General features: G+C 38.5%; 12 protein-coding genes and 1 long non-coding RNA gene across 23 annotated transcripts in view; 5 read left to right on the top strand and 8 right to left on the bottom strand.

The window, feature by feature from the left end:
* The first annotated feature begins 16,584 nt into the window (after positions 1-16,584).
* Positions 16,585-35,265, top strand: tmem91 (transmembrane protein 91). Its single transcript, XM_028463762.1, is given in 6 exon segments — positions 16,585-16,959; positions 25,533-26,727; positions 30,279-30,338; positions 30,340-30,391; positions 30,394-30,425; positions 32,961-35,265. Coding segments are annotated over 5 exon segments (720 nt in total). The 5' UTR covers positions 16,585-16,959; positions 25,533-26,307; the 3' UTR covers positions 33,117-35,265.
* Positions 35,266-38,210: 2,945 nt separating this feature from the next.
* On the bottom strand, positions 38,211-40,927 carry exosc5 (exosome component 5). Its single transcript, XM_028465198.1, has 6 exons — positions 40,775-40,927; positions 39,611-39,724; positions 39,407-39,528; positions 39,161-39,301; positions 38,543-38,632; positions 38,211-38,406 (listed from the first exon to the last, which is right to left on the bottom strand). Exons 1-6 carry the CDS (start codon positions 40,869-40,871, stop codon positions 38,311-38,313), a joined length of 660 nt encoding a protein of 219 aa, XP_028320999.1. The 5' UTR covers positions 40,872-40,927; the 3' UTR covers positions 38,211-38,310.
* Positions 40,928-42,017: 1,090 nt separating this feature from the next.
* LOC114474572 (uncharacterized) lies at positions 42,018-49,122 on the bottom strand. Its single transcript, XM_028464976.1, has 9 exons — positions 48,837-49,122; positions 47,268-47,508; positions 46,626-46,690; positions 46,086-46,230; positions 45,893-46,014; positions 44,670-44,850; positions 43,889-43,972; positions 43,707-43,802; positions 42,018-42,409 (listed from the first exon to the last, which is right to left on the bottom strand). The coding sequence occupies exons 1-9, from the start codon at positions 48,866-48,868 to the stop codon at positions 42,074-42,076; spliced, it is 1,302 nt and encodes a 433-aa protein (XP_028320777.1). The 5' UTR covers positions 48,869-49,122; the 3' UTR covers positions 42,018-42,073.
* Positions 49,123-54,001: 4,879 nt separating this feature from the next.
* Positions 54,002-72,648, bottom strand: prdm10 (PR domain containing 10). Of its 5 annotated transcripts, none has more exons than XM_028464994.1 (23): positions 72,613-72,648; positions 70,679-70,832; positions 69,683-69,844; positions 68,868-68,927; positions 68,686-68,790; positions 67,335-67,497; positions 66,199-66,440; positions 65,893-66,093; positions 64,709-64,781; positions 62,979-63,096; positions 62,786-62,900; positions 61,792-62,058; positions 60,444-60,788; positions 59,897-60,052; positions 59,649-59,828; positions 59,462-59,572; positions 58,667-58,867; positions 58,451-58,585; positions 57,890-58,060; positions 56,457-56,594; positions 55,824-56,007; positions 55,643-55,740; positions 54,002-54,883 (listed from the first exon to the last, which is right to left on the bottom strand). In XM_028464994.1, exons 2-23 carry the CDS (start codon positions 70,748-70,750, stop codon positions 54,683-54,685), a joined length of 3,498 nt encoding a protein of 1,165 aa, XP_028320795.1. In that variant the 5' UTR covers positions 70,751-70,832; positions 72,613-72,648; the 3' UTR covers positions 54,002-54,682. The 5 variants fall into 5 exon arrangements, with proteins under 5 accessions (XP_028320795.1, XP_028320798.1, XP_028320796.1 ...); XM_028464997.1 differs by having other exon boundaries at positions 54,683-54,883; positions 62,786-62,894; XM_028464995.1 differs by having other exon boundaries at positions 54,683-54,883; positions 67,335-67,491.
* Positions 72,649-78,574: 5,926 nt separating this feature from the next.
* aplp2 (amyloid beta (A4) precursor-like protein 2) lies at positions 78,575-167,647 on the top strand. Of its 4 annotated transcripts, XM_028463751.1 has the most exons (18): positions 78,575-78,834; positions 124,673-124,846; positions 126,914-127,043; positions 142,203-142,315; positions 144,608-144,849; positions 144,915-145,099; positions 145,953-146,120; positions 147,623-147,756; positions 148,828-148,902; positions 150,675-150,833; positions 151,648-151,776; positions 155,494-155,593; positions 157,866-158,042; positions 158,944-158,979; positions 159,980-160,062; positions 161,970-162,047; positions 165,276-165,437; positions 165,813-167,647. In XM_028463751.1, the coding sequence occupies exons 1-18, from the start codon at positions 78,763-78,765 to the stop codon at positions 165,912-165,914; spliced, it is 2,319 nt and encodes a 772-aa protein (XP_028319552.1). In that variant the 5' UTR covers positions 78,575-78,762; the 3' UTR covers positions 165,915-167,647. The 4 variants fall into 4 exon arrangements, with proteins under 4 accessions (XP_028319552.1, XP_028319553.1, XP_028319554.1 ...); XM_028463752.1 differs by lacking the exon at positions 158,944-158,979; XM_028463753.1 differs by lacking the exon at positions 161,970-162,047.
* LOC114473947 (uncharacterized) lies at positions 146,532-149,726 on the bottom strand. Its single transcript, XR_003675319.1, has 3 exons — positions 148,794-149,726; positions 147,523-147,780; positions 146,532-147,417 (listed from the first exon to the last, which is right to left on the bottom strand). It is a non-coding gene; the product is annotated as an uncharacterized LOC114473947 (long non-coding RNA).
* A 2,646-nt stretch (positions 167,648-170,293) lies between the features above and the next one.
* st14a (ST14 transmembrane serine protease matriptase a) lies at positions 170,294-189,931 on the top strand. The gene is given in 25 exon segments (XM_028465182.1): positions 170,294-170,648; positions 176,128-176,287; positions 177,769-177,798; positions 177,801-177,893; positions 178,643-178,718; positions 179,586-179,752; positions 179,841-179,876; positions 180,585-180,692; positions 180,695-180,727; positions 180,730-180,817; positions 181,786-181,869; positions 181,871-181,926; positions 182,004-182,107; positions 183,097-183,121; positions 183,124-183,208; positions 183,661-183,727; positions 183,729-183,798; positions 183,871-183,975; positions 184,764-184,871; positions 184,951-185,067; positions 185,697-185,819; positions 185,908-186,091; positions 186,852-187,123; positions 187,614-187,750; positions 189,171-189,931. Coding segments are annotated over 25 exon segments (2,529 nt in total). The 5' UTR covers positions 170,294-170,606; the 3' UTR covers positions 189,330-189,931.
* Positions 189,932-190,574: 643 nt separating this feature from the next.
* Positions 190,575-206,067, top strand: dhx34 (DEAH (Asp-Glu-Ala-His) box polypeptide 34). The gene is made up of 17 exons (XM_028465397.1): positions 190,575-190,670; positions 191,851-192,578; positions 193,300-193,611; positions 194,440-194,694; positions 194,774-194,876; positions 194,980-195,197; positions 196,244-196,418; positions 197,145-197,338; positions 197,419-197,520; positions 198,627-198,893; positions 199,324-199,491; positions 199,577-199,682; positions 201,887-201,993; positions 202,077-202,346; positions 203,149-203,331; positions 205,624-205,768; positions 205,895-206,067. Exons 2-17 carry the CDS (start codon positions 191,895-191,897, stop codon positions 206,029-206,031), a joined length of 3,426 nt encoding a protein of 1,141 aa, XP_028321198.1. The 5' UTR covers positions 190,575-190,670; positions 191,851-191,894; the 3' UTR covers positions 206,032-206,067.
* A 4,146-nt stretch (positions 206,068-210,213) lies between these two features.
* On the bottom strand, positions 210,214-218,836 carry spred3 (sprouty related EVH1 domain containing 3). Its single transcript, XM_028465786.1, has 6 exons — positions 218,571-218,836; positions 217,128-217,293; positions 214,970-215,138; positions 214,821-214,882; positions 214,582-214,740; positions 210,214-213,450 (listed from the first exon to the last, which is right to left on the bottom strand). The coding sequence occupies exons 1-6, from the start codon at positions 218,579-218,581 to the stop codon at positions 212,461-212,463; spliced, it is 1,557 nt and encodes a 518-aa protein (XP_028321587.1). The 5' UTR covers positions 218,582-218,836; the 3' UTR covers positions 210,214-212,460.
* Positions 218,837-222,713: 3,877 nt separating this feature from the next.
* On the bottom strand, positions 222,714-229,287 carry psmd8 (proteasome 26S subunit, non-ATPase 8). The gene is made up of 7 exons (XM_028464588.1): positions 229,132-229,287; positions 227,887-227,959; positions 227,707-227,809; positions 227,450-227,615; positions 224,028-224,128; positions 223,828-223,939; positions 222,714-223,095 (listed from the first exon to the last, which is right to left on the bottom strand). The coding sequence occupies exons 1-7, from the start codon at positions 229,234-229,236 to the stop codon at positions 222,958-222,960; spliced, it is 798 nt and encodes a 265-aa protein (XP_028320389.1). The 5' UTR covers positions 229,237-229,287; the 3' UTR covers positions 222,714-222,957.
* Positions 229,288-231,637: 2,350 nt separating this feature from the next.
* nup88 (nucleoporin 88) lies at positions 231,638-234,038 on the top strand. Its single transcript, XM_028464712.1, has one exon. It carries the CDS (start codon positions 231,685-231,687, stop codon positions 233,809-233,811), a length of 2,127 nt encoding a protein of 708 aa, XP_028320513.1. The 5' UTR covers positions 231,638-231,684; the 3' UTR covers positions 233,812-234,038.
* Positions 234,039-238,310: 4,272 nt separating this feature from the next.
* ehd2b (EH-domain containing 2b) lies at positions 238,311-249,925 on the bottom strand. 2 transcript variants are annotated; one of them, XM_028464906.1, is made up of 7 exons: positions 249,700-249,925; positions 248,426-248,866; positions 246,991-247,167; positions 242,791-242,906; positions 240,913-241,325; positions 240,371-240,535; positions 238,311-240,282 (listed from the first exon to the last, which is right to left on the bottom strand). In XM_028464906.1, exons 2-7 carry the CDS (start codon positions 248,644-248,646, stop codon positions 239,734-239,736), a joined length of 1,641 nt encoding a protein of 546 aa, XP_028320707.1. In that variant the 5' UTR covers positions 248,647-248,866; positions 249,700-249,925; the 3' UTR covers positions 238,311-239,733. The 2 variants fall into 2 exon arrangements, with proteins under 2 accessions (XP_028320707.1, XP_028320709.1); XM_028464908.1 differs by having other exon boundaries at positions 242,809-242,906; positions 249,700-249,924.
* Positions 249,926-252,830: 2,905 nt separating this feature from the next.
* Positions 252,831-256,711, bottom strand: part of bicra (BRD4 interacting chromatin remodeling complex associated protein) — a 20,464-nt gene continuing 16,583 nt past the window's right edge. For all 3 annotated transcript variants that reach the window (XM_028464648.1, XM_028464651.1, XM_028464649.1), the window contains 3 exons: positions 255,951-256,045; positions 255,755-255,860; positions 252,831-255,269 (listed from right to left, as the gene is read on the bottom strand). In XM_028464648.1, the coding sequence (XP_028320449.1) occupies positions 253,684-255,269; positions 255,755-255,860; positions 255,951-256,045 (1,787 nt within the window). In that variant the 3' untranslated portion in view covers positions 252,831-253,683. The remainder of the gene's footprint in view (positions 255,270-255,754; positions 255,861-255,950; positions 256,046-256,711) is intronic.

The following is a 256,711-nucleotide window of genomic DNA, read 5'->3' as shown; positions in this document are numbered from 1 at the left end:
ACCAAACACCACAAATCGAAGGTAAGGCTATAATAGGGCATAAAAAAAGAAAAATTTTGAATATTGAATTTTTTTTTTTGGAGGTAATACATTAGTAAGGCATGAAAATGAAAAAAAAAAAAAAAAAAATGACAAACACCACAAGTCGAAGGTAAGGCTACAATAAGGCATAAAAATGACAAAAAAATCAAAAAATTTTTTTGGAGGAAAGGCTATAGTCAGGCATGACAAACACCACAAATCGAAGGTAAGGCTATAGTAAGGCATAAAATCGAAAAAAATTTTAATTTTTTTTTTTTTGGAGGTAAAGCTATAGTAAGGCAAAAAAATGACAAAAAATTTTTTGGAAGTATGGCTATAGTAAGGTATGAAAATGACAAAAAAAAAATGGCAAACACCACAAATCGAAGATAAGACTATAATAGGGCATAAAAAAGGAAAAATTTTGAATTTTTTTTTTTTGGAGGTAAGGCTATAGTAAGGCATGAAAATGACAACAAAATGAAAAACACCACAAGTCGAAGGTAAGGCTATAGTAAGGCATAAAATCGGAAAAAATTTGAAACATTTTTTTTTTGGAGGTAAGGCTATAGTCAGGCATAAAAAGGGCAAAATTTTGAATTTTTTAGTTTTTCTTTTTTTTTTTGAAGTTAAGGCTATAGTAAGGCATAAAAAAACCAAACACCACAAATCGAAGGTAAGGCTATAATAGGGCATAAAAAAAGAAAAATTTTGAATATTGAATTTTTTTTTTGGAGGTACTACATTAGTAAGGTATGAAAATGAAAAAAAAAAAAAAAAAAAAGACAAACACCACAAGTCGAAGGTAAGGCTATAGTAAGGCATAAAATCGGAAAAAATTTGAATTTTTATTTATTGGAGGTAAGGCTATAGTAAGGCATGAAAATGACAACAAAATGAAAAACACCACAAGTCGAAGGTAAGGCTATAATAAGGCATAAAATCGGAAAAAATTTGAAATATTTTTTTTTTTGGAGGTAAGGCTATAGTAAGGCATGAAAATGACAAAAAAAAAATGACAAACACCACAAGTCGAATGTAAGGTTATAGTAAGGCATTAAATCGGAAAAAATTTGAATTTATTTTTTTTTTGGAGGTGAGGCTATCGGAAGGCATAAAAATGACAAAAAATCAAAAAAAATTTTTTTGGAGGTAAGGCTATAGTAAGGCATGAAATGACAAAAAAAAAATGACAAACACCACAAGTTGAAGGTAAGGCTATAATAGGGCATAAAAAAGGAAACATTTTGAATTTTTTTTTTTTTTTTGGAGGTAAGGCTAAAGGAAGGCATAAGAATGACAAAAAATCAAAAAAAAAAATTTGGGAGGTGAGGCTATAGTAAGGCATGAAAATGACAAAAAGAAAATGACAAACACCACAAGTCGAAGGTGAAGCTATAGTAAGGCTAAAAATAGGAAAAAAATTTGAATTCTTTTTTTTTTGGATGTATGGCTATAGTAAGTCATAAAAATGACAAAAAATCAAATAAAATTTTCTTGGAGGTAAGGCTAAAGTAAGGCATTAAATCGGAAAAAATTAGAATTTTTTTTTTGGTGGAAAGGCTATAGTAAGGTATGAAAATGACAAAAAAAAATGACAAACACCACAAGTCAAAGGTAAGGCTATAGTAAGGCATAAAATCGGGATAAATTTGAATTTTTTTTTTTTGGAGGTAAGGCTATAGGAAGGCATAAAAATGACAAAAAAATAATTTTTTTTTGGAGGTAAGGCTATAAAAAAATGACAAACACCACAAGTCGAAGGTATGGCTATAGTAAGGCATAAAAATGACAAAAAAAATCAAAACATTTTTTTGGAGGAAAGGCTATAGTCAGGCATGACAAACACCACAAGTCGAAGGTAAGGCTCTAGTAAGGCATAAAATAGGGAAAAATTTTAATTTTTTTTTTTTTTTTGGAGGTAAGGCTATAGTAAGGCATAAAAATGACAAACACCACAAGTCGAAGGTAAAGCTATAGAAAGGCATTCACTTGGACAAAATTTGAATTTTTTTTTTTGGAGGTAAGGCTATAGTAATGCATGAAAATGACAAAAAAAAAATGACAAACACCACAAATCGAAGGTAAGACTATAATAGGGCATAAAAAAGAAAAAAAAAAAAAAAAATTATTTTTATTTTTTTTTTGGAGGTAAGGCCAAAGTAAGGCATGAAAATGACAAAAAAAAAATGACAAACACTATATGTCGAAGGTAAGGCTATAGTAAGGCATAAAATCGAAAAAAATTTGAATTTTTTATTTTTTTTGGAGGTAAGGCTATAGTAAGACATAAAATCGACAAAAAATTAAATAAAATGTTCTTGGAGGTAAGGCTATAGTAAGGCATGAAAATGACAAAAAAAAAAGACGAACACCACAAGTCGAAGGTAAAGGCTATAGTAAGGCATTTAATCGGAAAAAATTTGAATTTTTTTTTTTATGGAGGTAAGGCTATAGTAAGGCATGAAAATGACAAACACCACAAATCGAAGGTAAAGCTATAATAAGGCATAAAAATGACAAAAAGTTTTTATTTTTTATTTTGGAAGTACGGCTATAGTAAGGCATAAAAATGACAAACACCACAAATCGAAGGTACGGCTATAATAGGGCATAAAAAAGGAAAAATTTTGAATTTTTTTTTTTTTTTTTTGGAGGTAAGGCTTAAGTAAGGCATGAAAATCACAAAAAAAAATGACAAACACCACAAGTCGAAGGTAAGGCTATAGTAAGGTATAAAATTGAAAAAAAATTTAATTTTTTTTTTTTTTTGGAGGTAAGGCTATAGTAAGGCATTAAAATGTCAAACACCACAAGTCGAAGGTAAGGCTATAGTAAGGCATAAAAATGACAAAAAAATATTTTTTTTTTTTGGAGGTAAGGCTATAGTAAGGCATAAAAATGACAAACACACAAATCAACGGTAAGGCTATAATAAGGCATAAAAAAGGAAAAATTTGGAATTTTTTTTTGGGAGGTAAGGCTATTTTTCTTTTACCATTTTTTATGCGTTACTTTAGCCCTACTTCTATTTTTTGACATTTGAAAAATGTTTACCATTTTTATGCTTTACTATCGCCTTACCTCCATTTGTTGGCGTTTGAAAAATTTTCTTCAGTTTTTTTGCCTTACTATAGCCTTACCTTCATTTTTTGGATTAGAAGGTTTTTTTTTTACCATTTTTTATGCCTTACTAAAGCTGTACCTCCAGTTTTTGGCGTTTGAAATTTTTTCACCATTCTTTATGCCTTACTCTAGCCTTACCTCTATTTGTTGGCGTTTGAAATATTTTCTTCAGTTTTTATGCCTTGCTATAGCCCTATCTCCATTTTTTGGAGTTTGAAAAAATTCCACCTTTTTTTTTTGCCTTACTGTAGCCTTCGCTTCATTTTCTGGATTTTTTTTAAACTATTTTTCATGCCTTACTAAAGCTATACCTCCAGTTTTTGGCATTTGAAAAAATTCCATAATTTTTCATGTTTAACCATAGCGTTACCTTCATTTTTTGGCGTTTGAAAAAATTCCACGATTATTTATGCCTAACTATAGCCTTACCTCCATTTTTTGGCGTTTGAAAAAATTCCACCATTTTTTCATGCCTAACAATACCGTTTCCTTTGTGTTTTGGAGTTTGAAAAAATTGCACTATTTTTTATGCCTAACTATAGCCTTACCACCGTTTTTTGGCGTTTGAAAAAATTCCGCCATTTTTTATGCCTTATGATAGCCTTACCTCCATTTTTTGGATTAGAATTTTTTTTTACCATTTTTTATCCATTACTAAAGCTATACCTCCAGTTCTTGGCGTTTGAAATTTTTTCACCCTTTTTTATGACTTACTATAACCTTATCTCCACTTTTTGGTGTTTGGAAAAATTCCACCATTTTTATGCCTCAATATAGCCTTACTTCCATTTTTGGTGTTTGAAAAAATTCCACCATTTTTTATGCCTAACTATAGCATTACCTTAATTTTTTGGCGTTTGATAAAATTTCACCATTTTTTATGCCTTATCTCTATTTTTTAGATTTTTTTTTTTTTTTTTTACCATTTTTTATGCGTTACTATAGCCTTACTTCTATTTTTTGACATCTGAATAATGTTTACCAATTTTTATGCCTTACTATAGCCTTATCTCCATTTGTTGGCGTTTGAAAAATTTTCTTCAGTTGTTATGCCTAACTATAGCGTTAGCTTCATTTTTTGGCGTTTGAAAAAATTCCACCATTTTTTATGCCTTACTATAGCCTTACCTCCATTTTTTGGATTTCAATTTATTTTTTTTACCATTTTTCATGCCTTACTAAAACTGTACCTCGTTTTTGGCATTTGAAAAAAATCCACCATTTTTTATGCCTAACTATAGCCTTACCTTCATTTTTTGACATTTGAAAAAATTTCACCATTCACTCTTTGAAGCTTCACTTTATTCCCACAACTAGAAAAATTAGCATTGCCACGAAAAAGAATTGCCAACTCCTTTTGCTGTACGTGTTTATTGACATTGAACACAAGTTTGAACACATTACCAAAAACAAATATTTGTACGAAGAACAAACAGCATTATGTTCACTTATGTCGCAGTCATTTCAGAATAAACAAAGTTTTATTAAGAGTGAAATGTACAGAACTTGTGCAGGGCAACATTTGATCCAGGTTCCTCATGATGATTGGTTGAAGGAAGGCAGAAACGGGCGCTCACTGTGAGCTAAAGCCACCCATGGAACCTTGAGGGTAAAGGTCCTACTTGTGGAAACAAATTACAATTTTAAGAAAAAGGAAGATTGTAGAAACATTTTAAGCTACAAATTGTGGCTGTAGCTGCAGGTTTAAAGCTTTAACAGCAGTTTTCCTCAAAGTGCATGAGCAGCAGCTGTATCACTCTAGCATACCTAATCAAGAGTCTACGGCTTGCAAAAAAGCCTAATTTGCATAAAACCTTAAATTACATTAAAAGTAAGTTAGCATTTTACAAATTAGATATCATCATTGTCACTAAGCAGCAGTCACAGGAAACGTACAACCTTCAGTGATGGACATCAAGGCGGTGAAACTGAAAGTAGACCAAGAAAAATTTAATGCAAGTGTTTTTTGTCTACAAAGCAACATCAGTGCAAAAAACATCACTGCAGTATTAGGCCATTAAAGTTATATTTATTACTATTTAATGCAGAAGATAGTGCGTCGTTCTCAACATCTGAAGGTCATGAGTTCAAACCTCAAATGAAGTAAATGTTTTAGAACAAGTTGTAGTAGTATCAAAAACAAAATCATAAATAGGTGGTTGATTTTTGGAGCCAAGGACAAGTTTAGAAGTAAAATGTTCAAATTTACATTCTGCTTTTAGTTTGTTTACAGCATGTTTTTAGTTTGTTTACATTCTGTTTTTAGCTTGTTTACTTTCTGTTTTTAGTTTGTTTACAGCATGTTTTTAGTTTGTTTACATTCTGTTTTTAGCTTGTTTACTTTCTGTTTTTAGCTTGTTTACAGCATGTTTTTAGTTAGTTTACAGCATAAACTTCAAAAATTTTTGGCATTTGAATTGTTTTTTAATCATTTGTATGCCCTATTATATTTTTACCTCCATTTTTTATGCCTTACTATAGCCTTACCTCCTTTTTTGGCATTTGAGAATTTTTCACAATTTTAATGCCTTACTATAGCCTTACATTCATTTTTTGGCATTTGAAAAAATTCTACCATTTTTTTTTTTTTTTAAATCTTACTATATTCTTACCTCCATTTTTTGACATTTGAAAAATTTTCACGTTTGTTTACAGCCGGTTTTTAGTTTGTTTACAGCCTGTTTTTAGTTTGTTTATAGCATGTTTTTAGTTTGTTTATAGCATGTTTTTAGTTTGTTTATAGCATGTTTTTAGTTTGTTTACAGCCTGTTTTTAGTTTGTTTACAACCTGTTTTTAGTTTGTTTACAGCATGTTTTTAGTTTGTTTACAGCCTGTTTTTAGTTTGTTTATAGCATGTTTTTAGTTTGTTTACAGCATGTTTTTAGTTTGTTTACAGCCTGTTTTTAGTTTGTTTACAGCCTGTTTTTAGTTTGTTTATAGCATGTTTTTAGTTTGTTTACAGCCTGTTTTTAGTTTGTTTACAGCCTGTTTTTAGTTTGTTTATAGCATGTTTTTAGTTTGTTTACAGCCTGTTTTTAGTTTGTTTATAGCATGTTTTTAGTTTGTTTACAGCCTGTTTTTAGTTTGTTTACAGCCTGTTTTTAGTTTGTTTATAGCATGTTTTTAGTTTGTTTACAGCCTGTTTTTAGTTTGTTTATAGCATGTTTTTAGTTTGTTCATAGCATGTTTTTAGTTTGTTTACAGCCTGTTTTTAGTTTGTTTACAGCATGTTTTTAGTTTGTTTATAGCATGTTTTTAGTTTGTTTATAGCATGTTTTTAGTTTGTTTACAGCCTGTTTTTAGTTTGTTTACAGCCTGTTTTTAGTTTGTTTACAGCATGTTTTCAGTTTGTTGTCAATCTGTTCATTGCCTACTTTCAGACTGTTTTCAGTCTCTTTACAGCCTGTACTTAGTTGAATTTTTAGCCTGTTATAAGTCTGTTTTTAGCCTATTATCAGTCTCTTTTAAGCATATATTCAGTTGGTTTTTCAGCATGTTTTAACACCCAACTCAAAAACACAACTCTGGGTTTGTTGTGTATATTCTGGAGCATTCTTATATTTGCCAACCATATAACCCACCATGTATACAAGTTTATTTTATTTTACAGAGCAATACTTCCTTCACTTCACATTCCTTCATTTTTTTTCTGTGTCATTTTGTCAATGAAGTTATTCAAATAAAGACAAGTTAGAAAGCAGGCTGCTTTAAAGAACATATTTCATTATTAAGGTTACTGTCAACAGCAGGTAAATGCCATTCTTTTTTATTTATTTATTTCCATTTAAATCAAATACAATGAAATCAGGATTGTCTTCAGACAACAAAGCACAGTGTATGTGGTTGAGGTTGCATCAGTTGGATTTGCAAGAATCGAGGTCAAGATTGTGATGATTGGAAATGACAGCCAAGCCTACTGCCTGGGAGGAATGTGTGTTCGTGAGTGCGTACGCGCGTGTGTGTCCATGCTGGAAGAATATCCAGAGAGGACAGCAGGCGAGTTTACACTTACACTAAATTATAAGAAGACAAACATGCATTAAAAGTTAGTGATGCATCGTTTTAGACTTTTCCAACTGATCCAAGATCAGACGGAAATTTTACTACAAGAAATGTTTAATAAATAAATAAACACTCCTTGACATAACAAATGAAAGTGTAAATATCCAAAAATCTGCGAAGAAAAAGGCTAATTTATTTGTACCCGTAGGTAGATTTGTTCTGCAGTCAGCTGAAATGTTAAATCTAAATGTTAAATGAGCTGTTATTTTTGATACATCTTGTGGTTTTGCATATTAGCTATAGATATTTAATTTCACCAGCGACAAATAGATTTAACATTTAGATTTAGTTTTAGATTTAACATTTCAATAAAACATTTATATTTAACAATTAGATTTAGATATAATATTAATATTTAACATTAACATTACATTTTTATGTTGCAAATTTCATGAATATTGCTGTAAATCTGGTAAAAAAGTAACATTTTTTAAACGTGGTTTGCTGGTAAATGTTGCGAAAAGTTGCTGTTTATTATAGCATGCGCAACTTTACAATCGGTTGAAACCTTAAAAAAATGATTTGTTAAGGTTTATTAGTTATTTATTTATTTATTTAAAAGGAGAAATTTACTTTGATCTTCTGACATGTTTTGACTCAACTGCCAGTCTGTCAGACAAATTATTCAAAAAGAAGACAAAAAGAACTTTACACGGAAGTCAAGTACACATTAAAGCCATCGGCAGACGCCTCTGAAGAAGACTGGTGGTTGACAGACTAAGCATGCCAGGAGATCAAAGTTCATTTCCTGAAAAACAATTGACTGAGTATATGAAATGTTAACATATGTTCCTTCGTGTTGTAGCCCTCTCTAAGGAAGGGTAACAAAAATATTATTAAAGAGAAAATATAAAAAGAGAGGGCAGTGCTACACCTAGGTGAGGGGGAAGGGAATAGGGAAGAGGGAGTCAGGGTAGGACAATAAAAGGGGTGCGGAAGAGTAAACTATTTTAAGGTGAGAGTGCAATTTCTCATTCATTCCTGAAAGGTTGACTCAGCAGAAATGATCTGTCCTATTCTTCTTCACCTCCTCCAACAATAACTGCAGCCATCTGCGAGTAAATCTGTGACAGTTCACACCTACCTGTCAAACGTGCTCAATAAACACACTCAAGCAGCTTCAGCTTTGATAAATCACACGTTAAACTGCTCCGTTTGCCTCTCCTCCTTACATTCATTTGAGCGTTCGGGGCAAGACGTCCAGGTTTCATATTCATTAGAGTCCAACGCACTAAACAGATTGGCTGCCGTGCTGCGTCCACATTCATTATTTCTATATTTCCCGGGTCCTTCTTTGTGCTCCGGCAGAATAATGAATAATAGAGGAGTGCTTGTCCTCCCTCGCTCCCAGAGTTAATCAGATCTCAGCTGCTGCCCTCTTCTTTGCAACTCCGCACTTTAATAAATCATTCAGGCCTTCAGCACGACGAGTCGGCCCGTGCAGACTGAGTGGAAAAACCCGAGCATCCTCCATCATAACAAGCGCAGCATCCTGCAGAAAGCACAACCACTGCTCCTCATCCCTCTCTCATCTGTTGGTTGTTTGTTTTGGGTGCCACACTCAGATTTCTATCATTGTTTTTAATCTTTTCTAGTCGAAAAATCACACAGACACAAACAATCTTCCTTCATATCTCTGCTCCTCCCCCTGGGAATTCTTTGCACTCCTCAATCAAACACAAAATGTGCACCCACGTTCTTTTTTTGCACCTTCTGTGTGCTCAGGATGACATCACACAGGAATCTCACAGTGGTATAAAAACACGGCAGTTTGAGTCCAAGCAGAACTCTGTGCCTGTATGTTTTACAGGAGATGATTAAAATCATCCCAATACCTCCTTTTTAAAGCTTTTTCTTCAAAAGATCCAAGTTTTTCCCCTTATATTTAGTCTGTTTACATGATTTAAATATATCAGAGAACAAATAAAACATATATTTTCTCCCTATTTTTTCAGGTTAAATAAGATGTATATGCAAGGAGCTGTCCTTGAGGCTGAATATTAAAACGCCATCAAGGACAAAAAGCAGAGTGGATTTGTGAGGAGAGATAAACCAAAGCCAGATTTGAGAGATTTGACCAAAGCTTTTGTTTGCCCGATCTACTTAAAACGCTCCCCGTCACTCTGAGTGTTTTCTCTCCTCCAGTCGCCCTGTTCAGCACATGTAACCTCTGAATCTGCTCCCTGTTTTCAGCCTGTTTTAGTCTGCTTACAGTCTTTGAGTTGTGTTCACACCACACAGTCTGTTTTTACTCTGTTTACAGTCTGTCCACAGCATGTTTTAATTCTGTTTACAGTCTGTTAACAGCCTGTCTATAGTATAGTCTGTTTTTATTCTGTTTACATCATGTGTACACTCTGTTAACAGCCTGTTTATAGGATAGTCTGTTTTGATTCTGTTTACAGCCTGATCGCAGCGTGTTTTTATTCTGTTCGCAGTCTGCTTTTATTCTGTTTTCAGCCTGTTTATAGTCTATTATAGTTTGTTGTTTTTTTCGGTTTTCAGCCTGTTTGCAGCCTGTTTTTATCCTGTTTAAATTCTGTGTATTTTGTTTTCAGACAGTTTTTATTTTGTATACAGTCTGTTCGCATCCTCTTTTTATTCCGTTTACAGCCTTTTTCAGTGTAGTTTTCACCTCATTATTAGTTTGTTCAAAGCCTGTTTTTAGCCGGTTTACAAACTGATTTTTTTTTTTTGTTTACAGTCTGTTTTCTATCTATTTACACTCACGTATTAATCTGTTATCAGCGTGTTTACAGCCTGTTTTTTGTCTACTCTCTGTTGTTAACAGTCTGTTTTTAATCTGTGGTTGTATCATGTTTATCATTCATTTTGATGTCTGTATTCATTTCATATTTTTGAATTTGTTATTTATTGTTTCTTTCACTTGATGTGTTTTCTTCTAGATATGAGCAGAACATTTCCTTTTTGCCAAACTGTGTGTTTGTATCATCTCTTCAATGTATTGCTGCATGTGTGACATTTATGGCTAATGCCATATCTAAAGATGTGCGCTGTCCCTTTCAAAATAAAACAAATCTCACCCCCTTAACCTGGGAGCATCCATCACTTTTAAAGTGATTAAATTAGAACCCACACTTTTGTTTAGTCTCTTCCTCTATAATCACACCTTTAAAGTAATCAACTAAATTCACACTGACGTCTCTAAATATCCGCTTAGGATTAAATTCATTATTCATTCGTTATAGTCATTAAAATCCAGCAGTGTGCATCTGTATGAGTTTGTGTGCTTGAGTTAGAGAACCAGATACTCTCTTGGGGTTGCTGCTCTGGCATTCAGTGCTGTCTGATCTGATTAGCAGCAGCTTGACCGTTACTGTCCCCCTGGTTCCAGTTCACAGTGAGGTCGATGGCAATAAGAAGGTAGATGAGGTTAAATACGCAGCCTGCTTAACAAAATGAGTTTAGGGTGAGCACAGACATACAAGGGAGGGCGGAGTGGTCTCATTCTCAGCAGAAGTTATGGCATTTTCTGTCTGGCTTTATAGATAGGTGTACAAAAATGTATTTTAAACATTTTTAGATTATTTATGATGGAATAAGCTACCACCCCCTGCTGGGCTGTGGCAGGTTGTCTTGAACTGTTGATGTGACAAGGAGCAGGAGATAGACAGCAGCAGGAAACCATGTTTTTCCTCAAGAAAGGAAAACCAGGCCAAAAACGCAAGGAAAGAAAAGACAGGGAAAGAAGGTGAAATGTCAGAATGCAACTGCTGACGTAATTCTTCAGAAGTGAGCTTTAAAATACATCTTTTTAGCCAATATATTATTTCGATTTAAATTAATATGTGCACTCTCACGCATTTTGATATTTTTGCACGTCAAATCTTAATTTAAAATATATATATATACTTTTTGCTGCCAAAAAGTCTTAAATAGGTGGCCAGAGTGTCCCCATGATTCTAATTATTATATATTTAACTTTTATTAACTATGTCAAAAACACAATATTCAATAAACCTCTAAAATATAGTAGAACAAATTTATAAAATACAAGCAATGGATATGGAGTCATTAGGTTATTGTGAAGAAAAAAGAAATCTCATATAATAATGCAAGAATACTGGTACAGTTTCCGTGCGAAAAAAAAAAAGAAGTGTACATAATTTACAATAGGGGCCAAAAATGTGGTCCTACGCCCCTGTTTTCTGTCCAGACCAGCCCACTACACTATCAGTGACACCATGTAGAAGCTGTTATTAAGTCAGCGGTGCTCATCATGTGGCGCTTTATGTCTTCATTTTAATTATTATTTCCCGGGAAAACCTTAAAAGGGGGAAACTTTTTAGCCCCTTTTTACCCATTTCCTCTGGCCATTTTGCAACTTCCTTTGGACAATTTTTGCCCCTTGTTTTGACACTTTTTTCAGACTTTAGCCACCTTTTGCCAATAAATATCTGTTCTTTTTGAGACTTTTATTGAATTTTTGTCCTTTCTTTAATTTTTTTGGCCACATCTCATCCAATTAAGCTAACTTTTGCCCAGTAAATACCACCAGTTGTTTCCCTTTTCCCTACATTTTGCCTCTTTTTGTTCCAAAAGCGACTAATGACTAATTTAGAGACTTTTTCCTTTTCATATGGTAGTTACACTTCCATGTGATTCCTGTCCCTGTCCTTAATACCATATCCCCTCCCACCCCTGCTCAGTTTTTGTTTTTAAATACAGAAAATAAAAATCTACAGCTTTTTAAAGTTCTGTTTATCCCGTCTTGACGCTGAAGCTTTTCCGCCATTAAGACCAGTAGAACTCACATTATTGGGCTTTTAATGTGAGGGCTAAGTTCCATGAGCTCTTTAAGGCTGGTGTCCTATGTAGAATAGCTGTTTTTTTTAAAAAAAAAAAAATCACATTAGCCCTGCAGGAGCTCTGAAAAAGACGTCTACTCCATGCTGTGCTCGCTGGCGCCCCCGAATCCTAATTTTTCAATTTGAAATGTGAATCAAATATCAAAATAACTTCCTGAACAGCCAGTAGCAACTTCTGTTGGAAATACTGATTCCTTCCTCATTCTGGTCAAGCCCATCTTCCTGATTACCCTACTCACTACTTAAGGAGTGTTTGAACTCTGAGTGCTCACTGGTTCACTGCATTCTCATCCCATTCTCCCATCGGAGCATCTTTCCTTGGTACCATAAAGCTTCAGGAATAAACTAATGCACGATTCTTTAGGTCTCTTTGTCCTGTTGCTTTCATCGATCCTGAACTCTAAATTTAGAAACTATCTTGAGGAGGCTTTTCAGGGGCATGAAACGTACAACGTTTTCATGTTGTGCATCCACGCGAGTGTGCCTCTGCTCATTTCATGTGTGCACCTCCTCTTCCATTTTTGATATCCCCTTGTATCTTCCAGCAGTTACGCTCTCAATGTAAGATGAATAATTCACTGCTCCAGAGGACGACAGTAGAGAGGGAACATTCAGGGAAAGAAATGAAAGAGTCATGAGCGCCAACTTTTCTGCATGCATTGTCTTCCAGGGAGGGATGTGAGCACAAATGCTGCATTTCCTCTCTGCTGGTGCATAAAAACCTGTATCTGCAGACACACATACACTCCGTCCCCTATCAGTTGTTTGTGCTGCTGCATTTACATTTTGCTTGGCACACGAACAGAAGTGCTTGTTAGCGCTTCACCGTAGCACAGATAATAGATTACAACTCCTTAAAAGTCAATACGTCCCTTAGAGCTGCTTCCCAGCACGAAACTACATCAGCAAAAGCATCCTGATCTTTTCAGTACACATCCTGGTGCCTCAATCAACAACATTAGGTGTAATGTTTTAAGCTAGGTGTACAAATTGGACATGCGCCGGCGGTAATTACGTTACCAAACAGCGATGCAATATTGGATAATTGGATAAATTAACTGTGTTTTCCCTGATGAGCCACTTTCCACCTCAGGCTGTGAGCTAACACGGTGCTTATACCTCATCCTCGGCACTCGTCATGAGGTGGGCCTCTGTGTTCAGGCATTATTAAAGGCTCCATGTCATGCTATTTTTCACCCATCTCCATTTGTTCTAAGAACTCCAAAAACATAGTATATGAGGTTTATTTTCCCAAACTCGCCTGTTTTCCAGAGTTTTAGCCTCTGAAAAGTCACTTTCTGAGCAACTCTACACAAACAGGCTGATATGTGGCCTACTTATGCATATTCATGAGTGGGCGTGTCTATAGACGGGAGACTGATTTCCTCCTCCCCGCACAATGACGTAGGGACAGAGGACGGCCCGCCCTCCTCCCACCCACTCCGTAGCTGAGCTCATGCTGCTTTATAAACACGAGACAGAGCGTGGGGGCGGGACGTTTATCGGTACATACATAGACTGTAGAAAATACATACATAGCACTGTGTGAAGGACGCTGAAATGCTCACCTTTGTGGGCGTGTCTGTTTACATGTGAATCACGGCAGAGAGCTTCCTGGAGGCGTGGCTTCTCCAGCTCAGTGTCGCGTCAAATTCGTCATCAAAGTGGGAACGTGTCATCGAATTGGAGCGAGGTGTTTGGGCTCACTGCAGTAAGAAAGGGGCAAATCACCCTGAACTAATGAATCAATTAAAAAAAACGCTTTGGACATGTGTATGAAGCCCAAATAGCACTTTATGATGTTTAAAGCACAGGAAATTTGATATAGCATAACATGGGGCCCTTTAAAAGAAAACCACAAACTGCATGAAAACATCTTTCATTTTCTTCTCTAACGACATTAAATCAGTTACATTTTATATCTAAGAGCAGGTTTTCTTGGAACGTGGTGAGGATTACAGGTTTGCATGCAGACGCCTGTCACGCTGTGAGGTGGTCGTCACCTTTTCACCCGCAACTTGTCTCAATCCCACGTCAGCTCATTACTTAAAGCAGCTTGTGGAGAGGTCTAGCTGTCCTGAAGACGTAGCCGTAGAGCTTTGACTTATGACATCATGTCCAGGGTTGCCAGTTCTAAGTCAAATCCCAGCCCAACAATATTCAAAACAGGCCCCAAACACCAACCAGTTAAATATCAACAATTTAAAAACACGTTAAAACTGTAAATCTAATACATGTGTAATAAATCTCACAACTACAATAAATCAAAGCTGAAAACTTAAAAAGAGAAAAATGTTAGTGTTAGATTCAGTATCTGTAACACAAATCAATCAATCGATCTTTAGCCTATTGCAGACATAATAAAAAACTCCATATTACTGTAACCAAAAAATAAAATAATAGAGATTGAAATAGAAGACCAAATTTCAACTCTCCCACTCATATCAAATTACATTATACATATCCTTTTTTTCAGATGGCTCCAGACATTACATTGGGAATAATCGGCTTACATCAACATTTTATTTTGAAATTTAAGATAAGCAGTTGATATAGGCACTCGCCCTTTAGTTCACGACAGAAAGTCAGAGAAGCGATCAATACTTTTGCCGAAAGAAACAACAGGGTCATGACATGTCATTTCAACAAATGGCCAACACACTTTGGTCTCAAAACATCCTGATATGTTTTTACCAATAATTAATAATAATTCATAATTATTCACTGTGCATTTTTTGTTTGATGGGATGAATACCATTTGAGATACGGTCAATTTAGTGAGGTGTGTTTGTGTCGATATTCGTGCATCCTTATTCTTCTTCCATTTTCAGCTTCCAATGGCTCAGCATCTACATCACAGAGGAAACTGAAAGTTGGTATAGTCACATACAGAAGATCTGCTATACATCCTATTTGGTGGACATGGTGGACATGCCGGCTCCTCAAAATTGGAAAAAAGTTTGTCGGGGTTTGAGGCTGGATCATGTGGGCCTTCAGTAAACAACTTAGCATATGCCTCAGCTCCTTGTACTTTGATCAGCTTTGAGCTATGAACATAGAATGCTCAAATCACTAATGATTAGTCAGATATATGCATTCCTGGTTATTGTTTTCCAGAGTAATTATTGGGCTTTATTTGCTGGCAGCACTGCTTGGAACTGGAAACCATTTACACAGTTTTTCACCAGGAATAAATATAAAATATGAATATATATTTGCTCCCTGGTAAAGATAGTAGCTTTACTGACTACGACAATGATAAACTTAGTGATATCACCGTCTATGCATGCAGTACGAGGCCGCCTTTACTCTGTCTCCGTTATGTCTCCGTATGTTTCTGGAGTTCAGTCGTAATACCTCTAAAGAGGGCTGCTCTAAATGTGCTCGAACATTCGATGTTTGCTGAGTCATTGCTGTCCTCGAGCTATGGTGTTTGTCACTCAAACAGGAAAACACTGGTGGTGCTCATTCCCCACTGCAGCATTCTGAACCAACTGAAGGCTTTTTCAGTGACTCACTGCTCAGACTGTGGTTTATTTTTGGAGCAGCCTTCATCACATTATCAGAGGTAAACATCACAACCTATTTTGGGAGAATGATATGTTCCTCAGCTGAATGATATATACAATATAATGTGCTGTTTCTCACAATATGAACAGCAGGGGAGGAGGAGGTAGAGAATAGTGAGAGGGAGGAGGGATGAGTCTCTCAAAGACAAAGCAGCGTGTATTGATCAACGCTTCATGACGGACTGGGAGGCCGCCCAAGGCTCTGCCGTCCAACAGAACAGGAAAGAAAACAAAACAGAAACCAAGGAAAAGGTTCAACCCTTAAGAAATTTACCCCTGGGATTAATAAAGGAATTCTGATTCTGATTCTGAACTGTTTTTAGAGGGACGGGGGATTCAAGCTGAGAGCAGTACACCTCATTAAATGCTTGGCATAAGCCCCGAGGATTTCATTGATTGTTGGTTCCAGCGATGCCTGAGCTTTATCCTGCTCAGCTGTTTCCTGAAAGACGCACACGGAGCGAGCTCCATGGTCCTGTCTCCATTTTAGTCTCTGACAGAAATGGGTCAGAGGGTGAAGGAGAACATCACAAAAATCCAAAATGTGAAGTCATCCATATAGAAAGACTCCCTCCACAGTCATCACAGTCACTGCAGCAACAGCGGAGGTGTTTCATCTCATAGGTTATATATTTGCAGCTTGTCCAGACTCCTGAGATCAGCCGTGCATCCCAATGAATGTAGACGTTGGTAGTGTTGCTAACCTTAAAATTCCCCTGCTGCAGCCTCCAATCCCTAATTCCAGCTCAAAATCAAGCCATGACCTCACTAATCCTCTTAAAGAAGTAAGAAAAGGCAAAATACCCTCACTTTGCCATGTGCACCAGTTACTTCTCATCCCTATGGGGACCTGAAGGCAGTGGAAGCACAACAAATGAGAACAAAACAGGCTTTAGGACCCAGTGTTTGCCACCACAATGATTAGCAGCAGCAGCAGCAGCAGCAGCATCATCATCATCATCATCATCATCAGAGCTGAGGAAGCCAAAGGAAGGAGAGGGTGAAGTCAGAGAGAGGAGCAAGCGAGCCACTGTCTGTCCATATAGTGGGAGAAGAAAAGCTGAGCAGGCGTAACCAGTGAGGATTAAACCTGTGGTGGAGGAGGAGGAGGAGAGGGAGGATGAAGGTGGGGATGCTGCTGAGAACCTGAGATCTGCATCACTGCAGAGGAGCTGCTGAGGAACCGATGATCTCCACTCCCACACAAACACACTGCAGATACACTCATCTACACACTCCCACGCTCACAACGTGAACAGAGCCCAGCATCCAGTGCCCAGGATGGTTTAAACCAGGACACTGGATTCACTGGATTCACCATTCAGCACCCAGGATGCTTTCCAAGCTGCAGGTGAGACAAAACACACCATACAAACACACCATTAGACCCAGACCAGTATTTATTTGTTTATTCCTATTATAATGCAGATTGGACTGTATTCCATGTCAGCAGATTTGTTTTTCACTGGGACTGGGATGTCTTTTATTAAATTATTTAATCAATTAGCCAGAAATGATTAATTCAGAATGGTTTTATGTGAATTAATCAATTAGTGATGTTTACTATTTAAAATAAACTACAGCAAAACCATGTCATTGTATGTATATGTTTGGCAAATTAAAAAAAAAAAGTTTTAATTTCCTAAAACACATTAAAAAGACATGCATACTTTTATGTGTTATCTTTATTCTTATTGTATGCAAAAATATATTAGATTAAATCAACAATTAAATTAGTGATATTAACTATTTATAAAAAGACATCACAGCACAAACCATGCAATTAGATTTATATTTTCAACATATTTTGAATGATATATTTCAATAACTGTAGTCAAACATGAAACACTGATAGTTGTTTTCACCTGACTGCATATGATGATGATGATCTTCATTCCTGATGTATGTTTTTTTATCCCATTGGGATCTGCAGAGCTGCAGGAGTGATATTTACCATTTAGAAAAATAAATTACAGCAAAACCATGTAATTATATCTATATTTTCAACATATTTCTAATTTCCCAAAACATACATAATTTTTTAATGCATTATTTATCTTCATTTTTGAGGTATAGGATACCCTATAAGGTGTTTTTCTCCCATTGGGATCTGCAGAGCTGCAGGAGAAGGAGACCCCCCCACCACACCACCTCCTTTCTGCTCTATTGTTTACATTTTGTGCAGCTGTTTAACGCCTGAGGTGCAGGAGGATTAAAAACCTGCAGGACGCCTCACAAAGCCATGCTCCTTAAATTTTTTAATCCTGTGTTTGTGTAAATTATAAGAAGATCAGGCAGATTGTCCATAAGTAAAGACAAAAAAAAGCAGCGTGAGTGCTTTTAAAGGGCATAGCAGTCCTAATGAAGAGCTGTGTGCGTGTGCGTGTGTGTGTGTGTGTGTGTGTGTCCACTCACTATGTGATAATGATGATAATGATGATGGTGGTGGTGGTGGTGGAACCTTGTAACATGTAAAGATCTGCATGGAGCTAATTAGGGCATTAAGCTCATTACAGCCCACGGTCCTCGAACACACATTAGTCGTGTTATTTGTGCTCACATTACATCACTTGCTGTTGGTTTCACACGGTGTCTGAATGGTTTAAAGTGAAATAAAAACCCTGTTGTATCACCTTTATTAGGTTGTTTTAAACTCCTGCGATCATGAATCACATGACTTCTCTAATCCATCAATGAAAGCAATGGAAAAGAACAGAAATCAACCATAACGTATTTAGTTTTAAAACCCAGACCTGCCCTGAAACGTAATTTACTCACATGTGCTGTCCTTTATGAGAGAAAAAAGACAAAAGTAAGAGTTTATAGAGGAAATAAAGTAAAGATTTATACCGTGTATTGCTATTATGAGCTAAATTTGACATATGGGTTGGTTTAGTAGACTCGAGGCATTAACTCACAAAAACATGCATGTGAGGGACTTCCGTGTCATATTGAAGCAAGATTTCAAATCAAGAGAAGAAAAAAACACTTTGCAATGCCTTTTCAATTTCAAAACGTGAATTCTGTGTTTTCCGTTCATTTTCCACGATTTATGGAAAATGAGAGGCCCTTCACACATACCATAAAGGTCCCATGTCATGCTATTTTTCACCAATCTCTATTTGTTCTAAGAACCTCAAAAACATAGTATTTAAGGTTTATTTTCCCAAACTAGCCTGTTTTCCAGAGTTTTAGCCTCTGAAAAGTCACTTTCTGAGCAACTCTACACAAACAGGCTGATTTGCGTCCCACATCTGCATATTCATGAGTGGGCGTGTCTATAGACTAAACACTGACTTCCTCCTCCCCGCACGGTGACGAAGGGCCAGAGGACGGCCCGCCCTCCCCCCACCCACTTCGTAGCCAAGCTCATGCTACTTTATAAACCGTCGTGGGCGTGTCTGTTTACATGTCAATCACGGCAGAGAGCTTCCTGGAGGCGCGGCTTCTCCAGCTCAGTGCCACGTCAAATTTGTCATCAATGTGGGAACGCGTCATCAAATTAGAGCGAGGTGTTTGGGCTCACCTTGCAGTAAGAAAGGAGCAAATCACCCTCTAACGATTGAGAGAATCAATGAAAAAAACACTTTGGGCATGTGTATGAAGCCCATATAGCACTTTATGATGTTTAAAGCACAGAAAAGTCAATTTAGCATAACATGGGGCCCTTTAATGATAAAGCTTATTGCCTTTAGGACGTTTTAATGTATCATTTTTATCACCACAGGTAACAGAAATCCAGTAGAAGCAGGAAAAACCCAAAGGACTTAGACTATTATAGTGAGATATTGCTGTTCCCTGCCAGGTGTGTCCCATGATGTTCTCACTGTTTCAAAACTCAACAGTAAATGCATCATAGCACAAACTCTGCAGAGGTGCAGCTTCACACTGCAGATGGGTAACTTTGCAGTAGTGTGAAGTGTGTGTGTTTGTGTGTGTGTGTGTGTGTGTGTCAGGGTTGGGGTCAATTGTAATTGGAATCGCGTAATTAATCATTATATACAAAAATCAGTTGCTATAGTAATTGTAATTTAATTGTAATTGAGTTCCGGTAATTGACTTTGTAATTGTAATTGGCATGGGAATTCTATAAAAACTGTCATTTCCAATTTAATTAAACACAAACCTAGGGAATGATGTTACAGTTCTATTACTTACACATATATAGTGAACAAGTATTAAAATATGTTTCAGATCAACTTTTCCCCACTACCTGTCAGTTTTCTTGAGGATCCTTTTACCATCACAAAAATCGAGGGATATACTGACACAAAAAAAGGCTCAGACGCCCACATCAAAAATATTAATGCCAATATTTTTATTGATTAGGAAGCCTAACAAGGTAACAGAGAGATGAAAACTGACCCGTTATCATATATGCTAACAGGAAGCTAACATAAGAAGAAGGTTACATCTTGTGGACTTATTTATTTCAGGCTCAGTATTTGTGAATAATTGTAATCAAAATGTAATAATTAAAAACGTAATTGTAATTGACTTTCAGGGAGAAAATAATAATTATAATAGGAATTGTAATTGGAAAAAATGCTGGCTAACAAAATCGTAATTGAGTTGTAGTTGAACATGGATGATTTAACATGTAATTGTAATTTAAAAATGTAATTGAGCCCAAAACTGGTGTGTGTGAACATTACTGAGGCTGAAGAGCTTCAGTTTGTTTGTCTGAGGACGTGCAAAGGACTGCATGAGTGTGAATGTGGTGTGTAGGTGTGTAGGCGTGTGTGCATGTGTTTGATCAAATGAGCTCACCCCCTCATACACACGTCAAGCACGCTGGAGCGCACACACACGCACACACACACGCACACACACGCACACACACTCACACACACACACACACACACACACACACACACACACGCGCGCGCGCGCGCACGCACACACACACACACACACACACACACACACACACACACACACACACACACACACACACACACACACACACACACACACACACACACACACACACACACACACACACACACACACACACACACACCACACACACACACACACCACACACACACACACACACACACACACACACACACACACCACACACACACACACACACACCACACACACACACACACACACACACACACACACACACACACACACACACACACACACACACAATGATAAGTAATTCTGTGGAAATGATTCGTCCTCTGCAGCATCACTGGAAGGCACAGCAATGCTGGAATTACACCATCCAGTTCTTATCAAGCCGAGCGGAGGAACCGCTCTGAAATGGCAAATTAGCCTCTGCTTCATTTGTCCTGCACTCCACTCACAGCTGAATGTGTTTCCATAGGAACGTGGTGTGACTTTGAGCACTGTTTTTCTCTGCTCAGTTTTCCTTTTCGGCTTCCATCTGCTCTTCACAGATCAAGGAAGTGCCGAGCAGAGGAGGAGGAAAGATCAGAGATCACTTCAATAGCTCTGATTTCTTGTTTTATGGGATGTCTCAAAGCTTTTTCCGGTCTCGTCGTTTTTTTGCAGAGCATGTTCTCTGTGCTGCAGTGACACTAGTGGAGATAAGCTACATCTGTATCCACTAATGAATCTGCACAGTTGTCCTATTCTACATCGACCTACGGTTCCTGGTGCTTTTAGTGCTGGGTAATCATCAGCCCGGAGCCAATATGTGCACCGTGTCCTGCTTATGTCTACGTTCCCACCGCGCTGTGAAGTGCCCAAGTTACTGGGTACACGTGAGCTGGGACGTAATAAACAGCAGCAGAAAAAGCAAAAGCTTTATTTAACCATTACTAACAACAACAGCATGAGCTAAGCACCAAACATCCTTGTTTCCAGATAACAGCAGGTATCTAGATCAGTGATCCTCATCATAAGACCATGAGCATTCACACCTTTAAGGCTCGGAAGAAGACATTCCTATACTCATTATTAAGGACACAGTATGTCTAAATGTATGAGCACCCCCATTTTTGGGGGGAGGAAAAATTGTAATGAAGTGAACAATCGGGATCCAATCTGGATGAAACGTGGTGGGGTAATTGAAGAGCCGAACAGTCAGAATGATTAAACACGAGACGTGATTTTAAACCGTCCTTTGTGCCAAAAGGTGGTAGTCACATGAGGTTTACTATTAGAGAGTGGCATGGGAGCTGTGTCACACTAGACACCCTCATCAAAGGTGGCCAGCTACAGGGTGATCAAGCTTGAGCTTGCATCCCATAACTGTTTACCACTATTATCTGCACTGGTGCACACCTGTCCCATGCCCAATCATCAGAAGCCTGGTTGTTTCATTGGCGCAGCCCACGGGACTATGCATAGCCAGGGGAGTCCTCTTCCCTGAGCGCATAACAGAGTCAAATTTGATAAAGATTGGTCAAAACAGATTTCAGATGTAAATTTTTTTTTAATTTGTCAATGATTTAATAAGGATTTTTCCATTTTTTTTTTAAAGTATATTGAACCAGATCCACAGCAAATAAAAAAATGAAATCTTCCACAGTGTAAGGTCTATCTTTGGTTAAAATGGTATTAAAATCAGTTAAAGTGCTTTTGTCGTAATTATGCTACTAGACAAACAAACAAATAAATAGATTGCTAGTGAAAATATGACCTCCTTTAGTGGAGCTAATGAATGAATCAATGAATGAATGAATGGTTGCTTCGTACACGAAGGAGGCTGGATGCTGACCTTTTGTTGTTCTCGTCATTGATTTCCCATCCTTTGGTTCAGCTTGTTAAGTTCCTTCCTCATTATTCGTAGACATTTTCCTTGCAGATTACAGAAATCAAGCCACGCTGGAAAAAAACGTTGAGGAGCGACTGTGTTAGCAATCTCATTAAATCACGTGCAACAGGCGAATACAGCACATGCAATCTGTTAGCGTGCTCTCTTTTTATTTGGGAATTTCAGTAAATCTAGTGCCAGTCGATCTACCAAGCTTTAGGTTATCAGAGTTTTTGCTCCCAAACTTCAGTCCTCTGACTACAGAGCTGCTGAAAGTCTCTGTAAAAAGTCACCGGCAACAGTTTTCTACTTTTGAAAAGCTGCGTTTTAGTTTCCATGACTTAAGAAGGGCTCTATTTTCATTGCGGCGAGCAGATACAAGGCAGAAAGAGAGAAGTTTGAAATTTTTGTGCCACAGCAGGATTATGAGAGAGCGAAGGATCAGAGTTGCAGGAAAGGGTTGAGCACATGTGAGAAAAAAGACTGGAGAGTCGTCAGTGATTTGCAGCCGCGTCCTTGTCTCTTCTCCTCTACCTGACTGGATGTTTTATGAGCGTTGCAGAGTTAAAAAAAAAAAAGGAAGCAGGCTTATGATACAGCTGACAGAAGTCTTTTTATGGATTGCAGAGGTGGAGGAGGCGTCGTAATAAAGCTGAGTGCTTCTCTTTGGGAATGAAACTGCAGCGCGGGGAAGGGGGAGGGGCTAAGAGTAGCTACATGTATCCTATGAACCATATGTTCATTTTCTGTAATATCCATTTATTGCGTTGCCATGGTGATGAGGGTAAGAGTTCAGATTAATAAATTAAACCTTTACCAGCACAATACGAACTGAACAGGAAAATCTTTTAAGTGTGTGTTCGTGCAGATCTGCAGAAGAACTGACGACGAAAAACATTCAGAACAGGAAAAGTGAAAATTTGCAAACAGTTCGGGATAAAGAAAGCAGGGCTTAATACTCTGCCTTGTGGAACTCCTGTGTTCAGGATTATAATGCACTAAGTCAAGTTTACACTAAATCGGCCTTTCTCAAAGAGTGGTCTGTTAGTTTTTTGGGCAAATATATATTTACAAAAAAAAAAAAGTGTTTCTCAAACTGTTGGCAATCAACTTAAAATGTATGTAAATTCAAATTGTGCATGCACAACCTATTTTACATTCTTAAGGCGAAATGGTAAAGGCGGTCAATTAAAAGAAAGATACATGCAAACTCTACACAACAGGAAAGGTGCATCAAGTGATTACATGCACGCTAAAGACCAAGAGAGCAGTTCACTGGCAAGCGACAACCTTGCTCAAAAGTTGTAAAACGGGACATGTAAGGACCGCCTCTAAAGGGAAGAGAAAATAGTATACTAAAGTGAATACATCAAATTTGAGTTCTTTTGGACTGGGGATGAAGAGGACCCGTAAACACAAATGAACGAGGCTTTGAAACCTTCTGAACTCTAAATGTTAAATTGTATTAATATAGACTATAGTTAATTTTAAATTATTTTTTTATTAATCATTTATTTTTTGGTACCAAAAATGTTAATTGGAGCATTAAACATCCTTTTTTTTCTGTTTCCGCTGCATCTTCTGGCAATATTCACTGCAGCCTCATGTTTGCACGTAAAGCCGTGAGTTACCACCTGCCTTTGGGATTTACTAAATATATGCGTCCTGCATTATAGTATTTATATATTCTCGTTCCCTTTTTTTTTTTACAAACCACGGCTGATCTGCCCATGTCACATATTCATCAGTCAAATGCGCTAAATAAAATAAATTGCCTGGGGTTTGCACCGTTGATCATCGTGTTTTTACAGCCACAAACCTTTATTAAATCCACCCCATAGTGTAGGACTCATAGATCAATAAATCAAAAAATAATAATGCTTGAAAAATCGGTTTTCAGGAATAGTTTCAAGCATTGCATCGTGGAGATGTGGCGTCTCGTAGATGGATGCATAGAGGTGTTTTTCAGTTTTTATTTAATTCTTACTGTGATCTGTGCAGGCTGTAAAGGTTTTTCTTGTTCCCATTTTGCATCATTGCTTATGAGAGCAGTGCTGAATTGTGTTCATCCAGATGTGATCTATTTGAGGGATTAGGCGCATCAAAAGTGAGAAAACATCAAGCGTGTCCCTTTTAAACAAAGCTAAAAAATAAAGACTTTTTTAGATTTTATATTTGCATTTCCTGATTGTTTTGGAACAATGGGGAAATGTGAGTATTTAAACTGAAATACTACAGAGTAGAGCAGAGCGCCTGCTAACTCTCAGTTGATTAAACCTTCATTTTCTGCTCTATTTCCCCAAGGTCACCTGCTTTAAACCATCTCAAATCCTCTGGGTTTTTTTTTTTTTTTTTTTTTTACACCAAAGCACATGCTGTAATTTGGTATTGGTTGTAAATGCAAAGCTGATTATTTGTTAGCTGTTGGATGAAAAGTTTCAGTAACCTTCAAAGTCCTACTTAACCATTATGAGGTCAAAATGAAATGAAAACAGTTTGCATAGTTATACAAACCCTTAAACCCAAACTATTTTTTTAACAATTGCAAACATTTGACTGCATCATATTTGAGCTGTTAGCAGTTTAACGCAGGTTACCAGACACTCTAAATAAGGTTGATGGAGTCAAATATGTTTTATAATTATATGCTGGAGATGATCCAAAACATGGAAGTGAGGGTTTCATTTGCGTCACAAACTTTCGGCGAAATACCAACAACTGACAAAAACTGGGGCATCAGTCCATCTTATTTCTAGTCAGAAACATCTCTGAACAGTTTCTCTTGTTCAACTGACTAATAAACATCTTATTTTCAGATATTTCAAATATGTCTGGACTCATCAGTAGCTTTTATTTTATTTATTTATTTATTTATTTATTTATTTATTGCACAAATTTAGTTGAAAGTATTTGTCCAGATTTCAGATTTTTGCATGTTGTTCTCTGAAAGAGTTGCACGACACTTTATGTCTGTCAAATGTAAACCAAATTAAATGAAAAAGTTTTTAACCAATGGTATTTTAAGTGAACGTTTTTGTTGTTGGGAAAGAGTTTTTGTGTGAACATAATTAAGAAGTACTGTAATAATAATAGGGTTAATAATCATGATGTCAAGAAAGTGACTTTATTGTCACTTTGTTGCAAACGTCTAGCCCTTTCATCACCCTCAGCTTTACTTTTTTTTTCAGACTTCATGGCTGTATGCAGCAGTCCTGACTGGCCTGAAGGAAACCCTCTGACGATTCCAAGACCACATTAATATTGAATGTCCCAGAGGAATGCTCCAATCCCTACAGCCATAATACAACATCCAAGGAGTGCAATTTCATCATTATCATTTCCTGTAGCAGCAAACATTGAATTGAGCGAGTTAATGAGGCCTTCTGACCTAAGGACGCCCATCCTAGGTGTTTATTTCTGGAACGTTATTGCATTCAGTCTGTCACATAAAGCACCAACCATCCATCGTGTCTCATTTGAGTCGTGTTCAGTGAAGCTTCAAATGCCTCGGTGCATCTCAGTCCACTCGCCTGAGGAGCAGCAGCCTCTGGCATCAAATTGAAAGCTGCTACGGCTACAACTTGGGATTCTTTTTATTCCACTGCTGATGTTGTAAGTCATTTGTCGACTTTTCATAGTTTGTGCCAAATCACCGCGTTTGAACGATTTGGAAGTGACTTTTTCTCCAAAGAGAAACAAAGCTTTAATTGGCAGAGTTAGCTGTAGATACGCAGTTTTAATACTAAAACACTGAACAATGTGAAATGAGAAGAATCAGTCCCTGAAAATGATGTAAGACGTGTAAGGACGGAGAAGATACATCTCTAATTCAGTATTAGAGCCTCAAATACAGTTAAAACCTACTCAGGATTTTTCTAACTCTTGTGATTCAGCTGTGTCACAAACTCATTAGATCTGGATCTTAATGTGGTTTTCTTTTGTTACTGATAAGAATAAAAAGAGATGGAAGTTCCAGATGATCTAGAGCATCCTCTTCTGGGAGAACGGCCAAGACAAGGACCAGTTCCCGGGACTGGGCCGAACCCGGGTGGTCTGTTCAGGGGCATCCTGGTGAAGTGTGAGGAGGACCGGGCCTACCCTCCCATAGCGTGGACAAACTACTGTGGACTTCCACCAGAACATCAACAGCAGCAGCTGCTGGACCCCGGATCCTTACCGCGCACTCTGGATTCATTTTACCCAGCAGCCACCATCTGGGGCACCACGGACCCTTCCCTCCTAAGCAAAGACTACCTGGAGACCACCTTCGTGGACATCCGGCCCGGCTCCACGCTGGAGAGGAAGCTGCTGGCAGAGAGGCAGGAGTACCACGGTGTTTCATACAGCCTGGACGACGAGGACGACCTGCTGCCAGACTCCGACGTAAGACCAATTACACCATCCATTGAGTGATTGTGTTTTGTCTGAAATACGCTAAGAATAGCAAATATTTGTTCCGACAAGTGTAGACGAGACATGGGCAGCTTGCGGTCGAATTAAAGGCACAAAACAATTTAAAAACAAACAAAACAAGAGCGCAAACATCTGCTAAGTTTAGAGGTAGTGTATCTATAGTACCTTTTGGATCATCTCCAATATCAAACTTGTTCTTCCATTACCTACTAGCTCTCCAAATTTAATTTAAAGAGTAACTAAACCTCTGCTTTCTCCTGACATGCCAACAGGAGGGAAATTCAAACAATGCCTTGATTATGGGCGGGGCTCCTGGAGTAGTTAAGACACGCCCAGTCTATACTATAAAATCTCCAATCAACAATCTATGCTACGCTACTCATTACTCAGTATACCTCTCTATTCGCTCTTCTCTCAATCCAACCCACTCACCACAGATTGTAGAGCCCACAAGTGCTAGTTTTTATAAAAGGGGCGGGGCTAACCGTGCTTATTTGTGAAGCAAGCTGGTCCCAAAACGTCACATGATCTTGTTGTTAGCCAATAGAAAAATTCAATTGTAATAGCAGCGTTTAAACCCATAGAGGGCAGTCACTCTGACATTTTACAACTACATATGACAAATTGAATTTGACTAAAATGTTGAGCGTTGGACCAGAATTAATCAACAGCGCTACTTCATACACAAATACTTTTGTATTCAGCACAGAATACAAAAGTTGCTTTAGTTGCTCTTTAAATATGTTCAGAACTTTTTGAGATATCCTACTACCAAACAGATTAACATTAATCCACATTATCCACATGTGGATTTGTTGGGTTCTTTCTTTTATTTCACAAATTTTATATTTTAATAGCGCTTCGAGATGAGTATTGTTGTAATTTGGGCTATATAAATAATTGAACTGAGATGGACGGACGGACGGAAGGACAAACGCCGATGACAACAACAACAACAACCACAAGCATCCCAAAATGTACTCCACTGCAGAAAAACACACAAAAGCAAAACTCAAATGCAAAAAATGGCTCATAACACATAAAACAACAAAAATACAAACATTTATGAAGCCAATAAACAATTATTAAAAACAAATTATCAGCATCTCCATGCTGTCTAGATGCAATATGTTCATTTGTATTTATTTTTTTGTCTTAACAACTTAATTTTTGGCAGCCAATTGAAATCTGCTTTTAAATCCTAACAGCTGTTGTCTTGTGTTACCTAAAAGTGCCTGGCCCCACCCATTGCTGTGCATTTACAACTAAATCTTTATTTTATATTTATACATGAAACTGAATTTGAGGGGTTGGGATTTATTCCTGTTCATGTGAATTTTTTTGAAATTCAAAATAGTGTAAAATGCTAAACATAATCCTAAAGTTAGTATTTAAAGGCTTTGGAAGCTTTAAAAAAAAATGCAAAAAGTGCAAATGTGCTGTATATAAAGAACTTTAATCGTGTATTTAGAAAAGTTCTCTCCTAAGGTCACAATTAAAGCTCCAATTAACGAGTCTTTTTTAAGATTAGCACTTTGATTGAATATTAGCGGATAAACACACAGTAGGACTGCGTGGAATTTACTCTACAGTGTGGAGTAGTTGACTGATGCAAAGTTTCTTTCCGAGTCTTTTGCACAGCAAGGACAAAAGAGCGACGCTCAGTTTTTAAAGTGTATTCAGAAGGAAGCTTCATGCAGTGACCTGAAACATGACCTACCAGCAAATCAGTAGAAATCAAAGTGTCTGCATCACTAACTGGAGCCAAAATAGTCCTCAACATCCTATAAAGGCTATACCGCAGCTTTAATGTTGCAGCGCTGGAGGATTATAAAGATTTTTTTTAATACCACGTTGTGGCCCAAACAAAGGATGCAGAGTGAATGTGACAGTGAGAGAGTTAGGCCAGCCTGCGGTCACAGACTCAACCTCATTCAGTCACTTCGTCTTTATGCAGGAGTTACGCAGAGGTTTGGTCGAGACAGGATTTTTTAAAACGAAAAATGAAAAGGGGACAGATTTGATGCTGATGAACATGGAGACAAAAAGTTGGTTTTAACCTTTAAAACACATACGTCAAACTCAAGGCACGGGGGCCAAATTCGGCCCTTTCGTGCAGGGATGTCAAACCCATACGGAGCAGTTCGATCTCAGGTGGGCCACAATTTTTTTGCGGGAAAACAAGTAATTTCAACATTATTGTGCCCTAGTTTGCACTTATATGTATACATAAAATATAAAATATGCGGGAAACTGACAATATCCAAGCAATAAGTGATAGATATCAGTCTCAACAGGATCCTTACTTTAAATTTCCTAGATTTTGTGACCAATTTATATTTAATAAAGGAAAATATTAAGTCATAACTTGAGTAAATTTGAAGGATTTTGTAAGAGGTTTTAGTTTTTTCAACTGTTTAACATTAAAAATGAGTGTAATCATTCAATATAAGCACCGGGAAAACCTGTGAGCACCTACAAATATTTTTTGTCATTTTTATTTTTTCCTGTGGGCCTAATTGGATGCTTCAAAGGGCCAAATTTGACCCCGAGTCATGAGTTTGAAATGACAGAGAAAACGTGAATCTATGTATAAATTACCAAATAATTAAAATGTAGATTCTCAGTCAAATTAAATGAAACTCCACAATATTTGTCCAGGGCTCACAGTTTCACCATGCTTACATCACATGATTAAAGTGCTTTTTAATCACAAATTGTGGGAAGAAAGCAAAATTTCAAAATCTAGCAATTTTCTCACAATTCTACAAATTTCAACAAAAAAATTAACAAAAGATGACCACACAGTATATTACACAAAATCATTTTTTACTTCTTGCATATCTAGCCTGTCACAAAAAAACAAAGATTGTACTACATAAAGCGGTAACCTTTGACGACATATGCAGAAATAAATGACATAATTTAAATGAATGAATACATTTAAAAAGTGTACACAAAAATTGTCACAAAATGAATAATTGATTTCATACAGTATCTGTCACTTTTTGCTTGGATGTTATTTTCCTACGACAGGGTTATAATAGTTTTGGATTCTTCCACTAGTTTTGAATTTGTATTTTTGAATTCTGTTTGTTAAACTTGGTTTTTAGAGCAGATTTGCTCATTTTTTGTTTTTATTTTTGAAAATGGTTAATTTAGTTTAGTTTTTATTAGGTTTAGGTTTCTGGGCTTTGTATTTTGTAAAATGGGGTATAAATCAGGTACAATTCTTCAAATCATCCAAACATAAAAAAGAAAATGTATAATTTTTTCTGTTTATGTTTTCAAACACTTGTTTTGATTTTTACTTCAGTAAATGAAAATATTTTGGTTTTTTTTTTACTTAACTTTTAGTTTGCAGGAGTTCCAAATTACACTTAAGTGGACTTTTATCCTGACCTAAACAAATAGCTATACCTTAATCCTAAATTATTAGAGTTTACGGGGTTATCCAGACAGGGCCTCTCACTGAATCACCCCCTAATGTGGTGATGCACTGTGTTGGACTTCTTACCCAGGACTCTTCCATTGAAGACTTCAGTGACACAGACAGTGAGAACAACTTCCCTCTGATGATTCCCTCAGGACTACCTCGGCCTGGCCTTTTTCTCATGCTCTGGCTGCTTCTGGCCCTGGGCATCGCTGCCTTCTACCTGTCACAGAAGGTACACACACAGCGCAAGCACACACAATGTATATGTAGAGGGAGGCCACATATTATGTTGAACAATTTTAAAGATTTTCCATCCCAGTAAAGCCGATCTATTCTTTGTGTCACTGGTTGAAGAGCATATATGTTTTAAATTTAGAGGCGTTTCTGGCTATAGACCCTTTTGATTGTTGTAAACATTGTGACGTATTTTTGTTGGGTGGGGCTTAGCCTGGAGGCAAAACGCATATATATATATATGTGTTAGACAATGGAGAGCAGCGTAGCAACGTGGCCGGCCATCTTACCTCAGACAGCTCATTACATCAATGGTGCATGTACTATTTTAATAACCCAAACTTGCTCAATTTTCTATCAATTTTCAAACGGCAAGTGGCACTTTCAACGTGTACAAGCATCCTATGTCATGCCTACGTATAATAAGGTTTGTAATAAGGCAAACCGTTTTGTAAATCCGTCAATATTTCATCGAGTTCAGGGTATTTTTTTGTTTAAGCTGATCACTCACCTTCCAACAACTACCGTAGAGCGTCAGAATGGCAGAACGTTAGCTGTCTGAGACAAGATGGCCGCCGTTGAGCTACACTGGTGAATCCCGATTGCATCATCTAGTGTTTTTATATATATCTATGTTTTAGCCGGCGGCGTTTCCTGTTTTTGTCTCAACGACGTGGGCCATTAAGGGGTCTATACGCTAGTGTGTGGTTCGCCCTCCTGGTGGGGAATGAAGACATGACAGGTGGGGTGTGAAAAACAGGAGGAAACTTGTCCTTTACGTGGAGTGGAAAAATAAACTTTCAATTGATGGCTTGAAAAAAATATTTTGTTTTTGGTTTTCTTAAGCTTTTGTTAGTTCCTGTATTTTTGACTACTGCACTATTAAATTTTTTTGCAGGTAATTAGTTTAATTTAATTTTTGATTAATTATAAAATGTAATACTTGTTCCCTGTTAGTTGAATAAATAAAAAAAATTTTAAAAAAAAAGTTATTTGTCAGGATTATTTTGGGGGCAATGGGCACAGGTGGGGCTTTAAAAAGTCTGGAGATTTACTACTATACGTATACAAGGACCCAGAGCTGAGTCATTGACGTCATCTGAAGACAAAAAAAAATAGTTTTTATTGTTAAAATGCTTCAAAATAAATGTAGTATGTAATATACTGTATAATTAACCGACACCGTAAAATGTATCTGGGGTTTTTGAGGCGTAATTATGTCAGAATTGTTGGACTCCAAATATGCTTAGTCAGCAGGTGCTATGGGAATGACTGACAGGTTGCCATCATTCAGCATAACTTTTTTTTTTTTTTGAAATAATATGTAAAGGTATCACATATCCAGACTTTTTTCAGGAAATTTACTTTGAAATGTACTTTGATCTCCTGACATGTTTCAACTGTCAGCCTTCCTCAGATGCATCTACTTATCGCTTTGATGTGTCCTTATGAGTTGTTTCTGGGCGTGGCCAACTTGAGAGTTCTGTCCTTAAAGAACTTTTGCCCGATGGTCTCTGGAGAAGAGAGCGCCAAGTGTAAGAGTGTAAAAATATTCCCTCATCCCTGTTGATGTTGAAGCTCCGCCTCCTGATCTCGAGGGCTTCTTTGATCCAGCGTTTGTGTCCTTTTGTTTCAATTATTTTTGCATTGTCCCAATCCATTATATGATGTTTTTTGTTCTGTCGTCTTTTCTTTCCCCCTCATACGGACACAACATTGCGATCAGCAGATGTCTCTGAGGAAGACTGACAGTTGGCACTCAAAACATGAGGAGATCAAAGGACATTTTCAAAGGAAATTTGAAAGAAAATTTCCTGAAGAAAGTTGTCTAAGTAGATAAAACCTTAACATATTATCATTCAGCGGTTAATGGATTAGAAATCTCTTCATGTAGTTTGGGAAACTTGGGGTCCCCTAACAGCATCTTACATTGGGCCCCCCCAAAAATAGACGCGGCTCTGCGAGCGCTCGATGAAAAACTACAAAATATTCAGGGTGAATATTGTTAAATGACTTGTTTCCTTGTTGTTTCTGGCTTTAAATCTGTTTTATCAATATCTTTATCGATGCTGCGCAAACACAAATGTGTTTTATTGATATTTCGCCTGCTTTAGTATTCTATCATTTCCAAGCCTTGTTGTCAATGAACTGTTACTGAAACCAATGAACATGCTAGTGACATAAAAAAGTGCATGTTGTTGTAATGGTTTTCGTCCAATGAAAGCAATTTAATTATTTAATTACACACAGTAATTATGACAGAGATGATTCATTTCTCTCAGTCACCATTAGCACAAGCTTTTACCCAGCAGTGCTGCAGAAGCTTTTCCATCAGATCAATGGCCTTCGTTAAGGTTTAATTACAGTCATAAGAAGAAAGCTCAAGGTGATAGATTTCCAATATTGTGGAGTGCTGCCTGAAGCTGGGGGTCACCGTCTGAGGGGGAGATGGAGTGAAATACGAGCTCGGCGTGTGACTGGAATGAAGAAAGTGACGATGACTAATGTCCTTCTCTTCTCCTTCAATCCACAGACCAACAAGGCGTCTGCTCAGGGGGACTATCAGGGGGCCAACGCAGCATCTCGTCAGGCCCTGTGGCTCTCAGTGCTCTCCATCGTGTTTGGGATCATAACGTACATCTGCGCCGTGGCAGCACTTATCTCCTACCTGAGTGGAAAACCTCCCTAATAACAACACTGTGTTGGACAAATACCCCCATGTCTCTCCTCATCACCTATTTATGTAACGAAACAAACAAAAAAATACTGCAATGTTTCAATGTTTAAGCTCTAGAAATCATGTTTTATCCAAAAACAGTGAGATGTATGGAACCTTGTTTCAGATAGTGGAGAAAAAAAAGGAAAAATGCCCACAGGAAGTCATGTGTTAAAGAAAACTGAATACTGGTATAGAAATGTAATAATTTAATTTAAAAGGAAATTAAAAAGAAAATTATGATATAAAAAGTAGAACATGAGATTTAATAAGACACAAAATAATTATTGAAATTTATTATGATAATCATTTATTAATGGGATAAACACTGCATTATTAGATTAAAAAGCTATAAATGCAAGATTTACAAAAAAAAAAGTCATAATTATGGGATAAAAATGTGGTTTTTCTTTTGTGATTTTTTGTATATACAGTCAATTTTGAAATAAAGTATTCATTATGAAATACGAATCTTGTTTGAGATTTAAAAAGTCATAATTAGAGATAAAAATTAAATGATGAGATTGAAATTATGGGATTAAATCTGAATTATGAGATAAATCTAAATTATGAGATTGAAAAGTAATAATACCATTTTTCTGTGAATTATGAAATTTGTAAAATAAAAAATGGGTAAACAAAAAGTCAACATTATGAGATAAAAAGACAAAATTGTGAGATGCTACAAAATTATGAGATAAATAAGTCAGAATTATAATTGAGAGATGGGACAAAAATAACAAATAAAATCATAATTATGACATTAAAACATTTAATAATGACAATAGTCATAAGATTTTTTTTTTTAAAAAAAAGACAAAAAGACAAAATTCTGAGATAAAGGCAAAATTCTGAGATGCGGCAAATTATGAGAAAATAAATCATAATCATGACATAAAAAATTAATTATAAAATAAGTTGTAATAATGAGATAAAAAAAAAAGTCAAAATAATGAGCTTAAAAGGTATAAATATGGGACAAGTTAAAACAATGGATCTGAATTACAGATTTGAAACAAGACAAATCATAAAAAATATGAATTAGGAGTTAGTAAAGTGATCATGACTTGAATATCTCCTATTCATGACTTGCTGTGGGGGTTGTTTTTTGTAAGATTTGGACAATCTTTAAAAAAGAGGAGAAATAAGTAAAGATGAGCAGACAGCGAGTCACTTAATGTAGAGTATTCACCTTTAAGTGTTTGTCTTTATTTTGTCCTCTGAGGACTTCCTTCATGGTTGTGGAGTGAAAACCAACACATGCAGATGTTTCCACAGCTGTGGAGGAACGATAAGGAGCAGATGTACAGTATGTGGAGCGGGTAGATTTATGGAAGGACTCTGCAAGGACAGAGAGGCATCAGATAAATCCACCATCACACGCCTCCACTGCTGACTGTAGAGGAAAGAAACACCAGCAGGAGCAGAAAGGACTGCATCTGCTATGTCATATTTATGTTTTATTAAAGAACAGAGTGCCATAATAATAGATAAACAAGGGGTTGTGTGGAGAAATGCAGGACAGAGATAAAACAGCTTGTACACACACACAGGGCTGAGAGCGGTGCTGACTGCAATCGAAAGTGCCAAAAACACACAAAAAAAACTTGTGGATGATCTTTTTTCATGAGCTGTTCCATTAATAGAGCGTGGGCTGCACTGAGATTCCCAAATATAGCGGGATGTTATGAGGAATACGCTGGGAGTGCGTCTGAGGACATTCACCTCACAATAAGACAGCGGACACGGTTTATCGGTGCAACCACAATAAAAAGGCAAAGTGGGTTTGAGATACAAAATCCTGTTCGCTTTCACAAAGTAGGTTTAACCATGATTTATGCCACACTGAAAGAAATCGATTTGTTAATTAAAGTTTGTTTGATGCAAGCTCGTAAATACCGTTATTGGTGGAAGTGATGGTGGTGGTGTCGACCTCGGACACATTGACGTGGTGACATTTCAGTCACAGAATCTGATGGATCACAGATTTCAGCAAAACACCGGCATCACTTCTGTGTAACAAAGGCTTACTGCATGTCAGGCATGTGCAACTGGTGTCATGGGGGGCCACATGTGGCTCCCAGCACAAATATACAAAAAAGAAGAAAAAAAATACACAAAATGACTGGAAAATTACACAAAATGACTAGAAAATGACACAAAATGACAACAAAAATACATAAAGATAACAGAAATATCCAAAGCGACTCCACAAATTCACAAAATAAAGGAAAAACACCCAAAATAACTTCAAAATTACATAACTTAACACAAATACACAGAACAATTACAAAAAAATACACAAAGTGACAAAAACACACACAATGTACCTCCAAAAACGTATATTTAAAAACAAAATACATAAAATGAAAACAGAAACACACAGAATGACTGAAGAATAAACAAAATGACTCAGAATATACAGAAAATGTAATTAAATCAACACAATGACACAAAAAATACACAAAATGACAACAGAAATACCCAAAAGATAAAAGTTGCCCATATCTCATGCTGTCTACGTATTTCCGAGCTCGTATATAAATATTTTCATGCTCAAGTAGAAGTTTTGATTATTAATTAAAATATTTATGTTTATATGACCCTTTAGGGGCTCCATAAAAATTATCAGATTTTTTTTAATTTTATTATTTTGTTGTTTTTAAACAGAAATAATGTTTTTTTAAACCCTACACTTGGTTTGCAAGACTAACCATAACCTCACGTGCAGTTTTGGTACAGAGTGGTTTCTTGGTGTTTCAAAGCGACTGACACAAACAACCTCTCATGCACAAGAGTTTCCCTGTTTCATGTAATAACGCAGATGGCACTGCATTATTACCTCAAACACGGAAACGCCTGAAAAAAAACTCAGTTTAAAAGCCACGAAATCTCACTTTGATCTTAAATCAGCTCAACTAGATAAATCATGACATTTTCTCAAGGATAAAAAAGTGCAATTTAAACTTATTACTTTTATCATTTCCACACGTGTAACAATCACTAAGAAATTCTGTCTTTGCCCAAAAGGAAAACTGTAATAATTCAGAATCTGAAACTTATATCATCAAAGCTTCTTAAAGCTGAAGGATGCAGTCTGCAGAAAAACTAAGTCAGCATCTCCTGTTGCCATGGAGACCTGCGGCATCTCGGAATAAAGTCGTGCAGAGGCTAAACGAGAATAAATCTAACGCTGAAATTTCCAAACCAGATTCCTGCAGATCAAGAATGAACCCACTTTGTGATTTTAGCTCAGCGAAGATCAAACGCAGCCTTTAGCCATAAATACTGGTTTGAGTTTAAATGTGCCAATAAACCAAGCATCAAAGCGCTCTGTGTACATGTTGAAGATGATGACGATGATGTGTGTGTGTGTGTGTGATCCATATTTTGTATTTAGATGTAGTTTTTTAACTCCTGAGATCCCAGTGTTGTATCAGGACTGGTCACGAATATATTTGTGGTCACATTGAAGTGCTGTGTCTGACCCTCCTTTAGCATCCACTGCTAATGTACAGCTACGCTAAGCTCAGCCGGACTTAGACGATCTTGACAATGAAGGATAAAGACCCGCAGGATGAGAATAAGCTGGACTGGGTCAGAAAAAAAAAAAAATCACGGTACCAGTCAGAATATTTCATGCATTTGCAGCGACTTACATTTATTTATAACGAGAACTCTGAACCTGAGCAATATCCTTGTATTCCATGTAAACAAAGTGGGGAGAAAAGCCTTTAAATCCCAATAAATGCACTTGTTTAACGTTGATCTGTTTCTATTCTTCACTTTCACGAGGAAAGCGTCTAAAAACATCACAAACAAAATAAATCAAAGCTTCAAATATACTTATTTTCCTGATATTGGCAGTTATCTAGATCATTGATCCTGATCATGGTATAATTACATGATCATTCACACTTTAAAGAAGTGGTCTTTTTTGGGTCGTGACCCCATTTTGATATCACAAACTTTTGGTGACCCCAAAGTTAATTTTATTTGAATTAGATTTTTTGTTGAAGAAGTGAATGTATAGAATACATTTTTTAAGATTGCATGTGGTGTTTTAATTTGAAAAATAATTGTTTAAAAAATTATTTTTAATCAGCATTTTTTGTTTTTATAAATTTAGACATTTTTTGGTGATTCACGTTTGAAATCCAGACGACCCCAGAGTTGAAAATTACTGCTTTAAAGGCTTGGAAGAAATTTTTTGTCATGTGACTGAATTTTGTATGATCCAAACGCAATGCGCCAAGTTACCAGCAGGAGGTGTTAGAGAACCAGCTCTAAGAGCCGAACATAGGGATTTATTGATATTTCAAACTGATCCAGAATCAGCTAATTTATCCAGATCATTCCCATAATCTGAACAGCTGGTTCCCTGTGTGCATTCTTGTATGAGAGACGTTCAAGACTTGGATTGAAAGAACACATTTCTTTGTTCTTGTGAAGTTTGTAGTTGTCTTCACTCACACAGATGTGGAACCAATGCAGATAAAACATTTTATCCAAATTCAAAGGAGGGGGAAAAAAAAAACAACTTGTTTTTCTTCACCTTTTGTGTTCCTATAGATAAGGTTTGTTCAAGTCATTTATAATGAACCACTTTAATATCTTTAAAGAAAAATGGAAATTGTAAAATCATGTGTGCACGAAAATGGCAATTCACAACTACAGTACGACCTCCAGTGGCCACATTAGCTTATTTATTATTGAAGCATGTTTTGTGTCACATTTTCAAAAAAAGAACATTCCAAAAGAGAGTTATTTGGTCTTTTCTGAATATTAATTTAACTTTGTTTGCATTATGTTCACCTCATTTAATAAATGATTTCTTTTACCTTCATAATTAACAGTAAAAATAAAGTTTTAAGGCCAGTTGTGCAATTTTAGGGGTACTTTTTTTGTGATTTCAGCTCAGCAAAGATCCAAACCAGCCTTTAGCCAAACTGGTTTGAGTTGAAATGAGGCTTCAAAGAGCTCTGCGTACATGTTAAATGTGTGTACGGTGCATATTGTCTATTTCAATGTAGTTCTTGTCCAACATCACAGATAACAGAAACTATGTGTAGAAGTGAAATATTTATTTGTAACTATAATCGATAACTTTTTGTATGTATCTGGTAAAAAACTAAAATGGCAAAAAAAGGAAAGTTCTGTGATTCCGTCAGAGGTTTTTGGAGTATCGGCGTCTCACTGAGTCTCTGTAGAACTGGAAGATCTTCTCTGATGCTTTCTGACTCACTGCTATACACTGCTGCAGCTGTAGAGGAATGAAAGACATAAAGTCTGTAAACCCTGACTGTAATGAAATATTTGATTTTATGGTGTCCGACCCCCCCAGCGCTCCCACACATACTCAGCACTTCCACTAATAGAAAGCAAAAAAAAACACAGACCTCCTGGACTGAAAACGAGCCTTTCGTAGACGTCATCAGAACTTTGCGATCGGTGCTGTCCATCGCAAAAGTCATCAAAGCTCGACTTTCCTGGTGAGAAAAACAGTGGTACCAAAACCAGTGAGGGATTATGGGAAGGCTGAGGAGGAAAAAAATCATGCAGAGAGGATTCTAATCCAGGCCAAAGTTTGTTCACACAAACACACAAAATGACTCCAAAACATGCTGACTCAAAAAACCAACACAATGACTAAAAAAAAAAAAAAAAAGGAAAAGTTCCTTTCCTGTATTATCACTCAGATTAGTGCTGATGCTAATGTTGATACAATTCGTTCGGATCAGATCCAATCCCAGTTTTAGGCTCCCATTGTGCTAAAAGTTTCCCATCTCTGCTCTAGAAGTGTTTAAACTCAACTGTTCAGTCCTGATCTGTCTCTGAATTAAGCTGCTATTTGAACCACTTTGAGCCAGATTGTTCTTGTTGTTACAGGTTTTGAGGAACGGACAATGAACTAAATTCAAGAGGCTGATGGAGTGACAATGGGATCAGTGTTTATTTAACATGTCTTCCTCAGCTTTAGTGGATTTCAACTCAGAATTAAGGTGTGTGGTGCTGACCTTTTCCTGAGCTGCGGTTGGATCAGTGACGATCTGCCCGTCTGCATCGATGGCACACGTCACTCCACAGAACAGACAATTCATGGCTAGTCCTGCGTCCAGCAGAGTCATACAGGCAGCGTTTAAAAGACACGACAAGAGCTGAGGAGGAGGTGAGGAATAAAACTCAACAGATGCACTTGTGATTCTTCAATGCCAGGAAACAAAACAGTGCATTAGCATTAGGGACGTTTAGTGGAAGGATACAGAGCCGTCATCATGTAGCACTTGGAGGACGAGGGTAAGTGATGAGCGTGGGTGAAGTGACAGAAGCAGCGAGGCCTCGCAGGTTTCCCTCACACACTGCTCCTGGGATCGCTCCCGTACACCTGGAAAACAACACAGCCGCATCATTAGCGCCACCTGCCTCGACCCTTTCACACCTCCCTCCGTGTTGACACGTTGACGTACCCGGCAGTCCAACTTTAGGTTGTATCAACACCTCCAGCGTTGCTCGGTCGTAGATCTCCTTACTGACTTTGACCTCGGCTGGTCCGTAAACTCCAGCCATCACACTCGTGTCTCCTTCAGAGATTATTGGGAAAACAACCAAAAATCACACATTTTCTAAAACTTTGTGGGAGATTATTTATAATCAAATAAAATTCAAAAACCTAAATCGAAAGGAAACACAGGAATTAAAGCCCAGTTGAAACGTGGAAAGTCAGGAAACACAATAATAACACAAGTTGTAAACACAATAAAACAACAGAAACAGTGAAATGAGTCCAATGATGGCACCAGATAGTAAAACCCTTTAATTCATGTCTTTAACAACTTCAACTGGAATATGAACACAAAATATATCATTCGCAATGTTTTTGTGCATACATTTTTTAGAGAAGGTGTCTATTGGTACTGTTACCGAAGTACAAGTACGTCGTGTCTTAGGGTTAGGGTTAGGTTATAACCCAATATCGCAACAATTTTTAGGGTAAGGTTTAGTCTTAGTCACGTGACCTAAACGGGCGCTGGGTACGGATAGAATGTCAGTATTTTGATACGGCAACCGTACGGATAGCCACTGCCTTTTCTTTTTTAAATATATTTCTTCTTAAAGATGTCTCCACATTGTTGCTTTTTGTAAGAAATTTCCTCCATTACAATAATAACGTGATTCCACCATTAATTACATTATATTTTCTCTGTATATACACTAACTATATAGACACTGTGTGATGGTAACTGTGTGATATATTATTATCATTGATACAAATGTTTAACTACTGTAAAATAAGTGCTTTTATAGGTAAATAATTACTTCAGATTCAGGGTTCTAAAAAGAGATATTACCAATAATATACAATATATGAGCCGAATGTCAAAATAAAGTGTGTCGCGAGCATATAAACATAAATATATTGCACATTTCCTTAATGTTATTTTTTACTAAATAGTTAATTTTAAAAAAAGCTCTATTTTTTTACGTTGTGTTCCAAAATAATATTTTAGGTCTTTCGTTCAAACAAAAATCAGGCATAAATAACAGGTCCATAGTTTCACAGCGATGTCATTACAAAGATGACATAAAAGCTAGGTTGTGGTCGGTGAATTCATGAATAAAATGTCTGTTACCTTGGACGAAGGAGGCCGAACCGTCTGGTCTGGATAACAAACTCTGTTCACAGCCAAACTCTCTGAGACACACGTTGATACTCTCACACTCCTCCATCACGATGCTTGTTGTTGCTACACGGAACACGATCACTTTCTGCGCATGCGCGTTCTTCTTCTTCGTTTCCTGCTTTTTCTTCTTTGGTGGTTAATGGCGGTTAGCAAGCCAACTTATTGGGGCATTAACGCCACCATCTGGACACAGCGTGAAGCGAGGCGTTTTCTAGCTAGTAAACAGTAGATAATTTTACCTAATTCAGTTTCTCTCATTAACTTAAAAATCTCATTCTTTGTTTTACATACGTATTTCACCCAAAATCCTTGTTAACATAAAATTGTGATGGTTTGCTTTTGTTTGTGATTGAACAAGATTTTTCTTCTGGCTATTAAAACATGCTGAAGTGGTTAAAGACCTGTACATGAGCCTTATATAGGGTGATCATATACACTTTAATACATCCTCAATATATGATTTCCTTGAATCATTTTCCTAGATAAAAAAAAAAAAATAATCTTTGTCTTTATTACTAAAAACTTCAACGCTTATTTATGTCCATCATCTGCAAAGGACCAGCCCATATCTGCAGGTAAATTGTTTTATTAAAATAATAATATATATCTAAACAGGATTATCTTCACTTGAAAAGTTCTCTTATTAAAAAAAGGCCACAATTACGCAATTAAAAAGGGCCTTTAATCCAACTGCATGGAACTTTATTAACAGTCCATTACTGTTAATAAAGTAACATAACATGTGCTTTCTTTTCCACAAATATTGCCTTAAAGATTACACAAAAGATGGTCACAATCACTCAATAATATAAGTGTATTATTTTTCCTTTTTTGCAAGAATAAAAAATGCACAAGTGTCACAAAAAGTTTGCACTGAATAGTGTGATGGCATGTGCCGATAAGGCAGGATAAATAAAAATAAATAAATAAAGATTCTATAAAAAATAATGAGAACTGCCGGGACTGAAATCTATGAGATATTGTTTGGATTTGTAAATCATTTACACGTGGAAGTGCAAAATAAGACATAATATCTGTGTCACACTTGTGATTAAAACTAAATCATATTTGGCCCCTGAGTCAAACCGAGTTTGACAGCCCTGCTTTACAGAGGATAATGAAACACATGGTTTGATTTTCAGCTTTATATTAACACACAAACAAGTCAACAACAAATCAACGCACAAAAATCAATAAATATTGTCGTTTCAAACAGCAAATGATCAACATCTGCGACGTTTAAAAACATCACTTCTTCCACCTGGGCATGCGCAGACGGTTGATGCTGGAGAAGTGCAGAGCTGTCCTTTCCCTCAGTGATAGAGAAGCACCTTGTTTAGTGTCTTTGCCTGTTTTCACTGAGGATGAGGAGGACTTAGAAGAGGTGGAGGTGGATGGCTGCAGTGACTGGGGTGGTGTGGCCCTGTTGTGGTCACACTGAGTAGTCTGTGACATTGAGTCCTCGCTCTTATTCAGCGGTTCCTCGTCTTCCTTTGAATGAGCTTCCCTGAGGCCCTCCAGGTGAGCCTGGAAGGTGGACGTCTGCTGCTCCACAGCCACAAAGCTCTCCTCCACCTTGTCAAACTGCAGGTGGAGACACGAGTAGTTAACAATCTTAGCCACGGTGCAAGTGATCATCCCCCCCTTAATGTGATATAACATGACATCAACATGCACAACCTTTAGCTAGGAGCTAATCCTCATTTAAGGATGTAAGTCCTATGAAATGCACGATGACAAGTGCAACTGTGTTTGTTTCCACTACAAATAATTTCGAGCTTGTGCTACAAAGCTCGATATTTTTCCAGGTAAACACATTCACGTAGAATGACCATATTTGGATTTCCAAAAAAGAGGACACTTAGGCCGACCTTACTCACAGTACTGAAACTGGTGAAACTTCTCAAATAGAGTGAATATTATCAGAGTTTTGGTCTTTAAAATTAAGAAAGTGTCTATTTTTACGGTTGCCGTACGTACAACCCCCGGTGCTGTTGGTATGTTTACCGAAGTACACGTACGTAGCATCTTAGCGTTACGGATTAGGGTTTAAGTTTAGGGTTAGGTTATAACCCTATATCGCAACAATTTTTAGGGTTAGGGTTAGGTTTAGTCTTAGTCACGTGACCTAAACTGGCAAATGAGGGGCGCTGCGTATAGAGAGAATGTCGGTATATTGATACAGCAACCGTACGGATAGACACTGCCTAAAATTAAATTAAGTTTAGCATTCAAGGTCCCTGGGAAGCCCGAAAAATTTCCCAGGTGATTTCAGCCTGGCTACGTGTGCGTTCACATGAAGGGGGCGGAGATTGCAGCGTCAGACCAATCACAATCACAGAGAAGCTGTGTAGACTTACTGTACATCACAATTGAAGAATAATTAATTCTTTAAAAATATGAAGAAGTAAACTTCATAATTCAGAACAAAAAACAACACTGTCGCTGCAAAAAAAGCAGGAAGGTAGGAATGCATGAATTGATGACTGTTGATGCTTAAATTTGTGAGACTGTACGGAAAATACACAAAACAACAGCAACAGTACAAAAAAATGACTTTTAAAAAGTCAAAATATCGCTCTAAAAACAAAAAATATACAAAAAGACAGAAAAAAATACAAAATAAGTTCAAAAACACACACACACACACACAAAAACAAAGAATGCAAGAAAAATATACAAATGATAACAAGGACACATAATATTACTACATAAGCACACAAAACAGCTACAAAAAAAATAGGATTTATTTTCTGTGTTGATGCTCCAAATGGTTGTATTTCTAAATACTTACATGAATGTTGATAAAGACCCTCACATTATAATAATAATGTATAATAATATGAAGTATTTTAAAGATGGACCATTGGCCTCCATGTACCTGCTCCATGTTGGACTGAAGCAGAATCTCAGGCCACGGCGACTCACTGCTGCTGTTCACTCTGGTGCTGATGTGACTGTGACTCCATGACAGCTCCTTCAACACAGAAACACAGGTGTATTGTGGGTAAACACCACCACAGTGATGGAGGCTGCTCTGTTTGTGTTTGACGAGGACTTCACCTGCAGCAGCGTGGTGCTGTCCTTCAGGTCGGTCCGACACGAGTCCAGTTTGGTCCTGTAGCGTTCTAACGCCTCAAACAGAGTCTGTCACACACACAGAGGAACAGTGAGAACTAGAGACGGGCGATATAATCGACCAAACAAAATTATCGCATGATATTTGACATAAAATGCAAAACGCATCGACATCAATGTTGATTTTCCTGACGATGTAAAAAAAACCGTATGTTTTCTGCCCTGCTTCAAGTTATGCATTAGTTAATTTACTTTGTTTATGGTGCTGACACAGAATTAATGGATTGATCCAGATCATCCCTAAAATCCAATCACCTGTTCCATATTCTATTTTGGATATTTACTGAAAATATCATCAAAATTTGTCCTTTAATTTACAGACAAATCATTTTTTTAAATAATTGAATACACAGTATGCCTATAACCTCTCTTAAGGAGATGATTGTGTGTTTTTTAATTTACTGGTATTAATATTTAATTGTTAGTCTATTTTTATGTGTCGTAACACCATTCCAAGCTGCTACAAATTTCATTGTATCTATCTATCTATCTATCTATCTATCTATCTATCTATCTGTCTATCTGTCTGTCTGTCTGTCTGTCTGTCTGTCTGTCTGTCTGTCTGTCTGTCTATCTATCTATCTATACATAAATGAAACATAATGTTTAATATTTATATTAATACACATTTTATATTAGTAAAATATTGTGGTAAATAATGAGATCAGTGGACAAATATCATCAATTGATATATTTTAGGCCTCACCTCTGTGTTAGTCTGAGCCGTTTCCACGGTAACCGGACCCTGACCCCCCTCCTTGGTAAACGTGACCCCTGTGTGCAGCTTCTCCAGTTCAGTCCACATGTTTTCCAGGTTCTGCTGCAGGTCCTTCACACCGGCTTCAAATTCTGCCTGAACACACACGAGCGTTTGAAGAGACGTCGTCCTGTCAGAGACAAGCAGAAGGCGTCACTGGAACCAGGGATTTAAAACAGGGTGGGTAACTGGAGGCAAGGGGGCCACATGTGACTCTGGGTCTAACTAATGTGAGGCACAAAAGGTAAACACACAAAGCGAGTAAATAAAACACACAAAATGACAGAAAAATAAACCAAAAAAGGCAAACATATACAAAAGGACTCCAAAGAACATGAGACACAAAAAATAGACAAAAATAATAAACAAAAATTGACACAAAATTACTCCATAAACACACAAGATTATGTCAAATAAATATTTAAAAAAATGCAAAATGACAAAAAATAAAAATAAGGCAAATATACACAAAATGACTAAAAAAACATCATACATCAAAAAATACCCTACTGGACAACAATAATAAACAAAAGGAAATAAAAAATGACACAAAATTGCTCCATAAACACAAAAGATGAATTAAAAAAATATTTGAAAAACTTGATAAAAAAAATGATAACAAAAATACACAAAATAGACAAAATGACTAAAAAAGCATGCAAAAATGAAAAGAAAAAACTACACTAAAGGACAACAATAACAAACAAAAGGAAAACAAAAAGATGCAAACTGACGCAAAATTACTCCATAAACACACAAGATGACTTTAAATAAATATTTGAAAAACATGCAAAATATATGCGCATAAAATACACAAAAAATATACCACGCAACAATAAGAACAAAAAAATGAATAACACAAAATTACTCTATAAACAAGCAAAATGACAAAATATACACATTACTTCATAAACTATAAATAAACAACTGAAAACAATCAAAACAACAACAAAAAACTAAACAAAAACGAACAGAAACGAACACAAAGTTTAACACAAAAACACACAAAAGTAAAGAAAAATATACAAAATGACAACAAAAATAGACAAATTCTTCTTTTCTTTATTGATGATGGGATCAGTCATGGGTCAAATGCTGACATTAATATTGATATTGTGGCCCTTGGATTGGCCCTCACGTTGATAAAGGTTTATGTTGTATACATGTTGTACCTCTGTTGTAGATAGCTGCAGAGCAGATTCAGTTTATCCGTTAGAACGTTCGATTCTTCATCCACATCCAGGGTCCTCGAGCCTTTCCTGATTCCAGCCTCGTCCAGTGTGTGAGCCACTGACTGTCAGGGAGAGAGCATTACTTCCTCTCATCTATTACTTCTCTATTAAAATACAAAGAAAGCACACTGACCTCCAGATTAGAGAGCAGAGCCTGGATATGGGTGAGGTTGGGGGGTTGCAGGTGCTCCTGCAGCACACACAGCAGCAGGCTGTCTGCCAGGGCCAGAGTGAGGACCAGGGACACACCGGGTCTCTGTGGCGGCTGTACAGGTATACTGGAGAAACAGGGAAATCAGTGTTTCTCTACTGGTTTGGCTTCAGGAGCCACAAACAACCCTCAATAATAATAATAATAATAATAATAATAATAATAATAACTAGGCAAGACCTGTATTCACCAGGCAAATATGCATTTGGCAATTGGAAATTGACAAAATTGGCAAAAATTACCACTTGTGTCTGGATGTGTTGATGAGTTTGTTTTTTTTAGAAATTTAATTGGAAGTAATAATACAGGAAAAACAGAAGACTGACCTTGACCTTAAATATGACGTTAAGTAAAGGTCAAAGTCACACATTGAAAGGAAATGTTGTTCAATGGTACCAGTCTGAGCACTGTATCTATATTTGTGGCCAAGTTATAGGGAAAAAAGTACGGAAAAGAACTCACCATGATTGTAACTTGTTCCTGTTTTTAAACACAACAATCTCTTGTGTTTCCTCTGGAGGTTTCTCCTTAAAATAAAGAACACAAACAACACATAAAGTCATGAAGATGAATAAGAGATCAACACATCAACGAGATGGAACTCATCAACTGGTCAATGAACACAATCGACTCAATCTTCACGAACAGAAGATCACAACAACACGAATCAGCGTGTCCAAAAGAGACATTCCCAAGTGTTACGTCATGGATGCTGTGCCTCTCAATCCTCTCAGTGGAAGATCTGGAGGACCTCTACCTGTTAGGGGTCATGATCATTGGCCTGCTAATGACGGGGGTATGTGCCTTTCTAATCCTTCGTATGCTACGAAATCTATCTGAAGATAACAAGATGAACTTTTCTTTTGAACTGGAGGAACGCAAACAACGTCTGGGAATGAAATCTGCAGGGAACAAGGACGACACGAACAACGACGGAGAGGAGGAGGAATGAAAAAATACAACACTGACTACAGATGAGAATAAATCCTACATAAAAAAAGACAAAAAAAAAAAAGGAATAACAAAACTTCTGTGAATGCAACCATGTCGGAAATAAACTGAACAAAAAAAAAAGTCTATTTCCTAGTGGTGTGTGTAGTCTACCTGTGTGTGGACTTTCTTCAGGTGACTCTTTAATACATGGATGCAGGTTCCCAGTATGATCCAACAGAAACACACCAGCAGCAGCCTGTAGAACACATCCAGCAGAGACTGGGACGTCTCCAGTTCACAGAAGGACCACAGAAAACCCAGAGGAGCCAGAGTGGACCACGGATGGAAGGGACTCAGAGTCTGGAACCAGGACCAGGAGGTGGGCCACAGCTGAACAGCTTTCTGCTTTGGACTAAACACAACATACAGAAAGTACCAGTAAGTCTTCTTCTGGTGATGAAGACTCTCAACCAACCACCAGGGGGATATAAAGACATTAGTGCAGAGGTGGGCCTCTTCAGTCACAGCTGGGGCCACAAAACGTTTAACATCTAGATTTAACATTTAGATTTAGATTTAATATTTAGATTTAGATTTAACATTTAGATTTAGGTTTAATATTTAGATTTAGATTTAACATTTAGATTTAGATTTAATATTTAGATTTAGATTTAACATTTAGATTTAGATTTAACATTTAGATTTATTATTTAAATATAGATTTAGACTTAGATTACATTTTCAACATCTAGATTTAGATTTAACATTTAGATTTAGATTTAACATTCAGAAATGTAACATTCAGAAATGTAACATTCAGAAATGTAACATTCAGAAATGTAACGTTCAGCTTTAACATTTAGAATTAGATTTAACATTTAAATGTATTATTTAGATTTAAATTTAACATTCAGAAATGTAACATTCAGCTTTAACATTTACAATTAGATTTAACATTTAAATTTATTATTTAGATTTCGATTTAACATTCAGAAATGTAACATTCAGCTTTAACATTTACAATCAGATTTAACATTTAAATGTATTATTTAGATTTAGACTTAGATTAAATATTCAACATTTAGATTTAACATTTAGACTTAGATTTAACATTTAGATTATTCAATTACTAATCATTACTATTCAAAATTTTACAAACCCTAGTAAAACATTTACATAAATATTGTTTAATCTCAATTTCTTGCTGATCTCTTTGATGTTTTATTGACTGCCGCGTAATAATTCCAGCAAGTTAATTTTGTCTTTTTTTGGAATTATTTGTTATGGTTTCATTCATTCAGACAACTATTTTTCAGGAATTATTACTCAGAAATCAAGAAAACATCAAAGCCATCAGCAGATGCCTCTGAAGAAGATTGGCAGTTCACAGTCTAAGCATGTCAGGAGATCAAAGTAGATTTCCTGAAAAAAAGTTGTCTGAATAAATGAAACCTTAACATATGAATGTAGATGTAGATGTAGTAGATTAGAGCTGGAACGGAGGCTCGTGTGATCAGTTCTTCGTGTGCACTATCAGGACCAGATGAAGTCTGTCTAAAGGTGAAATCAGTTCTGTTTGTAAAGTCTCAAGCTGTACAAAGTCGTGTTCACACATGATCAAAGCGAGCGCTGATATAAATCTGCCCTGAGGAGGTGAGAAACCTTCACAGTGGAACAATCATCATTATAGAGCCATAATCAGACACCTGCCTCTCACTCAGAATAAAAATCTGCTTTTACCTTCCACATATTTCTCCTCCGACCTCCTCCATCCATTTACCTCCCCAGCCGCCCCTGTCCTGTTGACCCCTGACCTCTGGGGTTGGGCACCATCAGGGGAGGCCGTAGAGCAGCACGGAGGATGACATGCTGCCTGGTAGTGCGGTGAGACCATTAAAGTGAGCAGCACTTGACTTGTGAATCGAGTTGATAAGTGATTAAGCTTTTACAACACGACCGACTCGTCCGACTGGATGGACGAGAACGCTTGTTGTATCGGAGGTTGTGGCTCTTTCCTTTTTCCAACATGCCGTCCAACGCAGGAATGTCTTAAACACACTGTCGACACTCGTGCAAACGACAAACCCGGCTCCGCCCGAACTCAGGGAGAGAAGCCAAGAACAACTGTCCCAGAACTCACTTAGTTTCTCCCACGTAAATCACAGAAAGATGACAGGAGCCCTGCAGGGAGCTGGGAAGGGATGACGGGGTTTGCATGTTCTCATGCATGCTAGGTTTGTGTCTTTAATCCATTATTTTTTAAGCTTGGGGTCGTCAAACTCATCTTAGTTCAAGGGCCACATATGAACCAATTTTTAAACCAAAAATTTATGTTTTTGTGAAGGAAAAAGCACAAGTTCAAATAAAATCCTGAATGTTAAGCAATTGGTCAAAAATCCTTGACTTTGCAACAATTCAATTCAATTCAACATTATTTGTATAGCGCAAATTACAGCAAAGTCATCTCAATGTGTTTATCAAGATATAAAATTCATAATAAGAAAGAAAAAACCCGACAAGATCCACATGAACAAGCATTTAGCGACAGTGGGAAGAAACAACTCCCTTTTAACAGGAAGAAATCTCCATTAGAACCAGGTTCAGAGGTGGCAGCCATCTGCGTCGACTGGTTGGGGTTAGTGGACAGAAGGACCAACAGAACAGGATAGAGAGATCGAACATCAGAGCGTCTCAGTTGAGCCGTGAACCACAGATCAGGAACTGCCATCATCAGTTTCACGACACCTGAAACAGAGCAGAGAGAGAAGGACGAGGAGAAGACACTGACTGCAGAAAAACATGATACATTATTATCAAGTCAGCCTGCCTTGGCCTTGGGCCTCGCTCCCAGTGGCCCAGTCAATACTTATTATAAAGGTGATCAATCTCTTCATGTTTATCGGTAAGCTAACAGCGACTCTAAGTAAGCTAACAGCGACTCTGTAAATGCGACCGTTCACAGACGAGCCCATGTCCGCTCTAGCGGTTAGATTATGTTATGATTCAGTCCTGTTAAACACATTTTCTGGAAATTTGCAACGTAATTTGACAGAATTCTGTCCTGTTTTTGTTGTATTTTTTTTTTTTTTTAATTTTAAACAAAATCTTTCCATGGGTCAGACGAGATGCTCTGGCGGGCAGGATTTGGCCCCCGGGCCTTGAATTTGACATATTATCACTAACAGGTCAGTTTACATCTTTATATTGCATATTATGGTAATGTATATAGTGTATGTAGTGTGCTGAGTATTATAGTGTTATATACTTATAAGTTTATTTAAGTGTGTTATGTCATTCCTCATTCTTGGAGAACATCTTCATTTCATTGTATATGTTGGACAATGACAATAAAAAGCTTTCATTCTATTCTAATTACTAAATCTATATATTCTTATTTATTAATCTATATATTAAATTCTTGTAAAAAATATTTGAGCGCGACAAGATGACTATTGTTGTAATTAGTGCTATATAAATAAAGTCAAATTGAATTGCATCATTATAATTAAAACAAAACACGCATTTTTAAACAACTGTATTCTATAGTTTAACTTTCTAAAATACTGTATAAATCTAGTTCAAATAAAATGGAGAATAAAAATATCTGAGTTGCATGGTACAATTTGTCACTAATCTTGACTACACACCGTATCTTTAACACAGTATAACAAACTTAGCAAAGGTTGGGAACCATTGCTTTAATGGTATAGAGTGAATGAGTGTTTGGACTTTGACCTGTGGTCAGAGAGGATTGGATCATTAACAACACAATTGGCTCCAAAGTTTGATATTTGCCTTGCATTAAAAAGCATTTAATCTTTGAAAGTCTGACATTAAAAAAAAACAATTTCTTTTTTTTCAAATACACATAAAAGTCTTCATGCGAGCGTTATGAAAAGTGAAACAGAAAAACAATAGATATTTTTCCATGAGTCACTTTCTTGTAGTGTTTTTATAAACATAGTCACGTTGGGCGTCTACGCTGCACAGCGTTCATCTCACTGAGTGCTGAACATCTCACTTTTTCATCAAGATTCTTATTCACCACAAAAGGCCTGATGGTAAACACACAACTGATTGTGTGAGAGTTAATTTCACATGTTTTTAAAGCATTACTCTAAAGATGACCTGAGTTTATATACAGAGTATCAATTATCATTTATGGTGTAGCTTTTCCGGGTTTTTTTAATCATTTTGAGTATTTTTGTCGTGATTTTGACACGTAAATGTATTGTGATATTTTATTTCTGGAGTTATTTAATGTGTTTTTATTGGAATTTTGTACCTTTTTCTGTCTTTTTTGTGTATTTTTGTTGGGATTTTGAGCAAATGTATTGTAATATTGTAAGTCTAAAGTCATTTTCTGTCTTTTTTGTAGATTTTTTTTTGTCATTTAGCATGTCTTTTTTGTGTTCTTGTACGTTTTTCAAGTTCTTTTGCATATTCCTGTGTGGTTTAACTTTTAATTTTTTTATTACTTTGCACTATTAGTCATTTTTTTGTGTTTTTATTGTCATATTGTGCCTTGTACATCTTTTTTGTGAGTTTTTTGGAGTCATTTTGTATTTTTTGGTGTTTTTTTAGTCAATTTATTATAATTTTGTATGTCTGAAGTCATTTAATGTGTTTTTTTGTCTTTTTACACATTTTTAGATTTATTTTGTATTTTTTGTTGGGATTTTATGCATTTTTCTCTCATGTGTGTTTTTGAAGACATCTTAGTGTATTTCTGTTGCCTTACTGCATATCCTCTTGTTATTTTTATGTATATTTGTACTCCTATTGTGTGTATTTGAAATATACTCGTGTTTTTGCCATTTTGTGTATTTTTCTGTCATTTTTTATGTTTTTTGAAGTAATTTTGTGCATTTTTTGGTGTTGCTTTGTGTGTATTTTTTGTGATTTTGGAATCATTTTGTGCTTTTACTTTAGGGGCTGCACAAAATTTGACTGAGGGCCACGTGTGGCCCCTGGGCCACCAGTTGTCTGTGTCTTGTCCAGAATGTGTGAATTTTCCCACATTAATTACAACATTAAGGGTTTTGAAGTTGACAAAAACACATGGAACATTTGCCTATAGCGTTTCTGGCAATAGGCGGACTATGTTATTGCATAAGGCCCCATGACTTTAGTGCATTTTTGAAACAGCAAAAAATCATTTTCAATTAATTAAAAAGCGGTATCAATGTCCATTGATAATATTTGTCAGCTTTTATTGAAGCGAACAAACTTTTTTTTTTAGACTTATTTCAGGGTACTTCAAACTGGAATAGTTTTAAAGGGAGAGTCAGACAGTGTCTCACTCAATCATTCACACCTCCTAAACTAAACTCAAATACTCCACATGACTTCTTTTTGTTTGTGCCTATAAATAAAACTTGTGCTCTGAGCTTTTAATGCTCACTGACATTTTTAAATTCCACTCATGTTTGTTCATTGTTGCTGCTCATTTCTATACAATGGCAGAACGCTGACTCATCAGTTCGTCTTCAACAAAGAACAAGTGGTGGTTTGAGAACCACTGATCTACAGTATCTGGGTTATAGCTTTATAAATGTTCCATATTACCCTTGTAATGTCAAAAAAAATCTTTGCGTCATTATAGCGCAAACGTGGGTAACTGGTGGCTGCGGCCCTTGGTCTAATTTTGTGCAGCTTCCCAAAGTAAACACACGTAATGACTAGGGATGTAACGATTAATCGTAAGACAGTTAAAAATCGATTCATAGGTGTCACGGTTGATATCGATACTCTGAAAATTGAATCGCAGTACTTTTTTTAAACAGCAGAGGGCGCCATCTATGTATCCTTCTCTTGTTCAGAAGCGTAGGCAGCGGGCGGAAATGCCTACTACTCTTAAACATGTTCATAAATGATTCCTTAGCCCTTTAGCACCGAAAGAATATCTGTAATATTACGTGAATATCTGTAAAAGTTAAGTTTTTCTATTAGCTCTGTCTGCTAGCATAGCATCTCTTCTTCACTGCTAGAATAACTGCATGCCAACTGGCCACTGGGTTACCAAACAAATAGTTGATGTAAATACAGTGCAATGACTGTTTTTGTCGCTAAGTCCAATTGTTAAGGCACAAAATACATTTTCAGTTGCACTTTTAAAAAGAAAAGTAACTATTATGCAGTTTTGCATTGTTTACTATAGAACCAGAATTTAAATTAATAGGCTTCTTTTTCATTTGTATCATTACTTTATTTATTTCATTTAGGATTTATTTTTAGGTAAACTGCATTGTTTTGAATAGTTTATCAAGGGATTCTTTTGACAATTAAAAAATAAAAGGAAAATAGTACAGTATTTTCTAGTTTTTCCCCCAAAAAATAAAGAAATATTTTTCAGTCATCATTTGTCTACAGTCCCAATTTGTAAAATAAATCGTGAGAGAATCATATCGTGAACCCAGTATCGTGAATCGAATCATATCTGGAGTTGAGTGAATCGTTACATCCCTAGTGATGACTCCAAAATGACGAGAAGTACACAAAAGACCATTAAATCAATATAACACACAATATAGCTTCGAAACAACACAAAAATAACAAAACATACACAAAATGAGCACAGAAACACAAAAAAGGTATACAAAACAAAAATACACAAAAACTGACACAAAACGCAAACTAAAATTCACGAAAGAAAACACAAAACAGCAAATACACATAAGATGAGAAATAATATTGTAAAATTAATAATTACAAAATATTTTTAAATAAAGTTCTCACATCTTTGCTATTGTTTTAGGAGTTGTTTGGCTAATGTTTCCAGGTTTTCTCTCTGCAATGTGTGAACGTTGTTTGTTCTTATCAATCATGTCTAAGCAGCACACACTCCAAAAATAAGTGGGAAATAAATGGGACTAATACCTGAAATCAAGAGCAACAGGTCAGCATTTCATTGGAAGTATTTACTGTGGGAATTCCTTCCTGTTTTCAGTGTCAAACAAATGAACGCGTGTGAAATGGTCAGGACAATAAATTTAAAAATAGTAAAATAACTTACTTTGGGTTCCAGTTGGTTAAAGGAATCATTGACACAGAGTTCCACACGTTCCTTTCACTTCATCTTCCACATTTATAAGTAGAAACTTTTAGTGATCTGCTGAGTTTTTAGTGTTAATCATCAGACTAGATTTACACAATTTACACCAGATTCACTGCTTTTAATTATTACTACTTGTTTGGAATATTCATTGGCTTCTTCATTGCACACAGAACATGTTGAAGTGTAATGCAGTCCAGAAACAATATCACATTTCATGATATGAAATCAGGAAGTCACCGTCATCGTCAGGAAAGTTCAAATCGTCTAAAGTTACCACGTGAAACCCAAACAGTCGAGTGAGAACTTGATTTCTAATCCATTGGATTCAGTCTAGAAAAGTTCAAAATTTTCTTCAGTTTTTCACCGTTTCTCTCACACATGTCATAGCAGCGATGGAAAAAAAAGCTCATTCATGACGTAGAACGCTTAACAGACACATAAAACTGTGCTGTTGGTTTTTTTTCTGGATATACACACGGAGATAATCACGAGCTTCAAAAATAAGGATTAGAGCAGCTGCAGAGCAATGTCATGGCTTAGTGATGTGGACTTCACTGGGGCCGCTGCCATTGGTGGTGGTGGTAATGATGTACTGAGTAGTGGGCTGCTGATTGGCCGGCTGCTGCTGCTGCTGCTGATCCAGATGTTCGGCGTGTGTCTGCGTCGTGCCCGCAGAGACCGACTCCTTGGTTTCCAGCTCCGTCTGACCCTCAGAGATCACGTAGTGCGTCTGTAGGGAGCACAGAAAAGGTTCATGTTTAGCATGGTAAGTTTGCCCTGGGTGCCGCCTGCAGGTTAAAATGGCCGTATAATTACACAACCACAACAAAAATACACAAAATGACTCCAAAAAGGCACAAAATTACACAAAAAAAACTTAAAATGAAAACAAAAACACATAAAGTGACTCCAGGACATACAAAAGGATAATAAATTACACAAAACCACTATAAAAACACACAAAATGACTCAAAAAAGACACAAAAGACCAACGGAAATGCACAAAATGACTCCATAAACACTTGAAATTACAACGAAAACAAACAAAATTACTCCAGACATACAAAAAACATTAAAAGTACACAAAAACACATAATAAAAAAGAGATACATATTGAATCTAAAAACACATAAAATGAAAATAAAATTACTCCTGATAAACAAAATGATGATAAAATTGACACAAAACCACAACAAAAATACACAAAATAATGCCAATAGCACACAAAACGACAAAAAACAAAAAAGAAGGGAAACGATATTAATTGAATCTAAAAATATATTAAAATGGCAACAAAAACACACAAAACCACAATAAAAATACATAGAATGACTCCAAAAACACATAAAACTAGAACAAAAACACATAAAATGGCAACAAAACCAAAACAAAAGTACCGGTACACAAAATGACTCCAAAAAGGCACAAAACACCAACAAAAACAGACCAAACGACTCTATATTCCCTTGTTGTGTGTGCGTTCCCTCACCGTCTTCACTGAGTTGCTGCTGACTGCAGACACAGGCGCGCTGGTCTCAGCGATCACATACTGAGCATGAGGTAAAGCCATCATCTGGATCTCAGAGGCTGCAACACAGGAAACACAGGCAGCACGTGTGAGTAAGGCGGAGGCCGTGATTGGCCGACTGTAGCAGTGCTGTGGATCTCACAGTAGCCGCGGTAGTTCCAGTTCCCGGGAACGTAAGCGTGCTGTACTGCCCCCCCCTGCTGCTGCTGGGAGGCCGTGCTGGTTTGGAGGCTGTGGTTCTGGGCTAAAGTGACGGGGGTCAGCTGGGCGGGGCTGAGCTCCTGATTGGTCTGCTGGGAGGTTGGGCTGAGAGGCTGAGCGCTGACCTGAAAGAAAGAGATTTGTACATTGGCTTATAAAACTTTTCATTAAATATAGTATATAGTACAAACACAGGCAAAATACAAAAAAACAACAAAAAAAAAAAACACAAAATGACTCCAAAAATGCACAAAATTACAGAAAATACACAACATGACAAAGAAAAACTCACAAAACAAAAAGAAATACCCAAAGCATTTCAGAAAAATATACATAATGATTCCAAAAAACATACAGAATTACAAAAAAAATCCACAAAATGACATGGTGACAAAATTTGTTAAAAAAACATAAAAAATCATACATACAAACAAAATGGCTACAAAAATAAAATACAGATGATTACACAAAACATAGAGTATTACACAAAATTAAACCAAATGTAAAAAAAGACAAAACTCTTTGTTCTTTCCTGTGTTAATGCTCAGATTGGTCATTGACCCTCATGTCTCACCTGAGGAGCATCTGGTCCTGCAGCCGACGCCTCCCCCACCTGGATGTGTTGAACCTGGATGGCGTGCTGACTGTAACCATGAGGGTCGTGCAACTGACTCACATCCACCGTCTGGTGCTGAGTGTGTGGAGAGGACGCCTGCAGAACACAGAACACACACACATTTACAGCAGATAAAACCTCTCAATTCAATGGTTTCAATACGTTGGCATTAAACACAGCACAGCCCCATTTTAACTGGTCACAAAACAAAGGACTGTGTAAACTATAACACACATCCTAAATACATCTATTACAAAAATATAGCAAATATGTAGAGAACGTTAAACTTGTTTGTTGGAGGAGATTATTAAGGTAAAAGTTATTCTCTTGTTTAGATAATTGTGTTGTTTGTGGAGCGTTTATCTCAGCAGCTCAATGATTGGAAAACCATGTTCAAGCAATTTTCTGTGAAACTATTGCAAAGTTTTTAATTTTATTTTGCACTGTCTCCAGCTTTTATAATATCAAAACATTAATGAAAATATTACATAGAATAGGGCTGTCAAACTCATTTTAGTTTCAGGGCCAAATACGGACCAGTTTGACCTTAAGTGGGCCACAGATTTTTGGAGGGAAAATAGAGCAAATTCAACATTAATGTGCTCTGGTGTTAAATGATACTGTATATAAATGATAAAGTATGTGAGTATATCAGTCACTGCAGGATCTTTACTTAAATTTCCCTGATTATAGGAATTTTGAAAAATTTCATCAATATATTTGAGAAAAATAATGTTTTTTTTTTTTTGTTTTTTTTTTAACAATTTCAGATTGAATATGACTGCCACAATGGGATATAAGAACTGGAAAACTGAGCTCTGCAAATATTGTGGATTTTAATTGCATGTTTATGTTTGAAGTGGCTGAGATTATCCACAGCTGAATTAGTTGGTAATTTACAAAATGTTTCATAGATTTTCTATCATTTTTACTTTCTCGAGCGGGCCAAATTTGATGATCTAAAGGGCGATATTTGGTCCCCGGGCCTTGACTTTGATATATTGTGGCATAGATAGTGTCAAAAAATAAATAACATATCAATCCAAGTATTTGGCACTGTCTCCCCCTGGTGGCCAATCCCCTCCCCAGAAAAAACAACAGAAAGTGTTCCTGGTATTGGTGAACATTAACTGCCAGCCATTTTCAGAACAGCTACCCCCCCTCACTGCCAGCCATTAAAAGACCCACAGAAGTTGAGACAAAACTTTTTAAGTGCACCGTGTAATTACAATGGGTATCAGACGTGTATTTACGAGGACAGAAATACTGCTGTCAGTCTAACAGGTGCAGCTTTCTGCGGTCGTGTCAAAGTGAAACAAAAAGAGAACGTTCAGTGTGTGTGTGTGTGTGTGTGTGTGTGTGTGTGTGTGTGTGTGTGTGTGTCTACGTACCGGAGCTACCTGCACCACCTGCAGCTGGATGTGTTGCGGCTGGCTCAGGGTTCCTCCTGCCTGGGACACGGGGATGTACTGGATCCTCTGGTAGTCTCCCTGCGCTGTGCGGTAGTCGGTGGTCAGGGTTTGAGAAAGCTCCGTCATGGCCTGAGTCAGCAGATCTGTAGTCTGGAAAAACCAAGAGTCGACACAAACACGATCGCTTTCAAAACATTGTAAAAAAAAGTTGTAGATTTCCTTCACTGATGAATGACAAACTTTTGTTTCCTTTAAATGTAATGACACATTTTAAATACATTTATTAGAAAGTCAAAATTAATTTCTATCGGTTTGGTTAATATTAAAAAACAGAAATTAAGTGTTGGACAACATCGAAATATTTAACAGCAAAAGTAAATATCAAACATCTCCAAATTTTGGCCTTGAATTTATCTAGTCATTTAGATACAAGTTAATGGTCCTGCTACGTCCTATGAAAACTAGGATAAAATATGTGATAAAAATGGTTGTTTAAGAGCTCAAACATCAGCAGAATGAACAACATGAGTGGATTCTTACGGCCTCCGCTGAGCCCCCGTCTGCGACCACAGCTGGAGTGCTGCTGATCACCGCCGCCGTCAGAGGCGTCTGGACGGCGTTGGCCAGCTGGGCAAACTCAGGGTGCTTTTTCCTGATGTGCTGCACCATTTTAGTCTGCGGAACAAAACATGTGCGCAGAAAGCCTGTTAGTGTTGGTTCTGTTCAGTCCAAACATGATGGACTCTGTGCACTCACTTTGCTGCTGTACTGCTTAGCGCAGTGCGGGCAGCAGACTGGAGCCGTGGCAATGGTACCAGTCAGCTGTGTGTGCGTGCTTAGCATGGGGTCGGGTTCACCGGGGGCAGCTGGGCGTAGCTTGCGAATGCTGGGGGGTAACTCAGCGCCCGGGTGGTTCTTCAGGATGTGAGCTTTCCTCTTACTGGCACTCTTATAGATCTTTAAAGGAAATCACAGTTTATTGTTTATGCTAAAGGTGCTAGGATCAGAAGCAGAGGAAACAATACTACGCAGGGTTTTCACCAGGAACTTTTCACATCGTTCGGGGGGGGGGGTCGCTTGGCGAAAGAGCCAGTGCCGCAGGAACAAGTCTTGTCGGGAGATCCGGGAAAACCCCCCTGAAAATTGTGAGCACCAAATTTTGTGAAGTAAAGCTAAAGTTTCATTAATTGTTGTTTTATTTAATTAATTGATTATTTTTGTTTAAATTATGAAGCACACTGTTTATATATGACTGTGATTACGGGTTAAGGTCCAAACATACACAGGCAACATTGGGGCGGCAAAGTAGCTGCAGGGGTCCTTGGGGAGAAGTAATGAAACGGTGAGGTTGATGTATGGGTTTCTCAGTTATGCAGATTAATTAAGTGTGCAACAGTTATTACGATGGTACCGATTAAAAAGGACAAAACAACAGGAAAAAAACCCTATGCTTTTCGACATCATTGCGTAGAGGATCAAAATCACTGCGTCGGGGGCCCCTACGCTCAAACCCTGCGAAGTACTGAGCCTTCTCCTTCAGAAAGAACCAACCTTGTCACAGTACTGGCAGTAGTAGTCCCTGTTAGGCTTTATAATTGGCAGCGTGAGCTCAGGCACGTCATCGATGCGCATCTCTGGGTGACGCTTGGAGAGATGGTTGACCTGCAAACACACACACACACAGTCAAGCTACGTGCACCGAGATCGTAAATCAAACATGAACCTGCAGCCGGCTCACCAGCATCCCTCTGCGTCTGAAGCCCATCATGCACAACCTGCATTTGAACACGAAGCTCTCGAAGTCGGTGGTGGGCATTCTCATTTTGAGCGTTTTGTTGCGATGGATCCTGTCGGCCTTCTTGGCCTCCCTGTCGGGGTTGTGCATGCGCTGCATGTGCTCCCGCAGCTTGTCCTTCCTCTGAACATAGTGAAAAACCAGGTGAGACACTTGCATATTAACCTTAAACTGACCCTTATGTCTCTCACCTTGAACTGTTTGCCACACGTCGAGCACAGGAAGTCTTTGCGGTCGGAGTGACGCAGCATGTGCAGCCGCAGCTTGTCTGGTCGGCAGAAGGCCTTGTCACAGTCTGGACACTGGTAGATCTTCTCTGAATGGAAGCAGCGAATATGCTTCTTCACCTGAGGATGACGAATCAAACATTTACAATATCAGGATCAACTTTAGGCGTAGGGATGGGTACCGAATTCTGTACTTTTTTAGATACCGACCAAAATTATTTCGAAAATATGGCTTTGCTTTTAAAAATGTGCTGCACACTGAGAGCCTGCCGAATTTGTGCATTATTAGAAAAAAACGAAAAATCACACCTTAGTTTTAGCTCAGGGTTTTATTTATTATTTATTATTTTATTAATTACCATTTCTTATCACACAAAAATATCAAAAATTAGTCCCGTTAAGTACCAATAGCGATTCACAGGTACCAAGTATCGGTTAAAATGTGAATGGTACCCATCCCTATTTATGAATGCTGAGAATGTCTGTCTCTGTGTGTGCAGTGTTTTCTGACCTGAATGAAATCAGTGAATTTCTTCTTGCAGGAGGGACAGATGTAGAAGTTGTCCACAACGTGGATCCTGACGTGTTCTTTGAGCAGCTCCAGTCTCTCAAAGTTCTCTGGACACAACAGACAGGCGTAGGTGCGACTCTCCGTGTGAACCAGCAGGTGGTCCTCCAGGGCCGAGTCGCTCAAGAAGCTCTTGCTGCAGATGTGACAGGAGAAGGCGTAGGCGTCGCGCCCGTGCACCCGCAGGTGCTGCTCCAGCTTGTCCTTTTCCCTGAAGGCCTTCCCGCAGTGGGAACACTTGAAGGGTCGGAAGCTCTTCCTGATGAACAGATGCTGCAGCGCTGAGTTCTGGGAAGACACAGACCAAAGTGTCACTGAATCAAAAGACTTTGTATATTTTGTATAACTCACTGATTGTTTTGTATCACACTTATTGTATTGAGGTATGGGGGCAGTGCCAATAAATCATACACAAATCAATTTTTTTGTCTTCTTTTTTAAAATACATGTTAAGGTTATGTTTATTCAGACAAGGTTCAGAAACTTGTCTGAATAAACAAAACCTTAACATAAATTACATTTTTCTTTTACAGAAATGAGCACTGAGAATTATTAGTGGAAGTGGATACAGGGAACAGACAAACCCACTTTTTATACAGCAAAAAATATTAAAATTTCATAATTTGGTAGAAGACAACATTTTAAAAACCATGTATTGAGCTCATTTAAAAATCTTACCCACAAATCTAAAAAAAAAAAAAAAAACACAATTAAGAGAGAAAGTAATTATAACTTGTGAGGAATAAAAAACAGTGACAAAAGAAAGGTGCATTTCAGTTCAGGGGGTCAGACTATGGAACAATCTAAATGATGACATCAAATGATCAAGATCACTTAATATACTTATAAAGAATGTGAAATGTATTATGTTGAAGAAATATGAAACAGAAGTGTAACTGTATTGTTATTTCAATTGAGATGTGACAATGACTGTTTGCAGTTTGCGTTTGTTTAATGTAATACATTTTTTATGGAGGGGGCAGATAGAAGTTTTACTTCTTTCTGCTTCTTTTACATTCATCTTTTGTTCTTTTTTCAATGTGGAGGGCAAATAAATTTGTTTCAATGTCATGCATAAAATAAATAAACAAAATTAAACTTTCAAAAAGACGTCAACAGAACTTGGCGGAAAGTGACAAAAAACAACTCTGCCATCGTCCATCCTGTCCACCTACCTGCACATCCATCTGTGATGGAAGCGCAGATCAAAGAAAGAAGAAACTCACACACACACGTATAAAGCAGAAGATCCACCGCCACAGCAGTGTAAAAAAAGCCTCCGCGCTCTCACCCGGATTCTCTTGGCGCGACGCATGTCATGAGTTGTGAGCTGCGTGTCTGATTGGCTGCTGAGTGCCGGGTCCTCCTTCAGAGGAAAAGGGAGGTCTGCGGTGTTTGTTGATGGTGGAGCATCTGGTTCCTGGATGGGTTCTCCAGCAGGGGGCAGTAGCTGAGTCTCTGTCTCGGGTCCAGACTCCACCTCGGGGTCCAGTTCCACCACCTTCAGGCCGTTGTGAGAGGCATCCAGCTGCTCCTTATCCGTCAGCTCCAGCATCTCCTGATCACAGAAACAAAAAGGAATTCACTTTAAAGACTGATTAATTTAAAGGGGCAGTATTATTAAAAAAAACCTTTATAATGGTTTTGCTACAGTGATATACATCCCTTTAGCCTCATTCAGAGGGCCAAAGTTGAAGTTCTGTTTCCTTCCTCCCTTGTTATTTCACATTTTGTAAAAAGTCAGCTCCAAACGGGCGAGTTGGATTTTTCTCGCATTGTGACGTCACAACATGGAAATTCCTCCTTCCTACAATACTGGCTCCTCCTACTCTACATAACAATGGGAGCTCCTCTCTCTCAAACTACCTCACAGGTTAAACAAACACAGCAACGGCAGGTTGATATTACAGTTAATATATTTAGTTTTGAGTATATAGATAAACCAAAGAGCCATTATATTGCCTCGTATCACCTTTATGGGATGATCTGATGTGTTTTTGACCCAAGGCGACGCAGCGGTTGGACAAAACAATGGACTATCGTCTTAAATGGACTCTGTGGTCTGAAGAGGTGAGGCTGATGAGAAAGCGCCATAGCAGCCCATGTGAGTTTTTGAAACAGCTGATGGTGTGATTATGTGCACAAACAAATCGCTGGCATGGAACTGCACCACTTATTCTTTCCACAAAAACAAAAGTATTTACACAAAGTCCAATGTGTGTCCTTTAACGCAGACCTAATGTTCCACAACATGCGTTCACTTATATTACGGCTGCTACTTTCACCTTTTCCTCGCTGGAAACTGACGCTGCTTCCAAACGAAGGAATTTAGGAGGACGCCCCGGTCTCCTTCCCGTCCCAAACCTCTTCCTTCCTCTGCCTCGTCCTCGACCTCTGGATCTAACACAAAGTGAAACACAGTGAAGTAGATCGACTTTTGCTCTAAGGTCACGGCGGAGCGATGAGAGTCAACTTTACCGTGTCACCGAGTGGATCTTGTCGTCGTGCATGTTGAGATGCTGCTGCAGTTGTTCAGAGCTCACGAAGCGGCGGTTGCACTCATAACAAGGCCAGTTGTGCTCCTGCTCTCGCAGCACTACAGGAACAAGAGTACAGGGTGAGGACTGCCCACTAACATCCCATCACCTACATTTAAACCTCTGTTACAACCTGTAGAAACTTTACACAAGGTTGGGGAGTTTTTTTTCATTAGGTTTAGATTTGCTTTAGGCCTTTTTTGCAGCAGTGCAGACATGGTTGTGTAACAAGAAGCCCTGGTTTATAGTATCTGTGGATGTGCTGCTTACCAAGCTGGGAGCATGAAAGCGTCTAAAGCTTCTTAACTCACTCACTACCAATGATGTAGCTATATGTCATTTCAAATCCAAACGCTCGCTGCCAATGACGTGTATGTATATACGTCAATTGTGTTTTTCAACGGGGGTTGCTAGGAGACAGTGTGACGGAGCTCTCACATGAATATCAGGCTTGTACTATGATGTAGTGACCAACTGGTGCCATGTCGGTGGCAGCAGCGTACCTTTGGATGAGAGATTAGCCGTGATGTGCACCATCAGCGGGGAGAGAGAAGCCAGAGAAAAGGCAGAAAATGGTGCTATGAGAGTTGACTGTGAAGCTCCCAGCAGCTCACAGCACTCGAGCAGAGCATGTGTGGACCCAAGTGGACTATTGAGAGTGTTGCGATCGTGAAAGAAGACAATCAACAACCCGGGCCAAATGCGTTGACTCGACATGTCGGGAATAGGATGGGGGTGGGGTGTGGGGTGGATTGGAGGAAGGTCAAAACACGGTAATGAAACCATCAAACTCTGACCTAGATAGCAAAACAATAACAATTTTGCCATCAAAAGCACAGTCTCAGTGTTGTTTGTGTTGTTTTATAGAAGGAAACCAATGTTGATGTGTCACTAAAGCAATTTAATTTAATTTCAAAGTCTTTGACAGATTTTTTCAGAAAAAGGCTGTTTTCTCAGCTTTTTGCTCAGAAACTGACATTTCGTGTGAAACAACCTATATTTCAACTGCTGATTACGGAAGAACAAAAAAAGCTAGAAACAAAAAAAAAAATCCAATGAAAGTCAAAAGTCTGTTCTTTTAGAATCTAGTTTCAGATTTTACCTTGTCATAGCATAACATATTCTGTCTTTAAAAATCAGTCAAAATGCTCTAAAATGTCAGTGAGGGGGGTAGTTTTTCTGAAAATGGCTGGCATTGAATGAGTTACTAGACGTTAAAGAACATCAGTTCAGACCAATTAATACTACATTAAGCCGTTTTACATAAAACTGGTAGTTTAGGTTTACCACCAACAACAACAACAACAAAGAATCATTTCAAGTTAAACTGTGAGATCAGATTAGGGCTGCACAATTAATAAAATTTTAATCCTGATCACAATTTTGGTTGCCACGATTAAATTAACCTGATCTACATTTTTAATTCTTGGGGTAATTTTTTTATTATAATTCAATTTTAAAGCTTAATTTTGCAAAACTGTAAACTGTAGACATATTGCTTGTGTAAAAGTAGTGTAATAAAATGTTTTCCTAATATGATAAATAATTGTGATTATAATCGTGATTACAATATTGATACAAATAATCGTGATGATAATTTTGGCCATGATCGTGCAGCCCTAGACCATACTCGGACATTTAGGAAAGCAATTATGGAGAGCAGTGACTCACCCTTTCTCTCTTCCTCTGTGACATCGTGGATCTTCTGATTGACAAACTCCGCGTACGACGCCGCGTACCAAACCTGCAAATTATTCATAACGTTGATTTTGGGGTTCACACATTTACCTGTTTTTAAAATAAAAAAATTCTGAATTTTTTTTTGACTTGGTGGAGCATAAAACAGCACAAGTATTAAATAAAGCAAGGAATTATCTGTTACAAGAAAAATATTCAGGAAATGTTTCATGAAAGAGAGGGAGGTTATAACTTAAGAGGAAAATCAAATCTAAAGGTTTGCAGTGTTCGTACAAAGGTGAAAAGTTTCTGAATTACCGTCTGTGGAGTTAAACTGTGGAACAGACTGAGTAATGGATTTAAAATGATTCTCAGCAAAATTCTGTTTAAAAAGAAGCACAAGGAAATGATTCTTCAGAGATACGTTGATATATAAGCAGCACAAGGTGCTCACTTGTTATTTGGAGTAAAATTGTTGCGGGATATGGTACATTATTTGTAAAGGAGGTATAGTGAATGTAAAAATCAATTGTTGCATGGATTCTGTGTGAGTATTATATTGCACTGATTGTTTATTCACATTATAGTTTTCAATTTGTTAGTAAACTGAGACTTTGTCAACATTTAAGTTAGGAAATCTAAAAAAAAATGAGAGGGGTAGGATTAGATAACTTTATATTTTTTACTACTCCTTTTCGTTCATGTAAACTGAGATGCGTGAGAATTTGATGATGCAAGATACGGTTTTGTTTTTATTTTTTCATGTTAATTTATTCTATTACATTTTAAATTGTTTTTAAGTTGTCATTTACATGATCGACATAAATTAAACAAATCAAATCAAATCATCCACTGGTTAAAACCTAAGTTCTGTGGTTCTGCAGGGCATGCTCTTGGTTTGTGGCATGGTTTTAAATATAAAACAATTGTTTTTATTGTGTCAAAGACTCATTTTTAAAACAATACCGTAACTCTATGCTGAATTTGCTTACTTTTCTTCAAAGCGGAGTGCTTTTTGCGCGTTTTTTATTTTTCATAAGCACTTCATGTTGGGTTTATTTTGTGTTTGTGGATAGAAAGTGCTGCTTAACACATTAATAAACACGTCAGTGATGCTTGTGATGTAATGACGCTTCAGTCATGTAGACATGCAGCAGAATGAAGAGATCTCCTCTCACCTTGAGCTCCTGCTTGGGTTGGATGTTCTTAATGGTCGTGTAAAAGATCTCCGAGCCGTACTGATAGGCCACCATGTTCTGCTCCAGGTGATTCTCAGCTGGTCTCACAAACATCATCCAGTTGCAGTTTTCCTCATCGGCCAGGTGGAACCACATGTCGTCAGACTTTTCTCCGTTTTTCTCCGTGTCCAGCATGCAAAGCTAAGATCGTTGGAAACGATAACAGAGCAAACACAACACGTTAATGTCGTCAATTGTGGACGATGATTTAAAAAAAAGACTCGTGTTTAGGTGATGCTGAATTACCTTTAAATGGAAGTAGTGATCTTGCAGCTCACCCTGGGAAACCAGCGGTGCCTCCACAGGGCCGAACTGCGTTCTCTTTGGAATGCGTCGCTTGGAGAACACGCCGCCCAGGAAGCGGTCGACGTAGAGCACCAGCGGTAGACTGGCTCTTGCCTTGGATATCACAGGACGGTTGGGGATGGGGTGGAGCGGCCCGTGCTTCAGACACACAGAGGAATTTGCGCAGTTGCACTCCTCGCACCCTTGATGAGCACAAAAGTTAACAACGTATCAGAAAGCGCGTGTGCTTAAAAACTTTAGGAGACACAGCAAGTAGCAACATTTCATTTTTAAATGAGCAGTATAAGCTGATTTTAAGTGTTAATATTGTTATTTATATTATTATTATTAATATAAATAACACAGTATTGACAAAATAAGATTTAGAAACTTTGACGTTCTTCTTTAATTTTAACGTCCGTTTTTTTTATTCGGGTGAAAATATTCATTTTCGTGTTTTGTTAACCAGGCAACAAGGTGAAAAGTCTTTCAAAAATAAAAGCTCCTTTGTTTAGAAATTATAATGAAACAAAGCTTTTATTATATCTTGTTAAATGTAAATTACATTTCCATTTAAACTGTCGTGTATTTAGTACTGCTCTCCTAGCAACTGATGATTCCAGACAACTTTTTCAGGAAACTTACTGACATGTTTCGACTGCCAACTGTCAAAGCGATCAGCAGATGCCTTTGAGGAAGACTTAAAGAAGAAAATGTCTAAGTAAATTTCCTGAAAAAAGTTGTCTGAATAAATGAAACCATAACATATTACTAGTAACTGATGTTATACTCTAAATTGGCTTGAATAATCCTATGATGGTACAGAGTAACAAAAAAAACAATTGGACTTCAGCCTATTCCTTTTTTGGTCACTATAATAATAAAATAATATATAAAAAAAAATAAATCGAAATAATGCATTCGTTCATTCATTTTACTGCAAACATTAAAAATTGTGGTTATTTACTACTTTTTAAATACAGTTTTTATTATCATCATCATTATTTATGTATTCATGTATTCATTTTAATATTTTTTATAATGAGCACAGACAAAAGCAAAAACCGTTAAATAGAGAAAAGGAGCTTTCCACTCACAGAGGCTGTGAGGGTTAAAGGCCTGACGAGGCTCCCACTCTTCCATCTCTGAGTCTTCATCCTCGTCGGTAATGTCGGTGGAGTCGCTGGCCCCCAGGGGACTGTCGGGAGGGTTGGTGATGTCCGCCACGGACGTCAGCGAGTTGGACACAGACAGCTGCTCCTGTGTGTGACATTGTTACACTCAATTATCTTTAAAAATGCAAAACAAATGTGATATCTGTGTATCATAGGAGCACAAGGTCATACAACACATTGTGCATTGCAATCTTCCAAAATTACTTTCAAACACTAAAATGATTGTTTCACACTTGTTTGAAAACTACTTAGGTGTGTTATGAGAAAATGTCTACACACAAAATAAGAATAAATGAAACCTAAACATGTGTTTTTAACCCAAGCTAAGAGTGAAACGTGGGCCACAGATTTTTAGCTGAAAAATGAGCAATTTCAACATTATGTGCCCTAGTTTGCACCTTCACATATAGATGATAAGCAAAGTATGTAAAGTATCGACAGAATCCAAGCAATAAGTGACAGATATCATTCCCTGCAGAATCTTCAATTCAAATTTCCTTCATTTTGTGAACAATTTTCATTTAATTTGGAGAAAATTTGTGGAAGATTTTAAGGAAAATGTTTGAATTATGAAAAAATTTAGTTCTTTACAACAATTTGAGATTTCAAAGTGTGCCATATGCCACTGTCTTTATTTTAACCCGTGTGTCTGTGTGTGACGAACGAGCTTTGTAAAGGATTGGTGTTTTTTAACTTTGTAAAAGCACTTTGAGCGTCATTCAATGGATGAAAAGAATGATTTGATATTTGATTAAAAATGGCTGCCATCATGTGACATAAGTGTGAGAAAATTGTAAACGCCTTGCAAACATATAGTTTCATTGAATGTGTGTATTTAGAGGAACTGACATCATTTAACCAATGATTAATGTTTTCCTTGTAATATTTACTTTCTCCTGTGGGTCGAATTGAAAGCTCTAAAGCAGGGGTGCCGGACTCCAGTCCTCGAGGGCCAGATTCCTGAGACATTTAGATGTCTCCCTGCTCCAACACACTTCGTTGAAACCAATGTGTTGTCGTCAAGCTCTTCAGAAACATGATGACGAGCCATTCAGTTGATTCAGGTGTGTTGGAGCAGGGAGACATCTAAAAGTCTCAGGAATCCGACCCTCAAGGACTTGAGTCCGGCACCCATGCTCTAAAGGGCTGGATTTGGCCCCTGGACCTTGAGTTTGACACATGAGGTCACAGTGATCCACATGTAAAAATACAATATTGGATAATAAGAAGGATTCTTTATAATCATAATAACATATATAATGTTAAGCCTCACCTGGGAGACCGGCTCCAGGAGTGCTTGAGGAGCATCCGCTACGTTGCTGAGAACATGCAAGTTGGCAGCGTTTATGTTCTGCCCACCGGGTAGCAGCACCGTCACCTGCAAAGGAGAGACGGTCAGTTGTCTTTGAGCTTTTTCACAACATTACAATCACACAAAGTCGCGTGCACACACACCTGCTGGGTGCTGCTGTCCTGCTGAATGTAAGCCACCTGTGGCTGATCGGCAAACACCGTCTGAAAGAACAACAGTCAACAGTAAAGTGTGACTTCTAGGAAAGACTAACAACGTATTACCAAAACACAGCTCTACCTTGGACCTGATATGAAACATATTTTAATCATTCTTAACTACATATGTGTAAGCCATAGAACATGGTTCCCCAGTTGCGTTTAATTAAATTTTATAGAAATTCCATGCTAATTATTTGATCACGTAAATGACAACCTAAAAACTGTTTAAAATCAAATAAATTGTGTTTACATGAAAAAAAGGAGTATTAAGAAGTATAAACTTATCTAAATCTACTCCTTTAATTTTTTCTAGATTTCACACTTTGAAAAGTATAATTCCATCCAAATTCCATCACTTCTTTTTCAGGGTTGCAGGACCAATTGCAATTACAAATCAATTGTTTCAACTCAATTAAAAATAAATTATGATTTAAACAGCAACTGATTTTTCACCCATTGTTGACTTTGAAATTTGTTTTAAATGTAAAGTGCATTATAAATAATAATAATATTCTTATAATTATTAATTACAATTACGATTTTATCATTTATAATTGTCAATTACACGACTACAATTTTGGTTGACCCCAACTCTGGTGTGCACTCCAATAACAGACGTCATCATATTGTAATAGTAGCAGTTATTTGCTCATAGAGTGAGTGACAAACTTCATAAAGCTGGGATCACATAGTAGTTAAATGCAGCTAAATGTGTTGTGATAGTAAACAGTGTTTGAACATGTGAAACACTCCTTTACCTGAGAGCCATCCGCAGGGTGTATGTAGACCAAAGTGTGCTCAGCAGACTCCACCGAGGTGTAGGAGTTACCGTCAGCTGTATAAACCACCTGCTGCTGCGTCCTGTCCGCCTGATCCCCGCTGTACACTATCTGTGCCAACGCGCCCCCTTCAAAATGTACCTGGAATACAGGATGCCACAAAACAGGGTCACGGAATATTAATATTCCTCAAAAATGTGCCAAAATAGATTACAACACACCTCCCTGATAATGAAAGAGTTAAGTATGTAGGTAGGTTGGTATATACCAGAAAGAAGCAAGTGGCTAACTTTATGCAGTTCACAAAACAAATATTTTGTTATTTTGTGTATTTTGTTGTGAATTTTTGTTTTTTCTTGTCAGTTTGTGTGTTTTTCTTGTAATTTTGTGTATGTTTCTTATCATTTTGTGTATGTTTCTTGTCATTTTGTGTATTTTTGTCATTTTGTGTATTTTTATTGTCATTTTGTGTGTTTTTATTGTCATTTTCTTGTTATTCAGTGTAGTTTTATCATTTTGTGTATTTTTTGTCATTTTGTGTAATTTTATTGTCATTTTGTGTGTTTTTATTGCCCTTTTCTTGTTATTTAGTGTAGTTTTCTTATCATTTTGTGTATTTTTTGTCATTTTCTGTTTTTGTTGTCATTTTGTGTATTTATCTGTCATTTCGTATAGTTTTCTTGTCAATTTGTGTAGTTCTCTGTTATTTTGTGTATTTTTCTTGTCATTTTGTGTGTTTTTGTCGTCATTTTGTGTATTTTTCGAGTGATTTTATCTCACTGCATCAACTGCTCTCACCCTCTGATGCCATGGAGGTTTTATTACCTGATGTTTGTTATTGAAAAGTATATAAAGCACCAATTGCCATTTTTAAATAACTTAAACATGTCAGGTACTTTTTTTTATTTTTGTGTGTTCTTTTTTAGATAAGTTGTGATGAATTGTTGAACTTATTGAGCTTGCTGGCTGGCAGACCTGCGTGGCGTTGCTGGAATCATTGTCCGTGCTCTGATTCCACACGGTTGAAGCTTCCTGCTTTGTCTCCATAGCAGCAAAGTGCAGCGCCAGCCACCAGGCCTGTTGGCAAACACTGCTCACTGCTGTCCTGAGGCAGCCAGGGTGGGGACGCCTGCAACGCACACACATAATAACAGGATCAATGGATCTAATCACTGGAGTCAGAGAGGTTGAGTTTATTGAGCTCTTGTCTCACCTTCATCGGTGTTTATATGTTTATGGATCTTTGCTGAGCAGTACAAGCTACAAAGACGCAGCAGAGTACAGTAGAGAAGCTTTCTTATGCTGGTTGTAATTTTGTCTAAATTTTTCTCAAAGAAATTGGGTTTGTGATACACTGGATTTAACAAAAGCTTCTAAATTCTGATAATTGCGTGTATGAACTATTTTTTTATAATAATACAAACCCATCCCATAAATGCCCTTTAGATGATTGATTTAAAGCTGAATCCACACGTGCCTCCTTTCCTCTGATAAGTTGTGAGATCGTTCTCCCTGATTTGTTATGATTTTTGGCAATCTATAAAACTCCAAATGTGTCACACTGTTTGACCGATTGGTACAGCCAAAAACACGGCAATAGTTCACCATTTCGTCTCGAAATTCGGGATTTTCTTGTCTGCGTGCTGTTTGTAGACCTGATGCTTTATCTCCAAAATGGCGACTTCCAGCGCAGTGAAAACCCTCTATAGATAGGCCTGTACAGTATTGTTTAATGCATGAGTGGGTCAAGTTAAACATTGGATTTTTTTATTTTATATTGTGCATTGTTGGAATGTCAGTGCCAAATAAATATTTTTATATTTTTAATTGATTTATTCTTTCAAGCATTAATATGAATTTATACAATTGCAATGTTTTAATTTGAGTGAGATAAATGCAATGAGACTAATATTTTGTATATCAATTTATTTCAGTGTTTCGGCCTTAGTTTTCTCATTCTGTTTTGGGCGATTTTTGGGAAGCACATTAAGTGCCTTCTTCTTCTTCGTGCCAAATAAACGTAGATTGTTGATAAGGAATAATAAATAAACCGTTGTGCAGGTGGACCTCATCAGCCATTTCTACACGGAGTGACGCTGCAGTTAATTTGTAGCTTGGATTTTCAGGTTAAATCTACATAAAGTCACAGGATTTACAATGACAAACACTTGGAGAAAAAAAAAATGAACACGCGTTTCCAGTGTTTGGTTTCACATTCACAGACCCGCCACTTAAAAACTCTGCGGGGGTAAAAATGTGGGAAAACACGACTGACTATCATGGCCGCCGGTGGACTCTAAAAGCGTAAAAAAACACCTCCATAACAACACATACACAACGCAGAATAAACACGACTCGTTAAAGATTACGGACAGTAAATATTTTAATCAAAAATTAACACGATTCCCCCCCTATTTTAACCCCGCAGGTTCTCGGTCCCAACTGGACCATACCACACTAACCCGGGCGATTCCCCGCAATGCAACATCACACTAACGGATACACAGTCCTTCACGAGGGCCTTGCATGGAGACTAATAATGTCCTGGAAACCTGTTTAGCACAGGCAGCAATTTGTGATATTTAACATTAGCATCTACGCTTTAATAGAAACCCGTTCTGTTTTGAGTAAACCCACCCGTCCCCCATTTCTAGTTGAGTCCAGCCCTTCCAGTCTGCCCTGAACAAGGAAGACCGGGCTCCATTTTGGGTGGGACTAACAACAACGGCGACATTTCTTAGAGACACGCCGTAAATAAATAGATTTTCTAGCGATACGAATACACCAAAACGAACATGACGTCCATCGACACAATCATCAAGACTGGATATCATGCAAGCTACGGGACTAGTAGTCCATTAGCCCTCCGTTTATGTTGAAATTGGGGAAAACGTACAGGGTGTTCTTACCTCAGAATGGTAGCTGCAGAGATGGCCGCATAGCATATATTAACATAATCTGCCTAGCAACACGCTAGAGCGCATCTTCTCATTGGTTCTTTGACGATTTGCGATTAACGTTACACACGATATTACAACGCTTTTCCACCATAACACTATTTTAACTATTCAATATATTTTTGTTTGTTTGTTATCATTAATGTTAATATCAATATTTGGTCGATTACAACATACTTTTTCAATTTTAGTCGTTCCGATTTCAACCAATCAGAAAAATCACTCGTAGCTGCTGTCCAATTAGATTGCTGCTTTTTACTTTCATTTTGCACGTTTGTTAAAAAAAAACAAAAAACAAAACAAATAAAAATAAAAGAAGAAAAAGAATCCCTTTACAAATAATTTCATTTTAATAGATACATTAACCTTGTGTCCAATAAAATAATAAAAAAAAATGTACTGATTATTCAAATTATCCTGTTAGTGGCATAAATGAATAACAAAAACAAAAAATATCCAGTTGTTAATTCTAAACAGAGTAAATAAAAACATAAATACACAAAATGACACAAAAGAGAACAAACATTTATAGAGTCACAGAAAAACCCTCAAAACGACAACAAAAATATACAAATATGACAGGGGGAAAAAAACAAACTAAACAACAAAAATGACAGGAAAATACAAATGAGTAATGCTCAGATCTATCGTTATCCACGTTTATGGCCTTGCTATTTGCTCTACAATAAGAACAAACTTGTTAACAAACAATATAGCAGTGTTTACCACTTGTAAGAGGTAGGGCTAAATTAAAATTTAAAAAATACCGCCTGAATCAGTGCAACATCTCTACAGATTTAAAGAGAGATTCATTTTGAATTCACAGTAATTTAGTAGTTTTCTCTGTGTTTCCCCTGATGTGTAGTTGGTTGGTGCTTCCAATAAAAATTGTAAAATATTTTGAAATAGTAATTAATGCAATTAAAATGTTTTCAAATATAAAGTACTACAATACCTCAACGAGACCACCAGAGGGAGACAAGTAACCACGCGTATATGTATTTTTGTGACAATTTGGCAATACCTTATGTCAGGGGTTCTCAACCTTGGGGTCAGGACCCCATTTGCAGTCGCGAGACACTGAGAGGGGGTCGCCAGATACCTTCAAAAAGTTAAGAATATTTCTTTAAACAATTTGAGCCCATTTTTGCTTATTTTTACCCTTTCTCCACAACTACACCAAACTTGTCGTATTGTAATCTCTTTTCATCATCTTTTCTTGCCACATTTTTTGTCACATATGTTGACCCAATATTATCAGTTTTAACCTCTTTTCACAATATTTCATGTTTATTTTTGTTTACCAACTTAACCACGTTCACGATTTGTCCTGCCCATTATTTGCCAGTTTAAACTAATTGTTCTTATTTTTAAATTATATAACACCCACCCCCCTCTTTTCTGCCACTTTTAAGCCAATATTGATACTTCGAACTCTTTTTACAACTTTTTCTGTCCGTTCTTGGCCAGTTTTGATGGTCTTTAAAATCCCATTTCGCCACCTTTTTCACCATTTTTGGTCACTTTTGACCCATATTCTTTTCTGATTAAAACAAGAATTAACATATTTATGATGACTATATATTATGGCGCAAATAATAATAAACTTTTTGGATAACAGCTGTGGTTATCACAGATTCATAGAGCAATGGACCATCATTTTGCTGACTTTGTGAATGGGCTCCAAAAAGACTGTTTAACAATGGCTCCAGAGCAGGAGATGTTTGTGGAATGGAAGATGTTTATGCAACCAGGACTTTCAGTTTGTCACCTGAAACCAAAAAGCAGATAAAGCCCACAGGCCAAAGACGAGACCCAAAAACTAACAGTGGCTTCAACAGAAATAGCTCTGAGGGGGGAAACCTGATAAAGGGAGGAACATTCCTGCAGATAATACTTCATCTTCCTTACCTGTACAGGAAAAACCTGGAGAAACCCTTTAATATGTCCATGAGTAACACAGAAACACACAGAGAACAGGCCTCTTGTTTCTTTTCTTTTCTCTTTTTATTTTTATTTTATTAAATAAAAATGCATTTTCCTGTAATTCATTTTTAATTTTGCCTAAATGAGATTCAGACAAAGATCTGAATTTTAGGCACATTATTATTGATACACTGTAAAAAATGAACAGAAAAGATTATAAATTAATCAAATCTAATTGATCTTAGTCAACATAACTTTTAAGTAAATCTAACCGATTTAAGTAAACAGAAATTTGTTTTTTTAAGAAAACAAGTTTGCATTTTTTTAAAGTAAAGTCAACAAATTATTTTTTACAGTATTTGTTAATTTACTAGAGGTAAAGAAGTCTGAATATATAGCTTTCAAAGACTTTTTAAGGGATTTTTGTTTGGAGTCAACTTAGAGCTATAGATGCTATCTACTTACATCAAAATTATATATTTAGAAAAAAATTAAATAGTCAGAAGACTAAATGTCTTTTAAACTATCAGGCATTAAAAAATAATCAAGACATATAAATATAAATTAAAATTAGATTGTAATAGCAAGTCATGTTTGATGTTCAACCTCTGATATTGTATTCCTGTCTGCATGAAACTATTCTAATAAAAAATAAACAGAATTGAGAGCAAGATTTGGATACAACTAATGAATGAATGACACTTTCATGCATAATTAGAGTGTGTAGAGTTTGCACGTTCTCCCTGTGCTTGTGTGTGTTTTCTCTTGGTAATCCATTCCCCCTCCCACTATTCAAAAACATGTATGTTAGGTTAACTGGAGTCTCTAAATCTCCTGTAGGAGTGAATGGGAGCTCTGGGAAATGAATGTTAAATACATATGTATTATAATATATAAAAAAATAAAATAATGAAGCCTAATTCAGCAATGGTTGTATTTAAGACAGATGTATATTTATTAAATAATTTTATCATTATAATTATTATTATTACTGTTATTACCATTAACTGGTTGATAGTGGTTCTACTGATACAAAGGGAGCAGCTATAGATGAACTAATTCTCCTCTTAGGTGATTGGACTCTGGGATCCAGGAGTAAACTGATACGTCCTAAGATTATTCTGAGCACATAAACATGACACCTCCTAACAGGTCTAACAAATGAGCTTTGTGAAATTAATAACTACTGTGTGTGTGTGTGTGTGTGTGTGTGTGTGTGTGTGTGTGTGTGTGCCCTGCTGGAGGCGAGTATCAAATTTACATGATGTCATTTAATTGGCTTCCAAAGGAGAATAATTATATAAAAAATGACAATGGATGGAAGAACAAAATCACAGATGGATAATGACAAAAGCTTATGATCTTTTTAGGCCGGGCTACCGAACTCAAAACACTCCTTACTTTGTTGTTGTTGTTGTTGTTGTTGTTATTGTGAACTCTAGTTAAAATCACTACTCCTCTGTTATTTATGAACGAATCGGGCTGAAATTTGGTAGGTATAATCTCTGGATGTGTATGCATCGACGCTTGTAGCCCGGAGCTTCAATTTCTCATTTATTTGCAAGTCAAATATATGAAGGTTGGTGGTACCGAATCATTGGCACATGCCAATATATAAATGGGGCCCATTACCCTGTATGTGTCATGGGGGCGCTAGGCGGTCCCCGATGCCACATATTTCAAATGACTACTCCTCCGTTAGGTCTCGTTAGATCGGAATGCAGTTTGGTATGAATACTCTATGAATTAATATGTTGAGATGCTCGGAGCCCTTTTTTTGAAATGGGGCCCAGGGGCCCACCCCCCATTTCCAGTAATTTCCAAATTTATGGGAACATAGTCGTGTGATATATCGTTTCAGATGTAATTAAACGTAGATTAGGATTATGCCTTGCACAATTCGATTAGGGGATTGTCAGTCAAATATTGCGACAGTTGGTGGTACCGAATCATTGACACATACCAACATACTCCGTATGTGCCACGAGTGCCCAATTGTTTTGAGTCATTTGATTAAATTCTCGGGAATGTGGTATGTGCTATTCAGCACGGAGGCGTTCCGCGGGCCCGGCCATAGCTCATCTGAACTTGTTATTTATGAAGCAACTGAAATTTTAAATTTTTGTAGCACCTTGTAAGCATTAAGAGTTTTCCTTTTTGATGTCCTTCCATCATTTTCTGTACTTCCTCTGTCCTGTACAGCAGAAGTGTGAAACTCATTTTAGTGGCATCATTTATTCTCATTCCAGAGACCGTGGACCCCCACTGTACCTGAAGGTGGTTGAACACAGACATGAACATTGAAGAACAGTCATGTGGAGACAGGCCCATCTATAAGGAAGTTGGGGTAATGTAATTTAAATAGTAGGAACAATTAATTGAAATAATTATAATAGTGGGCACGACAAATGAATGACAAGTGAATTCGGTTAAATTGGCAAAAAAAACATATGGCGAAAAGAGGTTAAAAGTGACAATAATGGGTCAACATGTGTGACATTTTGGAAACGTGGTGGAAATGGTTTATTTGTGCCGAAAAGGTCTTGAAAGTGGAAAAAATGTGCAGAAAAGGATTTGAAATTTGATGGAGAAGTGTCAGAAATGGGAGTAATATAACAAAAATACATTTAAAGGAGCAAAAATATGGCAAGAAAAAGTGATGAAAATAGGTTAAAATATAGCAAGTTTGATATAGTTGCAGAAAAGGGGTAAAAATAATATTACTAGTTTCTTGAAGGCATCTGGCGACCCCCTCCCAGTGTCCCACGACCCCAAATGGGGTCCTGATCTTAAGGTTGAGAACCACTGACTTAATGTACATATAGCACCCAGATACAAATATTAATGGCATTGAGTTCTTTTTGTCTTCTTTTTGAATAATATTCATTTATTATTTCATTTATTCAGACAACTTTTTTCAGGAAATTTGACTCTGATCTCCTAACATGTTTTGACTGTCAACTGTCAGTCTTCCTCAGAGGAGTCTGCTGGTCTTCATTTTAAATGCGGACATAAATTCTGATAATGTGGCCTTTGGATCAGACAACAGAGGGCCCCATGTCTGATGGATTACAGTTTTTATTTCTCGAATCGACCTCAACATTTGCACAGCAGTTAGAAAAAACACCAATAGTAAAGTAAAACACCATGGACGACAAGTGTTTGCGCCATTGTGTAAAGCGGGAGTTCTCAACCTAAGGATCAAGACCTATTTGGGGTCGTGAGACACTGACTATTTTCGGAACAATTCAAGCTCATTTCTGCAACAACACCAAACTTGTCTTATTTGAACCCATTTCCATCCCTTTTTGCTACATTGCTTTAACTTCTCCATCAACTTCCAATGCCCTTTTCTGCAATTTTCTTTTCACTTTCAAGACATTTTCAGCACTTTTAAACCCTTTCCACCACTTTTCCCACCTAATGTTGCACATATTGACCCATCATTTAAACTAATAGTTCCTACTTTTTTTTTATAATACATTTACCTCAACTGCAACTTTTAATTAATTTCTGTGCTTTTTAAAATCCCAATTCACCATCTTTTCCACCATCTTTGCTCACTTTTAACCCATTTTAATTCTGATCAAAGCAAGGTTTTACATCTTTAAGATGAATATATACTCTATGATGCAAATAATAATACACTTCCTGGATAACAGTGGATATTATTCAGATGAATAAATAAATGTGGTTATCACAGATTGATAGAACAATGAAGCATCATTTTGCTGACTTTATGGATGGACCCCAAAAATATCTCCCCTTTATTCCTCCTTATGACCCTGTCTCCACATGACTGTTCTTCAATGTTCATGTCTGTGTTCAACCACCTTCAGGTACAGTGGGGGTTGAGAACCACTGGTGTAAAGATAGGACAGTTAAAATGTAGATATAGATAAATAGATGGTCTTGGTGTCCGCCTGGGGGCGCTCTCAGATGGAGGAGGAGGAGGAGGGGGTATCTGATCTGATCCTCCCCTACACACTCACACACACTCGTCATAATCCACATTTTCCAGAGCTGATCGGATCCCAGTCCGTCACGTTCTGCTCAGACTGAGGCTGTAAACACGAGCCGCTGTGTGTGCGTGTGCGCGCGCGGACTAGACGCAGTTTTATTCCCAGCACGCGGAGCCTCCTCGGGGGATTTACACGTTATTCACTGCAGCACAAGATGGGTTCAGTCCCGGCCATGTCGGTCCTATTCCTGGGCATCGTGGTTCCAGCTCTGGCTGGCTACATTGAGGTAAGAGACGGTCTATTTTTATTTCATTTTTCTACTGTGATTTTTTTTTTTTTTTTTAAATATAAGTCCAGGAAAATACATTTTCTTTGTCATGTTCTATGCTGCTCTCTTAATAAACCTACTGTGTCATTTCTCTTCTACTTCTACTTTTTACTTAAGATCCATAATAATGTGTTGATGTGTTGAGCATCCTGTTTGAAGAATTTCCCACTCCTCCTCCTCCTCCTCCTCCTCATAGATCGTGTGTCAAACTCAAGGCCCGGGGCCCAAATCCGGCCTTTTGGCGCATCCAATTCGGCCCGCAGGAGAAAGTTAAAAACATGAATATATGTGTAAATGGAACTCAACAATATTTGCTGTAGCCCACAGTGCTTCAGTCATCCTTATATCGCATGATTGTAATAATTTTTAATGTTAAACAGTTAAAAAAAAACCAAATTCACTTTTCCTCAAATTAAAACGTAATATTTCCTTTAATTAAATAAACATTGGTCACAACATCTAGGACATTTAAAGTGGAGACTCTGTTGGGACTGATATCTTTTTGCTTGAAAATATTCGGTTTCTTTCATATTTTGTCATTTATGTAAATGTAGAAGTGCAAACTAGGGCACTATAATGTTGAAATTACTTGTTTTCCCACATACAATCTGTGGCCAACAAACACAGTTCTACATTAACCTCACTCCTGTGCACTGATTGCAGTAAATAAAGTTCTTTAATGTCAGAAAGCTACAGAAAATCCAAATCCCTGACTTTAATCTGGGACACACACACACACGTGACAAAGTTGTGCAGTGTTTAGAAACCCATGCGATCCTGCTGAATGTGTGTCCGTCCACTGGAGGAAATCCCTGGTCTGTGGCCCTTCCTCAACAGGATGAAGCTATTGTGGAGCAAAACTTCAGTTCAGTCCGTCCTGTATTTCAATGAGAGCACCTACGACAGTGTTTTTCAACCTGGGCTCGGGATACCATGTGGGGTCGCCTAAAATGTTTAGTAATTGATTAAAAAAAACAAACAAACTGGAAATACTGTACATTTAAGTTTATATTATTATTATTATTCTTTTCCAAATCAAAACAACACACTATCTTAAACAACTGTTTTGTATACTTTCGCTTTGTCGAATATAATCTAGTTAATAATGATAATAATAATAATAAAATGCAGTTTAAAAATGATCTGAGCTGGCACAGCTTGTCACTAATCCTGGTTACTTTATATTTGGCCAATGACGTATAAGGTTTTTACTGCATATTTCATAAAATGTTCATCATGGGGCAAGGTTTGCATGAATAATATGATGGGAAAAAGAAATACTAATACTAATAAATCTTAGACAGGACTATTATAGAACTACAATAGGGCATAAAATAATTTTGAATAGATTAGAGTTTTTTATTAGAATAGAGTAATTTTAAAGGTTTTTTTTTGACACTTTGAATAACAGAATAAATTACAGAAGTCACAAAAAGTCACAAAAAAACTCTTAAGTCAGCGCATATATTACTAAGTTACTACATATTTGGTATTTTTTTATGCCTTTTTTTAACTAAAAGAAATGTTGTTGGACAGAATATTTAGGTGTCACGTCATTTACCCAATAGATTAAAACATACATGATCAAAAAGTAATTATAAAACAATTTATTTGGGGTCACCAGGCAGAAATTCTTGATATCAAAATGGGGTCACGATCCAAAAAAAGGTTGGAAACCACTGACCTACGATGTCCTTTAGGATCCACACGCACGCACGCACGCACGCACACACACACACGCACACACGCACACACACACACACACACACACACCTGAAGTCCCCATATCCTGCTGGTCCATTATAGTTAACCATGCATGTGTGTCATTGAATAACAAAGCACTCATTTCCAACACAAACATGTGCCTCCACCCCCTCCAAGGGTAAACACCAGTGGCCCTGCTCACTTTTCAGGCCACCACCACCACAAATCATATTTTATTCACAGGTCGTCTGCAGATAGTTTTGTGTGCAATAATCCACACCCCCCCACCCCCTCTCTGGTCCTTTTGAAGGCCATGAAAATAATAAAGGTTGTTATTATGGCCCTGGACCTGTCCCCCTCTGCAACCATTTCCTCCTCAGTCAGTCCCAGACCGCACAGACAGGGCGGCTCGATCCTCCACAGACTCTCCTGAGATAAATAATGGACCGAGTCGATGCGTTTTCATGATCAGCCATCCAGGTTAAATGGAGAAATATGTGGTTCCTCCTGCTGTGTGCTGCACAAAGAGCTTTGATCAATGGCTCTCACAAAGGAGAAGGTGGAATTGTTGAAGTTGAAGTAAAACAAATCATTGATTTGTATTTGTTGGTTTTCATGCTAAAATAAAAAAAAAATCGTAAAGATTTAATGTGTCAAACTCAAGGCCCGGGGGCCAAATCCAGCCCGCAGGAGCATCCAATTCGGCCCTTGGGATGATTTTGTTGAAAGTGGAAATGACGTCAAAAACATTATTCCTCAGGTAGAGCTGGGCGATTTTGCCTAAAAAAAATCTCTGCTTTTTAAAGAAAAATTTTAGGTTTTTTTTTTCAATGCACTTAAAAATGACTGCAGACATCAGATATATAGTCAAAAGTGCAACTTTATTGCTGTGATTGTCCTTAAGAGTTAAAATGCATAGAACAATCCCAAAATAAAAAGTAAATGAGGCTCATTCAACAATTTCGAGTTTTAACCCAGGTTTAAGCAAAAGTGCAACAGCAACTTCACAGTAGCTTCAATTTTCTGATTAAGAAATTAGATAACTACATATTTTATAACATATAACATTACAATTACAAAAATAATAAACTCTTCCCTTAACATCCGAGCACAGTGCAAATAAAAAATTAAACATGCCTGTGGCACACATGTAGCCTACTCAAAGGGTAAACAAATGTAAACAAAGAGGGGGCGGGCTCACATCGCGCTACGGTAACCCACAAGGACGGAACGCGAAAAAAGTCTGAAAAAACTGTGGTGGGGAAAATAATAATAATAATAATAATAATACTAGTAATATATATATATATATATTTTTTATTTTTATTTTTTATTTTTTTAACTCAAATTTGCAAAATAAGAATCGTTTTTATCTACAAATTCGATAAATCGATAAAATCGATTTTTTGCCCAGTCCTATATTTCAAACTCATTTTTATCTTGGGGCAACATTCAACCCAGTCAAATGGACTAGACCACATTAATCCATTTTTTTTTTTTTTTTTTAATAAAAGAACTAACAAGAATTTAGTAAATAACTTCTTCTAGAACATCAAAAATAATCTGTTTGAAAGCAAAACTGTGTTGCACAAACTGAAACATAACATAATATACCCTCACCTATGTGTTTCAGTAGAACATTTTTACCATAAACGTCGTCTATTAAGTATTTGGACGAGATAAACACTCACATTTCAAATAAAAGATTTGGGGAGGTTTTACCGTACTTCTGAGGTAAAGAAAAAAATACTTTAAAATACTTTTAAATTGATTAATTTAAATATTTGACTTATTTAATCCATATTAAGCATTTGTGGCCCGATTTTGGGATTTTTAGTGTGTCATTAATTAACAAAAAAATTATGGAACTGATGAAATGAAATTGGGAATACCCTGAAACATACTTGGGGTAAATTTAAAACAGAAAATTGGATAAATATGAGCATCGTGTTGCTTCTCAGAGGTTTTTCTGAGGTTTTCAATCATCCGTCTCTAACATCAACCATCCATTGGTCCACATGTCTTTGTGCGTTTGCTGTTGTTGGGGTGTTGTTGGAAATCAAACATTTGCATTTCCTCTGTTTCTGATTGTTTTATGGCTTGCCAGCTCTGTCAGCTGTGTAAATAGTGGGGTTTTGTCAGATACCTGTGATGGTGCCAAACTCTGGGCTTTTGTTTCTTCAGCTGTGTTTCACTCCTCCTATCAAAGCTTGTTGTCATTGTTTCAGAGCTTCATAAAGCGTTTTTTCGTCCTTTGCATTTAAATCAATCAGGTTTATTATCAAATCTGAGGCAGACACTTGTGTTACGTTCTGGGGTTGTTGCGAAAATAGGGCGCTGGCTTGCACCACGGATGAGGGTTACACAGAGAATTGCGTCACGCTCCCACTGGATTATTGGCAAACAGAATATGTGGAACGGTTAAAGTTTTCAGTACATTTCATTCCCTGATGACTGAAGCAATGAGATTAATGTAGCCGTGACACACACACAACGCATAATGACTGTGTTACGCAACTTCACATCACATTTTTGCGCTTGTCATAGAAATCTGCCAAAAAAAATTGCGAGCACTCTCCTTCCAGTCGGCCCCTAGCACTAAATATATATTTATGTCTGTGTGTGTGTGTCTGTGAAGGCAAGACTGAGCCTGTGAGGGAGACGTTTGTAACTCTGCCGTTGGCTTGACTTTACCCAAAAATTCTGGTTTTAAACATGCACTGTCAAAGGCCTTTATAGTTTTTACTTTTCTCTCTCATACTGTCGACTAAAAAAAAGAACATTTTACACCATCAAAACACTGACTTAAAGCCTGAATGAATACATTGTTATATATATATATATATATATAATGATAGAGAGAGCAGTATTTCAGTGTAACTTAAGTTGGGATTCTAACTTTCCATTGTTTCACAGCTTACACATGTTCGTGTGCCCCTTTCCGTTTCGTCGTCTTTCCCTGTTAAGTTGATTTGACTGGCTGTTAAACTTCCCCCAATTATGACAAACATGCTAAATATGGTTAATAGCGTTAATTACTGTTATTAAATTAGTGTGCTTCAGATGACTTGGAATTCACGCAAGATTACATTTGCTACAACTTGCTAGACACCCAGGTACCTGTTTTTTGAGAAAAATACTATGGAAACGCTTGATATGGTCCCAAAACATGTAATTGACGGTTGAGTCCATGTCATATAGCGATTTAGAGGCCATTTTAAGTGCAATTTGGTCTTGCAAGAATTTGTATTTGGAGATTTTGACACAGAAAGTGCTGGCAATTATGAGTCAAATTTGACAGATTTGTCTGTTGCCTACACTTGTTAGACATTCACCCTTGTGTAGGGGTGGGTACCGTTCACATTTTAAACGATAAGGTACCGATATTCGGTAGTGTTGTGCTCAAAACCACACTATCCGAGACCAAGACAAGACCAAGACTTTTGGGAGTCGAGACCAAGACCAAGGCCATAAAAAATCCATTTCAAAAACCATGACAAAGTAAAACAGTTAAAGAACATTCTCTCTTTAGTTCTAGTTTCTTTTAAATACATTTGACAGACAAAAGCAGAACACGTAAAAATCTCAACTCTTAACAAATTGGTTTCACTACAGTAAATACTTGGAAAAACTAAATTCTTGTATGTATTAAAAAGCTATTGATAAGTCCAGAATTACTTCAAATATCTGAAAACAAGATTTCTCACAACATGGAGATGATTGCAGTCATCACGGGGCGAATTAATGCCTGAATTGAGAATTTCTATAATTTTACCAAGTTCTTCTCCTCATTATCACCATAAGGTTGAAGAATAACAGAAATCAGTGTAGGCCTTGATGGAAACTCCCGAGTCTGGGCAGTCAAAGGCCAAGACAAGACTGAGTAAAAATGCTTTTGTGTCTGAAACAAGAGTCTTGAGACCAAGACCGGTCTCGAGTACTACAACACTACTCAACTGTAATCATTTTGTGTATTTTTCTTTGTGTTTATATTTTGCCAGGGAGATTAAAGTTGCACAATAGAGATCATCTTGTGATGACCTACTCTGACTTAATCAAAAACGTCAGTCACTGCGTTTGCTGCGTTTTGATTCCAGTCTCCATGCGTCTTCGTATCATTCTGTCTGCTTGTTTGTAATAATTGATATTACGTTGCACGCTTGTGTGCCTTTCCCTCCGTGTTTGCTCCGGATATGAGTTGATGGCTAACAATTGCATGTGAGTGACACCTTCTGCTCGGCTGTAGATAGTCAGGGCGGGTGCCATCATGGAGGCGGTTTGACAGCTGAGTGATTTCCTATGGGGGCCCCTTTGTGCGGCCCCCAATAGCCTTAGATAAACAGGCTGTTATTTCCATACAGGGGTGATGGAGAAAGCAAGCAGCTGGATGCTTTTCACTCCCACAGAACTCAAACAACAATCAGTCTCACTTGAATTTGATAGAGATCTCTCGGTGTTTGGTTCCGGGCGGTTGAGCAGTGTTAAAAGCTCATTCTTTGCTTTGACCTCCACGTTCTGCTGCGTCAGTCAATTTGGCGACGGTGCTTGTGTGCGCCATCGGCTGCTAATCAGCCTCGCTTGCCCTTGAATTCAGAGATTAGCGCATTAAACCGTGCTTGCGATTGTCTGTCCCATGTCGCCTGAACCCTCTTAGCCGTGTGTACTTCTGTTCTGCAGTGAGAAAAGAACTAATCCCAGTGCGCGCTGCCTCAGTCGAGACCCTTGTTTCCACACCAACTGATTTCCAACCCCCCTGGTTTACCTGCGTGTGATGAGGGCTGAAGTCTGATCTATACGCTGGGTGGCTATAACAGTAGGAAGACATGTCTGATTGAATCCGAGCCCTTAATCTCTATTGTTTCATTTCGTCAAAGCCACGCCGCAGATTTCCACCTTTGTCTCTTCGTCTCCTGCAGCGAATCCATCCACAGACACACTCACAGCTCATCTCTTGGATTTAACTAGTGAGGCCTCATCAGGCAGGCCTTGTTCTCACGGTGCCAGGCTTTATCTCCTTAGCTCTGCGTTCGCTCCAATTAACCCGTGCGAGCGTAGTTTGCATTGGTCTGGCAGCTAAACAAAAAACTTGTGGTTGGTTGTGTGTCTGCGTGCCGTGCAGCCTTCACTCTCCTCCTGCAGAGCAGCTCATCACATATTTAGTCCATTTTTCTCAGCGAGGGATCCCGTGCGTCAAGGATTTGGAGTGAGTGGGTTCAACGAGACACGCCCATGACTGCACAGCGCTTTAGTTACAACAGGCTTGCCATCAAATGTGGGCCAGTCTGCAGGGCTGTGACGACGCTCTGCAGAAGCTCCACTGACACCTGAGTCAGCATTTATTTTACCTAATAAATGACTTAAAATCTATGACACAACTATTGATCACAATTATCATGAAAAATTATAATACTACGAGTGTGGACCTGCAAATAACAAGTGCACATCAAAAACTGTTAATGGTATGAATGATATAATGTCTTATAATGCAAAGGGGAATGTATAGGTAAGGAAGCGGATTAGGGCCAATTTTGATGGAGAAAATAGGTTTGTGCAAATCAAGATTAAAGTAGAAATGTCGAGAAAAATAAAGTCAAAATACAATATTATGATTGAAGTCGAAGTATTTTGTATTTTGAGTTCATTTTCAAAATTTCAACTTGATTCTCGACAGTTTGACTCTATTTTTGATTTGCCCAAAAAATGTCTCAATTAAAATTGGCCCTAATGCGCTTCCATATATAAAGGCTCCAGTTTTGTATTTCCATATTTTTTTAATTCAGTTTCATGGTCTTTCCCTGTTTTTAAATGACTTTACTGGCTATTAAACTTCCTGAAATCGTACCAAACATGCTAAATAGGGTTAAAAGAGTCAACCACTGTAATCAATTTTACAGGCTTTAGATGGTTTACAGAAGATGGGAGGGTTACGCTAAAATCATGCCAGATTACGTTGAGAGAAATTTGACATCCATCCATTTGCAACACTTCTAGCCACTAGTTTTACTGGAAAAATTAAAATACCATGGAAATGTGTGATATGCCCCCACAACATGTGAGGGTTTAGTCTATTGCTATTTCCATTTAAATGTTCCCGATATCTTGCACAGCTGTGTGATTACATAGCACAAGAATATGAGCACAATTTGGTGAAAATAGCGTGTAAATACAAGATATTGTCCCGAATTATGCATGTGAAGGAATTTTGTGTCATACTGGGGCCTGATTTTTAAATAAATAGGGAGAAGAATTCTACTTAGACTGTTATTGTATATAATGTTTTTATTTTAATTTTAATAGCATTAAGTGTTATTGTCCTTTATTCTTTATTCATCCCCCACTGTTAAGATGAATAAGGATCAAACTTTTTCTGCTGCTACACACTTTGAATGAAAAATGAAAAAGGACCCCATCACAACAAAATTTCAAATAAATGAGTGAAAAAAGTATAACCTTTTTATTTAAAAAAAAAAGAAAAGAATTTGGACTATTGTTCTTCATAACTAAGAACAATAAACCATTTGTGATCACATAATTTATAACAGTAATAATAAAGCTTTTTTTTTTTATTAATAAAGTCCACATTTTTCATGACATTCTGGCCCCCCAATTTGAAATCCACTGGTCGAACTTGTGGTATCTTAAAAAAAACAAGTCCCAACTAGTATGAGTGCACAAGTTTGGATACACCCTGGACTGGTTCCACTTCCACAATCCACCTCAGATATATATTTCTGAGCTGGGGGAGCAAACGCCCCTACCCTCTGAACCTTTAAAGGTTAAAATGATGTATACGGCCCTAAGAACTCAGCTCTGCCCTGAACTCTTTTCTCCAGTGGGTGGAGAGCAGGAATGTGTGGCCTGAGGTGTCACCCTCTGTGCTGGAACCAGCTCTCTCCCCATGATGGAAGTGAAGGCTTTGGCCAGCGTGACACACACTCCAGAGTCACTTCGCCTGGGGTCATGTATTTTCACTTTGACGAACATGAAAAGTCACTGAAGGTGTTTAAGCCATCGTGTATAAAGCCAGCAAACACATGCTCATGCTCGCTTTGTGTGTGTGTGTGTGTGTGTGTGTGTGTGCGTGTGTGTGTGTGTGTGTGTTTGTGTGTGTTTGTCCCTGTTGCTGGGTCAGTGAGTCACTTCTCTCTTGATTTAGATTGGTTTCCCATGAATACATCTGTGACTTTGTCTATGGGCGAGGGACAGCTGATCATTTTTAACACCTTGATTTGGCTCAGTTTCCTTTCAGCTTGTGCTCCTCAAAGGTCTAAACAGACAGGAAAATCCCTGATCGTTACAAAAGCTGCGTAATTTAGTTGCTGTTACTCAAATTGAGCTTTAGTTGTCAGCGATGAAAAAGGCACAAAGAAGAAAAAATCCTGGCTCATTGATTGGTGATTGACAAATGAACATAAACATCGTGTTTGTACCTCGTCTTCGCTCAGACACCGACTGAGTGTGTAGTGCATAGTACTGAGTATGCCATCTCGAACACAATGACTACATACTGTCCACTATATACTATAAGTACGGTTAGGATAATGACCGTTCCCACTGAAGTATACTTTGAAGTTTCCCAAGATGCATTTCGAATATACAACGACAAAAACCTGAATCACACTGAGGCTAAATATCTTCATTGATTCTCCAACTTTGAAAGTTCTGAAAACATTTGAAGTGAGAAAGTAACCAATCGACATGTGGTCATTTGGTCCATAAAACTCGCAGAAACATTTCATGTCGACGTCTCGGAGATTTTTGGAGACCTGCCATTGTGCTGCTGATGAAACTTTTGGTTAACTTCAAAACAAGAGCCCTGTTCACAAAAGCGTCAAAAATGAATGGAAGACAAGAAGAGACGCTTTTGTTTTGAAAAGGGAATGTTTGCCTTTTATCTTGAAGCATTTTACGCTCAGAGCGGTTGAGTATGACTAGTGTACCCACCCTGCACGATATAGTATACATTGGGGTATTTCTCACATACTCAATCCTTGCATACTTTCAAATTGGAACGCACTACATACTCATTTGAATGTCAGACTAGGTATGAGTAGTACGTTAGTATGACATTTCAAACCACTGACTAACTTTCATGTACAGTCGCTGAGTGTGTTCCTTCCAACGGGTAAATCCACAGCCGCCATCTGCTTGCTAACAATAAAAACCTGCATATTCCTCTGAGTTTCTACAAGCCTGTACATACTCCGGCTCATCATCACTGCTCCACGTCTGCACATGAGCTTATCTGCTTCAGAAATATAAAAAGTATGCTTAAATCTCCCCAAATATTACGAGATTGATTGTGACTGAGCACCCTTTGGAGATTTTGTAGCGTCATATTTCACATCTCCGTCTGTTTATCCCTTCCAAACACTTGCTACATATTTAATTACCACATTCTCCAAAAGCCTGTGGGTGAGGGTTTAGTCTTTATTGTAGATGATAATCCAGTGATTTCCAGATCATTTCCAGGCCATAAAATGCTATTGTTTGCATTCAGACTGGCCGTCTTGTAGTCTGGATGCGGCGCGCACATCCTCAGATGATGCTATGCTTCTGACCTGATTTGTATGAATATATTTTTCCGTTTTAATCGCTGGGAGTGGAATAAATTCAAAGAGCCAGGCTCACTGTGTGACAGGTGTCATCTACTTTTGTTTCAACTAAACGTACGAACATAAACAGCTCTCGCCTGCTCCCATCTGAACCCTTTCACAACTCATTCTCATGTTCAACAAGATCTTTTGATTTAGATCCACCGTCACAAACTTTTGTTTAAACCGAGCTGTTTTTTGTTTATTCTGTCTTTTCATCTCTCTGTGCAAGTGTTGCCGTCTTTGTGTTTCTTTTCATCAGTTCAGGGATTGTGCGTCTGGGTTTCCTGTGGTTGTGTTTGCAACCAAGTTATTTTTAGATGTTTTGGGGCTCATTGTCACATCAGGTAATTTTTTTTTCTTTATTATGTCATTTACTGTTAAAACCTTTTTTATTATGAATTTGTGGTTATTTATAGACTATCCTACGGAGAAAAGGCCAAGAATTAAAGCTTTTATGAAGATGAAACACACGTTCATATTCCTGTTGTATTATTTTTTTATTTAATGTGCTTGTCCAGGTTTACTAAGAACAAATATGATCCACTCGAAATGTTTTAAAGGAATACTCAACATTGACAAAGATATGATCTGAGCTGAATGACTAATCAAATGCAGTCGGGTAAAGGAAATTTGAGCGCAAAAATGGAAGTGAAAGTTTTTCAAAATAAAATCACCTGAACATACATAGAAATCTAATAAAGTTTTTTGAAACTTCACTTTTTCTTTGGGGTCCAATTCCAAATGGTCCATGTACAGGTCTGCGGTCCGCTGGTTGGGGACCACGGATCTAAAGGCATTCACATGATTGGTTACTTCATCAATAAGTCATTTTACTGGGGTTTTAAAATGTGTGCAGTCGTATATTATTCTGTTTTTCTTGTCCGTGTTTCCATTTTGGAATTATAAAGTGTCTTTGAGTATTTTGAAAAGCGCTATATGAATTTAAAGATTAGATCATACAGGGACAGATTTCTAGAAAAAAAAAATCCACACAATCTACGACACACCCGTTTGTTTATATCTTTATATATATATTCCTATTGAGTGGAAAACGCCATACCTAGAGTGAGTATGTAAATACGGTATGTGCAGAGGTATTTTTTCAACTGCAATGTATCTCGTCTCTTTTTCCTCCCTAACATATCGTATCGTTATCACAAGCCCAGTATCGTGAACTCAGCGTATCGTCCCATCCCCACTTTTTAATGTCGATTTTAAAGTTTGCATCCTAAATAACAATGTAATGAAATAAAAAAACAAAGCCGCAATATAAAATCAAGTAAAAAAAAGTTTTTTAAAAAGCCATGGGGCGCAATGACATTTGACCCTCCTGCTTCCCGTAGCAGCTCAGACGCTGCAGTATTTACAAGATGGCGGAAAACGCGGATGCTCCGTCGACTTATAAGTCGGTCGTATGTAGTGATGCACCGAAAAAACAACTCGGCTGAAACGGTGAACGAGCAAACACAGCGGTCAGTGCACAATTGTCGTAACACGAGCCACTGTGTCCTTGGAGCAGCCATATTTCAACACACCTGAGCACTAAAGCTTCTTCTAAGCAGAGATTGCTACTCAAAGCTACACAACAGTTACAGCCCACACAATGGAGACGATGATTGGGAAATGAAAATCACACACAGGCCAAAACATTGGTGCAGAACTGACGGAGGAGCAAATGAATGGAAAGTCCAAAGTATAAACTAAAGGCCCTAAAACAAAAAGCTTTCAAAACAGTTAGATTGTTAAATTTGTTTCCATTCTTTGTGTGTGAAGCAAAACACTCCCACATACTGTCTTCAACTTCTGCAGTCAAATTGTTTTTTATCAACAAAGATTTGTTACCTTCATTGGGATTTTTTTTTTGTCATTTTACCTTTCCTTTATCATATTTCATATCGTATTGTGAGTCAAATATTTCATTACATCAATAACCCTGAGTAGAGGTTGCATGTTCTTGAGTCAGACTGTTTTCTTTTTTCTTAGGTGTATATTTATCTTGTTCCGTAGCCTCAGATATTTAAGTGGCCTACATTAGTGTGAAATGCGTGCGTCAAATCTTGCACACTTCGGGGGGTCTGGCTAAGCTGGCTGAGTGACTGCTGGCCATCTTTACTGCAACGATGCACAAACACTCAATTTGCTCTCAGGAAGAGCTGCTGAGTGTGTGTTAGTGCGAGCTCCATCCCCGTCTCCCTTTTTAACCCCCTCCACCCCCTCTCGCCCCCGCCTGTGGTACAAATGGTTCCACCCAGAATGTAACAGAGGGTGAACACGGACTCCATTCCGTGCTTTATTCTCTTCTTTCCTCGTGAGAGTTGGTTGGAAATGAAAATGTCAGAATGGTAAGCGATAGAAGCGTTGCAGTGTAACTGTATACTCCCACTGAGAGACGCCTGGGCTGCTGCTGCTGCTGCTGCGGTGCGATGGCCCTGTTAGTTAGCACTACGTCTGAGACAGCGTTTTCTCAAGGAGAAGGTGGTCAAGGACAAACGGCACGCTTATGGGATGTTCAGCTCGGAATGCAGACAGAAGAAAAAAAGAGACAAAATGTAGCCACGGAGACTAACATGATCAACCATTTATTTGGTTGCTGTAATAAAAATCAAATCCCAGAGTCTCTCCTTGGTGTTTCTTTACTCCAGTAATAACGTTAAAGCCTTAACCTTTAAAATAGTAAAAATTATTTGTCACTATTAACATTGGCAAATAATATAACTCAGTGGAAATCCATTTAGCAGCTCCTGAATGGAGTAAACAAGCGAAAAAGAGTTAAAAATAACAAGAGTATACAGTATGTGTTGGTGATTGCCGACATATTTTGAACGTTTAGCTCATTTTTCTTTAATTTGAAACAGAAGTTCATGTAAAAAAGCATGTTCTAAATCAAAGTGTACATTTAACATTTAAATTTACATTTAACATTTAGATTTATTTTTCACGTGTACACAAACAATTATATGGAACATGCTGTATTACATGAATTTGTCTAAAATGAAAGGAAAGTGTTAAATGTAAAAAAATAAATAAATTATGTTGGCTATGAAACAGTGATTAAGTTTTTACATTCTGCACCCCATAAGAGTAGAGTAGCAAATAAAAAAATATAGCACAAATGTTATTTATAGAGTTTAAGTTAAAGTGCATTCATTGGCTGTGACTAAAACGTACAAAATAAGGCCAATAATGAGTTTTATGTTGAAAGTCTGAAATAGAAATGCGATGGATATAAATGTAGTAAAGTGCATTAATGCTCTTCTTTAGTCTCACAGGTTAATCAATATGGCTAATTGTGCGACGTGGCAGGTCCAATGAAAATGAACTGATTTGATATGAAGGTCGTAACAAGCTACTCACTTCAACGACGTATCGGATTCAGAATTTTACTGTATTTTCCGGATTATAAATTGAGATTGTTGTCATTTAAAATTGAGAAAGTGGCATGTACACCGCAGCAGCATATACAGTATCTATATATACGTAACACAACCATGGGGAGAAACTGATAAGATTAAAATAAGATGCTACAGATTCAGACGACTGATATTTAAATCCCAGGACTCCCTTGAAAAAGATGTTTTCAGTCTTAATGGGAGCTTCCTTCCTTGTGTGGCTGATTAATTGAGCTGATTTTCACTATCACCGCTTAATTGACATCGGTCATCAATAAATTGTTTTTTTTTTTTGCTGTGTGGAAATTCTGTGGCTCTGTTCTGTGCTTTCTGCATTATAAGCCGCAACTTTTCATTCAGCAGTATTGATTACAAAATGACACTGGGAGAACTGCATTAGTTCATTGTTTACAGCATTTATTTTCTGATTGATCCATGTTTTCTGTTTGAGATTTGAGCAACTTTATTTTGAAATTTTTATTTACACTGTATTCCAGAAGTATAGTTTGCCTTTTCTTATTAATCGGTAGCTTTACAGTCTTTATATTGATAGTCTTAGTTACTACAGTAATTAAAGTTCCTTATTTTCATTTATTAGTGTTTTTGCTTCTTTATTTTGATTCATATTTTCGGTATTATGTTCATGTACCTGTGTATATCAATATAATAATAATATTAATCATCATCTCCATAAAAGCAAGGAATGTCTGTCTGTCTGTGTGTGTGTGTGTGTGTGTGTGTGTGTGTGTGTGTGTGTGTGTGTGTGTGTGTGCGTGTGTGTGTGTGTGTGTGTGTGTGTGTGTTCCTCAAATATCTCTGGGGATCAGGATAAGACTGACCTGACAGTTTCAACATGGCTGCTGCTTGGTTCAAGGGTGTGCAACGTCAGATTTGTTTGGACATTTCATCCCCACGCCCCACCTCCTGAGTCAGTGGACTCAGTGATGATGTCATCAGTCCTAGAGTGATGATCATCAGTTAGAACATTAGAACATTGGAACATCAGTCCTGCCTCTACAGTGATGATGTCCCAACTTCAAACGCAACCTCATTTGGCCATTGATGAAAAAGCTACTTACCCTCCCACTTTCTATAGCAATACACTTCCAATGGGCACTACACTTAAAAATATTTATAATTAATTTTACATTTAAAACAAATCTCAAAGTGCAACAATGGATGCATAGAAATAAGTTTTTAAAATATAATATTGGCTGATATGTCAGATATCAGCTCCCCAAAAATCCCATATTGGTCGGCCTCTAATTCCTGGTTAAATAAATAAAAAATCTCCTCAAAAAAAGATTTGAATAAGGCTTTGGTTTGTTCTTTTTTCTAAGAAAAATGGATGAAAGATTAAATCCTACCATCAGAAGACAAAAACTTTCACTGAAGTAGAATTTGCTGTGAAAATGACCAGTTGTCCACATCATTAAATGTACGGTTTTCCAGCAAAACATGTGCAACAGTACACATTTAAAAAGTGTCTGGAGCCTCTGTTGGGCATTTTTACGGGCTGCTGAGTTTTGACCTGAAATGGCGCTTTTTTTAATGACTAAACTGCAGCTAAAGAAACACTGCAGCCCCCTCCCTCTATCAGCCCATTGCATCGGACATGAAGGCTGGAACGGGCGCTCTGAAGAATTCCATTAGGTTGATGAGATATGAAATTCACTGGGAGCACAAATCCAGAATAGTCTGCTGTTTTCAGACAAACCCATTAAAAGTCATTTGATCTTGTGCAGCTAATTATAGTCTCTGAGAGCCGCTCCCCTCCCGCCGTCCAAAACGCTCATCACATCTCCACCTCATGCTTCACGTTCAGTATCTGTGGTGCTGTTACGGAGGTGCATGGCATCACTCCAAGGTGTGATTTCTGCAACTAGATGTAGAGAGAGGAAAATAAACAAATAAAAGCATTAAATACATAAGGTTTTGTCATTTTTATTTTCAGTTGAAAATATTAAATATTATCAGCAACTCACAAAACGACAACAAAAACGCACAAAGTAAGATACTGAATAATAAAAAGAACAGAAACAACACAAAAACATACACACTAAGAGAAAAATACTTACTGTTAACGGCAACACACCAAACTACACCAAAAACACACACTGAGAGAACAACTTAAATACCAACAACACACAAAAATGCAGAACATTGGCGAAAAAAAGGAGACAAACAACAACAAAATACACAAAATGACACCAAAAACGTATACACTAGAGAGAAAAATACTTACTATTACCAGCAACACACAAAGCGACAACAAAGACACTCTAAATACGAGAAAAATACCCAAGATCACAACAAAATTCACAAAAACAACAGAGAAACACAACCAAACAACACCAAAAACTCACACACCGAGAGAAAATCATTCAAATAATACCAATAACACAGAAAAATACTGATTTACAAAAAGAACAGACAAACAAGTAAATACACAAAATTACACCAAAAACACACAAAATGATGATAGAAATGATCTTGATTGAACATTAACTGAAAATACAAGGGTCAGTCTTGGTCCCACATTAGGAGGGAGGTGACTGTAAATGATAAAAACTATAGATTAGATCTATTAAGGAGGAACTAAATACTGTTTCATTCCACCTATTTACAAAATGGGATTCTTAAAAATGTGTGTTATCACTGATTCCTTCCATCATTATGCTCTATATCTGTTTAAAGGGGGTACTAGGATTAAAAAGTAGACTACTTGAGCCAACAAACTTTGAGAACCAGTGGTCTAGAAAGCATGGACTGGTTAAATTGAAGGAGCAAGGTCATCCTGATGTGATATTCTGTGTCTGTAACTGATGTCTCATCTGATAGAAATCCCTGCAGAGAGGCTGAAGGAGGGCGGGGCTGTGCTTCATGACAGATAAGCACATCTTCATTACGTCCATCATGTTGCGTCAGTACAGAGGGTTTTCCGTGCATTGCTCAGAGCATCACGGCCTAATGTGCGCACTTGTGGGTTGTGTCTGTGGCGTCTGCTGGGAAGAACAAGCAGTAAAGAGCTTCACAATTACATCTTATCTGTGAGCGATTGCAGCAGCAGACGAGGTTAGAGATTATATCGCAGCTCCAATAGGACCACGATTCCGATTGTCCTGACATGTTACATACGGAACGCAAAGGATGTTCGAAGCTTTCAAAGCTGCATTTACAGTGTAAATAATAAACAGCTATTTAAACATAGGAGTCTGTAAGCAGGGGACGATACGCGGGAGACGCTGACACTCGTTCTAATTGATTACTAGTAGTTCAACAATCAGCATATTTAGCTATAAAATGTCCAGTATACTGGCCACTAAGGGTTGAACGCCGGCTATTACAACTGAATTTTGCTATTGGTTGAACGGTGGTAAGCTCTTGAAACCCCTGCGTCGTGGCTCCACCTCTCCTATAAAACCTGACACCCGCCTCCTTGCAAACTGTAGCGCGTATTATTATTATTATTATTATTATTATTATTATTATTATTATTATTATTATTATCTACCACTCAGAAACATCACCCAACCTCTCCTGCATCTCCACTGGCTCCTGTCTGTGCTAAAGGCTCAAACATGTACCGCCTCAAATTACCTCTCTGTGGTTAAAGTGTCCGCACTGTCGGACTCGCTCATGTTAACTTGTTAGCTAGCAGTTGTGATGGGTTTTGATTCTGTGTGTGCTGGGATGAAGAGGAGGGGGCGGTTACTGAAAGTAGCTCAAGGCTTTTTTGGAATTTCCCTCCTCGTGGCAGCTCAGCAGAAGGCAGGGCTTTACTTGTGTTCGTAGGAACATGATTTGACTCACGTTTCATTTGTTTCAATCGTGAACTGAGAATGATAAATACCGTACACCAAGATATAAAGTATTTCAACTAGTTATTAGGGGTGTAATGAAGTTTTTAAAATGATTCGATTTGATTCACGATTCGGTGTTGCCGATTCAATTCAAGGATGATATTGGTTAATTTAGAACGATTCGATCCGAAACGATTCAGTGACTTGAAATCGATTCAGTAACTATTTTTTAGCCAAAATATTAAATACAACTGTGTGACTGAAATAAATACCTGGATACTGGACTGGACAGTGCAGGTGAGCTTCACTAGAGTTCTGTTTCTTGTTAGGGAATTGTCTATAAATTAATTATTGACATAGTCAGACAAGTAAACAACATTTAGTGTCACTTGTATTCACGTTTTATTTGAATAGTCCAGTCCAGTCAACGCTTCAGTTTAAATTTCTGCTCTCATTTTCAGTACGTTTTCAATAAAAATACACATTAGATTTACTTGACTCTTCTGCTTGTTTTTGAATACAGAAAAATTGTACAATATTGTATCAAAAATTAAGTGTAACCAAGATCTATTCAGGTTAAATGAGCAGTGGGGTAATAGTTTGTAAAAAAAAAGAAATGCAGGTTAAACTGTAACTTGTTCCAATATGAGTGTTTTTTTGTAACTAAGTTTTGGTTCTTGTTGTTAATGAGGAACAGTGGGTGCCTAAAAAAGGGTGAAGCTGCAGGACTTTTTGTTATTGTGGGTTATGTTTCTGTTTCATGATGTACAGGAACATTTTTAAAGTCTCATTACTCAAGTTTTTTTTTTCCTGCTGATGAATCAAAACACCCTCGGTTTATTAAATTGGCCCTTCTCTGCAACAGTAACCTGGAACATAGCTGTTGACAAATTAGCAGATTTTTTAAAAGCAAAACACAAGCATTGCAACGTTGTATCTCACGGGTTTCATTGCCGATGATGAGTCGTGGTTAAAAAGGGCTTTGATCACTAAAGTGACCTCCAGGGTACAGACTGTGCTGTTTCAAAGTTACACACATCAGGATCATTTTAGGGTTTTATCATTTTCTACTGAAAAGAAAGATTATAAATGTTATCTCTTTCATGTCCCCATTGGCGAATGCTGACTCATGCTGACATGGCCAGTTTTAAAATAAAGAAAAGGTCAAATAATAAAATATGTAAAATGTGTAGTGCTATCAAAGGGAATGTGTTAATGTTGATTAATTTGTTAAAAAAACATTAACACAATTAACGCAGTTTAGTTTACTTAAAGTGTTGACTGACCGCAAACCTTTGGCTGAAAGAAAGTTATTAAAATGGTCTTTGAATTCCAACATACTTATCATGTATTAATACCATGATATTCCATAAATATAATATCTATTACAAGCTTCAGTCTTAAATAGAAAAATGTGATTAATCGCAATTAATTACAGAAAATTGTGCAATTTATTTATTTATTTTTTGTAATAAATTAAAAATATGTTATAAAACAAGTGTGTAAAGGAAACTTGTGTCTAAAGGCAAAAAAACACACACTGAAAGGTGATTATTGCCAATAAATATATCAAACATTAGGTTTTAAAAAAAAAAAATAAAAAAAAATAAAAATATATATATATATATATATATAAATCCCCCAAATCTGTATTTAAAAGGCCACAGTATTCAGAAACATGAATACTGTTAATTTAATCAAATATACCAATGTTGGTGATATGTAGCTTACAGTATATTGATAAAGTGTAGATCCATTTTCCAACCCGTTTGCTTCTTTTTATTTTGCCTTGTGGGAGTCTGTCATCGGGCGCTAGGCAAGGATACACCCTGAACTGGGCACCAGTTAATCGCAGATAAATAAGTAGTTTTGATATATTCTGAAATATTATAGATAATGTGTGTTTTGTTACCTTTTGTAACCAAGTTAAAGTGCATTGGATACAATCTCTTTTAATTCATCTTGTGACCTGTTTATTTATTCCTGTATTCCTTATTTATTTAAAACTCCATGGAAAATGTATGGAAATTAGTGTTTCACACAGTAATAAGTGGGTCTCGTGTGAACAAAGTCTTATAAATGAAACTCCAGACTCTTCTTATTGTGTCTCTGTCGCGTATTTTGGAAAAATCACTTCCCGTCCTTGATGGCCCTTTTTTCCCTGCAGCTCGCGCCTCATCTTGTAGCGACTGAATGCGATATTTCCATGTTGTCCTTCAAAACTGCGTGATCTCAATGTCACGGACTCTCTGAATTAGACACTGTGTTCTTTTCGTCTCCTGTTTGCCTGTCACTGAGTGCCTCCACGTCTCTGTTTCTCTGCTGCTTTATAAAACCTCTCTTTTTTTTAAATCACACTCGTCACATTGCTTTCTACCTGCCACTGCCTGAGCTTTTCTTCTGCTTGCTCGACATTTATGTGCACATTAACACAGGGAGCTGAGAGAGCTGTCAGTATTGGGGGCTGGGAGGCGTGCAGACGTGTTCCCCTGTTACTGTTCTTTCTTTACTGGCGAGCCTGCTGCCTGCCTGTCTGCGAGCCGGCCTCCATCCTGAGATGGAGACACAAGCTGCTGCATTATGAGGACAAGGATGAGGAGAGCAGGAGTCAAAGAACGGTTGGAAAGGTTAGGAAAGAAGGGAAGAGGTACAAGAAGAAGAGATAGAAAGGAAGAAAATGAAGGAAGAATCGATAGGAATGACTGGATAGGAAGAAAGGAGGTAAATGATAAGAGGAAAGAAGAGAAGAGATAGATAAGAAGTACGCAAAGATACTAAGGAAAGAAATATGAATATTAAAAAAGGCTAGCTAGATAGGAAGGAATAAAGAAAGGATAGGAATGTTTGGAAGGAGGAAGGAAGGTAGGATATATAAGAAGGAACACATCCTAAATAACTTCTCTCACAATGGTCTAAAACTTGGCTCATGATCCAATGCTTGGTGAATTCTGCATCGCAATCAGATTAAGAGTCAACATTGCTGAATGAATTCCAAAGTGGCATGCAACGTGACGTCCACGCCATCGGCCACAAGATTGTGGAAGAAATCCAAAACTATAAAGACCAAGTCATCTATTCCACTTCCAATGCAAGCTATGGAAGTGCAGCTTCAGCGACCCCATCACTAAAAAAATGCACCTGAGGGGTCGAAGGCATGTCTGGCAGTCTAAAAGAAACAGCAATCATATTTACCCTACTTATGATGGGATGTTGCAATAATAACAGTAATCTAAGAGTAGATAGAAAGAAAGGAAAGGGAAAGATGGATAGATGGAAAGAAAAGATAGATGCTCTATCTTTTGTTGTAAATCAGATTTCCTCAAGGATTGGATTGTTCACCCAATAACAAGGAAGGTGAGCTGGCTTTACGCCATCTTTACTCCACTGATAATTGTGCTGTTGGAATAGAAATGGTAATCTAAAAGTAGATAGATAGATAGATAGAAAGCAAGGTTGGGGAGTCAAATATATAAATGAAGACCATCATGAAAGAAGAGAGGAGGTAAGACTATACAGTATATGATAGGAAGGATAACTATGGAGGAAGAAAAACTATCAATGAACAATGAAAAGGAAGGAAGACTCTCAAGGAAGAACGTGAGGAAAACTGTCCAGGAAGAATTGACGGAAGACTATCAAGGGAGAATGGACGGAAGGGAGACTAGGATGAAGAAGATAGGAATGTTGGCAAAGTATGTAGACCATAAAGAAAAGGAATACGAAGACTTTGAGGTGGAAGAAAGGTAAGAAGACTATGAAATATAAGACTGAAAAGAAGACTTAGATGGAGGAACAAAAGAAAGAAGCTTGGGAAAGCAGGAAGTCTATGAAGCATAGGAAGGAAGACTGTGATGAAGGATGTGGAGGTTGGGAAGAAATGAATTTGATTAGCTTATAGTAAATGTGTGCTCTCTGATGAATGAGAAAGCTGCTGTTTTAAACTGGAAACTCTGAGTCCTTGTTCTGCTAAAGCAGAGGCTAGGTTTAAAACCCAGTCCACTGAACATTCCATTAAACACCATCTTCTCCTCCCACTCTGAAATGGCCTCTCCGTGACTTCCTGCCCATCGCATCACCTGAAATCCTTCACAGAAAGCCGGAGCTGAGTCATTAACTCATTACCTCCTCTACCTCCTAGAGTCAGCCTCCAACTGATATTCTACTAACCGCCTGCAAACGCCTTCCCCCCACTTCACTGCAGCTTTGAATAAAACAGGCAGGCAATGGCCAGGTTAATCATGCTAATGTGTACGTTAGAGCAAACCCATTCCCCTTTCGTCTCTCTGATGTTGGCAGTAGCAGAGAGGTAACTTTAGGACAAAGGAGCCGCTCTAAAAATAACAAAGGCGAAGAAAAAGCTGAAAAATGACTAAGCGTGAGGTCAGCAAGTTTCTATGAAATCTACAAACAACAAAATACAAAAGTTTGTTTATTGTCTTTGCTGGTGATGATTATTAATGAAGATAAAAGGTCGTATTGCGTAATGTCGCATTAATAGAGAAAGAGCAAAACTTATTGGAGTGATTCACAGCTAGTAGCACTAATATGGAATAATATAACCAGTAATGTAATCCATGCTAAAACCTTAACGCAGTCGCATGCAAAAATCACAAAAAATGGCATTTTTTTTATTGAAAGATTTACCTTTTGTGTCAGTGAGAAAATTTGATTTAGAAAACATGCTTAAAACCAGGTATAATTAAGTTGCAAGTTTAATATACTGAAAAGCCAAATGGGGATGTTGCTCATCCTTTAAATCATGGGAAATCAGATGAGCTAATTTTAGTTCAGGGGCCAAATACGAAGTAGTTTGATCCTAAGTGGGCCGCAGATTTTAGGCTGGAAAATGAACAATTTAATCATTAATGTCCCTAAGTTTACACTTCACGTATAAATGATACATAAAGTATGTAAAACACCGACAACGTCCAAGCAATAAGTGACAGATATCAGTCCCAGGAGAAATATGTGACCATATTTTTTATCTATTTTGGGAAAAACATGTAAAATAATACTTATGATAAAAGCATCGGAAAAATGTGATCCTCCAAATATTGTGACGTTTACTTGAATTTGTCTATTTAGAAGGGCTGAGATATCTACAACTGAATTATTTGATCATTTAAATTATAATTCATGTTTTTCTCTGTCTTTTTTTTTTACTTTCTCCTGCGCGCCGAATTGGATGGTCTCAAGGGCGGGATTTGGCCCCTGGGCCTTGAGTTAATGCCCAATGTAAAGGATAACTACAGAGTTAATACAAGGGAACTGCTCAAGTAAACACCCAAACTCAATACATAATTTGTCTTTGTGCCGAGGGTTGTTGTGTCGTCTATTTTCGTCATAAACATCTGGCATAGTGATGTTAAGAATGTAATCCGCTCCCGGCCACGTGGACGGTAAGCCTGGATAAAAAGGTCTGAGAGGGTTGCCTTCTCACATGGCTTAGAGACAGAGAGAAGCAGGTGGAGAGGTAAATGTGCAGAGATAAGTGAGGCAGGAGGAAACGTTTCACCCAAAGGCTTCCAGAGCGTTCGGAGTGGATGGAAAAAAAAGGAGGAGGAGGAAGAGTGGGCTCAAACTGTGAGCTTTTAGTGGACAGAAAAGTATGGGTGATTGTGCTGACAGCAGCACGGTAGGACAAATCTACATGCTTTGATGAACACGCCTAATAAAATGGACCTCATGTAGTACAGCTCTTTATGCAAAGACACAAAAATAAAAAAGCACGGAGAGTTGTTGACTTACAAAACTACCGTGGATCATAGGGACACCCTTTTAGACAAGTACGAAGTTGAAGGTAAAATGTATGTAACCAATTGGTTCATAATAAATGGGTCAGTTTTTCTCATACCTACTGTTGCTGACTATTATTCTCTGTTTGAGTAACATCACTTGATCAAGCTCAATATCGGTATTGGCCAATACACAAGGCTGCAATATCGGCATCATATCGGAAATGAAAAAGTTGTATCGGGACATTCCTAATTTATTAGGCTCAAATATAAAAGTAATTACAGCATGTATGAAAATGTAAATTCATTTAAAACTGGAATGAATGAATGGATGATGTGACAAGAGAAATACATCATAGTCAAAGATGGGATAGAGGTAATGGTGGCCAGTAACTGTAAAAGCTAGTGTAATGTTTCTAGAGGGTCTGGACATTTTTTAATAGAAAAAAAGCCCCAAGCTGGTGGTTATACTGTAACTCGTACTGGTCATACTTTTATAATTTATTAACTAGGAAACAGAATACTTCATGAAAAGCAAGTCATAGTTTTTTGTCAATTGTTCGAAAAATAATTGTTTTAATAGAAACGTCCCAAACACAACCCTATGTGGTCTAATGGATTTGTCTTGATTGTAAAACTGGTCCTAAATCAAGTGGAAAAGGGTCTTAAAAACATCTTAAATTGAACTTGCTTTGAGCTGCAGGAACCGCCTGAACCATCACTGCCTCTGTTCCTCTGGCTTTCTTTACAGCTTTAGTTCTCTCTAACATCTCTGACAGGGATCGGACTAACAAGGACCTCTCGACCCTACTTATACCTCGTCAATTCTCTACCAAAATTTGGCAGAATCAACTGAGAATTGCTTCAATTTTACTCTCCTTAATATTCTGTATATACAAAATGATGTGAAATCTTTGTGTCGTAAATCTATTCAAACTGATTTCTGACCAAAACCATCTGTTTTTCTCATTTATTTTTTAAAAAACTCCTTTTATGGATGTTTTTTTTAAATTTGTATTTAAATGCTGAAAAGAAACATTGTCACACAAACAGTTTTCTACTTGGATTAAAAAAGTACAACAATCACTTTAATGCATTTAGATATTTTTTTCTTTGTGTAAACCTCTAAAAATAAAACACGCATTAATCAGAGCTGCATAATTAATCATAAAACGCTTTCTTTTTGTGTTGTTGTTGTTGTTGCCTCGAACACAAATCCCCACTGGTCCGCTTAGAGAATCTCCCACAGCTTTAGTGGAAGAAAAACACTTCTCACAGTATTCCTCTTCTGCTCTTGGATTTCTAAACTTTACACATGTACATTTCAAGCTTTTTAACGCCTTCCGAGCCTCAAAGACACTTTGCACAACAACAGCTAATTGTAAGGAGCGCACACGAGTGTAGAAGTTGACAATATTCTTGTGATGTTACAACCAAAAGTGAATTTATGAGCGAAGGAAGACATCAAAGATGTGTATGTTATTGAAGCAGCAGGTGGAGGAGCTGGGAAACGCAGATAGGATGTGATCACGCAGAGAAACGCTGACGTGTTTCTTCCTGAGGAGTCGGTATCTTCTGGCTTTGAGAGAAACTTCTCACTGACTCCCTGCTGTGCTTGGAACTCATGTTAGCAGCACACGGTTGTTGTGCTAGAACTTTGCACACAAGAATACAACAGTCTGTAAGTTGACCAGAGAAACTGGCTGTAAAACATACTGAGAAAATACTTTTTAGGAAACTAGTCTGTGTCGACTTTAATAATTGAATTCAGTTGGTCTCACCTTGTCCTTTGAATATGCAAGAAATGTATTAAAAGACTGCTAATGATACAGCTAGCTTGATTTTTTAGCTTGAAGCCGGTCCCATGATGATTTTACATTCCACTTGCAATGCATCATGGGGCGGTTGAGTATGACTAGTGTGTCCACCGTGCATACTTAAAAAATGTCCCAATATAGTGCACATCCAAATATTTCTCACGTACTCAATCTTTTCATCCTACTACATCCTAATTTTGACGTCAAGAGTTAGTATGAGTCGTACTTTAGTATGCGAGGAGTGTGGACTTGTACGGGTTCACTACTACTACTGCATTTTATTTTGAAGGGGATACATTTTTGCAGCAGAGTGCTGATTAATAACAACATTTAAAATAAGTACCTAATTTATGTATACTTTGATAATAAATTAAAGTATTTTTTTATGTTGATCAAGTTTTTTTTATATTGATATTGATGCGTTTCTTTTCAGACGAATCTGAACATTTTTCTTGGTTTGGATTTTAGGTGTCAAAGCCAGACCAGATGAAAAACACTATTCTAGAAAAAAAAGACATCAAGACAACATTGCGACAACTTCTTCAACTCTTCTACAACTGTAACCAAACGAACCTACAGCGACTGCAGCCGTATCAGATCCACCACTGTACGCAGTCACGGGTCGTTTTCTAACTTCATACGACAAGGCTTTTCCCAGCGTGTTGTTTATGAGAAATCAATAGTACGATAGTATTGAAAACAGCCTATTTCTAAGGGCTGATATCCTATTGGTGTTGCAGTTGATCTACTACTAGTACTAACCAGGTTCACCAAGGATTGCGTCTGTCAAAAAGGTAAAACAACATGAGCAATCTGTTTAATGCGTTTGCCTCTATCCGAACTCCTCAGACAGAACGTGTAAAGTAATGGGAGGGGTCTATGCATGCAAACAGATCAGTTTAGTCCTCACAATTTGATTTGGCAAAGCTGAAGCTGATGGCAGTGGTTATTTGTGTGTATTAATTGATCACATCTGACAGGTATTACTGTCACAGCTTTACTCACAGATGGCTGTAGGCATGCATTAATACAGTTAGGAGACGTAGGCCAGGCAGAACAAAGGCAATGCTGGGTGGGGACGGATCTGTCCTACTCGATTCATTTTCTTTTTGCTAATCCCGCATGTAATTTAAGAATATGTTTTTTTTCTCCTCTTCCACTTACGGGTCCAACATTTCAGGCAATGCTAGAAAATCACCAATAACAGATGAACACTGGGATTCTCTCACTGGTAGAGTTTAGGGGCCTTTTATAGCACCTAGAGAAAAAAAACTTCACCTTGTTCTTGTTTTAGCTAATTTATTTTTAAATATTTGGTGGCTTTCACTGTTTTATCTTTCATAAGCTCTTACTCTGACTGTACTTTTTGTTTATTGTTTTCATGTACTTGTCTTTTGTGGTATTTATGTGTTTTAAGAACATTTTAGTATTATTTTGACACAGTAAACTTGTTTTACAGTATGTACTGCTGCCAGAACACACTTGTAAGAGAGATTATTAATCTCAATGTGGTTCTCCTGACTAAATAAAGGCTAATGAAAATGAATGAATAAACGCTGTGTGAAAACTGTTTGAGGTATTGGTAAAACAGGCCCTCGGTGTCATTATTAGAGATGAGTTCATTAAAGAGTGAAGCTAATGAGACAACCAGTGCTGAAAGGGTTGATTCAGGTCAGGTGTCTGTTCAAAGTAGAATTTAGCATGTTGGTGAGTGTTTGTGTTAAAGCTATTGCTCTGTAGGTATTTTAGAGACTTGTATTTTGGTTCATGGGGGCAGATCTGTGAGTACTGATGATTATTGATTGGTGGTTGGCTTGCTCCGCCTTCTGAGCTACAGCCATTGTGCACGTGGAGCCATAATTCTCCCTGGTCGTCGTCGGGAGCCTGCTCGGCGCGAGCGGTGACTTACGGCCCAGTGAATATTTCAGCCCTCGGCGTCGCATAAAGCGGAGCGGCATTGCTGGCCGCTCTAATGCCCTCTGCCATGGCAATGGGCACGGTTGTTTTTGTCCAGGAGAGCACAGACGGGGCTTTGTGTTACTGTATGTCTGCTATTTGTGTGTGTGTCACAGGAAATATGTGTGTGCGCCGAGGGTCATTTTTTTAGTGTTTGCACACAAGGACGCGGCGGCACACAAAACAAGGCCGGGCAGCTGTTTGTGTTCTAGTTGTCACACCAACTCATGTGCTAGTCCCTCCCCAACGATGGCCTCATTCCTTCTCCATCGTCCATCAGTTTCTATCTCCTTCTCGACATCCCTCCATCCTGTCACCATGAGCTCCTGATGATCTCCCCCCCACCCACCATCCCTCCACTCTCACTCCACTCCTCTAACCTGCTGCCATAAATTTCCCCCTCCCCTCCCCAAACTCTTTCTATCTTCCATTTCTTCTGCAGCCCTGGTGCTCGGCTCGCTCTGTGTGAATAGCTGGGATGCTTTTGTAGATGGTTTCCATAGTGACGGGCCATTCCAACAAGTCGTCATTCATGGGTGTTTGCTGTAAACTGGAATGAGGCCATGTTATTCCCCCCTTTTCTCTTTCACAAACAAACAGAAACTCCACAGCTGCCTTTGATTTGTAGGATAAGTCAGGTTTCCTTTCATGTCAGCGTTACTGTGACGATTGGCGTCACTTGGTGTCATTACCAACTACTGGGTAACTTTTTATTCCTGTTTCACGTAATGTCTCAGCCCCCTCGTCTGCTCTAAGCAGACAATGGATGGTTTCTTTTACTAGTCCCTCAAACCATCACTCATCTCCTTCAAAGCTGGGGAAAATTCCTGTTTTCTCCTCACTTCTCAAACAGCAGGTATTTGACTTTGTGTCAGTCAGGAAATGGTTCACAGATGCAGCAAGTTCAATCAAAATGAAGAGCCTAATATTTAATCGATCTGCTACAGAATAACACGTAAAAACAGACCTTTTTATGTGTATCAAAGGCTGTTTTAGATACCTAGAAGCAAAGCTCACTTCAATTCTACAAAAAGTGGAATAGAGGAAAGCAGCAAGGTAATCAGATTACAAAGCACTTATATAAAAAGGTACTGTAGATACTTCCGCCTGCATCGATCATCTCTGCATTCCCTAAATAGATCAATTTCCTCATCTCTCCTCCTTTAACCCTTTCACTCTGATGTGACGTCAGGCGAAACTTAAGATGTAAAAACCACGAGCGTGCACTTCTTCCCTGTTTTTTACACTTTGAAGCTGCACCATCTATCTATAAAGCAAGAAATCTCTGTCTGTCTGTCTGTGGCTCGAATATCTTTGCGGTTCAGGGACAGACAGAGCTGAGACTTTCAACATGGCTGCCTTTTGGTTCAAAGGTGTGCAACGTTGGATTTGTTTGGACTGCAATAGTATCGTAATGTAAATATAAAATAAAATTGTAAAATAAAAAAAAAATTAAAATAGCGCTACAGATGTCTTCGTCGATACTGACGGACTATCTTAGTAGTAGTAGTAGTAGTAGTAGTAGTAGTAGTAGTGTGTGTGTAATTCAGAATTAAATTTGCATTAGGAATTAAGTATTTACAAGGTCAGTTTAAAGAGGATTTAACTTTTATTCTGAAGTAAAGAGGAATTAAAGTTCCTATGTAAACGGCATAACTTTATGCTGGTGCGTTGCTTTTTCCCAATTCATTTATTTAAATATATGAAAACACAATAGTTATCAGTCAACACATTTCACAACAAACCTAAATGTTCCTGACATCCCACCTTCAAACAACCTCATTTGGCCATCCATGAAAAAGCTACTGAACCTCCCACTTTTCTATAGCGATACATACTTCCTACGGCACTGCACTAGTCAAGGCTAATTAACAAAGGCTAGTTCAATCAAGTACAGGATGGGATTAGCAGGAGGTTTGCTGTTTGAAGCAATCCTGGGAGTTATTGTTTGTTTCTCCTTCACGACTGTGTTATTGGCCACGATTACATGATGTTTTTTAATTCTGAATGAATCATTATTCGGAATGAAAGTGTTCTGCTTCGTGTTTACATGGAAATAGTAATTCCCAAATTGAGGTTTACATGGAAAATAGGTTTATTCGGCTTTATTCAATTCAGCTTGAGGTCTGGGGTTGGTAAGGGTTCCGATTGGACGGGGGGGGGGGGGGGGGGGGGGGGGGGAACGTAACGTATCACGCTTATCGGGAAAAACACAACAAACTTTTTTTTTTTGGCTACACAATGGAAGACCACATAATAAGAACTGTTTTCTTTTTTATTTTGATTGTAATTTTGAAGCGGCAGCTTGACGACAACATACAGACTCACTTTGGTCAGCTGAGAAGGAAAAGGGAGATAGGAACTAATCGCAGGTAGATAAAGCCCAATAAAACTCCGGAAAACAATAACCAGGAATAAATATTTGCTCCCTGGTAAAGATAGTAGCTCTAACAACCGGTACAATGATAAACTTGGTGATATTACAGCCTGTACATGCAGTACAGGCTGTAATGTTTTGGGGTTTTAGTATCACCCGTCCTGGTGCAAGCCTGTTCTATTTGCTGATGTCCGTGTGAATGTCCGCATGTTTATTCTTCTATTTATTCACTACTTTTATTGTATCCATGTCTTCTAAGGCTCTTAAACAAATATTTTTGGCTCAAGTTCGGGTGGCCATCTTGGATTAGGTTGTTACCCATGCGTCATCGCAACTCGACGAGCGTGCTCAGAACGACCGGAATTAATTAAGCGGAATAAACAAGCCACCTAATTTGAATTTAAATTTAATTTGGAATTATCATTTTAATTTGGAATGAAGTGTTTACATGGTCAGTTTAAAGAGGATTTTACTTTTATTCTGAATTCAAAGGGAATTAAAACCCATGTAAATGTGGCCATTGTGGCGGTTTAGGGAAGCAGTGGATCTCTCCACTTTTGCCTCGCTGTCCGGTCCGTCAGTGAATGACAGGTGGTTAATGAGGCGCACAGAGGTGACCTCGCGTTAGTGAGATTATGTTCAGTGCTGTGTGAAACTCACTGCTATCACCTCAGTGTCCGACGAACGCAACAACAACCAAAAGACTCGCTTCTTTGAGCTTTCACTCGTGTTCCTGTTTGTTTTGCTGCTTTGATGAATGCGTCCTTTGACTCAGAGAGAACATCCGTGCATCATTACCTGCTTCTATATCAAATGTTCTCCCATTTGTTTGTGTTGTAATGTTTTTATGAATCTATCAGTGACAACAGGATTGGCTTCTTTTGAAGCAGAATTTAAAACCGTCTTGAAATTAAACTGTGAGGCACCATTATGCTGTGTGTGGATTTCCAACACATTCTAACTTTAGTGAATATTATTGGATTTTTAATCACATGTTGGATATGTTGAACTTTTTGGGTTGTGACCCCATTTTGATATCATAAATGTCCGACGACCCCAGAGACATTTTTTCTTTCATAGAATTAGTTTTTGATCATGTTTATGAAAAGTGTTACAAACGCAAAGTAGCCAGGATTAGTTTTAGATTTTTTTTTTTTCTAGATATATATTTGAGAAAGTTTAAGGATACAGTTATTTGTATATTTATTGTGTGTTGTGTGAAAAATAATAATAGTTAAATATATACATATTATTTTAATCAGTTTATTTTACCCAAGTTACCAATTACTAGACATTTCAAGCAACCCCATTTTAATTCCAGGTGACCCCACATGGGGTCTCAACTAGGGCTGCACAATTAATCAAAATGCCACAATTAAATAAATCTGATCGTCTGCAATATTGACATTTAAAACATGGGCTCTGCACTCTGTAATAATATAATGTAATAATATTAGCCTTTGGTACATTTTAAATTCTTGGGTTAATTTTTTAATGTAATTCTTATTTAAAGCTTAATTTTGCACTATGAACTGTACACATTGTTTATAAAGTAGTGTGATAAAAAACAGATTTTTTTCCCCCCTAACATTATTAATAATTGTGATTATATATTATAATACAATATTGATAAAAACATAATCGTGATTATTATTTTGGCCATAATCGTGCAGCCCTAGTCCCTGCCCCAAGGTTGAAAAACACTGTTTTAAAGCATCTTAGTATTTTACATGCAAGACACTGAAGGCGTATAGTGAGTGAAGTTTCTGTCTGACGGGAGGAGAAGATCCCACACACAGTTTATGTGAGGCTGTAAATCTGACAGATTTAGGGTGGTAGTTTGGAGGGAATGGGAGTGTGTTCCCATTTGTGGCCTCGGAGTGGTGACTCACTGGGAAGTCTGGGAACACATCAGGAGGTAAAGACAAAAGGCCAACTCGCTCAGACAGAGAAGCTCATTTGCATCACTGTGTGAGATGGTTTGCCCTTTTGATTCCAGCTCTGAGAACATCACACCTTCCTACGTTAATCTGTTTTTACCGTCCGTGGGTTTGAGCAATGAGCAGCTGAGGGAAAAGTCCAGAGCCGCCCTGTGGCCGGATGTCCACTCCCTCTCTCATCCCTTATCTGTTACTGCTGGCTCGTTTTTGTTTTGATGGTTTTTCCACAAGCCTCAAACCACAAAGGACTCACAGATACAGTATACACATATTTCTAAGGGATAAATCATGTGTATACTAGTCTTTGTTACTTCTTTCAGTACCCCCTTATGTCCAACTACTACATTTTGCTCAGATTTCTGTAAAAAAACAACTATAGAGCCCAATGATGGAATAAATGAGTCATGGAACATTATTTAGTGCCTCCTGAATAGATTTATTTCTATAGTTTTTATCTAATTATACAGTAATCTCCCTCCTCATGTAGGACCAAGACTGATCCTTGTATTTTCAGTTCATGTTCTAATCAACATCATTTCTATCATAATTGTGTGTGTTTTTGGTGTCATTTTGTGTATTTTGTTGTTGTTAGTCTGTTCTTTTTATTATTCCGTATATATTTGTCTCTTATTTTGTTTATTTTGGTGTTTGTCAGTTCATTTTGTTATTCAGTGTATTTTTATCTTATTTTGTTGTCATTTTTGCGTGTTGTTGGTATTATTTATATTATTCTCTGTGTGTGTGTGTTTTTGGTGGTGTTTGGTTGGTTTTTATGCCGTTTTGTATGTTTCTCTGTTATTTTTGTGTATTTTTCTCTCATTTAGTGTCTTTTGTCATTTTGTGTGTTGCTGTTAATGATAAATGTTTTTCTCTCAGTGTGTGTGTTTTTGGTGTCTGTTCTTTTTATCATTCAGTATATTTTTCTATCATTTTGCTTCACTTTGTTGTCGTTTTGCTGCTAATATTTAGCGTGATTATAATGTTTAACACAAAAAATAAACATCATAAAACCCAATATTTTTTATGCTTTCATTTGTAATTTTCCTCTTTCTTTCTAGTATCCTCTTAGTGCCAACACGTACCCCTAAGGGTACACGTACCCCCATTTGAGATACACTGGACCAGGCGAGGGAACACCCTGTACAGGGCGCCAGTCTATCGCAGGCCAAACACACACACACACACAATTTAGAGATTCCATTAACCTAACAAACATATGTTTGGATGGTGGGAGGAAACAGAGTAAATTGCAACAAAAATCCCAATCAGAAAAAAGAAACAGACTTTCTGCCTGATTGAAAAGCAATTAAATAGCTTCACTTCACTGCCTGTGGGGCTTATTTATCAATAGAAAATAATTGTAACGAGTAAAAGGATGATTTAGTATCGTAAACTAGACAGCGTAAAGGATAGATCAGTAGACAAGGTCTCGAGTTCAATACAATATTAATCTCTTGATGTTTTTCCTCCAACCTAGACTCAAATTAATTGAATCTAGAAAGGGAAGTTAGATGATAAGATGGGCATCTTGTAGCTTTTTCAGATTTTGATTTAGATTTCATAGTGCAAAATGTAACGCTGTGCTGTGTAGCTAATTGTGTTTCAGGAAGTGAATTTTATTGATTTCCGTTCCTTCCCCTGATCGCAGAAAATCAAAGGGCCTACGTTATGGTTCCGTTTCCTTTGTGAGAAACCGCTACATGTATACGATATACAGTAAATGCCTTATTTTGTCTAACACCACCTAGTTCTACATCCAGTCTTTCATAATAAGAGCCCTGAACCTGGGCTATACACTTGTAATTGACATAGAGCACACAAACTAACTTTTGCTTTCATAACTTTAAAAGATGGCTTTTATGTGTTTAAATAAATAAGTAAATAAAAATGGCAAGAAATCGACGGATGAGATTACACTGAATGTGTGGGTAGCTCTGCAGGGAAATTGTTTTAATTTGAAAGAACAAAGACTGTAAAGTGAACAAATAAAAGACCATGCGGCAGTAAAAGGTGATGCATAAAGTTTATATTAATGCTATAAAGGCTCTTCTTCACAAATGAACACTTTATTTTAACTGCAGTGCTCTTTGTAAGTCGATTTCTAGTTTCCCATCTCTGTAAGTAACTAGTTTAGTGCGTTAGTGGCTTCCTCACATCTTGTTCAAGTATTAACTCACCACAAGGAAGGATTAGCTGGATTAATACCAGCTGGCATTTCTCCACACAGTCACATGGACGCTAAAGCATGCTGGGAACTTCAGTTTGGAGCTGCTTTAAAAAGGCTTTAGCCTGAGAACATGGCTTTTACAGTACTCTGCCTAAATTAGAGAAAGCTCTGACAGTTTATAGACCGGTTGGAGCTGGAGTCTGTCGCAGTGTGGCTGTGTTTCTACTGAAAAGCAGGGAGGGTGGCGGTAAATATTTGTCCAAAAATGTTAGCCATTAACTGACGAGAGACAGAGGAATGTGAGCGTCACAGTCACCGTCTCCATGTTTGTTTCAGAGAATCATTCCTAAATCTGCTGTAGTTTTCCCTAGTGTGTGCGGATTTCACACCAACTGGGCAGCCTGAGACCACACACACACACACACACACACACACACACACACACACACACACACACACACACACACACACACACACACACACACACACACACACACACACACACACACACACACACACACACACACACACACACACACGCACACACGCACACACACGGAGGTTGGCTCTCACACAGCTCCTGTGTGATAGGTCAAGTATTTAGTGCCCTGAACCAGGAGGGATTCTGTAAAAGCTCATTATGTGACACGTCACCTTTTCACCTTTATTCTCAGACTTATGTGCACTTTCGTTTATTAATCTGCATCCAGTCAGCAGTATTACAGCTGCCATTGTTCACTTTTTACAAGACACATAATTCCTGCATTTTTCACTGGGCTCAACTTAACGATACGGGGCAATATTTTTTACAAGAAAAAGAAGATTAAAAAAAAAAATGACCATAAATCTGGACAAACTTACATACTTGCTCTGTGTATATCCTTTTCAATTCAAGTACGTTTGAAATATAAAACAAACAATAACATAAAAATCGTTTTTTTTTCCCCCATTTAACCTCTTCAACCCTCAGCCTCTTTTCTCCGAGAAGCACATATCCATCACAAGTAACGTTTTTCAAAGCTTCTATATGACCTACATGGCTATTTTTTTTTTTAGATTGAAGTAGAACCCTTAGTGGTTACAGATGCTGTGACATTTTGGAAATAAATGATACTGAGTGACAATAAGCCATGGTTTAAATACAGAAATCTGTAGTCCACCCAAAAAAAACCCTAAAAATATACATAAATTATAAAGCCAATTCTCAGTAGGAAAGGCTACAAAAGTACAACTAATGTATGGACATCAACTGCAGCAAGTTTAGTGTTAATAATAAGGAAGTGTCTATACGTAAGGATTCTTCCTTCTGCTGCCGTGGGTTCGAATCCCACATTTGTCTAACATATTTTTTCATTTTAGCATATTTAACATGGAAAATTCCACCTTTAAAACTAAACATTTTAGGGTTAGGGTTAAAGAAAAGGGTTAGCGGGGTAGCTAAAAATATATATGAGCTAAAATAAAACTGACAGAACTTAAAGTCTCGTGTTGTACCTATCACATGACCTAAAATGGCCAATGAGGGGCGCTGCGTACGGATAGACTGCCGGTCGATTATATTAATAAACAACAGGTCAACGTATTAGCATGTGTTTGTACAATAAAACGGAAGCCCACTTTGCCACAACTGGGCCAAATTTTTCTCCAAGTTTGGGAACAAGTGTGTAACTGTAATATGTCAGTCAAATTGATTCCAATCATTATTAGTTTTATTTTTCACCACTTTGCTCTATGTACGTTAGCGCAATAAATGTTTTTTTTTGTTAAAAAGCATGATTAAAAAAATTGATTTGGACTTTTTTTTTTTAATCGATATGATAATCGTGCAGTGAAATATCGCGAAAAATCGCCAAATCGATTTTTCTTCTTACACGCTCACTATCTGTGCAGATTTCAGATATTAATGTGTTCTTTTTCAAGAATATCAGCATGTCTACATCTGATCTAAATCATCCTAGACTAGCATCTGGGTTTAGACGTCAGACATTGGTTTTACATTCTAGGCTGCACCGTCACAGACACAGAGCTAATCAGGAAGCTGCTGAAGGATGAACATTTAGCTTCACCGCTAATTTTCAAACGGAGAAATCAACGAGAAGTGCCTCATTATCCTGACAGCACAATGGTTTTAGATGTGCGTATCACTTATCACTTTTGTCTGGAGCTTGTACAGCAGATGATTAGATAATTCAAGTTGAAAAATGGCTTTTAATAAGAAAAATCTCAAGCACTCATTGTCAAGTTGTGTCAATTTAAACACAGATTTGCCCAAACTTGTAAAATGACTTGCTTCTAATTATGACGGCAAAAGGACAACGCAGATTCTTTGTTCCTTTTTCTCTTTTACTTTCTTGAAGTAGTTTTAAAAAGGGTAACAGTTGATAACGTTAGACAAAAAGAAAATAATACTCATTAGTAATTTACAAAAAACAAACTAACAGAAATCATCTTGTTCATAAGTTTTGTAAAACAAACTAAACAATATTTGCCACTAGCAGTGATTAAATACACTTTCTAAGTAGTTTTTTTTCCCAATTAAAAAAAAAATGACTAAACAAAAGCATTTTTTAAACTGAACTGAACTTCAGATTTCTTCTTTAAAAAGTCATTCACAATTGGATTCCTACCAGTTGCGTCTTCATGCCAAGCACGATCTGCGTGTTTGTGTCAAATGGCCGAAAGAACAGACAAGCCATGCTTTGGAGGAAGGTGCTCCTCGAATATGGTTCCTGAAGGAAACACTGGCGGATGTTTTTTAAAGTTCCACTTCCAGAAAATTTCTTTTGCCCCTTCAGGCCTGGAGTCTACACTTTAAAATTGTTTGTGCTCCAACTCAAGCACTTTGAGAGTCGAATATCTACAGAAAACACCCTAAAAACCAACAGTTTTACTTTTTAATTTTATCAATATAACAGTTACGTCAACTGTTGTGTACATTGTAGTGGTGAAACATGCTTCATCTATGCCTAGCACATAGCAGGAGTCAGAGCCAGAATGAGCATTACATGTGTAGTAGTAGCTAACAATACCACCCCCCATTAGCTATGCTTTGCTAGCATTGCTAGCATAGCCACTGCTAAGCTAATCTTTACTAAAGCAATCGGTCAATATGTGGAAACACAGTCCTGCATCTGAAGAAAAACTAATATTTTTGGTCATCTAAGGTTTAATATAGGTTAGTCAGCCAGACAGTTACCTAGCTAACGTACATGCTAATGCTGCTGGTGCAAACGTCGCAACAGCAAGATCAACCATCAGAGCTACGCTAAAGTAAAAAATACTGCTAGACACATGGATTAATAAGATTGAATACAACACAAAATCTCTTGTTTATATTATGTCTTTTGTCTGTAAGTGCTGTTTTTGTTTGGGATCTGCCGACTTTCCGTCATCTACAGGGTGAAATTAAAGTCTCAGATATGAATCTTTAGAATTATCCTGTTTGTCAGAGTCTTCCTGCTAGACTATTATAAAATGTGTTTGTGCAGTCCTCGCTTTATGTGCTTTTACCTAACAAGCCCGGTCGTGTATGAGCCCGTTTTAATGGGAAATTGTCTTGGCACTCACTGCACGTCAATAAAAGTGTTTGTGAGCTGGAGACGGTCTGGGAGAGCAGCTTATGTGTGCAACAAAGAGTAGAAACATGCTACACGAGCCTCTGGCTACAAAGCTTCAGACGCCGTCCAACCAAAGTGTGGTTCACGGAAAAACCCAACGGAACCAAAGAAAAACCAGTAAAGTACAGTGTGAGAATAAACTAGACGGACGGAAAATAAGCAGCGCGCAGAACAGAACAATGATGACTAAGCAAAAAAAATCTAATGTATTTTGTTTTTGTTTTTTTTTAATATTCAGTTTGAAATTTGTATGAGCTTTTCAACTTTCAAAGTTAAAAACATTTTCTAAATATATTAATAAATAAATACATAAATCTTTTTTTTATGTTAAGGTTTCATTTATTCAGACCACTTTTTTCAGGAAATTTATTTTGAAATTTACTTTAATTTGCCTTTTTTCAAAATGCATTTCCTGACAAAAGTTGTTTGAATAAATGAAACCTTATATTATTTCAAAAAAGAACACAAGATGCTGGAATTATTGTTGTATTGATCGCGTAATTCCACAGAATGACCTCGACAACACTGTTGAGGATGATTTGGTTCCCTTGTTAACTAGTGATGGCAGTATTTAAGGTTTTTTTGCAGCTAATTGTGTTTTAAATGACTTTTTTACAGTGATACAACTAAGACTGCAGACAACTGGGGTTAGCATGTTTAGTTTAAGATATACAGTTAGCTGCCATATAATTGCAGCAAGTTCCTTTTGTTTTGTTTTTAAAAATTAATATGTTAAAGTTTCTCATATTTAGACAACTTTTTTTTCAGGAATTTTACTTTGATCTTCCAACATGTTTCAACTGTCAACTGCCAGTCTTCTTCAGAGGAGTCTGCTGATCGCTTTGATGTTTTCTTGACTTGAGTGTAATAATTCCAGCAAGTTAAATTTTGTTGTCTTGTTTTTATTTTTTTTTTTTTTTTTTTTTTTTTTTTTTTTTTTTTTTTTTTTTTTTTTCTTTACCTTGTCTGCACATGCTTTCGAAGGTTAACACTACAAGAAGTGCAATCTTTTGACAGCAATGCATATTTTATTATTGCAATTAAATAAATTTATTTATTTCATTGCATAATTGTGACCGTCACCAGCCCTCCCTAGGGAAGGGTAAGAAATACTTTATTAAAGGGAGGATGTAAAAAAGAGAGGGCAGTGTTACACCAAGGTGAGGGGTTGGAGGGGGGTGGGGAAGTTAGCAGGGAAGAGGGATACAAGATAGGATATGGAATGGGTGAGGAATAGTTTTAAGTGATGCGATGTGAAATTGTGGTTGTGTATATTGTGTTTATTGTTGTGTTGTCAAGCCAGTTTGGTGACCAGTGTGTGGTTTAGGAATAATGGTGGTGGCTGTGAACAGAGGAAGAGGTGAGTGGAAATTCCATAAAACAGGTATTTGGGAACAACGTGTCTAAGGTTGAGCCCAGTATGAGTGTTATCCCACAGCCCAAGGCCAGTGCATCCATGACAAATGTATTTCCAAGTACCGCCACTGCAAAACCCAAGAGCCGCCCCCGGGCCCGAAGAAGCAGTCAGGCCAGCAGAAAGAGCAGGCAGCCTAAGGGCCCCCGGCGACCACCCCACGGCCAAGCAGTCCCCCGAACGCCCCCAAGATCCCAAGCCGAGAGGCAGCCATCGCCCCCCCATACACACCCGAGAAAGCCCCAAGGAGCCAAGGACCCAGCGCACCACGCCACCGATCCCACCCCCAACCCCCAGACCCCCCACCCCATCGACCCCCCCACCCCACCCCCGCGCCTAACCCCCCGAGGGGAGGGCCCAGAGAACTCCCTGCCCGAGGCCCCAGCGGAGGAGCCGAAGCCCACACCCAGCAGACGACCAGAACCGCGCCGAACAGGCAGCCAGTGGGCACCCGCCGGCGAGCCCAGAGCCAGCAGGGGCCCGACCCCAGGCCAGAAGGACCCGGAACGGATGCAGCACCAGGAGCAGCCCGCCCAGGGAGGACGACCACACCCCAAGCCGCATAAGGCACCAGGGGCCGCTGGGAGTCTCCCCGCCGGCCCCCAGGCACCCCAACCTAGCCCCCACGGCGCCCCAGATCACCCTTCACTGATGCCGCCCGCGCCACGAGCTTCAGTTCTTTTTTTTTTTTTTAAAGCCAGGGCCCCCTCCAAGGGCCAAGCCAGACCGCCCCGCCGGGATGTGGCCCCCTATTCCGGCCCCCGACACCCTACCTCACGGGGCACTGCCCAAGCAGGGGCCGTACCAGTAGGTACGCAAGGGCGCGGCACGCGCCACCCGCCCCGAAAGACCCCCGCCAGGACCGGCCCGGCCAGCAGGCCAAGCACCCCGGGCCCCAGGAGCACCCCCCGGGACCAGGACCCCCCAAGGGCAAGCCCCCGGGCCAAGCCCCCCGGGACGCATCCCCCACCCCCGCCCGGGACCCGGCCACGGCCCAGCAGGACCGCACAGCCCCGGACAGCCCACGGCCAGCAGCCCAGGGCCCGCCGCCCCCCGGACAGCGCCAGCCACGGAGCAGCGCCCCCCGCCGGCCCGCGAGCAACCGGCGATCCCCACCGCGGGGACGGAGGCACCCCAACGGCACACATCAAGTGCGGGACAGCAGCCCCCAGCCAAAGATGCCCCGGACCCACCCACCAGTCCGCAAACGGCAGGATAGACCCACCAGGCGGCCGACAGCAACCTCCACCACCGGAACAGCTAGCGCCGCCCCCCAGTAAACAGCATCACCCCGAGGCGCCAAGCAACCCCGCCCCAACCCCGGCGAGGACACCAACACCCCCCCAGCACACCCACCCCCCAAACCGGCGAGGCAGGCCGCCCCGGGCCCGCACACCGCGGGGCCCGCCCCCAGGGCCACCAGGAGACAAAGCAAGCACCAAGCCACACCCAAGGGGGAGAGGCACCCCCGCGCCCCACCCGGCCGACACAGCCCGGAAAGACCCCGCAAGGAGAGACCCCGGCAAAGCCCCCCCGAGACCCACCGCCACGCCCGACCGCACCATCTTGATGTGCTTTTGCTCTATGCAGTGGCCCAGCCACCAACAGAGGGGCCAGGCCCCCACCGGAGAGGCCCAAATATGTGTACCAACCCACCACCCTGTTATGGTGCCTCTCCATTCCCCAATGGAGAGGCACTTCCCGATCCCCTGTGTGAATGTGTGTGTTTGGTGAATGTATGGGGTGTAATTAAAAGAAGGGGGATGGAGGGGAGCGGTGCTCCCCCTCCAGCCTCTGTGGATTTATGTGTATGTGGTGTAATAGGCCGGAGGGTGTAAAAGATGATACACCCTCCGGGGGGTGACATGTTGAGATGCGATTAAGGTTTCATTCATTCAGAAAACTTTTTTTTTCCAGAAAATTTACTCTGATCTGACATGTTTCATCTGTCAACTGCCAGTCTTTTCCAGAGGCATCTGCTGATCGCTTTGATGTTGGTTTTTTTTCATTTCATTTCTGCGTAATAATTACAGCAAGTCAATTTTTTTGTCTTGTTTATAAATAAATGTTAGGTTTGATTTATTCAGACAAGTTTTTTTCAGAAAATGTACTTTGATCTCCTGATTTGTTTTTCGACAGCCAGTCTTCTTCAGAGGCATCTGCTGGTCGCTTTGATGTTTATCGTTTTGAAAACAGGACAAAATGAACTTGCTGGAATTATTACGCGGAAGTCAAGAAGATATCAAAGCGATGAGCAGATGCCTCTGAAGAAGACTAGAAGTTGAAACATATCGGGAGATCAGAGCAAATTTCCTGAAAACAAGTTGACTGAATAAATGAAACCTAACGTATTTGTCAATTAGCAATTAGTTTGGGATTTTAATGGTGTCCTAGCACACGTAGCAATTAGCAAGGTGCTAATTAAAACATACTGCTGTTAATCCTCAAAGAAAACAAACTTGTGATAAGGGAGAGCCTGCAAACTCCAAACAGAAAGTCAACTTGTGGTAAATTATAAATGAATAAAATATTAGGGCGAGGTAAAAAATGTTTGATTAAGTAAGATTTACACAAAATCCCACACCTGTTTGAATTGTTTATCTCTTAATCCGTGCCTAATTGTCTTTCTGACTCCTTGTTTATGACTCAACGTCTTTAATCTGATGTAATAAAATGTGAAGTGGCCCAACCCTTCCTGTTGTACAAAGCCTTCATGTCAGGGTGTGAAATGACGAGCAGCTACGGGAGCTTTAAGGCGTGTTTCCATTGTATTCCCGTGACCGTTAATGCTGTGATTACTCATGCGAACCAACTCAGCTCTAACACTAGTCATCATTATTCCTTTTACAACAGGTAGACTGATTTATTTGAATAAGGCGGATTTCATCCCCACGGGGGAAGTCAAGGTGTTTCGCTGCTCCAACATAAAAGAAGGTTGGAAAGCTGTTCTTGACATACGTACTGTATGTAATTATATATACATGACAGGTGTGAGTGAGTACAACAGGTAATGGTCATACACCTTGAGAAGCACCGTAGTTATCTGTTGGGTGATTCCATGTCATTTCTGAAATGGCCCACGCACTTGGGTCTCAAAAAAATATTGAACCAGTTGTTCCATGATTTAGCAATAGTCACACTGTAAATTTTCAGTTTGATAGTAAGAATACTTTTTGAGATATTTAGTGAGGGGGTGTGTCAAATTTACTTCAATTTCCAGCTTCCAATATCTCAGGAACTTCATCACATAGGAAACTGAAATTTGGTATTGTAAAACAGCGCCACATACTCTGTTAGAATATGCAAAAATATCTGATATACATCCTATATGGTGGACATGCTAGACCCTCAAAATTTGGAAAAAAGGGGTTTGAGCTATGTACGGTATATAGACTGTTCAAATCACTAATGATTAGTCAGATACATGCACTGGTTCTTGGTTGACAGTCTCTTGAAATCCGAAAAAAATAGTCTTTCTTACTATTTGCGTTGGCCCGTAACTGCATGTGGGAATGTAATAAAAAATCTGATCTCTGTTTTAATTTTGAGTTCTTTTTATTTTGAATCCCACATTTGGGTTATTTTACCACTCACGAATATTGAAAATCCTTTACATGAGGCCATTATAGCTTGCCTAGTCTGTGTTTTATAATGATTTGTTGTTTATTAGTTTTTACCCTCGGCCGAAAGGTATCTGTTCGTCTGTCTGTCTGTCAGTCTGTGTGTGTAGAGTGGTGTAGGTCTTTTAATCCGATACCCACCAACCATTCTCACACCAAAACATTGGTGCTAATGGGGGGATTCCAGGTAATTAAAAAAAAATTCCGGTCGGTCGATTTTTGACGAAAAACAGCATTTTTGTCATGGACTGTCAACTTTGTCATGGACTGATTTTAAAGAAGGAAAGGAGGTGGACCATTAATACCTCGCTGTAAAGTGACATTCACTCAGGGCTCTCGATTAGTGGCAAAAATGTGTATCTTTGTGTTTGTCCCAGAAACTACTACGTAATAAAATTTTATGCATAAACAGGTGAGTAATCATATTTAATCATGTTTTATTCCCCTACCTGTATTATAAATGTAATGGATCAACCATTTACAACTATAAATTCACTGAAGTGCTAAACGTGAATTATTTTTTGTGACAGTTAATATTTTGAGAATTGTTCAAATGTCAGGCCGAGGGTTTTCAAGTGTGGGCACGTTATGTTTCACTACTAACATACAAAATATAAAAACCACTGCATCAGAAAAACATTTTATTTCTGAAAACATAATGGTAATTATGAACATGCAAAGTTGCATGTTCTACATTTTCTCTTTTGGGCCATTCACGATTATTGTTATTTTAATTTCCTTATTTTCCTTATTTTATATATATAACTATATACTGTATATATAAATAAAAAAGTGACTGGCGGCAAATCTAGCATCTTTTTTCCTGTTACTCTACTGTAAAAGAAACGTGGTACACAGTGCAGACATCCCTCGATTATTCCTAAGTCATTTAAGGGCTAATATTTTTCCATTGTGCTGCCTAAATCCTCGCCAAAATAAAAGTACAGATCACCTTCTTCTAAGAGTCAAATTACATCAATAACCTGTCATGGTTTTTTGAAGCCTTGTGAAAGTCTGTTGGTTCCTGCAACCTTTATCAAGACGAGTGATTTGTTCAACCGTATGAATCACCAAAGCAGAATACTTTCAGTGATATTTGCTGTGACCTTTAAGGAGTTGCTAAATTAAATTCAAAAACCAAAGTCTAAAGTGGTTGTCTGCCTCTAAAAGTCGCTTCTGTTATTTATGGTTTTAAATGCTTTTTTGGTTGACAGAAACAATCGCTGTGAGTTACAACGTCGAGCGCTCGACTGAGCTTGAAATTAATTTCCAAGCTCGACTTAGATGAACAACACTGGGTTTGAAATCAGGCTTTCATCTCTGACTTTGTTTTCATTGGTAAAAGTGTCTTTGAAACCCATTAAATAGAATTTCTCTAAATTGCGCTGTAGCCTTTTTCTCCAACCTGCTGCCACCTACTGGTAGGGACGTGTATTTAATGACAATTTTCACTTTTATCAAACTTGGAAATGTGATTTCCTGATCTGAGGACCACATTATCTCAGCAGTCATGTCTGCATTTAGAATAATGACTAATCCGAGCATTAACACAGGGGACAACTTGTGTATTTCTTTTAGTTATTTTGTATATTTTTCTCTTATTTTGATGTTTTTTAAATATCATTTTATCATTTGTTGTTTTGTGTGTTTTTATTTTTATTTTGTGTATTTGTTGTCCTTCTTTTTCTTTTTTTGTGTTATTTTGAATGTTTCTTATGTCATCATGTGTGTTTGTTTTTGTTGTAATTTCCGTGTATTTTTCTCTCATTTTCCATGTTTTTTTGTCATTTTGTCACGTGTGTAAGTTTTTGTTTTTATTTTTGAGAATTTTTATTTGCATTTTGTATATTTTATCATTTTTAGGTCGGGCTACCGAACTCAAAATGTGACTTACTTTGCTCTTCTTCTTTTTTTCTTGTTTTTCTTCTTGTGTACACTAGTTAAAATCGCTACTTCTCTGTTTTTCGTGAACTGATCGCGTTAGATCGGAATGCAGTTTGGTATGATTGCTCCATATGTGCCACGGGGGCCCATTTTTCAAATGACTACTCCTCCGTTAATGCTCATTGAATCAGGCTGTAATTTGACGTGGATATTCTATGAGCGGATGTCAAGAGCTTGACTGAATTCTCTGGAATGTGGGAGGTGCTATTCAGCTCGGAGACGTTCCACGGGCCCGGCCGTAGTTCATCCGAACTTATTTTTGATGTTTTATTGTAATTTTAGTTAGTTCGTTTTAAATTTTGTAGGTTTTTGTTTACATTGTTGTATATTTTGGTTGGCATTTTGTATATTTCATTAATTTTTCTCTCATTTCTTATGCTTTAGTTCTCATTTTGTGTGTATTTTGGAGTCATTTTGTGTGTTTTATCGGGTTTTCTGTTTGTTTTTACAATTGCGTGCACGGGTGTTCCTCTCAGGCTGTTTTCTCCTCGGTCTGTACATGGAAAATGGACATTTTGTCCAACAATCACTCCACTCTCTCTCTCTACACAGCAGCAGCATGTTTGTTTACATCACCTGATTACATGGCGACAATAAAAAGGCCATATTTTCTGTCGTGATGCAAACTTAGATCAAGTTGTAGATCAAGTTGTGATTATCACCACAAGATGCTTTTTCCAGTCAAATCAATTTGCAGCCATAACTGTCATTCTCTGTTAAGGAGGAAATGTGATCGACTCGCATCGCGTGAACTCATTCAATTGAAGTATTGTTGGATGCAACTGACAATCAAACCCTAGGCTACTCCATCCTGTCGGTCATGTTTCATATCTGTGTGTTCTATCTGTGAGCGAATAGGGAATGTAATGTTTGGTGTGTTGTGTGCAGACTTTGAAGGTTAAAGGAGGCAAAGCTCAACTGTGAGCGAGGAGCGTTCTGCTTTGTGAGCCATAAGATCTTCTATTCAATGAGAACCGGAGCAGAAATCTTCCTGTGCGGCTACAATAAAGCATTTCTCCTCTTTGAAATTTTAATACGAACACTTCCAGCTGTTCCATCCTTTGTGCTGTGGCAGCACTGCAGCACAGTCGACTTGCACTAATAATGTGCACTATCATCCCAGCTTAGTTTATGATTTTTTAGAATTTGAGGAACAAGGACTGGGCGATCTGGACCAAAACACATATCTCACATATTTTTTCTCAAAATGGCGATATACGATATGAATCTCGTTCATTTTAATTCAAATAAAGTCTAACCAAATACACAATTCTGGGTTAAATTTGCTGATGCAAAATGCCACATAGGTACATTTGTTAACAAACAGCTGCACAATATGTCACTTTAGGCTTTTTCTCCTCTAGGGGACAGCATGTGTGAGTGAGTTCTGTAGTGTTACTTGTTTAGGGGAAGGTCTGGGTTAGGATGCAGTCATTAATTCATCTAACTATGCTTTTCAAGCTGCTCTGAGAAGTAGCAAAAGCAGCGACTCCTGGAACAAGTATTTTGATACAAAATGAGCTATAAAATAAAAAATATATTGATATAAGCGATATTGTCATTTCATATATAGATATATCTTGAATCTTGATATAATCTCGATATATCGCCCAGCCCTACGCTGAGCTAAACGGTGTTAGTTGAGGTTAACGTGTGTGTCCATCAGACTGGATGTCCTCTAGCTTTTTAACAACCTTTTTCTTTGTCTCTCTGCAGGCGCTCGCAGCCAACGCAGGCACAGGCTTTGCCGTGGCCGAACCCCAGGTTGCCATGTTCTGCGGGAAGCTGAACATGCACGTCAACATTCAGACCGGCCGCTGGGAGCCCGACCCCTCCGGCACCAAGAGCTGTGTGGGAACCAAAGAGGGCATGCTGCAGTATTGTCAGGAGGTGAGACAGTGTGACAACAACAATGCATCATTATAGGAGAAGTGTGTGTGACATGGCACACTAACGTACTATACACTACACACTCAATGAGTATATACTGTCTACTATATACTATAAGTATGGTTAGGATGATGAGCGTTCCCACTGAAGTATACTTCCAAGTTTCCCAGGATACATTTGGTTCCTACAAAGACAAAACCCTAAAGCACTCTGAGGCTAAATATCTCTGTTTTTTCTCCACCTTTGAAAGTTCTGAGGTAGAATATCAACATGTGCACATTTGATCCATAAAACTCACATATACACATTTAATTCCGACATTTTGGAGATTTTTGGAGAGCCACCATTGTGCTACTGACAAAACTGCCGGTTAACTTCAAAACAAGAGCCCTATTTACAAAAGAATTAAGAACTAATGGAAGACAAGAAGAGACGCTTATGTTTTGAAAAGAGGATGTTTGATTTTTAGCTAGAAGCCGGTGACAGGACCATTTTACGTTACGCTCGCAATGCATCATGGGGTGGTTGAGTATGAGTAGTGGGCCCACCGTGCATACTGAAAAAATGTCCCCATACAGTATATGTCCGGGTATTTCTCGTGTACTAAATGTATTCATACTATCTAATATGAATGCACTACATATTCATTTTGACGTCAGACTTATGAGTAGTACGGTAGTATGCGAGGAGTGTGGATGTGCAAGGGTTAGGATGCAAAAAATGGCTCATGAGGGTTTCCAACTGCCATAAAATTACTTACATTTTGAAGTAATTATTTTTTTGTTGATTTTTCTTGGTTTAGCTTTTGAGTGTTTAAGGCCAGACCAGATGAAAAACACTATTCAAGACTTAATTGTACTGTATTCAGCTCTTCAACAACTGTGACCAAACAAAGCAAAACCAACACTGATTGCAGCCATATCAGATTCACACCGTACACAGTCACGGGACCTTTACTAACTTCATACATTAAGGCTTTTACCAGCGTGTTGTTTACTGGGAGATGTCAATCAATTTCATCCACACATGCTGAACCAGTCACAAGGTCTACTCATGATCTACTGCAGAGATAGGAAACTTTATCACAGTGGGGGCCACATAACTGTAATTGTTTGATCTGAGGGCCACATTATCAATAAATCATGTCAGCATTAAGAGTAATGACCAATCTGAGCATTAATACAGGAAAGAACAAAGAGTTGTGGGTTTTTTTTCCTGTAGTATTTTCAGTTTTTTGGTTCAAAAATTCCCAAAATTGTTTTTATTTTTTAACTATGTTTTTGGACTTGTATTGTTGTTATTTTGTGTATTTTTGACATAATTTTGTGTATTTGTCTTTGACTAGTTTATTTTATGTTTTTTGAGTCATAGTGTACAGTATGTATTTCTGGCATTTTGTGTGTTTTGTTGTCATTTTGTTTCTTATTGCTTTGTGTGTTTTTTTTGTGTATTTCTTTCAAGATGCAATGTCTTTTTGGAGTCATTTTCTTATTCAATTCTTATTTCAATTGCTGCTTTACAGTTTCAGTTAAAGGGATCATTTGACCCTGTTTCCTATGGTTTAATGTCGATGTTTCTGTCTGTATTTGTCTTGACCTCAGTCCACAAATATACAACTTACAGTCACTGGTCCTTTTATAAGTTACACAGCCATGTGAACAAAGGAGAGAATGCAGGGTGAGTGGTTGAAAGCAGCATTTGTGATTGAATTATATTCAGCTCACGCCATTAGTTTCAATGCACCGTTTCCCACTTTAATTAGTCTGTTTTTAAACAGTTAAATAACGACCATGTTTTTCCCCCACTCTCCACAAAAGTTCCCACTGTATGTCCACGTCACACGCTTGTCCTTCAGCCACTCTAGAAATGCAGCACCACTCCATCTCCCCCTAAAAGCCTTGGCGGCCTTATTGTTGACATTTTCATGGCATTTGGCTAAACTGTTCTCACAGAGCAACACGGCCTCCGGAGAGTTGAAAGCCTGGATTAAAGGATCCCATTGATTATTCACACAAACGCACAATCCGTGTGTAACGCACACTCACTGCCTCCTCCTCCTTTCCTCAGATGTACCCAGAGCTGCAAATCACAAACGTGGTGGAAGCCAACCAGCCAATCCGCATCGAGAACTGGTGCAGGAAGGACAAAAAGGTGTGCAAAGGCCACGCCCACATCGTGGTTCCCTACAAATGCTTAGGTAAGCAACCAGTTCCAGTGCCTCAGTGGTTGCACTACACTACTACAACTTTTACCCTTTGGCCGCTGTGCGCTAAGCCAGAGTTTTTCAATCTTCGGGTCGTGATTCCATGTTGGGTCACCTGGAAATCAAATTGGGTTACCTGAAATGTTTAGTAATTGGACAAAAAACTGATTGAATATATATATATTTGAGAATATTTTAATTATTATCCACAGAGTGTGAAGGGGGATATTTGTTTGAGCTCCATCCGTCTGAGTTAAATGGGACAGCTTTTCTCAGAAACCGTTTAAGATACGATAACCAAATTTGACGTGTGGCTTCAGGGTATAAATACCTTGATGGAGTTCGAAGATGAGAAGCGCACAATTATTTTTTCCTGAGTTATTGCACTTTTTCCATTTATTTTACTCTGTTCGGGGTATCTTCAAAGGGGACAGCTTTTCTCAGAGACCGTTTAAGATACGATACCCAAATTTGGTGTGTAGCTTCGGGGGATCAATACCTTGATAGAGTTTGAAAATGAGACGTGCGCAAATATTTTTTCTACAGTTGTTGCCCTTTTTACGGTTTTTTTTTTTTTACTCTGTTCGAGGTATAAGATGTGTATACATCTAACTTCTTAGATTTAGGACATTTAGGAAAAGGTTGTGAGTTATAATGACACCACACACAATATTTAACAACTGTATTCTTTCACTTCCTTAAATATAAATCTAGTTCAAATGGAATGCGGTCTAAAACGTCACTTTGTGCACTAATCCTGGCCTACTCTTTTTTGTTGTTGTTTTGATGTGACGTACAGGTAAAAGGGTAGGCATCATACAGTATAAGCTATGGCTTCAGCCTACTCCTTTTTGGTTCATTAATTATATGTAGTCCTCTAATATAAAGCATCTGATATAATCCTCTAATGTAAAGCATCTGTTTAATTAACAAGTTAATAAAAAATCTTAAAGGTCTTTTATCATGCTATATTAAGACCTTCCAAAATCAACTACAGCCACACAGGGATAATATTTTACATTTTGCAAAATAAAACACTAATTTATTAAGAAATATGACTTATTTTCTTTCAACCCGGAAGTTGAGACTCACGTTTTCTCGAAGCGCCGCCTCTCCACGTGTGAGTGCCTCCCATTTTATGACGTAGCCCAAGAGCCCCGGCAGCATGGGCAACAGGCACGCCCACGAAACTTTGTAAACAGTTTCACAGATGAGTATGGCTAACATTTAGCTAGAGGGTTATTTTACTTACGCTTTGGCCTCTCCATCAGTACTCACTGACAGGGAGAGCTCCTCGCTCTCCCGCTGCTTGATCTGGTCTCACAGTGTTCCCCGTTTTTCCTGGATCCGCGCTCCGTTCCCCTCTCGACCAGCGGCGATCTCCAGCCGTAGCGCACAGCACACACACAGGCTGATGAGGCAGGGTCCGATCATCTAGCTGCTGCGTGTAATGGACCTTTAAATCTTAATGAAAGTAACTGATATACAGGTGTGACTTATAGTCCGAAAAATACAGTAATGCACTTTGTTTTGAGCGTTGTCATGGAAACATAGCACTAGTTCCTGCTAAAGCAGAAAGTAAAAGACAGATTTTGTTGGCAGTGGCTATCCGTACGGTTACTGCAGGATTACTATTGCAACAACACATCATCAGTAGGGTAAAACTAACCCGTCTCACGACGGTCTATATACCGACATTCTATCCGTACGCAGTGCCCTTCATTGGCCAGTTTAGGTCACGTGACTAAGACTAAAGACCTAAAACTAACCCTAACCCTAAGACGCACTTGTACTTTGGTAAACTTACCAATAGCACCGGTGGTTGTCCGTACGGCTACCGTATGAATAGACACTTTATATTTTGTTTAATAGTTAATTATCACTTGGTTTTAAAGGCAACATTAGAGTTATTGTGTTTTTATCAGTAATGGAAATGAATAAATGAAAACCTTTTAGATGAGTTACATGAAGTGTAATGTAAAATAGCCTGAATAGCAGATGTTTTAAATGTTATCATCTGTTTAGATGAAGCTAGGATGTGTCCTGGCTCCAGGCTGAGGTGATGTGGGAATAGTATTCACTCGACTAATCCTGGCCTTGAGCTGCAGATCCAGGCTGGATGGTAGTTAACGTGTCCGCTCCGATGAGGGAGGAAGAGAACGGGAAGCGTTATTATTGCTGTGGAGCCTTGTTGAGCAATAAAGCACAATCTTATTTCCCCCTGCAGACAGTGACCATAAACTCACACTGACGCAGCAACAGGGGGGCGAGGAGGGGGCGAGAGAGGTGGGGGGGGTTTCTGTGCTTCATTACTCCTCTCTCTCCACCCGATCCGTCACAACTAACCTGCTCCCTCCTCCGTCTCCTGCAGCATCGCCGTAATCAGCGGTGGCAACACAGCTGCACTCTGCTTTATTAAAATGTCAGGCCTGGCCTCAGACTGTGGACCGCATGCCTCGCTGAGCCTCGGACCGCTAAGGACCACAGTGAGGGAGAGCTACAGTGTAAATCTGACATGGAATTTATCCATCATCCTGTAAATAAGACCAGACTTTACAGGATACATTTTTAGGAATCTATAGCGTTTCCATTACCCAGAAAACATCGGAAAATGTGGCAATTACCCATCCTTTAAAGCAATTTTCTAAAAGTGGTTGAAAACAAAGCAGTCATGCACCAATAGATGATATTGTACTTTATTTTTGGCTCTCAACACCTGACTGTTGTTGTTTTTATTGTAAATAATAGCTATTGTGCTGACACATTGATTAATATGTGATATCCTAATTCAAATAAATACATTAATTAAATTAAATGCGCAAAATCTAAATAGCGCAATAAAAAAACTGGTAATGAAACACCTGAATTTCGGAAAAACACTCAACTATAGCTAAAATGTTTTTATGCTTTCACGAGGAGGTTTTCAAGACTTTTCGACATCGAAATGTATCGCAAAATCGCAATGGAAACAATTTTTCTGCAATTACAATTACTTGGTCACATGACCACTTCTCTCAGAGAAAACATGGCACGGTACGCGTGGACAGAAAAGGAGACCAATACATTTCATAGCATTATACTTAAAAATTATTACTGCCACATTAGACGTGAAACAACAAAGGAATGCGGAACGTTATAAGGAGGTATGGAGCGTTTGTCTTCCTGCAGCAAAGTCTCGTGGGATGAGATTTCATGTGAATTCTGACTGAGGCTCCTCCCCAAAACAACCTTCAAAGTGCGATTGTACTTTATCGACATTTAGAAATATTGCTTTATTTTTGAGAAAATCCGTAATGGAAACACAGCTACTGTCTTACTCTGGTGGACTAATTAGTGTTTATTTAGGAGTTGATTTCTTAGTTCCCGTGTCTAAGGGTGCTTCACACCAAAGAATTTGTCATTCCATGTCATTTCAACAACTTCAACTTCCCGCACGCACTTCGGTCTAAAATAAGTCTGACATTTTTACCATTTGTTCCGTAATTATTCAATAGGCACACTGTACCCCAAAAAAGAGAAAATGTAGAACATGATGTTCATTTATTTCACAAATAATTTTTTTTCTGATGCAATAAATGATTATGAGACACAGGCAAACTACAATGGCCTCATGTAAAGGATTTTCAATACTGTATTCATGAGTGGTGAAATAACACAGTTGGGATTCGAAAGAAAAATCAATGTCAAGTCAAATAAAGGATTTGTTTTATATCCCAAGAAAGGGTAACCTTTATACTATAAATTATAACAGGGATCAGACTTATTCTTAAATCCCCACATGCAGTTATGGGCCAATGAATATAGTAAAAAACAAGTATTTTTTAGAATTCAAGAGAGTGTCACCCAAGAACCAATACATATATATGACTAACCATTAGTGATTTAAAAGCTGGTCAATTACAGGGAGCTGAGACACATGTGAAGTTGTTTACTGGAGACACAAACATGTTAAAGCCCCAAACCCCAACAAACTGGCATGTCCACCAGATGGGATGTACTGCATGTATAGCAGATTTTTTGTATATTCTGAGAGAGTAGGTGGAGATGTATTACTAGCAGTGTTTGGAATATCAGCGTTTAAAATAATGGCGTTAGGTAACGGCGTTTTTTTTTCAGTAACGGGGTAATCTAACTAATTACTTTTTACACCGTTACAACGGCGTTAACGTTACTGAACGTTAAATGTGGTGCGTTACATGCATTGATTGAATAAACTGTGATCTGAAAGCATCCCTGGCTTCATACGCAGCTGTAGTGAGGAGGCGGGATAAAAACAAGGTGAGCGATTATGATTGGCTAAGGCGGCGTCATGTTCAATGGTAGCCAATCAGAGCCAGTGTTTTTACACATGTGCCAGCACACGCGACACACACACACACTACAAATTTGATGAAGCACCGAGATGGCAATCGTTCAGCAGTCTGATGAAAAGTTGTCATTTTTAAGGTGGCGATACAAACACTACTTTAAATTAATTATGGTCAAAGGCAAGAACGTGCATGTGAAGTGTTCATTATATCCAGGAGTGAAGACTTTGTCCACATCCGTTGTAAGCAACTCAAATTTAATGAAGCACTTCACGACACACGCATCTAAAAAATGAATTCTTTGACATATAGCAACTGTTTTTTTTTAACAGTAACGCAAATAGTTACTTTCCTTGGTAATGAGTTACTTTTATTATAGAGTAATTCAGTTACTAACGCAGTTACTTTTTGGAACAAGTAGTGAGTTACTATAACTAATTACTTTTTTAAAGTAACGTTCCCAACACTGATTACTAGACCAAATTTCAGTTTACTATGTGATGTAATTCCTGAGATATTGGAAGCTGAAAATGGAAGAAAAATAAGGAAGCGCAAAAATGTACACATACCCCCCTCACTAAATTGGCCATTTCTCAAAAATGTATTCATTCAATCAGTATGCCCATTGAATAATCACAAAACAATTAGTAAAAATTGTTGCATTTTTGGAGATCAAAGTACATGGGCCATTTGTTGAAATGACATGGATTTTAGGCACATTCAACAACAAATCAAGCCTTGTTGTAAATGATAAGATAAGATTGAATAAATCAAGCCTCACGGTGTTGGTATGATCTAAAAATGTCCAACTGTGACCGGAAAACAAAATAATCTTCCTCCGTGACACTTTTCGACACCTTTTCCTCGGTACCTCCCACCGTCTCCTGATTGTGCGCTGCCGCTTTGTGGGATGAAAAATCCATTAACAGTTTCAGTGGACTGTGAAATTGGCTGCAATTCAAGAGCATTTTTGGCAAGCTTTAGGGAGGAGGGTTTGAGTGAAATCATGGCACGCCGAGACACAAGATGACAGAAATACTGTCTGTGTCTGATCTCGTCCTATATCTCGCTGCTTTATTTAAGGCCTTATTTCCATGAATCGAAGATTAAGCGTCCAAGTTTCTGTGATATATACGTCGCAGGCTCCCAACTGGTACGGCTTTATATCTGCAAGGTAAATGTAATGTAATAGTAAACATATACTGTACTGTAGATGTTCGCAAATCATGCGTTGTCTCCCGGAAGTGATGGAGAGATGTGCGCCGTTGCCATTTTAGTGACTTTATTGCTATATTTCGTGACTTTTCAGACTCCTCCAGCGACTCTTGATCACACAAAGCAGCTAGCGACAAATTTAGCCACTTTTCCGTTGTTATTGGAGACAGGCACCGTTTCTCAATAGCATTCACAGGCAGCTCAGTCCTCACTTAAAGTCTCAAATTTTTCTATGGACTTTGGTGTGGATACTAAATGTATTTCTACAATATTCACACCTTATGACTATATATATATATATAACTTAAGTGATTATTGTCTAATCATTTGGAAATGTCGTATTTGGAATATAATGTGAAAACGTTATGAATTTGAAAAGTACTGTGACATCAATTTTTGTTCAACATATCTACAGTCTACTATTCACATTTATTAATTTTCTGTTGTCTAATCATTTACGGTGCAAAGCATTCTGTGAAGCAGTGGGCCCCAAACCCCCCACTCACACACACACACTAAGTTAATGGGCAACTGGCGGCCCTCGGTATAATGTAGTAAATGTATAAAGTGACTGGACAAACACTCAAAATAACAGAAAAATCCACAAAAGTTAGGCCATAATCACAGAAGACCACCACAAAACACAGAAGACCACCACAAAACACAGAAGACCACCACAAAACACAGAAGACCACCACAAATCACAGAAGACCACCACAAAACACAGAAGACCACCACAAAACACAGAAGACCATCACAAAACACAAATGACAGCAAAAATACACAAATTGACTCTAAAAAAAACGCATACAAAATAACAACACAAACACAAACAAATAACAGAAAGAAATACAAAATCAACAAAAATACACAAAATGACTCCAAAGATGTGTAAAATAATTACCGGTACAAAAATAACAAAAAAATATACACCATGACTTTTACTTACAATTTTCCACTTTGAACCAAATCGGTCTTGGGCCAAAATTTTAAAATGATAAAATGCTTTAGAGACTAATGCACACAGAAGTAATTTAATACAAAATATTAAAAAGATGATAAAATAAGAAAGTCAGAAATAAAAACAAAGCAGAGAAGGAAACAGTTTTTCAAAAACATTTAAAATTTGCATTAAAAATTAAGAACCCTAAAATTGTAAAAATCATAAAGCACGAGATAAATGTCAGACTGAATAAATGGGTTTTTAGCTTGTGTTTAAAAAGACAAATAAATCAAACTTTATTCTGTATATAATTACTGCAAGTGTGTGCTTTAAGAAAATGTAGGTACCCTGCATAGTAAAATCCCATTTAAATGAAATAAAAAATAAGATGTTTATTTTTTTCCCGGGCAAATGCTTCCGACCCTTTAAAAAAAGGGCTGCAACCCTCTTGTGGTTCCTTACCCATGAGTTGAGAACCTCTGCTTTTTATAATGGGGCATGTTAGATGAGTGACGCGTCTTAGCGTAAATCACTGGGATCAAATGCTAAAAGACACGTTTTACCTCTCCGAGCTGTTATTCAAATGAATTAATAAGTGCTTTAATTATTCATTGTTTGGTGATGTTCGCTTAGACATCAAAGGCACGGCCACGTATTCATCTGTGAATTTACAGGAAAATCCCAAAGCCACCAGAGGGGAGGAGGAATATGGCTTGAAGGATGTGATTAAAAGTGACAGAGTAGCGCACATGTCAAGTTAATGGGTTTATATGAATAATGCAAAGTGCCGAGGAAGGAGCTCAGTAGTTTTCAGAGATGCTGTATCCATTCCACACCAACCTCTGCAGGGCTGGGAGCTCCTACTGTCTGCAAACACCGTCCACAACAAATGAATGAGGTCTTTGTTCCCCGCCACTCTAATCCCTGCTGCATGATGTCTTTGTCCATGAGCAGTGGATTATTTTAGAGAGCTGTTACAGCTCTGGGAACTGTCAGCTGCAGATTTGTGACTGCAGTGACTGCAGTGTTTTGAAACATAAAAAGTGCACTTGCTTTATTCACTGTTTTGGTGTTTCTAGCCATTGCTTTAGCAAACAATAGTATATTATATTCCGTGACATAGCTAACAGGCAGCGCCCAAAGTAAATGCAGAAAATTACAAAGACAACAGCAAAAATACACCAATTATTCAAAAAAAAAAAAAAAACAGAGAAAATTACAGAAAAAAACAACAAATGACAACAAAGGAAATATCATGACTCAGCTTGTTTGAGGGCAGGGCGAGTGGAACCGACCACTGATGAAACGAGCGCTGATCCATGTGACCGTGTTGATAATGGGGACAAACTCAGGCTTGTTTCGGGGCGTCGCACCTCCAGCTATTTGCATTCCTTTTCCTCTGAGGAAAGCGTTTGTTCTGAGACCTGAAACACAGTCCATCAGTTACACAGTTTATACAGAATGTGTGCTGCACCTGAGCAGGACTGTGGCATCTAAAAGCCTGTTTTAGCTTAGTCAGGGTCTGAGAAACTCCCAAGTCTGGTCCTGGAGAGCCCCCGCAGTACAGTATCTATGCATGAATGTAATAGATCAGCAGTTCCCAAAGTTTTCACATTAACATGAAGCCATGTACCCCTTACTCCTGCAAACCTAAAAACATAATGTAATGTCATATACAATGAAGCCCTGCAGTGAAATTTGTCTCTGAATTTTACTTGTCCTGTTGAGGAAGAATAAAAAAGAGCAATAAAACATCTTATTCAGAATTATCACTCGATTTATTTATTTAGTTATCCTACTGGCATTTACAGTGAGAAACGATACAACAAATTCATCACCCTCTCGCCATAGTCGCACTTTTTTTTGATGAGATCGTTTTTCTGTCACCACTAGAGGGTAGTCTTACAGAGGCCAATGTGTAATTTGTGGCAATGCATAGAGGCTCCTGACTACAGGATCGATTTATATTCTAGTTTCCAATGTTGTCATGCTGTTTTTATATATTATTTTCCACGTAACCCCTATGACAACTGGCATACCCTGGACTGGGGGTACCCATCCCCCACATTGGGAACCTAGGTCCTAGGGTTTGGCAGTAAAAGTCAGCGTAATCTGCGTGATCTGAAGGTGAAACTGTTCAGTTTTTAATGAAAATGTGAGAAATTAAATATTTCCTTAACTTGGGTCTCAGCTTGTTGTCTTAGAAGTTTCTTCATATTAATTCAACGCAATCATCAAGCAAATTGTCCGAAGAGCCTCCTATTTTTTTTTTTTTTCCCCATGTCTGTGTCATTTCCACATTGGTTTACCCTTTTCGTTTCAGTTTCATGGGCATTCCCGAATCAGATGTAATTTCCGGCTATTGATAGTTTGTCCCAAGCATGTTTAATACGGTTAACTGACGTAACTACTGTTGTTAATTTGATATTTCTATTAATGCAGAGGTGAGCTGAAAGCTTGCACTGAAATTGCACCAAGATTATGTTGTGCTAGATTTGATATGTTTGTCTGTTTTTGCTCCACTTTTCGATATTAGGCCGCTCCTTTTATGCAAAAAATATCTTTGTAATGTGTGAGATTATCCCAAAACATATAGCTAGGCGAGGGTGACGTTATTGTGAGATTTTGTCCAAGATTTGACATTTTCATCTCCTTGCCCAACTGTTTACAGGGAAAAATTGCACGTCAATGCCTAATATTGCCTCAAAACATGCGCATAAGGGTATATTTTTTTGTAGTATTGCATTTTCCACTTGATTTAAGAAATAATATCAACAATAATCACAACATTGACATTTTCATCATTTCTGTCCATTTTCGTTGATGGTGAAAGATCTGCTTCCTTTCGTCTGTCATTGCTGATCTTCCGCCTCTCGTTCACTTAAAATTTGACAGACCAAAAAGAATCAGCCGACGTTTCTGATAAATGAACTGAACTGAAAGCAAAGAGACGAATAGAGGTGTAGCGGAGCTTTGAAAAGTGAAGTTGCGCGCCGTCATTGAAGGCTGAGTGAGACACAGCTGCTCCACAAACACCATCATCCATCACTCGCTGCAGTGTGACTGCATGCAGAGCTCCAGCTCCTGCTGCCATCTGAAGTAACCTCACAGCGCCAGCGTTGGATGGGAATAAAATGAGCAGAGTGCGTATTGAGTGTGCACGGTTACAAAGCACAGGTCTTTCCCTTTCTCTCTGCGAAACTGCAAGGAAAGTGGATTGCCGTACATCATGACTATTATGAATCAAACCATATGAAGTCTAGCAGTAGGATTTTACCGCCAATGTTTCCTAAAGTATCATCAGTAAAAATAATCATTTTGATGAATGGATTGCCTTTTTACTGCCTTCCTGTTGTTTTATTTTATTTTAATAAATTTGTCAGGATGCAACTAAGGCACCATTTAAAAGACTTTCCAATGCTAGTGTAAGAGCATGTGATTAAATTCACCATTTAAAGGCACGTTTCTTTATCATTAAATCAGAAAAAAAAAAAGAGTATATAATAAGGATGGGACGATACAGCGTGCAACAAGATACAGTATCTAGATATTTAAACGCCTTTCCATCTCTGCTACAGCCGTCCCAAGCAAGCATGCCTTAGATTGTTCTAGTTTGATATTTTAAAAACATTGTTATGTAAAGTTTGTGCACAGATTGGAACTTATTTTGTTTTGAAGAATGTCATGATGACAGAAACATGTATCGTTCAGGCCGTGATCTTTAGATATTGTTACCCCTAGTAGACTATATAACCAATAAGATCAATAGCTCTGTCACACCTTTTGTAAATGGGTTTAAAGTGAAAGTACCAAAAATGAGCATGGTAACAATAAAATACAATGGCAGCTAACAATAGGAACAGTTAGCTGCCAACAATTTAGAGCAAACAGGCTAGTGTTGTTAGCACAGCTTGTTTTTACTTTAAGCAGCCAATACAATACAGAATGTGGAAATATTTGTGTTATATCTAGTTTAACCAACTTACCGGTACACAAAGTTGACCTTAACGAAGCCAACAAAGGATTTTAAGGATTGGGGAAGGTACCAAAGAAGAGCTAAGAGCTAGCTTGTTTTCCAGTTAAGCAGGAAATACATAGCTTGTATTAGCTTGTTAGCTTAGTTCCACATTAGCTTAACTGCCTTCATTAACTTTACCTTAGCTAACGGTTAGCTACCAACAATTGAGAGCTAACAGGCTATTGCTTAGCTTTTTTTTCCCAGTTAAACACAAAATACATAGCTTGTTTAGCTCTACATTAGCTTAACTAACTTTAAATTTACTTTACATTGACTAACGGTTAGCTCCCACAAATTGAGAGCTAACAGGCTATGGCTTAGCTTGTTTTCTAGTTAAGCAGCAAAATACATAGCTTGTTAGCTTAGCTCTACATTAGCTTAACTAACAGAATTAACTTTACATTACCTAACGTTAGCTGCTAACAATTGAGAGCTAACAGGCTACAGCTTAGTTTGTTTTCCAGTTAAGCAGAACATACATAGCTTGTTAGCTTAGCTCTACATCAGCTGAACTAACTTAATTAACTTTATATTAGCTAACGGTTAGCAGCCAACAATTGAGAGCTAACAGGCTATAGCTTAGCTTGTTTTCTAGTTAAGCAGCAAAATACGTAGCTTGTTAGCTTAGCTCTACATTAGCTGAGCTAACTTAATTAACTTTACTTTAGCTAACAGTTAGCTGTTAACATTTGAGAGCTAACATGCTACAGCTTAGCTTGTTTTCCAGTTAAGTAGAAAATACATAGCTTGTATTAGCATGTTAGCTTAGTTCTACATTAGCTGAGCTAACTTAATTGATTTTACTTTAGCTAACAGTTAGCTGCTAACATTTGAGAGCTAACATGCTACAGCTTAGCTTGCTTTCCAGTTAAGCAAAATACACAAAAGTCTGTGGAATTATTCTTTGTCCTTTAGGAAGTGAGTGTGTAAAAACAATCCTGCTTTTCTGTAAATATTTCTAACTTATCTACTATTTTTAACTTGATGAACTTAAAACAAGGTTGATCTTAGGAAGTCTGCCTGATATTACTTTTTGTCTGTCTCCTTGTAGCTTTAATTATCAACAATGAAACCTTATCTTTAGTGTTACACGTTGACCTTCAAAAGCCGCACGGTAATTGGCAATATGGTGCCGTCGTCACATTAGTAGCAGTAATAGCTTTGTGGTGCAGAGATCTAAATAGGCTACTCTGAAGACTGTCTCACTGTGAACTCTAAATGAATGCCACTAAATGATTTTTTATTGTAATTTTAGAGTATGCAGATCAAACCTACACAGTCACATACTGTAAAGTGCTCTGTTCACGGCATGTGATTCAGGAGTTGTATTAGTGTTTTGTGGGGGAAAAACCTTAAGGAAAGTACTTTTCATCTATTTATTACCCGTGTAAATACAGTGCTAGTCTCTGTTTATCTGTATGCAAGTATATTAAAGGGATTAACCCTTGAATTGAAAGAGTAAACCAGCCAGCAGCTTTGAAAATAGTCCTATGATGAGGAAGCCAAAGTGTCGAGCCCTTGAGTAAAAGTGAGGGTAGTAACCAGGGATCAGGATGAGGATGTTGGAGAGTCCTATAGGAGAAGAAAAGCAGCAGCTGTGGAGCTCTCTGCTATTTCCAGCGCTCTCCTCATCCTCTCCTACCCTCTCATTTTCCCAAACACCGCTCTCCCAGCCTCCGCTCACCCCTCCTGGGCTGCAGCGGCGCCGCCTCGTGCCTGGATCACTGCAAACTCGCCAAATAAGCGGTTACAGTGCAGCTCCTTCTCTGCAGTGAAATCTGCTGAACTTTAATAGTGTGGTTTCAGTCCACCCACTCTTTAGCTGCTTTATTTAGCCAAAATCACCTTCAAAATAAAACTCATTAGGAGTAGTTTCATCAGCCTTCTCTAATCAGATGTCATTACTGGCTTTTGAACTTCCCGAAATTGGGCCAAACCTGCTTAATACGGTTAATTGAGTTCATTTTAGTTACTAATTATATATTTCTTTGCTGTGTTTGTGCAAGATTTTAAGTTGCTACACATGAGACCTGGGGTTCTCAACCTTGGGGTCAGGACCCCATTTGGGGCCGCAAGACACTGAGAGAGGGCTGCCTTCAAGAAGCTAAGAATATTTTTTGAACAACTGAAGTCCAATTTTGCTTATTTTTATCCTTTTTCTGCAACTACACCGAACTTGCCATATTTTACTCTATTTTCATCACTTTTTATTGCCATTTTTTTTAATGCATTTTTGCTACATTACTCCCACTTCTGCTACTTCTCCATCAAATTTCAATGCCTTTCCTGCACATTTTTTCCACTTTCAAAACATTTGTGGCACTTATAAACCCCTTCCCATTGCTTTTCCCCCCTAATGTCCCATATGTTGATCCATTGTTGTCACTTAACCTCTTTTTACCATATATCTTTAACCACATTCATGAATTGTCATTCCCATTATTTGTCAGTTTAAACTAAATGTTCCTACTTTTTAAATTACATTCCCCATCCTGTCTCCACATGACTGTTCTTCAATGTGTTCACCACCTTCAGGTACAGTGGGGGTCCCCGGTCTTTGGCACCTTTATTTTAGGGTTCACAGCTGGTTGAGAACCACTGCATTAGACCACCTGTGTGTAAATGTGTTTAGTCGATGTGATATAGCAATTTCCATTTCAGGAGATGAACTCCATCATATCACCGTCGTATTCTATCATATTTTGCAGGAGAATTGAATTTCAGTTCCGGATAGCTGTGCTTTCAAAATGATCGTTGCAAATGTTATATATAGGTTATGATGTTATCGTTTGAGTGTGAACCAAAATGCGTGGGATTATGTGCTTTAGCGACATGCAGCCAGCCACAGCTCTGTTTGTCCCTGAACACCTCGTCTCGTCTGTCCTTTCAAATCTTCTCCGTGACCTCTGCAACACTCTTCAAACTGAAGCTATTCACAGGAAATCACGAGAGTCCTTTTGATTCATTCATTTTCTGCTAAATCCGCCTTCCATCAGCTCGCTGAGCTGCATGAATAAAACATCTCTGAGCGGAGTTCATCAAACACAATGATATCAATAACTCTCAGGCACGGAGCAGAGGAGCCACGGTGATTTTCTGCGCTGCCATTTTGACTGCAGGGCGACTGAGGAGGGATGAATCCTCTCAGCTCGTCAAACGCAGACAGATGTTGGAGTCTAATACGGCTCCTCTGTTACACAGCTGTAATGAAACGTACAGGCACAGGCAGCCATTAATTATTGATGCCACCTCTTTATTCTCATACACCAACCCTTTTTTTTTTGGCTTTATCCATCCTTTCATTAGTTTCTGACAGTTTTCAGTTTCTTTTGACTTCAGTTTCACCTGCACGGCATGGAGTCACCAGTAAAACTCCCTCATGGTAGTAAGTTACCCTTTAACAGTTAGTGCAACACAGAAGCGAACATGATATCCTGTTCAAGTTAGCACTCAGAACACCTGTTTGAATTGTATTTTCCTATATATAACAGTTGTACTGCTCATTTTCACTTTGTATTTATATTAACTACTTCATTCTGACTTCAACACATTTATATAGATTGATAATCTGTCGTTCTACTATATTTGCCTCCATTGCTCTATATATCTATTGGCTGATGATACAGCCCTTTAAATGATTCAGCAAATCAGAAGGTGCAGGTACGAGGGTTGCTATTGCATTGTGGGTAACCTTTTTTTCAATGGGCTCATGTACCCAATTACTGCTCTATCTATCCTCAATCTCCATTTCTCTATCGCTCTAATATTGCTCTAATATATAGTTCTGTATAGCTCCATTTAATGCTCCGTCTTTCGCTCTAATATCGCTTCATCTATCCCTCTGATATCGCTGTAATATCTCTAATAAATTGTTCTATCGCTCTAATATCACTGCATCTATCGCTCTATTATTGTTCCATCAATCGTCCTAATATCGCTCTATTATCGCTGTGTCTTTCGATCTGATATCACTTCATCTATCCTTCTGATATTGCTGTAATATCTTTAATAAAATGTTCTATCGATCCATCTATCTTTCTATTATCACTCCATCTATCGCTGTATCATTGCTCCATCCATTGCTCTATTATCCCTCTAATAAATCATTCTATCTATCGCTCTAATATCGCAGTATTACCGCTCCATCTATCGCTTTAATATCGCTCTGTCTTTTGCTCTAATATCGTTCCATTTATTGCTCTAATATCGCTGCATCTATCCCTCTCATATCGCTCTAATAAATCGTTCCATCGATCACTAATATTGCTGTATTATCGCTCCATCTATCACTCTGTCTTTTACTCTAATATCGTACCATCTATTGCTCTAATATCACTATATCTATCCCTCTAAAATCACTCTAATAAATTGTTCTATTGCTCCGTTTATTGCTCTAATATAGCTAAAAATAATAGTTTTAACACTCTTAATATCGCTTCAATAAATCGTTCTAAAACTGATATTGTTCTATATGTCGCTCTATGTGTGTGCGCGCGTGTGTCTCTCTCTCTGCGGGGCCACGAAGGGATTTGGTGTTTGAAGTTAAGCCTGTTTGTTATTATAAAGTTGTGTTAACCTGTTGATTGTTTGTTTGGGTAAATAAACAGTCCTGAAAGCCGTACGTCAAACAGCAGCTAACATGTTCGTGTTCGTGTGACTTTCATTTCCAGTGGGAGAGTTTGTGAGCGACGTCCTCCTGGTTCCAGAGAAATGCAAGTTCTTCCACAAGGAGCAGATGGATCTGTGTGTGAGTCACCAGCAGTGGCACGGCGTGGCCAAAGAGGTGAGGAAGGAAGTAACGCACAGCAAACAGGAAGTAGGAGGAGGACCTATGAGATACCAGGGGAATGGGAAACTAACAATCCTGTCTGGAAGACTTTGTATCTGTTTAACACTGTTCAGCAAAGTCAATTCATCAAATTAACAAGAATCATTACAAACTATTTTATTACTAAGCAGTTATACTGTAAGATAGAATTTTGATATAATAATTAAAATATATTATTTAATTCAATTTAATACTTTTGTTTTCATTTCAAGTTGTAACTAGATTTTTTATTGTATATTTTTGTACATTTGCACACTTTAAATAATAAAATAGAATAGTCATAATAACAATACATTTAAAATGCATACATTTTTACAATTTACATTTAGTAACAAAACTCAAATGAATGAATAAATTGTACTTTCATTAATATCTTTTACAAAAATTATTACTTAAGATTTTTTTTTATTTCTAAGCAGTTATAAGATAAAATGTATATAATAATTAAAATCGATTATTTAATTTAATTAAATGTAATGCCAATTTTGTTTTTCTTTTAAGTTGTAACAATTTTTTTGTACATTTGTACACTTAAAATAATAAAATATAATAGTCATAACAATACATTTAAAATGCATAATTTTTTTCAATTTACATTTTATAACAAAACTATCAAAGGAGTAAATAAATTATATATTTATTAAAATCTTAAAAAAAATTTAAATATCATAAATTTACAATTTCCGAATACTTACATTATTTAATGTTTATTTTTTATAGTAGATTTTACTTAGAGTAATTGATCACAAAAGGATGAGAATAGATCATAGACAAAGCCGTAATTTACATTTATGTAAATTATTAACTTATTTGTGGAGGTAATGTTCTTTTTCATTGCTGATAATTATTATACGTTGCATCTTTTGATTGTGTGACATTTTGATGAACGAGCGGGTTAACGTGTTAAAATCTGAGTCACGCTCAGAAACCATCCATCTTCTCCATCTTCGGACGCTGCCATTGTTTAAAGGAGGCGTCTTCTGCTCTACTGAACTCTCCCTGTTACACAGAACTGTTCCTCAGAGCTACGCAGCTGAAAAATAGCATATCAGCTAAAGGACGACATGACTTTTGGAGAATTTGGGGCATAAATCACATCAGTCTGAAGATGGATGGACCTGTTAGTGCTGCAACTTTTGATAAAGGACTGTTCTGCTGCTGGCCGTGCAGGCAGTTTGTTCACTGATGGAGGAAAACGATGCTGAAAGCCTTGAGGACGAATATTATTTGGTACAGGTTTAATAACTTTAAGATATGAAAAAGCCAACATACTGAAAAGAGCAGTTTAGGTTCAGGGTGTTTTGGTTCCACTAGTGAATGTTAGAACTGGTGACAATTTAACTACAATACAAATGCAATATAACCCAGATCAGAGCTATGCAGAGATCAGCGGTGCTGTCAGAAACCAGTCATGAAATAACATGATCATTAGTTGAACCATAACACTCTTAACTGTGACGCGATTTAAGTGACTATAGTCGCTTAAATTACCCATGATGAGTTACTTCAACATTGTCGCACTTTTTGATGGCTTCATCGCTCCAGTGACGTGACGACCCTGAGAGTGCTGCACACTTCTTCTACAGCGGAATGTACTTATGGTTTAAATGCTCCGGCTGCACTGAACACCCTTCTCTAACCGTGGGGAGAAACTCATTGCCGATTGGTTGTCGCGACACAGTGCCACTCGAAACGTTCAAAATGTTCAACTTTGAGTGACTTGAAGAGAGGTTGCTTGACGCCACGTCATTTACATTGATCTAGTCGCCAGACACGCTGAAGTCACGTTCCTTAACTTGTACAGCTGCTCAATGTGATCAAAATTCAGTGTTTTCCTGTTCAAGAAAAGTATAAAAGGATGAGAAACATTTGAAACATGTCAGGACGTTGGCCGAATATTTTAATGAACCATCTGTGTCCGACCGATCACGCCGTTCATTCAGCGCACACACACACACACAGCATGCTGATTGGCTCAGCATGATGGCAACAACTCAAACCACGCCTTCATTAGACAGCAGATAATCATAAAAATTTTATTATTCATCATCATCATCATCTTTATTTCGTGTAAGCACTCGTTCAGAGTGCTTACACATAGTATGCTGATTGGCCCAGGAAGGGGATAATGGCACTGAAACTCTGCCTACATGAGACCTCAGGGGGCTGACAGATGCATTTCATTAGGTTATCTAATCTTCCGACATATGCCCAGGCCTTAACCCGTTCATTCCTCTGGTTCCTCAGGCGTGTTCTAAGAGCTCCATGACTCTGCACAGCTACGGCATGCTGCTGCCCTGTGGCATCGACAGGTTCCACGGTACTGAGTACGTGTGCTGCCCCACCTCCGCCCAGCCCTCCCTTCCCTCACAGGACGACGACGTGGAGGAGGAGACGGAGAATGAGGAGATTGATGGAGCCTACCCTGAGGAAGAGGAAGAGGAGGAGGAGGAAGAGGAGCTGGAGGAGGATGTGGCTGTAGAGGACAGGTGAGGGTGACTCCTGCAGTCCTTGTCAATTAAAGGTGAGGATAATCTATGACCGTGTCCCACAGCGAGACGCCACCCGACGAGCTGCCCACGCAGAAGGAGGAGCCTGCGGAGGAGGACGAGCGTGATGAAGATGAGGAAGAGTATCACTATGTGTATGAGGATGAAGAAGCAGACCGGGAGTCTGAGAAGAAAGAGAGCAAAGCATCAGAGACCCAGGAGGAGGACAAGGCTCTACAGGAGGTCAAAGGTAAAAGAAAAGTAACTTCAGTAATTTACTCCACACAGTTAATATTTCTAATCAACTAAGGTGCAAATATTATAATACCAAATATCTCTAACTTAATGATCAGTGCTTTACTGTAGTGTAACAGTGGAGCAGAACTCGAGTCTGACACATAGGATAAGATAATTAAGGACAAATAACAGAGAACCAAAAGGAATGAACAAAAAAATGGATAGAAAATTAAAGAAGTAAAAAACAGAAAGAAAGAATAATAATAAAATGAGGGGAGAAAGAAAGAAACGAAATTAATAGGGAATTAAAAAAGTACAATATTAAGAAAAGAAAGATGTGAGTTAAAGGAACAATAAATAATTAAGGAAAGAAAAAATGAAAGGAAAAAATGAAATGAAGAAGGAAGGAGGAAAATAAATGAATATGGAATGGAAAAACGTACAACATAAAGAAAAGAAGGAAGGAACTAAAAGAAACAAAATAATAGAATTTTGTTTCCCTTTAATATAGGAAGTAAAGGGAAGGAAGGAAGAGTGAAGGAAAGGAATATAGGAAGACATTGAATTAATTTGGAATGAAAAAAGTAGAACATAAAGAAGAAATTAAAGGAGGAAGTAAAAAGAAAACAAAATGATAGAAGGAAGGAAAGGAAGGATCAATAATAAAGGGAAGGAAGGAGCTAAAGAAGAAAAGGAAGGACGGAAGAAAATACATTTCCGTAAGATGGAATGAAAAAAGTACAAAATGAAGAAATAAATAAATAACCCCTGCTGCTGTGGTTTTGGTAGTGTTTTGTAAATCAGACTGTTCTCTGAGTGCTGCCCCCTGTGGCTGGAGGATCTAACAGCTGTCTCCCTGATAACAGCTGTGTGCACCCTGGAGGCTGAGACGGGCCCCTGCAGGGCCTCCATGCCCCGCTGGCACTTTGACCTGAGCCAGAGGAAGTGTGTGCGCTTTGTATATGGAGGCTGCGCTGGAAACCGCAACAACTTCGACTCAGAGGAATACTGCATGGCCGTATGCAAACGCATGAGTAAGTGACTCTTTCTCTGTCTTTCTTCTTTTTCTTTTCTTTTTTTTGCTTCTGCAGACAGTTTGTTTTTCTCACAAATGCAACTTTTACATTTTATTTCCTAATCTGATGTGTGGTGGATAATAGTTTATGTTAAGGTGAGTTAGGATAAATTACAGGAGATTAAGACTGGTTATGTTGGATTACAAGGTTTAATACCTAGACTGTAAAAAGAATGGACAGAACAAACTCCCCGATGGAGTGAAGCTTTTATTTTCAGAGCTCCCCCTGCTGATTGGCTGCAGTATAGGTCATAAGCCCCGCCTCCTCAAAGATAACGGATGGGATGTGGGTCAAACTGTAAAGTTGAAATACTCGTCACATAATTTTTTTCCAAACCTAAACTCTGCTGTGATCATGAGTTATCACCCTACATTGTGTTCAAGTGTTCATTTATCTGTGAAGTTTGTTTTAAATAAGTTATTTGAGGAGTAGCTGCTTTCACTGCTTCTCAAAACAACATTAAAAGCTCAGTTAGATAGATTTCTTGAGTGCGTCCAAACCCGGACCTTCCCCTAAGCAAGCCACAAGTACAACACTCACTCACACGTGCTGTCCCTTATAGGAGAAAAAGACTAAAGTGGATCATTTTGTGCAGCTGTTTGTTAATAAATGTGCCTGTGTGGCATTTTGCAACAGCAAATCTAACCCAGAATTTCCTTTCTGGTAATTTCCTTTTGAAATATATATTTCAAGAAAAATTTGTCAAATCAAAAAAAAATCCTATTTCACACTCTCAGTGGGAACGGGCAGCGCCACACCCTGGACAGGGCACCAGTCCATTGCAGGGCAAACACAAACACACGGACAATTTTGGAAAAATACCACGTGTTGCGCCTGAGTAGAACATGCAAACTCCACACAGACAGCACCTAAATGTAAATTTGCACACACCAGAAAATAAACGGATGGTTCTCATCACTCACTATTACTGCCAACCCGACGCACGCCGCTGCTCTGCACATTTGTGTTTTACTCGAGTTGACAACACGTTGACTCACTTGCACAGATTGTGCCAAATCTGACTGGATTTTGTCAAAAACATAAAAGCCCACTTTAAAGTTTGTAGGAAAAAAAACTCTGTACCTCCCTTTTTTCCTTTGTCTTTGTCTGGAGTAATGAATCGATGACGTTTCCTCCTGGCACCACCGTTGTTGTTTCAAGTTGTGGACATGCAAAGAGGGATTCTTTCATGTCTCTGATCAAAGGCCTGGAGCCTGTACAGTGGATGACCCCAGCTGTCAAACCATGATGTTCCCTAAAGTGTCAGAAAGATGTTGTGTCAGCAAAAAAGCCAATGTATGAGATGAAAGAAATCAACATGGAAAGACGTGTCAGATTGCCTTAAATGTATCAGACTTACTAAAAGCGGAGGAATGCCTAGGAGAGGAGTTGTCTGCTCCAAGTCGCCCGTCTGCCTCCGTCTGTGTCTGATCAATCACCATCTGCTTCTGACTTCACAGTTACGCCTCCGACTCCTCAGCCCACCGACGACGTAGACATCTATTTCGAGACCCCGGCCGACGACAAGGAACACAGCCGCTTCCAGAGGGCCAAGGAGCAGCTGGAGATCAGGCACCGCAACCGCATGGAGAGGGTGATTTTCCTTTTTCTAATCAACCTAGTGGTTTTGAAATACACAAAAATTAGATTGGTGCATTACATTTTTCATTCACAACGAATATGGAATCAAATCCTTAAACACTCTGTGGACGTGATTTACTAAGATCCCAAATAAAGAGTGCTAAAAAGAGTGTGGACGCTCAAAGGTTGTTTGCCTGTCGTGTGTGATTTAGTAAGATTAGGCCTCGTTCACCAATTTCATCTGAAATATCGCCTTAGGTTTTTTCTAACACGGTTATAAACTGACAACAAAGATTTACAAAATGAGAGCGAAAATATACAAAATAAGAAAAAATATATACCAAATAGAACAAAAATATACAAAATGAAAATAAAAATATACAAAACGAAAACAGAAATACAAAAATATACAAAATGAACCAAATTAATCAAGTGAGTCACTCAGATTTACCCAGGTCCATGAAATGAATCGAGTTTACCATAATTAAAGTTATTCTTGGAGCATTTGATGCACTGACTGAAAAATAGAATGAAACGTGTTATGTTTTGTAAATGTAAAGAGTCACTTTTTGTTAAATGGGATTAAAAAAAAATTAGAATTAAAACCTAAAATCAAAGCGCAAAATTGGAAAACAGCAAAATATTTGGGAACAATTAAAGAAAAACTTTATTTCAGACACTAAATTTTTGTATTAATGTTTTATTCATAAAAAAATTTACTTTTTAAAGTTTTTATCTATTCTTTTTTAAATTTTGGACCATTTTAGCCCAGATACACACTATAAAATAATGTGGGGCTTCAGTTCTGTGTGCTTCCTTTACTTTGACATCCATGCCCTCCGTTGTTCAAACGGGATCTGATACACATCTTTTATCAGTTAATGTGACAAAGCACAAGATAAAAAGCAGACGATGATGAAGCACAAACCCTCACCTTGCAGTTGTAAGACATGGCTGCTATCCACCGCTGCATCGTTCTGCCTTTATTCCATCCAGGAAATTGTAAATATTGAATTTGTGAGTGAAATTATTGAGTGAAGAGTTGCTCACCTCCACCTTCTTCTCTCCATTTTATTCTGTCCAGGTCAGAAAAGAGTGGGAGGAGGCCGACCGTCAGGCTAAGAACCTTCCTAAGGCAGAGAGACAGACATTGATCCAGGTAAGAGCTGCACCTTTGACGCTGCCTGCTCCGTTAAAGCACCTCTCTATCTGTTGATGCTCTATCTTTGTCACTGTGAAGCTCAATCAGGCCACTGTCTGCTGTGGAAGACACTAAATAAGTTCCTGACTCCATCTGGAAGGTGTCAGAATCGCAGTTTTTTGGGCAGAAAAGAGGAAAGGATTGCCAGCTGCTGGGGGGCGCGTGTGTGCAGCCTTTTGTGGGCATTCCACCGCATTTCCTGTAGCTAGGGGGAGGGAGGGAGGGCAAACAGATGGCCAACAAGGCGTTGAAATATAATCCCTTTACTCTGTTTCCAAAGACAGTCAGATGACATGTGATTACCTTGAATAGATCCAGTTGAGAAACAAAGTTCCAGGTGGCGAGGGGGAGAGGAAGATGGGGGTGGGGGAAACGGCGCGCCTTTCTGCATAACACCAGGTGATAGATGAGACAGCCTTGGACAGCCAAGACTGGCTTTGGGAGTCAAAGACGATAAGCGATTTGTTTTCGATTCGGGCTAGCTTTATTCTGATAGCCCTGAGTCCCGGGTCTCCCAGCAGGAGCAAGCAGAGCAATCAACTTCTCCAAGTTGGATTCAATTTTGCGTAAATGTTCCAATAGCAGCTCCTGCTTGCTTTTGAGATCATTCATCACATGAGTCTGAGTGTTGAGAGCCCTGCTCCATCCATCAGAAATGACTGGCAGCCTTCTCAAAACAGCTGCCAATGCAATACAGACATTGCAATAGGTCAGAAAGCTGCCAGCTCCAATCAGCAGCATGCCTGCAACCATAATTCCAATCATGTAGATGTCTTCCACGGAAAGTATCAACAGACACACAACTCGCCACTTGTTCCAAGGGTCGAGTGCATATCCAGCCGCAAACGAGAGGCCAACTGATCAATTCCATAATTCCAGTGTAGAATGAGATGCAAAATATTTTTGCTCCTTTTAATGCATTTTTGCCACTTCATCAAATTTCAATGCCTTTTCTGCACAGTTTTTTCACTTTCAATTCATTTTCAGCACCTATAAACCCTTTCCACCACATGTTGCATATGTTGACCCACTATTGTCACTTTTAACCTCTTTTCACCATATTTCATGGTTATTTTTGCCAATTTATCCACATTTACAATTTGTCATGCCCAATATTTGCCAGTTTAAACTAATTGTTCCAATATTGGCACTTTGAACCACTCTTTGATAACTCTAATTTGCAACTATCAACCAATGTATGTGGTTTTGGAAAAAATCCCATTTCACACCTTTTCTACGGGCCCCAAAAAGCTCTCCCCTTATAGATGGCCACGTCTCCACATGACTGTTTTATTTCTGTATCCTAGTACAGTGCCCGTCGGAAGTATGTATTCATATGAGTATGTGTTTGAAGGTTGGATGTACAAAGAGGTGTACATATGTTATATGTACACATGTTATAAGGGGGTATATTTGCAGGTGCAAAGTAAAATAGCGTGTGCGATTTCCCCATTTCATTCTATGGGACATGCGCATGATAAATGTGTTTGGGGTCATTATGTGTATTTTTGTTTCTTTTTGTTGTGTTTTTGTGCATTTTTTGTATTATTATTGTTTTTTGTTGTTATTGTAGTGTGATTCTGGAGTCATTTTGTGTATTTTTGTATATTTTTTGGTGTAGTTTTGTACATTTTTTGGTGTAGTTTTGTATATTTTTTGGTGTAGTTTTGTGCATTTCTGTTGTCATTTTGTGTATTTTTTTGTATATGTGACGATGACGTTGTATGCAGCACTTCCAAGCCATGGTGGAGTCCCTGGAGGAGGAGGCGGCCAGCGAGAAGCAGCAGCTAGTGGAGACTCACCTAGCCCGGGTTGAGGCCATGCTGAACGACCGCCGCCGCATGGCCCTAGAGAACTACCTGGCTGCCCTGCAGGCCGACCCCCCTAGGGTACGCAACATGCAGACACACATACACTTTATGTCAAAACTCATGAGTAAGGGACTTTAACTGGCAACAGGCAAACAACTTCATACTTTTTCATTCTTTTTTCCATTTTATTGTCTAATGAATCTTTTTATTGTTAGAACGCAATTATAATAGCATAGTCTGATTTTTTTTTTTTTTTTTTACCAATCATTTTATCCCAGCATCTAGAATATTTGGGACAGTCCTTAGTATGAGTACTACTACTCATACTTAGTATGACTTAGTATGAGTACTACCAATACTAAGTCTGACGTCAAAGTTATTATGTAGTGCAATCACATTGGATAGTATGAAAAGATTGAGTACGCGAGAAATCTCTGTTAATATTTGCCTTTTCTAATCATCATACAAACACATTTGCGCTCATGTCCATCGGACCTGTGTTTGATCTGCCTGTGGATGATGAAATGAGTGGATTAAAGCGAAAACAAAAATCTCTCCACGAGCACAAACCCCATCACATTCCAACCTGCGGCTCTAATCCAGCTGCCTTTTATCCACTCAGCTTTTGATTTTTGGGCAGTGTATGGTTTTGGTGCTCTGCTGAAATGTGTTGTTTTTAAACAGCCTTTGGGAAATTACTAAATAGAAGAGAAGATTTCATATTTCTTAAAATCTAATGGTTCTAATGATATCCTGACTGGCTGCATTTGTTGCACCTCTGATTTGGCTCGTTGCATCACTTTGATTCATAAAGCTCAAACAACAATAAATGAAAACCTGAACAGTGATCCAACTAAGTGATCGTCTGTCTTCATCCCTGGTATGTCTGCAGCCTCACCGCATCCTCCAGGCCCTGAGACGGTATGTCCGCGCCGAGAACAAGGACCGCCAGCACACCATCCGCCACTACCAGCACGTCCTGACCGTGGATCCAGAGAAAGCTGCTCAGATGAAGTCACAGGTCAGTGCTTCACACACTCACGACTCAGGTGAAGGATTCATGGTAGGATCTGCTCTACGAGTAATGTCTGTGTGTTGAAGTGTGGGGAAGGAGAGGATAGAGAACTAAGAACAATATATATTTATTTCAGACTTTGATATTTGTATTGTACTTCTCGTTCGACTTGGTTGGTTATTGAACGAGTCCATTTAAAGCTGATATCCGGAGTTTCTGAGAAATCTATGTTTATGTATGATTCTTTTGAAATGTGTAAAAATACCTAACTGATCTTTTACTATGGTCTACTGCCGGTTCATATACGTCAATGTATACAAGTCCCACCTTCATCCTATAGACCCATAGAAAATTGAGCCGCTATCGCCCAGCCAATAGGCTTCGACTTCCTGTAGCGAAGGCTGTCAATCAAAGTGAATGCGCATGAGTAAATTGTGCACGAAAACAAGGCCGCTCATCACAGTAGCAAACAGCTATCACTCTGAGCAGCGTATCATCATGGAGGAGCACTCCGAAACTCCAAAGCTTCTACTAAAAATCTAAAGAAAAGTCTGGGTACAAAGCTTGCGGATAAACATCTTTGTGACCGCATCAGAATTTATCTCGGAGCTGCTTTTCAAAGGTGGAGGGAGTTGTGGCTTTTAAAAGGATTCCGAACTGACCCTGATTTGGCGACATTTCTCATGGACAAGTAATAAACATGTTTTAATCAAACAACTATAAGTGTTTTATTAGTGAAAAGCAATACTACACGTGTGTTGGTGTGTTAAATATCGTTTTGTTCCGCGATGCGCATACACAAAAGTAGAGGCGTGGCTTCGGGTAGATTGGCAGAGGCAGGGGAGGAAGTGGAGCTGTTTAGGGAGGGACATCAAGACATTCACTTTTGAATTTTCTCTCTCTCTTTTCATCCTCCAAATATCAGCTTTAAAGAGTTAAATCTTTACTGAGACTGAAGGCGAGTGTCAAGGATTCACTTGAATTGATTCACTGACAGAATCCCACAAACACCATTAAACCAACAACTGGATAAAATATTTTATGACATATATATATAAAATTATATTTATTATATATTATAATATATTATATCACATATAATATAATTTTATTGCATTGGAAACTCTTAGGACTGGAAGTAGGTGCATTCAAGCGGAAGTTGGGATTTTTCAAAATAAAACACCTGAAAGTTAAATGCATACAATTTAGAAAATAAAACAGAGAGAAATTGTATATAATGACGTTCCTTTTTTACATTAAAATACATACAATTCAAACAACTGAAGTTGTTTTTTTTTAATCCGGCCTTAGGGTTAAAATGACAAGACTCACTGAAAATAATCAGGACTCTAGTGAAGTGGAACAAATGTGGGAGTCACTCAGATGAACTCGGATCCATGACTTGAATAAAATTAACCAGTTTCATGTCATAGCTACAGCTTCATCACAGAAAACATTTGAGCTTCAGTACGACAAATTTCTGTGCACAATCTTTAAAATGTGCGTGAATTTCAATGTTATTTTGATATGACTCTGCTGTCCATCAAAGGATCAAAGTGATGTTCAGCAGTGGGTTTTTGTTTAGGAGTTTGTTCTCTGCCTGACAAGACAAGAAAAATAAATGAAATTCCAACAATTTAATGTACTTGCATGCAAACCATTCATTCACACATATCCTAAATTAGATAATATGGCGTTTGTAGATTTTACACTGAAAAATCATCCCATGGTCCAGACGATATGCTCTAATAGGCAGGATTTGGCCAACTAGCCTTAAGTTTGACACCTCTGTTGTAGACATAGAGCAAAACTTGATAACACAGTGTATGCTAGATATTTTGTGGTTTGGCTGTTCATTGTAAGAACAAACGAGGAGGATCTTGTGCTTCGGGTCGTGCTCAGAGCAGAGAGGAATAAGGATGTCTCCGTCTTTCTCAGTGTGTGTGGGAGGTTGAAAGTGTGTGTGTGTGTGTGTGTTTGATGCAGTCCTGGAGGCGGGACGCTTCTCTCATTTAAGCCTCAGCCCAAGATTAACACAGCATCAGGTCTTGTGTAATGCTGGTGTGCAGGGATTTGGCCGGAAGTTGCATAAAATGACTCCATAAGCTCCTAAAACATACAAAATGAGGCCAAAAACACAAAGGACAGAAAACCCATAAAAACTCTCAAAATGACAAATAAGTCAACTAAATGATTCCATAAACACACAGAAGAACACGTTAACGACAAAAATCCAAGAAAAAAAACTCTCAAATTGACAAATATTTGGAATAAAGTACTCCAAAAACACCGTCACAAAATGATACACAAAAAATATATACACAATATGAATCCAAAAATACACAAACTATCAATAAAATGACCGATTGATGCACAAAACGACAACTAAAATGCACAAAAGACTTACACAATGATGCCAAAAACACATGAAAAACACACAAAATGACTCCAAAGACAGATAAACGTCAACAAAAACATAAGAAAGGTCCATATAATGAGAGTTTAAATAGAAAAAAACTTAGTTTTTTTCTTGTTCTGGTGTTCAGACTGGTCATTGTTCTATAACGTGGCCCTCGGATCAGACAAACATATTTTTGTGTCTCTGCTCTCATCTGTCAGGACAGTGCAGATGGAAATCTGTGGGTGAATCTGTCTTATTTTCAGTCTGTTTCTGTTGAATAAGGAGCATTGTTCTTGAAATGAATAAGTCAGTGATATTTGTTCCTCCAAACACTCTTTTGAGACTAAATCACAGATATTTGCTGTGGGAGTCACTGAGGTGGTGTTTTCCGTGTGTTGTCGCCACCTGTTGGTGTCTGTGGTGAACTGCAGCCTGCTCATTTCTACCAACTCATAATTCTCCAAACTTCTCTGGTTGCAGTGAGTGGAATAGATTTATTTCAGTAAATATTAAAACATTTGTTTCAGTGACGTGCTGTGTCGTAAGAACGGCTTTATGTCTAACTTGTAGCGACTTGTTGTATGTGTATGAGTTGTCTGACTGGAAGTCTGTCAGTGTTGATTCAGCACAAATGTGTCACCTTGTTTAGTCGCGTGAACATTACTTTTTTTTATTTTATTACATCTGGTTAGATTTGAAGGATTTTTGTCCACATTTTTGTTTTTGTTTTTTTAGCTTCTTTGTTTTCTTTTACAATATTTACAGCAAATAAACCAATGGGTTTAGCACAATAACTATTAAAATAGAATTGTAAATATTAAGGTTCTTTTTAAAATGATAAAATGTTCTTTATTAAATCACATTATTTTAGTACGCTGTTATTTTTTGTTGTGGTCATGTGTATTTTTCTCTTATTTTGTGTGTTTTTGTTGTCCTTTCTTGTATTTGGACATATTCTTGTGTTTTTGTTGTCATTGTGTGTTTTTGAAGTCCTATTGTATATTTTCTTCCCATTATGTGTGTTTTTCTCTCATTTTGTGTGTTTTTGAAGTCCTATTGTATATGTTCTTCCCATTATGTGTGTTTTTGTTGTCCTGTTAGTTTTTTCTTCTCATTTTGTGTGTTTTTGGGTATCTATCGGTTTTGTGTTTCTGTTGTCCTTTTCTATATTTTATTCTCATTATGTGTATTTTTCTCTCATTTTGTCTATTTGCCCCTGTCTGATACACTGCATTGGTTGGTGTTGGCAATAGATTTTAGCCTCTTCTCAGTGTGTTTTATTATTTTCTGATTACTTTCTAACTTACTTTCACCATCCTCAGGTGATGACACACCTGCGGGTGATCGAGGAGCGGATGAACCAGAGTCTGTCGCTGCTCTACAAAGTGCCGTACGTTGCCGAAGAGATTCAGGATGAAATTGGTGAGTCAGATCAAAGCCACCAGGAAGGAAATCTACACCTTCTCCTTTTTTTTCGTCTTTTGTGTGAAAGGTAAAACGAGAGCAGGGAGAAGTTCTTTTGTGTCTCGTACTGTATGTAGGTAGAATAACAATTTTTGTAAAGGTTTTCCACTCGGCAGCTTTTCAAACACAAAGCTTTGAAACTCTTCCTGAATCATTTTCATCTTCAGCAGCAGGAAAAGTTGTGGATGGTTCAACATTTTCTCCTTTCTGCTTCATTTCTGAAAGATTCATACTTTGGTGCAGATTAAAGGGCGACGTGCAGACGGTGACAGAACTGGGTCACGCACAGAGAGAACACACACACACTCTTCTTTAGGGACTTGTGCAGGTCTACAAAGAAAAATCGCTCACAGAAAACTACTAATTGGTGCTTAGCGGACGAAGGGAACAAAGATCTCCTGTTGCAGCTCAGAGAGGAGGAATGTGTAGCCAGGTTTTCTAAAGCAGTAAGCCCACATTCTACCACAGGTGAGCTGAGCACAGGCATCAGTATTAGGTTTGGTTTTCTCTTCACCCACAAACTACAGACTGGATTTTACCCCAAACTTCAATCAGATCAGACTTAATCTTTAATCGTAAAGCTAAGGCTATGTTTGAGAAGGCACACTCTGTATTATACACTACAAACACAATGAGTATATACTGTCTACTATATACTATATGTAGTATGATTAGGATGCTTAGCGTTCCCACTGAAGTATACTTCCAAGTTTCCCAAGATGCATTTGGAACCTATGATAACAAAAACCTGAAGCACGCTGAGGCTAATCATCTCAGTTGATTGTCCACCTTTGAAAGTTCTGAAAACATTTGAAGTGAGAATATCAACATGTGCTCATTTGATCCACGAAACTCACCTCATTCTGACATTTTTGGAGACCCTCCGTTATGCCACTGACAAAATTTCCAGTTAGCTTCAAAACAAGCCCTATTTACAAAAGTGTTGAAAAACTAATGTTAGAAAATAAGAGATGCTCTTATTATCTCCCGTCACAAAGTGTGTCTTTGGGGTATCAAAAACGTTAAAGTTAAAAAGCAAAGTTATTTTTTCCAGAGTTATTGCCCTTGTTTCCATTTTTTGGACTCTGAGAAAAGCTGTCCCCTATGAAGATACCTTGAACAGACACCGTTTAAGATAGGATAACCAAATTTGGTGTGTGGCTTCAGGGTATCAATACCTTGATGAAGTTTGAAAATGAAAAATGCGCAATATTTTTTTCCGGAGTTATTGCCCTTGTGCTGTTTTTTTTTTTTAAACTTTGTTCAAGGTATCTTCAAAAGGGACAACTTTTTTAGAAACTGTTTAACATAGTTAGTAATTTTATATTCTGATGTGATAATATTTTCATATATATACATCTAAATTCTTAGATTAGAAGGGCGACCGTGGCTCAGGTGGTAGTGGGTCGTCTTCTGATCGAGAGGTTGGGGGTTCGATCCCAGTACCTGACTATGTGTCGAAGTGTCCTTGGGCAAGACACTGAACCCTAAGTTGCTCCCAGTGGTCGACTAGCGCCTTGTATGGCAGTCCTGTCCCACTGGTGTGTGAATGTGAGAGTGATTGGGTGAATGAGCTGATATGTAAAGCGCTTTGAGACTGCTTCAGTGTGGTGATAAAGCGCTATATAAAATCAAGTCCATTTACCATTTACCATTTAGGACATTTAGGAAAAGGTTGTGAGTTATAATGACAACCAATCTGGCGGGGGATGTTGATGATCACGTCTTCTTGTTTTGAAAAGGGGATGTTTGACTTTTAGCTTCAAGCCGGTCCCAGGATGATTTTACATTCCGCTCGCAATGCATCATGGGGCGGTTGAGTACATGCATTTGGGTTTTTCTAGCATTATCAATTGTTTACTACATACTCATTTTGACGTCATATTTAAACAGCCTAAATCTATAAAGCTGGCCAAAATTAACACTTTTATACCTTTTGATTTATTTATAAGTGTTGAATCTCTGTATGACAGGTCATTTCCAAACTTTGCAAACTAAGTCTGATAAAGCTACAGGTGTAGAAGTCACCTACGTAAATGCTGAGAAAAGTAAAGGTTCACTGAGCTCAAACAGTATTTTGGCTGTAGTCTTTAAAGTTGAATTAATGAGATGTTTAATGAATGAATGAATAAATAATTGTTTGAAATAAGTCACATGCAGTCTGCATGTAAGGAAACATTGGAAATACTTTTATGGTAACAATGTCTCACACTCTCTGCCTACTTTACAGACGAGCTTCTGCAGGAGCAGAAAGCCGACATGGACCAGTTCCTGTCCTACATCTCTGAATCTCAGCCCGACGTCACCGTGTCGTCGTCTGAAGAGAGCGTGGAAGTCCCCGTCTCTGAGAACAAGCCCTACCGACCCATCCAGGTCACATCACTGGGGTCCCGTACGGAGCCCGAGGGTGAGGAGCAAATAAGTCACACCAATCAAACAAGCAGCAGTGACATCAGATTAACACTGGGCACAGAGCATGCAGCTCTGTATGCCATTACATTTGTGCCACAAATCTACACGAACAGAAGAAAAAAAAAAAAACAAAAAAAAAAAAGAGAAATTCCCTCATAAATCATTCTTGCAAACTAGTCAGCAGAAGAAAATGAATAAATAATATATATTAACATAATTAATCAATCACAACACTGGAGTGAAAGTTGATTCCAAGATTATCTTCCAATCAGTGGTAGTGTTGGATAGTTGTGATGGAAAATGTCCTGGTTTTTAAATGTGCACCGAGAGTTTCTAAATGTAGTTTAACACTACAGTCATTAGCTGCATTTATATCATCCTTGGAAATGTGAAAAATCTAAATAGTAGAATCTAAAGTTCACAGACAATGAAAATGTTGGTATTTATTCAAATCTTAAAGGATGAGTGGTCGGGGCTTGTTTTTTCAGTTTACGCATGTTTCCATGTGAAAACACACATTTTTACAAACCATTGAGAAGGAGGCAATGGTTCAGTGTTGAACCAAAGCTGCCTTTATGATTCTAAACAGACTTATCCATCAGTTTGAACATGCTGGCCTGTTTGGTATTGAGGACAGGAACCTAAACTAGTGTGTACCGACTTATCCAGCTCCATTTAGAGAAATTATTACCATTAAGAGCGGTTTAAAGCCCTAAAGGCTCAGAGGAAGCACACCGACTTATTATTTGGTTTCCCCAAGATTCATTTTTTGCACTTTTTTTATTAACAAACTCTGTTTCTTATCAATTAACACACCCTGACTTCTCTCTTCTTACCTAAGTTTTCTGTCTTCTCTCTCTGTTTTTTTGGTTTTGTTGCTCATTTCTAACGCCAAGGCGACCTATCAGAGTCCCCACGTGCCTTCAACAAAGGTTGGTGCCTTCTGTTGCTTTTTGTTTCATCTGCTTCATCCCATCATCACACATACCGCTCACACACATCACACTATCACTGGTTATTTTCTTTACTCCCTCTGGGGCTTCCGTAGTTTATAGAAGACGTCGCCTTTCCTTTAAATGTGCCCACAGGTAACAATAACTTAAGGGTTAAATGTGCAAAAAAAACAAAAAAAACGGATGTATAGTTTGTTTAAACTCCAAAAAACTTGGCAACTTGATTGGTTTATTCCAACAATTTATTAGTTTTCATAGAATCTCATTAAGAAACTGTTTCCACAGTGAAGGACCTAAAGTATGAAAGTAGTACTTTTTCCGCTGTAATAAAACCAGTTGATAAATCAATAAAATGATGGAAATGTTAGATGTAAATGTGAAATTACATTGTTGTTATCTGCATTTTTATTTTAAAGTAGTTTTTAAAAGAAGTTTTTAGTGGATTTTATTTGTGCAACAAAAAAATTAAAATGTTTTTCACGTAATTCACCTTTAACCTTCCCGTGACCCACAAAAAAGAGGTCCTCGACTACTTTTTGGGTCGCAATCCATGAGTTGAGAACGCCTGATTTGAAGAGTACTCAAATCAAACATTTACACTAAAAAAAAAAAAAAAATGTTTTGTAGGTTTTAAATCAATTAATTGAATGTTTTCATCTGTATTCGTCCCAGTTGAGTTTATCACACGTCCTTTTACAGTTAATAAAATTAATCTAACCATCTCATCCAAGTTGGTAAGTGTCCTGAGATGCATTTCTTGAACGATGTGTTAGAAAACAAAGACCTTTGTATAAATTACACAAATGGCCTCTCAGACTGTGAAAGCTCTTTGTTTGTCAGCGGTGCAGGAGGTGACGAGCTGCTTGTGTCACTCACCAGTGTCGCCTTTCCTGCCTGTTGGTTTCACTCTCGCTTTCTTTACTCTTTTCTCTCCCACTGTTCTGCCGTCGCTGATTGCGTCTCTCCTCTTTCTCCTCAGGCTCCGCCATGTCTGGATTGGACGGACCGATCGGTGCAGAGGAGAAGATCATCAACAGCAAACCCAAGATCAGCCAGAACGTGGTGAGAGCTCAGCCGCTTCATGCTGTATACATTACTGAATCATCCTAGAGAAACATACACTGTTAATTTTATTTATTAATTTTTAGATTTTTAAGTCCTCGATTGCATGAAGTCAGTTCAAAATAAGAGCCGATTAGTAAGAATTTAAGTAATCCCACTTCAACACTTAGAGGATCTGCAGCTTACCTAAAGTCTGTCCCTCATTGGATGAAAACAGTTTATGCAACAATGTACAAAACAAGGCCTAAAATGTATAATCATAAACACTTTTGGAGCATTCAAAGCTGTTTGAAAAGTCCAGGCTCCTCAATTTTTATTTAATAATACTGTTTGTTTATTTATTTTTTTGTATTTTATTTAGTGCACTTATTCCAGGTTCAGAAGCGCATAAGAGGAAAAGGATTTAGGCAGACGGTAGAATACGCGCAAGGGCAGATTTGAATGGGAACGCCCACATTTCAGGGTCGCTCTACTTAGAGTGCGTAACTGTGATGGAAGCTCGCAGCGATTGACTTAAGTACAGGGGGAGAATAGACACCTTATTAATTATCATACATAACATTTTAAATATATGGGTTTTTTTCTTGTACAACTCTCACATAATACATATTTAATCTAAATCGTTCCATTTTTTTGGACATACATAACTTTTAGAGCCTCTTGCTGCTTTCACATTCTATTGTTTTCCTTTTCTTCACCCGCAATAAGAATTATAAATTCTCCCACAACCTGTCAAAACAATTCAATACTAACTTAGATCTAAATGTTTACTCAAGTTGCACAAGTAGAAAAGTTTTGAGGTTATCTTTAATAATATCTCGAGGTTTCATACAGCTCGTACTTTTAACTGTTTCTGTGCATGTTGCTCTTCGTTGCTTCACCAGTCTGTGATCATCGCCCGTGTTTGTTCTACATGTTAATCAAGCATTTGATACATGCATGCATGTTTTTGCTCGTGCAAGTTTTGTTGTTGTTATTGTTGTTTTTAAATGGAACGATGTGTTGCTAAACCTGATTTAAGATCACTGCTCTCGGTAATGAAAAGCCATTTAGAAAGGGCTCGTCTACTGTGTGCTCAGCAGTTTGCTGGCTCCGCCCTCCAGGTTGCACAGATCAGCGTCACGCAAACAGATCATGTGCTCTGCAGAAAAGCGTTGAAAAACTGACAAAAATAACGAAAAATATACAAACAAAGACACAAAAATGTACAAAACAATAAAAAAAAGATAACAAATATACAAAAATACACAAAATGACAACAAAAATACATAGAATTGACTAACACCTCACCTAACACCAACCAAAGAACACTAACGGGCAGATAAATATACAAAATGACAACCTAAGTTGCAGAAAATGTAACAAAATACACAAATCACAGAAAAATATACAGAATAAAACACAAACATAAACAAATGTGACTAATAACACAATGAACACTAACCAAAGTATACAAAATGGCAAAAAGATATACAAAACAATGGGAGAAATAGACAAACTAACAACAAAAATACACAACAATGACTAATAGTGCAGTAAACACCAACCAAAACACACAGAATGGCCAGAGAAATTAAACAACAAAAATACACAAAATAATAACAGAAACACAAAACAGCAACACAACCCCTTCTCTGTATTAATGCTCAGAATGGTCATTATTCTATCACGTTTGTTGCCCTCGCTATGATAACAGTTGCCCACCTTTGTATAGAACATCAAACATTGAAGTTATACATAAGTGAGTAAAGAATTGTCAGATATATCCTATTTGGGTGACCCTGAATGTGGACAAACTGTGGACCAGGATTAGACCCCGCCCCCCTCTGTCTCGCCTTTTCTGTTCCTGCTTTCCATGTCCCAAATGACGGCGTGGGTAACGTGCGCTCCCCTGTCTGTGTTGACAGGTGATTGATGAGTCACTGGATGTTAAAGAAGTGGTTTACAGTGCAGAGAGAGTCAGCATTATGCATGATGATAAGCTGGTGAGTACAGCGGCGCCCTCTTCAGGGCTCTCTGGGAACGTTAGGTATGAGAAAGCAGGACACTCGCTGTGTTACATCACAGCACAATGTTTTTTTTTTTAATTCATTTCCAAACCTCGGGTTACTGTAGTTTGTTTATTTCTGCATGAGTTGCATGCAGTTCATACAGTGAATGTGAATCCAAGCTGAGCATGCTCAGTTTGTGTGTACGAATTAACATTATTAGAGACAAATCTGTCTTTGTGGGACTTGTGTGGGTCACACAGGAGAGATTATTACTGCGATGTGGAGTCTAGGTGTTTATTTTAACCAAATGTTAAATGTTTGCATGCACATTGCACCAGTCGGCAATTTTCAGTGGTTTATTAACTAGATTCAGGAAGTTCATGGAAAGCTGTTTAGCATCAGTTTGATATCAACTACTCAATTTTACCTTTTACTAGTGGGCAAGTAGACTTTACTAGTGAAGCAAAACGTGTCACTAGTACAACTAGTAAGCCTTATATGCCAATAAGAAGGTGGAGAAAAGCTAATTCAAGCTGGCCATTGGCTTTCAAAAATATTAATATTAATCACATAGCTGGATTTGGTTATAATCCCTCCTACTTGATTTGTATTAGGTCTACTAGTATTACCAGTGAGATTATGAGTGTCACTAGATTAGTAGTACCAGTAAACAAACCTTTTGTTCTAATAATGAAGGGTTTTTGGTATACTAATGCACAGGAAGACTTTACTCCTAAAGCAAAATAGTTGTTAACAATTTTGTGTTATTAGTAGTTCTAGTAAAGCTTTAAGTTTTTACCAGTACACCCTTAAAACCACTTTTTTCTGCTGAATACATTCATGTAGTCTTCTCATGCACTAGGACACTAAAAGCCTTTACTAGTAGTAGGACAAACTGTTTCCTAGTAGAGGTGTCCCGATCTGATATTAGCCTGAAAACGAATATCAGATTCAAAACTCTGGATTCTTCTTTTTTTTTTTTTTTTTCTTTCTTCCCTCAATTCATTTATTTTATTTAATTGTAGAAAACTGTAGATATTATGTTGAAGATTAAAATTTATGTAACCAGTTTGTTGCCGACTATCGTTCTCTGAGTAACATCACTTGATCAAGCCTTTTCTAACATTCCACACTACAAAAATAACAATTTTTTTTGTTTTTTATTAAAGAAAAAAAATGAAGTAGTAAGTATGTATGATTCATGCTGATATCGGATCAATATCGGTATCGGCCGATACGCAAGGCTGCAATATCAGTATCATATCGGAAAAGAAAAAGTTGTATTGGGAGATCCCTATTTCCTAGTACACTCAAAATCTAACTAGTAGACCTAATGCAAAGGAAGTAGGAGGGATTATAACCAAATCCAGCTCCCTGATTGGTTGTAATAATTTCTAAAGCCAATGGTGAGCCTGAATTTGCTTTTCCCCGCCCCCTTATCAGCATATAAGACGATGTTTTTCAACCTTGGGGTCAGCTGTAATTTAAATGGGGCCATCTGAAGTGTCTAATAATTGATTAAAAATAATTAGTGATTAAATGTCATTCTTTTAATTGTTAAATTCTTATTATCTTTAAATTACTTTTGAAATGTCAACACGACACAATCTTACACAACAGTATTCTATACTTTCTCAAATATAAATCTTGTTAAAACGATCTTAAAAAGGTTGGAAAACCAGTGATATAAGGTTTATTACTATTAGTGCTAGTGACACTTGTTGAGAATTCCTGGAGATGATTTTATTGCTGCTCCTGTATCATGTTACATAAATTATAACCACACTTGTCTTTAATGTTCAGCATTGCTTTGTCTAAATCTGTGTAGTTTGCATATATTACATATAATAGGAAACAAGGGAAGTCCCAACACGTGTTAACCTGTGATTTCTGTGACAACATGAAGTACTGAAGCTTATTTCCACTTTCTCTGCTCACAAAAATCAAAAACCACATTTCACGCAGAGAAAGAAAATCCAATTCCAGGCTTTCAAAGTTTTCTCCTCATTCTCTAAAGAGGATCTTGTATATAGGTCGACGCCGATGTTGCTCGCATTTCTTTCTGTTATTACTATTGATGCTGACAGCGCTGTGCAGCGGCTCAGGAGCAGATCCCAGGGATAAGTACGGTATCGACCGAGGCGGCTACTGCCTTTCCTATCACTGTGAGAACATCTGTGAGCCAAAGTAAACACAACGTGCACAGTTCACGCTGAGAGCACTTTGTTTACATCTATTTCAGCTTCTCTCTCCATGGGAATCTGGACCAAAGTAATTCAAAGGAAAAATGTGTGAAACACGTACACATTTTAAACCAAAATGAGCAAAATCCATCTATACCTGCTTATTTCAATACAACAGGTGGCTCTTGGTCTAATTTTGTGATTCTAGAAGTTAATCAACATCAACTAAACACATCATGCAGTTATAGTACCGTTACTAGGGGGCGCTAATTCAGTATTAGTTAAAGAATAACAAAATTAATCAATGTGTTATGTGTATACATTAAAATACATTTTTTAGATAATATTAATTATTTCAATAATAATATTTTTTATATATAAATACATCTAGTAGAAATATCTCATAATAATACAGAATTTTCAATAATATGAATGAATAATGAGTAACATGAAACTTATTGAAAGACTAAAATAAATCAATTTTTTATGAACATACATTAAAAAAGATATGATTTAAAAAATATTATTTCAATAATAATAATAATACAGTATGTAATAAATATATCAAGTATAAATATCTTATAATACAGAATTTAATAACGTTTTTAAAATATGAATGAATAACATGAAAATGTATCATAAATAATTCATTTCAAATGATTTATACAAGATATTACATCACTTGAAATGAATAAATAATTTTCAATTTTTAAATTAATTAATAGTATGAAAATTACAATTGTCAAAGTTGTGGTCACGTTGTTTTGCTTTAAAAAAAATATTAATAAATAGTAATAACATTGTAAAACAGAGTTTTAAGTAAGTCCCAGGCAGAAGGTGGAGCTATGATGAAATATTGCATAAATATTAGCTGGTTTCTGGCACCATGCGTCTGCTGTTAGTGTGTGTAAACAGTAAACATCTGGAAACAGCTGGCCCAGGCCTAACAATGCTGTCGTTATTTGTGTAGAACAAACCGTGTTGTGTCCTGTTGTCCTTGTCCTGTCCCTCCTGTCCTCACTGCTCCTCTGTCCCTCAGGAGTTGTACCGTTACCGCCCGCTGGGTGAGGACTTCAGCTTCAGCAGCTCCGCCCTCATCGGCCTGCTGGTGATCGCCGTCGCCATAGCAACCGTCATCGTGATCAGCCTCGTCCTGCTGAGGAAACGGCAGTACGGCACCATCAGCCACGGCATTGTGGAGGTGAGGAACACACATACAGACACACAACCCTACTCTCATACATACAGTCTCACAAACACAAAATTTCACAACACTTCCACTCATACTGCACGCACACACACACGCAACCACACAATCTTCTACTCATACCGCGCGCGCACGCACGCACACACGCAGCCACACAATCTTCCACTCATACCGCGCACGCAACCACACAATCTTCCACTCATACCGCACACGCACAATCTTCCACACACGCACACACACACACAGCTCCTCTGGTTAAGTGTAGATAAACCGTACATGCACAGGACTGAAACCTAAAGCGTGCACACGTTGCTCACTCAGGAAAGGAAAAGCATTAACGTGTTGATGTTGGTTGTGTTTGTCCCAAAGGTCGACCCCATGCTGTCCCCAGAGGATCGACACCTCAGCAAGATGCAGAACCACGGCTATGAGAACCCCACCTACAAATACCTGGAGCAGATGCAGATCTAACCACAAAGAGGAGGGGGGGGGGGGTCGCTCATTGGTGTGACGCAGGACGGCGAGCGGCGTAAAAACATACTACTGACCAATAACCCATGACGCTGTCGTTAAAACCTTTTGCATTCATATCCCAAACTCCATTGAGCGGCTTGTTGAGATGCTACTACTTCTACTACTGTTACTGCTGTACTATAGAGCTCTGTTTGATCACGTTTCTTTGAAACCAGGTGTATTATCCGCTGATTTGCGTCATGGGAAAAATCATCCTTACAGCTATCTTAAATCAAGATGTATTAAATTTCTTCAGACGTTTCTTCTTTTTTTTTTTGAGGTTTTTTCGCAGCGTAAAATTAGATTTGTTTTTTTTTTTTTTTTAGTTGGTTTTTCCTCTAAAAGACTTGGCGTTTTATAATTTCTCCTCTCTATAGACAGCTTGTATACGAAGGTTCTTTGTACCGATTACGACATTTAGTGGAACAAAAAAATCTTGATAAAAAAAATAAGAGTTTTTTTCTTTTAATATGACGACAGGCAAAAAAACATACACAAAGGATTTAAATATATAAATATCTATATACATATAAGAGTAGTAGATGTTTTTATTCCACATTTTTTTTCCCAGGGATGAAGATTGTGAGTGAGGATGATGAGGGTGTGCACGGATCCCCAACAAAAACTCCAAAAATAAGATGTTTTAATGATGCTTCCTAATGAATGTTAAGGAAAAGGGTTTAAATCCATCACATGTTGCCGAGAGAAGTGGAGGAACTGGACTTTAATACAAGATAAATAAATATATCTACGCGTGTGTTTTCTTAACCTGGTTATGCAGTGAGCCATCAACCAACTGGGGGTGGCACCCCTCTAGCTCCGCCCCTTGTTTTACAGATTTCTGCTAATCTTTGAAGCGATGTCTCATATTGTGTTACAAAGACATGCTGAAAAACTTTGATCATGTTGACTTGGGTGAGAGCTTTTTTGATGGAGACTCCGAGTACTTCTAAAAAAGTGACCTTGGAGTATTGTTAGTGGACTTTTGCTGGACATAAAGTGATAGATGTGAACAGGGCCGGCCCAGAAGCACAAAGTAAAAGGCATCGACCTGAGGGTGATGATGATGAAGCCTGGACAGTTTTAGCCATTTTGTCAAGGTTTTAACAACACATTTGGGTTTTGCTGTGTGGAAATGATCCCAAACGGTATGAAAATTTAGGTTTGAGTACTCAGAAAAAGAGAAAAAAAAAAAAAACCTGTAAATTGTACTTTGGAGCTGCTGGGATGTGCAGAAAGAGAAAGAAAAGGTTTGGGGTGCTGTTTGTTTAAAAAAAAAAAAAAAAAAAAACCCAACGTGTATTTTTACAGGTAGAGATAAACACACAGAGGTAAAATTGAGTCCTAGAATTGTCGTTTCTCTCTAAGTATCGTCTTTGTATGCCTGTATAGTTGATGTTGCAATCATGGCTTTTTTTTTTTTTCCCAGAGTACCTGTGGTGTGCATTGTTCTATGAAATGATATATTTTTCAGTTGTTTTTTTTCTATCGTTTCCTCTTCCCGTGACAGTATCTCTGTACGTGACTGTCTCACTATGCACCCAGAACAGCTTCATTCTTGTAACCGAGCGCTCGGCCGAGTGAGAGATTGGGAACTAATATAATCCGTGTATTAGGTTGATCGACTGTGTTGGAGACAGATTTACAGTTACAAGAGGAATGCACATCAATAAACTCACAACTTATATAAATGTGTGTGTATGATTGATTGTGTTTGCTTATTATGCTTCATCGACACAGGAAAAACAACACTGGAGAATTAAATCAATGGACCTTTTTTTTTTAAAAATTCCAAGCAGCTGAAAGGCCTGAAGCTCGCCACAAATACGACTTATTTGAAATATTTTCAAAGCAGATCAATTCTCCAAATCTGGCATAACAATGTGAAAATGGGTTTTAGTTTTTACTCAGACCTATCAAGTAGTTGTCCGAGGGCTAAATGCAGACCTTGGTCTAATTTTGTGTAGTCCCCAAAGTAAACGGAGAGAACAGCGCAGAAATACACAAAATAACCTTAAGAAAAAAAAAAAAAAAATGTACAAAACTACAGAAACATGCACAAACCAACAAAGACACACAAGATGATAGAAAAATAACTTTAAAGAAAAATACACAAAATGGAAGAAATACAAGAAATAACCTAAAAACCATACATCAAAATTACAGAAAAAAATATGCACAAAAACACACAAAATGATGGGTTAGGCAAAAGGACCACAGTATTACACAAAATGGGAAAAACACACAAAAAAAAAAAAACAAACTCATAAAAACACAAAATGATGAAAAAAATGGACAAAATAACATCAAACAACCCAACAACATACAAAATTACATGAAATAAAGATAAAAGCTGTCCATCTCTGTCCTTTATTTGTCTTACAGTGACAAATAAAGGTTATCACAGCAGCAAAAGCACAATAAAAGTGAATGAATGTCTTAGAAACAGAAATAATAGTTATGATGATAGAGCTGGTTGCCTTCTATTTGGAAGGTTGGTGGTTCAATCCCATTCACAATCTACATTGTTCTCTGTGCTTGATAGTAATGATTTGACCCATTGGTCTGTTTAGGGGTCTGCCAGCACCACCCAGTGGTCATAGAACTAAATTACACCCATTAGATGAGGCGTGAGCAAAAAAAGGGTTCAAAATAACTACCTGTGTGGTAACGGTTTAAAATCCTGTCATAATGTAAGGCAGGCCCGCATTGGGGTGCATTGATTTTTCTTTTAATGATGCCTAAAATACAAGTATAAAAAATTAATAATTAAATCACTGTAGCCTAAACAGATAGTTCTAAAATCACAATGAATATAATTATATAAATTGTTTCCCCTAGGTGGCCACATCAATAATAAAACAAAAACAACTGTTTCTGCTTGAAAAAAAATGCACTTTTACAATGCTAAGAGATAAAATCAAATAGTCATTTTTAAGGTTCACAATGACCTGCATGTCCTTATTCTTTTAAATCCTCATTTATTTCACAGATTGAAATGATTTCTCCCTACTTTTATATCCTCGCCATCTCTGACAATCAGAAAGACCTTAAGTTCTGAGAAGCGAACACTGATATTTCAGAGAAATATTAATTATAGAAAAATGTCACATTAGCACAAAGAGCATTTTTCTGAAGAAGTGCCATTATTTTATTTCCAATCTATGTTTCAAACTACTTCAAATTATTTCTTACACTTTATTGTGTCAGTTAAGTTAGTAATGACAGTCTATGTGTTTAATGTTCTTCAGGGAGAGGTATTACATCACATTAGGTATGAGTTACATTACTGACAAGTCTGACTCACAAAAACTACAGCAGTGCCTTTTTTTTTTTTTTTTGGGGGGGGGGGGGTTACCTCGTTTTCCAAACTGAACTTGTTTTCACTGTGGAAGAATCCTGAAGCTGTGTAAAAGGTGAGTCACTCTACGACAGACGATACAATAATCCCCCGGATCAAATGACTGGGTCTAATAATAGCCAGCAGAAAATCCTCATCATCATACTCACATATGACTCAATAAGTAACACACATGTGGCCCTCTGTCTAGCTTTGTCCAGCCCCCAAAACAAATACATAACGTGACTACCAAAACACAGAAAAATGCACAAAACAATTACTACCAGAACACACAAAAACATACAGTCTGACTGAAAAATGCACAAAAGGACAACAAAAAATACACACGCATTGACAGAAAAGCCATAAAAGTGTCAACAGAAACCCACAAAAAAACTTCCAATACACACACACAAAAAAAAAAAAAACACACAAAAGGAAATCAAAAACCCACAAAATGACAGAAGAACACACCATGAGATCACTCCCAAAACACACTACACAAAAAAATTTAAATGAAAAATACAGTGTGGGAGAAAAATGCACAAGAGGACATTAAAAAACTCACTAAATTGCTCTACGAACACACAAAACAACAAAAACACAAAAATGCACTAAAGGACAACAAAAACCCACAAAATTACTCTAAAATCATAAATACAGAGAATGACAGAAAAATACACAAAAGGACAACAAAAAACAACAACATTACTCCGACAACACACAAAACAACAACAATAATATACAATGTGACAGAAAACTGCAGAAAAGGACCACAAAAATACACAGAAAGACAGAATAATACACAAAAGGACAACAAAAACACAAAAAAAAAAAATGCTCAGTGTGACAGAACATATCATGTCAGAACAAAAGCCTATACTAACCTGCACGTAAAGAGCTGTTTTCCTTTAAACACAGTACTGGTTTTAGTGGCTGTGTGTAGCTCTTTGGGGTTTCTAGTCTTACCTGGGGCAGGTAAACAGGAAGTCCCCACAGGTGATTCAGGGCGGAGACACGCCCGCAGAAAACCAGAGGCTTCCGGGGGGGAAAAGAGGACGATCTCTGTCCGCTGTATTCCGTCTGTCTGAGTCACAAACTGACGACTTTTCGGATCATTATCACCCATTCTCCACCAGAAGGAGAAGCCTCGGCCTCAGGACAACATTTACAAAGCTTTTCACCCGAATAAAGGTGAAGAATTTGCAGGTATAAAAAAACTCACCTGTGGAGCGGCCCTGCAGGTTCACCTCTGATAACTCACTTAGCTTAGACTGAGTCCTAACCCGGACTAAAAAAAAGTCACCTTGATGGACTACATGGACAGCGGACTAAGATACACTCCAGCCTCGGTAAGACTCCCGTTCTGAGCCGGTTTTTCTGCTGTAAATGTGTCATTAACGTCCTCTGAAGGACAGACACCGTCGTCATCATGACTGGGTCTAAATATGGAGCCGTGCCTGTTTAAAATTCAGTTAATTTATCTAATTAACAACACTTGACTTTATTAGCCACTCTTCAGGTGTGTCAAAGAAGTACGGGTCGTCATAAGGTCCAGTTGGGTTCATTTGGGAAGATTGAGATTAAAGTAAAAATGTAATACTCTTTATACATTTGTTTATTTTATTTATTTATTTTTTTTCCTAGAGGTCCAGTACAGTGTGTTGTGTGTGTGTGTCTATAATTATTATTTATTTTTATTAAACCTTTTCTAAATTAAACCTTTTAATATACCAACATACACACAATAACAACATTATTAACAATATGTATCCCCTTAAAGATATGAAGAACTACATACAGGTTAAAGTAAATCTGTCAAAAAAAAAAAAAAAAAAAAAAAAAAAGCATTAAATCACAAACAACTGAAAATTACATTAGATGTTGTTTTTTTTATATATTATTTTATTAAATGTTTGACGAAAAAATTCGACACTGTTGAGCAGTTATTGGACAAATTTAATTTAGCACACAGCTCCTAAGTTTAATGTATTTATTACTGTATAGTTCAGCTAATGTTTTTTTTTTTTTTTTTTTTTTTTCACCTTAAATATCACGGATGTAAAAGCAGGCATTTACATGTTCAACCATGTTTTAACAGAAATGTTTAAAATTGGCATTTTGTTCTTTCGGTTCACACTCATTTCATTTTCAAACGGAAAATGAAATGAGTGTGGCACGCCTCCTCCTGTGGATGCCAAGTGTGTAAAAGAATGTTCGGGATTTATTTCAGATCTAATGTGATCTTTGCATTACATTTATAAAAATAAAACAAATGAATGCCAATAATAGTTTTCAGACACATTATTGATTCAACTTGATTTCAAAATATTTTGATTTTACAAGATTTGTTGTTGTTTCATATGAAACACGTTGCAAGGTTTTAAAAAAAATAAAAATAGGCAAGGGCAAATTCATTTGTGCAGTGCATTTCATACACAAGGCAACTCAATGTGCTTTACATGATCAAAAAGTACAACGGAAAACATTCAACAGCTTAAAATCAATAAGAACATTAAAATCGGCAGCAAAAAAACGTAAAATCATCAACAAACACAATACATCAACATGACCATAAATCTCTCTCTCAATCATACGCAGTAGAGAAAAAGAGTGCCTTTAACTTTGATTTAGAAATGTTCACATGTGATGCTGACTTCACCTCTGCTGCAGTTTGTTCCACTTCTTTGCAGCATAACAACTAAAAGCAGCATCACCATGTTTACTGTGATCTCTGGGCTCCACTATCTGACCTGTGTCCATAGATCTGAGAGACCTGCTGGGTTCATACCTGACTAACATGTCACTGATGTATTCTGGACCAAACCCATTCACAGATTTATACACCAGCAGCAGAACTTTAAAGTCTATTCTGAGGCTGACTGGGAGCCAGTGTAAAGACTTTAAAACTGGAGTAATGTGCTCTGACCTCTTTGTTCTGGTTAAGACCTGAGCTGCAGCGTTCTGAACCAGCTGTAGCTGTTTGATGCTCTTTTGGGGGATTCCTGTCAGAAGACCATTACAATAGTCCAGTCCGCTGGAGATAAAAGCATGGACCAGTTTCTCCTGATCTTTCTGAGTCATTAAACCTTTCACTCTGGAGATGTTCTTTAGGTGGTAGAAGCTGTTTTTGTCATAGATTTGATCTGACTGCTGAATGTAAGATCTGAACACCAAGGTTTTTGACTTGGTCTTTAACTTTTAAAGATCAAGACTTCAGATACTCGCTGACAGCAGTCCTTTTTTCCTTGTTACCAAACACAATCATCTCCATCTCGTCACAATTTCGTTGAAGGAAGTTTTCACTCATCCAGAAGTTTACTTTTTCTAAGCAGGCACTCAACACCTCAATGGGACCATAGTCATCTGGGTTCAGTGATAGATATAGTTGTGTGTCATCTGCGTAGCTCTGATAATCAACTTTACAGTTCTGTAAAATTTGTCCTAAAGGAAGCATATGAAGGCTAAACAGAAGGGGTGCAAGAACAGATCCCTGAGGAACCCCACAGGACATTGGTAATCTGTCAGATTCAAAGTTTCCAATGCTTACAAAATAACTTTTATTTTTATAATTACTGGAGTGTTGTAATGATAAGCACAGAAGATTTATGATCTTTTGCACATATTAGTGCATGTCATTAATTGTGTGGGGTTGGAAAGGCTTTAGCAGCTCTTTACAGATGACACCAGACATTGTCAGTGTCAATTATTTCATTTTATTTATTTATATTATTCATTTTGCACAATTACAGAATAATAAGCATTAAAAAGCGCAGGAAAAGGCCTCGAAGATCTTATTTGAAGCCTTTACCTAAATAGTAATCGGTAAAGAACAACAAATACAACAGAACTTAAAAAAATATATATATATATATATATATATATATATATATATATATATATAAAAATAAAAGATACCCTAAGATAGATGGCTGACATTTCTAAACATTCCAATAGGATTTCCTTATATCGAACCAGAGCAGGCTGCACGACGTAGCTTAGCTTAGCTTTCCTCTCTGCACATAAACACAAAAACATCAGAGGGACAGTTTTTTGATGCATCTGTGAACATATTCATGACCCGAGCCCCAGAAAACCTGCTGCCATTCTGCAGCAGCTGTCTGAATTCCTCCTGGATTTCTCCATCCTGTTGTGACACGTTGGCTCGCCGTCAACCAATCCAGTGTGGAAATTTTTACTACAACTATTATTACCACAGCATCAAGTCAGGTTACTTTATTAGTCACACATGTGAGTAATAAAATCCGTTAATTCAATAATTTCAGGCTATTCTTGTTAAAGAGTTTCTCAACCTAAAGTACAAAGACAGCTCAAAATAATGACTATTCTCTGTTAGTTTTCCTAGTGTGAATGAGAGCTGATTTAGAAGCTGCAGATGCAACAAAAAGGACATTAAACTCACGATTGTGTAGGTCGACATGTTTGACAAACAGTGACATAGTGATTACTCAAGGAAGTGCTCCATTCACGTAACTCACACTGGTTTTACTGAGATTAAAGGCATCCAATGGTTGCCATAGCAGCGTAGACTTCCTCATTTTGCGGTGAAGGCATGCGTGGATCTGTAGTAAGATGGATGATAGTGGCATCCAAATGCCGCCATTTTTAAAGTCTAATTTCTCCTTTCCTGTTATGTGCAGCATCAAAATCTGTCCCCTGTAATGTCCCTGCTTCCCACAATGCAATGCATAAAACGTATCCAAAAAGATTGTTTACAGTGGAGCTCAAAAGAAACTTTCAAGTGACAATTTTGTGTTTTTTTTAAACACAATTGATCTTTGATATATTGATCCATGAGGCCTATATACCCTGATCAAAATCGTCTCTCTCCAGCAACTTTAATTTGCAATATTTAATATTAAGAATTAAGATTCAGAGTGTCAGGCTATCAGACATGACATTTACTGTAACAGGTTCTCACACACCCACAGCTCTGCATATACAGTATGTTTTTAGTAAAAGTGGCTCATGGGAATGATTTTTCAAAAGTTTGAATCCGGATTTTTGTTATCCTTTTTTTTTTTTTTTTTTTTGCTATCAATGATCACATAATCCACCTTACTTTGAGCCATTTTTTTTTTAAAGCACATTGGATTGGATTAATCATCAAATCTGGATAACCAGTGCTCATCTTTGTTTGATGAAAGGCGCTTCAAGCCTTTGGAGACCTTGGCCCACCTCCTGCATTCTGCCAGAACCAGAACCAGCAAACAGGACGTGCAACAAAGGATGCAATATTTAGATTTTGGATTTCAAAAAACAGTGATGTCATTGCTTTATTATCCTGTTTATCATTGCATGCCATCACTAAAAAAAAAAACTATTTCTACTTTGCTTTAGGTCTATACTGAAAGGCTGAATAGTTACGTTATAGCATACCCAATCACTGTAGGCAATCAAATTAAAACCTTATGAAGGAATTGGATATCTTGTAGGCCAGTGTTTCTCAAATATATATATATATATATATATATATATATATATATATATATATATACATACATATATATATATATATATATATATTTTTTTTTAAATGTAGCAATTAATCTATTCAGGAAGCACTCAATATTGTTTCTTTCCACTTATTTACAAAGTGAGATTCTTTAAATGTGTGTTAACACTCGCTCATTTCATCATTATGCTCTATAGTTATTTTTTAAATAGTATTCTTAACTCAAAGTTTGATAACCACTGTTGTACGCTATACTGCATGATCCACATTTAGTATTTTCTTTTTTTAAGACTTCTTTTTTTTTTTCAAAGTAGACAATTGGTACATTTTCAAACACAATTTTTGTGACTTATTACATTTTCTAAAATTCTTACAGCCGTATCCACATTGTGTAATAATTGACAGATAGTAACAATCATAGTTTAATAATAGCAGATCTGAGCATATTTCAGCCACAAATCAATACTTTCTGCAAAGTGATGTTATTCATAAGGCCACTAGGTGAGGATAAATCAAAGTAAAAAGAAAAAGAAAGGGGGTGAATATATATTATTTCATACACTTTAAAAGTTTAATTACATTTTGGGCCTGAAATCAACGCTGAATCCACCCTTCTGATGGGATCAGTTTATTCCCAATTTTTTGGATCAAAGTAATCCTAATACTATTAAAAATTCTGAAAAACCAAAACTAAATCTGATTACATAATCAGTTTTTTCTTAAAAAACAAAAAAAAACAATCCATTTTCAAGATTTAATCCTATCTGTTATCCAGAATCCAAAATTATTTGTTTAAAACCAGGCCCTGATGTTTAAAATGAGCCTCATGGTTCCAAAGGGACAGAGAGAAGCACCACACTGGGGTTAGTAATCGTATCCACTGGCACTTCCAGTGTGATTGTTGTCATTGTGACGCAGGTTCTTAGTTTTTTCTTGGCGAGCGCTCATAGAAACTTGTTGTGCTGTGTGGGCGCTGGGCTCCCAGCAGGTTTGACTGGATTTGACATGGTGAAACCTTTGTACCTCCTCCCCCCCTCCTCCTCTGTCTCATCTCTTAAAGGTATCAACATAGTTGTGAGTCATGCAGCGCGTCGACTGCTAAGTCACTCCCAGCGCCGCACACTGAAACTGAAACACAGGGAGAAAAGTGTGATTCTTTCCAGAAGAGTGGGACACTCTTTTTAGAAGTTAACACTGAATTCTGCAGCATTCCTTAAAACACAAGTGCTCACATGTTGTTTGGAACTTAGTTGATTATTCACCCACAAAGAGGAAAAGGAACACTTACTTCTTTCTGACTGGAGAAAACAGCAGCTTGTGTCATGTATTCACACGACTTTACCCCATTTTCCCAGAACCAGGACTGGGACACGTCCGTCCAGTTCCTGCCCGCGCCGGACCACAAGAAGCTTGAGAAGAAAAAATGTCGCAGGAAGATCGGCGCTTTGATTGGAGTGGTGGTGTTCGCTGCCGTCGTCGCTCTGATGGCCGGACTGCTGGTCTGGCATTTTCACTGTACGTCTCACCACATTTCACGGAATTCTGTAGAAAATGTGTGTTAACTAACCACAAAAAAACATGTTTTAACACGTTATTTTAATGATATGACCAGTAGGGTTGTGCATTGTCATGAGTCTGACGATACGATACGATTTCCGTGTCACAAAACAAAACAACGTGATATACATCGTGATATTCAAGGGATCATCCGCTGTTTTTACAAATGTGGCCTAAAACCTTTGAAATGTCCTTATTAGAAGATCTATGCACAACAAAGCACATTATTTTGCACCATATTTGTTTTATTAACTTTTAAAACTGGGACTACTTTACCCTATGTGCCGCCATGTTGGAATGACGCCAATCGCCCCTTTCAGTCCATTGAGTTCTATAGGAGGTGAAGCATTCAGGATCATTTAACAGCTTTTTCAGTCAAAATGACAACTTGTGCTGCTTTGGTTTGCTCTAAAAATCAGTAAAAGTTAAAAAAAAAGTCGATATAAACCTCTTTTGTTTACCGAAATTTTGATAAACAAAATCCATGACCTGAAAAAATCTGTGACCACAGGGGGGCGACACTTCCAACTCTGCTGTTTTATAGACTGCATGAAGAAGAGAAGAAGAGCAAAAAATCTGGACTTAAATCATATCTTCAATCATTTCTGACAAGAACAACGGTTCTTTGCAGCAGACAGATTCTACTTGGGTCGGCATTAATGTGCAGCAGTCGATCCTGTCCGCCTGTATTTACATGCACGAGCTCTTCTTCAAGATTTTTTCGGCTCACGGATTTTGTTTAAAGCAGCACAAGTTGTCATTTTGGACTGAAAAAGCTGCTAAATGATCCTGAATGGTTCGCTCCCTATAGAACTCAATGGACTAAAAGAGGCGATTTAACGTCATTTTCAACATGGCGTCGCACAGACTTTCAAACGGTGAACGAGTCACATTTAAATAATCACATTATATTTGTTTTTAAAAAATAAAATCGCATTAAAACGAATATGGTGCAAAAATAAATGCATTTTCTTAGGAACATATCTTCTAATACGGACATTTCAAAGGTTTTAGGCCATATTTGTAAAAACAGTGGAGGATACAAAATGGTATAAAATACAATTGATTGTCCTTTTTTTTTTGATCAAGTAAATGGTAGCCAACTGTAATTCTAGTACCAATATCAAAAACAAGTGGAATGTTTATCAATCTGTCAAATTACATTTTTCAAAAAAGTTTAACTTTTCTTGCTTCAACAACAGATGTGTTTTCAGTTTCTTACTTTTTTTTTTTTTTTAAAGTAGCCACATACATCTTTAAAGGTGCCCAGTATGTTTTAATGAAAATAAAGTGCATTATCATGTGTTCACCGACAACCTAGTGACTGGGCATTTAAATGCTATGCATATGTTATGACACTCGGTGGCGCTCTAATATGACAGGCAGAAGTTGTGGTGTGTGTGCACTCACCCTTTGTGTTTGTGTGTGCGCTCCTACAGTTCGTAAAGATATCCGTGTGAAGAAGATGTACACGGCTCCATGAAAATCACCAACCAGGCCTTCATCGACGCCTACGAAAACTCCAACAGCTCTGAGTTCAAGGCGCTCGCCAAGCAGGTGACCATCAGGTAAGCCACGCCTCCTCCTGGTGGTCTTTTAGGGCTGTGGTTCTCAACCTTTTCATCCCTCAACCCCCAAAATAAAGGTGCGAGATACATTCCAGGGACCTCCAATGTACCTGAAGGTGGTTGAACACAGACATGAACATTGAAGAACAGTCCATGTGGGAGACAGGGCCATCTATAAGGAGGAATAAAGGGAAGAGATTTTTTGGGGCCCATCCATAAAGGTCTTCAAAATGATTCACTGTTATACAGGAATTTTATTATTATTTGTGCAATAGTCATAAATAGATGTAAATCCCTTGTTTTAAATCAGAAATAAAATGGGTTAAAAGTGACCAAAAATGGTGGAAAAGGTGGTGAAATTGGGATTTTAAAAACCACAGAAACTGGTTAAAAGTTGCAAATTATAGAGTGGCCAGAAATGGGTTCAAAGTGTCAATATTGGCTTAAAAGTGTCAAATTTCTTGTGACTTAATCTTGCATGATTTAATCTGAAGCCCATAACTATAAAATCAATAACAGTCGTTGACTCTATTAACCCTATTTAACATGCTTGATATATTTAATAGCCAGTAAAGTCATCGTAAGATGGAAAAGTGTAACATTATGCGGAACAGAAGGAATTTGAAATGAAAACCTGAGCTCCTATAAATGTTGATTAATAATAATACTAATAATATTAATGTTTGTGTATATTGTCTTCTCGTGTGAGGCGACTTCGGTTCATGTTCTGCTTGTGATTGGTTCCCTCAGCTTAAAGCCATCTACGCCAAAAGTCCTCAGTTGTCCAAATACTACGTGGGCTCCACAGTTCAGGCCTTCAGGTGAGCTGGGAAACAGTGTCTCCTTCTCTTTCTCCATTTAACGCTCCTTTACTCACCTTTTCTTCTTCTCTTTTCTTTCCTTCCATTTATCCCACGAGTTTTGCTGCATTGTTTCCCTCTGTTAGCTCACTTATTCCTTGCTCTGTCCTGTTATTCTCCTCTTTTCTATTTTGTTGTCATGTCATTTTCTTTCCTCTTTCTTATCTCTTTTTTCTTTCTTTCTCAATGTCTATCTTTCTTTCTTTCGCAATGTCTATCTTTTTTTCTTTCTTTCTTAGTGTATTTTTTCTCAATGTCTCTTTCTTTCTTTCTCAATGTCTGTTTGTCTGTCGTCTTTCTTTCTTTCTTAATGTCTGTCTTTCTTTCTCAATGTCTATCTTTCTTCCTTTCTGTCTGTCTTTCTTTCTTTTTTTCTTTTTCCTTCATTCTTTCTTTCCTTCATTCTTTCTTTCTTTCTTTCTCAATGTCTATCTTTTTTTTTTTTCTTTTCTTCTTTTTTTTTTCTTTCTCTTTTCTTTCTTTCTTTTTTCTCTGTTTTCTTCTTTTCCTTCATTCTTTTCTTTCTTTTTTTTTTTTTTTTTCTTTTCTTTCTTTCTTTCTTTCTGTTCTGTCTCCATGTCTGTCTTCTTTCTTTCTTTCTTTTCAGTCTCATTTCAGTTTTTAAAGCTGTTCTTTATTTATTTATGATTTGTATCATATCATGTATGATTTTTTTTTCTGTGCTCTTTAGATAAAGTTTGAAAAATTTATGTGATCAAGTTACTAATAAATCCTGAAACATATAGAGTTCCTGTGTGGTGGATTAGGATCATCATTATAACATTGTTATTCTGCTTTAAACCTCTTTTCTTCATGTGTCTGTGGCAGTGAAGGCTCCGTTATCGCCTACTACCTCTCTGAGTTCCGTGTGCCAGTGGGTCAGGAGGCGACCATCGACAGCATCATGACCTCCATGGACAAGCTGGCGGACAAAGAGCGACGCGTGACCAAGAGACCTGGCAACGCCCTGGTCCTAGAAGACATGGTGACCTCAGGTAGAGGCAACGCGAGAGGATAATACTCAGTCGCTCTGTGTTACTGCTGCAAAAACTCACTCAGTTTGTCTTATGTTTTCCCGTGCAGCGCTCGATACCCGTTTGTTCTCCTCCTCATTCAACCGTGAGTACTTTTATTCATCCGTTATACTTTGATTAGCACTATGCATCAATAAAATGATAAAGTTGAAGTCACACTTGCTTAAGTTTATGACAAACTTTAAAAAAACGGGGTAAAATGTACATTTTTAGTTAGCTTTTTCTCTTGTTTATGCACAAAATTGGTGTAAATTCTGTGAATTTTGACTGATGGAGTTGAGGATTATTTGTCCATTCTTCAAAATGTCAATTCTAGGCTTAATTGTATAATGTCCATTTTATTTTTACAACTTCTGTCTGTCGTCACTCGGAAGTGACTCTCCATGAAACACAAATGGCAGAAATGACACATAATAAGCATAATCTGTAAAGATTAACCCTCCTATTAAATATATATGTAATATAATATATATTGGAGATTTTAGATGCTGTCCAATAAAATCCGATATTAGTTTTCTGGCTGATATCAGACCGATATAAATATTGGATCGGGACATCCCTAGTTTTAACATGAGTGACTAAGCGTTTACTTATATTTCATTAACTTTTCAGAGGAAGAGAGATTGATCTGCTGGTATTTTCTGAGTTATTTTTCCGGGACTGTCGTCATTGCCTTATTGACCCAGTTTCACAGTTGTAAATGTTATCTGTAAAATGTTACTGCTGCAATGATTGTGTTTCTGAAGTTGAGTGTGTCTTCTCTCTCCTCTCTCTTTCTTTCTCTCTCTCTCAGAGTTCTTGAGGTTTTCCGAGCATACGCTCAACGAGTTTGATCAGATCCATCTCCGGGCCTTCCCTAACGAGGCGTACCCCAACAACGCCTTCATCCAGTGGCAGCTCCGCGCGACCCGGGGTACCTCATCAAGCTGGATTTCGACCGTTAAATCTGGAGGACGACTGCAAGAACGACTTTGTTAAAATCTACGACTCGCTGGTAGCCATCGAAGGCCGCGTTTTGACGAGTGAGTTTGTGGAAGTTACTTTAAACAGGACAGGGTTGGGGTCAATTATATTTGTAATTGGTAATTAATTACAACTATGACGTAATTGTAATGGTAATTGTTTTTTGCTCCAGTAATCATAATTGAATTGTATTTTTTTTTTTTAAATAGAATAAATAATAATAATAATGAATTGTAATTTAGTTCAGTTAATTGACTTTGTAATTGTAATATACATAGATAACAATTATTAAATGTTTCATATCAGGTTTACCTGTCAGTTCTCTTGATAATTTTACCATTTAAAAAAAAATCCAATTTAAACATCAATACTGACAGAAAAAACCTCAGATGCCCTCATACCAAAAATATTAATAGTAACATTTTCATTGATTAGGAAGCTGAGCAAGGTAAAAAAAATTGGATGATGGATAAAATTTTTTAGTGTATTTACAGCTGATTTAAGACATGGGTCAAAACTGACCCGTTTCATTAGAGATGCTAACAGAAAGCTAACACAAGAGGAAGGTTAAGTTTATGGGATTATTATTAATGGCTCATTAATTGTGATAATTGTAATGAACTTTAGTATTGAGAACATAATTGTAATTTACTTCAGGGGGGAAATAATAGTTGTATTTTTAATTTATATTGAAAAAATGTCGGTCAATGCAATCGTAGAGTGTGTAATTGAACATGGATAATTGAGACGTTATTGTAATTGAAGCACAATCAAAAAAAACACGCACATCCCTTTGAAAGCAGTGTGCTGGGTCAAAAAGATGCAATGTCTGAAGGGTGTTCAGCCCGAAATGTCACCTTTTTTTTTGGTGTAATTAAATTAAAATCGGGAGCTAACCAGGCAGTTGTGCAGACTTTTTTTCATTGCGTTATTTTAATACAAAACATGGAATTGACCCAACCCTGAAACAGAATCCTGGTTTTCTGAAGCAGCTGATTGGTTAATGCTGTTATTGGCTGTGTTTGGCACAGGTTGTGTGGTTACTACTCTCCCAGCGAGCTGCTGTCCTTTCTGTCCTCTAATAACGTCATGCTGTGACCATGGTCACAAACGGAGAGCTGACATCCCAGGCTTCAGAGCCAAAGTTTCTCAAGTGAAAATGGGAAGTAGAGGTAAAAAAAAAAAACAAAAAACAGTCTTTGTCAGTCAGACTTCTGGATTTTGGCTTTAACCATTTCTTTGTAAGCAGCCGTGACATGTGGAGGCCAACTGACGGGCGACAAAGGCGAATTCTACTCTCCAAACTTCCCCTCTTTCTATCCTCCAAGGATCTCATGTGAGTGGTCGATCAAGGTGAGACACGAGCACCAAATATGACATGAATTTTTACCTAATGGCTTAAGATTATCTATAACGGGGCTTTTCAATCTGGGGGTTGCCTGAAATGTCTGTCATTATTTAGGGGGGAAAAATTACTGGTTAGAAATACATATCTTTACATTCTTTATTTATTATCTTTTTCAAAATAAAACACACAACTGTATTCTATACTTTCACTTTCTTAAAATAAAATGCATATAATTATCTAAGATGGCACATCTGTGTTACTAATCCTGGATAATTTGGATTTATAACACAGCAAAACAACTAATTCTAGATAAAGTAAATGTCTTGGCGTCACTAGGTTGAGAACCAGTCATCAATGATATTTATTTATTTATTATTAAATTTATTTGTTAGTGGGACAGTGTTATTAATGTACAGGCAAAATTGTAAATACGCCATATTTAGCTAAATGCTAATTCCATCCATAGTCGAGTCCTCCTGGTGCTGTCATGCTTGTCTCTGGAGGAATTTTCCTCCTTGGAATCACAATAATATCCTCTTCGTAGATTTTATGCAATATGGCACAGATTTTAGTAACTTCCAGGATGTCCTTTTTCAGAAGTCCTAGAATTTTGTGGTACATTTGTTTTAGATTTTTTTTAAAAAATGTAATTTGAGGTGTTATGAGTAAAATTGAGAGTTCTTGGAAACAGTTTGCAATTTAAAACTACAGCAATTGTGTAGCTATGAGCAGAGAGAAATTACTAATCCGCGTGGTGTCGGGAGTGTCATTAATTTTGTAGATATCAAGAAGAACTAAACGTTATGGTGATTTGTAAAATGCTTTTGGTTGTAATTTTTACCAATTAAATGTTAAAAGAAAAAATTACCTGAGCTGAAGCCTATTTCATACAATGACATTTTTGCTTTTTTTCCTGATTTTTTTTGTAAGTTTTGCTGAATTTCGTAAATTCCACTCGCCTCATGTTTCCTGCTTGTGTCTGATTATCACTCAGGTTCCTTCTGGTAAAGCCGTGAAGGTGACTTTAAAAAGTTCTTGTTGTCCAATCACGGGCAGGACAACAGTAAAGACTGTAGCAAGGACTACGTGAAGATCGACCAAAAGAAGTGAGAGCGATGTTCATCTTTTCTGCTTTTCTGCCTGATCATTAAGATCTGGTTCTGGAGGCAGTTGGAGCCGCGAGCTAATGGATGCTATTGCTATATCCGTGCAACACAAAGGCTAAGACAAAGTCAGTCAGGAAATGTGTACAATTGAATGAAGGTTGGCCCTTAACAGCGATGATAAATATATTAGTATCATTTTAGATGATGCTAAAAATATATTTTATACCAGAATCAGTTATTTAAAGGTTCCTCCAAATTTCTGGTTAATGCAATAAATAATTCCCATGAAATGTAAAATTTTTTGAATATTCACAAAATTCCCAAGCTTATTTTCCTTTGGAAATCTACCCGAAATTTTCTGCCTTACCCTTTTAATGTTGAAGCTCATTAATCCAGACTGCTTCGTTTCCATCATAAATCAGGAGAGTGAGTTTAATCCATCCTGTCCTCAGATTCTGTGGAGAACAACCTGACGGAACGCTGACAGAAACCTCCAGCTCCAACACCATGGAAGTGGACCTTCTTCTCTGATCTCTCCTACGTGGACCAAGGCTTCCATGCCGTGTTCGAGGCCATTGACGTCAAAGATCGTAGGTATCTCGCGGTTACGACTCATTCGTCTGCTGGGTCAGCATCGCTCACATTGATCCTCTCTCCTGCAGCTTGTCCAAAGCAGCTGAGGTGCAAAAACGGACGCTGCATTGATTTAGGGCTCAAGTGTGACGGCTGGAACGACTGTGGGGACATGAGCGATGAATTAAACTGCAGTAAGTAGATCAATTATCCTACATTTCAGTCAAGGGCCATCCCATTCTTTAATGATATCGAAACAGACATGGGCAACTTTTATCACGCAGAGGCGGGGCCACAGAAAACGTGATTGTTATCTTATCCCACATTATCAAGATTCAAGAAGAATGTTTGTTTGGGTTTTTCTTTTTTTTCATTCTATGCATTTCTGTACTCTTTTTTTTGGTGAGGGTTTGTCATATTGTGTATTTTCTTCAACTTTTATATGTTTATTAAGTCCATTTTTGTGTTTTTGTTATTCCGTGTATTTTTGTTATTTTGTGTACATGCATTAATGTTTTTTTTACTGTCATTTTGTGTATTTCTGTATTTTTGTGTATATGCATTCATTATCTTTATAACTGTTATTTTGTGTATTGTTCTGTCATTGTGTGTATTTTTTGTTGTTATTTGTGTATATGCATTCATTTCCTTTTTCTGTCATTTTCAGTCAGTATGTTTTTTTTTGTCATTTTGTGTATTTATGTTATTACATTGTGTATATGTATTCATTTTCTTTTTTTTCTGTCATTTTGTGGTTTTGGTTGTCAATTTATGTATTTTCTGTCATTTTATGTATTTGTTATTATGTTGTGTATATGCATTAATTTTTTTTCTGTCATTTTCTGTATATTTGTTGTCCTCTTGTGTGTTTTTTGTAGTCATTTTTGGGAAATTTGTTTTTTCGGGCCACACAGAAATAGACTCGGAGCCACATGTGGCCCTCGGGCCACCAGTTGCTTATCCCTGATCTGCTTTCCTCCAGAGTGCGACGCAAAAAGCATCAGCTGTAAAAACGGGCTGTGTAAACCCATGTTCTGGAAATGCGACGGCGTAGACGACTGTGGAGACCGCACTGATGAGCAGGACTGTGGTGAGGCCCACTGGAGGGTGTGTGTGTGTGTGTGTGCGCGCGCGCGCGCTCCTTTACCACTGCTTCTCCTCTGTTTCAGCCGGCTGTAAATCTGGAGAACTGATGTGTGAAAACAACAAGTGTGTGTCTGAGAAGAAGCACTGCGACGGCAGGGACGACTGCGGCGATGGATCAGACGAGCTGAACTGTGGGAGAAGTAAGAGCAACAGAAGAAAGCTACTGATTGTCTATAACAGGGGTTCTCAACCTTGGGGCCAATAAACTAAGAATATTTCTGAACAATTTGAGCCAATTTTGACCCTTTTTCTGTAACTTCACCAAACTTGCCTTATTTTAATTTATTTTCATCACTCTTTCTTGCCTTATTTTTGCTTCTTTTAATGCATTTTTGCTACATTACTCCCATTTCTGCCATTTATCCACATCTTTAGGATAACTACAGTCAATACTATGGCACAAGTAATAATCAACCTCCTGGATAACAGTGGAAATTATTCAAATAAATAAAGAAATGTGATTATCACAGATTCATATAACAATGTACCAACATTTTGCTGATTTTTAACAAATTAGAGCCATAATGTAAAATCTAAAACAATTTAAAAGATACAGTAAACATTAATTTCTACCAGTTTATTTATGATGATAACTAAATCCAAAAACAATAGAACAAACTTATTTTATTAATGTTAAAAGTAGAATGTTAAATGTTTGGGTGTTTTTATGGTGCAGGTTTTAAATTTGTTGTCATTAGAGATGTTTTTTAGAGATGCAACACACGTACACACACACACTCTTATCGTCCTCTCCTACTCTTTTCTTTAGCCTCAGGCGTGGCCTGCACTGAACTGTCTTACAAATGTAAAAACAACAAATGCATCAGCAAAGTGAACCCAGAATGCGACGGGACGCCAGACTGCGAGGACGAATCCGACGAGGAAGGCTGCGGTATTTAACTTTATTTGTTTAGATATGTATTCCCTTGTTGTTATGCCAGACACGTGAGTGTTTTATTGGCTGATTGTTTGCCTTACAGACTGTGGGAGGAGCAAGTTCAAGTCATCCAGGATCGTTGGAGGTCAGGACGCCTTAGCGGGCGAGTTCCCCTGGCAGGTCAGCCTCCACGTGAAAAACACTGGGCACGTATGCGGCGCCTCCATCATCAGCCCCACCTGGCTAGTCACCGCCGCCCACTGCGTGCAGGACGACGGCAGAACCAAGTGAGTTCTCCTTGAGGGGTTCAAACAAGCAATACCAGAAACAGCATTTAGTTCTCTGTTGATAACAAAATAAAAACCAATTAGTTGGCCCAATAACAAAGCCCCGCCCCTTTACCCTTTGACTCTGCTCCGCTTGGCTTTCTAACAGAAAACATGTGGGAATAATCACGTCTGTAATATGTTGAGCCTGAAAAATTACAGATTTTTTGGAAGAAATAAGAAACAGCCCCTGGAAGAGTTCGAAAAAGTAGGTTTTTGATGTCTAGTGACTTACAAAGAGCAATATGCCATGGGAGTGGGTGTGGCCTATGTCAGAAGATGTAACTCTATGTAGGGAACACGTGGATATGAAGTTCATGAAGATGTGACTTAAAATGTGAACGTTAGGTCAAAATGTGTTTGAAAATATTGCGCCACCTATTGGCGCAAATTTTGGTATAGGTGGTCTGTGTGGTCTTCTATATCTACCCTGTAAATTTCACAACCCTCAATATAATAATTCAGCTGAATTAAATGTTTATTTTTATGTTATGATGTCATAAGCCACGTCCACTTTCACCAATCACAAATAACTTTGAGATATGGGCACAGAAAAACTGTGAGCCCTGCAAATATTGTGGAGTTTTATTGAATTTGTGCCTTTGGAGGGTCTGAGATTTCTACAACTAATTCTAAGCTCAAGTTGATTTCCAGACTCTGGTGTTGAGGAGATAAATGTAACCCTGGTATCACTCAACTGTGGTGTGTTGGTGGTTTGCAGGTACTCACAGCCCGGCACGTGGGAGGCGTACCTGGGCCTGCACAAGCAAAGTGAAACCGCCTCCCCGGTGTTGAAGAGGAACCTGAAGAAAGTCATCCCTCACCCCAACTACAACTCTTTCACCTACGACAACGACATCGCCCTGATGGAGCTGAACAGTCCTGTGACATACTCCGACTACATCCAGCCCGTGTGCCTGCCTGCAGCACAGCACAGCTTCCCAGTAGGGAACATGGTGTGGATCACAGGGTGGGGGGCCACACGGGAAGGAGGTGAGGGAACATGAATGAAAGGATTCTGGTGGAGTTTGACTGTGTTGCTTTTCAAGGTGCAGGGATCTGTTTTAATTCATCACACATTATTTTTTTTCAGATTTTTTACAGTTTCCTTTAGCCAACGCTTTTATCCAAAGCAACCTTCAACATGACCATTTAGGGTTAACGAACTTGCTCACCATTGACATTGTTGATTTAACTTTTTCTTTCCAAATATTTAAATATCTGTTTACCCACCAATTATTTAATTCAATGTATTCATTCTTCAATCTTTTTAATGTATTAAAATGCTTTTTTTTTTTGCTTTTTTTCTTCCTTCTTCTGAATGTTGATGTGTTTAAGAAAGACTTTAATTATCTGAGATATTGTCCAATAAAAATGGTTATCTCTCTCTTTTTAATTTTGGAAAAAGTAATTAGATTATTTAAATAATTTTTGATGTACATTTATTGGTTTATTTGATTATTAAACCCTGTGTGTGTTTCAGGGTTTGCTGCCTCCGTGCTCCAAAAAGCTCAGGTGCGAATCATAAACCAGACGGTTTGTGACAAACTGATGGAAGGACAGATCACGTCACGCATGCTTTGTGCTGGCGTGCTGACTGGAGGAGTTGATGCTTGTCAGGTGATACATTTGTTTGTTTCTTTGTTTCAACATCTTTACATTAGTTTGTCCCTCTTTTTATCTTTACATCTGTAGTCCGTCTGGACTACATACCTGCAATGTTCCCCTGGTATGGACACATACCAGACTGTCATTGCCCGATCTCAGAAGCCATTGAAGGCTGGGCCTGGTTAGTACTTGGATGAGAGACCACTAAGAATTTCAGGTGCCACAATGGGGTGGCAGTTGCTCTAGTGGTATCTGTCGTTGTGTCCTGAGGCAAAGCACTTCACCCACGGCCATGAAATTCCTGGAAAAGCTCCTCCATGATGCTACGCTGTTCAGAGTGATAACTGTTTGCTATTGTGACACGCAGCCTTGTTTCTGTGCACAGTTTATGCACGCGCATTCACTTTGATTGACAGGTTCCGCTACAGGAAGTCAAAGTCTATTGGCTGGGCGATCACGGCACGATTTGCAATTTGTATAGGGTTCTATAGGATGAAGGCGGGACTTATATACATTGACATAAATGAATGACCACCGGCAGTAGACCATAGTAAAAGAATTTAGGTATTTTTTCGCATTTAAAAAAAAAAAATCATACATAAACATGTATCCAGAAACTCCGGATAAAGCTTTAAGCTTTATCTCAAAGCAGGAATCACGAGATCTCGCAAATTCACTCTCATTCATAAAACTGTGTGTAGGTAAAATCACCTCAGCTGGCGGGAGGCTAAAAACCAGGAAATGCACATGCAAAAAAAAAGATCTTAGTGCTTCAGAAATCAGTCATGGAAATTTGGGAAAATATTTGGGAAAAGTTTTGAAAAATCATTGTGAAAAAGTGTGGGAACCTTGCTAGTATGAATGTAGTGTGTGACTGAGTGTTGGTGGTGGTCAGAGGGACCGATGGTTCCCTATGTCAGCCTCGCTTGTGTCATTCTGCCCCAGGTTAGCTGTGGCTACAATAGTAGCTTACCACCACTACGTGTGGAGTGAAATAATAATGCACATCAATGTAAAGCGCTATATAAAATCTAATGCATTATTACTTCTCGTTAGTGATCCATCTGTCTGTCTGTTCCTCTCGTCATTCTCATGTCTGTCGGTATCTTTTGTCATGTCTTTCATCACCCGTCTTTCAGCACATCTGTCTGTTTTTGTCTGTTAAAAGATTGTTGTAGGGACATCTTTGTGTTTGTTTTTGTCTGTAGGGACAACCAGCCTATTTATCTTTTTATCCGTCCCTTTATGCCATCCACATGTGACTTTTCTTTATGTCTGTTGCTCTGCAGAACCGTTAATCTGTCTGTCTTTCAGTTTTTCTTTAGTTGTCTTTCTTTTTGTGTCTGTCTTTCTACAATTTGTCTCTGTTTTCATATACATCAGTCTTTACATCCCTGTCTGTTATATTCACCTCTTTTCCTCTTTGTTTCAGGGTGACTCTGGCGGTCCGCTCTCCTACCCCTCCGGCTCGCGGATGTTCCTGGCTGGAGTCGTGAGCTGGGGCGACGGCTGCGCTCGCAGAAACAAACCAGGAGTCTACACGACTGTCACCAAATTCCGCGGCTGGATCAAAGAAAAGACGGGCGTGTAGTTTTCAGAGCGCAGAGACTTAAACACAAACACAGCGGGAGGAGAAACCCTCAGGATGGCTCTGACTGCAGCGGCAGTGAAACAACGTACTGTTGGCTCTAAGAGCGATTTTTAAAACAATTCACTAGATTCACTGTGATGTTACTATTTTTTAAAGCTTGGGTTTGATGACGTGTTTTAAAATGTAAATAAAAGTTTTATTGTCATTGTGGATGGAGGACATCGTTAGACGCTGCAGCAGAAAAAGCTTCCATGTGTGATCGTTACATGGACACGGGTGCTTCCCTATAAGCTTCCCTCCACTGCTCCTTCCTGTCTCCTGTGTTCTGAATTTTATAAATTTAAAACCTATGGACAGTGAGCGAGCGAGCTCCGTCTTCTTGCCTCCTATGGATTGGTAACTTAGTGCAGCAGAAATCACAGACGCAGTGATTGGATTGAGCATTACTGTTTTCTTCCTGAAGGAGTTTCTGCACAAAGCGAACAGGAGTTACTGGTGTTAATGGAACAGCGCGGTGAGATTCATCTTCCATTCAGCACAATATGATCAGTGTAAATGTGTTTTTATTGCAGATGTTTTTAAATAAAATATTTCTGATATAACTTAAACTGTAAGCATTCATCTTTAACTTATGTGTGATTTCACGAGTATTAGGGCCACAATAAAATTAAAAAAAATATATGGGCACTACGAGATTAAAGTTGTATTATTTTGAGAATAAAGTTGTATTTTAATAAAATTGTAATTTTATGAGATTAATGTCATATTTAAAGATTAAAGTCATATTTACAAAATAAAGTCGTAATTTTATCAGAATAAAATTGATATACAAACAGGATCTTGTCTGTTGTTATGGAAACCGTGGAGCATTAAGTGAGATTTTACTTCTCTTTAGGTTTCATGTTATACCATCACGAGTTTTTTTTTAAGATAAGCTACGGCTTTATTCTCATAAAAGTAAGACTATTTTCAAAATATTACGAGTTTAATCTCAAAATATTGCGATTTTAATCTTGTAGTGCTCAGATTTCTTTTGATTTTAATGTGGCCCTAGTGCACTATTGTATGATTTAACAACATGCAACACCAAAGAAATAATTTCTCAGGATTGTGAGAAATATGTTATAGTGTGGTAAACTGGGTAGATGTTATGTTTGATGGGTATAAGTTTCACTGTTTAAAACCGCACTCCAGAGCTGATGATGGCGGCAATGCTCCATTAGAACGATATCAACCGCCGTAGAAGAAGAAGACGGAGAGCAGTTCCTACTCGGAGGGTTTAGTAGACGGAACGGAAGTGGTCCGGCACTGTTATTGTTCCCTTGTTGTAGGCCGCGGCAGGTTTGGCTTTTCTTTCTTTTACATGTCAATATTTCCCTGCTATAGTCCATTTAATTGATCTGAGATTATTCTTTGTTTATTTTCCAACTCCCAAAGACGTTGTTTATTAATTGTAGTCTTTTTAAATGACGTTAGATATTGTTACAGTCATTTTAAAAGGTTTAACACGAGCAAGATTGGTTTTGGAGGTTCTGATAGTGATGCGTTACCAAACTTTGTTTCTAAACCACTGAATCAATATCATACAATTTTCCTTGAACACTTGAAGTGTTGTGAAACGTTTGATACTTTGAAATGCAATGAAAATGCTAAACAATCTTTATCATAGTAATTAATTTAAGGAAAGGTAAAGGGCAATGTGTCATTAATATGTAAAATAAATTGTTGAATACTTGTTTTGTGATCTCTAGTTTACTCTGGTCTCATTCAAGCTTTATTCAAATAAATTTTAACTTTATATTGAGAATTTCAAACTAATTCAATTGTAGCCCAAAATCGTTGACAAAAGGTAAATTGATTAAAAAAAAAAAAAAAAAAAAAGTTTAGAGAATAATGCGCACAGAAGTAATTTAATTAAATTTAATTAAAAAAAAAAAAAAAAAAAAAAAAAAAAAAGACATAAGAGTCAGAGATAAAAAAAAAAAAGAAGCAGAAAATGTTAGAATTTATAAAATGTGAAACGGAAAATTTGCATTAAAAAAATAAAAGTGGAAAAACAACAAAAATATTAAATTATAAAATCATAAGCAAAAAGGTTTTAAAGCACTATATAATAGCCAGACTAAATAAATAGGTTTTTAGTTTGTGTTGTTATTTGCATTAAAATATCAGGATATTTTACACACGTTACTAGAGGGTGAGTATTTGCAAAGGAAATACTAACCATTGTATTTAATTATTTATCAATTATTTTCACTGCCTAAACCTCACTCAGGCTTATGGCAAGAATACATTTCAATACAATTCTCACACTGATGCATAATAAAAAAAAATATTTTCCTCTTTAAACAAAGCTAGGCCAGTTTCTAAGCATTATTGCCTTTGATTTGAATCCAGACAAACATTTGAAGTAATGAAGCTTCACTTGGGGAGTTCTGTAGCAAAAAAAGCGATCAAGACAGTTTGTCATGATATTCCTGCTTCAAAACATCTATCCTGGACCTGTTCTTGTGTCTTGCAGCTCATGTTTCTGTCCCAGCATTAAGTCCAGGTCTGTGATCAATCATGGACCAGCACCGGAGAACAGACAGCCGGAGCTGGGACTGGGACAATCAGCACTGCAGAGCCCAGATGGACCAGATCTTCTTTCGAGAGCAGGACTACATCAGGGCCGGGAGTTCCGAACACAGAGAGTTCTGGTCTTTCTTTGACCGCTTCCAGAGGTTTAGGATGAAGAAGGAGATGTGCGGCTCCAGGAGAGAGGACTGTAGAGACGCTGGGACCAAGTCTAAGCTGGATCTGGGCCTTCCTGCGGAATACGATGCTCGGTACAGGATCAACGTGTCCGTGTGCAGCCGGGACATGGAGGAGCGTCTGGGCAGAGCGGATCACAGACACAGGCAGAGATCCTCAGAACCAGGTCCTGAGGAGGTGGCGGACTGCCGTCTGGCTCTGCTGCACTTCCTGGACTTCAGTCAGAAGCAGAGTTTTGGGAAGCTGTCCAAGCTGCGCCGGGAGCAGAAGTGTCTCCCCATCTTCCAGTACAAGGACCGGATCGTAGAGCTGGTGCGGCGCCACCCTGTGGTGGTGGTGGCCGGAGACACGGGCTGCGGGAAGTCCACGCAGGTGCCTCAGTACCTTCTGTCTGCGGGATTTAATCACATCGCCTGCACACAGCCGAGGAGGATCGCCTGCATATCGCTCGCTAAGAGGGTCAGCTTTGAGAGCCTGAACCAGTACGGATCCAAGGTGGGTGCGACAAATACAGGCTCATACTTCATCAGTTTCTATACTAAACCACAGATTCTGAAGAAAGAGCTTTCTTAAATATCTATGGGTGTAAGAAAGAAATCCATTCGGCGATACATCACAATCTTTCACTGCGCGATTATTGTATCGATTCAAAAAATGTACACATCAATTTTTTTAATCATGTTTTTTGAACAGAATAAACATTTAATTGCACTAACATATGCATAACACAAACGTGGTCACTAGGTGTCAGTGAACCACATCAGACCTTGTTAAACTACCTTACTCCTCAATGCATTTTAGCTTTTGATTGCACTTTATTTTGATAAAACATTCTGAGATGTGATTACTTTTAAGTAATTACTTTTTAACTTACCAGAATCAGAATCTGTTGTAGAAGCAAAAGTTAAACAATTTCGATAAACATACCACTTGTTTTTTTTATATTGGTACGAGAATTACAGTTAGTTACCATTTACTTGTTCTCGCAAGTGAAAAAAAAAGTACTTGTAAAGGTGAAATTTGTAATTATTGATATTGCACTATATCACAATGCTTATTTATTGGGATGTATCAGGATACATTGTATCGTGAATCGTATTATATCGTCAGATTCATGACAATGCACACCCCTATTAATTGCTGATAAATACTTCACCAGGTAAAGACATAACAGGAAAACCCATTAAAAACCACAAACTGTGTACCTGATTCTCAGGTCGGGTACCAGATCCGCTTCGAGACGAGTCGCACCGCCATCACCAAGCTGATCTTCCTGACTGAGGGCCTATTGCTGCGGCAGATCCAGCTGGAAAAGACTCTGGAACAGTACCAGGTGCTGATCGTGGACGAGGTCCACGAGAGACACCTGCACTGTGACTTCCTGCTCGGGGTTCTGCGCTCCTTACTGGCCGACCGCCCGGACCTGCGCCTCATCCTCATGTCGGCCACCATCAACATCAAACTGTTCTCCAATTATTTTGGCAGCGCCCCGGTGCTGCAGGTGCCAGGACGGCTGTTTCCCATTCAGGTAGGAGTCTGATGTCATTCAGTAATTTGTGACAAGGTAAAAAAAGACGCTGGAATACAACCATCCTCAGTGCCTTGATTGGTCTTTTTTTTTTTTAAACCAATTAAATATCGTAACTCAAATTTAAACTCTCAGGATCAGAGATTTATTCTTGCAGGTTGTAAGTCATTCGTTCAAAGACAAACAAGAACTTGAGTATTTATTGCACTTTTTCTAACAGGCCTTAGGTAGATTCTTAGTTTAAATGATTAAACACAAAGGTAAAGGTATGCTTACAATGGATTTTTTTTTTACTTTTTAAATTTTTTTTTACAGTACAGCAAAACTGTCAAATTACCCAAAAAGACTAAAAATAAAGCTGATTTCCAAGGACAATATTTTTTTTAACTAAAACAAGACAAAACTCAAACACTAAAATGTGATTTCAACTAAATGTAGCTCAAGGTTTGCTCAGGATTAACAGTGTCGTCCTCACTGCTAAAAGAGCTTTAAAAGGGACTGGAATCATTTAAACTAAAGTATTTGTGATTGTGAATGTATAATAATCATATTCAGCATATGTCTTCATTTACTATTTACAGATGAGTTGTTTTTTTTTATCTATCCTTATTTTATCGTTCTCTAGGTTTTTATTAAATAGAATTTCAACATCCATCCAAAACAGTCTCACACACTAACATTCAAAGAAAAGGTGATTCCTACGATGTGATTAACCTCAGCCTTAGATTTAAATTTCTTTAAATACAAGTTGGTTGGGTTTGTATTATGACTTTTGAATGTTACTTTCTTGATTTTATTGTGCAGTGTAATGAATAAATGTATTTTCAGGTGATTTATCAGCCAATCCCATCCGAGGAGCAGCCGTCTCGCTCTGAGAAACTGGACCCCAGGCCATACCTGCGCATCCTGCAGGGCATCGACCAGCGCTACCCGCCCGAGGAGCGCGGCGACCTGCTGCTGTTCCTCAGCGGCATGGCGGAGATCTCCACCATCCAGGAGGCGTGTCAGGTGTACGCCACGCACACACGGCGCTGGATCATCCTCCCGCTGCACAGCACGCTGTCCATCGCACAGCAGGACAAGGCACGGCTAGCTCCGCCCTCTGAAACCAAGATAGTAATTAATTATTGCTAAAGTCCTGCTCACGTGTTTAACCCTGCAGGTGTTTGACATCTCTCCGGTCGGAGTGAGGAAGTGCATCATCTCCACAAACATCGCAGAGACCTCGGTCACAATCGACGGCGTACGATTTGTGGTGGACTCAGGTGCAGTGTTGTTTTTATTTCAGGAAGCGTTATGACGCTTTGTGCAATGTAAAATCCCCTCCAAATGTAAATCTGAATTCATCCTTTTTGTTGTCTTCTATAGGAAAGGTGAAAGAGATGAGTTTCGATCCCAAAGCAAAGATGCAGCGTCTGCAGGAGTTCTGGATCAGCAGGGCCAGCTCAGAGCAGAGGAAAGGCAGAGCTGGTCGTACGGGTCCCGGTGTGTGTTACCGTCTGTACGCAGAGTCTGACTACGACGCCTTCGCTTCCTACCCAGTACCTGAAATACACAGGGTGGCTCTGGACTCCCTCATCCTGCAGGTTCTCGTCTTCCTCACAGCATCTTAACTCACACATATCATGGACATTTCAAGGATACAAGGATTTAAAGTTGTTATTATGTGCATAACATACACATAGCAAAATAAATTTAAAGAATACAGTAAAAGAATAATAGTATTAGTTTGTATATAATGGTTCTCTGGGCAAACTGAACAACACAGCGAGGACGAAATGCAATCATGCAGCAGGAGTGTGCAGTAAACACAAATAAACTATGGAGGACCAACTCTGCCATAATTAAAAATAAATAGATAAAAAAAGCAACTACATACTGTATATATGTCATAAATAAAAACATCACTTAATACCTAAATATATGCAATTAAATTAAATTATATTATGTATATTATATTGTAGTATTATAATATACTGTAGTAAAGGTGGTCCTACAGTAGGCACTACAAAGAGAGAAAGACTGTGTGTGTGTGTGGGGGGGGATGCTTTAAAAATATGGCATTTTACAATGTTTATTTTTAGTTAAAAATTATTTCATAATGATGATAGAAATGATCTTGAATAGAATATGAACTGAAATCACAGGATAAAATAAATCTATTCAGGAGACACTAAATACTGTTTCTTACCACTTATTTACTAAATGAGATTCTTTAAAATGTGTGTTATCACTCATTCATCCATCATTATGCTATATAGCTGTTTTTTGTTCCATAGTATTTTCAGCAAAACGTTGTAGTCGGACAAAGGGGGTACTTGGAATCAGAAATAAGAGATGCTAGAGCCCAAAAAGTTGATTTATGATATTGAAAACATATATTTATTATTTTATAATTGTTCATTATATATTTGTAGTATATTTTATTTATTGATTTTTTTTTTTTTTTAAATTCATACAGCTTTGTCTGTGGTAATGTAATTTATGTTTTATATTTTATCTTTTTGCATTGTCATGTTTTCTTTTTTAGTTTTTATCAAACCGTTTCAGTTGTATTATGGTGAAAACAAAGTTTGCTTTAGATGGATGATCGTGTGTGTGTGTGTGTGTGTGTGTGTGTGTGTGTGTGCAGATGAAGAGCATGAATCTCGGGGATCCTCTTTCTTTTGTCTTCATTGATCCTCCTCCAGCTGCCAGCATCCAGACTGCAGTCACCTACCTCAGGCAGCAGGGGGCGCTCGACGCCCGCGGTGAACTGACGTCTATCGGGCGTTTGCTTGCACAGCTGCCGGTTGACGTCGTCATAGGTAGGAGGACTCTCACAGCTGGATTCAGGTCTTATTAAAAAAATTCAAAAAATAAAAATTATTTTTTTATTTTGATTTCTAACTTTTTAAAGCTTAGTTATAAACCAAGATTATTAAAATTTTACTTCCCATTCATTCAACGTGTGCCGCTGCTGCCTAGCCATGCTATCAGCTAGTTAGCTGGCTTTGGAAGTAAAAACTGTTATGCCTCCGTTTACAGGACTCCACATCCCACAATGCAATCCACAAAACTTTTCCGACAATGTAAATAAGAGTGTGTTTATGGTGTAGATCTATGAGGTCTATGTCTATCTCATAAAAAAAGAATAAATGAATAAAATCAAAATATCTTAAATGTCAAGTAATAAAAAAACAAACAAAATATTACTATTAAATAAAATATGAATTAAAAATATATATTTTTTAATTAGTAAACTAAACTAAACTAAAATGTCTAATGAAATTTAAAAAAAATAGTCATTAAAATTATATTTTTTAATTTTTTTAAAAAATTTGATTTTCATTCTTTATTGATCTATTTTGTACATTAAAAAAAACAATACATAATATCACAGAACAGTGCAGGAAGAGGAAGAAAGTTAAATAAATTTGTGATGTAAAAATGGGGTCATGACAAGAAAAAGGTTGGGAACCACTGTGCTAGTGTAAGAGTGAAATGAAACCCGTGAGGTTAAAGGTCATGAGAGCTCACATCATGTCCTTCAGGGAAGATGCTGGTTCTGGGCTCCTTGTTCAACCTGCTGGAGCCCGTACTGACTGTGGCGGCGGCGCTCAGCGTTCAGTCGCCCTTCCTGCGCAGCTCACAGCAGAACCCGGACTGTGCCACGGCCCGCCAACCACTGCAGAGCAGCCACGGAGACCCCTTCACTCTGCTCAACACCTTTAACGCCTGGGTGGAGGTCAGTGAAGGCTCCGCTCTCCTGTGCACAGATCAGGACTTGTGATACTCACGTTAGTGTTTGTCCTCTGATGTCCTCAGGTGAAGAAGGAGAGAGGGAGTGGATCCAGGAAGTGGTGCAGGAGGAGAGGTCTGGAGGAGCAGCGGCTCTACGAGATGGTCAACCTGCGGCGGCAGTTCAAGGCACATACACACACGCACGCACACACGTTTTAATTTCTTCCACAGACCGCTCTGTGGACCATCAGGTACCAGGCCGCAAAGAAAGAATACATCATATTTGTATTAATTATTTATTTATTTATTTTTTAAAGAGTAACTTATTTCGGGGTTCTCAACCTTGGGGTCGCCAGAAACTAAGAATGTTTTATGAACAATTTAAGCCCATTTTTCCATGTGTTTCCCTTTTTTCTGCAACTACACCAAATTTGCTATATTTTTTGCTCCTTTTAATGCATTTTTGCTGCATTACACCCATTTCTGACACTGCTCCATCAAATTTCAATGCTTTTTCTGCACATTTATTCCACTTTCAAGTCATTTTCGGCACCACTTTTCCCACCTAATGTTGATCCATTATTGTCACTTTTATCCTCTTTTTACCAAATTTAATGCTTATTTTTGTCCATTGTTTAAACTAATTGTTCCTACTTTTTTCTGCCACTTTTAAACCAATATTGACACTTTGAACCCTTTTTCTGTCTGTTTTTGGCCAATCTGATTTGTAACTTTTAGCCAAGTCCTGTGGTTTTTAAATCCCATTTTAAAACCTTTTCCACCATTTTTAATCACTTTTAACCCATTTTATTTTTACTTTAACATGACTGTATACTATGGTCAAAAGATAATAAACTTCCTGGATAGGGGTGGACATTAATCAGATAAAAAAATAAACGTGGTTATCACAGATTCATAGAACAATGGAGCATCATTTTGCTGACTTTATGGATGGACCCCAAAAAGATCTCCGCTTTATTCCCCCTTATAGATGGCCCTTTCTCCACATGACTGTACTTCAATGTTCATGTCTGTGTTCAACCACCTACAGGTACAGTGGGGGTCCCCGCTCTCTGGAACCTTTATTTTGGGGTTTGCGGACTGAAAAGGTTGAGAAGCACTTACTTAGTTACTGCTGAAAACAAAGGTATTGGGTATGAAGTAATGATTAATCAATATGGGTTTTATTGGGCCGATACTGATAAGATTATTAGTATCCCAGGAAACTAATAACCACCAGTATTTAAAACCGATCATTACCAATGTGCACATCTGCTCTTCGGTGTAACCAGGAGCTGCTAAAGAGCCACAGCCTGGTAGAGTCTGAGGACAGCGGTGCTCCCTCTGCTGGCGACCGAGGGCAGCGCAGAGAGCGTCTGACGGAGAGGAGGAGGCTGCACCAGATGAAGAGACAACACGAGCTGCAGGAGGGCAGCAAACGTAAAGTTCTGAGGATGGAGGAGAACCAGGACGGAGCGTCGTCCTCCGGGTCGGACACTGAGGGGACACGCAGGAAGAGGAAGGACAAGGACCAATCAAGGCAGAGCATGGACATCCAGGTGAGCTCAGAGTACAGTTCAGCTTCTAAAGCAGGGATGTCATTTAAACAGATTTTTGGGACATCCCACGCACTTTGGTCTCAAAAAATTCTGAAATTTTTACCAATTGTTCTGTAGTAATTTACTAGCCACACTGTACATTTTTACTTTGATCGGAGAACACTTTCTGTGATTTGGCAAATTCTGTTAGGGGGGTATGTGTTGATTTTCACTCGTCATTTTTTTTTGAAATACCCAAATTTTTTCTACTATTTTCATTGGCCCATAACTGTATGTGGGATTGTAAGAAAGAAATTTGATCCTCACGTGGGAATTAAAAATCCTTCACGAGGTCATTGTAGCTTGCCTCTGTGTCTTATATGTTTATTAGTTTACAGTGTACCTATAAAAACCAGGGTTTTCTTCTGACTTTTCAACCCTTCCCAAATAGGAAGTGAAGTTCAAGCTGCGCCACAACGTGTCTGAGCTGCAGGAGGCGGTAGGTCAGGAACTGACCTCCCGTCAACAGGCTCTGCTCAAGCTGCTGCTCTGCAGAGGACTGTACCCTCAGCTGGCTCTGCCCGACACGCACAACTCCACACGCAAGGACTCAGAGCAGGTCAGCCCGTCTCCATCCCCCGTGCTTTAAGAACCGAGGGTTAAAAACGACACCAACAATGGTCTGATGCTAGGATTGTTTGCAGGTGTTTCACACCAAGAATAAACAGGGAGTGGTCATCCACCCGACCAGCGTGTTCGCCTCCGACCCCGAGGTGTTACAGGTGTTTGAGGATGACGGCGGGGAAATGGGTACAACTGTCCACACACACACACACACACACAAAATAATGTTTCAATATTTGGATCCTCATTGAAGGATACAAAGTAGTTTGATTCTAAGTGGGCTGCAAATTTTAGACAGGAAAACAAACAATTTCAAGACAAGGCAAATGTGTTTGTATAGTACATTTCATACGCAAGGCAATTCAATGTGCTTTACATGATCAAAAAGTTCAACATAAAACACTCAACAGGCCAAAAATCAATATGAACATTAAAATAAACAGTAAAAAAATTTTAAATCATCAGTAGAAACATCAAATAAACAACAAGATTTAAAATGTAATTGATCTTAAAAACAGTTTCAAACAGAATAAAATAAATTAACATCAAGAAATAAGAAATTCTCAGTTTACATGAACGAAGAGTAGGAAGAAGCATAAACTTATATAATCCTATCCCTTTAATTTTTTTTATAGATTTCCTAACTTAAACAAATTTACTAACATTTTGAGAATTATCAATGCAATGTAATACTGACACAAACCATGCAATAATTGTTTTTTTTTTACATTTACCATACCTCCTTTACAAATAATGTACCATGTCCTGCAACTTTTTATTCCAAACAAGCGAGCACATTGTGGTAAATATTTATCAACACATCTCTGAAGAATCATTTCTTTATTCTTCTTTTTAAACGGAATTATGTTTAAAATTATTTTACATTTAGTACAGTTCCAGTTTAACTCCACAGACAATAAGATTTGATTTCCCTCTTAAGTTATACCCTATCTTGTGTGTGGTGGTTTCATTTAAAAAAGAACAATAATAATGAAAAATACAAAAAAATATATAATTTTAAATATTTATTTTTTATTTTATTATTACTAGACTTTTCAGGCGACCCCATTTCATTTTCAGCTTCAGGGGACCCCACAAGGTTGAAAAACACTGCAGCAGTGGATCACGTTATCTCTTCCACTAAAATAGGTTCTGTGTAAATGAAGAAATGCGAGACAAATTTATTGGTATAGTGCATTTCATACGCAAGGCAATTAAAAAAGTGCAACAGAAAACGTTTAACAATTTAAAAATCAATAAGAACATTAAAATCAGCATAAAAACATTGAAATCTGCAGTAAAAACATTAAAATCAGCGTAAAAACAGTGACAGTAGCAGTAAAAACATTAAAATCAGCAGTAAAAACATTAAAATCAGCAATAACAAGTTCGGATGAACTACGGCTAGGTCCGCGGAACGTTTTCACGGCGATTAGCACGTAGCATGTTCCCGAGAATTCAGTCAAATGACTGGCGCTCCCGTGGCACATACGGAGTAATGGATCACATTCATATATTGGTATGTGTCAGTGATTCGGTACCACCAACTGTCGCAATATTTGACTCACAAATAAATGAGAAAACGACTTCAATGTAAATTGCCTAAAAAAGGGCGTCCCTTGGGCCCCTAATTGAATTGTGCGAGGCATAATCGTAATCTACATTGAATTACCTTTAAAACGATATATCACACGACTATGTTCCCATAAAATTGTAAATTACCGGAAATGGGGGGTTTTAAAAGAAGGACTCCAAGCGTCTCATCAAATTCATTCATAGAGTATTCATACCAAACTGCATTTTGATCTAACAAGAACTAATGGAGGAGTAGTCATTTGAAAAATGGACCCCCTAGTGCCCCCATGACACATACAGGGTAAAGGGCCCCATTTATATATTGGTATGTACCAATGATTCGGTACCACCAACCGTCGGAATATTTGACTCGCAAATAAATGAGAAATTGACTCTTTTTTATTTCTTTCTGGGCCCCAAATCAAAAATCGGGCTCCGAGCGTCAATGCGTACACATCCATAGATTATACCTACCAAATTTAATCCTGATCCATTCACGAATAACAGAGGAGAAATTAGCAGTAAAAACATTAAAATCAGCAGTAAAAACTTTAAAATCAACAATAAAATTGTTATAAATCTTCCTCTCAGTAGAGAAAAATAGTGCCTTTACCTTGGATTTAAAAATGTTCACATGTGATGCTGACTTCAGCTCTGCTCGCAGTTTGTTCCACTTCTTTGCAGCATAACAACTAAAAGCAGCATCACCATGTTTGCTGTGAACTCTGGGCTCCACTATCTGACCTGTGAGAGGATTTAGAATAATGTTTTTGTCCTCTTTTCTTTACTTGGTTGTCTTTGTTTACATGTTTCAGGCCCAGAGAAGAAGTTGAGCAGCAAACATCAGCTTCTGTCCTTCGTCACGCTGCTGGAGACCAACAGGCCGTATCTGTCCAACTGTGTGAGAGTTCCTGCACTGCAGGTGAGACCCACGACTTCACACACACAGAGAACAGAAACATGAGTGGGTTCCTTCAGCAGTGATCAATCCTTTCTGTTCTCCAGGCTCTGCTGTTGGTCTGTGACTCGTTGGACACCAACGCGGACTGCACGCGGCTGGTGGTGGACGGCTGGCTGGAGCTGCAGCTCAAGGAGCAGAACGAGGCTCTGAAGACCCTCTCCACGGCTCTGGGCCTGAGGGCGGAGTGGGAGCGCCTCCTGCTGGCTCAGCTCAGACAGAGCGAGGTGGAGGAACCAGGCCAGGGCCAGGGCGTGTCCCGCAGAGCGCTGGAGAAGCTCAGTGAGGAGCTGGTCCGCTTCCTGCTCTACACAGAGGTGCTTTCTACCAACATCACACTCTTTATTAGATAGAATATGAATGAATAAATACAACTAACAGACACTGGAACGACCAAATACTCTGATTACAAACCGCTGATTCACTCTGAGAATGAAGACAAAAACCAATTCACTGTTGATTTTTTACCTTCCTTTTATTAAACTCAAAGTTTTTCAGTTTATCAAACGAAATCACACATTTCTCCTTCTTATCAAATAATTTAAAACATTTTTATTTTGCCTGCAACATTTTTCTTGTCTTTCATTAAAAATATACAGTATTTTAATTTTGATGCAACTCTTTCTTCATGAGTTATGGATTTATTTCATTTTCTGGTCTAGATTTTATGTGTATATATATATATATATATATATAAAAACATTTTAAGTGTATTAGAATAATGTTTAATTTAATAGCGAGTCCATACACACAGTCATTATATAAGAAATTAATTTTAGACTTAAGCCTTTTTATTTAAGATATTGTGGCTTCATAACAAAAAAAAACATTTAAATCATTCAATTAAAAATAATTAAATTATTTCAAAATGTAAATACTTTATATTAGTAACTAGGTCAGATGAAGGTGAAATGTTGCTATTAATTCATTTATATTACATCATTGTTGCTATAAGAAATTTTTAATTGTTATTTCATTAATATGTGTTGTTGTAGGCTTGGTATTGATATTTTATATTAACCATACAAACAATGACTATCAGTTTGATATTTTTTTTACTTCTATGTCAAAGTCTGAGATTTCAATATAAAACTCTGAAGCCCCGCCCCCTCTCTGCAGATCAGCTACAGTCTGCAGAGACTAGCGGCCATGCAGACCCTGAACCTGTACGTGGGCCCTCAGCCGGACCTGGAGTTGCCCGCGTTGGACCTGAGCGTTCTGTTCCCAGGAGCCGAGGTTAAAGCTGACCCTGTTAAAGGAGGCCTACGTGTGACCAGCTTCTTTACCTACAACTGTCTCACTGTGAGTGCAGAACTAAAAATCAAACATCACATTTTCAAAACAAAAGCATATCTTCTAGTCTTTCTTTAATGTTTTTTACCTTTTCTAAATAGGGCTCTTGTTTTGAAGTTAACCAGAAGTTTGATCAGTAGCACAATGGAGGGTCTCTGAAAAATCAGAATGAAATGTGTTTCCGTGCGTTTTATGGATCAAATGAGCACATGTTGATATTCTCACTTCAAATGTTGTCAGAACATTCAAAGGTGGACAATCAGAGATATTTAGCCTCAATGTGCTTCAGGTTTTTGTTGTTGTAGGTTCCAAATGCATCTTGGGAAACTTGGAAGTGTACTTCATTGGGAACGGCCTAATCATACTTATAGTATATACAGTAGTAGACAGTATATACTCATTGAGTTTGTAGTGTATGGTACAGAGTGGGACATTTCAAACACAGCCCTTTACTAGAATGGTAAGCTCTGTTGCCGTGATGCAACAGAAACATCCAGTGGGAAGTGGGGGTAACCCAGTGTGAACCCCAGTGGAGAAAATAGGCATTACATTTACTTGTATTGAATACTATATATACAAATATTGAGCTACTTTTCCTAAAGGTTTGCCAACGGACAAACGTGACAGTGCGCACATGCTACAGTTGCTCTACTGCGTAAGTTCCCAAAGTGAGGTACGGGTACCCCCAGGGGTACACAAATTGTCATAGGAAGTACGTGAATGAAAATTAAAAACACTGACAACATTGGAAACTACAATATAAATAGAGCAGTTATTGTTAATACCCTATTGCTAGGCTAATGCTATTGCTAGGTTAAAGTTAATGCTGGGTTAATGCTAATACTAGGCTAATGCTATTGCTAGGTTGAAGTTCTAATGCTATTACTATGCTAATGTTAATATTGATGCTAGGTTAATGCTAATGTTAATTCTAGGTCAATATTAATGCAATGCTAATGTTGATGCTAGGTTAATACTGTTGCTACATTATTGCTATTGCTAGGCTAATGCCAATGATAAGCTAATGCAGTGTGACGCGGGCCATTACCTGCATCTCAGTGTTAATTTCATTATTTTCGTCACTAATAGAGTTTTAGGGACGAAAACGAAACGGTTGAGACTAAAACTATAACTAAATTGATTGACATTCTCGTCAACGAATAAAGGACGAGACAAAAATAGACTGTGAGCAAAATCAGGGAGAGATGTAGCCTGGAACCCATTCTAATCTCCTTGTATTATTCATACAGGCGATGAATCTGGAAGCGCTCACAGCGTTTGAGTTCTGGCGGCTGAGCGCAGAGTAACCAATCAAACAATGAGCGGATCTGACGACAATAGCGCGACAAGCGTAGTTCTTTTTCCATAAACTGAGCCGACAGACGAAAACAGCGTGTAATAATATACAGACTTACGGTTTTAAATCCGCTTCTTGTTGTGGTTTCACCAATAAATCCAGGTCTTTTAAAACGGAGCAGAATGCAGCTGTGCAGCCGCCATGTTTGTTTTGATACTGCTTTGCGAACGGGATATGACGTTATTTTCTGTTCGGCTCTCATTGGCTTGACCTGTTACTCCCTAATCTTTTCACGGAGCGGATCCGTTCAACGCATGCGCGAAACGCGTCTTTTTCCGGTCGGCTTATTTTATTGCAGTTTGTGTAGTATTTAAAAGGTTATAATTACCCTGCTATTTAAAAATAATTAGAAATGTATGTTTTGAGTGGATTTTATTTTTAGTTTTTATCTTATTTTATGTTTTGTTTTTGAGTTCATGATCTTTGCACTATTGCACCCTGTTTTGTATAAATTGAGTTGGAAATTAATACTTATTGCACATTTTTGTTTGCATTATTATGGGAGAAAGATACAATTTCAAACTTGACAGTCTGTTTGTTATTCAGTACTGCTTTTGTATTGAAATAAAGTTAAATTTGTGTTTTATATATATATTACATTTACACATAAATTTATTCGACTAAAATTGATTGGTATTTTAGTCGACTAAAATAAGACTAAAATTTAAACAAATCAGATGACTAAATCTTGACCAAAACTAAAATGAATTTTAGTCAAAAGTCTAAGACTAAAACGTAATTAAAATTTCTTGTTAAAATTAACACTGCTGCATCCTCATTTGTGTTTTCTTCAGGAAATGCACATATTCTAGTCATTATTATTATTATTCCTCAACAGGATAGGTACATTTCATTGTAGGGCTACATTTTATCTGAAATTACATTATTATGTGATTATTAGGTCATAGTGATGTTTTTGTGTGTGTGTGTGTGTGTGTGTGCAGGATTCTAAGGACCTCTACAGTGAGTGTTTACGTACCTTCTTTAGCTGTCCTCACTGTGACCTCTACATGCCTCTGACTCCTCTGGAGCGCATGCACCATGAGGCCTCGTGTAGACCCGCCTCTGAGCTGCAGCCGACTGAGGAAGGTCAGGACTTCATCATTCAAACACACACACACACAGAGAGAGAGAGAGAGAAACTCCATCAGCAGCTCAGCTGATTGGTGTAATCTGTGACTTTGGTCTGAACACTTGTTGTTTTCTGGGTTTCAGACGCAGAACGCGGGAAAACGAAGTCGTCCGCAGCGTCGAGTCTGACCAGAGTTTATCACTGCGACGTCTGCAATGAGGATCTGACTCTGACCTCCACTGAGATCCTCAAACATAAGAGGCAGCACATGGCCGTGTGACAGAATGTCCATCAAATAAAGTGTTTTTATACGTCACCTACGTCGTCCTACCTGTGATTATTTTTATTTTACCTACATGTGTCACATGATCCTTAAATCTCTGCAGCTTTGAAAACATTTGTCAAAGCAGCTTCAAACTAAAACAGTTTCAGATCCATCCCTCCCCCTCCCTCACTGCCGCTCTCTTGCCCTGCCTCCAAAGTCCCTCCCACAGAGGAGCTAACAAGCTAACATTAGCCCGACAGCAACATCACAGAAACATAACATGTGCTGTTTAAAGCATATTACTGCAGTGATATTATATATATATATATATATATATCTTACAAATGTGTGCAGAGAAAAATAAATATTTAAATATTTGATTATTATAAATTTAATAGCTAATATTATGGTATTGTAACATTACATATAGTGTTATAATAACACATATTTTAATATGAATTTTTCTTGGATTTATGGGGTTTAAAGCTCAAAATGTGTGAGAGATAGTAAAAAACTTTTTTTAAAAGAGACAGTATAAAGTGAAAATAAACTAAAATAAATTGAAAAATAATCACGATAAAGAAGTTATAAATATTTTTTTTTAATTGTAAGAATGATTAATTATAAAATAAAATTACAGAGCCCTTGTTTGATTTAGAATAATTTACAGTATTCCCTCAAAAATAAAACAATCTGAAATTATTTTTATTTTATTTGAATTATTATTACCTTTTGTGCCAAATGTAATTGGTAAAAAAAAAAAAAAAATTGAAGTGAATAAACTTCTTAAATCCACTAATACAACTTTATCTTTATGGTTTGATTGTTTCAGGAGTTTGTGTCATATAAATATTTTTACATAACTAATTTCAGAGCTGTTTCTGTCTATATGCAAATGTAGTGTTATTTTTAAACGTAATTAAATAAATATGACAGTTTGCACTTTGTGGTTACCTTGAGCTTTATCTATTAAACACGACTGATTGAGGAGTTTGTGTTTCTGAATGAAGGAGAAGAAGAAGAAGAAGAGACGTCTTTAAAATATAGAGTGAGGGTTTAATAATGATACAAACCCACGATATGTAACACCTCAAAGCAGCACATTGGCACAAAGTCAGAAGTAAGACGGCACACAAGATAAAAACCTGTCTCCAAAAATAAAGAATCAGAATAAATATCTCAATAAATAAATAAACAGGTAATATCTCAATAATTACTTTCAAACTAATAAATACGTACATCTGAAAATATGCACATTGGCGGAAATCAATAACCAAAAGAAGAAGAAGGTATTAGTACTTAATACAGAGTTACTTATAAATCATAAGGTATTGATTACTCAAATCAAAAGGCACATTTATTAAGATGTGAGATTGGGGGGGGGGGGGGGGGGTGGGGGGGCGCTGTCAGTGTTAAACAGCTAAAACTGTGCAATGGCTTTACTGGTTCTGCACCATCAAGTCATCATGGGGGTGTGTGTGTGTGTGCGCACTGAGGGAGCGGTGTGCACACAAGTGTGTGTGTCACAGGGACAAAGGGTGATTTTTTTTTTTTTTTTTTTTGACAAAACATTTCATTTTTTGGCAAAAAAAAAAAAAAAAGAAAAAAGTGGATTTTCATGTGGATGGGATTCCGTGACGTTCCTGTTCACTCGCTCTCAGTCATTTTGAATGTACGTTTTCCAGCTGAATACAAACGAGTGATGATAGTGTGAGGTTTCTAAAGGGTTCGGGCCTTGTTTACATGTACCCCAAGATTTGACTCATTTGGCTTTAAAAACAAACAGAAAATACCCAAAATTAACTTTCTTTTAACATAATTATTGTGATTTCACATGTAGTTCTGCACCATAATACTATTCAGTTCTGTTGTTATTTCTTCCAAAGGCTTTTCTCATCCACTACTAATGCCCAGAGGTGAAAGTATTGGATTACAAGATGTCATGTTACTGTAATAGAGCTGCTTTTATGGGTACTTGTACTTTTTTGAGTGTTTCTAAATCAGTCATTTTACTTGTACTTAAGTACGTTTTAAAAGAAGTAATTTGTTACATTTCAACACCCAACCGTTACTGAGTAAATTTATTATTTTTTTGTTTTAAAGTGTACAACGGACAATGTGAAAGTACAAAAAAAGATGAAATGACTAGACAACAATCAAATGCATTACATCATAGCCGACCAATCAGATTAAACGTAATGCACCGCGACAAAACACCATTGAATGCTGGTTATTTTCCCAGTTTTAGAGTTAATAAATGTATCTATACTTAGAGCCTGAGATTTTTTTTCATTTTGAATTGAATTCATTGGTGTTACTTTATTCTTAAAAAAAAAGAAATCTACATTTTGACAAGCCTTTTATTTTATACAGACGCCTTTGTGGAAAATAAATAAAGATTTCGTCATTTCCTTTTTAAGTTTCTACATGAGATGTTTACTGAATGCAAGGGAACCGTGGCAAGATTTATCACCCAAAATAAACGTGGGGATTGAAAGTAACTAGCAACTTTTACTTTGTCAACATGTTTTTAAAAAAGCATACCCGGGTACTTGTAAACAAGGCCTTAGATTTCACTCAACAGTTGTTTCAGGTCTTTAAAAGAAGATGCTGATTATTCTAATTTCACTTTGAATTCTGTGCTTTTAGAAAATGTCACTGTTTACGTCGCATTTTGCAACTTGTTTCTACAAGTTTCACATTCGAACGGCATCATGTCGTTATTTAGAAAATGAGGACAGAAATACTGCACACTTGCTTTAACCTGATCATCAAAACAATAGACAATATTTTGTTCATTTTTTAAGTTAAGGGGACATATCTGGTGAATTTCTTATCTTATTTTACTAAATTTGATTATCCACAATTCTTGATTTTGATCCTATGTTGTTTTATTTTGGGATTTCATGTCAAAAATCTTGAAAAATGTTCCTATTTGGTGTTTTCGTAATTCTGATTGTTTTTAGTGAGGTCTTCTAACAATATTTAATACTGTCATTGTGTCTTGCTTTAAAAAACACACAAATCGTAGGAAACATGTTCAAAATTCTTGAGAAATGTGTTGATTTTGATGCATTTCTTTCAAGCTTTTTGTCAGTTATTCATCATCTCCCCTCTCAAGTCTTACAATTCTTCTTAACTTTTGTGGAATTGTAGATTTAAGTTCTATTTCATAATATTTCATGAGATGTCTCACTATAGGATGCAAGGGAATTTGTGTGAAATTTACACTTAATGGGAATTTTATTTAAAAAATCTTCAAAATTGTTCACTTAAAACTTAAATCCAAGCTTGTTGCATTGGAAAAAATATTATTTATGTGTAAAAATGGCATCAACAATAAATACATTTTGTGTTTTCTTGATTTTAATTGTTCTTAGTGAGGTCTGCTGACAATATTTAACACTATCATAGTGTCTTACCTTAAAAAAATTAAGTTTAAAATGAATTCTGATGCATTTCTTTCCAGCATTTTGTCAATTATTGATCATCTCCCTTCTCAAGTTTTACAATTCTTCTTAAAATTTTTAGAATTCCTCTTTTTTGAGAGGGAAATGCATATTCAAGTTGAAGCATTCAACAGGGAAAAACATCTAAACTCAGTTATTTCTTTGACAGTTTCCTGCAAAATATGTCAATTCATCTAAAAACCAGATTAAAGCCTTCAAAAATGATTCAAAGTCAGTTGGTTTTTTTTACCATTATTCACTCAGTTTGCACAGAAACTAAGGTTATTTGATGCATTTGGAGGATTTTGTGTTTATAAATTCAAGCCGTTTCACATTCTCAGCACCTCGATGGTAAATATCGTGAGTATTTCTAACGGTCGTGCAGCTCCTCGTGATTAGAGGACGTTTGGATTTTGACTGGCATCAAAGAGCATGACTTTAAAAATAGCAGCTTTTTGCTGTGACGGTAATACTTAAAGCAACATTCAACAAACACATCTGCCTCTGCAGGTCTGACAAACACCTGCCTTCATCTGTCTTTTTTTTTCCTTCTCAGGTCTTTTCTTTTTCATGGGGGGTCAACAGTCTACAGCACACAATGTCACAGCGGTGAGCCACGTGCTGTTGCTCAAACACAAGTTTCTACCTGTCGGAAAACACGCTCCACAACAACACACCACGCTATTCAGCTCCAACACTGTTTCTGTTTCATTTCTGCTTCTTTTTTTTCTCTCTCTTCTTCTTCTGTTTCTTTTTCTTTTTCTTCTTCACGAGCGATACGATAAGTACAAAAATACTCTTTCCATTCATTGTTCATTGCACTTTTTCTTTTGGGATGCTCGCTCACCTGCCTTGCTTCTCTTTGGGAGCCTACAGCAGGTAGAACACACTCAGGTTTAGCACCTTCAACTGAAGTTTGGTGGAATGTAATGTTTTTCTGTGAGATTGACTAAAAAAACCAAACAACACAAGATGGGGAAACAATGTGCAAAGTGGAGGTGTGTTATGTTTGTGACAGACATTCTCAATTCATCAGAAGAGTAACCGTTTAGGTTACGGAGGACCATCAGTGGAACCTTTAAGTCATTGCAACTTCCCTTGACGATAATTGACTGTTTGCATTTCATCTGTGGTCAACTACTGGATTGACAGACAACACTTTGTGGTCTAAAGGTGTCTTAAGTACTCCCCGTCACCTCACTTTTTTCTATTTCTTCATCTGCATCTCAGGGTTTTTTTTAGAAGTAAAGGGTGATGCCTGTTCTAGCACAGAGGTGTCCAGCTCAGGTCCTGGAGGGCTGCAGTCCTGGGCTGCACTGCTTCAACACACCTGATTCCAATCATTAGTTTAATATGCACTCATCATAACCAAAGGACTGTAGTTAACACTCCAGACCAGTGTGTTTCTATAAGAAAACTGTGAAGAATTACAGGAAAAAAACAAATTTCTCCTACATTGTGTATTTGTTAAATTTGGACATTTGACTAACGGAGAGTGTTGCCAGGTTGGACAATTATAAAATCATTTCAGAGCTAAAAGTTATTAAGGTCGGTGACTTGACTTGTTACATTTATTCTTTTTATTTTCATCCTTAATTTAAGTGATAACCTCAATCATTGCGGCTAGTCCTGTCTAGACTTGTTTACTCTGATATGTTCTACTGTCCAGTCGTGTGTAGTCTAGTCCAGTGTTATATTGTTAAATTTAGTCAGGGCAAGTCAATGTCTTGTCTAGTGTCTGGTTTGTCTTGTCATGTTCACTGTCTGGCTTGTGTAGTCTAGTTCAGTGTCCAGGTTAATCTTGTGTAGCTCACGGTCTAGTCTAATCAAGTCCAGTTTAGTGTGTAGTCTAAGATAGTGTTTAGTCTAGTCTCAGATCTAGTATAGCGTCTAAATGGATCTAGTCTCTAGTCTTGACAATAGACTAAACTAGACTAGCATCTAGTCTAGTCTAATCAAGTCCAATTCAGTGTCTAGTCTAAGATAGTGTCAAAGCTAGTGCCTAATCTTGTCTACTGTCCAGTCTAGACTTATCTAGTAATTCAGTCTCTAGTCTTGTGTCTATTCTAGTGATCAATCTAGTCTAAAAGTGTCTAGTCAAGTCTCAGATCAAGTATAGTGTCTAGATGGGTCTAGTCTAGACAAAAGACTAGCATCTAGTAGGGTCTAGTTTCTGGTTTGTCTAATGGAGTCGAGTATAGTCTACTGTACTGTCTAATTTAGTCAATTCTATGCTAGTGCCAGGCTGGTGTCTGGTTTAGTGATCAATTTAGTCTAATAGTGTCTAGTCTCAGATCACGTCTAATGGTCTTTTTAGTATCTAATCTCTTGACAATAGACTGGATTAAACTAGACTAGTCTAGTCGAGGGTCTTGTCCAATTTTTTAAAAAAAAATTGTCTTCAGCAAATTCAAAGACATTGTGTCATTCTTTAATCCAGGTTTTTGATTAATGGCGCGACACAATCATTAGATGTGTGTGTTGGAACAGGGAGACAAGGATCTAAAATCAGCTGGACCTCCAGTGCCGGGTTTGGACACCAGGCTATCACAAGTACATTTAAGCTCCTTACGTTTGTGGATATGTGCGACATTTGGGGAATCTGTCAATACATTTAATAAAATATACCAATTAAAATTAGAACAATCATATATATAAACATCTTTTGTTTTTTGAGTTTTTCTCTGAGAATTAAAAAAAAAAAAGAAACAAAAAGACATTTGAAACGGTGTACACATCGTTGTTGCCTCAGTTGCACTTGTTCAAGTGCGAATAGATCAACCGTTCCTCCGTAAATCAACAATGAGGCTCCAGATAATTCCCACAGATTCTGGTCTGAGTGCCTCTCTGGCACTCAGGAACCAGAGGAAGGCCCCGGGTTGAAAAGAGCTGAATGCAGTGGAAGGCTGAGGGGTCATTATGGAGATTCGGGTCTTCTGAGACCTCTAACCCTTCATTGACGATCCAAGGAACCGTTGCACTCCTCGACCCGGCCTCATCGGACCGCCTTGTGCTTTCCCCCACAACAGCCACACCTTTCCCCACATCGCAGGCAGGCGCGCAAAGGCAGGTAGCAGCACATGCAGGGCACGAAGAGCGAGAGAGCCAGGAGGGCCAACCAGCGAGCGCAGCAGAGGGGGTGCGGGTGGCCCCCCATGGACTCATCACACGAACAAGGTTCCCAGAACTCCCCTTCAGAGTCCGACATGCAGTGGTACAGCAGACTTTCTGCGCACCACACACATGTCCACTGGCGAAGGCAGTGCAGGGCGGGGTCAGGGGCGTCTCTGCAGCGGCCCCGCCCATTCTCTGAGGCGCTAAAAACCGAACGGCAGTACACGCAGCGAGACGAGCACGACGACGAACCCTGAGGACACGGGCTGTCTTCGTCAGGGGAGATCACGCCTGGGTCGCCGCTGCTGCTCGCGCCGCCTCCTCTCTTACGAGTCCGTGACCTCGGCATGGCCAGCGAGGTGTGGATGCAGCAGGGAGATGGCGAACCCTTGCCGGTCTCCTGGGGCGAGCCCGCACCTGAGGACACACCTGAGACGGCGTTGGACATCGACACGCAGGTGGGCGACGATGAGGACAGACGCTGCGAGGCTTTGCTGTCCAGGCTCACTGTCATCTCGCAGCCGGCCGTCCCAACTCCTGCCAGATCCTTCTCAAAGTGAACCACGCAAAGCTCCGACTTGTCCTGCAGGCTCCCCCCGCCACTGACAACCACACCGCCCGTCAGACCCCCGACCATAGTCCTGGTGGACCCCGCTCGTCTGTAGTCCTCGTATCCTCGGGATCCCCAAAGGTCCTTGCAAGGATCCACACTGCGAAGGTCTCCCTCTTCCAGCAGGGAGATAGTGGGGGAGAGGGGGGATAAGGGAGATGAGCCTTGGGGGCCAGCAGGGGGAGTGGGTGGAGCTGGAGGTGGAGGTGGGGGCGCAGGGGGATTCAATACAGCTGACAACTGCCCCGGCCTGGTGTGGATCTGTGGAGAGGTTGTAGAAGAACAACGTGAGTTGAATCCAACATCAAGAGAAGATTTTATCCTCAACACTTCATAAATGATCAGATACACAGAGATACAAAGGCCAGATTTACTGAAAGCCCGACAACAAAAATATATCAACCAATCATCTGAGAACCTGATTCAAGCTTCGGCATTTAATAAAATGCAATAAACTGCATCACATAGGTTAGAAATAATAACACTTCATTGTGAGATCTAGTTGCTGTGTTTCATCCATATTAAATGAAATTGGACATTTTTAAACAGAATAACAACATCCCTTCTGATGAAAGCTAATGTAGCTAATGCACTATCTCTGCAGGACAGAGGGAGTCCTGCTATGGCAAGCCAACTTAACCTTTAATGGCTACATGGAATATTGGATATTAGAGATACCTGGAATTCAATTCTGCCCGGTCCAAATAAATATTGCAGATATCTACAACATTATTTCACATACATCAAAACTCAAGTTCAAAATATCTTTAACTCTTGCTCAAGTGTTGATGACTAGGCATAATGGCATTATTGATAACTAATATACCCTCATAGACATGAATGGCAAAAGTGACATAATTAGGCCTTTCAGATATCTGCGATATTCATTTTGACTTAGAGAAACTGAATCTCTAACCAATATCCAAGATTGCAGTTAAAAGCTAAAAGACCATGGCACATTCTGCAGTGGCTAGAAGACGCACAGTCTCCAATCTCTCCTAGACATGACTTGTAGATCTGTCCAAAGTCTGATAGAGGTACGCCTTAATCACCAGTAAGCTAAAAATAAGTACTTTGAAATTCAAAATATTGTAGCCTACAAGGTGAACCATTAGTAAGTGATGAATGCTTTTTTTTTTTTTACATATAGTCGGTAGTCGGTGGTATGCCCTGAAAACCCGGATCCGAGATGCTTTAACCAAAAAATGGTTAAAAAACGGTAGCTGTTAACAAAATGGTTTTTAATCTGAATTTTTGACTGTGGTTTACTAAAGAACCTAATGTTACATTTAAGTCCAAGATGTCTCACATCCTGTTTGTCTAGTTGTTAAAATTGTGCGATAGTTTCCGACTGGTTTGAGCATCTTCGTGAAGCTGATGGTTGGGTCTCACCTGAGCAGGCGTCTGAGTGGTCACAGCTTGGCTGGATCCAAAGCCAAACTCCTCCGGACGCACGAAGCAGGTAGACGAAGACTCGCTGGTCACTATGGTGATGGGTTTAGGAAGCATCTCCTTTCTACTGTTTGACGACGACTCGCTCCCTGTGTGGGACTGACAGAGGTTGCAAGAGTCTAAAGAACTGTGACAGGAGACGATAGACAGACATGAACAAGTCTGTGGGTGAGACTCACAGCTTGTCCGTCATCCTCGGTGTCGGCCTCTTCTGCCGTGGAGGATGAAGGCGAATCGGAGCCTTGATGACACAGAAGGAAGAACTTTTAGCTTTATATCCTGCTCAAACACATCTTGGCTGGAATTGGGCTTTTATATTATTGTCTACCTCTGTCTAGTTTGTCGATGACGGTCTGCAGCCCTTTCTCAAAGGAGATGGCATCGGCCGGACTCTGGAACGTCAGGCCGAACTTCCGATCCTCGACCCGCCAGTGATGGAAGATGGGGTTCACCTTGTTGTACACTAACCCTCTTTGCACTGCACACTCCAACACTGGCTAAAGATACCAAAGTACACAAACCTGTCAACATAGGAAGCTAATATACCAAATAACATGAGCAAGCATGTGAAATACACCCAGCAATTTGGTATCTCTCTCTCTTCCAAAAACCATAAAAGAAAAACCAACCTACATGCAGTATTCACCTCAGCACTAAACCTGGCTTACAGATCTTACTAATTCTAGCCATGAGGGTGTCAAACTCATTTTAGTTCAAGGGCCAAATACGGACCAGATCTCAACAGGTTTTAGGCGGGAAAATGAATGTACCCAAGTGTGCACTTCCAGTTATAGATCAGACATAAAGTATGGAAGGCATCAACAATAACAAAGCAATAAGTGAGAGATACTTAAATGTCCTTTGATTTATTTATTTTTTTGACCAATTTTTATTTAATTTGAGATTTTGTGGATTAATTTGAGAAAAATTGCAAGATTTTGGAAAGATTTAGAGTTCTTTCAACAACAATTTACAAATGAATTATTTGGTAATTTACAAAATGATTCATGTTTTCTCTGTCATTTTCACTTCCTCTTGAGGGCCGAATTGGATGCCCTGAAGGACCGGCATCTGTTCAGGAACACTTGATTAATGTTTTTCTGAATAATGTGGAAACCATTTGCATATTCATACAAATGTAAATAAACCACATTGCACAACAAACAACAAAACATGCACAAAAAAAACCCCATGATGCCTAATTTATCTATTTGTTTTGTGAGTATATTTCCTCAATAATTGCTGCATCACATTCCAAAAGAGCAGGGACAAAGTCAATTCATGCAGTTTTCCTGTATTCAAATTCAGTTTCCCATTTTCACTACAAGCATATGGATAAATTGCAAAAGTTCAGCCTCCCTGGAAAGTGTTTGATTTTGTTGTCAATGTTTACCAAAAATGAATCTAAAAAAAAACTAGCATTCAGAATAAGATTGTTGCACTTTGTGTTTCTGGTTTCTATCTACTTTGAACCTGAACTTGTAGATGTAGCTACATGCTATTCCATTATATCATCAGTAGTTCTCAAACTTTATCTGTTGCACTCCCCTTTGAATAATGATTTTTTTTCAACACAAATTCAACAAAATGAATCAAAATTTTTACATTTGTTGAAAAAGGCAATAATCGTAAATATTCTTCTTCAGAATGAAGCCAAAAAACATTAAGCCAAAAACCATTCTCGCGCCCACTGTCATGGCGTCACTACTTCATTATTTGATCTTTTTATTTTGTTTTATTTGTCAATGTTATTCCTTGTATTTTAAACAAGTCTTTGCATATTTGTAATGTTGTCCTATTGTGGATATTTATAATCGATTAACTGTGATTTTATTAGTGAGGATTATAAATTGATTCTTAAAATTCCAAATTTTCAAATTGTAATACAAACCAGGCGAGTCCTTCTAATTTGGATATTTTCGTTACACTATATACAATATTGAAGGTGCTGTGAGGTGTTACTCAAAACTAAGAAGTGAAAGTAATTCAGCAGCTGAACAATAATCGAAAATCTAATTGGCAATCGCTATTAATGGAAAATTGGTTTGTAATCGAATTTAGACTTTGACAATTGGAATTTCAACAGGAAATTTAAATGATTACTTACCGGTATTTAAAATCCTCTAATATAGCCAATATATAATATATATGAATATAAAATAAATAAAATATTAAATTAAGCATAAATTTAGCATTTGTTAAAATCGTAACTGTGTTTTTGTGTTAAACGCTGCCTATTTTGGACAGGTTTTCCTTTGAAAAGAACGTTTTCTAATCTGACTAGGATTAATAATAAAGAATGTAATAGAGTAAAATAAACGCGTGCGAAGGCAGGATAATCCGCAGTAAATCGCGTTGGAAAATGTCAGAAATCCGCACTAAGTCTAAAGTGCAGATATAAAATAAACCGCTGCTCATGTTTTTTTTTCTACAGTGTTAAAGTGAAGGTGGAACTACGTGGCACTGACACACGCACACGCACTCACTGCTCGGTCACGTAGCCGCTCTCCGCGGATGATGAACTCTCTCCGCCCCCTTCCGTCCTGGCTCCGCCCCTTGCATATCACCACGTGACTGAGGCCGCCGCCTCCGAGCGGCAGCCATCCGCCACTGGAGTCGTCACGTGTCATCACCACGGCGCGCACACGCACACTATGGAGAGAAACACGTAATATAAACACAAACAGGGATGTGAACACTGAATATGGCCTTTTTTTCATTTTAATCCCGCCTTTGTGCTTTAAACGGACTGGAATGTGCAAACTGGGAATGCTGCAACACAGACTGGGAATCTATGAAGTGGGAGGAGGAGGAGGAGGAGGAGGAGGAGGAGGAGGAGGGTAGAGGTATCAATGAACGCACCCCATCGCCATCAGAGGCTGTGGTGCGTTTAATGACACACTGATGGAAATAGGAAAAATAAAAACCTGAAGAAGAAAAAAAGACATAGACACATAAACAACCCGGATCGGCACGTGCATCCGGCTCGTGCCACAGACATATTTAACAATGAATTCATTCCATTTCACATCATTTTTGCCAAATGTAATTGTTGCATTTATACCAGTGGACTACATGTCTTCCAGCATCCCCAGTCCGCCCATTATCATCTGAACACGTATTATTATTGATAAGGAAAAACGTGCTGGGTTGGTTTTTTCCCTTTTTTATGAATGGGATGACTGGGACCAATTCATTCCCGACGGTGGTGGAAAATGGACATCAAATGGGAATTGTTTATTATATGGAGGGTGTGTGTGTGTGTGTGTGTGTGTGTGTGTGTGTGTGTGTGTGTGTGTGTGTGTGTGTGTGTGTGTGTGTGCGTGTGTGTGTGTGTGTGTGTGTGTGTGTGTGTGTGTGTGTGTAGAGGAAATGGGGGAGGGGGGTGGATGAAGGAGAGGGAAAAAGGGAGGAAGGAGAGGAAGAGAGGAGGGGTGAGGGAGGAAAAAAAAATCCCATTTCATTCATAAAGTCGGGCTTTAAAAATCATAATGAAAGCCTGAGACACGTTGATAAAAATCACACCGTGTCCTCAATGACGCCGACACACTGCGCGCCATGTTCACGCGCTCTGTGAACATTTAACGCACCGTGCGTGTGTACCTGTCAGTGACAGGGCCGTTTTCCTTTTGTTGCCGTCATGTCGGAGTGTTATTATTATGGAGCACTGCTACGTAATGCTGTGTTACTGTGTTTATCACCCGGTGGGGGGCGGGGGGCTGCTGGATGGATGTGAGCCCGGATGAGAGTGCGTGATGCTGGGGATGCTGATGATGACAAGCCGCTGATGCTGTTGGATGAGGATGGATGGATGGATGGGTGGATGAATGGATGGATGATGCTCATGGATGTTCGCCCTGTGTGTTGCTGTGTGTGTTAGTGTGTGTGTGTGTGATGGAAGTAAAAAAAATGAAAATGTAAGGACTTACTCGCCCTCCATGGCTCGGTGTTGCCGCTTGCAGCAGCAGCAGCAGCAGCAGCAGCAGCAGCAGCCCACCCCAGGGTGTCCTCTCTCTCTCTCTCTCTCCCTCTCTGTGGTCCTCTCCTCCTCCTCCTCCTGGAGATCTCACATCCTTCCTCCTGGGTCTGTCCTCACCCTCCTATAGTCCTCCTAATCCTCCCTCCCGTCCTCCCTCCACCTGGATGTGGTCTCGGTGTGTATCAGGATAGGCTTGAGGTTGCAGCAGCCATTTTCCGCTGGAAGCATCCTCCCTCCTTCCCTCCCTCCCTCCTCCTCCTCTTCCTCTCCCTCTACCTGCCCTGTGCCAGCACATCCGCACTAATCATTGACAGCATCGCAGCTCTCTCTCCCTCTAAGTGTGTGTGTGTGTGTGTGTGTGTGTGTGTGTGTGTGTGTGTGTGGTGAGTTGGTTAAGGAGCTGCTGATGTATGCAGCGACGTGGGCGGTTAAACCATCGCTGACCTCCGGCTGATCCTCAGAACCATCCGCACCAGTAACCACCAGTACCAGTACCAGTACAAGCACCAGTACCAGTACCAGTACCAGTAAGCACCAGTACCAGTAAGCACCAGTACCAGTAAGCACCAGTACCAGTTCCGGTGCTAGTGCCAGTGCCAGTACGCATCAGTACCAGTACCAGCACCATCACCAGCACCAGTACCAGTAATCACCAGTACCAGCACCAGTACCAGTAATCACCAGTACCAGCACCAGTACCAGTAATCACCAGCACTAGTACCAGTAATTACCAGTACCAGTAATCACCAGTACCAGTAATCACCAGTACCAGTACCAGCACCAGTACCAGTAATCATCAGTACCAGTAATCATCAGTACCAGCACCAGTACCACTAATCACCAGTACCAGCACCAGTAATCACCAGTACCAGTAATCACCAGTACCAGTAATCATCAGCACCAGTACCAGTAATCACCAGTACCAGCACCAGTACCAGTAATCATCAGTACCAGTACCAGCACCAGTACCAGTAATCATCAGTACCAGCACCAGTAATCATCAGCACCAGTACCAGCATCAGTACCAGCACCAGTACCAGAAATCACCAGTACCAGCACCAGTAATCACCAGCGCCAGTACCAGCACCAGCAATCACCAGTACAAGTACCTGTAAATACCAGTAAGCACCAGTGCCAGTACTAGTACCAGTATGTACCAGTACCAGGCCAGAAAAACATCAGTAACGCCAAATGTATATGGAGGTAATTTTTATGTCTTTATTCAATAAAAAAAATAAAAAATCAAAAAATGCAAGAATATATTTGAGACACAAATATTTCCATTTGAACACTTTTTTTTTCTTTGATTGAAAAGTTTTTTTGATTGAATAATAGACACAAATCTACCTCCATAGATTCAAACACTGCTGTTGTTTTTTTAAAGAGACCAAATCTTAATTTATTTTCCACTAAAACATCTGCATAAAAGCCACTCAATTACAGTAACGTGAGTAATCGTAATCCATTACTTTTACCTGTGCCAGTCACCACCAGGCCAGAGAAACGCAAACAAACACCAACATTTCAACTTCATTTAATTTCATTTTCAATAGTTTTGAAAATAATAAAACTGACTTTAGTGTCATTTATGTCAGTTGTTACACTTTAAAGAGTAATCCTCAAAAGTTATAAGCTCTTGCAAGTGTATAAAATGTATTTACTAGTACTGTATACTGTATATTAGGGCCGGGCCCAAAAAAATGCCAACATAGCTTAAAAGGTGTCATAGTTTTGCAACAATTTATGACACTTTATTCATGCTAATGACAGATAATGACAGTATAATGTCAGCCTTATGTATAAAACTTGTGTTACCAAGTAATTGATTACATTCCAACCGTGTAACTGAGTAAATTATTATTAGGCCACGGAAACACAAACTAAAGGTGCGTTCACACCGAACGCAACTGATTACATTAAAATCAATGTAAATTGAGCGATCTTAAGTTATCTCCCCTAAAGCCACGTGAACACACACTGTTCCCTGGTGATCGCATCACCGTAGCGATGATGTGATGGAGTGACCAAAAAGCACCACTATGTGCAAACGACACATCAAGGGCGATGGAAGCTACTGCGGTCGCGTTCGGTGTGAACGTACCTTAACGCCAACATTTAGACAGTTTTTTTCGTTTATTTTTTTATTCCAAATTCATTTAATTTCATTATCAACAGTTTTTCAAATTAAAAACCTACTTTAGTGTCATTTATGTCAGTCGTTACACTTTAAAGAGCAATCCTCAAAAGTGAAAAGATCTTGCAAGTATATGAAATGGATTAACTAGTGCTGTATATAATTTTATTGTATTATTTGGGTTTCATTTTATTAAAGCCACATCGCAGACTTTGTGACCGAAAGAGTTGACGCATATGAGTTATTTTAAATGATTCCTCTGGCCAATATTGACAGTGTCAACGCTTCGAGCGGGACTTCCCTCTTGAAATACCGCCTATCTAAGTTTGGAGGAGACGGATAGTCGTTGGCCAGGTCATGTGACCTGGAGAATGCCTGGAGAACGTTTCACTTTACAGCAGTCACGTGACCACAGGCTCTGATTTACTCATGAAGCTAAGGCTTTTGCTACTATTTTTCACTAAGTGATGCTTTTTGGTCACTCCAGCACTTTATTGCTCCACTTACATAATGACCAGGGAACAGTGTGTGTGTTTGTGTGTGTAGAAGCAGTGACAGAGGAGAGAGAGAGAGAGGTCTGATCACTTCTTTTCCTTCTTCTCCGGTTGTATGTTTACAGCACTTACATAGACAATGGTTTAAATGATCACCTTATGGAGTTACTAAAGGATGAGTTCACTCAGGATGTAGGCTTAATCAAGAAGTTCACCGCTTTAATTTTGACCCGATAAAATGAGGAAGTGTAGTACAGCCCTCAGCTGCAGCTGTCTGCACTGTAGAGTGACGGAGCAGGAAGGGGCTGCTGCCGCGGCTCTACAGTCGGTGAAGGACGGGAGAGTTGTCGCTTGAAGTCGCTTAAAAAGTTCAAATTTTTCAACTTTGAGCGACAAAGGTCACGATTGACCTAGTCGCTCAAATCACGCAAGTCACGTCGCGTGAGGCGGGATAGCTTGAGGTTGCGTTATTTACATTGATTTGAATATAATCTAATCGCTTCAGTCACTTCAGTCGCGTGAGGCGTGAACGCGCCTTCGGGCATTCTTCAAAAGTAAACAGTCGACCTACTTCCATCACCTCCGAGGACTGCGTCTCGTGAACAGGGTTGCGGTGTCTAAACTGTGGTTCAGGTGATAGTAAGGGGCCCAAAATGGGCAGATATGTTGTGCAAAATATTAATATTGATAAATTCACCAAATGCTGACCAATACTTGTCGTTTATATTATCATTAATTAATAATAGCTTCCTGATTTAGGTTAGAGGATGTTTTTTTATTGGTCATTTTATTTATTTTTGCATTTCTTTGATGCATCCTTTGCATTACTTTTTATTCTTATTTCATGGTAATGCTTCTACAGCACTCATTGTCTGAGCCATTGCAAATACATTTAGATTGATGTTGCACTGAATTGATTTCAATTTCAATTACTAGTAGTGTGATTGGATCATCCAATTTAGCCCCCATGAAGTATAAATCACAACAAAAAAATATGAATAATTAAAATAATAATAAAAATTTGATTACAGGCATCCCAGGTTTTTCAAATTCCTTGATTGACATTTCTTTTAATAGTAACATTTTTGCAAGAACTCTTTTTTTTTTTTTTTTTTTTTTTTTTTAAATCGAAAACATGACATTGTCTTGCAAATAACCACAAAACCTTTACTGCAATTTTAAGGAATTCTAAAGTCAAATCCCGGAGATATTGGTATCTGTGAATTACACAAAAATTATTTACATTACAAAGTCCAAATTCAGGAATAAACTTTTGGAGATTGCTCTTTTTACCTCTGAGAAATTGATTTTTTCTTGTCTAAAATAATTGAGCTCAAACTGGGTGATTAGAGACCTTTTAAACTCAAACGGGTTTTCCACACAGTTTAAATCGTTGAATTGACTGAGTGATCATTAAAAAGAAGATAACATGTTGAAATAACTTAATTTTCAAATATTTATTGCAGACAGAAAAGACAATTTCGGAATCAAATTGAAAACAAAGAAGAAAATAAAGTGGAGCTCCTCAGAAATTCAGAAACGGGAGCTGATGATGAGTCCAAAGGAAGTTTCCGTCCCTGTCTGTGAACGACCAATAAAAAGCGTCGGTGGGAGAATAACTAGACAGACAAAGGGACAGAGGAACACACAAACAGAGCCGTGTCTTCTGAGTGTGTGTGTGTTGGTCTGAGTGCCTCGGCGTGGGCGCGTTACACAATCATCTCCAGCTGTCGGGCGTATTCGATGACCTGCTGGGCGAGCTCAGAGGATGGGATGGTGACCTCCTCAGTACGCTGCTGCTGGCTGCTGAACGAGTAGTAACCGTCTGCGCTCTGAGTCCAACCTCGCTGGAAGGAACGACAGTCACAAATCTGTATGTGTGTGTGTGTGTGTGAGGTATATATGTAACCAAAAACATTCATAGAAAGATGGTAAACGTTTATCACCTGTTTTGTACATTTTTCTTTCATTTTCCATTTCATCTTTTATTGTGTGGGTTGTTTTTTAGTGATTTTGTATATTTCTATCATTTTGTGTATATTTTTTGTTTTATTTTTTATTTTGTTTGGTTGTTTTTTTAGTGATTGTGTAATTTTTTGTAATTGTGTATTTTTGTGTTTTCTTTAATCTCTTATTTTGCTGGGTATTTTTGTTAAATATTTTATTTTGTTAGGTTTTTTTTTAATTTTTTTTAGAGATTTTGCGTCATTTTTTGTAATTGTATATTTCTTTCTTTCTTTCATTTTATGATTTGTTGGGTTGTTTTTCAGTGATTTTGTGTATTTTTCTACAATTTTGTGTTTTATTTTATTAGGTTGTTTTTTAGTGATTTTGTTTAATTTACAATATTTTCCTCTGATTTTGTGTATTTTCGTTGTTTTGTGTGTTATGAGTCTTCTTGTGTATTTTCCCCATAGTTCTTGTATGTTTTCTAAGTATAGTTGTGTGTTTTTGTTGACCTTTCATGTGTTTTTCTGTCATTTGAGTTCAGTCACAAAAACTCTGTCTTTTTTGAACGTTAAGAACAATATTTTTATATTGTTTGAATGGTTAAGGAACATGAATTAAAGAATACATACCTTTTTGGCGTACTCCGTCATCTTTTTTGGGGAGCTGAAGAAAAGCACTCGTGTTGCTTCACTGAACTGGATCTGCTCGTAGGCTTTCTCTATGCAACCGGCAATCTCATCACTGCAAATACAACAAGATCCACCGTCGTCATCTTTACTTAACGTGTACAACTCTTGAAGAACAGTTTGCAGAATTTTGATGTTCTTACCGTATGGTGTCGAGCAGAATATCGATAAAAAATGTGTAACTCTCTGCAGGGATGTTGCCTTTGGCCAGAAACACTTTGTTGTAGCTTCCCTCCATCAAATACTGCAGACACAGAAGAAAATAACACATCAATAAGGTTTATACAAAGATAGACACATATGTAGGACTAATTTAGTCGACTGATAAAAATTACAAAGTGGGATGTTTTTCACATTTTAAAATAAAAAGCACAGTTATTTAGCCGACTGATGTAGACACATTGAGCCTGTTTCTAAAATCCTGGGATAGTTTGAAACTCATTAAAGGGCCCATGTTAAGCTAAATCAACTTTTCTGTGCTTTAAACACAGAAAATCAATCTAACTAAGGATTAATTTCCTCAATCGTCAGAGGGTGATTTGTTCCTGTTTTACTACAGGGTGAGCCCAAACACCTCGCTCCAATTTGATGACGCATTCCCACTTTGATGACAAATTTGATGCGGCACTGAGCTGGAGAAGCCGCACCTCCAGGAAGCTCTCTAGCGTGATTGACATGTAAACAGACACGCCCACAAAGGTGAGCATTTCAGCGTCCTTCGCACAGCGCTATGTATGTATTTTCTACAGTCTATGTATGTATTGGTGAACGCCCCACCCCCACGCTCTGTCTTGTGGTTTATAAAGCAGCATGAGCTCGGCTACAGAGTGGGTGGGAGGAGGGCGGGCTGTCTTCTGGCCCTACGTCACCGTGCAGGGAGGAGGAAGTCTGGTCTGTGTCCCGTCTATAGACACGCCCACTCATGAATATGCATAAGTAGGACGCAAATCAGCCTGTTTGTGTAGAGTTGCTCAGAAAGTGACTTTTCAGAAGCTAAAACTCTGGAAAACAGGCGATTTTGGGAAAATAAACCTCAAATATTATGTTTTTGGGGTTCTTAGAACAAATGGAGGTGGGTGAAAAATAGCATGACATGGGACCTTTAAGTAAACTGTTCAAAAACATTATGCATGAACTATGGAAGCATCAGCATCATCTACATTTCCACTGGGCTGACATATTAGTCGTCCACTCGTGTACACGGTGAAGTTAAAAACACTTGCCGTTTCATTAATCATCATTTACTAACGGTGACTTTCCATTTTCTGTGGGCGCAGAGCTTCTTATACCTTATCTCTCAAGTGAGCTGAGAACAGGCAGACTCGTGTACATGCAACTCATGTTTACACTGAGGTTTAAAACACTCACTGTTTCATTAATAGTCATTCACTTAAGTTGTGTTTTCCTTCGCTTTGGGATCATCTTCAACAACTCTGGTGTGTTTAGGTGCTCACATGTTATTACAGTAAATTTCTACAGAGTATCAACAGTGTAGTGATGATGACTGTTTTATTAGAAGTTGACCTGAGAGGTATTCCATAAAGCAGGTTATGTTCAAACTCTGAGTATGATCAGGCTCAAATGAGGGAATCTCTGAGTATCCCTTTCCTGAAAGTGAGGTATGTTCTTCTCTGAGTATGTCACCATGTTAACATTCCCCATGAACTGAAACTGCTCACTGGCAGGTTTTGTCTAAGAAACCCTGGGTATCTACCTGGCTCCACCCACCTGAACACGGCTTCTAGAGGAACACTTTAATTTACCTTGACACTCTTCTCTGACACACATTAGTAACATCACACACCATAGACGTGGCTCACATTGTTACAAATGTTATGTGTTGCTTTACATTTTTTTGCAAATAGTTTTCTTCATAAAATCGGGGCTGCAGAGCATTTAGGGAAAGACACTGTGTAGTTGATCTGCATTAAAACGTCTGACGTCTGTAGTAAAGTTCCCTGGATACAAACGTCTGGCAAATGTAAAGGGGGATATATCAATTTAAATGGATACACATTTAAAGCTCGACATTTACATTATTTATTACGGTATTACGGCTGGATGTATACTTATGAACTGTACAGTTGATTACATAGTTTGGAAGTTACGGTGGTGCAGCAGGTAAGGAAGCATGCATGGGGTCGAGGGTTCGAATCTGAACTGAGTCATCTTTTTTGTCACATCTTTAAGATTGAGCGAACTCTCAATAACTCTCAACTGATCATTTAAACCTTAAGTACAAGTGGAGGAGTCCATGAAAAGTGCTGTAAACGTACAACTGTAGAAGAAGTGATCAGCCCTCTCAGTGCGGCTGCCGCCGGCTCCTCAGACACTATTCATATTATTTATTTTATTCCCTGGTCGCCACGTCACTGGAGCATTAAGGTGATGAACGGCCAAAAAGCGCAACTCATCACGGGCAATTTAGGCGACTATAGTCGCTGAACTGGCGTGTGAACACCTTTTTAAAGGCTTATATTCCTCTATAAACACTTGCTTATTTCACCCATTGGGGTGAATAAATTTCTCTCTTCTGGGTGGCTGCCATGGTAGCTCGTGTTTTCTCTGCTCAATTGATGATGGCTTTATATCGCGCTCGTGCACGTAAGTAACCCAAGGTTTACATACTCAGGGTTGATAGACCCACTTCATACCAGCTGTAATAGAATTAGATACCCAGAGTTTCCCATCGCGGGGTATGTTGACCCAGAGTTTATGGATAAACTCAGTTTGTTGAACCTCCTTTCTGGAATACACATCTGTCCTGGGCACGTCAACATGATACCAACTAGTTAGTTGATCGCAGTTTCCTTTAAGTGACATTTTTTTTTTATGTCGACTGACAACTAAAATAGGCATTTTAATACTACAGTATGATTGTTACTGTTGACATTGAATTATTATTTTTCTTACTGCAACCTTTAAGGCAGTTAGAAACCACTCTGATCAAACGTAAAATATAGTGTTACTGCTTCTGGTTAAAGAATATACATAATTTCATAAAGCAGCTAACCAAAGTTTACTGCACTTTATCAAAGTATATTCTAATTTAGAAAGGGGCAATTTAATTACAGATAAAAAAGAAAACCACTTGTGATCGCCTGATCCGAGGGTCAGACCAATTTACTTTTAAAGTCATTTGATATATTTTACTCTCATTTTGTGTATTTTTGTTATCAATTAATATATTTTTCTCTAATTGAGTATGTTTTTTGTCCTTTCGTATGTTGTTGTTAGTGTCGTTTTGTGTGTTATATTGTACTTGAGGAATAATTGTGTGTTTTGGAGTGTGTTTTTGTTGTCATTTTTGTTTTTCTTTTGTATATTTTTTGCGTTTTAGGAGTCAATTTGTGCATTTACATTGGGGGCCGTGTAAATAAGGACAAGAGCCGCCAGTTACCCATATCTATTCTATATTAAAGATTTAGGATTTTATTCTTATTATTACAACAAATTAGGAATTATTCATAGAAAATGATTGTTGTTGGTTAAAAACTAGCGCACAGTTGTATCGAGCAGCGTTAGGCTCCAATCCTGCACTCAGGTCAATAACAAATCTCTGCACCTGCTCCAAGGACACGGGGTGTCTGATGTACACGTTGGTCTGGATGTCTCGTGCGCTCAGTCTCTCCAGCTCTGTGTGAAACTCAGACACTCTGTTCTGTGAGAGCAGGAACAGCAGGTTGAGCCCCAGTAACTGGTGCATGTAGGCTGCTTCAGGCAGCTCATCCCTGAGATAGACACACAGAAAAAAATAATCTGATTTTTAGTTTCCAAGCTGGAATGAACATAAAAAAGTGTGCATAACTGAGTGGAAATTACTTGTAGTCGAAGTAGTAGCATTTCAGCTGGGCCATATATCGCTCAAAGGATGGGATGTCCTTCTTGAGGATGCTCCACAGCGCTCCGATTTCCAGGACATCTCCTAAAACAGGGACAGAAACTCTGATGGAAACGAAAGTTCCACAGAATCCAAAGCAGTGCTGATGACTCTTTACTCACGGGCTAAAATGAGCTGCTGTTTGGTGAGCGCTGAGCCACTGGTTGGTAAAAAGTTCAGCTCCAGTAACGAAACCTGGAAAATAAAATTTTTTTTAGGAGACGTGACAAAAATCATGTGCTGAGAAAAGGAAATTTAATTAACTGCATATGATGAAGATGCTATGATTTTTCATATGATTTTCTACTTCAGCCCTATTGACAATCATTTAACCCTATGTGGAATGTGATGATGTTTATCTCTCATTATCTCTTAACAAAAGCCAAAGTAAACATGTAAGAAACTAAGAAATCTTTACTAATTTAATTGTTAAAAAAAGACAACATTCTGTGTACTTCTTTTTTTTTAATTTTTAAATAAGCTATTTCTATATCTAAAAAAATAAATAAATCACTGAAAATAATCGAAACTCTCCTCACAAAAAGCCCAAATGAAATACAGAAAATAATAAATTGCTTAAAACCCTAAATGTAAATTTCCCTGAATCCCATCACGTACCACATTATACTGGGTCAGACTAATCTATTCTTTGTATTGCTTAGCTTCACTCTCAGAAACCTAAATACACTATATTCTCCGTTTCTAATATTTAATTATATTATTTATATTTTATCTACAACTTTTTTAATTTTGTTCTTGTTTTTCAAATAATTTTATACATTTTAAATACATTTAAACAATCTACAGAAGAGAATGTAAGGGTAAATACAGGCTTTGTTTGCAATAAAAAAAAAAACCAATCAAAAAATTACTTCGTTGAATTAATTTAGCTCAACTGTCAACAATGTAGCGTCACCGTGCACTAAATAATATAAAACATAAAAAAATATTACAAGTAATACAACACAGCATACTCGCCTTCATTACAAAAAATATAACTATAATAAAAATCACATTAAAGTAGTTTTACTTTAAGAAGTTGGTTGAAATAGATAATAACCTATTCATTTAAGCGTGTTAAAACAACTAATAGTCAGTTAAGAAAAAATAAAAAGCTGTCTAATATAATACAATTAAACCTGAACAACAAAAATATAGTTTTAGTGTAAAATGGTGATAATATTATGAACATAAAGCTAATAAATCAATCTGAGATTTAGGTTTTTACTCAACGTCAACACAAACACCGTTAGCCTGGCTAACAGCAGAGTTAGCACCGGTGGCTAACGCCGCTGCTGCTTTAAGCATGTTTAGGCTTATATTCGTCTTAGATATGATAAAATATAGAATTTTATGTGCGGTCTAACCTTCAGTTTGCTGAGAAGGTCCCCACATTTGCTCAAGTTTGGGTTTTTCTTGTTCCACTCTGTCTTCAGAGTCTCGTACAGTCCGGCTGTTTCTTTTAGCGACATGGTGAGTCTGCAAAATGTGCGACACTTAGCATCGGTTTACGTCTTTCTTCTTCTTCGTTTTCTAATTTCCGGCAGACACGACGCATCAATGGCGTGTTGCTCCTCTGTCGTAAAAAACAACTGTGAAGACGCTTTCGAATTATTAATATTTTATTATTATATTTAAAAAAAGAAAAGAATGGAGTCACAATAATTTGAACCAGAAATTTGTAGTAGTAGTAAAAAAAAAAAAAAAAGTATGATATGTAGAAGTGTGGTCAAGCATTTTTTTTTCTTTCTCAACCTTATTAAACTTTTCTTACACATGTACAAATGTAGAGAACAAATACAAATATTACAACATTAACAACTCACCTTTTGTACAGAATTGTCAAGAAAAAGCAGTTGTCATGTTAATACTTAGCACGTCATTTAAAAAATGATAGTGTCCTCAAAGTGCAATAAATGAGGTCTGAACTTTTTTCTTTTTTTTTCTTCTGTCTAACAAAAATATTCAAACATAAATCACAATTTAAAAATATATATAACAAGACTGAAGGAAGCAAATAGGGGTATATAAGCAAAAACCTTATATACCCAACTTACTGTAAAAAATATATAAGCAAGTTAAATACAAAACATACAAGAGAAATGCAAGCATTCAACAATTACATTTGAGCAGCCTTTTTTCAAATAATGCAAAATATATAAATACATATATACACATACCTTCTTTTATATACAACATTTAACTAATGCCAAAAAACACAAACATAAATCTACTGCTTCACATAACCCTCTAAAGTATATTGACATTTTCTTTTTGAAATTAAATAATGTGACAATAATGTGAACTTAATCTTTATTAATAATAATAAAGAAGATAAGTAATGAACGAAATATACAATGGTGTAATGAGTCGGTTTTCTAATTCATTGGGAAAGTTTTTCAAAATATCATACACTATTTGTGTTATTTAAGATTTAACTATAATTTTAAGGATTTGAGATACAGTTTAAATTAATTAAAAAAGGAAACAAAATTTGGGGACAACTTTAAAAACGTGTTTTTGTGTGTAAAGATTAGGCATAGTTCATCATTTGTGTTGTTCAAGATTATTCCAAATGTAACATCATCTATGGAGATATAAGACGGAAGCGGTAACGTTCTCTTTGCAATCCATTTATGGATCTCCACCCAGAACGTATGAGTCACATTACATGAGAAAAAATAAATGGTCCGCAGTTTCTATGTCATTTTTGCAAAATGAACAACGTTATCATCAATATTGAAGCATAGTAGTTCTTTTGAGTGATAGATGTCATTCATAATTTTGAAATGTATTTCTTTGGTTTTATTGGTTAAAGTGAGCACCTTTTTGTTTTGTTTACCCGGGAATTAATTTTCAGTGAAAGATTTTCCTATAAAGGAATGTATACATCTTTATTTTATCCCAGAATAAAATACCTTGAATTGAAAGTGGAGCCACTTGCGGTTGAATAGTCTGATGTGCCATTATGTTTTTTTGTCAGGAAGACAAATTCTTGAGGAAATGTTTTTTGTAGTTCATGAAATTCTGCTTTCATCGGGTTAAAGATGTGTTTGGTGCAGAATTTATTAATAAATGACCACTGTCATCTATCAAGTGACGTCAACCACGGAAAAGATACCTCTCCAAAACCATATATCATTTTCTAATACAACAATATTTGTTTATGGGACTCTGATAAAATAATAGAAAGTTTATTAATGTCAAAGTCTTTGACAAGAATACATTTCAGCCCTCCTAAATAAACGTTTTAGAATACAGGACCAGAAGGAGTTGCTATGTTGGATCCAGGCTTTTATTCAGTTTATTTTTGAGGTACCATTAAGACAATCAAAATCAATAACTTTGAGGCCTCCATCCTTTATGTCTGTGTATTAAGTATTTTATGTTCGTTATCAGTTTTTTTTATATATATATATTAATCAATTTCTTTCAATTAAAATACGTAAACAAGAGACGAAAAAAAAGAAAACTGTGAAAGTATTTAACAGTATTTATCCAGTAAAAATAATATTCTTTGGTAATAAGCCTCTAAATAACGTTTTTTTTTCTTTTTCTTTTTAACTTTGTGATGACAAATATATTCCATATGTTTGCAGTTATATTTTTAAGATGCATCGTATTCGTATTTTAAATGTACACTGGCCTGATTTTGGTTAGAAAAAGCTTTTGTTTTTAGGAAAAAAGAACGCGCCCTTTCCAGGGTGTACCCCCGCCAAGCGCCCTATGAGAGCCGGAGATTGGCACCGGCAGACCCCCGCGACCCTGTTAAACGGGAATAAGCGGGTAAGAAAATGGATGGATGGATGGATGGAAAAAAGAACGATATGTGTAAAGCTTGGATATCCGAGCCGGATTTGAACGTACCAGTAATTTGAAGGAAGTCTACGCGCATGCGTTGAAAGTTACTGACGGTACCAATGCACAAAATCAAGATGGCGGAGCTAAACACGGATCGGTGGACGGACGCGTTTCAAAACCATGAAATGTTCAAAATTATCAGAGAAACGCTGAAGTCAGCGCCGAGCCCGACTGACCGGGTGTCGAAGAACCTGGCTTTTTGTCTTGGAGGGGATTTCTTCATCTGGAACGACGAGGACCGCGTGTTTTACACCGATAACCTGCGCCGGATGGAGGCTCCTGGTGGAACGTTTCAGACGCTGCTTTGCATCAACCCGCCTCTGTTCTCCGTGTCCCAGGTCCTCCTGAGTCCGACCCAGAACCACGTCGCCCTTGTGGGGCCGCGCGGGGTGTCGGTGCTAGAGCTGCCGCGTCGGTGGGGGAAAAAGTCCGAGTTCGAGGGCGGTCGGGAGAAAATCAACTGCAGAACCGTCCCGGTGGCGGAGCGTTTCTTCACCAGCTCCCCGTCGCTGATTGTCCGTCACGCGGCCTGGTTCCCCAGCATGAACGACGAGCCTCACCTGGTGCTGCTCACCTCAGACAACACCATTCGCTTTTACGCGCTCAAATCGCCACAGACTCCTGTCAAAGTGCTGCCGGTGTCCCAGACGGAGGAGGACGGCTCAGTTCGAGCACCTATCCGGTCCTACGCTGCATCCCTCGGGGAAATCGCTGTAGCGTTTGACTTTGGACCGGTGTCATCCTCCCAGAGCTCCAGAAACAAGCCCCTGTATCCTCTGTACATCCTCTACGAGACCGGGGAGACCTACGTGAGCTACACCGGCGTGGGACACATCCTGAGTGCCAGTAAACCAGTGGGTCCCCTCCCCATGTACCCAGCAGCAGAGGACAACTACGGCTACGATGCCTGCGCCATCCTGTGCCTGTCCTGCGTCCCCAGCATCCTGGTCATCGGCACGAAGACGGGGACCCTGTACCACTGCGTGGTCCTGGAGCCGGAGGAGGACGAGGATGCCGTGGACCACTGGAGCAGGGGGACAGGGACCGCGCCGGCTCTGTACGTCTTCGAGTGCGTGGAGCTGGAGCTCACCCTGAAGGTGGCCTCTAGCGAGGATGAGGAGTTGGACTTCACCTGTCCGATCCGGCTGCACAGGGACCCGCTGTGTCAGCAGAGGTACCACTGCACCCACGAGGCGGGGGTCCACAGCGTGGGGCTGATCTGGGCCAATCAGCTGCAGAGCTTTCTGCAGCTGGAGCAGGACGATAAGGAGACGCTCCAGGAGCTGGCCCTGGAGAAGCGCTGCATCGTGGAGCACATCCTCTGCACCAGACCCCTCCCCACCAACACGTCCGCGCCCATTTGCGGGTTCCTGGTGGTGTCGGACCTCTCCCTGGGTCCGACCATGATCTGCATCACCAACAGCTACGAGTGCATCCTGCTGCCTCTGCTGAGCTCCATCCGACCCCCGTCCCCTCCGCTCCTCTGCTCCCACCCAGGAGCCGGATCGGGCACCTCTCCACTACGTGGGTTGGCCAACGACTCGTTTGAGCAGCACATCCGTAACATCCTCACACGCAGCACTACTAATCCATCAGTGATGAAGGCCGGAGTCGACGAATCGTCACTGCCGCCGTCGTACTGCCTGCAGCTGCTGAGCCGGGCCACACAGGTGTTCAGGGAGCAGTACATCCAGAAGCAGGGCATGGCCCACGACGAGCTGCAGAGGAGGGCGAAGCTCCTCACGGACCAGAAGAAGAAGCAGCTGGAGGAGATGGCCCTGTGCCGAGAGGAGAAGAGGAACCTAAGGGAAATGGCGGAGAAGCTGGCCGAGAAGTTCGAGGACGCCAAGTACCGTCAGGAGAGCATCACGGGCCGCATGAAGGCAGTTCTCGGCAGCTTGCGCGGCCAGCTGCCCGTCCTGTCCAACAGCGAGCGCGACATGAAGAAGGAGCTGCAAAGCATCAACGACCAACTACAGTACCTGGACATTTCCATCCAACAGGTCAGCACAAAGATGGAGTACCAGAAGACGCAGGTGGATAAGGAGGCGCCGGCAGCCCGGTCCACGGTGTCACTGAACGAGCAGCAGAAGAAGGTGGTCCAGGATGTCCTCAGGGAGCAGGGACAGCAGATCAGAGACATGGTGAAGCAAATGAAAGACATTAAAAACCATTTCAGGTTCTGAGCACTTAGGATAAAAGTTCAAATGTTTCCTGATTCATTATTGTGGGACGTTTAATGAGAAGCTTAATGTTTGAGTGGCATGAAGATTTTTATACATTGCTCTTTAGTTATTTTCATACTTAAATATTTCTAAACCTTAAAGAGCTGAAACTCTGTGTGATGTTCTTAAAAGATAAAATGGTTTGTTCAGACTTGTGAATTTAAATATTAAAGTTTTCCCTAAAAGCATTTTTACTGGTTTGTAACTTGTTTTTGTAAAGCTGAAGATGAATATTATTTTTAAATTTTTGTAATATTGTGTTTATCTGCTGATGCGTGATTAAACTTGGTGTAGAAATAAAGTTATACTGGTACATACACATTTCTAAAGGTTAAAATCTAGCTTCTGTCCATGTAAAAAATAAATAAACCAGCAGGTTAAAGAACTATTTTGTGATAGTTAACAATGACCAGCAATAGCAGTGTCATACTTTAATATTTCTAAACCTCAAAGAGCTGAAACTCTATTGGACGTTATTAAAAAATAAGATGGTTTTTTTCAGAATTGTGAAAATATAAACATTTTCCTTAAAAGCATTTTTTACTGGTTTGTAACATGTTTTTGTAAAGCTTTGCCTCATGTTAAGGTCTCAAGATAGTGTAGAAATGAAGTTATAACCAGGGTTGGGGTCAATTACATTTTTTCAATTCCAATTATGTCTTCAATTATCCATGTTAAATGACAATTATTTATGATTGTCATTTTTTCCATTTAAAATTACGATTATTTTTCCACAGAAAGTAAATTATAATTACATTCTCAATTACTGAAGTTTTATTTCAACTAATAATTACTGAACCTGTAATAAATAACCTTATAAAATGTAACTTTACTCTTGTGGTAGCATCTCTTATGATAACAGGTCAGTTTAACCTATGTCTTAAATCAGCTGTAAAATACACTAAAAAATAATATTTATCATCTAATTTGTTTTTCATCTCTTGGTGACCTTGTTAGGCTTCCTAATCCATGAAAATATTGGTATTAATTTTGATGTGGGCGTCTGAGTCCTTTATGTTTATGTATTTATTTGACTGGGATAATGCAACTTAATATAGATACAAAGGTTTGCAGCTGATGCGATGCACATACAGTGTGTAGCTAATGCTAGTTCACAACTCCTGTCCCTTTTTACACTACAGTGAATTACAGTCAAAACAACCTACAATACAAAGATTATAAAACATTGACATACACACAGCTATTTATGAACGGGTACAATTTGGATTTTCTTTCAGCCAGTGCTACAGGTGAACATTTTAAAATCTGATATGGTCTTGAGTCGGGTTGGTAGTTATTGTTATTGCTGTTTTGTTTCTGGATAAAAGAACTGAGGGGTTCTGATGCTAGGTTATTGATACATTTGAATGTTATTCGATCCAAAAAAAAATGTCCAAATCAATGTTTTTAATCTTTTTCTTTTCTTTTTTTAAAACCTGGTTATAAGGTGTCAGTGAACCACATCAGACCTTATTAAACTACCTCACTTCTCAATGCATTTTAAATTGGAATTTGATTCCATTAAATAAAACATACTGGGCACTTTTATAGATGTATGTGAATTTAATAATCAGAATCTGTCATAGGAGCAAAAGATAAACTTTTTTTAAAAAAAAATGTAATTTGACAGTCCAGTAACCATCCATCTTCAGACCTGCTTGTTCCTGTTTTTCAGGGTCTCGGGGGTCTGCCGGTGCCTATCTCTGGCTCACACTGGGTGGGGGTACACCCTGGACAGGGCAGGGCAACAAATACACAGACAACCACTCACATTCGCTCCTACGGGCAATTTAGAGACTCCAATCAACCTTACAGTCATGTTTTTAGATTGTGGGAGGAAGCTGGAGGAAACCCATGCAGCACGGGGAGAACATGCAAACTCCACACAGAAAGGACCCAAGTGTCTACCCCAGGGCTTGAATCCAGGACCTTCTTGTGAGGTGGACGTGCTAACCACTAAAATAAACATACCACTTGTTTTTAAAATTTGTACTTGAATTACAGTTAGTTACCATTTACTTCTTCTCGCAAGTTAAAAAAATTAAATAATTTGTATTTCATATCATTTTGTACTTTGATTTCACGATATATCGTATTGTGACATGCAAATTGTGAATCGTACCGTCAGATTCATGGCAATGCACATCCCTACTTTGAATGCATGTTTGTGTGAACTTCTGTCATATTCCAGCAGGTGTCGCCCTCCTTCATTTCGCCACTTTTTCCTCTTGCTCAGACACTGAGGAATCCCCCCACATTAGGGTGAGTGACGTATGAGGAGACCCCAGTTTTGTTGAGTAAGCTTCAGTGTTTGGGGGGGGGGTGGTCTCTGATGATGGAGGGGGGTCACATGATATGTTCAGGGTTCCCAGGATCCTTCTGTGGGACCAAGACAAATATCTAAACTAGTTATGTAACGGCAGGGCTTTGTTCGTCCACAATGAGCTGCTTTGTCTTTAAAAAGTCTTTCTTTGCATGACTTTAAAAATAAATAGGAGATGATCCAGTCCCTACATGTAGAAAATGATCCACTTTTCTCCCTTTTTTCTGTATAAAAGCCTCCTTTCACTCCCACATTCCACGCAGAGGGTGTTTCTGTGCTGCAGGAGTCCATCAGAAACACTCCAAATAGGGGGATGTTGTTCCAGGGTTTTCATAAAGGTACAGTGTTCAGATCCTGAGGAAACTTAGCCATGGACCCTAGACATGGGGATAATAATAACTGAGGGGCCGGCCCAGCACATTCCACACATGTGAGTCACTGTAAAGTCAGGGAGGGAAGGGCATGGATCTGGTTCTCATTTGTGTTTCCATGGAGTAAAGGGCCTGGGAGGCCGGGCCTCTGTTTGGGCAACCTTAAACGCCCTCATGCAAAACACTCCCCGAGACACACACACACACATCTATGCTCAAACCTCAGTTTGGAGCTGAACCAACCAAGGCCTGCAGGCCTTGTGCTAATGTGGAAATCAGCAGCTGTGGGATGAGTGAGAGGCAAAGCTGGAAACTGGTGGTTACGAGGAGCTGGCAGGGAGAGAGTGACTCACTGTTTATCTGTTCGGTCACTCAGAGACCAAGACAAGTGAGCTCAATAGGAAAAGAAAGTCCAGCTCAGTGTGTGTTGGCATCAAACTGTGATCAATGTGTTGTTGTGGGCCACACTGGGAGCACCATTATGGCTCTGACTGCCTTGCCTCTGGTTTGGGATTCCTGCTGTCATGGAGTGGAAAAGGTGATTCATCAGAGCAGGAGACGTTCCTGCCCCACAGAGCAAAAGATTGGAAGCAACATGCTCACAGTACAGAAAAGATCCAAACTACAGCATCAGCTCTGGGACTAAAGAAATACCATAATTCATCAAAAACTGCTCATCACAACACATTTTAATATTAAACTCAGGTATTTAAGTTGATCATTTTCAAAGATATATAAAGATTTCATTTATTCAGACAACTTTTTTCAGGACATTTACTTTGATCTCCTGACATGTTTTGATTGTCAACTGCCAGTCTTCTTCAGAGGCATGTGCTGATCTCTTTGATGTTTTCTCGACTTCCGCACAAGTCATTTTGTCTTCTTTATGTATATGCAAAATTAAGACAAAATTAACTTGCTGGAATTATCACGCGGAAGTTAAGAAAACTAATTTAGTAGTCTTGTAATTGTGGTAATTCTGCACACGCTTGTCCTGTCACAATAACGCGCTGGTGCGACATAATCCAAGATGGCCGCCCGAAGCAAATGGGACTCGAGCTGAGACTATTTATCTAATTAGAGCCTTAGAAGATATGGATATAATGAAATGAGTGGATGGACGGAAGCATAAACATGAGGACATTTACAGATACACATACAAGGACATTGGCAAACAAAACAAGCTTGTTCAGGGACATGAAGCCCTGCAATGACATATGGGTCATCATAAAGTTCTGCTTACACTCAAAATCCTGTTGAATGGAAGTAGAGCAGCCGCACTAACCACTGGCTTTGATTGACCAAAGTATGGTCACGTGCCTCTCTTCTCCACTACTCTGGCTCCTTCTCCTGCTCAGCTGACGAAAGTGAAACGTGAAAAGTGAAAGTGTGGTATCATCGAGCTGCTGCTTCAAAACTACAATCAAAATAAAAGTGAAAATAGTTCTTATGTAGTCTTCTATGTTGTGGCCGAATAGAAAAGGTTTGTCATGTTCACCCCGTGTCCAATCAGAACCCTTCCCAACCCCCAGACCTAAAGTGGAATTGAAGGCAAAGACTATTTTCATGTAAACACAAAGCAGAACGCTTTAATTCTGAATTATGTAATTTGAAATATTTTAATCAGAATAAATTAAAAAAACATCATGTAACCGTGGCCACTGAAAGCTTTTTACATCCTATCCTGAGCCACCTGCAGTATATCCACCAGCCACTAGGGGTGCACAACTCACACTTAGCTGTAAAAATACCACGCATTAGACCAGTTCACAGTCAGGAATGTTTATTTGCTTACAATAATAGATTGCATAGGTAGAGCTGTGCACAGTAGTCAGTGATACGTCCATCATTCAGTCTATTTGAGAAGCTCATCGCAGCATGTTTCAACTTCTTTTAAGGCGCGTTAACATAAAAGCAGCAGCGAATAAAAAATAATATCTAAAACTGCACAAAAAAGGTGGTGCAAAAAGCAGCAAAAGTGAAAGACATTCAGATTATTAGATGTGCTGGAGCTTCTTCCTATGAAAAAAAAAAAAAAGAGCTGCGCGAAGATTAACTGAAAATGCTTTGGCTTCACTGGCGTGACCGAGCAGCTGAGTTACTGGTGGCGTGCATTGGGAAAGGATGAACCTAAACACCAAACTTTATATAGTTCTGCTCAGCAAAAACAGGAAGAAACAATAAAAATCTAACTTTGGCCAAAGAGGAAAATACAAAATCTTTGCAGGAAGCCTTTGGTATAAATACATGATGCTCATCTGTGCTTCCTTCGTCTCACAGGAAGACTTCGACACATTTCAGACAACGTGTTGGTTCGCGTCTTGAGCTCTGCTTGTTGCTGTTCCTGGAGAGCTGCAATCCTGCATGTTTGTAGATCACATGTGTCAAACTGAAGGCCTGGGGGCCAAATCTGGCCCTTCACAGCGTAAAATTCCCCTAATTCAAAGTGTCATTACCACAGTGCTTTAAAAAAGATCTGGCAACAAGCTACTCATCAATGGTGGTAACTTTGTGCCCCAAAAAAGTCTGTGCAAGCAAATACATTTAGTTATGCGGCACAAATATAACACCATACTTATTCACAGGTGTTAAAGCTGCAGTATGTAAGGTTTTTTTTTGCTTCATTTGGTAAAAAAAATCAATAATCACCTTTGAGCATATTGTAATCCAAAGTGTTCTGAAAGGACTCTGGACTTTTGCATCTTCTCTTGGTTTTATAGATAACATTTAGAAATCCAGAGTTAAGTCACATTTAAACATAAGAGAAGCATATCCAAGGTGGAGAGAACCGACACAATTCATTTGCAGTCTGGATGTGGAGCGGTGTGGGTTTGCTCTGACCGGCAGAAACTACAGAGCGAGACGTGCATTCATGTCAGAGTCTCCAAAACACCTGGAAACGCTCCAATAACACAAAATAAAGTCCCTACATTTGTAACTTGTCTCTATTGAGACAAAAGTCACTAAGAGCTCCACAGTTGTGCGCTTGCACCAGGATATCGGTGAGAGACGATCGAGGGGAGAAAGAGCGTGGTTGTTTCTACACAAGTCTCACGATTCTACATACTGCAGCTTTAAGGCATGGAGAACTCGAAAACATGCACAATAGAAGCTCTCCAGGAACAGGAATAAGGACCAAAGCAAATACAAACCATAACATAACTCTCAGCTCAGGTTCTGTTGGTGTTTTTACGCGTCAGAGCCTTTCTGCCGACGCTTGGAGGGCGGGATCAGACGTACGGGGAGCTCAGGTGGTAACCCATGGCCATCCAGCTTCACCTCAATCAGGTGACTAGCCAGGGCAAACTCTTCATCATCCAGCATCCCGTCGCGGTCTACGTCGGACAGCTTCCAGATGCGTCCCAGCACAGAGTTGGGCAGGCGGGAGCTCACCATCCAGTCCTTGGCCTTGGGGCCGCTCAGTTTGCCCTCGTTGGGTGCCAGGTTGTAGAAGATTTCATCGTACTTGGGCTTGTCTTTGGTTACGACCCACATATCCTCCTCCTCAAATCCCACGCCGTTCTCATCAGCGAAGGGGTCACCCTCAGAGAACGGACCGGCTCGGGTCCCCAGGAAGGCGCCGCCTTGGACGCCGGGCTGCTCGCCAGCCTCCAGCTCCTCTTGCCTCAGGAGAGGCATCAGCTTGGCAATGTCAGCGGACAAGAGCTCGTCCAGTGCTGCCATCAGGTTGGGCTTCAAAGTTTTAAACTTTGTAAAGTCATGAACCATCAGTTGTTCCTTCAAAGAGAAGACGACCATGATCATTATTAGCCAATAAGTGCACTCAAACATACAGATGAGGAGAAATTCAGTGGTTGGGACTGACCTGCATCTTTTTGCAGTCCGGAAAGTCTCCGGCGGAGATGTTGTGCTGCAGCTGGATCTTGGAGAAGATAACGGGCAGCTGATAAATCAGGTTCTTCTTCTTGTTGTCCTTCCTGAAGACTGAGGGCATCTCCTGCTTCAGGTAGCTGATGATGTGGGCGTGAACCTGGGTTTGAAGACAGGCAGAGTTTTACAATGCCATGCAGCAAGGACAAATTACAGTATACAGTATACAGTATTCCTTTATTTTATTCAAATGATGAATACTCTTACTTTATAACCCATTGGTTGATAACAATTTATTACGTTTTTCCTCATACATAATACATATTTTCACTTGATCAAGCCTTTTCCAACATTTCAAACTAAAAAACAAGTTTTAAAAGTATCCATGATTCATGCTGTTACCGTATCGGGCCAAAATCGGTATCGGTCAATACGCAAGGCTGCAATATCGGTATCGTATCGGAAGTGGAAAAGGTTTCATGGGGACATTCTTAATGGCAGTAATAATAAGAATTTGCTGGTCAGATGATCACCCACCCTGACCAAACGGGCCCTCTTCACCAGGTCGTTGAGTTTGCGTAGTGCAGCGTTACGAGGCAGGTTCTGGATGTCCGCGAACAAATCCTCCTCCTCCAGCTCGAACAGCCTCCGGTTGTCGGCCACGAGCAGCGGCTCCGACCAGAACGAGCCAATGTAGACGCGCAGAACCTCCGGGGTGCCAAACACCTTCCCCAGGGACCACATGAGGGCCCCGTAGACCCTCATCAGCTGCTGGGTGCCCACCATGTCGGCCTTGTTCAGCACCACGCGCAGCTTGTCCTCGTTGCCCTTCAGGGCGCCGATGGCCTCGGAGAACTCGTCCGATATCTCCAGTTTGTGGGCATCAAAGAGCAGGATGATGCGGTCCACACGCTCGGCGAACCAGCGCAGCACGGCCGGGAAGTCGTAGCCTGGAAAACACACGAGAACTCAGACATTTGTCAACAGGGATGTTGCAGAAGGCAGCAATGACAATGACAGCAAAGGCGAGGACAGAGGGTCAGCTCACACACACCCTTCACGCCTCTTATCTGTGTCTGACAGATAAGAAAAAGACCATTTCCACCGCCGCAGAATAACAATATCCCCACGGCTAATTATACTCAGGAGATACACTAGTCAAAGGTAGGTCATACAAAAGTCATAAATATGAGATAAAAAGTTGTAATTATGAGATAAAGTCATAATTACAAGATAAAAAAGTCATAATTATGAGATAAAAAGTCTATAATTACAAGATAAAAACGTTCATAATGAGATAAAAAACCCTAATTACGAGATTAAAAAGTTGTAACTACAAAATTAAAAAACCCTAATTATGAGATAAAAAGTAATTATGAGATAAAAAGTCATAACTACAAGATAACAAATTCATAATTACAAGATGAAAAATCACAATTGCGAGATAAAGTAAGAATTACAAGATAAAAAGTCATAATTATGAGACACAAAATTAGTAATTATGAGATAGTCATAATTACGAGATAAAAAAGTTGTAACTACGAGATAAAAAAGTCATAATTATGAGATAAAAAGTCCATAATTACGAGATAAAAAAAGTCAAAATGAGATAAAAATCCCCAATTACGAGATAAAAAGTAATTATTATGGGATGAAAAAATCATAATTACAAGATAAAAAGTCACAATTACAAGATAAAAAGTCAGAATTATGAGATATAACGTTGTTGTTATTAGATATGAAAAAGTCATGATTATATAATATAAAGTCAATTGTATAATATGTAAAGTATAAGACAAAGTAAGTAAATCCATTCCCAGTTTGGGACTTTTGCTTGAGACAAAAACAAATTGCATTGATTTTTCAGAAAGCAAAGCCTCATTTTTGTGCAAAAAAAAAAAGATGTTAAGTCATTAATGTATAAAATACAAATTATTCTTGTTTCTGTTACTTTCATCCAAGGGGTTTCTTCAATTCTGTACAAAGTGATCGTTATAGGTTTTTTTTTGGGTGTTTGTCCTTAATGTTGTGCAGGTAACATTATGAACCGTACATTAGACACATGACACAAGGACAAACCTCACACATGAGGTTGTTTAAGTAGAGAAAGGTTTAGGTAGACTTCAGATTAGTATCATTAAGATGTTTGAATCAGTGCTCTGTGAGTGAGTCAGCACAGATAAGTGGGATCATGTAGCTTTAGACTCTTTAGACTTGTTAGTTTCTCATGCTTGTGTTACTCAGAGCGTGAGTGAGGAGCAGCGATGATGGTGGCCTCTCTCAGTATCTGCTGCTGCTCAGGGTTATTGTCTGGTCCCGTGGATTAGCCAGGCCAGGCGTGATGAGTTTGTGAGCTGATGATGGGGCGGGTGTGTCTCAGCGAGCGGCCCCTCCCCCGACCTTCCCTCTCCTCACCTTTGGCACCTTGCTCACCTCGACTCACTCTCTGCTTGGCACCAGAGAGGATCCCCGGGGTGTCAATGATGCTGATGCTCTCCAGGACCTGATTGGGCATCTGGGCACACTGGAATCTGGAGAGAGTTTTTAGATAAATGTAAATAAAGTTTTACTGTACCAGGGAAGAGATTCGACTGAAGGAATGTGCCAATCAACAGATAATGGCATTGATGCCAACCTTAGGGTTTGCTTAAGGTGAGACAATGCACATTAATAATAATAATAATGATAATAATAATGCATTGGATTTGATATAGCGTTTTATCATAGACACTCAAAGCGCTTTACAGAACTACAGTATTATGCTTTCACTCCACATTTAGTGGTGGTAAGCTACTATTGTAGCCACAGCTGCCCTGGGGCAGACTGACGGAGGCCAGGCTGCCATAGTGCACCATAGGCCCCTCCGACCACCACGAACACTCACACACACTACATTCATACTATGCAATGTGGGGGAAGTGTCTTGCCCAAGGACACAATGACAGATACCACTGGAGTGACTGTCCCCCACTGTGTCACCAGGAATTAATGACACAATATTGGGTTCACAAGATCAATATAATATGATAGAACTCAAACTAATGATGAAACATCTTGTGATGATTAAAGATGGCTATATCTCGTCGTACGATATCTCGTCTGAAATATCAAGTGTGTATTGCTTACTAAACCAGAAATATCTCAGCTTTCTAGTTCCCCTAGGGTTTTTGTAATGCAGGTACGATTGACGATTTTCAGCACTTTCCACGCCATTATCATCAACCATATCCATGGAATCTCGAGAGCAACTTTTTGATGTCAATTTCTAAAAAGACAATGAAGGACATTAGGTATTACAACAGGAACCATTGAGTTGTACCCAGTGGGCACGCAGTGTAGCTGTTCCCACTCAACGTTCTTGAAGCCAAAATAAGGGGCGCTTCCATCGTTCAAATTTGACGTCATTTGGAACCAGAGTCTGCGCAATAGGGTCCGGTGGGAGGAGCCCTGGTAACACGCCCCCGCCCATTTAGCATACTGCCCTGATGACTTGCACAAGCCCAGCTACACCAACGGCTTGTTCCGATCATAGAGGTTAGTACAAAACCACAATATAATTCAGCTGTCAATCATCATCATATATGACATAAAATCCCATTTTTCAACCTCAAATAACTTATTTAAAATAAACTTCACAGAAAAATTAGCAGTTGAACCCAATGTACGGTGATAATAACTAATGATCAAAGCAGAGTTTAGGATTAAAAAAAATGATGTGATGGGTATTTTAACTTTACAGTTTGACCCACATCCCATCCGTTATCATTGAGGAGGCGGGGTTTATGACCTATACTGCAGCCAGTCAGCAGGGGGAGCTCTAAATATAAAAGCTTCACTCCACCGGGAAGCTTGTCCTGTCCATTCTTTTTACAATCTATAGTTGTACAACTTTCATGTTTTCCATTTCACTCTGTTACCACAAAAAGGTAGACCTTCATCATTCAACCCCATGTAAAACAAAAAGTAGTGTGCTTTCAGAAACCAGTCACAAGATAACATGATCACCAGTCAAACTGTAACACTCTTAAACCGTAACTCCTACAAACCGCGCAATGCAATTAAAGCTGACAATTTTCCTGGTCCAGATGGTAAAATTGAAAAACTAGGAGACATTTGAACTATTCAGAGGGTCATTCCTAATTTCTATGTATTCAGCCTGCACGCATGTACTTGTAGTATCATCAAGACGTTTAGAGATTAAGCTTTCTGTCCCTGTCCTCCTGACATGGGCCTGTGTTTGTGTCTGTTTGCTGTTTATTTATGTGGTTTGGCTTTTAATGTGTTGTCCTGCTGCAACAGATGACTTCCCCTGATGTTGTATCCACATAGCCTGTTCCATCCCCACAAGATGATTCTTGTTTGGACTTGTGCTAAATCATGTGGAAATGGTTGCCTCCAAATGATGTAAGGAGCAGATTGGATGCTGCCCTCCATTGTGTTGGGGCAGGAATCCCGTTCCTCGGAGCTTCCTGAAGGAAAATGACGCCTTCTGCCAGAACCAAACAATAAGGAGGGGTAACGACGTGTGGTCAAGAACAACACAACCGCTTCCTGCTGCTTATGGGCCTAACAAGTCTACTGGTTCCCAGTAGAGGAAGTCCAAGCAAGCGAAGAGATGCAAACACATTGACAAGTGAACAAACCCGGCCTGAAAGGATGGGGGTGTGAAACCTACGACTCAGCCATAATACAGCAACACAGACCTCTATAGCTCAGTGGGTCGTGGAACTATTGAGAACCTTTGAGCTCTAATGGTCAAGTTCAGAAATTCCCAACTCATGGGCAGATACTCAAATGCGGGTCTCAAACATAAGCAGAGTTTGTGGTGGTTTTCCTTATAGTTTTCCGAAATTCATTTGAAAAAATAGTAAAATAGTTTTCTGCTGCTTTGATTCTAACATATTAATGTTAGATATTAGTCTTCAGTGAAATAGTCCCAAACTTTTGAGACTTTAGGTTGGTTCTTCTTCTGTTGCGCAATAGACCCCTTAATGGCCCACGTCACAAGTGACGTGGCTGAAAGCAAAAACAGAAAACGCCGCTGGCTAAAGCATATATATATATATTTAAATACTAGATGATGCAAGCGGGATTCGTCAGCATAGCTCAACGGCGGCCATCTTATCTCAGACAACTGATGTTCTGACATTCTGACGCGCTCCACGGTAGCTGTTGGAAGGTGAGTGATCAGCTAAAAAAAAAAAACTCTTAACTCTATGAAATGTTGACGGATTTACAAACGGTTTGCCTTATTACAAACCTTATTATATGTAGGTATGACATAGGATGCTTGTACATGTTGAAATTGCCGTTTGAAAATTGGTTAAAAATTGAGCAAGTTCGGGCTATTTAAATAGTACATGCACCATTGACATTGATGTAATGAGCGGGGCCAGCTGTCTGAGGTAAAATGGCCGCCATGTTGCTACGTAGCTCCTTGTTGTCTAACAGAGCGGGTAAGTCATCTATGGTGGTTTGCCTCCACGCTAAGCCCCGCCCAACAAAATACCTCACGTTTATAAAGAATCAAAGGGTAAATTGTTCTTCACGATGTAAATAGTGCAGCGACACCCAGCAGTTCATGTGTTACTGCAGCAAAAATGAAGCAGAAAGCGGCGGCCAGCCTGATTTTATCATTAATGTACATTAATCAATGCAAATTTTTGTCTGTTACACACATTGTGGTTGGCGCAAATCTTGAGACGATCTATGTATTTATTTCTATTTTTTTAATACCAACTTTTTTTTGTATTTAGTTTAAATGAAGTTTATGCATGACGCACAGCGCTATTTACATTATCAAGCCACATGGAACATATCGTTATCAATAACTACTCTGAAATAAAAGGTTCTGGGTGAATGCAGTGGAAAAGTGGCTTCTTTTGTATGTGTTGGATCATTAGTGCAAGCCTCTCTATGTTCCCCTGTTTTGGCTTTTGTGAGTTATTTTAGAGTTTATTTCCTGTCATTTTGTTGGCAGGTTATGGCAGGTTCTTTTGTTTTTGTTCTGGATTTTAAAAAAAAAGCACTGCTTGTCGGCCTGGTCTTTGCACAATGGTTCCAACAAACTACTCACATGTGAAAAATGTTTAAAGTCCACAAAGATGGTTTGGGAATCCCTCGAACATGCTACATGCAGCAGGTCGAGGTCGAACATGTGACTTCAAAGAGTGGAAAAACATGCAGAGGAATCCAGTCGTGCACACTGTAAACAAGGCCTGAAGGAACCTCCAGTGTTTTCCATCAGCTTCCCATCTCACTGCCAGTGCCAGCCCGTGACTTCATGTGTTTGTCTTTGCCCCCGGGGGCCGAGGGGACCTCCGACATTCTGTTTGAACTTGCGTACATAGCAGTTCCTGTCCAAATGCATTTGCTTTTCAACACACTCTTGAGTGATATCGCTCCCTTCCTCTGGTTTTTCCACAAATAAGGCAAGTACGTGCCTCCTCTGCTCTGAAATCTGGCACAAAGGCTTGAAATTCCAAACAGCTAAAGATGTTTCTCTGCCTCACTCCCAGCTCACACACACACACACGGCCGATTTTATGCAGATACTGTATCTCACTGGTGGAAACTGGTGGTGATCTCACTGAAAATAAAAACCTCATCGCTCACCTGTTGAGGAAAGTGTTTCCGAAGGGGTTGAGTTTGCGAAAAGGTTTGTTGGGATCGACAATGAGGGCGTTTCCTGGGATGACTCCCTCCACCTCCCCATGCATGATGGCCGTGAAGCAGTCGGTGGTGGGTTCAGGGCCCACTCTGCTCCCGGGAATGTCCTGCTCCAGCAGATACCTGTCAGTCACAAGCAGGTTACAGTGCTTCCTCTTGGAGAACATGCAAGTGCATCATCAACTGTCAAAAACATCTGTTCCCAGCAGTGTGTGTGTGTGTGTGTGTGTGTGTGTGTGAGGAAGTGGGTTGTCTTCTAATCAACGGGATGGTGATTAAAAAGCTTAGTAACTAAAAATTTAACAAATTCCTTGATTCTGGGCGTGGCTCCTGGAGCAGTTAAGACGTGCCCAGTCTAAACTATAAAATCTCAAAGAACCATCTATGCTATGCTAACTAGCATCAATACTCACTATACCTCTCGATTCACAATTCTCTCAATCCAACCTACTTGCCGCAGATTGCAGAGTCCACAGGTGCTGGTTTTCATAGGAGGGGCGGGGCTAACAGTGATGTAAGAAGTCACCAAAACGTCACCAACCACCATTCACAGCCACTAGCAAAATTTAATAGTAATGTTTGAACCCATAGAAGGCAGTCACTTTTACATGTTTACAACAAAATACTTTGACCAAAATATCAAGAGTTGGACTAGAATCAATCTGCAACACCACTTCATACCCAAATACATACATACATAGGTTTTGGGGTTTGGTTACATCAGCACGTTGCCCCTACATGTCATGTCAAACAAAGATGACAAATGCAGAAAAAAGTAACTTAAGGATTGGGGTCCAAATTTAGCCAATTGTCACATAAGGCCCACAGAATGACATTGTATGCACTGAAAATTTCATGGAAAACCAGTAAGCATGAAGAAAAATAGTGTGTTATTGAATATCTGTGTGTTATTTACAACTGAAATCGTCCCAAATCCCCTTACAATATCAACCACCTTCAGCCAATCACAATAATTATAATGGCTTAGATTTATGTAGCGCTTTTTTTCAAGGAGACTCAAAGCGCGTTACAGAAATCATTATTCATTCACACCAGTCACTCACATCGATCATACCAGTGGTGGTAAGCTATAATGTAGCCACAGCTGAAGTTGGGCATACTGCCTTTTCGCTGACCTCCACCACCAACATTTATACGCATTCATACAAAGCAATGTAGGTAAAGTGCCTTGCCCAAGAAACAACAACAATGACTTGGATTCGAACCTCCAACCCTTTGATTATTGGACGACCCACTCTACCACTGATCCACAGTCGCCCCACTTCAATGGCGCCAGACATCTACCAATGGGACCACTGGGAAACTTTATCACATAGACAGGTATCGGACCCTTGACGGTGCAATAATCATCAACACTTACTTGATGAACGTCGTCTTCCCAGTGGAATACTGTCCCACCACCAGCACCATGGGTTTGTTGTCAAAATCAGCATCTTCCAGACTGGGAGAGTGGAAGTCCTGGAAACCATAGTACTGCTCCAGAGGCAACAGCTTGGTCCGGTACATGGACTTCAGCCCTTCGGTCACCGTGCGGATCACCTCGGGCGCCTTCTTCACATTTTTCCTCCCCCACCGTGACATGTTTGATGGACTAATGAGATGATAGGGAGCTCCTTATGGGAAAATAATCAGCGCCGGGGTCGTGTCTGTTGTTTGCAGAGGAGTTTCCTGTGGCTGAAGCTTTTGGAAAAACCGTCAGATGTTTCCTGTATTTATGTAAAGAGTTCTCACTCGTCCTTGAAGTATGTTCTGTGAATGCCTAAGGCCGACGTTTTGGTTCCAAGCTGCCACAAACAGAAGCCTGAAATGTGGAGAATAATAATAGAAATTAATCCAAATAACTGCAATCTAAAGTTAGGTTGTGGCATCTCGTGAGTGATGTCTGTGCATGCCTGGAAAAAATCTGGAACGCAGATAATTCACACACGATGAAATGAGTAAGACATTCCTTTTAACCATATCGGTGCCTTGCAGTGCAAGATGACATTTGTGCAGAAGTATTTCAAGGCAGGAAGATACTTTTTTGGGAAGCAAAAGTTGAGAGATGTTTTTTTACACAAAAAAAAGGAGTTTAAGTTTAGGCCTTCTAGGAATTCCTTTTTTGGTGGGGGTTTCAAGGCACAAAATGCCAGATTTATCAGTGCATTCAGTGAAAGGGAAGGGCACATGTCAGTGATCCGTGAAGAAGAGCTTCACTTTAAAAAGGGATGGAAAACAAAATCATAGGCATGTCACAAGACCCTGGAGCATAGAGGAGGATCTACTAAAACAGAGAAAGACGACTTGCAGTCAAAGAGTTAAACACATACATCAATAATGTAGAGTTTAACTTTGTATTCTGAAGCCGTGGGAGACGAAACAAATAAGGAAAAATGATGAAGAGAGGGTCAAACTCTGAACGTCAAACCAGAAAAGTTCATTAACTACGAGTGTGTCCAACTTTTAGTCTGTGGCTCATCAAAGGGAGACTGTGAGTCCTCATGTGACAGTGGAAAAAAGTTGTAGCTTCACATTCGACACTAAACAACAATTGAGCTTTAATTCTTTGGTGAAACACATCATGAGTTGTTTTTAAGAGGAACATTTAAAGTGCAATGTGATCAGTTACAGGGGAAAAAAAGGACGAGTATTTACCAAAATCCTGACGCGCCTTCTTCCACACACTGTGTCTCTCTCCTCAGTCTTGGCTCTTGGAAAATCCTTCACCTCAGGCTTTTGGAAGAGCTGCAGCTACATGTATGGCTTGCACCGCCTTTTTCTTCTCTAACGGGTTTCAGATGAACTTCTCTGATGGTGGACTCTTCTCTCCCAGGGATGCCTGGCAGTACTGAGGGCACACACACTGGTTAGAGGGCGTGGGCAAGAGGAGGAGGAGAAGAAGGAGGAGGAAGAGGAGGAGGAGTGTTAGTGGATAAATAATTTGGATGGACCTGTTTTTTTTTGTTTTTTTAACTCATTAGAAAAGACAAAACACAAGCTGGACTTCCTTCTGTTTTAAATGTTCCACTCTTCCCACAGTGTTATACTGAACATTCCCAGCTGTCACACTCTTTATTCCCCCCCTCATCACTCTTAAAGCAATACCATTACAAACCAATCATGTGAATGCTCGAGATCACATGTGTCAAACTCAAGGCCTTGGGGCCAATTTTTTTTTCGAATTATTCCACAAAATCTCCTAAAATTAAATTAAAATTGGTCCAAAAATGAATAAATCAAAAGAAAGTATCAGTCACTTATTGCTTAGATATTTTTGATGCCTTCCATACTTTATGTCTAATTTATAACTGGAAGTACAAACTTGGGTTGAAATTGTTCATTTTCCTGCCTAAAACCTGCAGCCCACTTTTAATCGAACTGGTTCCTATTTGGCCCTTGAACTAAAATGAGTTTGACACCCCGACTTTAGACGATTGCTTTAAAGCTGAATAATTGAACTTTGTTACTAATTTATATCAGAAATGTCTTTGAAGTTGTTTGTATCAACTTTTAGAGTCAAAAACACTTTTAATTTTCATAATATTATGTTGTCAAAGGGTCAGAGAGAGACTGGGAGGGGGTCCACAGATGCCTTCAAAAAACTAAGATGATTTTTTGAACAATTTGAGCCCATTTTTGCCCCAAACTCACCATTCAAACCTGTTTTCATCACTTTTTTGGCTAATTTTAATGCATTATTGCTACATTACTCCCATTTATGCCACTTCTCAATCAAATTTCAATGCCTTTTATGCATTTTTTCACTTTCAAGACATGTTCGGCACTTACAGTATAAACCCTTTCCACCACTTTTCCCACCTAATGTTGACCCATCATTGTCACTTTTAACCACGTTTCACCATATTTTATGCTTATTTTTTGCCAATTTAACCATATTCAGGATTCTTCATGCCCATTATTTGCCAGCGTAAACTAATTGTTCCAATACTGACACTTTGAACACTTTAAACCACTTTTTCTGTCTGTTTTTGGCCACTCTAATTTTCAACTTTTTAAAAAGGTTGTAGAGATTTTTAAAATCCAATTTCACCACCTTTGGTCACTTTTAAACCACTTTATTTCTGATTAAAACAAGGATTTACATCTTTAAGATGAGTGCACACTGTGGCCCAAAAAACACTAAACTTGCTGGATAACAGTGGATATTATTCAGATAAATAAATAAATGTGGTTATCACAGATTCATCGAACAATGGACCATCATTTTGCTGACTTCATGAATGGGCCCTAAAAAGCTCTTTACTTTCATCCCCCTTATAGATGAGCCTGTCTCCACATGTCTGTGTTCAACCACCTTCAGGTACAGTAAGTGGGGGTCCCCGGTCTCTGGAACCTTTATTTTGGGGGTCACGGGCTGAAAAGGTTGAGAACCACTGCCTTAGAGAGTCTTTGGTGAAATAGTAGTGGTGGGACAATACGCCGAGTTCACGATAAAAAAAAAAAAGGCAGTATATAACTATATTTGACATGCCTTCATATGGCCTTTTCAACTCAATAGGGAAAAAACAAATCTGTCCGTACCTTCATCATGTGACATTTTAATATCCCGATATCTTGTCACATGATATGTCCTTCCACTTTTAAGAAATATCATTTAAATTTGAGGATATTAGAGCTCAGTTACGACTCATCTAGTTCCTCGGACCTTCGACATTATGGGGAAGGATTTTGACGTTTCCCTTTTACCAGGAAAGAACAAATAGGGCTCTGATCGTCTACGTTACCACGGCAACCATCGGATGCCTTTGAATGGCATCCGATGGTTGAAGTTAATGGAGCACGTTGTTGAGTAATCACTATGTCACAGTTTGTCAAACATGTCGACCTCCACAAGCATGAGTTTAAGATTATTCGTTTTTAAATTTTATTTTAATTGCAAATCAACCCTGATTCACACGAGGAAAACCAACATAAAACCGTCTTTCAGTTGAAATGTTTGTACTGCAGGTTGTGTCTTTAAACTCTGTGAACCCAGAAATATCGTACAAGTCTGACATCTTTGCTCCACCTGTTGGATGTCAGATGCAACATACACCAAAATGTGAACTCAACTGGGTCCATCCAGTAAAATCAAGGCACAATAACCTCTAAATTATGTCAACTGTCAATTTTTCAACCTGGTTTTAGTGGAAATAAGTGGATCAATTTGGATTTTCACCTTATGGGATTTCATAAAATGAGCGTCATCGGACAAAGTTGACATGAATGTTGTGATGTAGAGAAAAAACGTTGACATTTTTATACAAAAAAAACAAACTTAGGAATCCTATATTATACAAACCGACAACATACAAAACCCTTTGTTTTCTGTTAATGCACAGTTTAGTCATTCTAAATGCCCTCAGATCAAATACGCTATAATAACATTTTTGTGGCCCTCGCGGTGATAAAAGATAAGCTATAATAAAAAGAAAACACTGTCAATTTTAGGTTTTACTGTCATTTGTGGCTACATTGTGTTAAAAATAGGCATTTTCATGAAATTTGAATGAAATAGTTGTAGTTGTATTCTCTTAGCTAATAAAAGGTGTGAAATTAACCTTTTCTTAATATAATTTTTCACAATTTCTACATCTATTAAGATAGAAGACACTGGGGATGGTTGACAATTGCACAAGGATGACTTGCTGAGACTGTTTCTTTCAAACATAATATCTCTATTCATAGTGGATTAATTAGGCTGTTTAAAAAAGATTTTGTAAAAGATGCACATGTTCTTTGGGGATTGGACAGAAACTACCAATAAAAAAAAAAGACCAAAAATGTCAGGTTTCATAAAAGAAGCATGGTTTAATTTACAGTTTTACTAAATGTACATTTCTTTTTAAAAAGTGTCATTATACACAATAAATACAATACAAAATTAATCTGTAATACTATACTTCAAATTCTCTCACCGTCTTTTTTTTTTTTGTACATTATTGTTCCTTTTTTCATTCCTGTTGCGATGTTTGTGCTGTTTTAATTGCCCACTTGGCTTGAAAAACATACACACACGCACACACACACACACGAGAGGCGCGCACACACATCCAGGATAGGTAAAGGGTTAAAGGTAACAAGCCGCAGAAAAAATTCTCAGGTAGATCCGTCCTGACCACTGCTGACCAGAATCCATTAAAGTATTACATGATGAGAAACAGGTTAGACAGGACGTGTGTGTTCATGTAGCAGGTGGGACTAAAAACAAACGAGAAGTCAGAAAGTGAGGGCAGGAAATCGGTTTAGCGTCGACAGATTTCAGGCGCAGTAGAAATAATGGCATTAAAAAAGAAAGAAAGACGGACTGGCTGTGTGAAAGTGTGTGTTTGTTGGAATAAAGCAGTAGGCACAGGGACATAGTGTGTGTGTGTGTGTGTGTGTCAGCGTGTGAAAGTGTGTGTTTGAATAAAGCAGTAGGCACAGGGACATAGTGTTTGTGTGTGATGATGTGACCTCTTACAGTGACGGATATAAAGATGACCTTGGACCAAAGGAATGTATAAATATCAAAAGTGGAAAAAGTGAAAAGCTGCAGATAAATTCATGATAGGACACGACGCAGGGACAATTCAAATGGACAAACAAAGCCAGCGCAGCACGGTCCTCACATGTCCACGGCGCCCCCTGCAGGGGCCGTTATCTGCTCTGAGTCTGAGGCACCAAGCTGCCGTTGTGGCCCCCGACCTGGGACGACCCCGAGGCGGAGGACGTGGGCAGGACCACCGACCTGTGGGACGAGCCCACCGCGGCGCCACCCTGACGCTGACTTTGGCGGTGATGGTGGGGCCGCCCGGCGCCACCCCTGATGTGGCGTGAGGAGGTCTCCTGCTGCAGGTTGAGGATGCTGTCGATGGCGCATTGCAGGTGCTCGTTCAGAGAGTCGTCCTGAGGGCTGCCGCTGGAGAAGCTGGCGTTGTCCATGTCGGGCGAGTCCGACTTGCAGCGTTTGGCGGGAAGCGAAGGGTCTCGTGCGAAAGGGTCCGAGGGCGAGGGCGGCCCCGGTGCATGCTGGTCCATTCTGAACGTCCCCGCCGGCCGGTGCCGGTTCTTCCCCCCCAGCCTTTTGTACGTGTGTCGTTCCGGGTCCTGGTCCATGTGCTCCTCCCCTCGCTCTCTTTTGATGCCGCGGTTGAATACCTGGTCCATGTCATCCAGCCCCGGCACTGCGTCGCTCGCAGCCGTGTGTAACCCCTCCTTGTCTCTTTTCTCCACCTTCACGCTGGCTATCACTGTTCGCTCTGAGGGGGGCGTGGGCGTGCTACGGGGGTACACGGACACGTTTTCGTCCCCTCCTCCCGGGACGCCGGGCCGGACCCGGGGGCTCACGTTTTCCCGGTACGTTTTCCGGAGCGGCAGGCGGCACGTGGTCTGTGAGGGCGTGGCGGTGGAGGCAGGGTTGGGTTTGGGCTCATGGTTCTCCAACGTGCCGTTCATCTGGGAGGAGGACGAGGACGAGGAGGTAGTCACGGTGCCTCTGGGCGACGTGGTGGTGCTCTGAGTGGTTGCTATAGTGACGGACGAGCCAGAGGACGCAGTGCACACGGGCGTCTGAGTCCTGATGACGGTGGAGGACGGAGTCAATGCAGGTTTTGCAGGTTCGTTCTGTGACGACGGCGTTGGTGGCGCTGATGACGTTTGGGGGGGCGTGTGCACCGGGTCCAGGGCGGTGTTGTGCACCACCTTACCAAAGCCGGTCTGATCCTGCTTGATTTTCAGCTTCAGGCCGATTCTACGGCGAGCCTCGTACGTCTTGATGGGAGGTTTGCTAGTTCTCTGCGGGAGAGCCACGTCGTCCACGTCGTCCGCAGACGCTCTAGAGTTCAAAGAGTGGAAGGAGGAAGAGGAGGATGAAGATGAAGCACGGCTGAAGGAGAAGCTTTGGCTCGAGGGTTCCACCACAGGTCGAACCGCTGCAGGCGGAGGATGAGGAGGAGGGGGACAACTGCTGGACCAGGACACAGAAGCTCCGCCTCCCCCTTGCTTTATCACCAGTTTGGTGGGAGGGAATGGAGAATGAGAGGAAGCAGCAGCAGTAACAGGAGGATGAGGAGGAGGAGGATGAAGAGGAGCTGCAGAGGAAACGGGTGAAGGGTTTGGAGCTGGAAGAGGTGGTGGAGCAGCAGGAGCAGTGGCTACACCCTCTGGGGCGGAGCCTGGAGGAGAAACCTTCAGTTGGGAGGAAACAACGCTCTCCAACATCCGCACGTTAGCCAAAAACTCCTCTGCAAGAGATCAGAGACTAGATTTCAGCAAGAATTCAACTTTAAACCTGAATTAATCAATAAGATTTCATACAATCAAATCAATATTTACAGCATTTGATATAGTAGTAGGAGTAGATTATGTTTTTAGGAGTGTGAATGAGCTCAGTCCTTTAACCAATAAAATGAGTATGACGTGGTACATTCATTTAAAGAAATACATTTAAAGTTTAAGACCTTTTTTATTTGTACTGCGGTGGAAAAAAATTAAATATGGATAAAATGCGCAATCCAGATCTAATCCAGATTGAACTCAATGGTTGTGATTGAGGAACCAACCTGACTGATTTGTGTGTAAAACTAATCTAAGATTGAAGTCTTTTAAACAAACATATCATGGTGTCTTCAAGCATTAAAATGAAAATGATTTTTTTTTTTTATCCCCTGGGGACTAATAAAGTTTAATGGGATTAATAAATTGTTGCTACTACAGCTTCCAATCATACCTGGTCTCTCTTTGGCCAGAATCTTGTCCTGACTCAAGGCCACTTTCTCCTCCTGAATGAACATCCGGTCGATCATCACCATCTCTGCCGAGGGGCCAAGTCTCTGCTGGAGGTCGAAAACGAAACAAAAAACCACGACAGGTCAGCAAATGCTCAGGAAGAGAGAAACGCGTAGCAGGCGGATTTATGAACTTACCTTGGACTCAGAAAAAAGCAGGTGACGGTATTTGTCCAGCATGGCCTGGGTCCTCTTCAGCAGCTGGCAGGAAACCCTCTCAAATTCATCATCCACTGTGAAGGGACAAAGAACACTGTGTTAAATGGGTGAACGCTGAATAAGAGAAAAAGCTGAAAACCAAAGCTAACTGTATTCGCTAACTCGAAAAATTATTAACTCCAAGGAAATTATTGTGGACTATATGAAGTCCAGAAAAAGGGAACATGCTCCTCTGCTCATTTAGGATGTAGAAGTGGAGCGAGTGAAACAAAAAAAAAAAAAAAAAAAGCTCCTGGACATCCACATCACATCTGCCCTGGTCCTTGAACGCATCGTTCCATGTGAATAAAGCCCTAATCTTTTTCTGGGAGCTGAAACAGGCGTGACTCTCCTCTCTGCTGCTCACAAAGGTTTTTAGTCACTAAAAAGGTATTTATCCTCCTGAGAAGCATCAAAAAAAGTATTTTTCTAAATGATAAAATGATCTTTTATGTGATTTCCTGCCTGATTGAAGCCAAAACAACAATTCACAACTTAGAAATGATACTTCACACTTTGATAAATTGATAATATTGTTACTACTACATAATTCAAAATAGAAATTTACCTTTAATGATTGACAATCACAATTAAGGTGAGTTCACACCAAACGCGACTTCAGCGATTATAGTTGCTTAAATCATCTGTCATGAGTCACTTGAACATAGAAGTGCTTTTTGCTCAATTCATCTACCCCAGGG

This window comes from Gouania willdenowi, chromosome 13, assembly GCF_900634775.1.
Source record: "Gouania willdenowi chromosome 13, fGouWil2.1, whole genome shotgun sequence".
Taxonomy (NCBI): Eukaryota; Metazoa; Chordata; class Actinopteri; order Blenniiformes; family Gobiesocidae; genus Gouania; species Gouania willdenowi.
Note: the sequence above shows the minus strand (reverse complement) of the source record. Positions and strands in the feature narration are given on the sequence as shown.

What these genes read in the sequence shown, in the direction of transcription:
- spred3 (XM_028465786.1), bottom strand. An exon ending in CATCGACAAACTAGACAGAG is followed by an intron (nt 214,883 to 214,969) that starts GTAGACAATAAT and finishes TGTGTCATCAAG; the next exon opens with GCTCCGATTCGCCTTCATCC. An exon ending in CCGAGGATGACGGACAAGCT is followed by an intron (nt 214,741 to 214,820) that starts GTGAGTCTCACC and finishes AACCTCTGTCAG; the next exon opens with TCCCACACAGGGAGCGAGTC.
- exosc5 (XM_028465198.1), bottom strand. Translation starts at nt 40,871, where the DNA reads ATGGAGGAGTGTGAGAGTATCAACGTGTGTCTCAGAGAGTTTGGCTGT. An exon ending in ACCTAAAGTTGGACTGCCGG is followed by an intron (nt 39,529 to 39,610) that starts GTACGTCAACGT and finishes GTTGTTTTCCAG; the next exon opens with GTGTACGGGAGCGATCCCAG. An exon ending in CAACCGCAGCTCAGGAAAAG is followed by an intron (nt 38,633 to 39,160) that starts GTCAGCACCACA and finishes TTTTCTCACCAG; the next exon opens with GAAAGTCGAGCTTTGATGAC.
- nup88 (XM_028464712.1), top strand. Translation starts at nt 231,685, where the DNA reads ATGCACAAAATCAAGATGGCGGAGCTAAACACGGATCGGTGGACGGAC.
- ehd2b (XM_028464906.1), bottom strand. Translation starts at nt 248,646, where the DNA reads ATGTCACGGTGGGGGAGGAAAAATGTGAAGAAGGCGCCCGAGGTGATC. An exon ending in AGGTGAGCAAGGTGCCAAAG is followed by an intron (nt 241,326 to 242,790) that starts GTGAGGAGAGGG and finishes TGTGTTTTCCAG; the next exon opens with GCTACGACTTCCCGGCCGTG. An exon ending in CGGACTGCAAAAAGATGCAG is followed by an intron (nt 240,283 to 240,370) that starts GTCAGTCCCAAC and finishes TTCTCTTTGAAG; the next exon opens with GAACAACTGATGGTTCATGA.
- aplp2 (XM_028463751.1), top strand. Translation starts at nt 78,763, where the DNA reads ATGGGTTCAGTCCCGGCCATGTCGGTCCTATTCCTGGGCATCGTGGTT. An exon ending in GGTTCCCTACAAATGCTTAG is followed by an intron (nt 127,044 to 142,202) that starts GTAAGCAACCAG and finishes TTTCATTTCCAG; the next exon opens with TGGGAGAGTTTGTGAGCGAC. An exon ending in TGCAGGCCGACCCCCCTAGG is followed by an intron (nt 150,834 to 151,647) that starts GTACGCAACATG and finishes GTATGTCTGCAG; the next exon opens with CCTCACCGCATCCTCCAGGC.
- dhx34 (XM_028465397.1), top strand. Translation starts at nt 191,895, where the DNA reads ATGGACCAGCACCGGAGAACAGACAGCCGGAGCTGGGACTGGGACAAT. An exon ending in GCCGGTTGACGTCGTCATAG is followed by an intron (nt 196,419 to 197,144) that starts GTAGGAGGACTC and finishes CATGTCCTTCAG; the next exon opens with GGAAGATGCTGGTTCTGGGC. An exon ending in GGCAGAGCATGGACATCCAG is followed by an intron (nt 198,894 to 199,323) that starts GTGAGCTCAGAG and finishes CTTCCCAAATAG; the next exon opens with GAAGTGAAGTTCAAGCTGCG.
- prdm10 (XM_028464994.1), bottom strand. Translation starts at nt 70,750, where the DNA reads ATGGAGACAAAGCAGGAAGCTTCAACCGTGTGGAATCAGAGCACGGAC. An exon ending in GTCGCGCCAAGAGAATCCGG is followed by an intron (nt 60,789 to 61,791) that starts GTGAGAGCGCGG and finishes GTGTCTTCCCAG; the next exon opens with AACTCAGCGCTGCAGCATCT. An exon ending in CAGGACCAGATGCTCCTCAG is followed by an intron (nt 56,008 to 56,456) that starts GTGAGACATGAG and finishes TCTTTCTTTCAG; the next exon opens with GTCAGCGCTCAGCCTCTCAG.
- LOC114474572 (XM_028464976.1), bottom strand. Translation starts at nt 48,868, where the DNA reads ATGGAGGAGGTCGGAGGAGAAATATGTGGAAG. An exon ending in CTCTGCTCTCTAATCTGGAG is followed by an intron (nt 46,015 to 46,085) that starts GTCAGTGTGCTT and finishes TCTCCCTGACAG; the next exon opens with TCAGTGGCTCACACACTGGA. An exon ending in ACAGCACCACGCTGCTGCAG is followed by an intron (nt 43,803 to 43,888) that starts GTGAAGTCCTCG and finishes TCTGTGTTGAAG; the next exon opens with GAGCTGTCATGGAGTCACAG.
- psmd8 (XM_028464588.1), bottom strand. Translation starts at nt 229,236, where the DNA reads ATGTCGCTAAAAGAAACAGCCGGACTGTACGAGACTCTGAAGACAGAG. An exon ending in ACCCCGTGTCCTTGGAGCAG is followed by an intron (nt 224,129 to 227,449) that starts GTGCAGAGATTT and finishes CTGTGTCTGCAG; the next exon opens with TATTTGATGGAGGGAAGCTA. An exon ending in TGACGGAGTACGCCAAAAAG is followed by an intron (nt 223,096 to 223,827) that starts GTATGTATTCTT and finishes CGTTCCTTCCAG; the next exon opens with CGAGGTTGGACTCAGAGCGC.